This window comes from Mustela putorius, unplaced genomic scaffold (assembly GCF_011764305.1).
Source record: "Mustela putorius furo isolate JIRA1106 unplaced genomic scaffold, ASM1176430v1.1 tig00003858_pilon_pilon_pilon, whole genome shotgun sequence".
In the NCBI taxonomy this organism is placed as follows: Eukaryota; Metazoa; Chordata; class Mammalia; order Carnivora; family Mustelidae; genus Mustela; species Mustela putorius.
In genome coordinates, this window is record NW_025422010.1 from 22,065,323 (window position 1) to 22,294,953 (window position 229,631).

The 229,631-nt window shown below is 37.6% G+C and overlaps 2 protein-coding genes and 1 pseudogene across 3 annotated transcripts; 2 read left to right on the forward strand and 1 right to left on the reverse strand.

Moving 5' to 3' along the window:
• Positions 1 to 11,075: 11,075 nt before the first annotated feature.
• Positions 11,076 to 52,175, forward strand: PSMA8 (proteasome 20S subunit alpha 8). The gene is made up of 7 exons (XM_004742862.3): positions 11,076 to 11,271; positions 21,931 to 22,057; positions 35,868 to 35,992; positions 39,400 to 39,522; positions 48,545 to 48,664; positions 48,787 to 48,849; positions 51,781 to 52,175. Exons 1-7 carry the CDS (start codon positions 11,170 to 11,172, stop codon positions 51,871 to 51,873), a joined length of 753 nt encoding a protein of 250 aa, XP_004742919.3. The 5' UTR covers positions 11,076 to 11,169; the 3' UTR covers positions 51,874 to 52,175.
• On the reverse strand, positions 23,842 to 28,434 carry LOC106004816 (annotated as a pseudogene).
• A 25,100-nt stretch (positions 52,176 to 77,275) lies between the features above and the next one.
• Positions 77,276 to 229,341, forward strand: TAF4B (TATA-box binding protein associated factor 4b). Of its 2 annotated transcripts, none has more exons than XM_045065472.1 (15): positions 77,276 to 78,118; positions 94,083 to 94,228; positions 95,576 to 95,683; positions 99,048 to 99,209; positions 99,308 to 99,430; positions 103,261 to 103,350; positions 106,681 to 107,295; positions 118,177 to 118,312; positions 118,990 to 119,095; positions 148,961 to 149,130; positions 154,051 to 154,181; positions 160,233 to 160,358; positions 167,354 to 167,410; positions 184,801 to 184,911; positions 228,986 to 229,341. In XM_045065472.1, the coding sequence occupies exons 1-15, from the start codon at positions 77,776 to 77,778 to the stop codon at positions 228,995 to 228,997; spliced, it is 2,436 nt and encodes an 811-aa protein (XP_044921407.1). In that variant the 5' UTR covers positions 77,276 to 77,775; the 3' UTR covers positions 228,998 to 229,341. The 2 variants fall into 2 exon arrangements, with proteins under 2 accessions (XP_044921407.1, XP_044921406.1); XM_045065471.1 differs by lacking the exon at positions 228,986 to 229,341 and adding an exon at positions 210,203 to 212,126.
• Positions 229,342 to 229,631: the final 290 nt, after the last annotated feature.

Here is a 229,631-nt window from a genome sequence, read left to right on the forward strand (position 1 = left end):
TCTGACCTCTAACTCTTGAAGATAATAAATTTGTTGTTTTAAGCCATTATTGGTCATAATTTATTAGAACAGCAATAGAAAACTAATACAATGTTTTTTCCCATCTAACATTTATGGTTGAATCTTGGGCAATATGCATTGAAATACTGGTAAGGTCTTCAGTACCTTACAAACTGTTGTTCTTATATTAAAGTAACCTAGAAATCATATTTATTATATATTTTCTTTAAAAGAAAAATAATAGCATAATATTATGGTGCAGTCTGCAGACATCATGATTTTAGCTTTCTGGCCTCCAGAATTGTGAGCTAATAAATTTCTGTTATTTTAAGCCACCACATTAGTGGTAATTATGGCTGCCCTAGGAAACTAAAACAGATGCCACGATACTTCAGTGGGAGAATGAATTGTTTTGGAACAGCTAGATATCCATGTTTTTAAAAGTTATCTTTGACCTTTTCCTCACGTATATACAATAGGTAATTTGAAATAGATTACAGACCTAAATTTTAAAAGCAAAACTATAAAACTTCTGCAAAAAAACACAAATAGTAGAGACTCTTCATGACCCTGAGTGAAGCATATATTTCTTAGCTATGACACAAAAGGCAAGAAGCATAAAAGAAAAACCTGATAAATTTTCATTAAAAATAAAAATTCTGCTGTTCAAAGATATCATAAGAAAATGAAAAGAGAAGCCATAATCCGGGAGAAAAGACATGAATTTATGAACATTAAAACAAAGAATTTTTGTCTAGAATATATAAAGAACGCTTACTATTCAATAAGAAAACACTACTAACAAAATGGACAAAAGACTTAGAGACATTTTTAGAATGATGACATACAAGTGGCCAATAAATACATGATAAGTTGCTCTCCATCATTAATCATCACGGAAATGTAAAGTAAAGCCACATTGAGAAACCATCAAATACCCACTAAAAAAGCCAGAATTAAAAAGGATGACATCTTCACATTTTGGAAAGTTAAGTGCAACAACTAGGAACATTCATATACTGCTAGCAGGAGTACAAATGATACAACCACTCTGAAAAGCAGCTAGTGATTATTATAAAGTTAAACATGCACTTATCATATCAACCAGCAATTGCACACTTGGGTATTTATTACTTACCCAAAAGAAATGAAAACGTATTACCCACACAAAGACTCATATACTAGTATTCATAGCACCTTTGATAAAAATAGGGTTAAGTTAGGGATGTCCGGGTAACTCAGTCAGTTGAGCATCCAACTCTCAATTTCAGCTCAGGGCATGATTTCAGGGTTATGGGATCCCGCCCCGAATGAGGCTCTGCGCTCAGCACAGAGTCTGCTTGAGATTCTCTCTCTCTCTCTTTCCCCCTGCCTCCCCACTTGCTCATGCTCCCTCGCTCTCTCTCTCTCTACTCTAAGTAAATAAATAAAAATCTTTAAAAAATAGCGTTAAGTTAGAAAAAACCCAAATAGTCCACAGAAGTGAATGGATAAATTATGATACATTTATACAACAGAATACTACTCAAGAATAAAAAGGACTGAACTATTAATATATGAAACAAAATGGACGAATCTCAAAAACATTAGGTTGCACAGAAAAAGTCACACAAGAAAGTACTGTTGGTTCCATATATTTAAAAATCTAAATAAGGAAAAATCAATGTATAGTGAAAAATTAGGTCAACAGTTGACTAGGGATGAGGATGAAGGATATGATTACTACAAAGAAGCACAAAGTAATGTTCTGTAATGATGAAAATATTCCATATTTTTATTGTGGTCATAACTACATAGGTGTATACATTGGTAAAAATTCATCCTACTATACAAAATTTAAATATTAATTAAAGTACTTCCTAAGGAAAAAAAATGTTAGCATTCTTATTGATATTGCAGTGAATATCTAGATCAATTTGAGTTTGCCAAATCAGGAATATGATACATACCTCCCCTTACTTAGATCTTCTTTAGGTTCTTCCAATAATATTTTAGGTTTTTCTGTATAGAAGTCTATATGTATTTCCTATACTACATACACGATATCTTTTTTATTTCATTTCTAATTATCTGTTTTTGGTTTACAGAAGTACAGCTGATTTTATATCAAATGTCTGTCGACCTCCTTAAATTCACTTACTAATACCAGCAATTTATCATTTATTTTGGACTCTTTATTATATACACAATTAGGTCATCTAAAAATAATGTGATCTTCATTTCTTCCTTTCCAGTAAGGTTTCTTCTTTCTTCCCATATGCTACTTACAAAGAACTCCAATACAAAGTTAAATAGAAATGAAGAAAGCAGGTACTCTCAGGTATGTGCTGATCTCAAAATGAAAAAAAGTTCCAATATTTAACCATCGAGTATGATGTTTTCTGGAGGTTTCTTGTAGAGCCCCTTAGCAGATTAAGGAAATTCCTTTCAATCCCTAGATTATGGGTCAATAAGATTGCATGAGACAGTGGATTTTATTAAATGCTTTTCTGCATTTACTGAAATAGGTTTTTTTCCCCTCTATTTCATGAGTCAACAAACTTTTTCTATAAAGGACCAGACAGTATTTCAGGTTTTGCAGGCCATCTGGGTTCCCTCACAATTACACAACTCTGTAATTTTAATGAGAAGGCAATAATATAAAAAGATAGGCATAGCTGTTTTCTAGTAAAACTAAAAAAAGCAGGTCATATTTGGTTCCTGAGCAATAGTTTGATAACTCCTGCTTTATTCTGTTAATGTGGTAAATTACACTGATTGCTTCCTAGAATAACTCAACCCTGTTGTGATATACATATAATGTGTATTTTTTATATACTGCTAGTTTCTATTTATTAGTATTTTACTCAGGATCTTTGTATACATGTTCATGAGTGAAAACAGCCTACAATTTCACTTTCTTATAGTATCCTCAGGTTTTGCTCTTAAGATTATGCTGCTTCATGGGGTATCTGGCTGGCTATCAGTAGAGCATGAGACTCTTGATCTCCAGGTCATGAGTTTGAGCCCCACATTGGGCATTAAAAAAAAAAGTTACCCTCTTTCATAATACAAGTATGGAAGCAGTCTCTTTTCTATTTCTGTGACAACTTTGTGTAAGATTGGTGTTATTTCCTTCTTAAATGTTCCATAGGATTCACCAGCGATACCCCTGGGCCAAGGGTCTTCCTTGAGACAATGTTTTGTTTATGGATTTAATTTACTAACAGATTTGGGACCATTGAGATATTTCTTTTTTCTTTCATTAGTTTTACAATGTTTTATAATAATCTGCCCTTTTATTCTAAATTTTCCAACTTACTGGCATGAAGTTACTCATAACTTTTTAATGTCATTACAATCTTTAATAAGGTCCTCTTTCTTTTTTCTTAATTACTTCTGCCAACCATTTGTCAACTTTTAGCCTTATCAATGGTCTTTCAGCTTTCTTTACATTCCCTACTATATATTTTATATTTTATTGATTTCTATTCTTATCTTTATATTTCCTTCCTTCTACTTGCCCTGGGTTTAATAAGCTGTTTTTTAAAGTAACATCTTAACTTTGATGCCTAGGTAATGATTCTTAGTCTTTCTCCTCTTATAATGTATATATTAATGCTATAATTTCCCCCCTAGGCACTGCTTTTGCAGCATCACGTTATATTTATTATATTTTAATATATTTAAATTTATGTATTTATATTTTATATATTTTATTTATATTTATTTATAACATTTATTTAAAATGCATGTATTTTCATATTTTATATTTCATATTAATAATCATATTAATATGATTCCATTGAAAACATTTTATAATTTCCATTGTAGATTCTTCTTTGACCCATGTTATTTAGAAAATTTTCAAATACATGGGTGTTTTCTAATAATGTTGCTGTTACTGATTTCTGGCTTAATTCTCAGGGGCCTTTGAAATTTGTAAAACTGGCTTGACAAATATATAGTTGGCATTAGGTACAAATTTAGGTACAAATTTAGTTTTTTGTTTTTTGGTTTTTTCTTAAAGATTTTATTTATTTATTTGACAGAGAGAGAGATCACAAGTAGGCAGAGAGGCAGGCAGAGAGAGAGGGGGAGAAGCAGGCTCCCCGCTGAGCAGAGAGCCCAATGTGGGGCTCGATCCCAGGACCCTGGGATCATGACCTGAGCCGAAGGCAGAGGCTTTAACCCACGGAGTCACCCAGGCACTCCATAAGTGTTATTTTTATAAGTGTTCAGTGTTTGCTCAAAATGTATGTGCAGTCTATAGTTGCTAGACATAGTATTGATATGTGTGTATATATATATTAGACAAAGATTATGTTTCTTGAATATTTTCTATTATTTTCAATTTTTTTTATCTGCTTTATTTTATCAATTACCAAAATATTGTGTTACAATCTCTGACTATAATTGTGGGTTTCTCTATTTCTTCTTCTTTCTACTATAAGTTTTTACTTTATCCTAAATATATGGTTGGCATTAGGTACAAATTTAGAATTAAGTATTCCTAGTAAATTACACCTTTTATCATTACAAAATATCCCTCAATATCTCTTCCTATGTATCTTGACTTGAACTATACATTGTTACACTATATAATAGCTCTTTTTGTTTAGTGTTTACATGATATCTTTTTCATTCTTTTACTTTCAGTTTAATGTTTGTCTCATGTAAGCAGCATATAGGTGCATTTCCTTTTATTCAGCCATATTTGTCTTATAATTGAAATATTTATTTCATTATAGAGAATGTTAAGTATTAATATAGTTATCTTGAAACCTTCTAAAATACAACTTGCTTCCTGTTTTCCATCCTGTTACATATTCCTTTTTCTTCCTTTTGGGTGTTCTTTTTGTTATTTATTATCATTTCATTATAATAAAGTATTATAAAGCACGTGGTTATATATTTTTATATGGTTCTCCTAGTGCTTACCTCGGAGATTATATATGCATTTTGGATCAATTAGTGTAATATAAATTAGAAATTTTTTATTGAAATTTTACTATTTTCTGAAACAATAAAGGGAAGTTAGAACACTTTAAGTTCATTTGTTTTTCTATCCAAATTATATGTTATTTTCTTAATATTTTAATATTATATATATTTATAATCTCATAGGGATTGTTTTGTTCAGTTAATATTTATTTGAGCTTATGCATATGTTTACCCTTGATGGTCTTTTTTTCCCTCCATCTCCAAATTTCCACCTGTGATAATGTGCTTCTATCTGAAGAACAATTTTTAATATTTCCTTCCATGAGTGTTTGCTGGTAACGAATCTTTTATGGTTTTGTGTGAAAAACACTTTAATTTTGCCTTCAAATTTAAAAGCTATTTTCACTAGAAACAGATTATCATACCAGATTTGCATATATTTTAGCATGTTGAAGGTAGAATTCCATATTACTACTAAAGTCAGATGACAGCCTTATTATCTTTCTTTTGATAATATACCTATCTTTTCTCTTTAGAGAGTTTTAAGACTTTTCTCAATGTCTTTGGTTTACATTGGATTTACTGTAATTTTACTAAGTGGGAATTTCTTTTATTTAATCCTTTTTGCTATTAATAGTTTTTCTTAAATCTGCTCTTTGATTCTTTTGCCAGTTTGAAAATTTCTAAACAAAGTGTCTTTATATGTTGTTTCTGCCCTATTTTTTTTTAACCTCTTATTATCTGGTACTCTAACTATACCTACATTTGGTTTTTCAACACACCTACTATGTTTTAGATTCTTTTTCAGTGTTTTCTATCCTCTTATCTCTCTCTGCTTTGATGTGGAAATTTTATATATATATTTTTTAATTATCCTCTAATACCCCCTCCTCTCTTTAACTATGACTGATTTTAAGTCCAATTATTGACTTAAGTCCAATTTTAAGTCAACTAAATCTGATTTTAAGTCCAATTACTGATATTAAGTCCAATTTTAAGTCCTCAATCTCAGTTAATATAGTATTCATTTCTATAGTTTCCACACATGCTTCATTAACAGCTGTAGTCTCTGCTAAAAATCTTGATCTTGTTTTTAATCACCTGCATATAAGCAACATTTGTTTTAAAAATCTATATTTGATAACTTCTTATCTGGATCTTATTAACAGACATCTTATCTGGATGTCTGTTTCTATTGCCCATTGTTACTCTTCTTCTTTGGTCACACCATTTTTTTGTGTGTGCAGGGTTACTTTTAATAGAGCACAGGATAGTGCATATGAGAAACTGCAACACTTTGAGGTTCTGCATGATGTTATCTTCCTCTACAGAGAATTTACTTTTGCTTCTGGCAGGCAACTAATCCTCTAGGAGTACAAGCAATGCTTTATTCTAGTGCTTCCCAACTTCTAGCCTTAGAAATACCCTCTTAAAAATTATTAAAGAAAAAAAATTATTGAAGACCCTGAAGAGCTTTCATTTTTGTGGGCTATACCTATCAATATTTACCATATTAGAAATTAAAAGTTTATTATTAATTCATTAAAAGTTAAACCCATTTATATTTACACATTTCATATGTTTCTATTAAAACACCTATATTTTCTGGAATGCCTGGGTGGCTCAGTCAGTTAAGCACTGGACTCTTGGTTTAGGCTCAGGTCGTGATCTCAGGGTTGTGGCATCAAGCCCTGCATCAGGCTCTGCGCACAGTGGAGAGTTTGCTTAAGATTCTCTCTCCCTTTCCCTGTGTCCTTCACCTACCCCTTGCTCTCTCTCTCTCTCAAATAAATAAATCTTTTCAGTAAATAAATAAATGAATGAAAAATCTGTATTTTCCAAAATTTAAAACATTAGTGAGAAGAATGAAATTATAAATCTTTTTTAATATCCAGCTTAATAGAATACAGCTGGATTCTTAGCTCTGCTTCTACATTCCAACTGTTGCAATATGTTATTTAGGTTGAAATATAGGAGGAAAACAACCTCACAAAGGTTTATATTGGAAAATAAAGTATTTTTTTATAGCCTTTTTAGATCGCTTAGATAAATTACAGTGATTTCAATCACTGGATCTTTGTTACTAGACTAACATTCAAAAGGTGGTAGTTTCTTAGTTAAAATTTGTCATCTAAAAGCACATCAACTGGGTGGCTCAGTGGGTTAAGCCGCTGCCTTCGGCTCAGGTCATGATCTCAGGGTCCTGGGATCGAGTCCCACATGGGGCTCTCTGCTCAGCAGGGAGCCTGCTTCCTCCTCTCTCTCTCTCTGCTTGCCTCTCTGCCTACTTGTGATCTCTCTCTCTGTCAAATAAATAAATAAATCACATCAATGAACTTTTAGTACTCTTCTACATTAAAATCTGCTAGTCTGGGGCGCCTGGGTGGCTCAGTGGGTTAAGCCGCTGCCTTCGGCTCAGGTCATGATCTCAGAGTCCTGGGATCGAGTCCCGCATCGGGCTCTCTGCTCAGCAGGGAGCCTGCTTCCTCCTCTCCCTCTGCCTGTCTCTCTGCCTGCTTGTGATCTCTCTCTGTCAAATAAATAAATAAAAATATTTAAAAAAATAAAAAAATAAAAAATAAATAAATAAATAAAATCTGCTAGTCTGTGTAGGAATTTAAATGTATTTCTTATTTATGCATGATTGTGCATGATTTATGTTTTGGTCACTAGAAAACCCTGGCTCACTAAGTTATTCATATTTTCCAAACGTAGTACTATATTAAAAAATCACATTTTAATATGGGCACCAATCTCATCAGTAAAGTCAATTATTACAGAAACATTTGTCAAGTTCACGGTGATGGATACAAGTTTTTCAAAATTCTAATTTTTGCTTTAAAAGCTTGAATTTTGGGCACCTGTGGCTCAGTGGGTTAAGCGTCTGCCTTAGGCTCAGGTCATGATCTCAGGGTCCTAGGATCGAGCCCTGCATTGGGCTCTCTGCTTGACGGGGAGCCTGTTTCCCCCTCTTTCTCTGCCTGCCTCTCTGCCTACTTGTAATCTATCTCTATCTCTCTCTCTCTGTCAAATAAATGAATGGAATATTTTTTTAAAAATTAAAAAATAAAAGCTTGAATTTTATTTAAAGATTTATTTATTTATTTATTTATTTATTTGAAATTGGGAGAGAGAGAACACAAGTGAGGAGAGGCAGAGGGAAAGGGAGAAGCAGGAGCCCAACTCGGGGTCCAATCCTAGGATCCTATGACTTGAGGCAAGCACTTAACTGACTGAGCCACCCAGGCCCCACAAAAGCTTAAATTTTATCTTTGGAAATATATACTGTCTCTTGTTTTTCTTGAAGTGACAGTTCATTTTCAGAAATGTCTGTCCAAATATCTAACCCTAAATGACCACAATATGTCAGTCACTCTTTTAGATATAAATGATATTCCATGAGAATGAGGACTGGGGTGCATGGGTGGCTCAGTGAGTTAAAGCCTCTGCCTTTGGCTCAGGTCATGATCTCAGGGTCCTGGGATCAAGCCCCACATAGGTCTCTCTGCTCAACAGGGTGCCTGCTTCGCCCCCACCCCCCCCACCCCTGCCTGCCTGTCTACTTGTGATCTCTCTCTGTCAAATAAATAAATAAAATCTTTAAAAAAAAAAAAAAAGAATGGGGGCTGGTTCAGCTAGCAACTCAAAGATTTACAAAAGTGCTTTTTCTCAAGCTAACCACTTTACTTTGAAGGCAGCAGAAGTGCCTTATGTATACTTTCCATTCTAGATTTAAAAACATAAGTATTCATGAGTCAAGATTTGATAAATTAATAATTTACTGCTTACTCAAGGACATTCTTCAATGAAGTTGGCATTTTTTAAATGAGTGTTTAGTGGTAAAGAATACAGTGTATATTAGTACAGATTGGTGCTACTGCCTTGATTCATACTAAAGCTCCAGCAATTTTACCCATTTCTTTTGCACTACAAATGTAAATATTCATACAATGAAAGAACAAATACCATTTTAATATTATCACTATAGTTTTGATGTTGTGAATCCCTTGAAAGGTTTTGGATAATTCCAAAGATCTGTGGACCACAGTTTGAGAAACACTACTGATGTGCAGCTGCCAATTGAATGGTCAAGAAAGAATTCTTGAGGCATTTTTGATGCAAAGGGTGCTTTTATTATAGCATGGGGACTGGACCCATGGGCAGAAGGAGCTGCACTGGGATTGTGAGGAGTGACTGATTATATACTCTTTAGTTAGTGGGGGTTATGGGTAACCTAAGTCTCTAAGGATTATGTGCATGTTGAAAGCAAGGTCTCCAGGACCTGGGAGGGCTAGCTATTGTTAAGATAAGGTCACTTTCAGTCTCTAATAAAACAACAACATTAAAGCAGCCATGAGTTCCCTGAGGAATGTCGTGCTCTGCATGTCTTAGAGCATGAGACATTCCAGTCTGCAGTGGGCTGCAAGTTGTAAGGAGATTTAATTTTAGCTACCTTTCTCTTTCCTTTGTTCTTGTCATCAACCACTTTATTCCAGTCTTTAACAGAGATGAAGCAAAACTTGGTTAGTCCTTGTAAGAAGAGGTGTGTGTTTGGTTTACTCTTCCTTCTGGGTTATGGTCCTTTGGGTCCCAAATCAAAGCCTAGGTCACCTTTACCATGACCCACTATGCCGCTTTGAAATCCAGTTTTTGTCTATCAAAAGTCTGCTTCACGGGGCACCTGGGTGGCTCAGTGGGTTAGGCCTCTGCCCTTGGCTCAGGTCATGATCTTAGGGCCCTGGGATCAAGCCCCACATTGGGCTCTCTGCTCGGCAGGGAGCCTGTTTCCTCCTCTCTCTCTCTGCCTGCCTCTCTGCCTACTTGTGATCTCTGTCAAATAAATAAAATCTAAAAAAAAAAAAAGGTCTGTTTCACTACTCACCTAGGCATTACAATACCTCAAGGGTATTTGCAATCTTTGGCTTACCTCTGAGTGTGTCCTCTCTCTTCCGAATCTTGACACCACAACTCCTCATTCCCTGTTAGCTATTTGGAGTCAGAATATATATTTTTTAAAAAAATTTTTTGTCCAGTATTTTTAGTTGTTCTCAGTAGGAGATCTGGATCAAACCATCAAGACTGCCATTGCAGGAAGTCTCTGGGCATTAAACTGTGACATTGTACTGTTTTAATAAAGTATAAAGATAAACTATGCTTACTGTAAAAATTTTAAAATACAAATATAAAGTTTAATACAGTAACTTCTCTCTCCTTACCATGTCTCCTCCTTCTCTTTCCAATCCTTGGACTCCTGCAAAGAAAACCACTCGTGTCAACTTGATGTATGCCCTCTCACTCTTTTCTCTATAGATTTAAAGAAATATGTTTGCAGATACATTTAAAAAACATTTAAGTGGGCTCATCCTACATTTTTATTCTCCCTAATTTCTCTCTTACAGAATAAACGTTTTAGTTAGCTCAATGATTAATAACAAGAGTCAACATTTTTCAGGTGCTTATCTGTGATAAGTAATGCTTTCATAGGTTATTTGATTTGCTTTTTACAACAACCTTGTGAAGTCAGTATTTTTATCCTCCTTTTATAGGTCAGGAAAGTAGGTTTTAGGGAAATGAAATATACCTACCCAAAGCCACACGGTTAAGTTGGGCTTTTTAAAAAATGTATTTGATTAAATTAGTATCATCTTAATTCCTGTCATTAGCAGAAAATAAAAATTTTCTCTTTCACAAGGCAGAAAATGAAAAAAACACAAACACCATTTAGAAAATTACTTATTTCCTTGACTTAAAACGACGTAAGATATGTGAGAGAGCGAAATGAAAATTTGCAATTTGGAGCTAAAGTGAAGAGGTTGAAATTTAACTTACCACTGGTGCTCTGACGGCTTGCGAAAACCGAAATATCTTCGAATTTCTCTCCGTGAAGCCCTAGCCTTGAGTGTCATTTTTAAAACCGGAGTGATTGGACACCATCCCAAGGGCAACACTGTAGTGGGAGGACTGGGAAGTGTGCACTAAGCACTAATGGTAGCAGAGGAACGCTGCCATCTCACAAGCACAGCCATGCCCAGGCAGGCGGAACAAAGACTTTTCAGTGGCACCGAGGAGGGTGGACGCCAGGGCTGCCAGAGGGCATCTCGCGGTAAGAGCACGAGCACTTCCGGGAGGCATCGCGAGGCTCTGGGCAAGCACTTCCGGGTGGCACGTGGCAGCCGGCGAGACTCTTCACGCGCTTCTCCAGAGCTAGCGTCGTTGGCGCCGCAGGAATTGGCGTCGGCCTGTGCCATGGCATCTCGGTATGACCGGGCAATCACTGTCTTCTCCCCAGATGGACACCTTTTCCAAGTGGAATATGCCCAGGAAGCAGTGAAGAAAGGATCCACCGCGGTGAGCGATCAGCTTCTCCACCCTTGCTCCCGGCCGTGCCTTCCTCACCCCGCTGCCCCAACCCAAGGCCCTGATGGAGGGGGGTCAGAAAAGGAGAGTCTTCCGCTTGTGAGAATCGATTCCTAATTTTTATCGAGAGAGAGGCCCTTTCTGAAATTAGAAATACGCCAATTCTGAAAAATGGGTAGATTTCGTAGGTGTGCAGCTGCTTTCGAAAAACCATAGCTGCAGACACAGAACTAGGGTGTGAGTGGAAGCCTTGATTTTAGAAGAGACAGTAATGCTGTGTCTGACAATAAGGGAAGAAAAAACTTCATCCGCTTGGTCACCGCCTTTCTGGATGCATATGATCGGCTTCCTCGGGAATCCACAGATGCTTGGAAAAGTAACAGTTCCTTCACGTGGGTACTGTTGTTTAATGGTGATTACATTAAAAATAGGACATGCCTGCCTCCTGAAATAGGGATAAATCAATGTAAAATTGAATCTGTTGGCGAAGAAATGGTCAAAAACGCTAAGCCGGTTATCACACATTTCCTCCTGTTGAAAGTAATTGTCCTAAGATTTTCCACCACATATTTGGCAGCCTTTTAGAGGCTCTAAGCCCCAAGAATCTGTGTTCTTTTGCCACATTTCTTTTTCTTTGTTGTTCAAATAATGCTGGAATTCTTTGAGAGATTGTACCCTATTTTACATTTAAGTATCCATATTTCTGAAAACTTAAATATTCAAGGTAGCAGTAATACTCCTGACAAGTTTTAATTACATTTAATAATCATGGTGATTTAGGGGCGCCTGAGTGGCTCAGTGGGTTAAGCCTCTGCCTTCAGCTCAGGTAATGATCTCAGGGTCTTGGGATGGAGTCCCGCATTGGGCTCTCTGCTCCTCGGGGAGCCTGCTTCCCCACCCCCATTGTGATCTCTGTCTGTCAAATAAATAAATAAAATCTTTTTTTAAAAATCACGATGACTTATAAAAATTAAAAAGGACAAAATTGCCATAGTGACCAAGGATCTATTACCCCAGATCTTCTAAATCCTAACTTATGAATTCAGAAGGATACAATTTTTTTTTTTTTTAGGTTTTATTTATTTGTCAGAGAGAGAGAGAGAGAGAGAGAGAGAGCGCACGAGCACACAAGCAGAGGGAGCAGCAGCCAGAGGGAGAGCAGCCTCTCCACTGAGCAGGGAGCGAGATGCAGGGACCTGATCCCAGGACCTGGAGATCATGACCTGAGCAGAAGGCAGATGCTTAACTGACAGAGCCACCCAGGCATCCCTGAAGGATACAAATTTTTTAAATCTCTCGAAATGAGAATACACCGTGCATTTCTGAGTCTAGCAGTGTCTCTATTTTCCTCACTTTCCATACCAACTTAATTATGGAAGGAAATAATTTGCTTTTATTATAAATCTATCAAATGTAAAGTGGTAAAAAAAATAACACTAGAGGGCGCCTGGGTGGCTCAGTGGATTAAGCCGCTGCCTTTGGCTCAGGTCATGATCTCAGGGTCTTGGGATCAAGTCACGCATCGGGCTCTCTGCTCAGCAGGGAGCCTGCTTCCCTCTCTCTCTCTCTCTCTGCCTGCCTCTCTGTCTACTTGTGATTTCTCTCTGTCAAATAAATAAATAAAATCTTTAAAAAAAAAATAACACTAGAAAGAATCTTATCATTTTTAAACTATTTTTCTATTTAATTGGGCCCTCTAGTTTTGCTTCTGTTTTATAAGTAATTTTTTTAGAATTGTAAATTTAAGAAAATCCTGATGTAGCTTAAACCAAAAGGGTACCATTTTGATAAAAACAAAAAGTTATATAATCCCCAGCAAGGCATGAAGCATATGGTTAGAAGATAATGCCCAAGTTTTAGAGCCTAAAATAAAGAAAGTAATGGGAGAAGACTGGGGTATAATAAGAAGCCACACTGGCTCATTTAAAATGTTTTAAGAATGCTATAGAACTGATTGATAGTTCCTTTGTAATGAGCTGTAAAAGGGTATGGATATAAAAATACCTATAGTGGGCATTTTTAAAGATACATTGGAAGGATGAGACAGTTTTTGTCTCAGGTTTCTGAAATTATAATTTGCATCTTTGTATGGAGTTGTTCATTGTGTTTCCTTGAGGGTGCTATGACCTTTTATGTGGGGTAAAGTTTATAATGGCACTTGTTTATTAAAATATGTTACAAAATATTCTGCCTATAAGCAACATTTGTTATGACGAATTGCAAATAACCAGTTTTGACTAGTGTGTGGATGCAATATTATTTAGTAATACAAGAAGTTATGAGTAACTATAAGTTACTTATAGTAATACAAGAAGTATACAATTAGAGGCTTGGGTTCTACTTCCTTCTTGGTGATTATCTTATAGAATGAAGTGAGGCAAGAGGCCTCTTTACTTTTTGCTTTAGTTCCCTTTTCTGTAAATGAAAAATATGTTTTAATAACATTTGGAGAGGTAATACCTTTCTTCTTAGGAAAAAAAACAATGAATCCTTTACAGTTTTCCCATGAAAAAGATAAGATTTATTACCATTACTCATTCTGTCCTTTCCCTGACCCCAAACTGTTACTGCCTCCCTCTTTACTGCTTTTTCAAATCTTAGCTTCACGTTCTGGCCATCACTGTCTTCCATAATCCTTATCCACCTTCTTTAATTAAGGGGCAGCTTCATGGTTTTACTCACATATGTTTGTCAGTAGAGGAGAAAACACCTTTATTTATGCCACACTCCCTCTTCTGTATCCTCCAAGAAGCTCTGTACATTTCTTCTCCTTGATGAAGCTTTCTGGATCTGCTCCAGCCATTGTGACCCTTATTCTTTTTCTGAACTTAAAATCTGTACCACATAGCATTTTAGAATATCTACTATTTGGTTTCATATTCACTTTAATTTCAAGTATACTTAATGGTCTTCTCACAGCAACTAGATCATAAGATCTTTAAGAATCTAGGTAGCATAGGAATGCCTGGGTGGCTTAGTTAAGTGTCTGCCTTCAGCTGGGGTCTGGGATTGAGTATCCTGTTGGGCTCTTTACTCAGCGGGGAGGCTGCTACTCCCTCTAACTGCAGCTCCCCCTGCTTGTGCTGCCTCTCTCTCTCAAACACACTTTCTCTCTCACTGACAAATAAATAAATCCTTAAAAAAAAAAAAAGTCCTAAAAATCAGGTAGCATAATTCCACTTGTATTTTTATCACACGATATACTACAGTGGAGGGGCAAGGTAAGAAGTAAACATTTAAGTAATATTTAAGTAATATTTCTTTTGTACCAAGTATTTTAGTATGTTATGTAATGTTAAGGATAGTATTTAGTCCCCAGCTAGAAAGTGATGGAGCCCATCTTCACACTTAATTTTTTCTAGTTCCAAAGCCTCTGCTCTTTGCATTGTATCATGCAATTTAATATTTGTCTAATAATTAGCTATCATATCTTGAATGTGGAAGCCAGGTATATATCACACAAGCAATTAATTTCTTTAAGCTGTAGTTTCTTTAATAGTAAAATAGGTACCAAAATAACACCTGCTTTGTAGGGTTGATGAAAGAATTAAATGAGGTAATAATATGTGTTAAACATCTTTCACGGTGTCTGGTTCACAGCAGATATTTAACAAAAGATAGCTCTTATTATTTACTATCCCTTCATTTTACTTTTCCCTTCACTTTTGTCTGTGATTTTTCCAGTGCATTCATTTATTATTTCAGGATGTTTTTGTTGAACACTGATGTATGCCAAACATACTGCTGGGTCCTAGGGTTTCAGAATAAATAAGACTCACTCCCTATCCTCAGAGAGCTTAATATCTGAAAGGCACATTAGATGATTAAGTAAATAGTCTCAGCAAGGCCTAAATGAGTATTATGATGGGGAGAGAATGGGGCAGTATATGGAACTCGAGGTGTTAGGAAGATTCTCCTGAGGAAGTAATATTTAAATAGACACCTGAAAGGTTGAAAGTGGGAAAAAGGAAGAGTATATGTTAGACAAAGGAAATAGCATGTGAAGACCAATCAGCAAAAGACAACTATATTCTATGAATTGGAAGGCATTCCAGATTACTGAAGCAGTGTAAAACCAGGAAGAGATAAAGCTAGAAAGAGGGGCTGGATCATAGAATGACTTTAAGGAAATAAGAATATCTGTTGTCATTCTCTAGATTTTTACCGATTTATCCTTCTAGTAACAGACTGCATTTAACTAACCACAGAGGTACTTGTGACCCAGGTAGAATAATGCATAGTTTCTGTCCTCCTGGACACAATGATGACCATGTGACTGAAATCTAGCCAGTGTAAGTCCATCTTTAGGACTTTTTAAACTAGGGATAGTGGTAGCTTTTTTCCTCTGGGACAGCTGTTGGGATGTGTGTCCAAGATTGCCAGTGGCCATTTTTTTTTTTTTTTCCGTAACAGAGAAAGCTTCTCTTTATTAAGAGAGCAAAAGGCCAATATGCAAAGAGTAGATATTACAGTCCCTAGATCTTTCTGTTCAGGTCCAGCTCTGTGCTGTCTCAGTTTGCTTAGTGAGAAATGCTCCTTATTAGTACAAGCTTTTAAGTAGAGGAATGGCACATTCAGATTTTCTTTTTTTCATATTTTTATTTTTCAAGATTTCTCAGACTCCAGTGTGGTCAGTGGATTAGATAATATCAAGACTGGAAGTCGGGAAACCACGTAGGAGTCTTTGAAGCAATCCAGATGAAACATAATACTTTTTACTATGGTTGGGACAGAAAGGAGAATAAGGCAGATTCCAGAGAAACTTAAATGGTATAGTTGAAACAATTTGCTTATTTAGATGGTATTGGGGCAGGGGGTAGGGAGAGGAGAGTAGGAAGGAATCAAAGATAGTACCTCTGCTTCTGGATTTAGCCTCTTAGTAAATGGCCCTGCCGCTTTTTTAGAGCATATGAAGCTCTAAGTTTGGCTGAAGGATTGAGGTTCAGACTTGTTGAGGTTGAGATGCTGTGGAAACTATAGTAGGTAGCCTCTAAAATGACCTCCAATGATCCCCACTTTCTGGTGCTCATGCCTTTGTGTAGTCCTCTCCCCCTTGCATGTGGGCTGAATCTAGTTACTGGTTTCTAGGAATCCAGATAGGCAAAAGTGATGGGATGTCACTTCAGAGGTTAAGTTACAAAGAGATGGTGACTTATGTCTTGCTCATCCTCTTTGATTCTGACTTGCTTATTCTTATGGAACATAGCGGCCATTTTTAGTTGCACCATGGAGGGTAGCAAGGAACTGAGTCCCAGCAATGAGTGAGGAACTGAATCTAACAACCATGCAGGTGAGCTTGGAAATGGATCCTCCCTCATGAGCCTTGAGATGAGTGTAGCCCTGGAGGGCAATTTGATTGCAGGCCTGAGAGAGACCCTAAGCTAGAGGATAAAATGCCCATACTCCTGACCCACAGAGACTGTGAGGCATGAGTATACATAAATATACATGTTTGGAACTCAGAAGATTGATATGGACTAGAGATAGTAATTTTGAAGTGCATCATTTGTCTCCCCTTCTTAAAATATATGTTGAAGGTGAAGTGAGTAAGTATTCTTGAGTACTCTTCTTCTCTTGAAAAGATGAAATGTAGACCATAGACTAATGGACTGTGTAGAGCATAACCTACAACCTTGAGGGACCATTACCTGTGTGTGGTCTACCTTGACTAAACTCTGGGAGGAGTAGGGGTAGAAACCATGTTGCCATCCACTGAAGGATGATGACAGTATTGGGGTTTGAAGAGATTCAGAGAGGGATGGTATTGAAGTGAAGTAGTCTTTAATAATTTGTTTAAGATAAGAGAGACTTTAGCATGTGTTTAAATTGTTGGTGAGAAAAGGCCAGTAGAGAAATTCAAGGTTTGTTTGTTTTGTGTTTATTTTATTTATTTTTAACTTTTTATTATGGAATATTTTGAACACACAAAGATATAAAGGGAATACCGTATTGAACCTCTGTATACCCATTACCCAGCTCCAACAATTACCAACATTTTACCAATCTGTTATATCTTTCCCCAACTTTTCCCTCTTTCCTGCAGAATAATTTTAATTGATTTTTTTATTGAGATAATTGTAGATTCACATGCAGTTGTAAGAAATAATACATAGAGATTTGAGGGCACCTGGCTGGCTCAGTTGGTAGAGCATGCAGCTTTTGGTCTTAGGATCATGAGTTTGAGCCTCATGTTGGGTGTAGAGATTACTTAAATATATAAACTTAAGGAAAAAAAAAAGAATACATAGGACTTCTTGTGTACTTTATCCATTTTCTGCCAATTCTAAAAACACTTTGCCTCGATCCCAAAATTTTTCTCTTGTAATTTTTCCTAAAAGTTTATAGTTTTGCATTTTACATTTAAATTTATTATCTATTTTGAGTTAATTTTTGTTTATAGTGTGAGATATAGATTAAAATTAATTCTTCAGTGGAGTATTTTTTTTAAGATTTTATTTATTTGACAGTGAGATAGAAAGAGCACAAGCAGGTAGAGTGGCAGGCAGAGGGGGAGGGAGAAGCTGGCTCCTCACTGAACAAGGAGCCCGATGCAGGGCTTGATGCAGACCTCGATCCCAGGACCCTAGGATTATGACCTGGGCTGAAGGCAGATGCCCAACTGACTGAGACACCCAGGTGTACCTTAAGTGGAGTATTTCAAAACAAATCCCAGATAACAAGATATTTCATCGTTTCAATAAAGTTGTCTCTTAAGACCGTTATCATTCCTGATGAAATTAACAAAAACTCCTTTATATTTTGTAATAGTCTACATTCCGATTTTCCTCATTGCTCACAAAAAGTCGTTCTGTAATTGTGGTGAGTCTGAATCTAAAGTCCGTGTACTGTGCTTAACCCTTAGGTATCTGTTTCATTCTTGAACAGCATCTCTTTTTTCATGGCTTTGACTTCTTGAAGAGACTATGTTAATTGTTCAGTGGAACGTGCCACTTTCTAGATTCCTCTGATTGTTTCCTTGCCCTCAGAGATACTACTATTTGGAGAGACAAGTATAATAATAATTATTTTTTAAAATTTAAAACAAATTTTTTAATAAAATAAATAAACAATTGTAAATGTGCTGACTGAAAGAACAGAATTGGTTGTTATTTAAAGAATAACATAGAAGGACTCCTTGAGGTGAAATTGGAATTGAGACTTGAAATAGGAAGAGAAGCATTCCAGGCAGAGGGAATATTACATGTGAAAGTTCAGAAGAGGGAAACAGAATTGTGCTTGGAAAAAGTCTTCAAAGAAGGTAATGTGGCTGGAGTTTAGTGAATAACAAGGACATACCATTGGAGAAGTAGGCAGGAGCTAGATCATGCCCAACTTTATAGCCACAACTAAAGAGTTTAAAAAGATTTTCTAATTGCAGAGGAGTGCTGTGGGAGAATATTTAATGTAGAGTAATCTGGCCCTACTGATGTTTTTAAATCCTCACCCTGGCAGCCTTGTAAAGACTGATTAGCAATACAGGATGGGAATGGGAGAATGGAAAGGGGGGAACAAAGGTAGAAAGTGGGAAACCTATTAGGCTATGCAGTCATGTATAGTCCAGGCAAGAAATGATGGTTCCTTGTATTAGAGTGTTGATGGGGAGCTGGATAACTTTTGTAGGTAAAATGGACAAAAACAAGGTAATTGATTGGAAATGGATGGTATGAGAGGAGGGGCTATAAAGGATAACCCAGTTTTTGGCTTGAACAGAGGAATGGATGGTGACTCATTTTCTCAGATGATTTCTTCCTGCCAGTTTTATAGAGATCATCAGTAGGCCTGAGCAGTGGAAATGTAATCAATACAAAAGGACTCACAGCGACTCCCAACCCCCTGGCTGAAACCAGGCAGGCCCATCAAGCAACTCATCTCAAAATATCCATAGGCCATACCTAATCAAAGGGCTACTTACAACCAGGCACAGTTACCAAAAAAGGGAAAATCCCATACATCCCCATATCTCCTCACGTTCCTTCTTTATTTATTTATTTTTTGTTCTTATATTTGAGAGAGAGAGAGAAAGAAATCTTGAGCAGGGGGGAGGGCCAGAGGGAGAGAATCTCCAGTAGACTCTGTGCTGACCATGGAGACTGACACAGGGCTCAGACCCACCTCCCTGAGATCATGGCCTGAGCTGAAATCAAGAATTAGATGCTTAAGGGCACCTGAGTGGCTCAGTGGGTTAAGCCTCTGCCTTCGGCTCAGGTCATGATCTCAGTGTCCTGGGATCGGGTTCCGCATCAGGCTCTCTGCTCAGCGGGGAGCCTGCTTCCTCCTCCTTTCACTCTCTGCCTGCCTCTCTGCCTACTTGTGATCTCTCTCTGTCAAATAAATAAATAAAATCTTTAAAAAAAAAAAAAAGAATTAGATGCTTAACCGACTGAGCCACCCAGGCATGTTTTTCTGTATTCATAAATTGTATTTGTAATCATCTTGTTTAGAATTTTGGTATCAGCTTTCCTTTTTTTGTTTTGTTTTGTTTTTTGACATGAGATTTCCTAAGTGAAAAATCATTAATACTTTTCTTTATTTAGAAAATGTTTTATTTGCCAGATTTTAAAATTGTTATATAACTTTCCAAAACAGAGTTAGGAACATTTCCATTTTCATCTGTACCATGGAATAATTTTTTTTTTAAGATTTTTTAAAGATATATTTATTTATTTGTCAGAGAGTAAGAGAGGGAGCAACACAAGCAGGGGGTGGGAAGCAGGCCGAGGGAAAAACAGGCTCCCCACTGAGACAAGAGCCCTTAGTGGGACTCAATCCCAAGTTGAACTGACTGAGCCACCTAGGCATCCCATGCATGGAATAATGTAAATAACATAGGAGTTACCCATAACAGAAGATCAGGAAAAATTCATCCGTGAACTTCCTAGGCATGAGACTTGTTTTTGAAATTATTCCATGTTTGTTAGAGAGACTGTGTTTTCTATTTTTTTCTTGAGTCTACGTGGGCAGTTTTTAATTTTTCTAGTTTGTCATCCTTTTCACTCACGTTTTCACATTGATTAATTTAGGGTTATAATTTTTAAGTTCCTGGTTTTTCACAGTTGTATATAATTTTTTACACTTTGCCCCTTTTGGCTGGATTAACTGAGACATCTCTTCATTATTACTTAAACTGTCTCTTGGCATCACTTACCAATTTTATTGTTTTTTCCATAATCATTAATTTCTGCTTTTTCCTTATTTCACCTTGTAAGCTTAGTTTAAATACTTTTGTTCCTTTTTGAGCTTCTTGAATTAATTCATACTTAATTTTTATTTCATTTTATAAAATGAAATTATGAATTTTCTTGTGAGAATAATTTTACCCACATACAAAAGGCTTTGATATTAGGATTTTTATTATAAACATTTTCTAGGGCTCCCGGGTGGCTCAACTGGTTTAGAGTCTGCCTTCAGCTCAGGTTATGATCCCTGGGTCCTGGGACACAGCCCCACCTCAGGCTCCTTGCTCAGTGGGGAGTCTGCTTCTCCCTCTCCCTCTGTTCCTCCCCCGTGTTTGTGCTCTCTCTCTCTAAAATAAATAAAAAAACTTTAATAAACAAACAAACATTTTCTAGATACTCTGTGTTGGAAGTTTTAATTCATAATCCCTGTAGGTTATAAAGTTCAACATGAGTCTCTTAGATGAAAGTGGGAATGTTGAGGGAGAGTTGTTGATTTTAGAGAGGGTGATTAGGGAAAGGCCTATCAGGTTAATTGACAGACTGCAGTGAAATGAGGGAACGGTAAGAGCAAAAGCCTTGATAAGTTGTCTTAAATTTTATTTAATTGGAAGATGTAATCTCAGGTCTAGTTCTGTATTTAACCTATTCTGTATTTCCACTTCAATGATACTAATTCAGAGCCCACCTGTTTGCATAATTAGTACTAATATCACACTTGGCTACGAGGCAATCATAAACACAAATACCTGTATCAGAATATTTAGATTACCAGTGTAATACGGAATTTAACTTCTCATCTATTACTCTTGAACCCCTGAGAATATGGGCATGTTTCCACAGAAGTCCCAGTTTGAGAACTAGTATCCTTATACATTATTCTTTAGACATTTTCCTACTTCATTCCCAAGGGAAGGGATAGAGGGAGGAACAATAGTTATTCGTCTTGTTGTATTCATGTTTGATTAGAGTTTTTGTTGATCAGTAACTGTAGTGAAGGCATTTGGTGTTTCCCTTGGCTGCGTATAGCCCCTGAGCATTGTCCCTCCAGATTGTGAGATACATGGGAGAGCTTTCAGAAATTTATCTACTTAATTTTCCATACTATTTATGCTATCAGTACTCATATTGCCCATTCTCTAAGCAATCCATATGGATTACCAGCATTTTCTTTCATTTTGGTTAAAATTGTTCTGTATCTGTCTTCAGGTGTATTGCTTGAGTTTAGGACATTCATGTGGTTTCAGCATTGGTGGTATATTCTTCCAATTTCCACCTATTTTTCCTCTTTGGTTTGTGTTTGGAGAATGGACTTCTAGTAATCCTGCACCTATGCAGTGGTTTTCTTAGAAGTCTACTTTTCTCAGTTTTACTGAATGGTTAAGGAAAAGTCTTTTCCTCTAAGTCATGTGTTGGGATAACTTCATTTTAATGTTAAAACTGACAATTAATTATGTTTTTTTTAATTGTTTGACAGGTTGGAATCCGAGGTACTGATATAGTTGTGCTTGGAGTAGAAAAAAAATCTGTTGCCAAGCTTCAAGATGAAAGAACTGTAAGGAAAATTTGTGCCCTTGATGACCATGTTTGCATGGCCTTTGCAGGTACTTATAGAACTATAGTAATAATACAGAGTATCATAGTGTAGTAGGGTAACACAGTTGGCCCCTCCTTCAGTCATCCTGCTACGCTTATGCAACACATGGAGATATGCTCCATTTATTTATTTATTTATTTTAAGAATCTATTTATTTGACAGAGAGAGATCACAAGTAGGCAGAGAGGCAGGCAGAGAGAGAGCAGGGGAAGCAGTCTCCCCACTGAGTAGAGAGCCCGATGTGGGGCTCGATCCCAGGACCCTGAGATCATGACTTGAGCCGAAGGCAGAGGCCCAACCCACTAACCCACCCAGGTGCCCCCATTTCTTAACACAAACAGTATATCATATCTTTTCTGGAAGATCACATCTATATAAACATGGATTTTGATAATTAGTTTTGATAAAGCAGTAATGTTAAAAGATATATACAGTACCTTAATTATAACTTCAGGTAGCTGTGTTTTCTTTTTAAACTCTTTATTTTGAAACAATTACAGGTACTCAGAAAGTCATTTTAAAAAAGGGGGTGGGGGGCGCCTGGGTGGCACATTGGGTTGAGCATCTGACTCTTGGTTTCAGCTCGGGTCATGGTCTCTGGATCGTGGGATCAAGCCCTTGATCGTGGGATCAAGCAGTGCGGAGCCTGCTTAAGATCTCCCTCTACCTACCCCTCCTGCTTGTGCACTCGCTCTCTCTCACTAGCTCTCTCTTTCTGAAATAATCTTTCAAAACAGAACAAAACACAGGGAAGTATCCTTTATACTGCGTTTCCCCCAATGGTAACATCTTCAAAAACCAGTAAAATGACATTGTTACAAGCCACAGAGTTTATTCAGATTTAAACAGTTTTATATGCACTTATTTGCATATTGCACTTATTTGCATTTGTACATGTGTGTGTAGTTTTATTAGACTTATCACATGTGTAAGTTCATTTAACCATCACCACAATCAAGATACACAACTCTTGCATTAACCCAAGACTACCTCATGCTATTCCTCCTCGTCTCTAACCTCTGGTAGCCACTAATCCATTCTCTTCTCCATCTCTATAATTTTGTCATTTTGAGAATGTTTAGTGAATAGAATCCTGTGATACATATATAACCTTTTCATCTTAGCTTTTCTTGTTCAACATAATTCCCTTGCCATTCATCCAAGTTGTTGCATATATTAATAATCACTTGCTTTTTATTGCTGAGTAGTGTTCCATGATATGGATGTACCACACTTTTGTTAACAACTCACTGGTTGAAGGACATGGATTATTTCTAGTTTTTGCCCATTAAAAATAGAGTTGGTGTGAACATTTGTGTGCACGTTTTTGTGTGAACATAGGTTTTCCCTTTTTTGCAATAAATGCTGAAGAGTACAGTTGCTGGGTCATATGATCATATGATAATGCATGCTTAGTTTTATAAAAAGCTGGCAAATTGTTTTCCAGAGTGCCTGAACTATTTGCATTCCTACTAGCAATGTATAAATGATTCATTTTCTCTACTCCTCAACAACCTTTGGTGGTGTTACTGTTTTTAATTTTAGACATTCTTGTAAGTGTATAGTGCAATCTCATTGTGGGTTTAATTTGCATTTGACTCATGGGTAATGATGTGGAATAGATTTTCATGTGCTTATTTGCTTTTGTATTTTAGCAAACAAGGCATGTTTCTTGTGTGTGCGTGCACATGCATTCATTCCTTTTTTTCCCCCTGAAAAAAGACTTCACTGTACATAAAGAAAGCTAACATTAGCGACAGAGAAAGGAAGAAGGGTGGGGAGCCCAGGCAGCCCAGGGAAACAAGGGAGTATGGAGACAAAGCCCTTATGGAAAAGGAGACACCTGGGAGAGAAGGAGAGCTGAGAGTGGGCCAGGCAGGGAGAGGCCCCATTCTTGCCTGGTGTGGGTCCAGGGCAATGTCAAGGCAGGCTCTTGCTTCATCACACTGGTCCTCTTCTGGCCTCTGTTCTATGCTCCCTTCTGTTCCCTGAGCCCTTTTCGCTTCCCACCAGAGCCAAGAGCCTGAGGCGAGCCCCACCTTGCAACTTTAGTCTTTCCAGGGCCTCCTTTAGTCTTTCTACTCTTTCACAGGGCTTGGGGCTGGCACTGGGCCAGCAGCTCCTGCCAGCAGATATAGGTGTGGGCAACATGGCCTGGGGGCTCTCCTGGATATGGGTGCTAATATGGAGGCCCAATTGCATGCATAGCAAGCTGCAGTTCTCCCCACTGGTCTGGGATGGGGAGTCTTGGCAGCTGACCACCACCCTAGGCAGTATCAGAAGCTGTGGCACAGGTGATCTAGCTCAGCACTGGCCTTTGGCTCTTGCTTCTGGTAAGGTGGCAAGGTCTCAGAGCCCAGGTACTACCAGAGGGATTATGGCCTCATGAGGCTTAGGATCTGGCTGAGCAAAGACAGCTGGGCCTTCTCTTGCCAGACAGGGAATGTCTCTTGCTAGTCCAGGATCTGGGCAAAGACCACAAGGCTAAGCTGGCTTCACAGCTGTCTGCTCCAGAAGGTTACATCCAGGAAGAACTTCATGAGTGCCAGCAGTTGTAATGGTGATCTGACACCTTGCTCAGGGTACAGCACAGCTGCTGGAGCTTCCCTGGCCACTCCTGGATGTTCTTGAAGAGCAGGAGCAGAAACTGCTGGAGATTGGTCTTGTGTGGCAGGCAGAGCCGCCGCCCCCTGCCTCCCACACCAGCTCAGGACAGAAGCTCAGTTTGGCCCAAGAGGTCCCCATCAGTGGAGGCCCCTGTCTATGCAAGGGTACTCAGTGACAGGAACTTAATAGAGATAGCTCAGGCTAATGTCTCAGCCAGTCTCCAGGGGGCTGTTCTGCTGCTCACTCCAGCTCAGGCTAGTGTCATTTTTAAACACTCTTCCACCATGCTGACAGGGCCCCTGCAGTCCCAGAGCAGGATTGTGGCCTCCCAGTCTGTGAAATCCCTCCATGACCTCTTGCAGTGAGGGCCACAACCAGTGCTTATCTCCATCAAACTGATGGAAGAACCTATCCATACTAAGATCCCATAGGAAGCCAAAGGCTCCTGAACAAGTTTCTGGAGGCCACATCAGCCACTGGAAGAGCCACTGGAGCAGAGGCATCAGGCAGTCAAGGGTGCACAGGTAGAGGTTGGTCATGAGGCCACTGTGCGGGAAGGATAGCTGCTGGGCCACAGGGCATCTGAAGAACAGCCCCTTCAAGGAGCTATGTGGCTTCAGGTGTGAACAATCCAGGATACAATGCAGGAGGTGACACCTGGGTAAAAGCACTGTCTCACTGGGATGTACTGATAGGATAAGGCTTTCAGGTAACAGTAGGCTATCAGTAGTTAAGTTTTTGAGGAGTCAAAAGTTATATGCAGACTTCAGTTGGGGGAAAGGATTGGCATCCCAACCCTTGTGTTGTTTAAGGATCAATATTCTCCTAAAAAACCCATGCGTCAAAGAAGACATCAAAAGAGAGGCACCTGGATGGCTCAGTTGATTAAGCATCTGCCTTTGGTTCAGGTCATGATCCCAGAATCCTGGGGTTCCCTGCTCAAAAAAAAGCCTGCTTCTCCTTCTCCCTCTGCTGCTCCCACTTCTTGTGCTCTCTCTCCCTCTGTCAAATAAATAAATAAAACCTAAAAACAAAGACAGGAGAGAAATTAGAAAATATCTTGAGCCATGAAAATGAAAACATATCAGACTTATGGAATGCAGCAAAAGCAGTGCTAAGAGGAAAATTTGAAGCCATAGCTGCTTAATTTTTTAAGAAGAAGAAAATTTTCAATTAACTAGCCTAACATACCCTAAGAACTAAAAAAAGAAGACCAAACTAAACCTAAGGCTAGCACAAGGAAGGAAATAATAAAGATTAGAGATACAGAAAACAGGAGAACAAAAAACATAAATCAGTAAGACCAATAGTTTTGTTCTTTGAAAAGATCACCAGTATTGGCAAACCAGTTGGCAAACCAGTTGTTGCCTATGAACAAAAGAAGACTCAACTAAAAGCAGAAATGAAAAAGGAGACATTATACTAATGATTTTACAGAAATAAAAAGGATCATCAGAGGGTACTATGAACAGTCATAAACCAACAAATGAGAAGAAATTGACACATTTCTTGGAACATACAAATTACCTGGTTACTCAAGAAGAAGTGTGTGTGTGTGTGTGTGTGTGTGTGTGTGTATCTCAACAGATGTATAATATAATAAGTAAAGAGTGAATCAGTAATCAAAAACCTCCCAATAAAAAAACTCCATGACTCTCTGGTGAATTCTACCAAACACTGAAAGAAGAATTAATACCAACTCTCAAAGTCTTCAGTAAATTGAAGAAGGAATGCTTCCAAACTCATTCTATGAGGCCAGCATTACCATGATACCAAAACCAAAGACACTACAAGAAAAGAAAACTACAGACCAATATCCCTTATAAATATTGATGTAAAAATCCTCACAAAAATACTAGCAAACCAAATACAGCATATTAAAGGAGTTATATACCATGACCAAGTGGGTTTATTTCTGGAGTACAAAGATAATTCAACACATGAAAATCAATATAACTATACCACATTAACAAAATGAAGGACAAAAGTACATGATCATCTCAATTGATTCAGAAAAAGAATTTAACAACATTCAATATCCTTTCATGATGAAAACACTCAATAAACTAGGAATAGAAGGAAAAGATCTCCATATAATAAAAATCATTTATGAAAAACTCAAAAAGAACATCGTAGTTACAAAAGACTCAAAGCTTTTCATCTAAGATCAGGAATTAGCCAAGGATGCCTACTTTTGCCATTTCTATTTAACTTAATAGTGAAAGTCCTACCCTGAGCAATTAGGCAGGAAAAAAAAAGGCATCCAAATTGGAAGGGAAGAAATAAAACCAGCTCTGTTTACAGATGACATGATCTTGCATATAGAGAACTCTATAAAGAGTCCACAATAAAGGGGCAACTGGGTGGCTCAATCATTAGGTGTTTGGGTTCAGCTCAGATCATGATCCCAGAGTCCTGGGATCAAGCCCCACATTGAGCTCCCTCTCTCACTCCCCCGATTGTGTTCCCTCTCTCACTGTGTCTTTCTCTGTCAAATAAATAAATAAAATCGTATTAAAAAAAAAAAAGTTCCATACAAAAAAAACCTGTTAGAGGTAATAATTAAATTGAACAAAGTTGGAGCAAATAGTATCAACACAAAAAATTCAGTTGTGTTTCTGTACACTGATGGTGAACTATCTAAAAAGGAGATTGAGAGGGGCACCTGGGTGGCTCAGTGGGTTGAGCCGCTGCCCTCAGCTCAGGTCACGATCTCAGGGTCCTGGGATCGAGCCCCACATCAGACTCTCTGCTTGGCGGGGAGCCTGCTTCCCCATCTCTCTCTGCCTACCTCTCTGCCTACTTGTAATCTTTCTCTCTGTCAAATAAATGAATAAAATCTTTAAAAAAAATAAAAAGGAAATTAAGAGAAATAATTCTACTTAAAGTAGCATCAAAAAGAATAAAACACTTAGGAATAAATGTAACCAAGGAGACAAAAGACTTGTACACTGAAAACTATAAAACGTTCCTGAAAGAAATCGAAGAAGACACAAATAAATGTAAATGCCCCATTTATTTAAAATCTCAAAATACGTTTTTTTTTTTAAGATTTTATTTATTTATTTGACAGACAGAGATCACAAGTAGGCAGAGAGGCAGACAGAGAGAGAGAGGGGGAAAGCAGGCTCCCTGCCGAGCAGAGAGCCCGATGTGGGGCTCGATCCCAGGACCCCGGGACCATGACCTGAGCCGAAGGCAGAGGCTTTAACCCACTGAGCCACCCAGGCGCCCCTCAAAATACGTTTTAGGTTAAGTTCCACGCATAAGAATTTTAGTCACATCATGTGCCCAACACTTCCTATTTAGTTCCTTATGCAGCTCAGTCAGTTAAGCATCCAACTCTTGGTTTCAGCTGGGTCTGTAGAGTGGTAGAAAAATATTTGCAAAACTGTATCTGATAAGGGATTAATAACCAGAATATATAAAGAATGTGTGGAACACAACAGCAAAGAAGCAGACACCTGAATTCGAAAATGAGCAAAGAATTTAAATAGATATTTCTCCAGAGATAGATACAAATGGCCAATAAATCCATGAAAAAATACTCGATGTCACTAATCATTAAAGAAATGCAATCAAAACCCCAATGAATTACCACTTCACATCCATTAGGATGGCTATTACCAAGAAAACAAAATAAGGATTAACAAGACTGTGGAGAATTCCAAATTTTGTGGACTGTGGGTGAGAATGTAAAATAGTATAGTCACTATTGAAAACAATATGGTGGTTTCTTAAAAAATTAGATATAGAATTACCATGTGATCCAACCATTCCACTTCTGCATATATATCTGAAAGACCTGAAAGCAGGGACTCCAAAAGGTATTTGTATACCCATAATTGTAGCTTATAGGTAAAGATGGAACCACAATAGGTAAAAGATGGAAACAACACATGTATCCATCAGTGGATGAATGGGTAAACATAATGTGCTATATACGTACAATGGAATACAGTTAAGCCCTAATGAAGGAAATTCTGACACATGCTATGATATGGATGAACCTTGAAGACATTATGGTAAGTGAAATAAGCAGTCATATGGGATAATTACTTTATGGTTCCATTTATATGAGAATACCTGGACTAGTCAAACTCATAGACACAGGAAGTAGAATGGTGGTTGCCAGAGGGAGAGGGAGAATGGAAAGTTATTTCATGAGCTCATAGTTTCAGTTTGGGAAAATAAAGTCCCAGAGATGGATGGTGATGATTTTCCAACAGTATTCTTAGTTCCACTGTACTCTTTTTAAACTTAGAAATGGTTAAAATGATAAATTTTATGTTATGTACACTTTACTACAATAAAAGAAAAAAAAATTTTTTTAAGATTTTATTTATTTGACAGACAGAGATCACACGCAGGCAGAGAGAGAGAGGAGGAAACAGGCTCCCTGCTAAGCAGAGAGCCCTATGTGGGGTTCGATCCCAGAACCCTGGGATCAAGACCTGAGCAGAAGGCAGAGGCTTAACCCACTGAGCCACCCAGGCTCCCCAAGAAAAAAATTTGTAAAGAAATCATCTTAGTATAAATGATGTGAATGCTTTAACTTCTGGTATACCTACTTTTTTGACTTAATATAAAATTTTAATATGAGTACGACTTTTTAACAGAGAAAATAAGCATTTACTAATATTCTTCCCCATATGTTAATTGGTTTTTGTAATTGGAAAATGCCTAAATGTCTAATACTGGTGAACTAGCATAATCAAACATGGTATAGGCTCTAGAACCATACCAACCCGGTTCTAAGCCAGACTTCCTTGCCCACTACACCTGTGACTGTGGGCAAGGTACTTAACTGTTCCTTGCCCTCACTTTAATCTTAACATGAAGCTAATGATAGTGTTATCATTATTGATTTATTACAATAATTAAATGAGTTAATACATACGAAGCATTTTTAACAATGTCTGGCATGTATTATTAATATTACCACTACAATTACTACTACTACCATGTTATCATTCTTACTATTTAGGAGCAGTTTAAAAAGATCATAGTCCACAACTAAATGGTCAACTAATCTCCAGCAAAGCAGGAAAGAATATCCTCTTTTTTTGAAAGAGACTTTGTTGAAAGTCTCTTCAACAAATGGTATTGGGAAAACTGGACAGGGTCATGCAGAAGAATAAAAATGGGACCACCTTCTTACACCATACACAAAAATAAATTCAAAGTGGATGAAAGACCTAAATGTAAGATAGGAAACCATCAAAATCCTAGAGGAGAAAACAGGTAGCAACCTCTGACCTCAGCCTCATCAACTTCTTACTAGATATGTCACTGGGGGCAAGGGAAACAAAAGCAAAAATGAACTATTGGGACATTATCAAGATAAAAAGCTTCTGCACAGTGAAGGAAACAGTTAACAAAACTAAAAGACAACTGACGGAATGAGAGAAGATATTGCAAATGCCCTATCAGTGGTAAAGGCCTAGTATCCAGAATCTATTAAAAAAAAACTCGCCAAAACAACACTCAAAAAATAATCCAGTTAAGAAATGGGCAGAGAACATAAACAGACATTTCTCCAAAGAAGACATACAGATGGCTAACAGATACAGGAAAAGATGCTCAACATCACTCATCATCATGGAAATACAAATCAAAACCACAATGAGATCCACCTCACACCTGTCAGAATGGTTAAAATTAGCAACTCAGAAAACAACAGATGTTGGTAAGGATGCAGAGAAAGAGGAACCCTTTTGTGCTGTTGGTTGGAATGCAAACTGGTGCAGCTACTCTGGAAAACAGCATAGAGGTTTCTCAAAAAGTTAAAAATACAACTACCCTACAAGCCAGCAACTGCACTACTAGGAATTTATCCAAAGGATACAAAAATGCTGATTCCAAGGAGCAAACACACCCCAGTGTTTATAACGGCAACTATCAACAATAGCCGCCTTACAGAAAGAGCCCAAATTGTCCACTGACTGATGAATGGATAAAGAAGAGGTGTGTGTGTGTCTGTGTGTCTGTGTGTGTGTGTGTATAGGAAATTTACTCAGCCATCAAAAACAGTGAAGTCTTGTCATTTGCAATGATGTGGATGGAACTAGAGTGTATTATACTAAGCAAAATAAGTCAGTCAGAGAAAGATGAATATATGATTTCATTCATGTGGAATTTAAGAAACAAAACAGATGAGCACAGGAAGAAGAAAAATAAAGATAAAAACCTAGAGGGAGGCAAACCATAAGAGACTCTACAGTTAAGAGAGCAAACAGGGTTGCTGGAGGGGAAGAGGGTGGGAGGATTTATTAAATGGGTGAAGGCACTTGTTGGGATGAGCACTGGGTGTTGTATGTAAGTGATGAATCACTAAATTCTACTCCTGAAACCAGTAACACTCTATATACTAACTAAATTGAATTTAAATTTAAACAAAAGAGGTCATAGGATCTATATGTATTGACATGAAAAGTATTTACAATATATATTAAAAATAGTGGATTATTGAATAATATGTATAATATTGTTTTGTTTATAACTTGTGGAATTATATGGTAGCTTTTATTCCCTCTGTTGGAATATTTTACAATGAGTACATATCAGAAAAAATATATCATCTTGAAAAAATCACATTCTTTTGTCAATGTTGTTATATTGCACTTTTAATTTTTAGAAAACAGCCCTTAGGGAAAAAAAAATCAAAGAATTTGAAAAAAATAATTCTTTCATGTGCCATGTAGCATTCCATTTAAAAGTAGAAATTTTACACTGTGAAAGTAATTTCAAGATACAGTTTTGGTATGAATTCAAAAGCACTAGAGGGGCACCTGGGTGGCTCAGTCAGCCCTGCGCCTCCCTTTGGCTCAGGTCATGATCCCAGGGTCTGGGGATCCAGGGTCCTGAGATTAAACCCCTCAGCAGGCTCCCTGCTCAGCAGGGAGTCCTTTTCTTCCTCTAGCTCTCTCTTGCTTGCTCTCTTTCTCAAATAAATAAAATCTTTAAAAAAACAAATGAAAGCACTAGATGGAAGACTTGTTTCTTTTATAGATTGCTTATATATAAACACAGTGAAATTGCAGTTGTTTTAAGTTTTTATTTAAATTCCAGTTAGTTGGGGCACCTGGGTGGCTCAGTGGGTTAAAGCCTCTGCCTTTAGCTCAGGTCATGATCTCAGAGTCCTAGGGTTGAGCCCCTCATCAGGTTCTCTGCTCAGCAGGGAGCCTGCTTCCCCCCAACCCTGCCTGCCTTTCTGCCTACTTGTGATCTCTGTCAGATAAATAAAATTTTTAAAATCTTTAAAATAATTTCCAATTAGTTAACATATAGTGTATTATTGGTCTCAAGTATACAATATAGTGATTCAACACTTTTTTTTTTTTTTAAATTTTATTTATTTGTCAGAGAAAGAAAGAGAGAGCATAAAGCAGGGGGAGCAGCAGGCAGACAACAGGGAGAAGCAGGCTTCCCGCTGAGCAAGGAGCCGGTTGTGGGACTCAATCCCAGAACCCTGGGAATATGACCTGAACTGAAGGCAGATGCTTAACAGACTGAACCACCCAGGCTTCCTTAATTCAACACTTCTTAACAACACCCATTGCTAATCACAAGTGTACTTCTTAATCCCCATTTCTATTTCACCCATCCCTCAACCCCTCTGATAGCCCTCACTTTATTCCCCATAGTTAAGAGTCTGTTTCTATTTCTTGGTTTGTCTCTTTTTTTCCCCTTTGCTCATTTGTTTTGTTTCTTAAGTTCCACATATGATTGAAATCATATAATACTTACCTTCTCTGACTTATTTTGCTTAGCATGATATTCCCTATCTCTAGCCATGTCATTACAAATGGCAAGATCTGGGGCGCCTGGGTGGCTCAGTGGGTTAAAGCCTCTGCCTTCAGCTCAGGTCATGATCTCAGGGTCCTGGAATCGAGTCCCACATCGGGCTCTCTGCTTGGCAGGGAGCCTGCTTCCTCCTCTCTCTGCCTTCCTCTCTGCCTACTTCTGATCTGTCTCTGTCAAAGGAATAAATAAAATCTTAAAAAAAAAAAAAAAACAAATGGCAAGATCTCATTCTTTTTATGGCAGAGTAATATTCTATTATGTATATATATGTATATACCACATCTTTTTTATTCATTCATCAGTCAATGGAACTTGGGCTATTTCCATAATTTGGCTATTATAAGTAATGATGCTGTAAACATCAGGGTGCATGTATCCTTTTGAATTAGTATTTTTATATTCTTTGGGTAAATATCTAATAGTGTGATTACTGGATTATAGAGTAGTTGTATTTTTAACTTTCTGAGGAATCTCCATACTGTTTACCAGAGTGGCTGCACCAGTTTGCATTCCCACCAACAGTGCAAGTGTTCCCCTTTCTCCACATCCTTGCCAACACATACTCTTTCTTGTGTTGTTGATTTTAGCCATCCTGACAGGTGTGAGGTGTTATCTCATTGTAGTTTTGATTTGTATTTCCTTGATGATGAGTGATGCTGAGCATCTTTTCATGTGTCTGTTGGCCATCTGTATGTCTTCTTTGGAAAAATGTCTATTCATGTCTCTGTCCATTTTATAGTTGCATTATTCATTTTGGGGGTGTTGACTTTTATAAGTTCTTCAAATATTTTGGATACTAACCTTTCTCAGGTCATTTGCAAGTATCTTCCATTTTGTAGGAAGAACAAATATTTTTAAAATGTCTATAGTACCCAAAGCAATCTACATATTTAATGCAAGCCCTATCAAAATACCAACAGCATTTTTCACAGAGCTAGAACAAAGAATCCTAAAATTTGTCTGGAACCACAAAACACCCTGTATATAGTCAAAGAAACCTTGATAAAGAAAAGCAGGGATCACAATTCCAGACTTCAAGTTATATTACAAGGCTGAGTGATCAAAGCGGTATGGTACCAGCACAAAAACAGACATATAGATCTGTCGAACAAAATAGAAAACCCAGAAATGAACTGTTGGTCAATTGATCTTAGGGAGAATAGGAAAGAATAGCATGGGAAAAAGACCGCCTCCAAAAAAAAAAAAAATTCAACAAATGGTGTTGAGAAAACTGCAAAACAACATGCATAAAAATGAAACTGGACCACCTTCTTACACCATACACAAAAACAAATTCAAAATGGATTAAAGACCTAAATGTGAGACCTGAAACCATAAAAATCCTAGAGGATAACATAGGCATTAACTTCTTTTACATTGCCCATAGCAACTTCTTTCTAGATATGTCTCCTTAGCCAAGGGAAACAAAAGCAAACATAAACTATTGGGACTTTCATCAAAATAAAAAGTTTCTAGGGACACCTGGATGGTTCAGTTGGTTAAGCATCTGCCTTCAGCTCAGGTCACTGATCCCAGAGTCCTAGGGTTAAGTCCTGCATCAGGCTCCTTGCTCACCAGGGAGCCTGCTTCTCCCTCTATATGCAACTCCCCCTGCTTGTCCGTTCTCTCTCTCCCACTCTGAGAAATAAATAAATAAAATCTTTAAAAAAAATTAAAAATCTTCTACACAGCAAAGGAAACAAGAAAACTAAAACATAACCTACAGAATGTGAAAATGCAGTTTTCAATGCTATCTTTAAATTGAAGTTCTCTTTTTCCTAGAAATTTGGTATTGATTAGTGTAATTGTTATTTCTTATGTTAAAAACAAACACAATCACATAAATGTATTACTTATACGGTTTGGCAAATTTATCACTAATTTTTTTTTCTTGAATCAGTTATATCACTACTTTTTAAATATACTTCTATGTTTCTGTAGTTTTGGATCATATTTACATTGTAAAGGAGCTCCTTTCGGGTCACATTTTCTAATTGAGTGTAGCTTTTAATCCATAGGATAGGTAAAGTGAATCTCTTCTCATTTCTTTCTCTTGTATAACATTTTTAAAATAACTTTTAAAAACTGTTTTTAAAAAGTAGAGTCCCCCCAACATGGGGCTCAGACTCACAACCCCAAGATCAAGAGTCACATGCTCTACAAACTGAGCCAGCCAGATGCTTCTCATATTTTGCAGAGAGAAGAGAATAGAATCCGTTTCTCCCTCTTCAGCTACCCAATTAAAATTTGCACCTCAATACCCATGACTATTGGGGTGATTCTTAGTGGCATATTGTGACAGGTTCTTTATTATCTTCAGGGATTGACCATTCTTCCATTTGTAGAAACACAATTTGAAATGGTGTGGAAGTGGAAAATGAGTTTGTGAATGCAAAAGACTGATGATTATTTGAGAAATGACTTACAGAGATTTTGTGAATGCATTTTCCTGGCAGTGTGCTATTAAGAGAATGGGGAAAGAAACAAAATGGCCATGTAAAGGACAAATGCCAGAGAAGTCTTTAATAGAAATTTTTGCAACTGTTGCATTTAAGTTTTGGGCCAGTTGTTGTTTTTATAGAATCATATTCTATTCCTTATGGAAATGTGGAAAATTAATTACATGAGGTTTTGGTATGGCAAAAGGAAGACTATTTTCTTTTTCTGTTTTAATATTCTTGATTTTCAAACCCTTAATAATCTTAGACAAAAAGCTAATAGAAATCACATGTCACAGTTATATTGAATGCAGTTTGAATTCAATGGGTATGTGTTTGATAATGAGTATATTGATTTTGGAACCAGAATAAACCATCAGCCTTTGATCAGTCTGCCTTTGATATCTTCCCCAAAAATAGTTTTTAAAAACATGACTATAGAGATTTTTAGAAAATGTTCAATAAAATCTAATAAACAGACCAACCACTGTGAGTTAAACCATTTTGATCTTTCGAAAATAGTTTACTTAGCGTCAGTGTTTATTTTTCTTTAAAACCATTTTTAAAAAGATTTCATTTATTTGAGAGAGAGAGAGCATGAGAGGGGGGAGGGTCAGAGGGAGAAGCAGACTTCCCACTGAGCAGGGAGCCTGGAACTTGATCAAGCCAAGGAACTTGATCCTAGGAGTCCAGGATCATGACCTGAGCTGAAAGCAGTTGCTTAACTGGCTGAGCCACCCAGGTACCCCTAAAACTAGTTCTTTTAAAAGTAAATAAGAATGTATTAGATTAAGTATTAAATGTTGGACGAGTGATATTCTGTTTTGTAGATTATTTATTATTTATAATGGACGTATATTGAAAAAACAATGGACATTATAAGAAAGATTTCATGGTAGCTAAAAAGAAAAAAACCCTTTTGACAAAAGTCATTCTTTTTTGAAAATGTATTACCTACTTTTATAGGACTGACTGCTGATGCTAGAGTAGTAATAAACAGAGCCCGTGTGGAGTGCCAGAGTCATAAGCTCACAGTCGAGGACCCAGTCACCGTAGAATATATAACTCGCTTCATAGCAACCTTAAAGCAGGTAAGCCACTATTCCAACAGATTTCTAAAGGTTTTCTTCTTTTACATCATTACGGTTCCTGTTATGAGAATACTACAATATTTCCAGTCATTTAATCTATTTTTTTTAAAGATTTTATTTATTTGTCAGAGAGAGAGAAGGAGCGAGAGCGAGCACAGGCAGACAGAATGGCAGGCAGAGACAGAGGGAGAAGCAGGCTCCCTGCCAAGCAAGGAGCCCGATGTGGGACTCGATCCCAGGACTCTGGGATCATGACCTGAGCCGAAGGCAGCTGCTTAACCAACTGAGCCACCCAGGCATCCCTCCAGTCATTTAATCTATTAAATCTACTAAAACCCTTATTCTTTCTCACACTTACTTCATATTCATACTCTTATTCCAGTGGACTGCATTGATTTGAGCATTAGAAATCTCAATTACTATCAATTCTAAGAATTATATTAAAATTTCAAAGAGCAATAAATCTCATATTTTAAGAGGATTTCTATACCTCTAGTGATACAGTAATGAAAACTTTTTTTTTTTTCTTAATATGTTTACTAAAGAAGCATGGTTCTTTTATCTACAAACCTAACCACAACTGAGCAGGTTTGGATATGACCTGTTTTGTTTTGTTTTAAGATTTATTTGTTATTATTATTTTTTAAAACCTAAGTTTTTTGTATTTATTATTATTTTAGAGAGAGAGAAAGAGTGCAATGGGAGGGGGACAGAGGAGAGGGAGAGAAAGAATCTTAAACAGGCTCCACACTGAGCACAGCCCAATGCAGGGCTCAGTCCACAACACTGAGATCACAACATGAGGGGAAATCAGGAGTCAGATGCTCAACCTACTGAGCCACCCAGGCACCTCTGGATAGAATTTCTGAATTCATACACAGGTACATGGTTTGACATTAAGTATAATCACAATGTATATAAGTATTTGTTCTCTTTTATGTGTACTTTACATTTGTCAGCATAATCCTTATGCATGCTTCTCATTCTTACGAACTATATAAGACTGTTTCCAGTTGTTCACTGGTAATTATTTAGATTGTTTCCAGTTTCTTTCCATTTCTCATTCTCTTTCTCAATTTAGTACTTTAATAACATTACTCTATCTTTGTCACAGCCTTTATTTTTCTTTTTTGAATTATATTGCTAAATTAATTTTCAGTAAGAAATTACTAGATTAGAGATTGTAATTGGTTTTAAGACTCTTGTTATATGTAGCTAAATTGCTTGCTAAAAAGATTGAACCAATTTTTATTGTGCAACCAGCAAGGCATAAATGTATCCCTGAAGGATCATCAGCCTAGGGTTTTCATTTTTTTTTTTTATTTAGCAAATAAGTATAACATAGTACTGTAATAGTTGTTTTAATTTGTATTTTATAATTAGTAGTGAGGTTGATTTTTTTTCCCCCACATGTTGGTTTGCTATTTTCATTTCTTCTAGTGTAAACTATCTGTCCTTTTGACAGGCACTCTGGTGGTTAAAAATGTGCCTCCAAGAGCCAGAATTTGGGTGTTTTGAATCCTGGGTTTGTTACTTCCTAGTTAGTGTTGTGAGCACACTATTTAGCCTGTTTTGTCTTAATTTTCTTATTTATAGAATAAACATTAAAATAATACCTACTTTGTTGAGTTGTATTACGGATTAAATGATTTAATACATTTAAAGCATTTAGAACACCTTCTGGCATGGATTTTGCCATTTGTCCATGTAGAGATTTTTTAAATAAATTATATATATTCTAGATACTAAAGTTTTAAATTATATACTTATAAAAAGGTACCTTGTTTTTTTTTAATTTATGTTGCAAGGAAGTCCAACATTTTTATATTATTCTACTTTACCTTTTTATTTGCTTTGATTTTCTCAGCAGTTAAAAAGTTATCCACTGGGGCGCCTGCATGGCTTAGTAGGCTAAGCATCCACCTCTTGATCTCAGCTCAGGGCTTGATCTCAGGGTCCTGAGTTCAAGCTTCCTGCTGAGCTCCACACTATATTCACCAAAAAAGCAAGGTGTAGAACATTGTGTATATGAAGTTCCCAATTGTGGTTTTTATTTTTTCTTCTAGAAGAATAAAGGCTCCCACATAAAACTTTTAATATTGTAAACCTGTAACAGTGTGATTGCTACTGGGAAGGGATCTGGGGCTCTGCAACAAAAGAGATCCTTTATGTACACCTTTTGTACTTTTAAATTATTTTAAGCCTGGGCAAGTACTTTTTCATTAAAGAAAAAGAAACATGGTTGATTAAACAAATAAAGGGGTCTCTCCTCTGAGGTATATTTACAAAGCATCTACTTCATACCTCTGTGTGAACTAGGAATATTAGGAAATACAGAAGAATGAAGACAAATAAACCCAGTTCTTTAAGAATTATTTACATTTTTGCCCAACTGTTTGCATTCAAAATTTGAGGTCCTAATAAAAATACATAATAATAAAATATAAAAATGGAAAAAGAGGTGTAAGTTTGAGCTTTCTGTCAGGGCTGCCCTATGTTCAACTTCTAAGAGCACCAGTCTTAGAATTAGTGTGAATTCCATTCTTTGGAGCACAATCCAGGAAGTCTTGGCACTAAAGTAAAAAGAAATACAATTGGTTTCCAGTGCCCTGCTGTCTGGGAAGAAAAAAATGTGTTTTCTTCTAAAGAGACAAAAGGTTTCCTTGTTTGAGAAATGTCTTAGTTGAGTTTTCTGTAGAGATAACTTAGTATATAGGGAACAGAATATATTTGATAATAATAGTATCAAGTAAGAATATTGATTATAATGGTAACAATTATTGTGTCTCTCAAAGTCAGCCCCAAGAACTCACTTCCAAAGTACAGCTCACTAAAATCAGCTTTACTAGGTAGTTCTCTGCTATATTAACAAGATTATAATCCAGTTATGTTACCAAAAAATATATAAAGAAACAAGACAATGGTTTTAAGACCATATATAAGCAAAGTTACTATTTTGTTTTATCCACCATATACATTCAAAGTTACTATTTTGTTTTATCCACTGTATACATTAATTTCATTAAAATTTCATCATGGATTGAAGTTAGTCCAGAAAAAGTCAGGAAGAGGATCTTAAATACATAATAAGAATCGAAAAAATTATTTTAGCAGGAATACTTTACTATTAAAAAATTTTTTTAAGATTACTGATTTATTTGGGGGAAAGAGAGCAGAAGCAGGCAGGGGGCAGAGGGAGATGGAGAAGCAGGCTCCCCACTCGGCAAGGACCCCTACATGGGGCTTGATCTCAGGACCCTGAGTTCATGACCTGAGCTGAAGGCAGACACTCCCATTAACTGAGCCACCCAGGCACCCCTGCTATCATAATTTCTTAGTTGATAATAGTGTCATTCTTTGTATGGCCTCATACAGAAAGTAATTATAAAAACATTAATATTTTTCAGAAATACACACAAAGCAATGGACGAAGACCTTTTGGCATTTCTGCCTTAATTGTAGGTTTTGATGATGATGGTATCCCAAGATTATATCAGACTGATCCCTCTGGTACTTACCATGCTTGGAAGGTAAGTCATGAATTTGTTAATGCATTTTAGAAGTTGAATACATGTATTCACAGTGAATGTCACTTTCAGGGACAGGACAAAAAAGTACGTTGCATTAAAGTATTGATGATGGTACAAACTTTACATAACTACTTAGCTAGTCAGCAACTATGATGTTTTGATGGATAGAAAAAGACTTTGGTGTTTTGTTTTTATATATTTATTTAACTGACAGAGAGAGAGAAAGAAAGAGAACACAAGAAGGGGGAATAGGCAGAGGGAGAGGCAGGCTCCCCGAGGAGCAGAGAGCCCGATGCAGGACTCAATCCCATGATGCTGGGATCATGACCTGAGCCAAAGGTGGACATTTAACTGACTGAGCCACCCAGGTGCCCCAACACTTTGGTTTAATAATCACAGGGTCTTCTTTTGAAAAGATGTGACAAACCTAAGTATCTATAAATGGCCAAGTAAGAGATATATCTGATTCCTAGCATCATTCATTCTTCTAAATAAGTACTGCCTCATACAGATACTTGGTTTGAGTAGAAATAGTCTTTCTGCTTTTAATTGAATGAGAATTTAACCCCATAGTGAAATTTTTTTAATGTTTTTATAATTATTTTATTTTATGATTAGTTTTTATTCTTTTTTTTTAATTTTTATTTTTTATAAACATATATTTTTATCCCCAGGGGTACAGGTCTGTGAATCGCCAGGTTTACACACTTCACAGCACTCACCATAGCACATACCCTCCCCAATGTCCATAACCCCACCCCCTTCTCCCAACCTCCCTCTCTCCAGCAACCCTCAGTTTGTTTTGTGAGATTAAGAGTCACTTATGGTTTGTCTCCCTCCCAAACCCATTTGTTTCACTGATTCTTCTCCTACCCAGCCATAGTGAAATATTTAATGCATTCTCTATTCTAGGAGAGTTAGAGTACCCCAAACTATGAATCTCTATTAATATGGCAGTACATTACAATTGTTCCCACATCATTCCTAGAATATAGCTTCTTTTCTGCATAAGTTATTATTCTTCTTTCAGTACCCCAATAATCTGTTTAATGGTACACTCAAATCTAATACAAAAGTCTAGGGTCTAGGGAAACTAGTAGCAATTTCCAGAAACAAATTTTTGTATATTCTCATATATAAAAATAGAAACACATTATAGAATCTGAATAATTTTTCGATTATTAGAAGTTTAAAGGGATGCCTGGGTAGCTCAGTCAGTTAAATGTCTGCCTTTGGCTTAGGTCATGATCCCAGAGTCTTGGGATTGAGCCTTGCGTTGATTCCCTGCTCAACAGGGAGCCTGCCTCTGCTTCTCCCTCTGCCCCTCCCCCCACTCATTCTCACTCTCTCTTGCTCTCTCTCAAATTTATAAATAAAATGTTTTTTAAAAAAGTTTAAATACCCAGGCTTTGAATATTTTCATGAAGTGTTTATTTTACTATTATTAAAAGCCATATAAATTAATGGGTCTTTATGCCTGTATTAACTAAAGGAATTGATCTGAGCTGACCACACTCATGCTGTTTTATTAACCAATTAACCAGGCCAGTAAAACAGTGGATTATATTCTTGCCACAAAGATCTGGATACTGGTAGCCACACATTTTCTTTTAAGCTAACTAGACAAACTAATTGGTAATCAGAAACTATGAATTTACCTACTGCAGATACCAGACTTTTTGTACCAATTTAAGAAATCTTTTACATGTACTAGATTTCTTATGCCTCCTAAATCTATACCTTGAACAAAACAAGTTACTACCCTCAGTCTTTCTCTAAATATTTTAAAGTGTGCCATCTCCTGTTTGTATTAATCATTATATCATTATATTTCATTTCAATATCATAACAACAATTTCCAAGTTTACATAATTTTCCATTTTAATTTGATTGTTCCCTAGGGTCATACTGAGAACCATTTTATTTTATTTTAAAATCAACTAGTTAGGAAAATTATGGAATTTTTATTTTTCAATTATTTTTATTTTTATTTTTATTTATTAGAGAGAGAGTACAAGCAGGGGGAGCCTTACAGAGAGAGGAACAAGCAGACTCCCCGCTGAACAGGGAGCCCAACATGGGGCTTGATCCCACAGTCCTGAGATCATGACATGAACTGAAGGCAGACACCTAACCAACTCGGCCACCCAGGCTCCCCCAAATTATGGAATTTTTAAATTGTTGGGTATTGATCATCTAGGTCTGAAACTATGCATTGCGGTGGTATTTGAAGGCCATGTATCATCATTTAACTGATTTCACATATTGTACTTTATTGTAAGATTTTGGTTGAAGTCAAATGAAGCTTTAAAAAAATCTATAACAAAAGACATCTGAAAACTTTTTTATTTTACATATTTGGTACACGAGACTCAGGAGTTAAGTGATTTTTTTTTTTTTTTAAGTTCACACCACTAGTTAATAACAAAGCTGTCATTAGAACTCAGGGTCTTTTATAAATGAAACAAGATGGGATCTAGAGGGAGATAAACCATAAGTAACTCTTTTTTTTTTTTTTAAAGATTTTATTTATTTATTTGACAGAGAGAGATCACAAGTAGACAGAGAGGCAGGCAGAGAGAGAGGGAGGGAAGCAGGCTCCCTGCTGAGCAGAGAGCCTGATGCGGGCCTCGATCCCAGGACCCTGAGATCATGACCTGAGCCGAAGGCAGCGGCTTAACCCACTGAGCCACCCAGGCGCCCACCATAAGTGCCTCTTAATCTCACAAAATAAACTGAGGGTTGCTGCGGGGAGGGGGGTCGGGAAAGGGTGGTGGGGTTATGGACATTGGGGAGGGTATGTGCTATGGTGAGTGCTGTGAAGTCTGTAAACCTGGCAATTCACAGACCTGTACCCCTGGGGATAAAAATATATTATATGTTTATAAAAATATAAAAAAATTAAATTTAATTTTAAAAAAAGAAGTAAAAAAAAAGAACTCAGGGTCTTCTGCTTTATTAGTACAGTGTTCCTTCTATTACATCAAGCTTATTCTGATATCTAGTCTTGAAAAATAGAAAAAATCTTCTGGCTTAATTTCTGTTTGGGGGAGACTAAATAGCACTTTAGCCATGAGATCAGGTGTTTTTTTGTTTTTTTTCTATGTTTTGTTTTTTACTCTGACCTACTAGTATACCAGTAGCCTGATAAAGTGATACAATGGGCTATTGAGGACACAGCTATGGTATAGTGACAATACTTTGTAGTGCTAGGGTGTAGTTTTACAGTGTACAGATAGAGGACATGTGAAATGGGTAGTAGAAATAGAAAATCAAAATATAAACTGGCCACATGACTTGTAGCAGAAATGAGAACAGAAATCACTGATACTAGCTCTTTGGTTTGTTGGGGTTCTTTATCTGGCATTTAACACAAACTTTTTTTTTAAGATTATGGTCCATTGGGCGCCTGGGTGGCTCAGTGGGTTAAGCCGCTGCCTTCGGCTCAGGTCATGATCTCAGAGTCCTGGGATCGAGTCCCTCATCGGGCTCTCTGCTCAGCGGAGAGCCTGCTTCCCTCTCTCTCTCTCTGCCTGCCTCTCCATCTACTTGTGATTTCTCTCTGTCAAATAAATAAATAAAATCTTTAAAAAAAAAAAAAAGATTATGGTCCATTACATATTCTGCCTTAATAGATTATAGAGCCTTCCATTAGCTTTTTTTCACTTCACATGAGAATATGAAGAGAGTTCCAGACATCTCCTCCCCAGTCCCATTGTATAGTAGTTACTTTATTTCCCTTAATAATCAGAATAAATCATACCATCCTCAGAGTAACCCATTATTTGCCTTCTGGTTCAAAGGCAGGAGGTGTCCAAAACTGCCAACAGGCAGTCTCAGCTTCTAGTCCAGTGACATTGTTATATCCCCTAGCAGAACACTGCCTCTTCCCCCTTCCCCACCATCCCACCAACTTGGGAACTAGGACCTTTAATACAACCCAAGAGGCAAAAATTTTACTGGTGCCCCATTAGGGGTTTAATGAGACAGGTATTCCTTGATTCCTAGATCTGTGGCTATAAAAGAAGGAAGTTACTGGTTCCCATGTCAGGGCACATACAGGATTTTAGCTCCATAAGATTCTACTGCTATAACTGAGTCTTCAGTTGGCCATTCCCCGTTTTTACCAGGTTGGCTTCTTTAGAATCAGAGAACATGAAACATAAACTAGTGAATCCCATGGCCATAAGTGTATTCTCTCACTTCCTCCTTGGTCACCAGCAGTGTTTTGTAGGATATCCTGATGGTGAAGAAAGCACTCAGCAAGTTCACAGAGGTGGGCCATTTGGTACAGGGAAGGGAAACTCATATCCAGAGTTAGTTTCTCTTCTACTGAGGGCATACAGCTGCCTTCCATAACAGAAGATTATCAAGAAATCAGTTAGTAGCTCATGGGTTCCTGGGTGGCTCAGGCAGTTGAACTTCGACTCAGGTCATGATCCCAGGATCCTGGGATCAAGCCCAAGCCAGTTGCCCTGCTCGGTGGAGAGCCTGCTTCTTCCTCTCCCTCCAGCCCTACCTCCCCCCACCCCCAACTCATTCTCTCTCTCTCTCTCTCTCACTCTTGCTCTCTATCTCAAATAAATAAATAAAATCTTAAAAAAAAAATCAATTTCCCCTGGGGATAAAAATATATGTTTATAAAAAATAAAAAAATTAAAAAAAAAATCAATTAGCCCAGTAGTTCTGGTAGTATCCAGACCAGTAGTGAGGGGACACTCTATTTGAAATATTTTTTCTTCTTTATATGTTTTCATATTGCAGAAAGTTTTTTTGTTTGTTTGTTTTTTTAATGTGGAGTAAGAGGTTCTGGGGTTTGGCACATTACATTAAATTGAATTAATCAAAAATTCTCCAGCTATAACCATGTAAAAAGCCAGAATGATCATTAACATGTTTTTAATGCATAGCTGAACTCATGAAAAAGACAGAAAATCCTAAGGGGCCAGAAATGAAGAAGGAATTGAGTACCAGAGCAGTAAGCATGTGAGTTGATATCTCTGTACTTAAGGATATCATAGTGTAGGATTCCCAAAGATAATTACCATCAAAAGTTACAAAGTAGGGGCGCCTGGGTGGCTCAGTGGTTAAGCCGCTGCCTTCGGCTCAGGTCATGATCTCAGGGTCCTGGGATCGAGTCCCGCATCGGGCTCTCTGCTCAGCAGGGAGCCTGCTTCCTCCTCTCTCTCTTTCTCTGCCTGCCTCTCTGCCTACTTGTGATTTCTCTCTGTCAAATAAAAAAAAAATTAAAAAAAAAGTTACAAAGTAAAATATATTAATAGTCTATAATTTAACAAATATTCAGTTTATACATATTTGAATTATATATCAAATATTGTTCTAGGTTTGGGGATACAGAGGTGACAAAAATAGGTACAGATGGTATTTATGTAATATAAGTCCTATGGGGGATAAAAGATATTGAGGTTAGGAGGATAGAGTGTGATTGGTAGGTAAAGTAGTCAGGGAAAGCACCTTTGAAAAGGTGGTATTTAAAGAGTCCTGGAGCAAGGGAAGAAGCAGGCCAGGTACTTATTTCTGTGGTATTCCAAACAGAGGAACCAATCAGGGTAAATTCCAACATGGCAGTATGTTCCATATCTATAAGATATCAAGCTCTGTGTGGAGCATATGACTGTGCTTTGGTGAATTCAGAAAGATAGTCATGAAGGATGAGTAACAGAGGTAGGAGGGGCTAGATCTTGTAGGATCTGAAGGCCATGGATAGCACTTGGATATTAAAGAGAGTGATGTAGTGGCGGCTGGGTGGCTCAGCCTTTGGCTCAGGTTATGATCCCAGGGTCCTGGGATTGAGCCCTGCATCAGGCTCCCTGCTCAGTGGGGAGTATGCCTCTCCCTCTGCCTCCCCCTTCACATACCCACCCCTGCTTGGGCTTGCTTTCTTTCAAATAAATAAATAAAATATTTAAAAATAAGAAGAATGATATAGAAAGCCATTTGATGTTTTGGCATATTAAAGTAACATGATCTGACTTAACTATTTTTAAAGGATCTGTGTGGCTGCTGTATTGAGAATAGACTGTACAGTAGGGTAGAAGCAGGCAAACAAGTTAGGAGGCTGTGTCAAATAATAATCCAGGAAAGACCTGATACAGATCAGTATTGGACCAATGGAAGGTGGGGAAGGATCCAGCATAGTCTATGAAGAAGGAGAACCCAGAGGTGGGATGTCCTGGGTCAAAAGTAAAAACGGTATTCCAAGAAGAGTTGATCAGCTGAGCTACAGCCACTGATGGGTCAAGTAAAAAATAAAATGATTGGATAGGGTGATGGGCAGGTCATGGCTGACCTTGACAAGACATCTCATAGTGATAAAGCTTGACTGGAGAGGATTTAAAAGAGCTAGGAAAGATCAAGAATCATCAGGCTTTCATACTTTGTATTACTCATCAGCTAAGAAATTCTAATAGTAAATAAAGTATTCCTGCCAAAATCATCTTCTTTATTAATTTTAAATCTTTTTTTAAAGATTTTATTTATTAATTTGACAGAGAGAGATCACAAGTAGGCCGAGCAGCAGGCAGGGAGGAGGGGGCGGGAAGCAGGCTCCCCATTGAGCAGAGAGCCTGATGCGGGGCTTCATCCCAGGACTCTGGGATCATGACTTGAGCCAAAGGCAGAGGCTTAACCCACTAAGCCACCCAGGTGCCCCATCAATTTTTAATCTTTTTTTTTTTTTTTAAGATCTTATTTATTTTACTTGAGAGAGAGAGAGAATGTGTACAACCCTGGGGGAGGGGCAGAGGTAGACGAAGTAGCAAACTCCCCACTAAGCAGTGAGTCTAGCGCTGTGCCATCCTAGAACCCTGAGATCATTCATGACCTGAGCCAAAGGCAGACACTTAGCCAACTGAGCCACCCAGGTGCCCCATCAGATTTTGTTCTGTATATCTTTAAGATATACAAAGACTTATCTGTGAGGTATTCTGGCTCCAAACAACAGAGATGAGAGGATTCTTAACACATAACAATTGACTTTTCTCCTTTAACGAGAAGTTTAAAGGTAGATAGTTGCGGTTATTTCTCTCTTATTATCTTAGTCTTTGCCCATGTGCTCAGAGTGGCTGCTAAATCTCCAGCCAACCTGTCTTCATTCCAGGCAATAAAGGTTTCACAAGTTCTACCCATTTTTTTCCACTTGTATATTCCTGTTGGTAACCAAGACTAGGAAATGATGCTTTTCAGCAGGCATATTTGTTCTGTCACAAAGGAAGAATGGATATTGGGGATGGCTGCTAATAATCTTTGCCATAGAAAATTATCATTAATTATAGGCATGCAGGAAAAAAACATTGCAAAACTAAGAGTCTGTTGTGATGGATTTGGAGGTAAGAAGATTTTAGGAAACCAGTCAAGTAGGTAAGAATTAAAGAATTTTACATTGCCAATTAGAAGAATTGGACAGGAAAGTCACCAGAAATTTATAAGGTAACCTTCTAAGGGTTCATTGAGATTTCTGGTTAAACCTCTACCTTACATCCTTCCTCTCTGGGCAACAACTAGTTACCCCTGAAAAGTTAGTAGCAAATAATACTTCAAAGTCATACCAGTCTGAAGTCTTTACCTTTGATCTTAGTGAAATTTCAAAGCTACAAAATTTAATTTAATACTTCACAGCTGTTTTTTTTAACCCTCTGAAATATAAAGGAATAGAAAAAGTTCTGTGAAGTAAAAATAATATTCTCCTCACCAGAACAATACACTGTCATGTAGTACAAAAGGTATGCTTTCATGCTCACTTCCTAACATCTCTTTTGCGATCTCTTTCCTATAATCATAATACTAACCATAACCAGTTAGAACTGAGACATTCTCTTATTCAATGCCAGGATCCTTGAGCACAAGGATGGGCCTTTCTGCTGGTTCTTTTCTCTCTCTAAAGTCATCATAGCAAAGGGGTATGTGGCAGCATAGCATCTAGAGGTCAGAGCTTGGAGTGTCAATTCCGACTACTTGGTTTCAAAGCTCAGCTCTTCTATCTATCCCCTCTGTGATCTTAGGCAAGATTATTTAAAACACTGGTTCAAAAATAGGGGTGATTTTGTACCCCCTTAGAGACACATTTGGTTGTCACAACTGGGGTGGGGAGTGCTACTAACATCTAGTGGATAGAGGCTGCTAAACATCCTACAGTGCACAGGACAGACCCCCAGAGCAAAAAAAAAAATTATTCAGCTCAAAATGGTAATAGTACTGAGGTTGATAAAGCTTATTTTAACCTTTCCAAGCCCCCATTTCTTCATTCATGAATTGGAGTTTATAATAGTAACTATTCAGTTATTTTTGTGATGGCTAAAGAAAATAATCCATGTAAAATACTTAGCATAGTTCCTGGTACCTCAGTGTTCTGTTATATAAGAATTGCTATTCTCATCCTCATTATCATCACTAATACTTGCCTAGATATTTAGACTGAATTAAAAGAACATGCCTACCTGTGTCTATGAAGCCAGGGCATCTGATGAAAATTTCTAAAGAACAAAGAAAAATGCAGAATAGAATGGAAGAATCTTTTCTCCCTTATAGAATCAAAGATAATGAATCAATAATTAGGTGACCACTTTCTTCTAAGTTCTAAGAAAATGATGCACACAGTCCTATTCATGCAAACAGCTTTCTTCTTCAGGTCGATGTCCTTTTTATCCTTTTTCTTTCTTCCTTTGGTACTATATTGCAAAGTCCTACCTCCTTTCCTCTGTACATCTTTTGAATTTCAACTCTTTCAGTCTTCCCTGATTATCAAGGACTTGGGAGCCATTAAAGTAATAGAAGGCATTGACCAGGACGAGGCACTGGGATGTTTGAAGATAAGTCACACCACCATTATGGATCATTCACATAGTAACAGAATGAGCTGTGAAATGTTTGCTAAGTTTTCAAAACTACAATTTTCATTTGGTAATTATACTAAGAAATATCTCCATAAACTTTAAATTTCACTGAGTAACCATAAATTCTTTCATATTGCAATGATATTAATAATTATCTTTTATTTTTCAAGGCAAATGCAATAGGCCGAAGTGCTAAAACTGTCCGAGAATTTCTAGAAAAAAATTACACAGAAGATGCTATAGCAAACGACAATGAGGCCATCAAATTAGCAATAAGAGCTTTGCTAGAAGTAAGTGATCTAATAAAGCATAGTCAGAAGAACATGGGGAGAGAAGATCTGTTCTTATCTACTTCCTTACTAAAAATAAGATTTGCTGAAGTAATTTTAATATTGTGCTTATTCTACATTAGGTTGTCCAGTCTGGTGGAAAAAACATTGAGCTTGCTGTAATAAGAAGAAACCAGCCTTTGAAAGTAAGTCATTAACCAAAGAGGGAAAAAACATCTGTAATATAAAATAATTTGACAACAGTTGAATCTTGTCAAAATGTTGACATCTGTGAGTCTTCATTAAAAGCCTGAAAAACCCGTTAGGATCCCACAATTGACATTATGATGTAATCTGTTTTGTTTCTACAGGCTAATGTTCACTAATTTGTATGTGTTTATTGCAAGCAGTTACCTATCTCTGGTCCTTTGTGAAGACTTAGAGGAGCTGAGATTTATATGTTGGCTTACCCCATTTACTATATATTCTTCTAAGTAGGAACCTCCACTGAGTCAGTCATATATGGGATTAGCATATACATTGTCTATGGACATTTATTCCCAGCTCCACATACAGCATACCTTGGAGATACTGAGGATTCAGTTCCAACCACCACTATTAAACCAATATTGCAATAAAGCAAGTCAAATGAATTTTTTGGTTTCCCAATACATATAAAAGTTATATTTACACTATACCATTGTCTCTTAAGTGTGCATTATGTCTAAAAAATGTACATAATTTAAAAATACAGTGCTAAAAAATGCTAACCAGCATTTGAGCTATCAGTGAATCATAATTACTGATCACAGATCACCATAACAAATATAATAGTAATGAAAAAATTTGAAATATTGCAAGAATTACCAAAATGTGAAACAGATACAAAGTAAGCAAATGCTGTTGGAAAAATGGTGCCAATAAACTTGATCGACCTAGGGTTGCCACAAACCTTCAATTTGTAATAAGCACAGGGCCGCCTGGCTGGCTGAGTCGGGAGAGCATGCAACTCTTGATCTCGGGGTCCTGAGCTCAAGCCCCATGTTGGGCAGAGAGCTTACTTAAAAAAGAAAAAAAGCCCAGCAATTTATAAAAAATGTAGAATCTGCAAAGCACAATCAAAACAAGGTATTCCTATAAAGAGCAGTTCATCTCCCTATCTTTCTAGATCTTTTGAAATCAAGATATGCTTCCTGGCGGTGTCGTTCAGCTATCGTGTGTTTAACTGTCGGGCCTCCAGGCTTCTAACGTAGTGTTAGCTTTCATTATGTCAAAAAACCTCCACCCCTTGACTTTTTTTTTTTAATCTATTTTATACTGTTTTTAAAAAAATCTATTTTCTCTACTTTTCACTTAAAAATGCCTTGAGGGGCACATGAACATCTGCCTTCAGCTCAGGTCATGATCTCAGGGTCCTGGGATCAAGCGCCCATTGGGCTCTCTGCTTAGCGGAGAGTCTGCTTCTCCCTCTCACTTGCTCTCTATGGTCTCTCTCTCTCAATATCTCTCTCTCAAATAAATAAAAACCTTTTTTTAAAAAAAGTGCCTTGAAGCTCTGTAAGTCTTAAATTTTAATACCTACTGTGATAACCTTTCTGTATTTCTTTGTGGCAAGACTGCCATTATTCTTGTGTACCCTTTGTTAGCCATTATGGGTTAAAACCACTGAACCACAAAATAAATGGTCCAGAGTACTATGACAGAGGACTCACTGGTAAAGAACATCTGAAATGTGGTTCATGCTTGTTCCTCAAGTAGGACTATATACAGTGCAGTCTGCCAGCTGTCTAGCTGAGAGTGTAAAAAGCAGTTAAAGCATGGGAAACTATATGAAAAGTGCACTAAAAAGTATAATTTTACATCACGTTTGTTTTGAAGGAAATAGTGTTAAAATCAGTGTTGGAGGGCGCCTGGGTGGCTCAGTGGGTTAAGCCGCTGCCTTCGGCTCAGGTCATGATCTCAGAGTCCTGGGATCGAGTCCCGCATCGGGCTCCTGCTCAGTAGGCAGCCTGCTTCTCTCTCTCTCTCTCTTTCTCTCTCTCTGCCTGCCTCTCTGTCTACTTGTAATCTCTCTGTCAAATAAATAAATAAAATCTTAAAAAAAAAAATCAGTGTTGGATGGAGCGGTGGGGTTTTTGTTTTCTGAGTTGCATAGTTGCCTTGTTGGATACCACATTCCCACCGTTTATTAGCCAACCAGTAGATGGGAATATGAGGAATGAGAGAAACAGGGAGAGAGGTGTAGGTTCTGCCCTGCACAGCCCCACAAAAATAACCATGATGCTGAGCACAATGTATGGAGATGAGAACTGGGCCATGCTGTCACCCCTGCTGTTTAGGGTCTCAGAACAGACACGCCACAGCACAAGGACATAAAACCAATGAGGCCAGGGTTACCTCTCCAGCTCCAGCACATACATATATACCCAAATGGTCAAACCCACCCAGTCATGCATATATTCCTTACTGATGCGTGGTAGGATAATAGATGCACTGGCAGCAAAGTTAGACTCCCTCCCCCGTGCTGTTTCAGGAAATGCTGTGTGGCAGATACGGCATGGCCTTTAACTGGATAGACCTGGGTTTAAGTTTAGAGTTAGATAGACTTAAGTTCCAGCAAATTGATGTATGACCTTGAGCAAGTTGCTCCCCATCTTTAATTTTAAATATAATAAAATTTATTTGTATAAAATAAAATCTATTTTTGCTTTACACTTAGTGAGGGAATTATAAACAAAGCAGTGTAAGTCATCTTTTCCCTACTCTCTGGCTATTCCGATGGCTGAAACCCTATCAGATAATCATACAGTGGTGTGGAGAAGGGACTTCAATAATGAGTTACTTGCTCATGAACAGAATAAGCTGGCATTAAAATGTTTTCAGAATTATATGCATATAAGGGATATGTAACACTTTGCCCTGCTTTTTTAGCACAATAGTGGAAATATCATAGAGTTCAAATTTTGTCCATATTTGTTACAAGTATTTTGCTGATATGTACTTCATTATATATTTGAAGATATAAAATTAAAGTTTAAATAGAAAATAGAAATGTATAAAATATAATTGGTTTCTTCATATTGGAAATATTTAGAAATTACTGGTATAATTGAAATTTCTTTTTAAAATATTTTCAGATGTTTAGTGCCAAAGAAATTGAATTACAAGTAACTGAAATAGAAAAGGAAAAGGAAGAAGCAGAGAAGAAAAAATCCAAGAAGGCTACCTAATTCTTAGGATGAACATTAGAAGTCTGTAATATTCTTTGTACTCCTTGGAATTACTTAGTGAAGTTTTAAAGGAATAAGTTGGTTTGTGGCATGACATTTACTAGTTATGTGCTGTTTTGAGGATGCCACATTTGTGGCTGTCTACAGTCCGCTATATGGACAAACATATCTTTGTATGAAGATTTTCTTTGAAAAGACACTTCAGTAATTTTTGAAAGCAGTCGTAATTCCACATAAGCCTGAGACTATACTTAATAACTTGTCTAGTGTGTTACTTTTCTTCATCTATGTAAATTTAAGAAAAAAACTGTAATTTAAAAAAAATTAGTAATTTATAAAAAAAATTAATAAAAAATTAATAATTTGTTGATGTTTGAGTATTGACTATCAGGTACAGAGATAGCTATTGCAAAATAAATTGAATTTTGAGTTGTACTTCTAGAGGAATGATAAAAACATCCTTATATTGATTAATTGCCAATATTTTATCAGAGCCTTCTTCATTTTTAAACATTCATCATTATTTATTTTACTTCTGTAATTTTTAAAGTTGCAGTGTGTTTTTTTTCATGGAAGATATTAAAAACATAATCTAAATAGGCAGCTAAAATAAAGTCTGGTAAGGGCTTATAAGGACATCTGAATAGGGTACTATATATAGGAAAACAAGGACAGAAATGAATACATAAAATTCTTGGTTTCAATTTTTATTTATCGTAGGAGTGTCCAGTGTATTAGATTTGTTACATGTTCCCTTGGCTGTCCCAGTGCTTACTATGTGGTTGGTATTGAACCAGGCTTATTGGGAGTAACAAAAGAAATATAAAAAGTGATCCCTGTCCACAGAGAGGGCCTACAAAAACAATGTGCTTAATGCCTGTTAATGAAGTTATATTTTTGAAGACATAGGACACTAATAGGCATAAAAACAAAAGCCTACATATCTTACTTACATTACTATTTTAGAGCTTTGTCTTTCTTCTCTTTTTTGATGTTCTTTTTGAAAACAAGAAGGAGAGAGTTTAAGTTTTTGCAGAGGAATGAAAAGCTCAGGGTAGAAAGTAAAGAAAAGAATCAGTTTGGATAAACAGCTATCATACAAAGATTTCAGCCATTGGTGGTTGTGGTGTTCTGAGCAAGGGAAAAGGAAAAAGCAGAGTCAGAATTTTAAGAGATATAAAGACCTTAACAAAGCCACCACGCTGGTATTCCTCTTGTCTTGTACAAAATTCCTGTGCCTGCTGCTGGTTTACTTCACTTCCTCGGACAAAAAGACTGCAGGGCATTTTCTAGGCAGATGGACAATCTATATTCCACTCTAACTTTACCCTGACTGCCTTTCTGGTGTCATTGGAACCATGGAATCTTATGGTTCCCTGTACTCTTCTTGTTTTGTTTTGGTGTACTATCATCCTTGACTTAGAGTCATACTATACTCTTCCTCTTTAAACCTTAGAATCAAAGACAAATACTTGTTCCCTGTCACTTCTTGGCACCTTTCCAGAAGCAAAGGTGATTCCCAAGCAGAAGGGCTGATAAACAAAATTTTGATTACTTTGGAAAAAGAACCCCACAATTTTTATAATGATCAGCTCCCACTGAAGGAATCGCTTTCAACACATGCATACCCAACATACAAAATAAAGGGCAGGGTGTTCATGTTACCCTACTGTCCTGCAGTGAGCACACTATGAATCCTTGATGCCTTTGAAACAATATTTGACAATAAATATTTAATAAATATTGAGTGCTTTAAGTGGCAGACACTGTTAGATGTTAGCGTTATAGTGGTAAAGAGCAGACTCTGATTTGTCCTCATTACCGTGTAGTGAAAAGGCAGGCCTTAAACCAAAATAATCATAATTACAATTGGGATTAATGTTGTGAAGCTTCGTGTCTGTTTTCCCTACTAAACTAGAAGTTCTTGGGGTGCCTGGGTGGCTCAGTGGGTTAAGCCGCTGCCTTCGGCTCAGGTCATGATCTCAGGGTCCTGGGATCGAGTCCCGCGTCAGGCTCTCTGCTTGGCAGGGAGCCTGCTTCCCTCTCTCTCTCTCTCTGCCTGCCTCTCCATCTACTTGTGATTTCTCTCTGTCAAATAAATAAATAAAATCTTAAAAATAAATAAATAAATAAATAAACTAGAAGTTCTTCGGGAAGGGAGGGCTTGGCATTTACCTCTCTTTCATCTTTGTTTCTATAGCTTGCCTATGGTTAAGACTTAATACATGCTTGTTGAGCTGTGTTAATTTGCAGACTTTGTGGCAAATATCAGAAATTGGGAGTGGGGAGAGGAATCATCTAATTTCTCACTCGTTGTAGAAGCCAATTTGCTCATTTCTTTGCCCCTGGATGAACATTATAGTGATGGAAAGACATCACTACTCAATGAATATATTGCAGGCAGGCCCCTTGAAAGGATTCCAACCCTGGTGAAATAAAAATGGGAGGACTTCAGGAATAGAGGAATGTTGTTATGGCCCTGGGAAGCCTTTTAGAAGGTATAGTAATTTGAAGTTACATTGCCTAACCACCCATGCCTAATTGAACATTCCCTTTGTGCCGGGTACCAGAAATGAAGAAAATATGGTCCTTGTACTGAAGAAGTCATAGTCCCAAATAATTGAGCCCATTCTGACAAGTTATATGAATAACGAAAAGTGTGTTTCCCTTATAATCTGTGAATCTATTTTTTTTTTTTTTAAAGACTTACGGGGCACCTGGGTGGCTCAGTGGATTAAAGCCTCTGCATTTGGCTCAGGTCATGATCCCAGGGTCCTGGGATCGAGCCCTGCATCGGGCTCCCTGCTCAGCAGAGAGTCTGCTTCCCTCTCTCTCTCTCTCTCTACCTGCCTCTCTGCCTACTTGTGATGTCTGTCAAATAAATAAATAAAATCTTTTAAAAAGGAGATTTTATTTACTTGTCAGAGAGCATAAGCAGAGGGAGAAGCAGGCTCCCCACTGAGCAGGGATTCCAGGGTCCTGGGATCCTGGGATCATGACCTGAGCCAAAGTCAGACGCTTAACTGACCGAGCCACTAGGGCTTCCCTAATCTGTGAATTTACTATGAAGCATGCTGCTAATGGTTCTGGAGTAATTTATTTAAATCTTCCCTAGTAAATGTGGCACACAACACTAATCTTTTTTTTTTTTTTTTTTTTTTTTGTTTATTTGACAGAGAGCTAGAGAGAGAGCACAAGTAAGCAGAGTGGCAGGGAGAAGGGGAGAGAGAGAAGCTGGCTATCTGCTGAGCAGGGAGCCTGATGTGGGGCTCGATCCCAGGACCCTGGAATCATGACCCGAGCCAAAGGCAGCTGCTTAACCAACTGAGCCACCCGGGCACCCCAACACCAGATCTTTTAAAAAGGAAATGAGACCTATTTTAAATGAGACCTATTTAAAGAAGGTGGTGATATCTCTCTCTGTCTCCCAATTTCTACCTCCAAAAAGTCTATACCTCTGGATGAATTTGGCTATAAATAGATAAAATGTTAGTGACTCTTCTCTGTACCACTGCTCAGCTCTGTGGAGTCCATGCTTCTTAACTAGGGGTAATAGGGACACATCATTCAAATGGTATGGTTGTAATTCCACCCCTTGTTTTTATTCAACAAGTATTTATAATACTGCATATGAGACACTTGAGTTCTTTACAAGCATTAACTCATTTAATTCTCTTAACTCTCACGAGACACATAATTGATGTACATAGTGCTGATGCTTATATTGCTTTGCCATCACAGCTGTCCATCAAAATGGACACATTTTCCCACATCCCTCCCCACAAAGCTGTTTCAGGACAGGACTTCTTTTTTTTTTTTTTTAAGATTTTATTTATTTATTTGACAGAGATCACAAGTAGGCAGAAAGGCAGGCAGAGAGAGAGAGGAAGGGAAGCAGGCTCCCCACTAAGCAGAGAGGCTGATGTGGGGCTTGATCCCAGGATCCTTAGGATCTTGACCAGAGCGGAAGGCAGAGGCTTTAACCCACTGAACCACCCAGGCACCCCCAGGACAGGACTTCTATATCTCACTGGTTTTTTTCTACCTGTAACAGGCATGAGGGTCTGACTGTTTTGGCTCAATTGCTTTATTTTACTTTGGAAATCTAAGTATTATTTTGACCAGGTTTCACTGACCTGCACAATGCAATTTTTTGTTTAATGTGAAGTTTTAACCAAAACAGAAGTTTTAACCAACGTGCTTGCTATTTAAAATGTCATTTTTACTTCTTTTACTGAGAGAAAGTTCCCTCATACTTAAGCACTTTGTGTTTTTTCTGGCTCAGATCCTCAAGGTGAGATAATCACAAACATTTGGTTTTAGGAATCAGCTAAGCAACTTCACTTTGTATCACTGGGTTATGGTTAAGTAGGCAGTCTGAAAAATTTCCTATTACAGGCATAGAAAGGCTGGATGAAATCTAACAAACATCCTTTTAAATGCATAACTGAGCTCACAAGGGAAATCCCTAGAGGCCAAAATGAGAAAGGGATTGAAAATCAGAGAAGGCATTTTGATAGATGCTGATGTTGCCCCCATGTGTATTGGCATAAAGAATGAAAGCAAACTAAGAATCAGGAAACAGAGCATCTAGAAACACAACCACTCTTAGTGGGGTACTTGGTTTATGGCAGTATTGCATATCAGTGGGTAAGGGATAAGCTCTTCAGTAAATGGTGACAGGACAACTGGTTATCCATTTGAAAAGAAAACTGGACCTCTACTTCATTCTATTAAAACCAATTCCAGACTAATTAAAGACCTAAACATAAAAGATAAAACTTTTAGAAGACAATACAGGAAAATATCTTTAAGATCTCGGCGGTGTAAGGATAGATTTTCTAAACAAAATACAAAAAGTGCTATCACGTAAGGAAAAGATTGATAATTCAGCTACCTGAAAATACCGGCTCTTCTACACCAAAAGATGAAGGTGAAAAGACAGGCCAAAAAGGAGAGAAGATATTTGTAATATTACAACCAATGAAAGCTATGTGTCTGGAATTTATAAAGAACTATTGATTCAAAGGAATGAAAATACAATACAACCTGTATATATACATATGTATATGTGAAGTAATCAAATGTTCATGAATGAATGAATGACAATGTATTCACACAGCAGCATACCATATAGCAGGGGAAAGTCACCAGAACTACATGCATCAATATGGACCCATCTCAGAAACATCACACTGAGCAAAAACGAAAGCCAATTGTGAGAAAGTATACATAACATAATGTTGCAGAAAGCCTCAAGACCTACAAAGCGAGATACTGTGTTTGAAAGATACAATGTTTGAGGTAAAACTGAAGAAAAGCAAGGGAATGGCTACTGCAAAATTCGGGAGAGTGAAAGAGTATGGTACCTCTGGTGGGAGCTGGGATAGCAAGGCACAAGGACTGGTGCCAGCAATGACTCTATCATCACTTCATACAGATTTTTAGTAGCTATTGAGGGGTTATAAAAATGCCTCATCTGAGGGGCACCTGGGTGGCTCAGTTGGTTGAGCAACTGCCTTCGGCTCAGGTCATGATCCTGGAGTCCCAGGATCAAGTCCCACATCGGGCTCCCTGCTCAGCAGGGAGTCAGCTTCTCCCTCTGGACCCTCTCCCCTCTCACATTCTCTCTCTCAAATAAATAAAATCTTTTTTTTTTAAGATTTTATTTATTTATTTGAGAGAAGACAGTGAGAGAGAGCATGAGAGGTGAGAAGGTCAGAGGGAGAAGCAGACTCCCCATGGAGCTGGGAGCCCGATGCGGGACTCGATCCCAGGACTCCCGGACTGTGACCTGAGCCGAAGGCAGTTGCTTAACCAACTGAGCCACCCAGGCACCCTCAAATAAATAAAATCTTTAAAAAAAAATGCCTTATCTGATTAAAAGTTACAGGGTTTTTCACTGTGTTTTTTTTTTTTTAAAGATTTTTTTTTTTTTAAGATTTTATTTATTTGACAGAGAGAAATCACAAGTAGATGGAGAGGCAGGCAGAGAGAGAGAGAGAGAGGGAAGCAGGCTCCCCGCTGAGCAGAGAGCCCGATGCGGGACTCGATCCCAGGACCCCGAGATCATGACCTGAGCTGCAGGCAGTGGCTTAACCCACTGAGCCACCCAGGCGCCCCTTTCACTGTGTTTTTAATAGAGGGTTATAAAGGTGCATTATGTTTTACATATCACAGAAACAACAGGTGAGTAGAATTTTTTTTAAGATCTTGATTTCAAAAGGCATATATCGAAAACAGCATGAAGAAATAAATGCATATAATAATTTCCTTGAAGGGATTTTTAAAATATTATTATTTTGAATAATACTACATTTACATAGTACATAATTTTTTAATTGTTATCATCAAATATTCCATCTCATTTTTGTCTCCCAGTGACTAAGTTCTTCTTGGAAGCAACCATATTATCAGTATATTTCCACTAAGGTTTTCAATATACTCTGATGGATATATTATACTCATAGAAAAAATATATCTTTTCATGCAAATGGTACCATACTATATATTGTTAAGTATCTTGCTTTTTTCACTTTATGTTTGAGGATTTTCTCCAGTGAGGATATTCTTTCAGCGTAGAGATGTCATAATAAATTATTAACCAGCCAGTCTTCCATCGATGAACATGTTCATTAATGAACATGATGTTCATAGCAATAGTGTTGCTACTGCAGATGCTGCAATGAATATACTTCTGTTGGTCATTTCCCATATGTGGAGGTGTATTTACAGGATAAATCACTAGAACTGGAACTGCAGGGTCAAAGATATGCTACACAATTTTACAATTTTATCTTTCTTAACAGGGAGAATCTCTCCTTTTCTACACCTTCCCACTGTAGTTGTGCTGGATTTGCATGGCGTCAGCTCAGCTAACCTGGAACTGTTTCCCAGAATTCTCTTTCCTTTCTGGTTCCCAGCTTGAGTTGGCCACAAAAGAAATTTGTACAAGATTTGAAAGGCAGAAGGGAAGCAACTCAGTGTAGGGCACCAGACACTACAGCCTCTCACAAAGAATGCTGGTTTACTGGCTCACTTTGTTAGTGTGGGAAGGCATCCAGGACCATAGCTACTCAAGTTCCTCCAAATCCTGCTGGTTTTTTTCCTTCCAACTTTTTGGGAACTGGGCAAGCTGCAAGGCATGCAGCTTCATGGCAAAGGTCACCAGCTTTTCCTGCAGGTCACAAGCATCCCAAGGGTGCAGGCAGTGAAAGATACCTGTGAGTACTATTTGTCTTCATGGGTTACTGTTTATTCTCACCCTCCCTTCTTCACATCTAATTTTCCTTCCTGACTACCAGGCTGAGCAGATCAGAGTGCCTTCAGCCCCAGAGACAACAACAGCCTTCCTTGCACAGACTTCTCCATCAACTCCCACAATTGCATGGGATCTAATTTATACAGAAAACTGCCAATTGCATGGGATCTAATTTATACAGAAAATTGCCAATTCTGTTCATAGTGGTTTTGCTTCCTTAACTGAACCTCATCAGATACAATAGTGCTTCAAACATTTTCTTTGCCAATAAATAGGTGAAACTGCAACACTTCTTGCATTTTCATTTTTTTTTAAATCCCAATATTCTATTTGTATTTTTCTTATTATGACATCAAACATCTTCATGTTTATTTAAAGGCCTTCGAATTTTCCTTCCACTGATTGTTCATATCCGTTGCCTAATTTTTCCCATGGATTTTGGGGTTTTTTTCCTCACTGTTTTATTACCAGCTTTCTATATATTTGGGAAATTACCCATTTGCTCATGTGTTAGGGCAATGCTGGCTGCTATAATGGATGAACCCACACAGAAGTGTATTCCTTGAAGATCAATCACATTGCTTGGGCGCCTGTCTGGCTCAGCCGGCAGTACATGCAGCTCTTGATCTCAAGGTTTTAAATCTGAGCCCCATGCTCGGGGTAGAGATTATTCAAAAATAAAATCTTAAAAAAAAAAAAATCCCAGGGCGGGGGGGGGGGGGCGTCTGGGTGGCTCAGTGGGTTAAAGCCTCTGCCTTCGGCTCAGGTCATGATCCCAGGGTCCTGGGATCAAGCCCCATATCAGGCTCTCTGCTCAGTGGGAAGCCTGCTTCCCCCCTCTCTCTCTGCCTGCCTCTCTGCCTACTTGTGATCTCTGTCTGTCAAATAAATAAATAAAATCTTTAAAAAAAAAGAATCCTGGGTTTCTGGGTGGCTCAGTTGGTGAAGTGACTGTCTTCGGCTCAGGTCATGACTCTGCAGTCCTGGGATTGAGTCCAGCATCAGGCTCCCTGCTCAGCTGGGAGTCTGCTTCTCCCTCTGACCCTCTCCCTTCTCATGCTATCTCTCTCTCATTCTCTCCCTCTCTCAAATTAAAAAAAAAAAATCCCATTTGCTGATAGCAATCCTTCAAGCAAGTATCTAGGAACTAATACTCCCATTTTCTGGCTCTGCCACCTTCAACATACCATTTTCTTTTTAAGATTTGTTTGTTTGGGGACACCTGGGTGGGCTCAGTTGGTTAAGCGGCCTGCCTGCTTCTCCCTCTGCCCCTCCCCCTGTTCATTCTCTCCCTCTCCCTCTCTCTCTCAAAAAATAAATAAAATCTTTAAAACCAAAAAAGATTTTTTTTTGTTTATTCATTTATGTAATCTTTAAACCCAACACAGGGCTCAAACTCATGACCCTGAGATCAAGAGTCATATATTCTTCCAACTAAGTTAGCCAAGTGCCCCAACATGTCATTTTCAAACATTCCCGAGATTTCTGTGTGTCCATCTGCATTAAATTACCAAATAGGTAAAGAGTTTGGGGAATCATCTGTGATTAAAAACAAAACATGCAAAAAATAATTAAAAACCTCCAACAGTACACTAGAACTAGAGGGGAACTTCCTCAACACGATGAAGGACATTTTTTTTTTAAGACTTTATTTGACAGACAGAGATCACAAGTAGGCAGAGAGAGGAGGAAGCAGGCGCCCTGCTGAGCAGAGAGCCCCGTGTGAGGGACCCTGGGATCATGACCAGAGCCAAAGGCAGAGGCTTTAACCCACTGAGCCAACCAGGCGCCCAATGAAGGGCATTTTTGAATAGCTCATAGTCAGTGGCAAAAACCTGGAAGCCTTCCCCTGAGATGAGGAAAAAGACAAGGATGCCACTTCTACCACTTGGATTTAACATAGTATTGAGTACTGGAGTCTTAGCCAAAGCAATCAGGCAAGAGAAAAAACAGATATAAAAGGCATCCAAATTGGAAAGCAAGAAGTAAAATTATCTCTGTTTGCACATACTTCTTTCTTCTAACAGTTTTGGTCTTTTCTTATGGAATCTTTAGAGTACCAAGTCATAGGATAAAAAAATCAACATACAAATTTAGTTGAGCTTTACATACTAAAACTAAATAATCCAGAAAGAAAATTAAGAAATTCCATTTACAATAGCATCAAAAAGAATGAAATTCTTAGGAATAAATTTAACCAAGGAGGCAAATCATATCGTAGGTACTTAATAAATACTTTGTGAATAGTACAGAGCCATTTATTTAAATTAAAACTTAAAAATCCCAAGTCAAATGGGATGCCTGGATGGCACAGTGAATTGAGCAGCCAACTCCTGGTTTTGGCTCAGGTCGTGCTCTCAGAGTGGTGGGATCAAGCCCTGCATCAGGCTCTGAGTCTGCTTGGGTTTCTCTCTCCCTCTCCTTTTGCCCCTCCCATCTCCCACACGCACACACATGTGCACACGGTCTCTCTAAAATAAATGTAAAAGTCTTTAAAAAAAATCCCAAGTCAAATACTAGTTGTCTCCATGCTTCTGACTTAAAAGGTATATATGAAACTACTGGCTAAGATGGTATATTTTTTTTTAAAAGATTTTATTTATTTATTTGACAGAGAGAGATTACAAGTAGGAAAAGAGGCAGGCAGAGAGAGAGAGAGGAGGAAGCAGGCTCCCTGCTGAGCAGAGAGCCCGATGCGGGACTCGATCCCAGGACCCTGAGATCATGACCTGAGCCGAAGGCAGCAGCTTAACCCACTGAGCCACCCAGGCGCCCTAAGATGGTATATTTTAAAAATTATCTTCTTCTAGCATAAAGTTATATTTATTGATAATGGAGAAAACAACAGGAATGAGATTTTGGAAAAGTTCTCCAAATGATGTTTGTTTGTAAATTACAATTCTGTCTTTGAAATGCATATAACACATCAATATCATTCATTTCAGGCTGGCCTGGCTGCACTGAAATGCAGAGACAATTCAAGGGCACTTTATTCAAACATGATACTTGGATTTTGCCAGTTGTGCCATGATTTGTCTATGCCCCATTTTAGCTGAGATCTTTTGGTTAAAAGAAACAAAGATTCACTCCAAAAGGATACAAGGAAATAAGGGCTTTCAGGGGGAAGTACCAAACTCAGAACAATGGCATCACTTTGCCTCCTAGGAATGGCAGCATTAAAAATTGTCCACATCAAGAACTTTTGGGTCTTAACCCTAATGTTGAAGTAGTAAGTGGATCAGTTCCCTTCTGCACAACTGTTCTGTTCTTCTCCCTCTACTGTCAGCCTCATTTCATTTCTTCAACTCATTGCTTATGTTCACTCATGGTTCCTTTTCCCTTATAAGCTTCTAGCTCATACATGTGCATTATGGCCTCTCTAGCATCTGCTTCAATTATGATCTCTTATAGCTTTAACTTCCATAGTTCATTTCCCACCCTTTTCCAAGGTTCCCAAGTTCAATTCTGCGAAGAGTAAATGTGTTCAGACCACTGACCACCATAGTGGTCAAGACTGGCTTGGGTAGCACACACATGCTTTGCTCACTGAAAAGACTTCTGTCCTCCTCCTTTTCAATGATTGAGCTGACACTGGAAATTTCTTATGACTCAACACAGGTAGTCCTCCAAGAAGCCTTTCCTAAGGTTTGATCAGAGACCTGACCTCTGTGTTTCCATAGCTTTTTATTGCAACCTGTCTCATAATGTCCAGTAATTGTTTCATACTTGTATCTCCTACTAGAGTGTGAGTATCTCTGGCTTAAGAACTGAAACTTTACAGTTTGGGGCCTCAATTTAATAATCACTAAATCAAGTCTCTAAAAAGATTTTAACCTGATGGAAGTAGTAGGCAAAATCTATTATTCAATCCCCGAAAAAGAAGAGGGAGTAGAAGGAATTCTTTTTGATGGAAAAGTTAAGCCCATCATTGGTTAGAGGAGTTACTCTCCTTAAACACTGGCTCTGGTGGGAGCATATGTTGTATTCGGCAGAGAGGCTCAGCACAGTTTCCCAAAACTTATTCCACATAAGCTTTCTTTGTGCCATGTTAATGGGTGTCAGGTGATCAAAGCGTCCCTGGTTGGGGAAACTTACGAAATGCTGGCTTAACAGAATAAAGCAGTCTTCTTTACTGTAGTGATTATCAAAATTTGTTCTGTCTACCTCTGGGTATCTGAAACCATTTCAGAAGGTACATGGGGGTCTTAATTATTTCCATATAATACTAAAATGATTGCTTTTTTCACAGTGTGGGCATTTTGATGGTGCAAAAGCAGTGATGGGTAAACCTGCGAGAGCATTTATAAATCAGGGCAGTGAACCCAAACTGCTCCTTGTTATCGTATTCTTTACTGCTATACACTTACACTTTGTTTTTTTTTTTCAAGGGAGTTTCCCTTAAGAATGTTCTCCATGAGGGTTAGCCGGGTGGCTCAGTCAGTTAAGCGTCTGCCTTGGGCTCAGGTCATGATCCCACAGTTCTGGGATAGAGTCCCGCATGGGGCTCTGTGCTCAGCCTGGAGTCTGCTTCTCCCTCTTCTCTCCTGCTGGCTTGTGTGTGCGCTATCTCTCTCTCTCTCTAATAAATAAATAAATAAATATTTTATTGAAATAATAATATGTTCTTGAAGAAGCAGTAAAAAGTGCATGTTTTTAAAATATTCTGTGTAATAAAGTAAGAATTACACAAAAAGTACCTCTGCTATTTACCAAAGTAAAATGATTGATTTGAGAAAAAGCACTTGTGCAATTGTTTGAATTGTCAGCTGAACTAACCACTTTTTTTTTTCATGGACTGTCATTTCTTCTGAGGAAGAAACTATGTTTTACAAACAAACAGTGTTTTGTCTGAAATATACTGACAAACTATTTTGTTTCCAGACTTGGGTATTTAGCAACTATTTTCTCAAAAATGAAAATAGTAAATCTGCCACTTCAAGACAAACTACTGACAGCATTTATTGCCAAGGACAAAATTCAACTTTCAAGAAAAAATTAGAATTGAAAGAACTGTATAGGGGCGCCTGGGTGGCTCAGGGGGTTAAAACCTCTGCCTTCGGCTTGGGTCATGATCCAAGGGTCCTGGGATCGAGCCCCACATCGGGCTCTGCTCAGCCGGGAGCCTGCTTCCTCCTCCTCTCTCTCTCTGCCTGTTTGTGGTCTCTATCTGTCAAATAAATAAATAAAATCTTAAAAAAAAATAACTGAATACACTACTATGAGATTGACAGCTTCCCAATACATAAAGCTGATAAGACTGGTGGTGTTATCGAGAAATAAAACACTTTCTGATATTGTATAATGAAATATGTAAATATTCAGAAGATCTGAGTAACTCAATGAACCAATATTCCCCAAAGACATGCACAATATAGCAACATGGTACATAGGTAAAAGATCCATCATTCAATGCAACCAAGGGAATTGAATGTAAGAGAGTATGAAAGGTTAATTGATATGATTTTGATTTCCACATTGCAACTGAACTTTAAAAACTGCTACTTGTAAAGTTTGGTGCGGCATCAAAAAAGAATGTCCCCAACAATCTGAAAAGGCTATTAAAATACTCTTCCCTTTTCCAACTCCCTATCTGTATGAGGCCAGATTTTCTTCTAGATTTGAACCAAAATAATATATTGCTGCAAACTAAATGCAAAGTAGATATAAAATCCAGCTGTTTTCTATTAAGCCAGACATTAAAGATATTCGCAAACATATAAAAGAATGTTATACATTCACTATTTTTTAATAGTTTTTTTTTTTCATTTAAAGTATTTATACTAATACATGTGTTAGTCTTCTATCTTTCAGCCACAGATCCACCTTTCTTTGCCCTCTTTTGGGATAACAGAATTGGATTCTGAAAACATTTCTTCTTTGCCAGCTGGTGATATGATACACTTCGTCAATAGTGGGCACTGAAGAAGATACTGCTGAGCCATAGATCAGCAATGGCAGCCTTACCTAGAGCTGGATCCCAGAGTCCTGAGATCATGACCTGAGCTGAAGTCAGACACTTAACAGACTATGCCATCTAGGCACTCCAAGAGACTCTTACTCATAGGAAACAAACTGAGGGCTGTTGGAGAGATGAGGGCGGGAAGAGTGGGGGAACCGGGTGATCAGCATTAAGGGCACATGAGGTAATGAATATTTGCTGTTATGTATTTTTAGCTTCTACCTCTGAAGCTAAAAATACATTATATGTTAATTGACATTAAATAATAAACAAAACAAAACTGGAAATCCTTTTTTTCTCATATAGAAGTTCCTTTAAAAATAAAAAGAAGAGGAGATCACATCTTATTGGCTAACAATGAAATGAAATACAGAGGCTCCTGGATGGTTCATTCAGTTGAGTGTCCAACTCTTGGTTTCAGCTCAAGTCATGATCTCAGGTCATGAGATCAAGCCCAGCACTAGGCACCATGCTATACAGCTCAGCAAAAAGTCTGAGTGATATTGTGTTCTTCTCCCTCTGCCCCTACCCCTAACTCATATACTCACTCTCTCTCTCAAAATAAATAAATCTTAAAAAAAATAATAAAATGAAATGTATTAACTGGTATTTCTTGACAGTACAGTGAAGATACATGGCAAAACTTGGTGAAACAGAAGATAGAGAAGGGACTCTGGAAGGAATATGTGGAAACAGAGGTGATAGTAGGTGGGAGGTTTCAGCTCAGTTTTGCCTGGAACCTTGACCTTCTACCTTCCTACCATTAAACCTCATGATACTGTTCCCCCACACTGCAGCTTAAACAGCAAAATAACACAGGCTCCTTTTTTTTTTTTTAAGACTTTATTTTTAAGTAATCTCTTCACCTAATGTGGGGCTCAGACCTACAACCCCAAGATCAAGAGTCTCATGCTCCACTCACTGAGCCAGCCAGGTACCCCCACAGGCCCTTCTGAAAGAAACCCAGATTCTACTGGGACTTAGGAAAGTAAGGAATATACCAAGAGGATCTACCACGAGGAAAGGAGAAACACATCGGAGGGTATTTGCTTGGGAGAGGGTTGAAGATGACTTCCTTGGGAAAAGCTCTTCTCCTACCTCTTTGCCTGGCAAGAGGAGCACAGTATCATAAGAAGGCAAGTTTGAGAAAAGGGAGATGGCCAGAAGTGATGTCAACCAGGGATCAAACATGACAGGGTTTCTATTCTGCATTTGGGTATTATTCTGGAGGCGCTGCGGGAAGGAAGGGCAATGATAGTGAGGGGAGCCATGCAAAGTTTTTGAGTATGGAAGAAACCTCAAATTTTTACCTTAGAGAGGCAAACACGAAATGACTAAACCACCTAAGGAAATATTATATTAAGAAGAAGACTAAGGGGGCGCCTGGGTGGCTCAGTGGGTTAAGCTGCTGCCTTCGGCTCAGGTCATGATCTCGGGGTCCTAGGATTGAGTCCCGCATCGGGTTCTCTGCTCAGCGGGGAGCCTGCTTCCTCCTCTCTCTCTCTCTGCCTGCCTCTCTGCCTACTTGTGATCTCTGTCTGTCAGATAAATAAATAAAATCTTAAAAAAAAAAGAAAAGAAGAAGAAGACTAGGAAGCATATCATTGTAATTATTTTTCTGGAGATTGTATCTAATCAATGCAACACTATTATGAAAATACATGACTTACAAATTCATTCAGTCAACAAATATTTATGAAACACCCATTATGGGCCAGCCACTGTTCTAGTCTATAAGGCCATAGCAGCGAACAACAGTAAAAGATCCCTGCCTTCATAAAGCATCACTCCAAAAGAGACAGACTGAAGTCTCACTACCTCTCACCATTTCATCTAGTGAAACACCTTTGTCTTGGCTTCTTGACTTCACTGTTTTGGGTTGTCTTCCCTAACTCTCCAGTCCTTCTTCTTCCCTCCTTCCCTCTTCCTCTATTGGCTCCACTGACTGCTGAGGTTTAAAGGACGTTCTTCTCTCTTTACTGTACCTTCTCTCCCTCAGTGATAACATCCAGTCCCATTACTTCACGTACAATCTATACTGTGTCAGGAAGTACAAAGCAGACAGTAATAGGTAGTAGGTAATTTAACACCTACCTTGTGTGTCCCTTTCAAATTCCATCGGATCTTTCTTGAACTTGAACTCTCAATTTTTTCCATCAGAGCTGCTCCATCTCCCATCTTCCCCCATCACTGTGAATGAAATCATCAACCAATCAGTTTCTCAAGCTAGAAATGTGAGAGTGCTTCTTAACACTTCTCAGTCTTGGGGTGCCTGGGTGGCTCAGTTGGTTAGTATCTGTTTTTTGATCTCAGCTCAGCTTGGGTCTTAATCTCAGGGTCAAGAGTTGGAGCCCCACATGGAGGCTACTTAAAAAAAAAAAAAAAAAGCAACATGACATTTCTCGGGCCTAAGGCTACCTTGCTCAATTTACCACAAAAATCCATAATTTTTTACCTTCAAGTATGTCCACTGCTAACACCCTATTTCTATATCCACTACCATCACCCCATTTCAAGCCACCCTCATCTCTCATGTGGTCTACTGCAAAAGCTATCTCACTAGCTTGTTTTTCTTGTACCCTCCCCAAGTCCACTCTCTGTATAATAACTAGAATGATCTTTTAAAAATATAAGTTACTCAGAAATTGATGGGAATTCATGAAAAGGATACAGGAGATAATTTAAGAGGAAATCCTACTGTCCAAATCTGGGATAATCTAAGAATCAAAATAATCATGGTAATAACCGGTTATAACACACTGGCTAAAAAAGAATACATAAATCCATACTGATATGTACAAAAGAGAAATGCAAAAACTACTTCTTCCAATAAAATCTCAAATGACAATGTATAAAAAATAAAAATGAGTTTTAAAATATCACCACTGTGCATCCATCCTAGTAATAACTGACTCAGCCAAGAGTCAGTAAAGAATGCTAAACTTCATCAAAGTTTGATGAAGAACAAGATATTTATGTAGTCTCAAAGTATGTTCCACAAACTTACTAATCACAAAGAGGAAAAACAGTAACTTTAAAATGAGAAACCCCAAACATACCAACATAAACAAGTGGTCAAATTTAAGACATATAATAAAACTTACAAACTTGTATCATGTGTCTCCTACTGTGATATAAAGAATATAGCTTTACTCATGTACTATTTCTGCCAAAATGTTAAACTGAATATGATCAGGAGTAAAAAAGAAAGAGATAAGCCTAAGCTGAGGACATTCTACAAAACAAATGGCCTATTCTTTTCAAAATTGGCAGTATCATCAAAAACAAAGAAAGGCAGAGGAACTATTCTAGATTAAAGGAGACTAAAGAGATAAAACTATATACAGTGAATGATTTTGGATTGGATCCTGGACTAGGAAAAAAAAATCAAGGACATTTTTGAGACAGTTGCCAAAAGTGAAAAGACCTGTTGATTAAAGATCTGTTAACTAAATAATTGTATCAATGTTAAGTCCTAATGTTGTTCATTGTACTTTGGTGATGTAAGTGCATGTCCTTGTTTTTAGGAAATATACAATGAAATATTTGAAAGAAGAGGGCAGGTCTGCAAATTAATTACTTTTAGGTAGTTCAGAGAAAAAAGTATATGTAGAGTCAATTCTCATGACTTATGGTAGTTATGTTCTATTAAAGTTATAAAATACAAAATTAGCTAATAGTCAACCAAGACTCCTATGGGAAGTACAGGGTTAGGTTCCTTTAAGCCTTTGCTCTTACTATTCTTCTCTATCCATCAATACATAACCTTGTTTTATGTGTATTTTTGTTTAAAGACACCTTACTTAAAGTATGTTATTGATTCAGTAACACTGAACTCACAACCACGAGCACTATAACTTACACCAGAACTACACTTATCTAACGTATATATTTTCCTCTGTACAGCAGATCACGGCCTTTCTGTGCTTAGGAAAACCAGGCAGCACTTTAGCACTATGCCAGCACTATGTCTGTCACTAGCAGTGACATCACCAACAGAAAACACAAAAATAAGAAAAACATGGCACGAAGTAGGTAGCAAAATGGATAGCCGGTTACAGTAGGGGAGCTGAAACAAGAAAGCAGAGCACCTCATTGTTTGACCTCACCTGGGAACATGCACATTGGGTAACTCCAATTTTCTGTTGTTCTCCACATGCCTGTAAAAGGCTTCGAAAGTCCTAGTAAGTATTGCTTCAGAGAGCACCACTGATGTAAGTTTTATGAAGTAGGTGAATTAAACATGGAATCTGTGGGTAATGAGGATGAGTGTGTGTGTGTGTGTGTGTGTGTGTGTGTGTGTCTATATATACATACATACACACACACACACAGAGGGAATGATAAAAGAAATCAAAATGTTAAAATTGGTAAATCTGTATGAAGAGGATATCGGAGTTATAAATGCTCTTTCTTGCAACCCTTCTCTAAGTTTGAAATTATTTCCAAATGAAAAGTTTAAAATGTTAATAAATTTGTTTTACTCCTCTGCTTAAAATATTTGTTTCTTTCATTGGCACATCATATGACCGCTCTCTGACTCTCCAACCTCATTCAGGCAACTGCTCCTCGGGTTCACTCTCTGCCAGTCTCATAGGCTTCTTTTAATTCCTGGAACACTTTCCTAACTCCCTAGCTAAATTAGACACTGTCCATTATCCTCTTTCAAAGTACCTTCTTTTATTTTGTAGTATTTATCATAATTCATAATTATACATGCAAACAATTATGTGTTCTTGTTTAATAAATATTATGTATAAAATAATCATTATAAAGACATTTTAGAAGCATGAAATTATGCACAAGACCTGATTTAAATGTTTAGTTTAGGCTTGGAAAATTATTTAGATACACTTGGCTCTAAATTATAGGGAAAACCATATGTATACTTTACGTGAGAGCAAGCATATAATAGACAAGGAATAGAAAGCAATATACAAAAATGAGAATTCAGCTGAAATGATAGAATTGTAAATAGTTAAAAATAGAAATTGTTTTCTTTTTTTAGGTTCCTTTCAGTAAGAAAGAAAAATAGTCCTAAATCAATGAATGATGATAATAATTATAATGTTAATTTTTAAAGGAACATTTTGGAAGGCAGCTATGCTCACCACTATACCACCAGTGCAGACTAAAGAAACATTTTTAATAAAAATCTGATTGCAGACCACAGAATAGCACAAAGCAGGAGCAAGTCTGGAGTTATACAGCGAGTGCAGTTAGCATAATTAAATGAGCATACATGGGCTTGAACTAAAAGTGACAGTGGAAATAAGAGGAGTCAATGGATTCCAGAGATATATTATTATAGATATGATGTCAGGATTGCCAGGATCTAATGAAACAGGTGAAAAGAGAGGGAAACAGGTGAAAGGAAGGGAAAAGTCAAGGTCAATTCCCAATTTTACATCCTAGGCAACTGGAAGGAGATTGTCTCACTGAGATAGGGATTAGAGGAGAAAAAGCAAGCTTGAAGGTAAGATTGTAAATTTAATTTAGTTTTGGGGTGTTTTTGTTTTTGTTTTTGTTTGTGTGTGTGTGTGTAGTTTAGTTTGAGCCTGTGAGACACCCAGGTGGATATAGTAGGTGACTGTCTATATAAGACTGGAGGACAGAAGAGAAATCTGGGCCAAAGAGATAGATAAATCCAAAAGTCATAAATATATAGATGGAAATTAAGCCATGGAAGTAAAGTTATCACTCAAGGCAAATACAGACTGAAAACAGAAAGCTGAAATATGAACTTTCTATTACTGTATGGAGTAACTGTATTACATACAATACAATGTGCACCAGGAATGTACAAATGAGACAAAATCCTGTCCCTACGTGCCAGTCTAGAGGTTGAGAGTGGGATAGAAGTCAGAAAAGTACTCTCTTTGTAAAGTATATGCTTATGTATTAGGTTCTCTCTTCTGGTTCTGAGATGAACATGACCTCAACTATGAAGAAAATACACAATTTAGTGAGACAGGATAGGCAAGAAAAACAACTGAAATGACCATAATATAACAAATATCATGGGAAAGGTGAGACAATGAATTCATCCAGTGTGGGTTATAGCCTTTGGAAAGCCAAATAAGAATTGGCAAGGTAGAACATGAGTTTCAAATGTGTAAAGTCTTTGAAGGGAGGTAAAGCAATGTATGAAAAGGCACAACACTAACAGAGAGCTTAGGACATTTAGGGCATTTCTGTAGTCATCTATGGTGCCATTGGAAGGTGCCCATGGGAACACAGCAGAGATCCCTTGGGCAGTCCAGCAAGTGCCAGGTTGTAATGAATTTTGTATGCCATCCTAGCTATTTGACATTTTAACCTGTAATGGGAGGATGTGAAAAAGTTGTTAAGTGGGAGGCTACGTAAGTAGATTTGCATTTTAGGAAGATTGTTCTAGAAGCAATAAAGGGACATGGATGGGGATGGAAGAAAGGAGAAAGATTAGAAGAGAATTTCCACAAATTCCCACCATCACAAGTATCTATTTACCAGTGTCTGTGGCCAAGAACTCTAACGTTGGCTTCTGTTGCCACAGATGAATGGTCCACTGCTTATAAAAGCTAGCTCACTTGTGCACTAGATTCCATCTCTTTTGACTTTCAAGGACATGGCTCTAGCAAGTCTCCCCTCTTTACTCTGCTAATCAGTAATTTCCCTCCCTACTGGATCATGGCCATCAACATATAAGTATGATGTTATCATAAAGAAAACCTTTCTTTACCTCATCCCCGCCATCTACAGCCCCATTTTCCTGTGCACTCTGCATCAAAACTTCACAGTCTTCAAACCCTTTCCATTCTTTCTTGAAATTACTCCAGTCAGGCTTTTACCTCTACCTTCCACAGAGACTTGTCTCTTAGCAAGGCTACCAATGACCCTGCACTGTGTTGTTGTATCTACTGGGCATTCATCAGTCCTCATTTTACTCAACCTATCAGTGGCATTTGACACAGTTGATTCTTGTCTTTATCTGAAACTTGGCTATTTCTTGGCTTTCGGGACTCCTTACTCTACTACTCTTCCTCTTATCAGTAGAGATTCCTTCTTCACCACCTGTTGCTGGGTCCTCTTCATCATCCCAACCTTTAACATTAGAGTACCCAGGACTCTGGCCTCTTCTCTTCTCTGTATTCTCTCCCTCCTTGGTCATACTGAGTCCAGTGGTGTGAAAAATACCATCTGTACGCTGGTGAATATATTTTTATTCAACTTGGACCTCTTCCTTGAACTCTAGGTTTGTAAACCAGCTGCCTACCCCAAACCCTCTTTGGATATATAATAAGCATTTCGAATTAAAATATCCCAGGGATACCTGGGTGGCTCATTTTGTTAAGCATCCAAGTCTTGATTTTAGCTTGGGTCATGATCTCAGAGTAGTAAGACTGAACCCTGCATAATACTCTCTCTCTCCCTCTGCCTCATTCGCTCTCTGGCCTCTTTTCCCCCTCTCAAAATAAAATAAAATAAAATATCTCTGGTTGGGCACCTAATTTCCCAACTACCATTGCAGTCATCCCTATTCCAGTCAATAGCCCCTCATGCTTCCAGTTTGCCTTGACCAGAAACCTTTAAACTATCCGTAACTCCTTTCTCATACTTCACACTCAATGCATCAGGAAAACCTGTTGGACCTAACATCAAAATATTTCCAGAATTTGACCACTTTTTACCACTTACCCCAGTATCACCTTAGTCTAAGCCACCATCCTCTCTCACTTGGGTTTTCCAGTAGCCTCCTTAAATAGTCTCTCTAAAATTATCTCTATATTATTATCCTGGTATATTATCCTATTATTATCCTATCTAGTTAGCCCTCTAGGACTATTTATACAGCAGTCAGAGTGAAGTTTTAAAAATATAAGTCAGATGATGTTCCTTTGCTGCTCAAAATCTCCCCATGCTTTTCCATCTCTCAGGGTAAAAAACAAAACCCTATCAGGCCTACCCAAGGCGTGATGTGATTTGGCTGCTTTCTCTTTCTTTCTTCTTCCATGTACCAATAGTACTTCTCTTCCATTTGTTTGACTTCCTTTTGCAGGACATGAATCACCATCTAAGATACCATATAATTTACCTTTTCATTTTTTATTAACATTTTTATAATTTACTTTTTTACATTTTGTCTGTTTCCACTGGAATGTATGGTTTACAGGGACAGGGATTTCTGTCTTTTCTTTTTTTTACTGATATATTCTCTGCTGCCAAGCACACAGTAAGCATACAATGAACACTGGTTATATGAATGAATGATTACATTCATTATATATGAATTATATGAATATGGTTATATGAAAGAATGATTGAAGGAATTGGGGAGGAAGATCTTCTAAGAAGACATAATTCCAGAAAATGAGAGCAAAAACAGACAATACAAGTAAAAAGTTCTGTGAGTGCAGAATCTTCTAGAAAAATAAGATTATTTCTGAGATTATGGCTTCTTAAGTAGGCATTGCTTTTTGCACACTTACTATGAATGAAAAAGAGGGAGTACTTCCACTTTTAGAAAACACCCATCTTGCTAGGTTAAGGCACTGATTGTAATTAACTTAAGCAGGTTAACATAATTACTCAGCCTCATGACGTTCAGTGGTTTCCTGAGTGCTACAGGAAGGAGACCAGGGAGTACTTAGCTGTACTTACAAGATTACAGTTGTCACTAAGATTATATATTTTAAGAAAAAGCTTGTATTAGTTTTTGATTATGCAAGCAAATTAGAATATACACAAATATAAACAGGAAATGATCACTTAGAATGTTTCCAAACAGATGTCCTCTGTTAAGAGTTTGGTGTGTAATCCAGATTTTCTTCTGAGCATGTATCCACCTGCTTTTTGGTTTATTTATTTATTTTTTTAGCTTACAAAAAAATGGAATCATTCTTTCTATACTATTGTCTATTCTATACTATACTATTCTATACTATTGTCTCCTTTTTACATTTAACAATATACCATGATCATTTTTCCAATAATGTACCTCTACAAGTATAAATCTGAGTGGCTGATTACTAGTCCATAGTGTGATGCATCTCTTATGATAGGATCTTTCTGTCATATCCACTTTTTGTAGGACCATGAAAAGTGTCTCAGACTTCATTAAACCTTTAGTGAAGGCATAAAAAATGGAAGTCATTAATGAAGTCAAACTTCTTAAGACTTTAAGCTGCATTTATTTAAGAGGACAGAAATGACAGACTGGTGTTGTAGGAATGTGTTGTACTGCAGAAAAGTATTTAACTGTTTTGAGGTAAAACCCCAGATACTGGCCTAGGTTCGAAGTATAGAGCTTGAGGCTATTTGTTTCTGACTCAATTTGAAGCTGAGGCCGTAACCATCTTAGCCAAATAGTTAGGTTTTCTCAGGCAGATTTTTCAGTTGATTTCATTTCACGGATTAAGAAAGCTTCCTGTTTAAATTCTACAGTGTAGTAAATTTTTATTCATTTTCTGAGACCATAGACTTAAGAAAATCAAAAGGATAGTAAGGGTAATTTGCATTGTCCACCGAGTAATTGTACCCTTAGCCTTTGGTTTTGCCTAAATTAAAGTGCCTTCATGTATGTGTATAAAATACCGAAATTTGGAAATATAAATTGTGTTTGTTCACAGTTTTATTTCACTACCTGAGTTGATGAGCAGAGACTGTGGTAATTAATGACTTAATGAATTAATGTCCCTCATTTAGAAGGTCCTATCTGGTCTGCATATTTGTGTCTCCCCCAAATTCATTATGTTGAAATCCCAACTCCCAAATGTGATGGTATTAGTAGGTGGCCTTTGGGAGGTGATTAAATCATGAGGGTGGGACCCTCATGAATGGGATTTGTACCTTTTGAAAGACCTCCAGAGAGGTTCTTTATTCTTTCTGCCATTTGAAGATAGGGGAAGCCTGTGATCTAGAAGAGAGCCCTCACCTGACCATCCCGGCACCATGATCTCAGATTTCCAGTTTCCAGAACTGTGAGCAGTTAGTTTCTGCTGTTTATAAGCTACCCCTCACCTAATCCCCAGAGGTATAAACATCCAGTTACAAAATAAATCATAAGTCATGAGGATGTATTAATATACAGCATAGGGAATAGTCAGTAATATAATAACTTTATAGTGGCAATAGCTAGTCCTATCAAGGTGATCATTTCGTAACGTATAAAAATACTGAATCGCTGTCATACACCTGAGATTAGTATTGTATATCAATTATAATTCAATTAAAAAACTGTTTGTGGCATTTTGTTACAGCTGCCTGGATAGACTAAGACAGAAGATAAATGAGTAAGTGTTTCTCAACATCTTTAATTTTATGAATATTTTAACTGATAAACATAATAAAAATCAAGGTATAATCCTCCCCTGCATTTTTTTTTTCTCACATGGGGAGATAAAATGCTTTTTGCTTCCCTATGTTTACTGTTTAAGCGCAAGTTTCTGTAGAAGGAAAATGTAGCAAACATGATAATTACTAAACTCCAAATTCAGGAGAGTAGTTACTTGTGCCAGGTAAGACGTATATTCTTTGTAACTAGAAAACTAACGTTTCCATCAATGAGACAAATAATAGAGAAAATTATAACAAAATGTTCAAGGTCATTTTAAAGAGAAAGTGTATTTCCTTAGCCAAGCCTCTTTGTAATTTGATTGAGGTTATTTGCATATCTAAACAAAGTATGTGAGTTGGGGGTGGGGTTTAATTAAAGTTCAGAGAGGGAGAGTCCCCAGAGCAAACTCTGAGCCTTCTGTCTACAAGGGTTTATTGGATTACACAATGTGGAGGAAAAAAAAAAAAAACAAGGCTAAACAATTTGCCCAGCTACTAAAAAGCAGATCTAAGATTCGAAGCCTCTAGACCGTATAGCTTCACTGAAAATGTTGCATGGATCTATTTAATTCATTTAGCAAATATTTATTAGACACCTTTTATGTGCAAGGCATTTTGCCAGGGACATATGGGATATATGATGAATTAGGCATCTGTGGAGATATGGAAAGAGATGCACTTTGGTTTCATACAGACTGTTTTGGATCCCAGTTCCTTGGAAAATTACTCTTTTAACCGCAGTTTTTAAGTCAATACAATGAAATTGCTGTTAAAAACAAAATAAAACAAGAAAATGTTCCTCTTAGTGACCAGCACACAAAGGGCCCTTAATAAATTTATCCTTTCCCCAACTCCACGGTATTTTCTAGAGGCCACGTGATCAGTGAGCCTTCATGAATGGGGAGGGTTGTAAATGACTGGAATCAGAGATGGGCTGATTTGGACTGGTTGAGATGGGAAAGACAGCAAATGTAGTGAAGTGTGAGGGCTGTGAAGATTCTCTCCACTGGCTTTTACAGGAAGGGAGAAAACCAGCAGCTGTAAAGATCGCCTTGCTTGCCTACTTGCAAAATCTCCTTAAGTTATAGTGTCGGTTCCTATAAACATAATCTTCCGTCAAAAGCCCGAAATCTAGGCATCCTCTCTAACTAGATCCCTAAGGAGCAAGTTTTTCCGCTTATTACTGATTCACTTAACAAACACTTTCCACTTTTTCAAGTAATATTTAGGATTGCAGTTGAAATCTAATTGCTAGAACCTGAAGAGGCAGGAATCAAAAGACACTGTCCCAGTTTTCAAGGAGACAGAACGTAAACAATTTACGATTGGAGGTGATAAGAGATACCTATAGTCGCCCAAAGGAAGAAAACGATATTCCCTTGGGGCAGCTCTACTCTAAAGTCATAGGAAAACAGACATATTTTGCCGACTATAAAAATATACGCCATTCTTAAACATTTAAAAGAAAAACTGACAATTTTTTTTCAGTGTCAATTTTAACGCTCATTTTGCTACGCTTTAAGGCAAAGCTCGCAGAAAAACAGAGGAAGCGTGGTTTTGTCTGAGTTACCGTTCTCTGAAGCCAGTCCCCATTTTTTCCTCAAAGTAAAAGCGTGTAGCAATCACACTCCTGGATTTTAAAGGAACATACCATTGGGGACACAAGGAGAGGAACCCGAATGTCGCAGTTTTCCAAGTGCAGTCTGCCCCTCCCACCTGGTAGGTTTTTGGCAACTTGACCCTCCTTCCTCCCGGGGAAGAGTCTAACGCCCTCTGGAGCCGTCCCTAGTGACGTCACGAGCGCGATTCCAGTCTGTGGCCAATCACAGGGCCGGATTCCGGGGGAAGCCCGGGGTGGCGGCGGCGGCCTGTGCGCGTGCGCGAGGTCTCCGCGTGGCTATATAAACATGGCTGGCGTGGCCGCGCGGTGGGGCCATGCCGAGTGTGTGTAGGGGGCTTTGGGGCGCTCGGGTTTGTAGTTTTGAAGTTTCTGGCGGGGGAACTGGGGCGCAGAGCTTTGCTGGATGGTGGGAGCCGAAGTGACGCCCTCCGGGCTCTGCTGCTGCGGGACCCGATGCTGAGGCGCCGGGCTGAGCCCGCGCACGTGTGAGCGCTGCTGAGGAAGCGGCGAGCGGCCGAGCAGGTGTCGCTGCGGCCGGGGCCGCACGGACCAGAGTGAGGTGCGGGACGCGCGGGTCTCGGTGTCCAGCCGGCGCCCGTCACCGACTTCTGTGTCGCGGCCCCTGCGCCTCTCCCTAGCGATGCTGTGGAGCCGGAACTGCGCTGGAGTCGGCTGCCGCTTGTCAAGCCTACCCTAGCCTCTGTTCCCGGAACGGCAGCGTCGCAGCTGCCGCTGATCCACCTGGGGATGCCCGCGGGCCTCACGGAACCGGCCGGCGCCGCTCCTCCGGCCGGTGTGAGCGCCTCCGGGACCGTGACGATGGCCCCTTCTGGGACTCTGCCTGTCCGGGTGGAGAGCACCCCAGTGGCCTTGGGCGCCGTGACTAAGGCTCCTGCCAGTGTCTGCGTTGAGTCCACGGTGTCCCAGCCCCTGCGGTCCCCCGTGGGTACCCTGGTGACCAAAGTGGCTCCTGTCAGTGCTCTTCCTAAACTCAGCAGCGGCCCCCCGCTGCCTGCTCCTCAGATAGTCGCTGTGAAAGCCCCCAACACCACAACAATCCAGTTGCCTGCTAATTTGCAGCTTCCTCCAGGTATGTCGATCACCTTTTCCAGCTTACCTATCCGTCCAGCCAGCGGCGACACGGGAAACGTCGCAGCTCTGGATTGTGCTTTCTTGCTGGTAGCTCCAAAACAAAACAAAACAAGAAAAAAAAAAAAAAACTCAGCTAAGAACCTTTCATAATCGACTTTGCAGGGCAGTGGTTTGGCTTTACAATTCATATAGCCTCTTTGAATCATTACTCATAGTTCTTTCCATATTTAAGGAAAGAATTTCTTCACCCAAGTGACACAGTAAACGCTGGAGCAGTATATTCAGGAGGGCCTTTGAGGCACTAGCTCGTAGGTGCGAGAAGGTAGAATATAGCTAAAGTTTTTATTTTTACGTGGAGAAGAGACCAATTTATATAACCACACGCTTAGATAGCCATATTTTTCAAAAAAGTTTAAGAAGTTCTTGTGTGTTAAGACTGAAGGAAGATTTTTAATTTAAGCAAGCTAAAATAATTTCACTGCTTTTCTAGTACCAGAAATGAATAATGCTGCTTTCTGCACAGTCTTGAGATGTGTGATGATTGTAATTTTCAGTTAGAAGAATACCTGTCTTAAGGGAGCCGTGCCAAAGTTGATAGATCAGAGACATGGGGTTACATTGGAAGCGGGGGTGTGATGCTACAGTTGATGAGTCTGTGACTACTTTTTATCTGGGGGTTTACATGTTTGGGCTGTTTTTCATGGTTTATGCAAAGATTTTGCTTTGTGATTATTCAGAATTTGTAAAATTTGAGTGTTCTACCTCCTTTCTTAACTCAGCTGAAAGTGTCTTGGAATTCCAGTGGGGAAAAAAGTCACAAATCACATTCTTTGGAGTGAACTCTATACTCCTGATTATATCGTCTCCTATTTATTTTGCTTAGCAGTAATTGGAACTCAGACCCGCAAAGATGGTAAAGAAGTGAAACATTGGATTCAAGATTTTAGTATCCCCCAGCAAAATGATAGGGGCTTTTTTGTAGCTAATGTTCTGATTGATCATGAAAATTGTGGAAAGATTATGTTTTTTACTTTTGATGAAATTCAGTTTTTTATGGTACAGGACGTACACACACTTGAGGCTGTGATGTATATGCCACTGGATACATTTTCTGACAGTTCTGAATTGTCAACCTACTATAAAGTAGTTATGAATGTGTTTGAATGAAATCATCTCCTAATTTGGTAAAAATTAAATTCCTGTCTAGTCACTGAAGATTGTTTAGAAACAATTTAAAAAGTATTAAAATAGAAAAATTATCAAGAGTAAAAACTTGAGGGGGGCGCCTGGGTGGCTCAGTGGGTTAAAACTTCTGCCTTCAGCTCAGGGTCCTGGGACCAATCCCCGCATCGGGCTCTCTGCCTGCTTCCCTTCCTCTCTCTCTGCCTCGTTGTGATCTCTGTATCAAATAATTAAATAAAATCTTTAAAAACAAAAGAGTAAAAACTTGGTAAGTGAGAACTGATCACTAATCGAAGGCATACTGTGGTATACACTTTTTATATATTATTTATATATTTTGTTGGTCATAATAGGTAACAAAATGAGAAAGGTCTCTAAGGGCAAATAACTTGCCCAATGCTAGACACCTCATAGGTGTCAGAGGTAATTTGAATCCAGGTTTGTATATTCTTTATACAATGCTGTGCTTACCACTTGGTGTGTGTGTGGTACCGGGGCTAAATGGTGACAGAGAATTTTAGAACCTAATCTTTTGTATGCAAAGAAACCAAAACTGAAACTTGCCAGAGTTATACAGCTGCAAACCAGGACCACATTCTAGGTGTGCACTACACTAAAACATTTTAGATAATTGACCATGGAAAAATTTACAGGAGCAAGGAGATAAATTGCCTTTAGGAATTGTTACAGAGGAGGTGAGGAGGTGCTTTGAAGAGCAGCTTTTGGGAATATCTCAATTGACATATGGCAGATGACCATACTAACTTTTGTGCTTTCATTGATGGACAATAAGGTAACGAGTAGTTGAAGAATAAAATGGAAACACTGATTAAAGTAACTTTAAAAAAATTATAAGTCTTGTACTGTTTATTTTATATCCTGAGGATTAGTAACTGATTACTTAGGGATGCTTAAATCACATAGAAGGCAGCTTTGCTTTTTCAAGATAATGAATACTTTAAGTATTTGATTTTTTCTTACTTCAGAATTTCCTCAATGAAAAAAAGTGGTTTTCAAAAATATAGATACGCAGCACAAGTTTTTTCTAGGGAGCAGGGACTGGAAATAAAAAGGGGGCGTCATTGTGAAGAAATGAAAGAAGCTATAGCAAAGCTCTGAAAATTACTCTGTCGAATGTTTTCGGTAATCTCTTTCATCTTCTCAGTCTTCTCTTTTATGAACATGTGGGATTTGGTGCAAGACTGCGGTTCTTTCTGTTTGTGGTATTCTGTGTCTCTTCTATCACTTGTTTGAGAAAGATGATCAAGGTTTGGTTGCTTCTGCTAAATCATAAACTGGTAGCTTCTGATGGTCGTACTGTACAGAAGTCTGTGAAAGTTACTTGTAAAATGGTTCAGGTCTTTTTTGTCAACTCTTTTCATGCTGAGGCATGGCATAGGATTTTGGATCTTTCTCAAATTCCTGAACCAGTTCCTGGATAAGTTAGCAGTTCTTGTTTTCACCCTGGCTTTATCAAAAGGATATTGTGTGAAGATAGGGACTCTGTTGCTAACTTTATTACCCAGGGTTTATTAAGTTCCTTGCTCAGAGAGGGCACCTGAGTAATTGAATGCACACATTAGTGTATGTGGAGAAAGAAGAGGACAGTAGGGCTGTAGCCCCCAAGGGATTCCAAGGGCCTTTACACATATCAGTGCATTTTATTTTTAATTTCTTCGCTCATTCTGCTTACAAAAGTGGCATATGTTCATGTAAAAGAAAAAAAGCATTACTGAAATATAATATACCCCCTTCACCAGATTTATTGCAATTAACAATATTGTCCTTTTCATGTTAGTACCTATAAATCTTCCTCATTTTTTAAAAAAGATTTTATTTATTTATTTGACACAGAGAGAGAGTACAAGTAGGCAGAGAGGCAGGCGGAGAGAAAGGGGGAAGCAGGCTCCCCGCTGAGCAGAGAGCCCGACGTGGGGCTCCATCCCAGGACCCTGAGACCATGACCTGAGCTGAAGGCAGAGGCTTAACCCACTGAGCCACCGAGGCACCCCTTCCTCATTTTTTAAGTCGCTTAGTAGTCCACTGTATCAGTGTACCATCATGTTTTGACCACCTTGCTGTTCTTTGCATTGATACTGTTTGCACTACTTTCTGTTACGATGCTATAATAAACATCTTTGTGTATTTTTGTGCAGTTTTATAAATGTATTTTCTATAGGATGAATTGCTGGAAGTGGAATTACTGTTTCAAAAGATAATCTTTTCAGAGGATTACCAAATTCTGTCCCCAAATGATCATTTAAATGCATAATCAATGATGTTCATACTTGATTTTAATAAGCTACCTGTGGGGTTGCATGGGTGGCTCAGTTGGGTCATGATCCCAGGGTCCTTTCTGCTTAGTGTGGAGCCTCCTTCTCCCTCTTCCTCTGCCTGCTTGTGCTATCTCTCTCTGTCAAATATATAAATGAAATCTCTTTTAAAAAAAGATTAAAAAGATAAAAAGCTATCTGTAGAATCTAATACGTAATTTTCCAGACTTGACATTCATTAACAGTAAGAGGAGTCCTATAATGAGTGGAGAGAGATAGACTTCAAATGTAGAGAAATGTGGGTGGATGATAATGTTATACAGATTTGTTACTTACTGAATAATTATGCCTGAGAGGCTCTTGTTAGTTTGTGAAGTAAAGTAAGTATGCAATATACAGGAGCTGGGAAGGTTTAGTTCAGGACAGGTGTAGTTCAGAGTTGGGACTAGGTAGGTGTGCTAATCAAAGGGACTTGGTGGTTTAGCCTTTTGTGGAAAGCAGTGAAGTATAGCAATAAAGAGCAGAATATTGGCCAACAGACCTGGCTATGAATCCCAGCTCTACCACTTAATAAGTTTGTGATTTGGGTCAAGTTTATTAAACTCATCCTCAATGTCAGTTTTATTATGTCTAAAATGGGATCATACCTTCTTCATAGAAATAGCATATGGGTTAACTAAGAATATAAGTCTGCATGTCATAGAACTCTAAAGAATACCATTTGTGGAATACAGAGTTGCGTAGCAGGCATGTCTGAATATTTAAGGTACCTGTATAACATTGGCTAGCTGTAGGTACTCTGGTTGCTATTTATCTAATGTGTATTGGCATCCACCAAATTCACTATAATTTATTTTTTAAAAGATTTTATTATAATTTAAAAGGATGGATTTTGAAATAACCTCAATGTCTATATGCCTCCACTTTTTTATGTCTGTTACACAAAATTTGGAAAGTACAGAAAAATTGCCCCAAATATTTGGAGTGTATCTTTTAGTTTCCTTTTTTATATAAACTTTATGGAGCTATAATTTTTTACAAGTGTGCTTATTTAAAAAAAAAAAACATTTACAGTAAGTTTTGAAAACTGACAAAGGTATAGCCACCACTCCAAGATAAGGAGAACATTTCACTACCCCAAAGTTTAGTTTCTTTGGGGGGGGGGAAATGTATGGATGCTTCCTTTATTTATTTATTTATTTATTTATTTTTACATAACTGAGATTCTATTATTTAATTTCTGTATCCTTGTTTTTCACTTGCCATTATACAGTGACAGTTTTGTGTGTTCTAACCTCAAAAGCTTAATTTTAAGGGGTGCATAATCCATTATTTAATATTTTCTCTATTTGTTCATTTAGATTGCTTATGCCTTTTTGTTTAAAAAATTACTTGTAAATAAAAGTAAACAGATGTTTTTGTATTTAGATTGTGGTGTGTGTCTTGATTATTTTCTTGGGACAGATAACAAATTCCAAGAATTTTGGAATTTCTGGATCAAGGAAATATGAGTGTTTTAAAGTTATATATTTTTTAAACTACACATACATTTCAGTGCTAACTGTATACGAGGTTCTATGTTCAGTTCCATGGATACAGTGGAAAATAAGGTAGACACAGTACCTCTCCTGGAAATTAAAGAGATTTTGAGAATTTCCTTAGTTTAATTTTTCTCCAACAACATTATTTTCGTAAACTGAGGCATACATATGTAAAAACAAATTTGGCAAGTTAAAAAGGAGGTAAAAATCACCTGAAAACATGTGATCCTACTTTTAAAAGATGAAATTTAATAAAGTTAATGGAAGTTCTGTTTTGACAAAATCCACTGTGTAAATGGGGAGTAGAGAAGATGTGTCATAAGGGATAGTAGAATCTGGGATAAAAACTTTCTGATTGATTTTAAGTTTTTCTTTTAAAAAAAAATAAGGATTTTATTTATTTATTTGACAGGGAAAGGGAGATAGCAAGAGAGAGCAAAAGCAGAGGGAGCAGCAGGCAGACAGAGAGGAAGAAGCAGGCTCCTTGCTGAGCAGAGAGCCCAACTTGGGGCTCCATCCCAGGATTCTGGGATCATGATCGAAGTACAGACTGCAGACACTTAATCAACTGAGTCACCCAGGCGCCCCTTAAGTTTTTCTTTTATTCACTCAAAGAATTATTAGAATGAGAGAAAAAGAAATTTAAGTGACTTTAAGCTCAGTAAGGGGAACTATGATATAAAAAATTAAAGGAATTGGGGCCTTGGTGCCTGATCAAGAAAACAACTTTGAGTATGTTTGTCTGCCTTTAAGTGTTTAAAGGACTGCCTGTGGAGATGAAAGTAGGCTTATTTTGTGTGCTTGCACAAGGGACCTATCTGTGAATATTATGGGAAGAATAATTTTTTGGTTCTGTATTAAGTAATAACTTTGTATTTCTACTCTACTTGGGAGGGGGTGAAATTTGTACATCTCCACCGACTTAACCCTAGACTTCAGTAGAGACTAGAAGGGTACCATTTAGGCAATTACGTGTAGGTATTCAATTATAATAGGTGAATTCTGAAAGTTTTTTGGCTCTTAGATTTGTGTGATCCTTTCAGGGTCAGTATTTACCAATGCTAGGAAGTTGGACAAATCAGAACCACCATCCAGATCAACTTGTGGCCAAGACAAAATAAGAAAGACGTAGCAGTTCACTGGGCAGATGAGTAGAGTAGTATGTTAAATTATGTACCAAGTAGAGAGAGAGCACTGGACCACTTTACACTTTAACATCTTAATATTTTTAGAGGAAACGTGCTCTGTAACCTAATGTATGATTGCTTTCTTTCAACATGTCTGTAGGATAAGTAGGCAAACTGATTATTCTTTTATGATTGGAAAATGAGTCAGTTTATCAGGATTTGATTTAGAGAGATGTGGTAGCTGGTTTTCAGTTTCAGTTTCCTTTATATGTTTATGAGTGCTTTTCACTAAGTTGCTCTTTAGAGCTGGGCCTTGGGGATAGATAAACACTTCAGTTAAAAGAGCATTGACTAGATGAGCTTTTGTTATTTTATTCTCAGTATTGTCTTCAACTATTCTAGTAGTACTTCCTACTGAAGTTTTGAGTATTTCGTTGAAGAAAAGGTTGGATTGTGGACCTTTTGGTATTAATAAGAGTTATTACTACTATTGGTAACTTTAAAATTCAAAAGCCTGCTTGGAAGTATTGTATCATTTAATCCTGTTAATGATCATGGAAGGTAGGAAGTCTCTTGATCCACTAATATGGGGTGTCTTAACATTTATTTAGATCTTTAATTTCTTTCAACAGCATTTTGTAGTTTCCAGAGTATTGGTATTGTACTTATTTTGTTAAATTTATCAGTATATTATTTTTTTTGGCGCTATTGTAAATGAAATTGTTTTCTTTGTTTCATGTAATCATTCATTGCAAATGTATAAAAATACAGCAGATTTTTTACATTGATTCTGTATCTTGCCACCTAACTGAACTTACTAGTTTTAATAGTTTTTTCATGGGTTAGGATTTCAACATAGAAGATCGTATAATATGTGAATAGGTAGTTTAGCTTCTCTCTTTGAATGCCTTTTATTTCATTTTCTTGCTGAATTGCCCTGGTTAGAACTCTCAGAACAATGTTGAATGGAAGTAGTGATTGCAAGCATTCTTGTCTCATTTCTCATCACAGGTATCTTGTCTTACTCCTCATCTTAAGGGGAAAGCATTTAGTCTTCCATCATTACATGCAGTGTTAAGTGTGAGGTTTTTTCAAATCTCTTTTACCAGGTTGAGGAAGTTTGCTTTTATTCCTGTTTTGTTGAGTGTTTTCATCATGAAGAAAAGAGGTGTTAGATTTTGTCAAATGCCTTTTCTGCATCTGTTGAGATGATATAGAGCTTTTGTCCTATATTGATACGCTGTTTTACAATAATGTTTGTGTGTTAGACCAGCCTTCCACACTGAGATAAATATTTCTTGATGAAGTATAACACTTTTTTTGTGCTGCTGTATTCACTTTGCTAGTACTTTGTTGGGACTTTCTGCACCTATAGTTATAAGGCCTATTGGTCTCTAGTTTTTTTGTGATGTCTTATGTGGTTTTGGTATCAGGTTACTACTGATCTTACAAAATGAGTTGATACATGTTCTCTTCTATTTTGGAAGAGTTTATGAATGATTAGTATTAATTTTTCTTTGGATGTTTGGTAGAATTCACCAGTGAAGCCATCTGGACCTGGGCTTATCTTGCAGATACTTTTTATTTTTATTTTTTTAAAGATTTTATTTATTTATTTGACAGAGAGAAATCACAAGTAGATGGAGAGGCAGGCAGAGAGAGAGAGAGGGAAGCAGGCTCTCTGCTGAGCAGAGAGCCCGATGCGGGACTTGATCCCAGGACTCTGAGATCATGACCTGAGCCGAAGGCAGCGGCTTAACCCACTGAGCCACCCAGGCGCCCTTGCAGATACTTTTTTGATAAGTAATTCAAATCATTTGTTAGAGACCTCTTCAGGTTGCCCATTTTCTTTTCCTTTTTTTTTTTTTTTTAAATTTTATTTATTAGAGAACAAGAGAGCACAAGTGGTGATACAGAGGGAGTAGGAGAAGCAGGCTCCCTGGTTAGCAGGGAGCTTGATGCGGGGCTCCATCCCAGAACTCTGGGATCATGACTTGAGCCGAGGCAGATGCTTAACCGACTGAGCCACACAGGCATGCCGAGACTGCCTATTTTCTTGAGTCAGTTATAGTAGTTTTTGTTTTTAGGAATTTGTCCATTTCATATAAGTCATTTAATTTATTGGTTTATAATTATTCATAGTATTATTCTCCTATTATCCTAGTAATGTCCCTTTTTTCATTCCTGGTTTTAGTAAATTGAGCATTCTTTTTTCTTAGTCAGTCTGGAAAAGGTTTTTAAGTTTTGTGGGTCTTTTCCCAGAACCAGTTTTTATTTTTATTTTTCTCAATTGTTTTTTATACTGTCTATTTACCTCTGCTCTAATCTTTATTAATTTTTCATCTGCTTCCTTTAGTTTTTATTTTGCTCTTTTCCTCCAGTATCTTAAGATGGAAGTTTAAGTTATTGATTTGAATCTTCCTTTTTTTTTTTTAAACAGTAGGCTCCACACCTAGTGGAGCTTAAACTCATGACACTGAGATCAAGACTTGAGCTAAGATCAAGAGTAAGATGCTTAACTGACTGAGCTACCTAGGTGCCCCTTGAATGTTCCTTTTTAAGAGAGGGAGGGAGCAGTGTTGGGGGAAGGGCATAGGAAGTGGGAGAGAGAGAGAATCTTAAGCGGGATCCATGCCCAGCACAGAGCCCAGTAATGCAGGGCTTGATTGATCTTGTGACTCTGAGATCATGACTAAGCCAAATCAAGTGTTGGGATGCTTAACTTATAGAGCCATCCAGGCACTCCCCATTTTAAATTCTGCCATTTGTAACTGTAAATGTCCCTCTAAGCTCTGCTTTATCTGCATTTCCTAAATTTTTGTTTATTATGTCTTCATTTTCACTCATTTCAAGGTATTTTCCAATTTCCCTTGTGATTTCTTCACTGACAAATGACTACTTAGGAGTAACTAATTTCTAAGTATTAGTGAGTTCCCCTAATTTCTTTTTGTTGTTGATTTCAAATTTCATTCCAGTATAGTTGGAGACGATACATTGTATAATTTCAGTCTTTTAAAATTTACCGGGGCTTGTTTTATGTTCTAGCATGTGGTCTATCCTGAGAATGTTCCATGTGCACTTGAGAATGTTGTTATTGGGTGGAGTGTTCTATAGATGTGTTTTAGGTTTGTTTGGTTTATGTATTGTTAAAGTATTTGATTTCCTTGTTAATCTTTTATGTAGTTCTCTATGCTTTGTTGAAATGGGGTATTTAAGTATCTCAATTATTATCGTTAAATTTCTGTTTTTCCCTTCCTTTATGTCAGCTTTTGCTTTGTATATTTTGGGCTGTTTTTTGTTGCATATATGTTTATAATTGTTAATATTGTTAATATTCCTGATCTATTGGATGTTTTATCAATTATAAAATGCCAACTTTTTTTTTTTTTAAAGATTTTATTTATTTATTTGACAGAGATCACAAGTAGGCAGAGAGGCAGGCAGAGAGAGAGGAGGAAACAGGCTCCCTGCTGAGCAGAGATCCCGATGCGGGGCTTGATCCCAGGACCCTGGGATCATAACCTGAGCCGAAGGCAGAGGCTTTAACCCACTGAGCCACCCAGGCGCCCCTCAAATGCCAACTATTTATCTCTAGTAACACTTTTGATTATTTCGTTTGATATTAGTATAGACATGCTAGCTTTCTTATGGTTGCTGTTCAATGATACGTCATTTACTTTCAACTTTGTTTTATATGAGTCTAAAGTGTGTATTCTGTAGGTAGCATATAGTTGGATCTTAACCTTTTTTTGGTCTGGTTTGGCACTTTTGCCTTTTATTGGATTATTTAATCCATTAATTTGTAATGTTACTTAATATAGTTAGGACTAGGTCCGCCATTTATTTTTGTTTCTACATATCCTCTCCTTTTTGTTCCTCTATTCCTTTTTTCCTGCTTTCCTTTGTATTAAGTGAATATTTTCAGGCGCCTGGGTGGCTCAGTGGGTTAAGCCGCTGCCTTCGGCTCAGGTCATGATCTCAGGGTCCTGGGATCGAATCCCGCATCAGGCTCTCTGCTCGGCAGGGAGCCTGCTTCCCTCTCTCTCTCTCTCTCTGCCTGCCTCTCCGTCTACTAGTGATTTCTCTCTGTCAAATAAATAAATAAAATCTTTAAAAAAAAATAAGTGAATATTTTCTAGAGTGATGCTTTGTTTTCTTTATCATTTTTTGATATATATATTTTGTGGTTCTAGAGGTTACAAAATATATCTAATATAGTGTATATATCTCTAATAAATTTGTAATAACTTATTTGAGTGAAATATATAAACATATCTATTTAGCTTATTTTCCTCCCACTTTTTATTTATTTTTATTTATTTTAAGGTTTTATTATTTGACAGAGAGAGACTGTGAGAGAGGGAATACAAGCAGGGGAAATGGGAGAGAGAGAGAGAGAAGCAGGCTTCCCGTTGAGCAGGGACCCAGATGCTGGGCTTGATCCCAGGACCCTAAGATCATCACCTGAGCTGAAGGCAGATGCCTAAGGACTGAGCCACCCAGGCGCCCCCTTCCCACTTTTTAATTTTTGTGCTTTTATTGCTCTAAATATCGCATCTAGGTTGTTAGAAACCCAATACCTTGTTATAATTATTACCTTATATAACTTCATGTTTTTTAAAGAAACTGACAGAAGAAAGGAGCACAAAGACATATTTGTAGCATTTGTCTTATTACTTTCTTAGTTACCATTTCTGGTTTTCTTAATTTGCTTTCAACCAGAGTCATTTCCTTAGTGTGATACAACTTTAGTCCCACCTACTTCCTTTCTGCTGTTATTTTATTTTTTTTTTTAAGATTTTATTTATTTATTTGACAGAGAGAAATCACAAGTAGATGGAGAGGCAGGCAGAGAGAGAGAGGGGGAAGCAGGCTCCCTGCTGAGCAGAGAGCCTGATGTGGGGCTCCATCCCAGGACCTTGAGATCATGACCTGAGCTGAAGGCAGTGGCTTAACCCATTGAGCCAGCCAGGCGCCCCCCTTTCTGTTGTTATTCACAAATATATTACATTTTGATGTTATGGGTCCAAATCTGTAATTATATACATGGTTTTCTATACAATTTTTTAAAAGATTTTACTTATTCATCTGACAGAGAGAGAGAGACAGTGAGAGAAGGAAAATGAGCAGGAGGAGTGGGAAAGGGAGAAGCAGGCTTCCCACTGAGCAGGGAGCCCCATGTGGGGCTTGATCCCAGGACCCCAAGATCATGACCTTAGCCAAAGGCAGATGCCCAATGACTGAGCCACCCAGGTGCCCCTACAATTTTTTAAAAGAAATTAAGAGAAGAAAACAGAATAGGTATATATATTGTCAAATTATATAATTACCTTTACCAGTGCCCTTTCTCATTTTCATGTGAATTTGAATTACTTTCTAGGATCACTTCTTTTGAGCTGGACAACTTTATTTAGTATTTCTTATATGATGTGTCTGCTGGCTAACCAGTCCACTCAGTTTTTATCTGGGAATGTCTTGTTTTGTTTTGTTAAGATTTTACTTATTTATTTGACAGAGAAAGAAAAGGGGGGAGTGAGAGGGAGGAGGAGAAGCAGGCTCCCTGCTGAGCAGAGAGAACAACGTGGAGCTTGATCACAGGAGCCTGGGATCATGACCAGGTCAAAGGCAGACACATAACTGACTGAGCCACCCAGGTGCCCTTATCTGGGAATGTCCTTCCTTTGCCTTCAATTTTGAGAGATATTTTTAATGAGTATCTGATTGTTGGTTGATTTTTTTTTTTTTTTTTTTTGCTTTTCAGCAAGTGGAATATGTCATTTCACTGCTTCCTGGCCTCCATTGTTTCTGATGAGAGGTCAGCTGTTAATCCTATTGGGGTTCTCTTGTAAATAGCAAGTCATTTTTGGCTTGTTGTTCTCAAGATTTTCTTTTATTAGTCAAACATTTTTATTATGAAGTGTCTTGGTGTAGATCTCTTTAAATGTGTTAGAATTTGTTGAGCTATTTGGACATCTAGATTATTCTTTGTCAAATTTGGTGAGTTGTCAGCCATTAATTCTTTGAATACTTTTTTGTTTCTTTATCTTTCCCTTTCTCTTTCTCTTCTCCTCCCTATTTGGTACTCACATTATGCCTGTGTTGCTGTGCATTTCAGTGGTACACATTTTTCTGAGGCTGTGTTCATTTTTCTTTTCTTTTCTTTTTTTTAAAAAGATTTTATTTATTTATTTGATAGAGATCACAAGTAGGCAGAGAGGCAGGTAGAGCGGGGTGGGGAAGCAGGCTCCCTGTTGAGCAGAGAGCCTGATGTGGGGCTTGATCCCAGCACCCTGAGATCTTGACCTGAGCTGAAGGCAGAGGCTTAACCCACTCAGCCACCTGGGTAACCGTCTTCACTCTTTTTTCTCCCCATTCTTCGGATTTAAAAATCTCTGTTGATATATCTTCACGCTCACTGATATTCTTCTCATTTGATTTCACAGTTGAATCCCCCAGTGGATTTTTTTGTTAACTGTATTTTTTAACTGTAGAAGTTATTTGGTTTTAATAATAGCTGTCTTTTTAAAAAATATATATTTATTTATTTGACAGAGAGAGAGATCACAAGTAGGCAGAGAGGTAGGCAGAGAGCTGGCGGGGGGGAGGGGGAGCAGGCTCCCTGCTCAGCAGGCCTCTATCACAGGACCCTGAGATCACGACCTGAGCCGAAGAGGCTTAACCCACTGAGCCATCCAGGCACCCAATAATATCTATCTTTCTAGCAATACTCTCTGTTTGATGATATCATACCTTCCTTCACTTGTTTAAGCATAGTCTCCTTTAATCTTTTGAACATATTTATAATGTTTACTTTGAAGTTTTGTTGTTAGATCAGACAGCCAGTCCTTCTCAGGTTGTTTTTGTTGCCTGCCCTTTTCCCTATGTGTCATACTTTTCTTTCTCTTTGCCTGTTGTGTAACTTGTTATTCAAAACTAACATATTGGGGCACCTGGGTGGCTCAGTTGCCTAAGTGTCTGCTTTGGCTCAGGTCATGATCTCAGGGTCCTGGGATGGGGCATTGGACTCCCTGCTCAGTGGGGAGTCTGCTTCTCTTTCTCCTTCTGTCCCCCTTCAAAAATGAATAGATAAAATCTTCAAAAACTTTAATATATTGCAACAACTCTGGATACTGCCCCATGTTCCCATGAGTGTATTATTGTTGTTTGCTTTTTTTTTTTTTTTTTTTAAATATCTGACTACTTTATTCTGGTGAAGTATTTTTTTCCCCACAGTGGGTACCCTTTGATGTTGCTCCTCAGAGGGCACAACCTTGGGCATAAGCTCAACCACCCTGGAATAACAGGGCTCTCTTTTGACTTTCTCTGATTTCTCTGTTCAAAGTTGTGTGTCTCTCTTGGTATCACAGCCAGGTATTAGGCTGTACTTTTGCAATCCAATTACCCTATTGCTTTCAGCAATGCCATAGGGCCCAACTTGCTCCATAGTCTGATCCAATTAAATTTAGGCTCCTTTACAGGGATAATTTTTGAGGTTATTGTTTGAGGTTTGCTCTGACATCAAGAGGGCCCTTCTTACTTGTTTTTCTGGTTTTCTCTGATAAACTAGCATTGGGCCTATGGCTTAGCTTGTATCTGTCATGAAGCTACCATCCTTATTTTAATTGTTTTGTTGTATTTGAGAGTTCTCTTACCTTTGAGCTTCCCCACTGTGTTGAAATAAACAGTCAGCTTCCTTACAGAGATATTTGGAGCAGGCATCAGGACTGTGGAATGCTTCTTTATGGGCAGTATCCCTGCTTTAAGAGTGGGGTACTGGGCTACCACCTTCTTGTCTTTATCTGCTTACTTCTTCCAACATGGAACCTCCATCCTACAAAAAAACTGAGGTGAGGGAGAGTGGGGTCCAGAAACTTTTAGTGTGCCATCTGTGAGGTACCGCCTTCCCTTTATGAGTGGAGATGAGTAAAAGAAGCCTAGAAATCTTTGGATGCACTTGTCTCAAATTTGTCCTCTGCTGTATGTATCTCAGTGTGGGGGAGATCAGAAATGCTGGTGGCCTGTTCCTCCCAGAGAGATACCATAGCCCTCAACTGGGAGCTTGGAGGAGAGGCTCTTTGTTTGCCACACTCTCTGATCTGAGAAGGGAAAGGGAGTAAGTCATGGTTCCGATGCCACTCTCTCTGGCTGTGCTTACTTAGTTTTAATAAATCCTCTTTAATAACAGTAGTCATTTTCTATATGCCTTCAGGCAATTTCCAAAGACTTTAAATGGTTGTTTTTAAAAATAATTTTCACCAGTTATGTTTCCTTTGCTGGGGAGCAGGTTTGTTGAGCTCTTCATGCTTCCATTCTGGAAATGGAACTTCAGCTATGGATATTCTTATTTGCACCTCCTACTGACATGGACAAGAATTTCTTTAGATTAGAAATACTGGGTTAAAGAGCGTGCAAATGGGAATCAATTTGGCACAGTCTTGTAAAGTTGAACAAAGCAATTGTACCAAAATTATATTACCATCATCAAGATGGTAGAGTTCCTGTTGCTGCACATCTAACACTTCATATTGTCATTGGACTAATTAATTTGTCTGTCTAGGTAGATACAAAGTGATACCTCACTGTGGTCTTAATTTACTTTTCCTTGTCATTGCCATCTGTGTTTTGTTGGCCTTTTGGATATTTGTCCTTTGAACATAAGTGAACTAAAATTTTCTCCCATTTTGTCTTCTGTTTTTTTTTTTTTTAACCTGATAGTGTCTTCTGCTAAACAAAAGTTTTTTTTTTTTTTTTTAATTTTATTTATTTATTTGACAGAGATCACAAGTAGGCAGAGAGGCAGGCAGAGAGAGAGAGAGAAGCAGGCTCCCTGCTGAGCAGAGAGCCCGATGCGGGACTCGATCCCAGGACCCTGAGATCATGACCTGAGCCGAAGGCAGCGGCTTAACCCACTGAGCCACCCAGGCGCCCTACCTTTGTATTCTTTTTTTTTTTGTTTTTTTTTTAAAGATTTTATTTATTTTTTTGACAGACAGAAATCACAAGCAGGCAGAGAGGCAGGCAGAGAGAGGGGGGAAAGCAGGCTCCCCGCTGAGCAGAGAGCCCGATGCGGGGCTCGATCCCAGGACCCTGGAATCATAACCTGAGCCGAAGGCAGAGGCTTTAACCCACTGAGCCACCCAGGCGCCCCCTTACCTTTGTATTCTTAATGCCCTTGGGGTTTTGTGTGTGGTTTGAAACTTTTAACCTTTTTCATATAGATAACTTATTGACACAGTGTTATTTATTGAATAGTTGTTCTTTTTCTCACTAATCTGCAGTGCCTTCTAGGAGAAATTGATATGACATATCTGAAAGAGTCTGTTTTGGAATTCTCCAGTTTATTCCATTGGTTACTTTGTGTAGTCTGGTTCTATTACCATACCATCTTACTGTTTTATAGTTTGATGTCATGAAGGAAAAGCATTTGGCTTCTTTTAAGTAGCTTTGAGTGAAAACATTTTTTCCATATTGAGTGAAAACGTAATGATTAGTATACATGGAATTCAGTATGTATTAATCACTTTTTCAGAGCATTTTACAGCATTGAGAGAAATGATCAGAGCACAAAATATATGATTGTTTCGGGCGCCTGGGTGGCTCAGTGGGTTAAGCCACTGCCTTCGGCTCAGGTCATGATCTCAGGGTCCTGGGATCGAGTCCCGCATCGGGCTCTCTGCTCAGCAGGGAGCCTGCTTCCTCCTCTCTTTCTCTGCCTGCCTCTCTGCCTACTTGTGATCTCTCTCTGTCGAATAAATAAATAAAATCTTAAAAAATATATATATATATGATTGTTTCATTTATTAGCTTAGAAGTCCTGTTTTGTTTTCTTTTAACTCTAGGAACAGTTTTGATCAAAAGTAACAGTGGCCAGTTGATGTTGGTATCTCCTCAGCAAGCTGTGACAAGAGCAGAGACAACTACTAACGTGACTTCAAGGCCAGCTGTACCAGCAAATACTCATACAGTCAAAATCTGTACAATGCCGGTAATATTTCTTAGGTTTTAAAAAAATTCTCCTTAATTTTTTCAGCTATTTTCTTCATATAAATGTGTATGTATTTGTCAAAAATAATAGATTCTGCTCAACTTTTTGAATTAAGCGACTTTTTTTTTAAGATTTTATTTATTTATTTGACAGAGATCACAAGTAGGCAGAGAGGCAGGCGGGGGTTGTTGGGTGCTGTGGAGGCAGGCTCCCTGCTGAGCAGAGAGCCTAATGCTGGGCTCCATCCCAGAACCCTGGGATCATGAGCTGAGTCGAAGGCAGAGGCTTTAACCCACTGAGCCACCTAAGCACCCCGATTAAGCCACTTTCTTTAAACATGTTAATTAAGGTGTTTAGTTTTGTCATTTGGTAATTGCTAAAATAATAATGAATCAGTCTTCATATTCAAAGATTTTATCAAGGGAATAATCAGGGGAATGTTCAGTGGGCTATTTGTATCTCTGAATGGAAAGAAAATAATCATTCTGTTTCAATTTTAGTTTGTGGTAAAATATTAACACTACAGTTTATAGTATTCATTTTTATACATATCTTACAGGACTGATTTTTTAAGAAATTCAGAAATCTGTAATATTTCATTAGTTGGTGGTGTTAGTACATACATGATAATTTTTCCAGATAAAATTTATCTTGTGTGTCAGGTTAAAAAAAATTTTTTTACACAAAAAAAGGAAAGAAAAAGAAAAAATACAATAAACAAAAAAAATTCAGTAAAAAATTTTAATGTTATCTTTCTCAGTAAAATAAATGCTGACTATAGTATAACATTTTCTTGACAAGTCAGGCTCATCCTAAGGAAGGATTGCATAGTATCCTGTGGTAATATTCTTTGGTAATTCTGTCCACTTCCCCTGCTAGCCCACATTTTATGCTTTCCTAGTATTTGGTTCCAGGTTCCTGACTATTTTCTCTGTTACTGTTATCGTTCAGTGACAGCTGCTCCTTTCCTTTCTATTTTGCTTTATCAGCTGCTGTGAGTTGAGAATATAGATTTTTGTTTATAATTAGATGATAAATAAGAATACATTTATCTTGTCTAGAAGCCAAAGAATAAAGTTCAAGGTTTTAATGTTAAAATACTGTGATATTTATTTGTTAAATCATTTGCCACTTTAGGAGTACGAAATGGGTGTCAGTTGGCCAGTTGATCAGTTAGTTAGGTTCATAGTGGTGAATGTGCTTAAAATCTATAAGGTTGTAAAGCCAGTTATAACAAAGAAGTTTGCTATGGTGAAGTGTTTTAATGTTTAATGTTTTTCTGCAGCACTGATTGATTTAAAATTATTAATGCTGATGACTATTCTCTCTCCTCTCTCCCTCTTCCAGAATTCTAGTTCACAGTTAATTAAGAAAGTGGCAGTGGCACCTGTTAAAAAATTGGCACAAATAGGAACTACTGTGGTAACCACTGTTCCAAAGCCTTCCTCAGTACAAGTAAGTTGTGACTGACTTGTGTTCATGCATGCACTGGTTTTTTGTCTCATCATCTTTCTCTGAGTTGCCACAATGACCATGTGACCTTGAAGAAAGCAAGTTAGTGATACTTGGTGACACTTACCAAAGTGGGAACTATTGGAGGTGTGGAAAACACAAGATAAAGATGGTGTATATTCTTAAAATATCAGTTTTATTTGAATGTACTAAATTAATACAAATGCATTTAATAACCATATGTCAGTGTGTCTAGAAGCAGTTGCTGGGATAGAATTTTGGCATAGGAGGTATTTATTAGTTATTAATATCTGTGGAAGGGAAGGAGAGTAAGACTTGGAATTAGATGCAGGCCCAGTAAGCCGCTGCCAACTAGGTGGGGGAAATATGGCCTGTCAGAGTTGTTCTACCGTGTGCCAGCATTGGTCAGCTGGGCCTTAATTCGCTCTCTGTGATAAGTCACTGGTTGTCAACTCCACAGGGAGAGTTGTGCTGTTGGGCAAGGTAATTCTCTGTAGGTGAAACAAACTCTGAAAGAATTGGATCTGACATAATAGCGTTCCCAACAGCTGAGACAGCACAGATTTCCTTTTAATGGCCTATCATGGTTTAATTCTTGTGTCCCTGGGATCTACTTCCTGAACCATGTTAGAGACCAGATCTTTTGGGATTCCAGTGGGTTTCTTCCTTGGGGAAACAAAGAGGAGGAGGTACTAGGATAAACTACAGTCCCCACCACTGTGGCTGATAGTCATCATGTCCTTCCTTCACTATCCTATTCTATTCATTCTAGATTCCCTCCAATCTCAATAACTCTTTTGGTCTTGGTAACTTAACTGGTAGTGTGACCAGACCTTCATCCCTGAGAGATCTGAGGTCCTAATCCCCATGCTTTCTTGAAGCAAGAGTTATTGGACTTGTCCACTGGTCATACAATTGGGCAAGGAAATGCCAGCAGGTGCTTAACTGGATCACCTAGTTTCATTCACCACACATACTCTTCTCTTCTCAGTCTTTATTGTGTAATAGCAACCCTACCTATTCTAGATGTCAGGTCACTTACCCCTGCCACAATAATGATTCTTACAGTTGTTCCCTGGACGCTAGGAACCTGAAGTACCCAGGAGGCATTCATCCATTCATGGATGATTTCCATTCATCCCTCTGCTCCTCTATTGCTTGGTGTATTTGTCCTATTGGAGACAGTACCATAAAGAATTTCTTGATACAGTTTACACTGAGTCTTGGAGGATGGAATTCCATCTTCCTTTAATACTGAGTTTGCACCTCACCTGTGCCCTCTACAGGCTGTTCTGATACTTTGTAGGCTGCCAGCTTTTAAGTCACACCCCCCAGACATTCATCATCAGTGCCAGTGTGGTCTTTCAAAGCATGGAAATAGAATGGGCTGGGCTATAATATCAGGAGTTATGTTTGAGTTTAAGATGGTCCACCCGTTACTGCAGTAGGATTATGTAGGTAGAGTAGACTGGGGTTGTGTGCCTCCCTGTGCCTCTTAAGAGGAAGAGTTGGTATGGAAGCTGCAGGTATCTGGTAAGGTACAGCTAATAGCTGTGTTAGAAAGAGTGATGAAGGGGCACCTGGGTGGCTCACTGGGTTAAGCCTCTGCCTTCAGCTCAGGTCATGATCTCAGGGTCCTGGGTTCGAGCCTCACATCAGGTTCTCTGCTTTGTGGGGAGCCTGCTTCCCCCTCTGTCTCTTCCTGCCTCTCTTCCTCCTTGTGATCTCTCTGTCAAATAAAGAAAATCTTTAAAAAAAAAAAAAAAGTTATGAAGGACAGATTTTGTACTAGAGACAGTAAAATATTAACAAGGAAAGTAGAAATGCCATAAATGCTTCCTCTCTTCACAAAAAATAGGATGCTTTTTCTGAGCTCACATTTCATTGACCCTTATTTTGCTTCATAAGGGAGAGGAACTTTGAGGTTCCCTGAGGAACGCTTCCCGTTGGTCCAGAAAGGTAATCATAGTCACTAGCTAAAGTTTTAGATTATGCTTTCTTTAATAGTAGTTTAAGGGGTTAATGGCAGAGGTTAATATAGACTCACTGAAGAAAGAGTATTTAATTACTATAGATTAACCTGAAAAAATTTATTTGACAGTCTCCAAAAGGATTCAGGGAAACTGCACAGTAGTTTTACTTGGAGAGCAAGACTAAAGCTAGGAATAGGAAGGTGACTCATTTTCATTGTTGCCTTGAGATCTACTTTAATAATAGTTCACTGACTTAGGTACAATTTTTAATTTTACCTTTTTTGCTTAACATTTCATCATTCTAGTTTTCATCATTAATCCATGTTTTTTCTTTCTCCCATTTTTACCCTTAAAGCATGCTTCATCTAATATAGGCTCCAGTCTTTCTAAAGTGGGAAATTTTGGTGTACATTTGCACTTATTTTGACTGTTAGCAAAGGAAATATTCTCAAAGGTGATTGCAACCTGACCTTTTTGTGTTGTAGGCCTCTAGTATACAAATATTTAAAATCATGGTGCAATTTCAGTTTTCTGAGTCATTTGTAAATTCTGTTGTCTCCCCCATCACCTTCAAACTTTACCCATGTTCTTTAATTTTCAGTGTTTGTTCTAAAATAAGATTTTTGCTTTAACCTCAGGGTTGTCTAAATTTTTGCCTGACTTGTGATTTCATGTATTAAACTTTTTATCCTGCAGGTGGTGCTATAATCACACCTCATTTCAATAGAAGGTGGAAGACCTAACCAAAATTCTTGTCAGTGTGAAAATAAGATATCAAAGTTTGTAATATTCATTATGCTTACTCTGATAGTCTACATAAAAGCAGCTTATCTGAATATAAGATGATCAGTAGATCTCTCTGCTTTATACTTAAGAAAAAGCATAAAATTGTGGAATAGAATATTCTATATTTTCATATAAAGACTTATTATTTCAAATTCTTTTTAGAGAATTATTAATAATGTGTTTTGAGGACCATGCTCTTGGTACTGTTTTTCAGAAACAACCATAGGAGAATAGGGAGGTACCATTTCTATCCTTGTTTTTTTACAGAATCAGAGGATTAGCAAGATTAAGTAACTTGCTTGAGGTCAACACTCAATAGGTGTCAGGGAAAAGTAGGTAGGTAGATATGTTGGCTAATTGAACATAAAAGAAAAAGATAAAGTAGGTAGGGTAGATGACAATGAAACCCAGATCTACTGAAATCCAGAGCTCTTACAACAGTGTTCCAATGCCTTAGACTAGTAGAGCATAACATGAAAGCAAAGATATCAAGATCCATTTGTAGCCTGGTAAGTGGGAAGTGAGGCACCCGCTGTGGTCCAGTTCATAGTAATACATATCTAAATGTGCACTACTTTTAATTTCAGTCTGTAGCTGTGCCAACAAATGTTGTCACAGTTACTCCTGTAAAGCCGTTGAATTCTGTAACTGCCTTGAAGCCTTCAACTTTGGGAGCATCAGCTGCCCCCTCAAATCAGCCCAGTCTCAAAGCAGAGAACTCAGCAGCAGCTCAGACAAGTCTTTCTCCGGTAAGCTCTCCTCTCCATCTTCCATGAATATGTCTCTTTACAAATTTTCTTGAATTCTGTTTTCCAGCTAACATTTGTGTTTGTATTTCTCTATTTAGGCGATGCTAGAAAACGTGAAGAAATGTAAGAACTTCCTTGCAATGTTAATAAAACTAGCATGTAGTGGATCACAGTCCCCAGAAATGGGGCAGAATGTAAAGAAACTGGTGGAACAACTTTTGGTAAGTTAGTATTATGAAAGCTTAAATTCTGTAAGAATTTGTAGAACATGTTTTAAATGGAACTTATCTTTAAATGAGGTTTATTATAGATGGATTTTTTGGGATAAGCTTTTGCTTTTTAATATGTAATGATAATAAATCTGAAACAAGTAAATCTATTACATTACTTGTATATGCCGTAGCTTAAAAAGGGCCTTGGGGAAGGGTGCCTGGATGGCTCAGTTGGTTGAGTGTCTGACTCTTGAATTTGGTTCAGATCATGATCTCAGAGCCCTGGTATCAAGCCCCATGTCAGGCTTCATGCTTAGCAGGGAGTCTGCTTGAGGATTCTCTCTCTCCCTCTGCCACTCCACATGTACTCTTTCTCTCTGAAACAAGTTTTAAAAATCTTAAAAAAAAAAAAAAAAGCCTTGGACAGAAAGTTGATTCTTTGGTCAAATAAAATATTGTTAATAGAATTGCGAATGCCAGAAAGCCAGGCTGTGGACAAATGATGAAATTCAGTTCTCTAAGTCCAAACAACATGCTTTGTAACCTGTGGAAGTAAGTGAACTTTCTTAAGTTTTAGTTTCCTTTTCTGTAAGATGAGCGGAGTAATAAATATAATGATCTTTGTGTCCCAAGTTCCAAGATGCTGTGTTTTTTAGCTATTAAATTATACATCAATCACTTCTTATATCCTCTTTCAGGTAAATTGCTTAGGTACATTAAAGCAGATGAAGGTGGAAATTAGCAAATGTTGCATATTCTATGCTTAAGAAATATGCTGAGGGTGTAATTGACAAACACAGTTTTGGGTTTTTTTAAGTACTAAAATCTACACATTTCTCTGACTGTATAATGAGAATTTTGTGTATTTTTTGTATATAAATGATCACTTTTTCCCAGCAGAAAATGTGTATATTTCAAATACTGCACTGGAAAACAAATATAATTTATAAATATATATTTTTTAAGATTTTATTTATTTATTTGACAGAGAGAGATCACAAGTAGGCAGAGTGGCAGGTCGAGAGAGAGGAGGAAGCAGGCTCCTCGATGAGCAGAGAGCCCGATGCAGGGCTCGATCCCAGGACCCTGAGATCATGACCTGAGCCGAAGGCAGAGGCTTTAAAACCACAAGCCACCCAGGCACCTTTAATTTATAAATATTAAAACATCTTTACTACTGTTTTTTGTGCTACCTATAATTTGTTAGAAATAGAGCACATTTAAAATGGTTAGTTTTCCACTTGGGATAACTATTTTAGATATTTAAAATTATAAGTCCTATAAGTAAATTTTTTTTTTTTTTTAAGATTTTATTTATTAATTTGACAGAGAGAAATCACAAGTAGACAGAGCGGCAGCCAGAGAGAGAGAGAGGGAAGCAGGCTCTCTGCCGAGCAGAGAGCCTAATGCGGGACTCGATCCCAGGACTCTGAGATCATGACCTGAGCCGAAGGCAGCGGCTTAACCCACTGAGCCACCCAGGCGCCCCTATAAGTAAATTTTTAACTTAACTTCCAAGCATTTTTTAAAATTTCGGTTAACTTGGGGCGCCTGGGTGGCTCAGTTGGGTTGGACAACTGCCTTCGGCTCAGGTCATGATCCTGGAGTCCCGGGATCGAGTCCCACATCGGGCTCCCAGCTCCATGGGGAGTCTGCTTCTCCCTCTGACCTTCTCGCTCATGTTCTCTCTCACTGTCTCTCTCTCAAATAAATAAATAAAATCTTAAAAAATAAATAAATAAAATTTCGGTTAACTTAAATTTTTAACTTTTGATTGAAGTATATTTAACATAAATATTATATTACTGTCAGGTGTAGAATATGGTGATTTAGTAATTATTAACATTACAACATATGGCATAAGCATAGTTACCATCTGTCACTGTAAAAAGTCATTACAATATTATTGGCTATATTTCCTAAGCTGTACTTTTTATCCCTCTGATTTTCTTATTTTATAACTAGAAGTTTGCCCTTCTTTAACCACTCACCTATTTTGCTCATCTCCCTACTCCACTCCCCAATTTGTGCTCTGTGTTGTATCTTTTTGTTTGTATGATTTTTTTAAAAGTTCTACATATATTTGAAATCTTAGAGTATTTGTCTTTCTCTGTCTGACTTATTTCACTTAGCCTAATACCCTCTAAGTCCATCCATGTTGTGAATGGCAAGATCTCATTCTATTTTATGGCTGAGTAATATTTCATTGTATGCATATACCACATCTTCTTTATCTACTCATCTATTAATGGACACTTAGGTTGCTTTCATGTCTTGGCTATTATAAACAGTGCTGCTGTAAACATAGGAATGCATATATCTTTACAAATCAGTGTTTTTGTTTTCTTTGGGTAAATAACCCAGAAGTAGAATTACTGGATCGTGTGTTACTTCAATTTAAAAAATTTTGAGAAACCTTCATACTGTTTTCCACGGTGACTACACCAATTTATATTCCTACCAACAGTTACTTTTCTCTACAATCCTTGCCAACACTGGTTATTTCTTATCCTTTTGGTATTAGCCATTTTGACTGGTGTGAGGTAATATATCATTGTGGTTTTTATTTTCATTTCCCTGATGATTAGTAATGTTGAGCATCTTTTCATTTGTCTTTTGGCCATCCTAAGTTTTCTTCAGAAATACATCTGTTCAGGTCCTCAGTCTGTTGTTAATCAGATTATTTTTGGTAATTGAGTTCTATGAATTTATTTTGGATCTTAACCCTTTATCAGATATGTCATTTGCGAACTCTTCTCCCTATTCAGTAAGTTGCCTTTTTGTTTTGTTGATCGTTTCCTTTATTCTGCAGAAGCTTTTCAGTTTGATGTAGTCTCAATGGTTTATTTTTGCTTTTATTTCCTTTGCCTAAGAAGGCATATCCAGAAAAATACTGCTAAGGCTAATATCCAGGGGTTACTACCTGTGTTTTCTTCTAGGACGTTTATAGTTTCAGGCCTCACATTTAGGCCCTTAATCCATTTTGAGTTGATTTGGGGGTATGGTTTAAGGAAGTTGTCCAGTTTCATTCTTATGCATACAGCTGTCCAATTTTCACAACACCCTTTATTGAAGAGACTATCTTTTCCCCATTGTATGTTCTCGCCTTCTTTATTGTAGATTAATTGACCATAAAGTTGTGGGTTTATTTCTTAGCTCTCGATTCTGTTCCATTGATCTCTGTGTCTGTTTTGTGTCAGTACCATACTGTTTTGTTTTTTTTTAAAGATTTTATTTATTTTTCAGAGACAGAGGGAGAGAGCGCGAGCGAGCACAGGCAGACAGAGAGGCAGGCAGAGGGAGAAGCAGGCTCCCTGCCGAGCAAGGGGCCCATTGTGGGACTCGATCCCAGGACGCTGGGATCATGACCTGAGCCGAAGGCAGCTGCTTAACCAACTGAGCCACCCAGGCGTCCCAGTACCATACTGTTTTGATTATTATAGCTTTGTAATAGAATTTGAATTCTGGAAATGTGACACCTCCAGCTTTGTTATTGCTTTGGCTATTCAGAGTCTTTTGTGGTTCCCCACAAATTTTGGGATTATTTGTTCTAGCTCTGTGAAAAATGCTGTTGGTATTTTGATAGGGATTGCATTGAAACTGTAGATTTCTTTGGATAGTATGGACATCTTAATAGTATTAATTCTTTCAGTGCATGAACACAGTGTATGGTTCCATTTATTTATGGTCTTTTCAGTTTCTTTCATTAGTGTCTTACAGTTTTCACAGTATAGGTAGGTCTTTTACCTGCTTACATCAATCATGAGATAATAAACATACCTTTCCTCTGTTAAAATATTTGTAAACCTAAAAGTATTTTTCTTTCTCCTGTTCCTCAGGATGCAAAAATTGAAGCAGAAGAATTTACTAGACAACTGTATATTGAACTCAAGTCTTCACCTCAGCCTCATCTAGTTCCTTTTCTTAAGGTAAAGTTATGTGTTACTTTGAAGAAATTATTTGAGTTAGATTTCCTTAAAATAAATTTTAAAAATAATTGGAATCCTTAATATTTCAATATGATAGCTATGTGAAGATACTAACCGTGGAGGAGAAAGCTCTCAAATGTTGCAATCTGTTAAGAATGTTCATAGTTCATATTCTTTAGATTGAAACACTTTGGGAAAACAAAACCAGCTTCTCATTCATGAACATAACATAATGATTATATTGGTAAAGCTTACATCTTCAAAGGCTTGACTTTTCCTTTTTTTTTTTTTTTTTAAAGATTTTATTTATTTATTTGTCAGAGATAGAGCACGAGCGAAAGCAAGCACAGGCAGACAGAGTGGAAGGCAGAGTCAGAGGGAGAAGCAGGCTCCCCGTGGAGCAAGGAGCCCGATGTGGGACTCGATCCCAGGACGCTGGGATCATGACCTGAGCCGAAGGCAGCTGCTTAACCAACTGAGCCACCCAGGCGTCCCGTGACTTTTCCTTTAAAATAGGGCCTTCTCCTTTGTGCTAATGACTCATCTTCTCCTAGAAATAATAAATCAAATAGTGCCAGATTTGGTGGGAAAGCTGTTATTCTTAAAAAATTGACTTATGGGGCACCTGGGTGACTCAGAGGGTTATTTAGCTCGGGTCCTGGTCTCAGGGTCCTGGGATGAGCCCTGCATCGTGCTCTCTGCTTGGTGGGGAGCCTGGTTCCCCTCTCTCTCTCTGTCTGCCTCTCTGCCTACTTGTGATCTCTGTCAAATAAATAAATAAAATCTTTTAAAAAATTGACTTATGTTGTTAGTAAGCATATTCTTTTCTAAGATTTGTTGAATTAAATAGAATTTTGATGTGAAACAATAATTTGATAACAAGAGACTATAAAAATAGATTTTTTTGGATACTCAGAAGCTGAAGAGGAATCAAGTTGAAATTTTAAATGTCATTAAAGAACTGGAATTACAATGAACCACAGAATTATCCCATAAATTTTGAAATAATGGAACGAGGAGTGGCCATTAGAAATATTTGTTTTAGGGGCGCTTAGACTCTTGGTTTTGGCTCTGGTCGTGATCTCAGGGTTGTAAGATTGAGCCCTCGGTCGGGCTCAGTGTGGAGTGCACTCAAGATTCTCTCTCCCTCTCCCTCTGCCGCTCCTGCTCATACTTGCTCTCTCGGTCTCTCTCTGTCCCCCAAATAAGTAAACATTTCTTAAAAAAATTAAAGAGGACTATTTGGTTTGATTGTCTAGAGGAGATGAAAGAGGCGCTGTAGTGGAAGACTCCTTTTGGTTGCCTCATTAAAAAAAAGAGTGGGAAGGGAAATGGAGCACATTTCCAGAAGCATCTTAAGATAATGGAAATGTCAATAGAAGAGTGAGCACATTGATTAGGAGGGTGCCAATCATGTGATATAAAATGTGGCTAAAGAAACTGAGAATGTTTCAGCTAGAGGAGATAGGGAAAGGGAGGTTGAAGGTTCAGCATAATATTTAATATCAAATGACTAGTGCCCTGTTTTTGGATGATCTTCTTGATTGAGAAATTAGAGGCAGTTCTTCCTTGGGTCCCTTTCAGTACAAAAGTTCTTTGAGCAATAGGTTGTCTACATTAATGCTGACAACTCGTACATTTATCTGTATTTCATACTCATTGGAGATACTGGAGGAGAAAGGAGGAGATCATGTATGTTCTTATTATTCGTCCATTGCTATGCTAGATACTTTACTTTTAATTTGGATTGTTTGCACTTATTTTTCGTATCTGTCTTTTGAGAATACTACGTAGTAGATATTATAGTATTTTTCATTTTAGAGATTCAAACACTGTTTATATCGACTAATTTTTTGTCAAACTTAGAGGTCCAGAATTTATCCTATCTGACTCTACTTGCTAGGTAACAATACTTTTAAGTTACCAAATAAAACTGAAGTTTTTTTGATTTGTATGTATTTTCTAAGGACCTATTAAGCCTTGTGATTTGCTTCCTTAGGACACCCCCCCACACATTTGGGGCATTGAATGTTGCATAGAGATGAGGGATTTAGCGTTTAATCTCTGATCAAGAGATAATTTAATATACATTTTTTGTAAAAATTTCTCCGAGTCTGATTATTTTAACATTTGTTCCAATTGTGTTTTTCTCAGGACCCCTTCATATTAGATTTCTAGTTTAAATTTAATAGATCACTTCATTTTTTTATATATTTCCAAAGCAGCTTGTTTTCCACTATTTTTTAAGTTTGGAAAAAGATTATGAGACTCTCTGCTTCTTACTTTCCTTTGTTACCATTTATATACATATTTGAAAACCTTCAGAGAAGAACTTCTAAATCCTTTTTAATAAAAAAGTAAAAGATGTAACTAAAAGGAAGAAAATAACAGTGGTTCTCATTTGCTTCTAAAATTCAGTCAGACTGCTTTTGTTTAAGTATCAGAATAGGGAAACTTCCACATAGCCCTTGAATTCACCAAAAGATAATCTGCTATCTAACTCCTTTTCCATTTTTTTTCCCTTACTCAAAAACAAAAGAAACAAAACGCTCAGGGATGAAAAGGCAGTGTTCTACTTTTTAGTTTAAATTGCCTTTACTCTTTTAGAAAGATACAAGGAGAGACACCAACTTAAAATCTAGTCAGAAAATATTCTAGCTCCATTAAGGAAATTGCCCGTGTTTGTTTTATTTTATTTTTTTTTTTAAGCTTTTATTTATTTATCACAGAGAGAGCACAAGCAGGGGGAGCAGCAGGGCAGAGGGAGAAGCAGGCTCTTCACTGAGGAAGGAACCCGATGCACGACTCCGTTCCAAGACTCCGGGATTATAACCTGAGCTGAAGGCAGACAGTTAACTGACTGAGCCACCCAGGCGTCCCATGTATTAGTTTTATTTTGATTTAGAGACTGTTTTTATCCACAGTTGAAAGTTATTTAACAAAAACTTTTTTTTTAAGATTCTATTGTCATGTATAGAAACTTACTGATAGAAAAATTATTAGTGATCTATTATGGGGGATAAGTAAATACAAACAAGTATGACACAGTGCTTTATTTTACCAAATTGATCTTGAGGGCTATAAAATAAATTTAATACTGAGCGGTAATAATTTTGTATTGAAAAATAAAGTACTTGTGGGCTTTAAATTGGGTGTATCCTGGATATTGTTAGGATATGACTGCCAAGTGATATCAGGCTTCCTCAACTGAAATATCTGATATACTTCTGATTTATCTTATGTTGTAAAGCTCTGAAATACAAAGTAATTCTATTTTACTAGGAGCTAATTTGTTTAGTTATCACGTTCTTTTTTCTCCCCTATTTCTAGAAAAGTGTGATTGCCTTACGACAACTCATGCCCAACTCCCAGAGCTTTATTCAGCAGTGTGTTCAGCAGACCTCTAATGAGGTAGTCATTGCTACCTGTACCACAACAGCAACAACTTCTCCTGTGGTGACAACAACAGTTTGCTCAATCCAATCTGAAAAACCCATCATTGTTTCTGGAGCAACAACACCCAGTACTGTGTCAGTGTCGACTCTGAATCCACTTGCTGGTCCAGGGGGAACAAAAACTGGAGTTGTGACACTTCATTCTGTGGGTCCAGCTGCTGTACCAGGAGGAACAACAGCTGGAACTGTTTTGCTTCAGACTCCAAAACCGCTTGTGACATCTATTCAGAACACAGTTACAGCAGTCTCGCTTCAGCCTGAGAAGCCAGTTGTCTCTGGGACAGCAGTCACGTTGGCCCTTCCATCAGTAACTTTCGGAGAAACTTCAGCAGCAGCTATCTGTCTTCCATCTGTGAAACCTGTTGTTACTTCTGCTGGGACCACATCTGACAAGGCCGTCATTGCTCCTGTACAGATCAAACTTGCACAGCCAGGCCCCATCCTTTCACAGCCAGCTGGGATTCCACAGGCAGTTAAAGTCAAACAACTAGTGAGTAACATTTCATTTCTTCTTCAGTTTCTTCTTTTGAAAATTTCAAACATTCAGAAAGTTAGCAATACTAGTAAAACGAGCCCCTGAGTATCCTCAATGGAGTTTGAATAGTTGTTAACATTTTATCACATTTGCTGAGTCTCTCCCTCTCTCTATTCACACACATAAGCACACACACAGAACTTTTTCTTGAAATATTTTAGAGTTAATTGCAGAAGTTGTGACATTGTACCTCTAAGTACTGTGTATCTCTTAAGGAAAATGAATTTTTTTTTTTTTTAATATAAAGGCCTTGCACTTACTATTATACTTGAATATTTAATACTGGTATAATTTTTTTTCCCAGCTGTCCCAACAGTGTCAGTTATAGCTAATAATGTCCTTTTTTCTGATATTGTTTGTGATAGAGACCTGCGTATTGTATTTACCTGTCATTTCTCTTTAGGCTCCTTTAATCTAAAACATGCTCCCCAGCCCTTTTGTATTTGCTCATTCTGTTGTAACCGTTTTAAGTACCTACACTAGTTTGCAGAATGTCCTTTGTTTTCTAATTGTTTCCTCAAGATTAGGTTCAGACTAAATCTTTGGGGCAAGGTTATTACAGATGTAATGTTATGGTAACGTTTCCCAAGAAAAATGTGCTAAGGGGAGAGGGAAATGGGAGTAGATGAGTTGAAGTTGTGTTTTTTTCCCTAAACTTGGTAGGTTGAGAGGTTCTTAGGTGAAAGAAAGAAATCTTAACTATTTATCAATTAGTGTTGTTAACCTTAGAAATAAAACTTTCTGTTATTTTACCAACAAAAATGGGTTTATTTGGGAATAGCAAAGAATTAGAATTCAGGACAAGCAAGATACAGTAAAACCATAGGCAGATCTAGAGAACAAAGAAAGGCCTTGTTTAAAAAAAAAATAAAAAGGGGCGCCTGGGTGGCTCAGTGGGTTAAGCCGCTGCCTTCGGCTCAGGTCATGATCTCAGGGTCCTGGGATCGAGGCCCACATCGGGCTCTCTGCTCAGCAGGGAGCCTGCTTCCTCCCCTCTCTCTCCCTGCTTGTAATCTCTCTCTGTCAAATAAATAAATAAAATCTTTAAAAAAAAAAAAATAAAATAAAAAAATAAAAAGGCCTCCTACAGAGGTAAGGCAGACGTTGGAAAAGGCTGTTACAAACAGAAGTCCACTGGAGTAAACAAAAGTGCAGTGGCTTTTCATTGGCTGGATTGTGACAGTCTCTCATTGGCTAAGCTGTTGCTGGGCAAGGTGAAAATCTTTCTTCCTTCTGCAGATAAAGGTTGGGCTTCTTCCTGTTGGGAATACAAGGTACCCCTCTTTCTGTTGGGGTCTGCAGTTGGTGACTAGTTATAGGGTGTGAGAGGTTCCCCTTCTGGCCTCCTCACTCATTTTAGTGAGTTTATTTTCATAGTATTTAAAACATTCTAGTTTATTCAAGACAGACTGTGAAATTATTGTTAACTTGTGGGAGAGAGTACATGGTGAATTAATTAAAAATTGCATTTCTTAATAAACTCACTTACCTTATACCATAATAGCTAGCTGTTCTTTTAATTTTTGGTAATTGCTTTGTTTGCTTTTGTAAATCTTTATGTTAAAGACTGTGTGTTGAATCTCTTTGTTTTAGTTTATTCTGCTTCTGGGGATAATAAAATCTAAGTAAACTTCCCAACCTTGTTGTCTGATCAGGAGAAGAGGAATATCTGTGGATGATTGTCTTTGAGGCAGAGGTCAGCTATGAGCATAAGATGAAAGGGGAAGGGGCGCCTGGATGGCTCAGTGGGTTAAGCCTCTGCCTTCAGCCCAGGTCATGATCTCAATCAAATTCCTGGGATTGAGCCGCGTATCGGGCTCTCCGCTCAGCAGGGAGCCTGATTCTGCCTCTCTCTCTGCCTGCCTCTCTGCCTACTTGTGATCTCTCTCTTTCTTTCTCTCTGTCAAATAAATAAATAAAATCTTAAAAAAAAAAAAAAAAACAGATGAAAGGGAAAGATGAGTTTGGACAGCAGTCAAACTCTTGGGTAGATAGGAAGTAATGTCATTTCCTGAGTGCTTACCATTTTTTATCCCTTCCTACCCTGAGTTCGATTTTCAAATCAAGAAGTGTGTATGCCTTGCAGTTTCTCTTGGGTTGTCTGAATTTAATCTCAGAGATGAAACCTTTTTAGAAGCAGTGACTCTTAAACATCAGTCTGAGCAGCCAATTTGGGAACCACTGAAAACAGAGTCATTGCCTGAAGGAAAGGCCTCTTTTTGGTAGCACTGAACAGAATTGAAATCCTTTTTATGGGTCATAAGCGATTCTTGAATCATTGCTAATCATTATTGAACATCTATACCGTATTAGTTCCTGAAGTGAAATAACACTTTATAGCTATGTAGAGTTCTAAAAGCATGTATGTCATGTATTAACTGTAGGTTTTTAAATAATTTTATAATGAAGAAAAGGCAGGGAGAAAACCAAGAATCCAGAAACATTAAGTGACCCATCCACTGGCACTCAGAAAGTATTGAATCTTAGACTAAAACCCAGGGTCTTTCCCATTAGGATAAGAATGTCTGGGTTTTTAGAGTGTCCTGAAACAGGAAAACTTTGGCAATAGTATTTTGACAACATTTATATTTTGTATGTTTGACTTGTTATACATTAGAAACAATTTCAATCAAGAAAAAATAAAACAGATTTTTCAGTGGGGGAAACTGGTTAGCTGATTCCAGGGAGGATAGGACTTTTGATCTCAGGATTGTGAGTTTGAGCCCCACGTTGGGTGTAAAGATTCCTTAAAATCGAAAGAAAGAGAAAAAGGGCGCCTGGGTGGCTCAGTGGGTTGAGCTGCTGCCTTCGGCTCGAGTCATGATCTCAGGGTCCTGGGATCAAGTCCCACATTGGGCTCTCTGCTCAGCAGGGAGCCTGCTTCCTCCTCTCTCTCTGCCTGCCTCTCTGCCTACTTGTGATCTCTCTCTGTCAAATAAATAAATAAAATCTTTAAAAAAAAAGAGAGAGAGAGAGAAAGAAAGGAAGGAAGGAAGAATGGACGGGAAAAAAGGGAGGGAGGGACAGAAAGGAAGGAAGAAAAGAAAGAAAATCTAATGGTAAATTTTAGGATTTCTTTTTACTTCCTACTTTGATTCTTTTTTTTTTTTTTTTAAAGATTTTATTTATTCATTTGACAGAGCAATCAGAGACAGGCAGGCAGGCAGAGAGAGAGAGGAGGAAGCAGGCTCCCGGTGGAGCAGAGAGCCCGATGTGGGGCTCGATCCCAGGACCCTGGGATCATGACCCGAGCCAAAGGCAGAGGCTTTAACCCACTGAGCCACCCAGGTGCCCCTCCTACTTTCATTCTTAAAAAAAATGTGAAATGATTTAATTTTTCTGGTGAATTTCTGCTTTCTTGTTTGGCTTTTGTTTTAATTTTACTCAACAAATTTGATGTCTGTCAGTATTCATACCTTCCTATTTAAAATGTAAAATACCAGAGCACCTAGATACTGAAGATTCATTGTAATCTGTTTTATAACACATTTTTACCTAGGGCACAAAATAAGCCATTCTGTGTGGTAATGCCACAGAAAGGATTGAATTAGAACATTCTTTCAAATCAGCTAATTTAATAAATTAATATTACTAAAGTTTAGTATCATTCAGTGATTTGAGAATATCATCTGTGAGCCCATCATAAACCATAGTCCAATTTAATCCCAGACAAATGGGGAGGAAAATATTCAGGTTGCTAGAAACATAAGAAAGCATTTAATGCACTTATAAGAGATGTGGCAAATAATAATTTAAAATACGAAAATTGCCATACTGGATCAAATCTGTGGTTTGTGCAACTCAGGATGTAGTCTCCAAAAATGAGCTGAAGAATACAAGTATGATTGTTCAATATTAAATTAATATTAAAATTTGTTTATTTCTGGGGTGCCTGGGTGGCTCAGTTGGTTAAGCGACCTACTCTTGATTTGGGCTTGGGTCATGATCTCAGGGTCATGAGATTGAGGCCCCCCCACCCCACCCCTTGGTTCAGGCTCTGTGCTGGTGTGGAGCCTGCTTGAGGTTCTTTCTTCTCTCTCTCCCTTTGCCCCTCCCCCCATCCTGCTTTCTCATACCTGCACACACTCTAAAAAAATCTTTTGTTTGTATATTTCCTTTAGTGATTGCTCATGAAGTTTAAAACCTCTTCCAGGGGCGCGTGGGTGGCTCAGTTGGTTAAACAACTGCCTTCCGCTCAGGTCATGATTCCAGAGTCCCAGGATCTAGTTCCATATTGGGCTCCCTGCTTGGCAGGGGGTCTGCTTCTCCCTTTGAACTCTCCCATCTCATGCTCTCTCGTCTCATTCTCTCTCTCAAATAAATAAAACCTTAAAAAAAAAATCTTCTTCCTAATGTTTTATTTATTTCTAGCATGTACTAGTTTTTATGGATAATTGTTGAGGTTTCTTGCCTTCTGGATGTTTTAAATATCACACTTTCAGTTTATAAGGCTCCTCTTAATCTCCCATTGCAGGGTTTAGATTTTATATAATTAATATTTTATGAAATAATACATTTCATATAATACATTTCAAATAATACATTATATGTTATCCTCTGGGGATCTGCTAGAATTCTTATCAAATGAAATAACTGGAATTGTTCACAGTTTCTTTAGATGAAAGTTTTTCATTTTGTGCCGGTAGTTCATTGCTTTGTATATTTTGGTCCTCAAATGCTTGAATTTTTGAAATATGGTCCTAATCAGTAGTTCCTGTGATTTCATCTGACAATCTAGATCTTGTAAAGGTTAGTGTTATTGGTTACCTATCAGTTCTGGTATGGTAGGTGTTATATGATGTTACACACTCCAGCTAAATGTTAAGCTTAATGTTTACCTTTCTTTAAAAGTTAATGAAAGAAAGTAGATGAATTGTACTATAGTCTGCTGATCATGGGAAGATAGTAACTAGAAGCTTTCTGTTTTGATGCTTAGGATATTCGTGAAAAAACTGTTTTATTCATAGTTGAGCAAAAGCTAAATTTAATTTAAACTGAATATTATAATTTTAATTAAATTTAAACGTAATTAGCAAAAGCTAATTTAATAGAGAAAAACTAAATTTTAATTTCAATCTGATCATTTTTAGAATTAAATTTGATACATTTTTGTAACAGATTCTACCACATAAAAATTAAACAATAAGCCTCTCAAATCCACAATATGTATGAATAAAATTCATGAATGAGAAAGTTAATTCAAGATTCCTGGTCTGTATTTTTAGAAAAAAAAGTTGAGAGGAAAAAAATTTAGAGAGTAAACTGAATGTTGTTACTCTTGCTAGTAATCTTATATTTATATATCACTTGAATATCTTTTAAAATATTTTATACCTATTTATTTTTTAAAGATTTTATTTATTTATCTGAGAGGGAGAGAGGGAGAGATCACAGTTGGCGAGGAGGGGTAGGGGGAGAAGCAGTCTCTCCTCTGAGCATGGCGCCTGACTTAGGGCTCAATCCTAGGACTCTGGGATCATGACTTGAGCCAAAGGCAGAGGCTTAACTGACTGAGTTACCCAGGTGCCCAGAAATACTTTATATTAAGAGATAGGGCAGAAAGTTTTAGTATTATCATGGATATATTCCCTATTTCAGATATGTATTTCCCTGAGTGACTCTTTTACTTGCATTTCTTCTTAACAGAATTGTTGACATTTGATAAATAAATGGTCAGTATGTTCAACATTCTCCAAATATTACTCTTTTGTAGGTATAGGACAAAAAAAATTAGTGTATTATTAAATGTGGTCATTTTCCATTTCATTATATTGAAGTAAAGATGGTCTCCTAAAACAAACTAATCCAGAATATTAGGAAAAAATGTGTTTTTGTACATCAAATTTTCTTCTGCTACCTAATTATTTTAAAGTAAGGGAGAACATTAAAGAATTTTCAACAAATACATTTTTATATGAAATAGCCTATGAGACATAATTCTGCTGACTGACTCTGACTTCAGTTTTCACTGGAAGAAGTATTTTCAAGGTACAAATTTTAGTTTCTGAGTATGCTGGTGGCCAGTATTTTTATTAGAGAACTTGAAGTAAAAATTGATCTTGTTTCTTTTCTCCCTACTCATTAATTACTTCATTGGCTCAAGTAGTTCACTCTCATTTTCATATTGAACTGACCTAAGGATCTAGATTTAAGCACTTTTTCTTTCTGCATTCTGTTAAGAGTGAGAGGAAAGGTAGACAATTTTCTCCCACAGGTTATTTTTGCTTGTTCTAGAATTTCTTATAAATCAAATCACACAATAAACACATTTAAGTTTTTAACAGAAATTGATAGGTTCTCAATTTTAAGCAGCATTTGTAGAGTCCTATAAAGGCTGGTAATATAATTAAGAATTCATTTGAGCACATTTTTAAGTGTTTAGAAGGCCCTTTAAATGAAAGAAACAGTGTATTCTGAAGTTTATCAAGATTGAGTTTTAATATAGACTGTGTATGGCAAAGCAAGTGTTAACTTTCTTTTCTTTCTTTCTTTCTTTCTTTTTTTAAAGATTTCATTTATTTATTTGAGAGAGAGAGAGCAGAAGGTCAGAGGGAGAAGCAGACTCCCCATGGAGCTGGGAGCCCGATGTGGGCCTCAATCCTGGGGCTCCAGGATCATGACTTGAGCTGAAGGCAGTTGCCTAACCAACTGAGCCACCCAGGCGCCCAAGTTTCAACTTTCTTTGTAGGATTTTACTGGAGCTCTATGTTAAGATTCTGAGACTGGATAAGGTATATAGAAGTGATGCCATTTAGTGACGTATGCCATTGTCCCAGAAGATAAGGAAATAGTGGTACAAGAACCACGTATTGGCTGTTACTGAGAAATAGTTAGCAACTAACATGTATTTTCTGACTATAAAGCTGCAGCTTTTGTATAGTTAGGGTCCTTTGTTTTCTAGAACTCAGCCTACCAAGTGCATGCCAGTAATCACATACTGAATATTATGTAGAAATTAGAGGAGATAATACCTTGATTCCAATCACTGTGTGTGTATGTACCACTTGATTAGAGGTAAGAATTTGATTGTTGTGTATTTATGAACAGGGGAGTAGGTGAAGATTGAAATACAGGGAAAGGAAAGTATAAGGGATGGGATCACCTGGGTGGCTCAGTTGGTTAAGTGCTGGACTCTTAATTTTGGCTCAGGTCATAATCTCAGGGTTGTGAGATCAATCTCCATCAGGCTCCTCGTTTAGTGAGGAGTCTGCTTGAGATTCTTTCCTTCTCCCCACCCCCTGCTCGCATGTGCTCTCTCTCTCTCAAATAAAATCTTAAAAAAAAAAAAAAAAAAAAGTAAGGCATTCTTATCTATTTGTTTCATCCGCACTTGTGTTTCTTTGCAACCTTTCCCTATGAAATTTACGAATAGTTCCTTGTCTGATATCCCAGAGCATAATGTAAAAATCATAATTAATGTAAAAAAAATCCTTAAGTAATGGGCACCTGGGTGGGTCATTTGGTTGAGCAGCTGCCTCTGGCTCAGGTCATGATTGTTGAGTCCCACGATCAAGTCCTGCATCAGGCTCCCTGCTGAGTGGGGAGTCTTCTTCTCCCTCTGACCCTTTTCCCCCTGTCATTCTCTCTCTCTCTCTCTCTCTCCTTCTCTCACTCTCTCAATCTCTCTCTCAAATAAATAAGTAAATAAATAAAGTCTTTAAAAACATCAGAATTTGATGTGTCAAAAGGAAAGGCTAAGGTATGTACTATTTATTGATTTTCCTGTCTAGTGGCCTTTTGGAGGGAAATTAAGTAAAGGACTTAAGTTTTTAAAAATATAATAGCTCTTTCTTTTGCTTGCCAAGTAGGAGTAAATACCTCTTTAGGTGAATTTCAATCTATGATCATTTCAGTCTCCATAAATGCTATTCTAACACTGTTGTTTTAAATGGTACTTCTTTGAAAGAATAATAATGAATTCACTTATACTTTCTCATTCATTGTATTTTATTTTGTTCAGCAAGTGTGCAGGAGTATTCCACACATATGCTGCTTCAAGTGTTATAGTTATTAAGATATGGAATGAGAGGGATCCAGGATTGTTAAATCCCAGCTCAGAACTTCATGACATATATAAATATCACATATAATATATATGTCTATATTTAATATATATGTAATAATATAAATATAATTTGTAAAGTTAGGGATATATATATGTGCACTTTTTTGAGGTTTTATTTAATCACTACACCAAGGTGGGGCTTGAACTCACAACCCCAAGATCAAGAGTCGCTTGCTCCACCACTTAGCCATCCATGTGCCTCTATATATTTTTAACCAGCATATTTGCCTTCCTCTGCATGTATGATCTTGACCCCAGTTGCGCTGTAGGCAGAGTGAGGCACACCTGGGATCCTACAGTGGGCACTGAGGCACTGAGGCTTGCTTTGCCCAGCTTGTTCTTGCCAGGGCTGCACACTGGTGTTGGGGTCTCATGGGGGCCCACCCCTTTTCGCCCCATCCCCCATTCTTTATAGCTGAGGGTGCACACAGCCAGGCTGTGTCCACCTCCAGGGCAGGCCTTTCGTCTGTTATTTGAGTACCTATCCAAATGGTATGAAGATTAACTCATAAACACTTCACTAATATTTTATTACTGTTTTTCACAATTAAATACTGGAAAAGAATACTTAATAAAGGATATTAAGGAAGAAAATGTGAATAGGAAGGTAAGCCAGAATTGTTAGATTGTTTCTGTTGAGTTTCAGTATGAATGCATAATGTGACTCTGAATGTATATTATTTTGTAGAATTTATTTTTTTCTAATAATATTCTCATTTTTAGTTATTTGAAAATTCAACTTTATTATTTTTCTAATTATAAATGTAGCTTATGCTAATCATAAAAAAGCAAGTAATGTAGATACCTGTAAAATATATAATAAATACACAAAGTAGAAAACAAAATTACCCTGCAGTAGAATCCTAGGAAATAATCAGTTTGTTTTTTGACTTACAGACCTTTCTCTATGCATACACATATAAAAATTTTTTTGAAGTACAGTTGATACACAGTATTAAGTTTCTTCTTTTTTTTTTTTTTTAAGATTTTATTTATTTATTTGACAGAGATCATAAGTATGCAGAGAGGCAGGTAGAGAGAGAGGAGGAAGCAGGCTTCTGCTGAGCAGGGAGCCCAATGTGGGGCTCGACCCCAGGCCCCTGGGATCATGACCTGAGCCGAAGGCAGAGGCTTTAACACACTGAGCCACCCAGGCGCCCCCACAGTATTAGTTTCAACATACAACATAGTAATGTTCAACATTTAAATACATTAGGAAGTGATTACTACACTAAACATAGGTATCATCTGTCATCATACAAAGTTATTAAAATATTATTATTATTTTTTTAAAGGTTTTATTTATTTATTTGACAGACAGAGATCACGAGTAGGCAGAGAGGCAGGCAGAGAGAGAGAGAGGAGGAAGCAGGCTCCCTGCTGAGCAGAGAGCTCGATGCGGGCCTCGATCCCAGGACCCTGAGATCATGACCTGAGCAGCGGCTTAACCCACCGAGCCACCCAGGCACCCTTATTAAAATATTATTAACTGTATTCTATATACTATATATTGTATTCATGTGTCTTATTTTATAACTGGATGTGACTTTTTTCACTTAGTGTATAATACTGTCTTAGGTCCATCCATGTTATTGCAGATGGCAAGATTTTATTCTTTTTGTAGCTGAGTACTATTCCGTTGTATGTATACCATATCTTCTTTTATGTGTTCATCTATCAAATTGTTACTTTGTAGAGCATAAATCTGACCCCTAATACTTTACAATGCAAGTCAATTTATAATCTCAATTTACTGAAATACATCATTGTTTTCAAGAGTTCATTCTGTCCTTCAAGAGTGTCTTTTTATAGAATGATGGCAGTTAAATTATTCCAACTTGTATTTCTTCTATATGGGTTTTAGTTCCCATGGGATTCTTTACTGGGGCATTTTGAGTTTCTTGTGATTTAGTTTTGTTTACTAATACAACTAAATTTTGTATTTTATTTACAAAAAATTAGAGAACAGAATAAATCCTATCCCCAAAATCTGTTCAGAAATCTTTCTCCTGAATTACTTATATTAGCCATATCTGAGTTTAAGGACTTTTAAGTAGTTCACTATCAATAGTGGACTTTTTCTTTTTTGGAGTGAAAAAATGAAGCTCTGCTATTTTGACTTTCCTTTTTTGAGCTAAAAATAAGGCCCTACTATTATTTTAATATCTCTTATTTTATCCCTAACCCTTGCCCTCTGGATTTCTTGAACTGTTCTCTTGAAGACTGCCCTAGAATTCTTTTTTGTCAGAGACTTGTAAGAAGCAGCTCATTAAAAGTTCTTATCTTTTAGAAATATATTTTGAAATATTTAGGGATAAAAAGATATACTGGGGATTTTTTAAAAAATATTTGAGGATGGTGAGAAAATGAGTGGGAATGGATAAAACAGGATTGGTAAAGAATTAATCATTTTTGAAGCTGGGTAATAATGGAATAAGTGGTTTCATTTTATTTTTCTCTCTACTTTTGTATATATTTGAAAATTTCCATAAGTTAAAAAATGAAAATAGGACCCAAATGGAGGTTTAAGTTGGGCAGTATATAATGCAAATTTGAATTCCACTCTAAAAATAAAATACATTGTGTGATATTGAACAAGATAATTTTGTGATGTACAAATATAAATTTTAAGTAGATTTTCATTTTGCTGATGTAAAGGTATATTTACAGTTAAGTGAGCACAGTCACTTCTTACTGTTACAGCTGAAAGCTTGTTCTTTTCTAAAGCAGGTTTAGTTGAATGACTGTATTAATAGTTCTCATTGTTTCAGGTAGTCCAGCAGCCTTCAGGAGGTGTTGCAAAACAAGTGACCACACTTTCCCATTCCTCAGCATTGACGATTCAGAAATCTGGACCGAAGAAGATGCCAGTGAGCACTGCAATACCTACCAGCCAGTTTCCTCCAGGTAGACCCCAATCCATCCCTGCCTCATCACACTGGGTTTGGAATATGATGGGATTTTTGTATTCTCTTTTTTTATTGTTATATTAAGAGAAGATAGTCTTTTAAATAACACCTAGGAGGGAGGGCTGCAAAATAAACATTTAGTACATTCTTTGTACATACATAGCCTACTTTTTAGGGATATGTGTTGCTTTAGAATAAAAGAAGCAGCTGCTCATTGTATTTTGGAATTAGAATAACCTCTTTGTAAGTAAAGCCCTTTTTTAACATAAAAATTGCTATAACTTTATTTCTTTTTAGACTGTACTTTTTCTAAGTTTGAAATCATTCTTACACGTAAAAGTTAGAGATTTCATATGTTTTTTAAATCTACAAATATAAATGATATATTAACATTTATCACCTGTCACTTTTTCTGCATGTTTTTATAATGCCGGTCATTCTGTAGACTTGTTTGAAGACTATTTAAAAAGAAATGGAGATGTCTTGATTTTATAAATGATTGCTTGTTCAGGGAATATATTCATTGTCATTTTTGAATTTAAACATAGTTCTAGGACAGCTTGAAATTTTCTTTGATTATTTTGTATATACTAAAAGCTGTTGTTCTGCATTTTTCCTAATATGGCATGATTTTTTTTTAAAAGTTCATTTTTCTTTCTTCTGTTGTTTGTATAGCTTCCATTCTAAAGCAAATTACCCTGACAGGAAATAAGATTCTGTCACTCCAAGCATCTCCTGTTCAGAACAATAAAATAAAAGAAAATGGAACAACATCCTTCAGGTAAAGAAAATAAATAGTTAAAATTTGGTCTCGTTAAAGGAAATAGTTAAAATTTAATCTGGTTAAGAAAAGATGAAAGAATAATACTTATGAAGTAAATATATTGATGCCTTAAAAAGCTGACAATACTTTATTGAGTATAATTTATAAACAAGCACACAAATCTTAAGTATATATTTCTATGAATTTTGATAAGCATATATCCCTGTATAATCAAGATATTGAATATATCCTTCACCTTCATGCTCCTTTCAAATCAATTACCTCTGACCCCTCCCTCCAGCAGCTGCTATTCTTACATCCGTCTCTGTAGATCAATTTTGTCTATTCTTAAACTTCACATAAATGAAAAATTACATTAACCTTTTTGCATCTTTTTTCACTCTGCATGTTTTTGAGATTCATTCATATCATTTTGAATATTAGAAGAGTGTTCTTTTATATTGGTGAGAAGTAATCTTTGTATAAATGTAAATCTATCTCCTGTTGATTGACATTGGGTCGTTTCTGCTTTTTGACAATAATATGTAAAGCTGCTATAAACATTTATATACAGATTTTTATGTGAACATAGTTTTTCTTTTCTCTGTAGTAAATATCTAGGAATAGGACTGTTGGATCACTAGGAATGTGTTTAACTATTTAAGAAACTACCAAACTGTTTACCAAAGGAACTACGATTTTGCATTTCTACCAGCAATGATAAGAGTTCATTTGCTCTTCAACTTGGTCAGCTCTTGGTATTGTCAGTTCTCTTGATTTTTGCCATCCTGATAAGTATATTGTGGTTATTTTTGTGATTTTAATTTGCATTTTCCTAATGATTAAAGACCTTGAGCATCTGTTCTTGTATTTATTTGCTATCCATATACCTTCTTCAGTGAAGTCTGTGTTCAAATGTTTTGCCCAGTTTTTCTTACTGAGTTATTTGTTTTCATATGGTTGAGTTTTTAGCATTTTTATGTATCCAAGATTCATGTCTTTTGCCATGGAGTGATTTGGGAAAAATTTCTTTGTAGTGTGTTACATCATTGCTCACCAGTGTCTTTCACAGGGCAAACATTTAATTTTGCTAAAGTTCAGTTCATTGTTTTTCTTTGTAAATTATGCTTTTCATGTTTATCCAAGAAATGTTTGTGCAACTCTAGCTTACAAAGATTATCTCCTACGCTTTATTCCAGAGGCATTACAGTTTTAAGTTTGTCCTTCTTGTATTGATATTCTTTAATTTCTGCCTGTTATCTATACAAAAATCCACTTTGTTCTTCTTCAACCTTTTCCCAGTTTTAGTTGTGTCATTTCTGTGTTACAATATAAAAACATTTGTACTTTAGTCTTTTTTTTTTAAAGATTATTTATTTATTTATTTATTTATTTTTATTTATTTGACAGAGAGAGATCACAAGTAGGCAGAGAGGCAGGCAGAGAGAGGAGGAAGCAGGCTCCCCGCTGAGCAGAGAGCCTGATGCGGGACTCGATCCCAGGACCCTGAGATCATGACCTGAGCCGAAGGCAGCGGCTTAACCCAGTGAGCCACCCAGGCGCCCTGTACTTTAGTCTTTATTCCTCATCTCCACCGGTTTTTAGTTATTGGTCTACTTTTTTTTTTTTAAAGATTTTATTTATTTGACAGAGAGAGAGGGGGGGAGAAGCAGGCTCCCTGCTGAGCAGAGAGCCAGATGTGGGGCTGGACCCTGAGACCCTGAGATCTTAACCTGAGCTGAAGGCAGAGGCTTTAACCAACTGAGCCACCCAGGCGCCCCTGTACGTCTACTTTTATATTAAAATGATCATCTTCAGTCCTTTCTCTGAATTTTTCTTAGTTATCTCTTGGTTGGATGAAGTTCATCTACTCAAGAAAGGCTCTTTTGGTATAGAATATTCTAAATTCTTATATGTTAAAAACAGTTTCAGTGTCCTCCATACTTGAAGGACAGCTGGCTGGATTTGAAATTAACATTTTGTATTGCATTTTTAAAAATGCTTCTCTACTATTGTCTTGATATTTGTTTTATTATTTATTTAGGCCTTGGGAATTTATTTCTTTATCTTTGAAATCTAATATTTTTATATTAAGATGTACAGTGAGACATTGACCATTCTGACTTCACTTTCCCAGGTTACCAGTTGGCCCTTTTAATATGTGGATTCTGGTCTCTTAAATAAATGTCTGTGAAGTTTTCTTGGATTGTGGTTTGAAATATTAGTTCTAGCCAATTGTTTTGTGTTTTACTCTCCATGGAATGCGGTAGTATGAATTTTATTCTTTTTACTTTCCTTACTTCCCATTATTTTGCTTCTGATCTTGTTTTATCTCTTTTATCTTCTTTTCATTTTCTTCATTGTTTTTACGCTGTTCTTGAATGTGTCTTAATAGGGTTTTGGTCGCATCTCTTGGCTATGAAAAACCTCCTTGATTCTCTTGTCTGCAGCACTATATGAGTTTTTCCTTTCCCCATTTTCGTTCCCCACCCCTAAGCTTACATATGTAAGTCTGTGAAGTTTAATTAAATGTAGCTCATACTGTGATCTACTAGGATATCTTTTTATTATTTTTTGATTTGGGATGTACTTTGTCTTCTGATAGAATATTTCATCCTTATGCCTGCCACTGCCACCAATTCTCTGGCCTCTTTACAGCAGTTTTTCTTAGTCTGATTTTTCCACAGGCCTTAAGTCAGATGATGTAGGAGCACATAGGTGGGTCAGGGAGTGAGTGTGTGGAGAACTGATTGGCAGAGGACAAGAGAACCTTCAGTGGGATTTGTTTCCCTTTTTTTTTTTTTTTCCATTTATACTTATTTTGAAGTTTGGATATTCTTTGAGTTATGCTGACATTGTGGTTTTCCTTATTTTGTTTTGCTTTTGGGAGGAAATGTTAGAAGATGGACATCTAGGCAGACATCATTGTTTTCTAAAGCAGTATGTTTAGTCTGTGTCAGTCAAGATACATAGACTATTTTCAACACCCCAAAAGCTTCCTGGTGCTCTTTCCTAGCCAGTCCCCTTGTTACACTCCAGCCAGCCACTGAGTAGTTTCCTGTCATTGTAGTTTAGATTTGTATTTTTAATTTTAAGACATTTATTTTAAAGAAAGAGAGGGAGGGAGAGTGAGCTTGAGGGTAGTGTCAGAGGGAAAGAATCTCAAGCAGGCTCCCTGCTGAGTGGGGAGCCCAACATGGGGTTCAGTCCCGGGACCCCAAGATCATGATAAGAGCCCAAACCAAAAGATGGATGCTTAACTGACTGAGTCACCCAGGGGCTCATAGATTTATCTTTTTTATTTTTATTATTTTTTAAAAAATATTTTTATTTTAGAGAAGGAGAGTATACATGCAGGCATGGGGAGGGATAGAGAGAGGGGGAGAAGCAGACCCCCTGTGGAGCAAGGAGCAGGATGCAGCCTTGATTCCAGGACACTGGGATCATGACCTGAGCAGAAAGCAGAAGCTTAATTGACTCAGCCACCTAGGTGCCCCAGATTTGTCTTTTTAAAATGGTTGCCTTTTTAAAAGTTGTATGTTGATTTTGTAATTATTAATCAAGTTAACTCTGCCCTTACCAGAAATCATAAGTGCCATTTCTTTTTAAAAATATTATTGTTATCTAATGGAGGTATCTTTTTTTCTGGGCAGGGAGTGGGGTAGCAGCAGTGGGGAGAGAGAAAAAATCTTTAGCAGGCTCCACACCCCAGCACAGAGCCAAGGCAAGGGAGGGCTTGATCTCACAACCTTGAGATCATGACATGAGCCAAAATCCAGAGTCTCAGGAGTGGATGCTTAACCAACTGAGCTGGTAGAAGTATTTTATCTTCTGTGTTCTTACAATTAATCATGCTTATTTTAAAGTCCATGCCTAATATTGCTAATATGCATGTTAACTCTAAGTCTCTCTTTTACCTGGCTTTTTTGTCCTGTTTCTTGGTCTCCACCTAGTAATTTTTTTGAGTCAGTGTCAGATATGTTTAAAAAATAATTATAGGAGTTTTGGATTAGTTACCTCCAGAAAGAGAATTTGCCCAATTTTCTGTTTGGCAGTAGAGGAGCAGATTGCCTCAATATAGTCAGTAATTGAGCTGGTTCAAAGCTAGGTTGTAATCTTTCCAAGATTCTGTGTCCCTTTGGTTCTCCTAGCTCCAGGATGTAGTCCCTTAAGAGTTTCAACTAAGAGTTAGGGTGCTTTTCTCTTTGTTGGACTCTGAACCCCAATTTTTATTTCCTCCGTACTTTAAGAGTGCTTAAAATTCACCATGCTTTTGTTGTTGTTGTTGTAAACTGTCTTAATTCTTAATTTTTCCGTTTTTAAAAAAATTTTGGGGGTGCCTGGGTGGCTCAGTGGGTTAAAGCCTCTGCCTTTGGCTCAAGTGTGATCCCAGGGTTCTGGGATTGAGCCCCCGCATTGGGCTCTCTGCTCAGCAGGGAGCCTGCTTCCCCACCCCCCTGCCTGCCTCTCTGCTTTCTTGTGATCTCTGTCAAATAAATAAATAAAATCTTTAAAAAAAATTTTGGGGGGAAAATATACATAACAGAAAATTTACCATCTTAACCATTTTTAAGTGGCAGTAAGTACATTCATGTTGTTATACAACCATCATACTATCTCCAGAACTCTTTTCATTTTATAAAATGAAACCACCTTTTAAACAATTAGTCCTCATTCTTCACTTCCCCCCACCAGCCCCTGGCAACCAACATTCTACTTTTCTATCTTTGTGATTTTGACTACAACAGTCTCATGTAAATGGAATTACACAGTATTTGTCTTTTTGTGACTGGCTTATTCCACTTAGAATAATGTCCTCAAAGATTGATCCATGTTGTAGCATAAGTCAGAATTTCCTTTGAATTACATTCTGTTGTTTATCCACTCATCTGTTAGTGGACAGTTGAGTGTCTTTCACATTTAATTATTGTGAATGATGCTACTATGAACACCGACATACAAATATCTTGACGTTTGTTTTCAGTTCTTTTGGTTATATATCCAGAAATGGAGCTATGGGATCATATGGTATTTATTTTTAATTTTTTGAGGATCTCTTATTCTGTTTTCCACAGCAGTTGTACCATTTTACATTCCCGTCAACAGTGCACAGGGGTTCAAATTTCTCCACATTCTTGCCAACACTTGTTATTTTCTGGTTTTGTTTTCTTTGGTAATAGTCTTCATAATAGATGTAGGTGGTATTTCTTTGTGGTTTTGATTTGCATTTGCCTAATGATTAGTGATGTTGAGCATCTTTTCTTGTGCTTATTGGCCATTTGTATATCTTCTTTGGATAACTTTCTAGTACTTTGCCCATTTTATAATCATTTTTTTGTTATTGAATTTTATATTCTGTATATTTCTCCCTTTTTGGATGTATGATTTGCAAATATTTTCCTCTGTGGATTGCCTTTTTACTCTAAAGTTAATGTCTTTTGAAGCACAAAATTTGTGAAATCCAGTTTGTTTAATATTCTTTTGTTGCTTGTGCCTTTGGTGTTATATCCAAGAAATTATTGCCAAATCCAATGTCGTAAAGCTTTTGTCCTGTTTTCTTCTAAGAGTTTTACAGGTTTTGGTCCTATATTTTTTTTTTTAAAGATTTTATTTATTTATCAGAGAGAGAGAGGGGAAGAGAGTGAGCACAGGCAGACAGAACGGCAGGCAGAGGGAGAAGCAGGCTTCCTGCTGAGCAAGGAGCCCGATATGGGACTTGATCCCAGGACGCTGGGATCATGACCTGAGCCGAAGGCAGCTGCTTAACCAACTGAGCCACCCAGGCGTCCCAGTCCTATATTTTTTTTATCCTTTCTGGTTCTTGATCCTTTTTTCAGTTATTTTTATATATGGAATTAGGTAAAGGTCCAGCATCACCCATTTTAATGTAGATATCCAGTTTCTTCATCTCTATAGTATTGCTAAAAATAGTATCCTTACCCACTGAAAAGTCTTGGCGCCCTTGTCAAAAATCATTTGAACATAATATGTAAGGGTTTATTTATGTATTCTCTGTTCCGTTTCATTTGGTGATTTGTCAGTCTTTATGTTAGTACCACACTATCTTGATTTCTGTAGCATAGTAGTAAATTTTGACATCAGGAAGTGGGTCTTCCATCTTTCTTTTTGGATTGTTTGGCTATTCAGGGTCCATGGAGTTCCATGTGAATTATAAGTTGGGTTTTTCTATTTCTGCAAAAAATGTCACTGGGATTTGATAGAGGATTGCATTACATCTGTAGATTGTTCTGGGTAACAAGACATCTTAGTAATATTTGCAGTCTGTGAATATGGGGCATTTCTATTCATTTATGTCTAATTTCTTTCAACATTTTATAGTTTTCATTGTGCAAGTCTTTTGGCTTCTTGGTTAAATTTATTACTATTTATTTTTGTTGATGCTATTGTAAATGTAATTTCTTATTTCCTTCACAAATTGTCCATTGTTAATGTATAGAAATGTAACTGATTTAAAAAAAATTTTTTTTTAGAGATTTTATTTATTCGACAGAGGGACACACACAGCAAGAGACGCAACACAAGCAGGGGGAGTTGGCAGGCAGAGGGAGAGGGAAAAGAGGCTTCCTGGTTAAGTAGGGAGCCTGATGTGGGACTTGATCCCAGAACCCTGGGATCATGACCTGAGCTGAAGGCAGATGCTTAATGACCGAGCCACCGAGGTGCTCCATGTAACTGATTTTTTAGTGTGTTGACTTTGTATCCTGCTACTTTGTTCAGTGCATTTATTAATTCTAACTTTTTGTGAAATCTTTAGGGTTTTCTAACACATGGGAACATGTTGTCTGTGGGAATGGAGATAATTTTACTTCTTCCTTTCCAATTTGGATTCTCTTGCTTCTTTTCTTGTGTAATTGCTCTGACTAGATCTTCCACTACCAGGTTGAATAGAAGAGGCCAAAGTTAACATCTTTATCTTGTTCTTGATCTTAGAGGCAAAGTTTTCAGTCTTTCATTATTGAATATGTTTTTCACTGTGTGTTTTTCATACATTTTTTAAAAAAGAGTTTATGTACTTATTTGACAGAGATCACAGGTAGGCAGAGGGACAGACAGAGAGAGAGCGGGGGAAGTGGGCTCTCCACTAAGCAGAGAGCCTGATGCAGGGCTCGATTTCAGGACCCTGAGACCATGACCCGAGCCGAAGGCAGAGGCCTAACCCACTTAAGCCACCCAGGTGCCCCAGTTTTTCATATGTTGTTTTATTATGTTGAGATAACTTTGCTTCCATTCCTGGTTTTTTTAATGTTTTTATCATGAAAACGTGTTGAATTTTGTAAAACTATTTCTCAACATCAGTTGAGAGGATCAGAGGCTTTTCCCCCTCCTTTTTGTTAAATTTTTATTTCTGTATTAAATTGATCAGATTTGTCTATTGAGCCATCTTTGTACTCCAGGAATAAATCCCACTTAGTCTTGGTGTATGATCCTTTAATATGCTGTCGAATTCAGTTTGTTAGTACTTTGTTGAGGAATTTTGCATCATTGTTCATAAGGGATATTGGTCAATAGTTTTCTTTTAAATGTTTTTAATTTTTTAAAAAATATTCATTTGAGAGACAGAGAGCGTGGGCAGGTGAGGGGCAGAGGGAGAAGAAGAGACAGTTTTAAGTAGAGTCTGTACTGAGCACAGAGCCCAAGGCAGGGCTTGATCTCACTACTCTGAGATCATGACTTGAGATGAAACCAAGAGTTGGACACTTTACGGTGTCACCCAGGTTCCCTCCCCCACTTTTTTCTTTTTTTAAACTAAGTCCTATGCCTAATGTGGATCTTGAAATCACAACTCTAAGATCAAGAGTCACATGCTGTACCAACAGAGTCAGACAGGCACACCAATTTTTAGTTTCCTTATGGTATTTTTGTCTGGCTTTAGTATCATGGTAATGCTGGCTTCATAGAATGGGTTAGGAAGTATCTTCTCCTCTTCAGTTTTTTGGAAAAGTTTTAGAGGATTTGATATTAGTTCTCCTTTAAATGTTTGGTATAATTTGCAGTGGAGCCAGAGCTTTTATTTGTTGGGAGATTTTTTGATTACTAATTCAGTCTCCTTAGTAGTTATTGATCTATTTAGATTTTCTTTGTGATTTTTTTGGTAGGTTTTGTGTTTCTAGGAATTTGTCCATTTGATCTAGTTTATTCTCTTTTTTTGCATATAGTTTTCTTAGTATTCTCTATTTTTTTTTTTATTTCTTCAGAATCAGTAGTGATGTCTCTACTTTCATTTCAGTTTTTAGTTCATTCAAGTCTCTTTTTATTTATTAGTCTAGCTAAAGTTTTGTTCATTTTTCTATCTTTTCAAATACCAACTTTGGGGTTAATTTTTCTTATTGTTTTTCTATTCTCTTTTGTTTATTTCTGTTCTTATTTTTATTTTTCCTTCCTTATGCTACTTTGGGTTTAGATTGTCCTTTAGTTTTCTAGTTCCTGAAATTGTAAAATTATTTTGTTGATATGAGATCATTCTTGTGTTTTGTTTGTTTTAACTTGAGAGAGAGAGGGAGAGAAAGCACAGCCCAGGGGGTGAGGGGCAGAGGGAGAGGGAGAAGCAGACTCCTAGCTGAACAGGGAGCCCGATGCTTGGTTCCACCCCAGGACCCTGAGATCTTGACCTGAACCAATGTCAGTACTTAACCGTCTGAGCCATCCAGGTGCCCCTTAGATTTTCTCTTTATTGTTACTTCCATTTTTTTCATACATAATTTTTTTGGCTCTCCTCATATCTTCCATTTGTTTTTTTAACATCTTTTTTTTTTTTTTTTAAGATTTTATTTATTTGACAGATGGATGACAAGTAGGCAGGCAGAGAGAGAGGGAGATGCAGCTCCATGCCAAGCTGAGAGCCTGATTTGGGGCTTGATCCCAGGACCCTGAGATCATGACCTGAGCCGAAGGCAGACGCTAACCCACTGAGCCACCCAGATATCCCTGTTTTTTGAGCATCTTTAAAACAGTTATTTTGAAGTCTTTGTCTAGTACATCTATCTTGGGGTCTTTTTCAGAGATAGTTTCTATGGATTATTTTTTCCTTTTAATTGGTCATACTTTCCTATTTCTTTGTATGTCTCACGATTTTCCGTTGAAATTGGACATTTGACTCTAATAATGTAGTGTCCCTGGAAATTACCTTCTTCCCATTCCCTAGGGCTTGTTGCCTTTTGTCTTTTGTGTGTGTGTGTGTTTTGTTTTTGTTGTAGGATCAACTTAAGGTATAAACTTTAGATTTTAGATTGTTTTAGCTTTTGATTTTTCCCTGGGCGTGTCCGGTGACTTTCTTATTTCCCCTATGTATGCAGTTGCCTTTGAATGTCCTAATCGTTCATATCTGGCTTTCAAAAGAAGAAAATGAGGGTATGGGGGAAAATGGGACTGGCCCTTTAAATGCCTTAGAAGTCACTTTGGCTAGAGGATGAGGGCTTTGCAAACAGAGGGAGAAGTAGCAACAACAATGGCCACCCACCTCATAGTCTGCACCACTGAGATCAGAAGAAACAATCTGTGATCTGAGCATATATTCCTGATAATTGGAGGACAATTTTTCCTCCCCGCCCCCGCCCTACCCTAGTTGCTACAAGCTATGTGCATTGCTCTTTGCACCAGGGCTGGAGCCTGGGGGATGGGTAGCCCTTGCCAAGTAACAGCCGAAATTGACCAAAACCCCAATTTCTTACAAACCTTCCCCTGGAAGTTGGAAGCCTTCAAAAGATTCAAAAGTTCCAAAGTAGTTATACCAGACAGATTCCTGATGCTCTTCTGCTATCTCCCAGAATCCTTCTCAGAGTACTCTTCATAAACTTTTTGCAGAGCCTCAGTGTTCAGTGCTTTGAATGAAAAATCACACAATGTCAAGTCTGCTTCTTTGTGCCTCAGTTCTTTTATAGGAACATGGCTTTCACCCTGAATATTGGCAGCCTCAAAAACCTTGAACTCGAACTTTCTATCATCATGATATTGCCTACCCTCTCCATGGCTTTTTTTTTTTTTCTTTCCATTTTTTGTTTTTTTAAGATTTTATTTACTTATTTATTTTCCAGAGAGGGTGAGCGCACGAGAACAAGCGCACACAAGCAGGGGGAGCAGCAGGCAGAGGGAGAAGCAAGCTCCTTGCTGAGTAAGGAGCCCAGTGTAGGACTTGATCCCAGGACTCTGGGATCATGACCTGAGCCAAAGGCAGACCCTTAACCAACTGAGCCACCCAGGTGTTCCCTCTTCATGGCTTCTTAGTGTTGTCTTCCACAGGAATTTGCACATGCCCAAAAGAAAACAGCATAGAGAAAATTGGGTTTCTGTTGGTGAGTTTCTTTTATCTTGGGACTGTGTCTTCTCAAAACCTGGTTTCCTTGGCATGTCTCTGCCTTCAAACAGACTTAAAAAAAATGTTCTGGCTTTGTTAGTTTTTCTTTCTTTCTTTTTTTTTTTTAAATTTTTTATTTCTATTCAGCGTAACAGTATTCATTGTTTTTGCACCACACCCAGTGCCCCCATGCAATCTGTGCCCTCTCTAATACCCACCACCTGGTTCCCCCAACGTCCCACCCCCCACCCCTTCAAAACCCTCAGATTGTTTTTCAGAGTCTGTAGTCTCTCATGGTTCACCTCCCCTTCCAATTTCCCTCAACTCCCTTCTCCTCTCTAACTCCCCATGTCCTCCATGATATTTGTTATGCTCCACAAATAAGTGAAACCATATGATAATTGACTCTCTCTGCTTGACTTATTTCACTCAGCATAATCTCTTCCAGTCCCGTCCATGTTGCTACAAAAGTTGGGTATTCATCCTTTCTGATGGAGGCATAATATAATACTCTATAGTGTATATGGACCACATCTTCCTTATCTATTCGTCCGTTGAAGGGCATCTTGGTTCTTTCCACAGTGTGGCGACCGTGGCCATTGCTGCTATAAACATTGGGGTACAGATGGCCCTTCTTTTCACTACGTCTGTATCTTTGGGGTAAATACCCAGGAGTGCAATGGCAGGGTCATAGGGAAGCCCTGTTTTTAATTTCTTGAGGAATCTCCACACTGTTCTCCAAAGTGGCTGCACCAACTTGCATTTCCACCAACAGTGGAAGAGGGTTCCCCTTTCTCCACATCCCCTCCAACACATGTTGTTTCCTGTCTTGTTAATTTTGGCCATTCTGACTGGTGTAAGGTGGTATCTCAATGTGGTTTCAATTTGAATCTCCCTGATGGCTAGTGATAATGAACATTTTTTCATGTGTCTGATAGCCATTTGTATGTCTTCATTGGAGAAGTGTCTGTTCATATCTTCTGCCCATTTTTTTATATGATTGTCTGTTTTTTTGAGTTTTATATGATTGTCTGATTGTTGAGTTTGAGTTCTTTATAGATCCTGGATATCAACCTTTTGTCTGTACTGTCATTTGCAAATATCTTCTCCCATTCCATGGGTTGCCTCTTTATTTTGTTGACTGTTCCCTTTGCTGTGCAGAAGCTTTTGATTTTGATGAAGTCCCAAAAGTTCATTTTTGCTTTTGTTTCCTTTGCCTTTGGAGACATCTTGAAAGAAGTTGCTGTGGCTGATATCGAAGAGGTTACTGCCTATATTCTCCTCTAGGATTCTGATGGATTTCTGTCTCATGCTGAGGTCTTTTATCCATTTTGAGTTTATCTTTGTGTATGGTGTAAGAGAATGGTCGAGTTTCATTCTTCTACATATAGCTGTCCAGTTTTCCCAACACCATTTATTGAAGAGACTGTCTTTTTTCCACTGTATATTTATTCCTATTTTGTGAAACTAGAAGCTGGTTTTTTGAAAGAATCAATAAGATCGATAAACCATTGGCCACACTAATCCAAAAGAAAAGAGAGAAAGCCCAAATTAATAAAATTATGAATGAAAAGGGAGAGATCACAACTAACACCAAGGAAGTAGAAACAATCATCAGAAGTTATTATCAACAGTTATATGCCAATAAGCTAAGCAACCTAGATGAAGTGGATGCATTCCTGGAAAACTAAAAACTCCCAAAATTGAACCAGGAAGAAATTGACAACCCGAATAGACCGATATCTAGTAATGAGATTGAAGCAGTGATCAAAAACCTCCCAAAAAACAAGAGCCAGGACCTGATGGATTCCCTGGGGAATTCTATCAAACTTTCAAAGAAGAAATAACACCTATTCTGAAGCTGTTTCAAAAAGTTGAAGCAGAAGGAAAATTTCCAGACTATTTCTATGAAGCCAGCATTACCTTAATCCCCAAACCAGGCAAAGACCCTACCAAAAAGGAGAATTTCAGACCAACATCACTGATGAATATGGATGCTAAGATTCTCAACAAGATCCTAGCAAACAGGATCCAACAGCACATTAAAAAGATTATCCACCATGATCAGGTGGGATTCATTCCTGGGCTACAAGGATGGCTCAACATTCGCAAATCAACCAATGTGATAGAACAAATTAATAAGAGAAGAGAGAAGAACCACATGGTCCTCTCAATTGATGGAGAAAAAGCATTTGACAAAATCTAGCATCTGTTCCTGATTAAAATGCTTCAAAGTATAGGGATAGAGGGAACATTCCTGAACTTCATATAATCTATGAAAGACCCACAGCAAATATCATCCTCAATGGGAAAAAGCTTGCAGCCTTCCCGTTGAGATCAGGAACACGACAAGGATGCCCACTTTCACCACTCTTGTTCAACATAGTATTAGAAGTCCTAGCAACAGCAATCAGACAACAAAGAAAAATAAAAAGTATCCAAATTGGCAATGAACAAGTCAAACTCTTTCTCTTTGCAGATGACATGATTCTTTATATGGAAAACCCAAAAGACTCCACCTCCAAACTACTAGAACTCATACAACAATTCAGCAACGTGGCAGGATACAAAGTCAATGTACAGAAACCAGTGGCTTTCTTATACACTAACAATGAAAATACAGAAAGGGAAATTAGAGAATCAATTCCATTTACTAGAGCACCAAGAACCATAAGATACCTGGGAATAAACCTACTAAGTAATAAGGTAATAAATCTTACCAAAGAGGTAAAGGATCTGTACTCGAGGAACTACAGAACACTCATGAAAGAAATTGAAGAAGACACAAAAAGATGGAAGACCATTCCATGCTCTTGGATCGGAAGAATAAACATTGTTAAGATGTCTATACTGCCTAGAGCAATCTATACTTTTAATGCCATTCCAATCAAAATTCCACCGGTATTTTTCAAAGAGCTGGAGCAAATAATCCTAAAATTTGTATGGAATCAGAAGAGACCCCGAATCACTAAGGAAATGTTGAAAAACAAAAATAAAACTGGGGGCATCATGTTACCTGATTTCAAGCTTTACTGCAAAGCTGTGATCACCAAGACCGCATGGTACTGGCATAAAAACAGACACATAGACCAGTGGAACAGAGTAGAGAGCCCAGATATGGACCCTCAACTCTATGGTCAAATAATCTTGTTAGTTTTCTTAATCAACAATTGTCTGTTATAAGTGACTGTCACTAAGTAGAAATCCTAGTGTAACTCTTTATACTTTTCTGTAATGCCAGTATTTATTGGAGTTAGTGTTTTCAGTACATTTATGGTGTATTTTGAGGAACAGAAGTTCTTCATTTCAAAGTAGTTGTATTTTTTTAAAAAGTAGTTGAATTTAGCAATTTCTTTTATGAATTGTTTATATGAATATGCTCCTTGATATCATAAAGATAGCCTCCTTTACAGTGTTTTGAAATTTTACTTCTTATATTTAAATCTTGGTCAACAGCGTTCAATTTTGGTTTTGTTTTTTCTTATAATATATGATAGAAATCCTAATTCATTCTTTCCGGTATGCATAATCATTTGTTCCAGCAGCATTAATGAAGACTCTGTCTTTCCTCAGTGATCTATAGTATCTCCTACGTCACATCTAGAGTCTTTTCTAGGCTATGATTTTTAGTTAATCTTTTCCATCCCTATTTTGTCTTATTGGTTAATTTGTTCATTTCCAATAGCATGCTTCTCAGTTTACTATAGCTTCATAATAAATTTTGAATCTGTTAAGGCATCTCCTTTACGTACTCCTTTATTTCTTCTCTGTTTTTAACTTACGTACCCCACCCTTCCACTGTTGTTGGCTTTTCTTGAGTTTTTGCTGTTACATATAAATTTAAGTATTAGTTTAAATTCCACCAAAAATGTCTGCTGGAATTTGAATTGGCATAACATTGAGTCCATTTTCCTTAAGCTGATTTCTTTATAATTTTGAGCCTTATATCTATAATTTATATTTTCCTTTATGCATGCCTTCTTTAACATCTTTCAATAAAGTGAAATAATTTTATCTACACAGGTTATACAGAATTTGTTGTATTTATATGTTGCATTTATTCCTAGGTAGCTTTTTATTGCTATTATAAATATTTTTGATAACTACCTATTCTGTTATTATGATATAGAAATGCACATTGCTTTTTTCTTTAATCCTATGCTAATTAGCTTATTAGGATCATATTTCTGATAATTTTAGATTACCTTAGGTTATTTATATAGATGATGTTAGGAGTGATAGAATTATGGTAGAATTATAGGTTTTTTTTGTTTTGTTTTGTTTTGTTTTGGCTTTCAGTACTTTAAAAATATCAATCCATGGTTTTCTGGTATCCATGTATGTATTCATCTTCAAAAGTAAAACATATAAGGAAAAGTCACCCTGAGAGTTAAACTACAATGAAACAGCAGCACATTTGAAACCTCAGTGACTTCAAACATTGGATGATCAAATATTCAATGTGAAAAATTATTATGAAATGGTTAGAAATAAAATGTGGAATCACAAAACTGAGCAGGGAACAATTTTCTGTTTAAAAATGAATACAGTGATTTGAAAAAGGGACATTTAGAAGTGAAAAATGTGGGGCACCTGAATGAGTTGAGCATAAGGCTTTTGATTTTGGTTTAGGTCATGATCAAGCAAGCCCTGCGTCAGGTTCCATGCTGGGCTTGGACCCTGTGTGGGATTCTCTCTTTCCCTCTCCTTTCACCACCCCCACCCCCACCTTGTGCACACCTGCTCTCTCTCAAAAAAAAAAAAAAAGGTAAGAAAATACAATTTCTGAGTTTAAAACCTCATTGGATGGGTAGATCAGATTAAACCTAAGGACCTAAACTGAGTTTGCTTTACTCTAGAGAGGATTTGTGACTTTCTTTCTCATGGGAACAAGGGGTGGTTATTGACTTGGGATCACTTAAGTACCTGTTATAGGGAACCTGACTTAACCCAGAAGTCTCAGATATACTTTCTTCACTTTAACAGAGGTCCAGGCAGTAGTGCCAGCCACAGGCATTTGCCCCTAAAGCAGCTAGCTCTACCTTTAGAGTGTGGTTATTGCTTATTTTTACTGACAACTTTTTTGACAACTTCTGTGCACCCAACACTGGAATGAAAATGTCTTAGGCTGATCTAGTTAGAATGTCCTGTAATTTTTCCTCAGTAAATCTAGTCCACTTACTGCCTGAAGCAAAAATGCCACCACTAGTATTTTCTCTGGGAAATTTCTAGCATATTACTTTTGCTCATTTATCTGTTGAATGCTTACTGCTTTCTAGACATATATAGGAGAATACTTGTTGTATATGTTATAAATATCTTTTTCCCAATCTTTTAACTAATAACTTTGTTTTTAGAGTCTTTGTTTTAGAAGACTTTAAACCACAGTATTAGATTTATTGCTCTCATGCTTTATGACTTTTGAATTTCACTATATTCTAAAAAATCCTTCCTCATCCTGAGTCCATAATGATGTGCTTCCATATTTTCTTCCAAGATATCTATACACACACCTCTCACATATGTACATATACCTTTACATCTTCAGTAATTATTTTATTTTTGTAAATGTCTGTAGCAGAAATTACCTTTTTCCCAGTTAGAATGCGGGTCTCAACAGTATTTACTGAAGAATTCATTATCCTTTTTCTGATATGCCACCTTTATCTTATAGTAAATTAATATTTATGCAATGGTACATTTCTAGAATTTCATTTTAGTGCTGTGTTTTTATTTCTGTGTTAATATTTTTGCACTTTCAGTTATTGTACCTTCATTATTTATTTTTATATCTGGCAGAACAAATCCTCTCTCTAATCCTTTTTTATCAACAGTGTCTCCACTTTACCTTTGTTGTTCTACTGAACATGAATTTTAGAATGAGCAAGGCAGTTCTATGAAAATTTGGTCTTGAGGTTATGTGATTAGGTTAATTTGGGGGAGAATTAACTTTTTTATGATGTGAACCATTTTGAACCATAGTCGCATTTGTTAGAATTCAGTAAGGTTGTAGATAATAGAAATACTAAAAAAAAAAAAAAAAAAAAAAAAAAAAAAAGTGGCATACACAAGACAGAAGATTCTTTGACATTCAGGAAAATTAGAAGAGTAAGTAGATCATTGCAGGAATAACATTCTGTGGTATAAAGGACTCAGCCTCTTCATTTGCTTTCTTTTTGTTCCTCAGACACATATTCATCTTCTCACTGTAGTTTTTAGTCACTGGACTTTCTGTGCTCCAGAATCATCTTGCTTGGTCCTTCTTAGTTTAGTTTAAAGGTAATCTCCCTAATTAGAGAGTCTCTGCTTAGGCAGTCAATGTAAAGTAGCTTCTACAGCCCACCTGCTATCTTGAGGCACTCATATAAAAGTATCCTGTTTTTTGTTTACCATTCCTTGTTATTTCCCACTCCTTTTAAAATCTCCGTGAGGAGCACCTGAGTGGCTCAGTGGGTTAATAAGCCTCTGCCTTCAGCTCAGGTCATGATCTCAGCGTCCTGGAATCGAGCCCTGCATTGGGCTCTCTGCCCAGCGGGGAACCTACTTCCCCCTCTCCCTCTGTCTGTTTCTCTGCCTACTTGTGATATCTCTCTGTCAAATAAATAAACAAAACTGTAAAATAGATAAATAAAATCTCTGTGAGAGTTCACAATAACTTTTGTTTACCATTGTGTACCTAATGTTTAAAACAAGGCCTGGTTCATAATAAGCATTCAAATATTTGCTGAAATAATGAATTTTTTAAAAGAGAAATATCTATAATCATAGCTATTTTTTTTTAAAAGATTTTATTTATTTATTTGACAGAGAGAAATCACAAGTAGATGGAGAGGCAGGCAGAGAGAGAGAGAGGGAAGCAGGCTCTCTGCTGAGCAGAGAGCCCGATGCGGGACTCGATCCCAGGACTCTGAGATCATGACCTGAGCTGAAGGCAGCGGCTTAACCCACTGAGCCACCCAGGCGCCCTAATCATAGCTATTTTTAAAGATACCTCTTATTTTTGCACTAAGATACATTTTTCATTTTGTGTGTTGTATAGTAATTTTGGTCATATGTTGTTTATGCATATCTTTTTTGAAGTGATGGCTTTTTAGCTTAAGTCTAGTTTTTTTTTAGATACTTAATATCAATGTCACTTCAGTTGTTGTTAAGTTGAACCTTAAAATAGACCCTTAATGTTGACCCTTGTTAAATGAGAGGTAATAGTATATGCCATTAGATCTTGTCTTAACTGGATGAGGTTTAATAACATAGAGTATTATTTGCCTATTTTTTTCAAAACTACTTGTTTAACTGAAAAGAAATTTTTTTATTCATGACTTTTTCAACTAAGAGAATTATATTTTCTATTTGGCGTGTCAATACTGGGATGAATAAGGGAAGCTATATAGTACTTAAACACCAGAGGGAGCCAGAGATTCATGTTTTATTCTTCATATGTCAGAATCAGAAATGACAAATATTACAGTACTTTTTCATGTTTGTATAGTTAACCTCATTTAAACTGGCTATTTAATAAAGGAATTGTTGATTTTTTAAAGATATGATAATGCTTAAAGATTAAGGTTTTTTTTAAACATTCTTATAGTTTAGAGAAAAACAAAATATGAATGTATAATGTATATATATTACTTCTATTAGTGACAGTATTTTAGCAGCTAGGGTTTAGGGTGATATTTTTAAAATTTTTCTTTAAAACACTCTTTGGGGCTCCTGGTGGCCCAGTTGTTTAAGCATCTGTCTTTGACTCAGGTCTTGCGAACCCCACATCCCCTGCTTCTCCTGCTGCCCCTCCCCCTGCTCTCTCTCCCACTCTCTCTCTCTCTCAAATAAATAAACAAAGTCCTTTAAAAAATTAAACATACTCTTAGAAAATAATATAGGACAAGATTACATGCTATTGTCATAGATGGTATTATCCATTAACTTTAATATCCTTTATTTTATATTGCAGGAATCACCTTGCTTCATATGTAATTGTTTCATCATGTACTTTTATTAAAGAGTTTGCTTTTCCTTATATGTACAAGTATATCTATAATATATATTGTTATATAATATATGACAAAATATGTATAGTTAATTTTTCTGGAGCAGGAACTTAGAAAACAGCCTCTAGTAACAAAAAAACAAAACAAAACAAAACAAAAAACCCAAACAAAAAACCCCTCTCATCTTGGAAAGATTAAAGGAGACAAAGAAAAAGAAACATCCCTGTAAGCTTTGCCTGGATTAGCTCTAAATCTGGGGTAAAAATTCAACAAAACAGTCTTCTTGGAGGAGTTGCCTTATGCTAGATCTTGAATTAAATTCTTAAACATTCTTCACAGGGAAATTATATAAATGAACACTTGAGAGATGCGATTGTGAAGTCTTTCAAAGTTTTTAGTGAGATTTTGTTATATATAGTAAAATGCTGTTTAGGAAAAATTATGTTTGTACTTAGATGCAGAATGAATTGGGAAGAAAAGATATTAGATACTAGAGGTAGACACACCATGAAGCAAAGGTTGAAATTACATGGGAGGAGAAAGGGCATATGAGATTATTTATATGTCATAGGCATCTTCAAGAGGGATCAAAGCCAAGAGACAGTGATAATAGAGGACAGAGGATCATAAAAATTTCTTAACAGTGTTAATGATTCAATTGAAAATACATAAATATAGGAAGGGGTAGTAGATACTTTGAAAATAATTTATAAATAAATAATTGCTAATAGTATAGATCAACAATTTGAAAACTACCCAAGGAACTTACTGAAATTGATTTGGTGGCTCATCCAGAATGAAATCTCTAGAGAGTGAACCTTGGCAGAAATCTCTATCTTTAAAATCCTCATAGTATTTCTGATGTTCATTATAAGTTTGGGACTAAAAATATATGCCAGCAGGTCCCAAAATGTGATTTGCAGAAAATAGTTTTGAAACTCAGACTTTTTCAGGGAGTCTGTGAGATTAAAACTGTTTAAGTAATGATGATGATGTTGATATTGTTATTTTCCCCTTTTGTTATATTATTTGATTGATGGTTCAGAAGCCACAGTGGCAAAACTGCTGGCACCTTAACATTAATCAAGGCAGGGGCACCAAACTATGCTAGTAGTAGCCGTTTATTCTTTACCCTCAGACACTCACAGTAAATGAAAAGAAAAGAAGCCAGGTGTTTGTTTTTTTTTTTAATATTTGTAATGAGGCAGCAAACATTATGATTTTTATTGTCTCTCCGTTAAGTACACACCTTTTTAATATACTGTGTGACAAAATGGGAAGTTTTCATAAAGCTCTTCTGCATTCCAGGCTCCGGGTGATAATGAGTCTGGTGACTTGACTTTAAAAATTTTCCCTTTCCGCCTGCTTTGATTCTAACAGTTTGTGTGATTTGTGTTTTTCAGGCAAAATTCTTCTACTCCCCCTTGCTCTCTTCCTCCTCCTTGTCCTTCCTTTAAAAAAAAAGCCAGGTGTTTGTTTTTTTTTTTAATATTTGTAATGAGGCAGCAAACATTATGATTTTTATTGTCTCTCCGTTAAGTACACACCTTTTTAATATACTGTGTGACAAAATGGGAAGTTTTCATAAAGCTCTTCTGCATTCCAGAGTCTCATGGTTGTTTCAAGTAAGGACAAGTGCTTATGCTTATATTTATTTATTTTTTTAAGACTTTATTTATTTTGAGAGAGAGAGAGTCCGCACATGTGCTTATATGGGGTGGGGGAGCAGAGGAAGAGGGAGAGAAGCAGACCTCCTGTGAAGCACAGAGGGTGGAGAGGTTTGATCCTGCCAACCCCTCCCCTGTCCTGACCTGAGCTGAAATCAAGAGTTGGACACTTACCAAGAGTTGGGCACTTAACCAACTGACTGAGCCACCTATGCACTCTACTTATGTTTCAATTGTGAGCTAAACTAACCACTTTTTTCTTGGAGCACCATTTTTATTTGGAAGAACAAAGAACAGCTGAAAAGCAAACTGTGATTATTTAGACTTGAGAATTTGACAGACATTTTTGTGAAAATGAAAAAAGTGAGCCTGTCACTTCAGGGAAAGCAACTGACAGTATTCTTTTGCCAGTGATAAAATTTGAGCTTTTGAAGTAGAAATTAAAAATTTGGAAAACTTGTACCCACTGCCATGAGCTTAACATCTTCCCGATACTTAGATTTTCTGATTAGATTGGTGCAGATATTAACATGTGATTTTAGATTATGTATAATGAGCCTAAATTTGGAAGACCTGTATAGCTCAGTGAACCAGTATTTTTCAGATCACCAACATGTAATGTTATAAAATCATGCATCATTAAAAAATCCATTCAAAGTGAAAAGGATCAATGGATTTTAAAGATTAGAAATATAGAAAACAATGCCACCCTTTTAACTAATTTTTTTATTTTTAGTATTGTTGGTTTTCATTAGAATGTTTTCTATGTTAATATGTAATAGTTTTATTAATTTTTAATGAATACTAATTTCTAAAGTTTTTATTTTTAAATTTTTATTTAAATTCAATTAATTGACATATGGTGTATTCTTAGTTTCAGAGGGAGAGTTCAGTGATTGATCAGTTGCATGTAACACCCAGTGCTCATTATATCACATGCCCTCCTTAATGTCCATCACCCAGTTACCTCATCTCCCCACCCACCCTCCCTTACAGCACTCCTCAGTTTGTTTCCTATAGTTAAGAGTCTCTTATGGTTTGTCTCCATCTCAGATTTCATCTTATTTATTTTTCCCTTCCTTCCCCTATGATTCTGTTTTGTTTCTTAAATTCCATACGTGAGTGAAGTCTTAAGATAATTGTTCCCGATTGATTTATTTTGTTTAGTATAATAATCTCTAGTTCCATCCATGTTGTTGCAGATGGTAAGATTTTGGGTTTTATTGATGGCTAAGTAATATTCCACTGTGTTAAAAAGATTGTATTTTTAAGTAATCTCTACACCCAACATGGGGTTTGAACTCTGACCCTAAGACCAAGAATCACACACTCCAGTCACATACTGAGTCAGCCAGGCTCATTTTATTTTATTTATTTGTTTTTTTAAAAGATTTTATTTATTTACTTGAGAGAGAGGAAGAAAGAGAACACAAGCAGAGGGAGTGGCAAAGGGAGCAGGAGCCAGATGCAGGGCTCGATCCTAGGACCCCAGGACCATGACCTGAGCCACAGGCAGACTGATTAAGCCACCCAGGCACCCCTCATTTTTTATTTCTAATACAGTTCTGGCTTCTAATACAGGTTTCATGTAACAGGTATAGTTTTTACCCCCATAGATAAGGGAATTGATGAGTAGAGATGTGAAGAAATTTGTTCAAGGTCATCCTTTTAATAATTGTCAGAGCAGGGACTGACCTTCATCTCTAACTAGAGAATTGGTGCTTTTAATTTTTACAACTCAGTATATTTCCAGGTGTGGTCCACAGAGTGTTTGTGTCACAGTCACCTAAGGTTTGTTTACAAAAAAAAAAAAAATTCCAGGTTTTTTGTCTACAGGCCAGACCTACTGAATGCAAATCGTGGGTGCTGTGCAGGTTTGTATTTGGTTGTGAGACATGTATTTTAAATATACTCCCAGGTGGTTCTTAAAATCACTAAAGTTGAGTGCCTGGGTGGCGCAGTCTGATGGGCATCTGCCTTTGGCTCAGGTCATGATCCTGGGGTCCTGGGATCAAGTCCCATGTCGGCTCTCTGCTTGGCAGGGAGCCTGCTTCTCTCTCTCTCTCTCTCTCTCACATGAATAAATAAATAAAAGCTTTAAAAAAAAGCTTTTAAACAAAATCAAATCATTTAAGTTTGGGAAATCATGTATATGTTATTGCTACATTTGAGTTAAAAGAGGAAAGACAAAGAGAATTTCCCATGAGAAAAATAACTTCACAAAGGCATGGAAGGAGGAATAAACAGGGTGTTACCTGAGTTTATGTGCTGGCTGTAGTAAAGAGGTTATACCAAAGGGTTTACCAAAAGAGTATTGAAGGCAAAGTTATTTTACCAGGGATTAATAATCTAAGGGAAGCACTTACTCTTCTTAAAATAAAATTTTTTGTTTATGCTTTCTAAACAAATTATTTATTTATTTGACTAACATATACATTTTGTACAATATTTGAAAGGAAGAAAGATTATATAGCGGAAAAATAAGGTTCTCCCTTGCTTTTTCTCTCTGCTACCCAGGATCCCGTTCTCAAGCCAACCGCTGTTAGCAGTTTCTTGTGTGTCTTTCTAGATACAATCTTCTCAACACAAATGGTAGTATACAATACATAATGTTTTACATTTCATTTTTTTTTTACAACTTAGTAGTGATAAATCTTAGAGATTTTTCTGTATCAATGTGTAATCATTGTGATTTAGATTTTTAATAAAGTTACATAATGGTGGATATTTAGGATATTTCCAATGTTTTTTACTAGAAAGCAAAGCCATAGTGGCTTTCAATTTACGTAATATCTAGAAAGAAGAGCCTATTTTATTTATTATTATTTTTGAAAGAAGTCTTACATTTATTTACTTCTTTTTTAAAAAATATTTTATTTATTTGACACACAGAGAGAGATCACAAGTAGGCAGAGAGACAGGTAGAGGGAGAAGGGGAAGCAGGCTTCCTTCTGAGCAGAGAGCCCGATGCAGGGCTCAATCCCAGAACCCTGAGACCATGACCTGAGCCGAAGGCAGAGGCTTAACCCACTGAGACACCAGGTGTCCCTATTTGTCTATTTTTAAGATTTAATTTATTGAGAGAGAGAGAAGGAGAGGGAGAAGCAGACTCTCCACTGAACAGGGAGGCCAATGTGGAGCTCCATCCCAGACCCTAGGATCGTGACCTGAGCCGAAGACAGACACTTAACCAACTGAGCTACCCGGGTGCCCCAAGCTTATTTATTTATTTTAAATTATCAGATAATATCAAATGACTCTCCACGGAGGTTAAATTCACAAATTACACTGAGCAGCAAAGCTTATGGTAGCACATTTTCACATGTTCTGGTGAACTTGAATAGTTTTTGCTAGTCTAATGGGTGAAAAATTGTATCTTATAGTTCTATTATGGGTAGAATAGAAGAATATTTTCTATTTTAGTAATTGAAAATTTTTTCTTAATGAAAAGTCATGTGCTTTGTCCAATTTTCCATTGAATCATGAGTTTTTTTCCTTAATTATTTGTGGGAACTCTTTCTGTATTAAACTAATTCCTTTTCCCTGATCTGAATTACTTCTTTCAGTCTTCAATCTAATATATAAGGACTTATTGCCTCCATTTTACTGACAGTGCAGGCCTAGAAAGATTAATTTGCTTTATTTCACATAGATAATAACTAGCAGTCAGAATTGTACTATAACCAGTTTGACTTACCATTTTTACCCACTGTTCTACCTCTCAGTACATCGTAACCTAAATAGCACTTGTTCTGAACACAGGGACATTCTTCAACTATTTACCATTTCTGCTAGGAATAATAGGCAATGAAGGTAATATAATCTTTATTATATTTAATATATTTATTGGGCATAATTGATAAAATAAGTCTAATTGGCATTTTAGAGAAACACACTGATGTTTAGAATGGAAGACAGCGTAAAACCTACCATAACAGATGCAGTGTGCTCTCAGAAGTTGAAAAATTGTAGCAATTGGACAAATGCTTTAAAAATATAAAAACAAAGTTTAAAAAATGCACAAAAACAAAAGTATAAAATCAAATTAAACAGCATTTCTAAACTAGGCAATTGAAATAGGACTGGGGTATAGCTAAAGTTTGACAGCTAAAAAATGCTAAAAGCAGGAGTTTGAAGATGAAAACCATAAGTGGGGAATGGTCTGCACAAAGGCCAGAATCAGTAGGAGCTTTATGATAGTGAGTAATGGCAAGGAAGAGTGCTAAGTTAGAGGTCATTACCTGGAAAACATTGAATATCAAGTTCAGTTCTTGGGAACATGAGAGGTTTTTGAACAGGAAAATAATATAATTCCCTCTACTTTAGAAGAATCAGTCTGGGGCTATTCAGATCTTAAGATGATAGAACAGATTTAAGAAGTCAGGCTTAAGCAGTGGACAACTGTATCAAAAGCTAAAGAATTAGATCATTTTTAGAAGCCAAAATGTAAGACATTAATGATAATTGCGTAGTCCTTTAATTTTTACACAGTAACTTATTAGACCTCACAGAATCTTGAATTGGAAAGCTTTTTATACTGACATACTATTAAATCTCCTTTTTGTGGGCGCCTGAGTATCTTGGTTAAGCGTCTTTCAGCGTGAGTCAGATCCCAGCGTCTGGGATCAAGTCCCGCATGGGGCTCCCTGCTCAGCAGTGAGGCTGCTTCTCCCTCTCATGCTCCCCTTGATTATGCACTCATTCTGTCTCTGGCAAATAAATAAATAAAATCTTTTTAAAAAATGGATTACCTTATTGTATATCTTTTGAAACAAAACAAATTGTTTTGCACCATCTTCATCAAAAGACACATTAGACCAGAAGACTTGAAGATACAGTTTGGAGACTCATTTTCTTCTCCTTTGGAATTAAAACCAAACTAGCATCACAACTATGCTTCAACATCAATGCCTTTAATACTGTCTGACCTGTCTTAGCCTTATTGGTAATGATGGTACTACACTGTGTTGACTTTTCTTTCCTTCAGTCTGCCTCCGTTCTTAGAGGAAGTTTTTTTTTTTTTTTTTAAGATTTTATTTATTTATTTATTTTGACAGAAATCACAAGTAGGCAGAGAGGCAAGCAGAGAGAGAGAGAGAGAGAGGAGGAAGCAGGCTCCCTGCTGAGCAGAGAGCCTGGTGCGGGACTCGATCCCAGGACCCTGAGATCATGACCTGAGCTAAAGGCAGAGGCTTAACCCACTGAGCCACCCAGGCGCCCCTCTTAGAGGAAGTTTTAAATGGCTTGGGTGCTATTTATTGTGGCACCTTTTCCTCTTCCCTCAGTGGGGATCTTCCTCTATTCCTGCTGCCCATGGTAACCATAGCAACTGACAGCTGTACTAGAGGGAGTTGTGTTCATCTTGGGGCCAAGTGGGAGGGAAGGCAGGCAAGAACAAATCTTACTGAGAAGTTAGCTCCTTGCTCATTTCAGAGAAGAGGTGCAAGGAGATTCTTAAAAATTTGGAACTGTCTCCTCATTGATGAATTCTGTTCAATTCTGGTACTGTGCTAAATGCTGGTAGTACATATACTTGCTACTGGTCTCTCCAGCCTGTGTGTGAGATCTCAACAGGAGTTATGCAGGAACTCTCCTATAGAAACAGTTTGCAGTTTATAGGACCCATGTACCTGACAAACATCTGAGATTCTAAACATTCAGTGTTGAGTGCATATGTGTAAAGGCCATGTTTTGTATATCTTCAACAATTCTGATTTTTTCCTTTTTTTAAAGATTTTATTTATTTACTTGACAGACAGAGATCACAAGTAGGCAGAGAGGCAGGCAGAGAGAGAGAGGAGGAAGCAGGCTTCCTTCTGAGCAGAGAGCCCGATGCAGGGCTCGATCCCAAGACCCTGAGACCATGACCTGAGCTGAAGGCAGAGGCTTCCACCCAGGCACTCCCTGATTTTCTTTACAAGGGTATATTGGGTTTATATATCTAAATTTCATCATATTTTCTATTTCCAGTTTTCTTTTCCTAAATATTTATTTACTATTTTAAAAATATCACTAATCATTTTGATTGGGTAATCATGTATATAATACAACATAAAGGGCTAGAAAAGAGTATATATTCTGTGGTCTAAAATAAGTCTTATCCCCACTTCCCTTTTTCTCATGTATCTTTCCAGAGATATGTTATGCTCATATGTGTGTGTGTGTGTGTATGTGTGTGTGTATATATCCACCCCCCCCCCCCGCAAGGGGCAGTCTTTTTTCTTCATTTTTTTTCTCTACCTCATAGTATACCTTGGCAGTTGTTTTGTATCAGGTCAAAGAGAGCTGCCTCATTCTTTCAAGTGGCTAAGAGGGACTTTAGAAAGTACCTAATCTAAGTTACTCATTTTTTAAAGGAAAAATTTGAATCCTAAAGAGTTAAGTAACTGCTTGGGTTTCTGTTTTGTAATGATGTCATTAATATGTAGTTAACCTCTTTTTTCTTTTTGATAGCTTTTGTTTATTAAAGCAGATTAAGTTTACAGCAAAATGGATTGGAAGATCAAGAATTCCCCCTAATCCCACACATGCATGGCCTCCCTCCCTCATTATCAGCACCCCCCTACCATAGTTAGCTACCATAGCTACACTTTAGATGTCTGTTATAGTTGACAAACCTGCACTGACAACTCATTAACTCCCAAAGCCCATAGTTTACAGTTTGCTATGGGTGTAATACGTTTTATGGGTTTTAACAAATGTATAGTGAGGGACACTTATGTGGCTCAGTCAGTTAAGCATCTAACTCTTGGTTTCAACTAAGGTCATGATCTCAGGGTCATGAGATTGAGCCCTACTTTGGGCTCCACACTCAGCGTGGAACCTGCTTACCCTCTCCCTCTCCTTCTCTGCCCCTCCCCCTTATTCCTCTCTCTCAAATAAATAAATTAGTCTTTAAAAAGCCCAAATGTATAATGATGTGTATGTAACATCATAGTATCATACTGAGTAGTTTCACTGCTATAAAAATTCTCTGTGTTCTGCCTCCATAGTTTGCCTTTTCAGAAACCTCATGTAGTTGGAATCATATAGTATGTTGTAGCCTTTTCAAATTGCTTCTTTCACTTAATAATTTGCATTTAAGTTCCCCTCTGCATCTTTTCATATTGTGACATCTCATTTCTTTTTAGTCCTTAATAATGCTCCATTGTCTGGATGTACCACAGTTTATTTATACACTTAGCTACTGAAAAACATCTTGGCTATTTCTCAATTTTGTCAGTTATCTCTGAAACTACCTTAAATATCCATGTATAAGTTTTTGTGTGGACATAAATTTCTAACTTCTTTGAGTAAATACTGAGGAAAGTGATTGCTGGGCTGTATAGTAAAAGTATGTTTAGTTCTATAATAAACTGCAGATTGTCTTCCAAGGTGGCTGTACCATTTTGCATTACTACCAGCAGTGAATGAGAGTTCCTGTTGCTCCATATCTTCATCAGTGTTTGATGTCAGTGTTTAGGATTTTGGCCTTTCCAATACATGTATAGTGGTATCTCATTTTAATTTGCATTTCTCTGATGACAGGGATGTGGAGCATCTTTTCATATGCTTATTTGCCATCTGTATATTTTCTTTGGTGAGGCCTCTATTAGGTATTTGGCCCATTTTTTAATTGGTTTGTTTGTTTTCTGTCAAGTTTTAAGAGTTTTTTATATATTTTGGATAACAGTCCTTTATCTGATAACTTTTGCAAGTATTTTCTCCTTGTCTGTGGCTTTTCTTTTCATTCTGTTGACACATGGTGGGGGTTGTTTTTTGTTTTTGTTTTTTAAAGTAATCTCTATCCGCATCATGGGGCTCCAGCACACAACCCCAGATCAAGAGTCACATGCTCTACCAACTCAGCTCAACAGGAGCCCATGAGACAAGTTTTATTGAAAATACTTTTTACTGTGGCACCTGGTTGGCTCAGTGGGTTAAAGGCTGCCTTCAGCTCAGGTCATGATCCTGGGATTGAGCCTCACACCAGGCTCTCTGCTCAGCAGGGAGCCTGCTTCCCACCCACGTCTCTCTGCCTACTTGTGATCTCTGTTTGTCAAATAAATAATAAATTTTTTAAAAAATCTGTAAAAAAAAATTTTTTTACTAAGACCTTTTTTTTTTTTTTAAATTTGGTTCTTGGTCTGTCTCTGGGTTTACGGTTTTTACCATTCTTACACTTTAGATGTTTACATGGATTTGTTCGTTCATTTGTTTATTTTTAAAGATTTTATTTATTCATTTGAGAGAGAGAATGAGAGAGAGAGAGCACAAGATGGAGGGAGGGTCAGGGAGAAACAGACTCCCCACTGAGGAGAGAGCCTGATGTAGGACTCGATCCCAAGACTCCAGCATCATGTCCTGAGCTGAAGGCAGTTTGCTAACCAACTGAGCCACCCAGATGCCCCAGATATTTACATTGTTTAGATGTTTCTGGAAATACTTTATTTACATAGGTGGCAGAATGATTCTTAGAGCCATTTTCAGCATTCATACTTCTGACAATTCCTCTGTGACATTTGATATGGTGGAGTTCAACCATTTTGGTATACTTTATTTGTATTGCATGTTTTATTTGGTGGTTTGAGCTACTAAATTTAAAATTTTTCCCCTTCATAAAGACACACCTTTTAATGGTAGACTTTTAAATCCACTGTTCAGATTATAAGACCATTGTTCTACCTCTTCACTTCCTAACTGCTGTGTCTAGCTCTTTCTTTCTTTTACTTAGGGTTTGTTTGTTTGTTTTTAATCTCTAATATATGTTTGAGCGTGGACTCTTTCCCCTTCACCCTTAATGTGTTGCTTTTTAAAGTGGAACACCAGAGACCTTAATTTCTTGCGTGCTTGACAATTACAATTTATTTTCCTTTCCCATACACAAATGCATTACCACAGGGAGTTTCATAATTTAAATCTATTGACATGAGACCACATGATATACCATTTGGCTCATGCAATAAAGAGAAGCAACACCTTTTTTTTATATAATCATGTCTGTGTAAATCACGTTATGCACTGGTAGGTAAGTTATGATCAGTAACATACTTGTTATTACATAGGGTGATAAGGATGCTATGAGGGAATTTTTGTATTTTCTTTCTGCCCTATCCTTAAACATATATACTGATCTTATCACTATAGCCATTAGCAGTCCTGTTAGATAAAAACAACTAATTTTGCTGGTGCAATGCAAGGAGCTCAAACAGATTCTGTGATATATTTATGTATATATATACGTAATGTTAGTGTGTGTGTGTGTGTGTGTGTATGTGTGTGTGTGTATGTAATTTTATATGTAGATCCTTTGCAGGCATTTGCTTGAGGATGAGTTTAATGAATTCAGTTGGTACAGATGGAATACACCAAAAGTCTGAAGCAGAAAATCAAAACTAGTTTTAACTATTTGGTTTCAGAATTACTAGTCAAGAAAGTTTCTTCTCAAGGGTCTTCATGTGAGTACGGATCTTTCAGAACCAGTGGATTTTCCTGATCTTTGATGGAACAGTAGAGTGCACTAGGGAAATCTGATGGGCTTTTAATCATCTTGGATGAAAACAAAGAAGTCTGTTTTTGTTTCTTTGTCTTTCATTGCAGGGCATTTGTGGGTAACTTAGTTTAACCCCCACGTCCCTGTTGATATATCCATTTACTAAACTGAAAGATGGGGAGATGGGCACTAGAAGACAAAGTTGCTTCTGATTCATCTCTCTGATATTAAATGTACACTAGTGGTTAGACACACCAATTAATTTTTAAAGGCATGCAGGGAAAGATAGCTATTCTTCAGTTCTCTTGCTTGGATGAATTGAGTAAAATAATGTCTTTAGTTATAAGGAGAGATCTGTAATTCTTTGCTCTCCCAAATCATTCATATATACACATCACCAACCACCACCACCACCAAAAAGCTGTCTTTTTTTTCTCTTAGAGATGAAGATGACATCAATGATGTGACTTCCATGGCAGGGGTCAACCTAAGTGAAGAAAATGCCTGCATCTTAGCATCAAACTCTGAACTGGTTGGCACACTTGTACAGTCATGTAAAGATGAACCATTTCTTTTCATCGGAGCTCTGCAAAAGAGAATTTTAGACATTGGTAAGTGCAAACTTAAGATTACTATTTTTTTAAAGATTTCATTTATTTAATTGACAGAGAACTCAAGTATGCAGAGAGACAGGCAGAGAGGGGGAAGAGAGAGGGAAGCAGGCTCCCTGCTGAGCAGAGAGCGTGATACTTGGCTTGATCCCAGGACCCTGGAATCATGACCTGAGCCCAAGGCAGAGTCTTTAACCCACTGAGCCACCCAGGCGCCCTGGACTTAAGATTATTGACCTAAGAGGATTGTCTGTTCTAGGGAAAGTGTTATCAAAAGAGATAACCTGGGTTGGTTTTCCTGGAACTTGGGCTTAAATAAGGCTCTGGGAAAAAATCAAGGTTTCATGGGTGTTACAGAAAGAAGTATTTTGTTTTAAAAACTATTAATATAAATTAAATCATATCTTGTAGTTTCTGGTTTAGATAATAGAAGTTAATATTTACTTAATATTTCTTAGTGGGAGAAAGATATATACTTTTTAAGTGAATTTGTACTTATGGGCCCAGCACGCTTCCACTGCGCCACTCTGCTCCTTTGAATTTGTACATATGATGTACTTTTTTTTTCCTGTCCTGTGCCTTTCTTGGTTGGACTAGGCACGTATGCATACAAATACATACATACACTACAAGTTCATGTTTATGAAATCTAGAAACTGTCGAGTATTGTGAAACATAGAAATAGAGAGTAAGTCCCTTTTTTCTTCTCTCAACCCTGAAATTCAAACTCATCTTTGCCCTAAAAGAACTAAATTAAATACTGGGTTTCTCCCTGGGTCCACAAGTAGTTCCTAAGTGGCTGCAGTATATAGAAGGAAATGGGAGAGAATTTTCCAGTTTTGTTCTGGAGCCACACAGCTTTTTTGTTGTTTAATACCAAACCTTGCAGAAACATGAAAGAACACATTCTTCCCACATTGACTGAAAACCAAGACAGTTTGGAGAGAGATTATTGTATGTGAATTATCTCATTTCATGTGTCCTAACCCTGGGACTTCTTGTAATACCTTCTTCATCACCCATATCAATTTGGTAGGACAATACTAGTGACTTTGGGGTATACTTCAGTAAGGATTTTTATATTTTATATTGAAGCCCTACCACAAAAATGTGAAGGTTTCTGATTTCTGATTTACACCCATAATATTTTTAAGATCTACAAAATGCATTACTATTACATATTTTAAATCTATTTCACAGAATAATAAAGAAATGTTAGAGCTCCTACTATATACTATACAAATTACCATTTTTATTTTTATTTTTATTTATTTTTTTTTTAAAGATTTTATTTATTTATTTGACAGAGAGAGATCACAAGTAGGCAGAGAGGCAGGCAGAGAGAGATAGAGGAGGAAGCAGGCTCCCTGCTGAGCAGAGAGCCCGATGTGGGACTCGATCCCAGGACCCTGAGATCATGACCTGAGCTGAAGGCAGCAGCTTAACCCACTGAGCCACTCAGGCGCCCTTTTTTTTTTTTTTTTTAAAGATTTTATTTATTTATTTGCAAATTACCATTTTTAAAATGTTTAACTTAACTTGGGTATTTGTTATCTTTCCTTTTTTTTTTTTTTAAGATTTATTTATTAGAGTGAGAAAGAGAATGTGTGTGTGTGAGTGGGGTAAGTGGTAGAAAGGGAGAGAGAATCTCAAGCAGACTCTGCCCTGACCCCAGCAGTGGGGCTCAAGATCATGACCTGAGCCAAAGTCAGTTGTCGGACACTCAACTGACTGAGCCACCCAGGAGCCCCTCTGTTATCTTTCTTTTATTACAAAAAACAAATTTGTAAGCAGTCCAAAAGGATAGGAATTCAGAAGAGCTGATAGTAAAATGTTTGCTGGTGTCTTGTTTGACTTTTCTCCCCAGCCTCCTCTTCATTCCTCCTTTTTCCTTTCCTCTCTTTCTTACTTCCTCGTTCAGTCTTTTCTTTGAATATGTATTGTGTACTGTACAGGAGCCAGTTCCGTAATTTTGGAATAAGCATGATACTTTCCTGTTATACTAGCTTCCTTGGGAAGCTATTGGTATTGACTCCGTGTAACCATATTGTGTAACCATATAATGATCTAGTGCTTTCATAAAGTGGAAGTAAATACTTCGCTTTATCAGTTCCCACCACCACCCCTCCCCCGAGAACTTTTATTTCTAGCTTAACTTACACTTTGATTATATGATAGGAAAGTTTTTAGCATTGAAAGAACAATTTGGGCATTTAGGACAGGGATGGGCAGTTTTTTTCTGCAAAAGGCCAGGGACTAAATATTTGTCATTTTGTGGGTCATGTGGTTTGTGTCACTACTGCTCAACTCTATTACATTGCAAGAGCAGCCATAGAGAATACATAAACAAATAGGCCAGACTATATTCCCATCAAACTTTATATACAAAAAGAGATCAAATTTAGTTTGCCAACCTCTGCTTTCAAGGAGAATTCTGGGAGTTAATTATTTGGTATTTTCAGTCCTTAATAATTGAGCACAAACTTGTTGTTTAATAAAATGGAAAATTGCAAAATTTCTTACTTCTGAAATACCTAAGCTTTTTTAAAAACAAAACTATAGAGTGAGTGTAGTTATGTATTTCTAGGAATGTTTTCATTTGTAGTAAAATTCCATCTTTACAGGGTAGCTCAGAACCAGGACTGTTCTTTAATCACAGAAATTATAAATTAACCCAAAGAATTTTGGGGGGGAAGGTTTTTCTACTTGAATAATGCTGGGAGAGTAAACATGCCAATATTCTTCCTTTTTTGCTAATTAACCTAAATAAAATTACACAGACTTTCTATAAAATCACATAACAAACTTAAAAGCAGCAACTAGATTTTTTTCATCAGTTATATTGACTTGGAGTGTTTTTAAAAAGTGTATTTAAATAGTGTTTTTATTTAAAAGTGGGAATTTGGGAGGGCACCTGGGTGACGCAGTCAGTTAAGCATCTGACCCTTAATTTAATCTCAAGTCATGATTTCAGGGGGTCGTGGAATCAAGCCCTGGTTGAGCTCCATGCTCAGCAAGGTGTCTGTTTCAGATTCTCTCTCTCTCTCTCCTTCTCCCTCTGCCACTCCCCACATCAAATAAATAAATAAAATCTTATTTTTTTAAAAAAAGTAGGAATTTTTCTTATAGTATTTTAACTTGGTAACTTTGTCATGCTTTATTAGCAGTGTAGTGAAGATATTAGAACATTTGGTTGTTCACTAAACCCTGGAATTGTTTGCAAATCCCTACCCTTGTTTATTTCTAATATTTTTAAAATACGAATTTTTCTTCTATATAGGATAAACTATTTTATAAATACATATGAAATTATTTTCAAAGTTTCCCTCCAAAACACTACATATTTTTAAATGTTCATTTTCTTTCCTTTAAGCATGAACTGACAGGTTAACTACCCTATGTCTAGTTGTGATTTTAATCATTAGATGGTATTGAAATTGTGTCCTTATGTAGCAGGCCTTCACTATTTATGTATGCTAATAGTTGTAGTAGAGTAGATTTGACTTTGTAGTGTCTTTTCCCTGCTTGAATCTAAAATTGGTGATGAATTCAGTCTTGCTAGACAGTAACAAGTTGTATTTTGAAGGTTTGGCTTAGAAGAAACTAAATAATTTTTTATCTTCATCCTGTCTGATTTACCATAAGCTGCCTTATGGACCTTGAGAGCTTCTTTGGAGGTTCTAATAGGGGAACACAGCTACTTACATACCCTTGACCAAAGAATGGCCTTCCTCTATCTAGGAAGGTCATTCTTTTCAAGGGAGCACACAGCTTTGGGAGGGATGCACAAGGAACAATGAGAGAAGAAGGGGACTGCACCTTGGCAACCAGATCAATCAGATCCACCCTGGTGATCAGTGGTGTGACAGATGTCACAGCCAGATAGCCCTCATATCCTATAGCCTACACTTTGAGGTTTAACATTTGTTATGGAATGATGTCAAAGAATGTATTTAAGATTTGTTGGCTTTTAATTAAAACTTATTTTTTACTCTACTGAGTCATAATTTGATGAGTATATGAGTATGTTTCAGATGAGAGTGCAGAAGCAAACTGTTGTGTTTGTTAAAAGTAAACACAGTAAACACTCTTAAAAGCTCATTTAAATTAGACTTTGGCTGTCTCTTTAGAGTTAGGTCTCTGTTGATACAGGTTGGTTTCACTGAACTGAGGAATTGCTATGTAAATACTGATAAGGTTGCTTTATAAATGAGCTTCTGCCTTTGGGTATGTGATACAAGTTGTTTTCCTGAATCTTCCTAGTTAGCCATAAGAAGAATAGAAGTTTGGTTATTAATGGAAGGGAGTACATTAAAAGAGAAGTCATTCAAATGGATGGGTGAAATGATGAGGCTTTGAGCCCATTTCAACTTTTGAATTAATTACTAGGTCAATTTATCAGAACATGAGTTAGTGCAAAATAAGCATGATTGGTAATGGGCAAAAGGAGTTTAGCTATCTCTTGTAGACAAGGCTGTAACAGAGACCCACAATCTTAATTCATTGAAATAAATGTCGTAAATCGTTAACAGTGTCAAACAGGGCAAAATGTAATTTTCTATTTTTTTAATTACTAAAATTAACAGAATACGGCACTAATTTCTGCAGTTACCATTTTCCTCCCTGAACACTAGACTTGATTTGTGTTCTTATTAACTTTGTCCTATAAATGACCTTGCAAGGAGAATGATTCTAGAGGCTAAGTGAAACAATGTCTATATTTTCTGAGGCTCCAGGCTAGGTTTTATTAATGTAATGTCTAAGATCTTTGAAGTTGTGACTTCACCAGGAAAATCATAATCTCCAAACCTTTATTCATAATGGGTATGACTTCCAGGGGGAACAGAATACCTGCTGTGCTAATTATTTCAATTATCAGCCACTACTAAAACACGTAATGGATTTTCTCTGCTTCTACAGGTAAAAAGCATGACATTACAGAACTTAACTCTGATGCTGTGAACTTGATCTCCCATGCAACACAGGAGCGATTACGAGGCCTTCTAGAAAAACTGACTACAATTGCTCAGCATCGAATGACAACTTACAAGGTAAAGGAAATCATTGAAGAAGTACAAACTTTTCTATTTTCTCTTGGTCATGTTAAAGATATATTTTGGTATAGATTCATATTTTAAGTATATGTTTAAAGGAAATGGTCAAGACATAGTTCATATTGGTAGACTAAAGTTTCATTCCTAATTTGCCTGATTTAGATAGGCTTACATGACAAAATTAACACAGAATTTAATATTGTATCTGAAGCTTCTGTGTCAGTGTAGATTGAGATATGCATCTGTTCTGCCTGAGACGTTTCCTACAGATTTTGATTGGCAGGGAGAATATATTAGAATGGAATACTGGATAGCTGTGTTCTGTTCAATGCTCTGTACTCTGTTAACACTGTTGTTCCTTTTAATGAGTTAAGCAATTGTATTGAGTGCTAATGCTGGTGCTGCTCATTATGGTCATTGCCTGCTTTTTAAAACAAATTAAATGGAAGGAAAGCCTGTCTTGTCTCTAGTGGTATGAACCAAATCACTTGCCATCATCATGATGAAAGGACTTGATTTATCTGTATATGGTTTTGGTGGAGAGTGAATTTATTGGGTGATGAGAGATGAGAAAGAGAAAAGATAACCCCCCCATACCAAGGAATGTTGATAGCTAGATTTTGTGCAACGTGGTATGTGGGTAACCTTATGAGGTTTTGAGTTTGTGAGAATGGTCATTGTCACAATGTCCTACCCAAAGAAACTCAGGGAAATAACAGCTACCACATCACTAGTAAGTTCCCTGGAGGAATCATTCTATTTTCTCTACTTTCTGCTTTATTTAGAACTTTGGAAGAACTATTTACAGTTGCTGAGGTCCTCACTTATATAAATCTTTGTGAGAATTTGCAGGACTGGCTTAAAAATAAGTGGTCATCAAGAGAAAAGGCTGTGGGGAAAAAAACAGTATCATTTATTTCTTTTTGTGTGTTTTCAGAATTAGTCCATTTCCTCTAGGTCCTATTTTGTTAGTATACAATTGTTTATAGTATTTTCTTACAGACCTTTTTATTTCTCGAAGGTCAGTAGTAATGATCCCACTTACATTTTTCATTTTAGTTCCCTTGAGTATAAAGTAGGTTACTGATTTGAGATCTTCCTTTTTTAATGTAGGCGTTTACTGCTATCAATTTCCCTCTGAGCACTGCTTTCGCTGCATTCTATAAGTTTAGGTACATTGTGTTTTTGTTTTCATTTACTTCTAAGTATTTTCTTTTTTTTTTTTTTTTAATATTTTATTTATTTATTTATTTGTCAGAGAGAAAGGGAGAGAGTGCGAGCACAGGCGGACAGAATGGCAGACAGAGGCAGAGGGAGAAGCAGGCTCCCTGCCAAGCAAGGAGCCCAATGTGGGACTCGATCCCAGGACGCTGGGATCATGACCTGAGCCGAAGGCAGCGGCTTAACCCACTGAGCCACCCAGGCGTCCCATACTTCTAAGTATTTTCTAATTTCCTTTGAGATACCCTTCATCCATTATTTTTGAAAGTATGTTTGTTAGTTTCCACATATTTGTGAAATTTCCAGTTTCTCTTTTATTGTTGATTTCTAGCTTCATTCCATATGGGCAGAGGAGATTCTTTATGTGATTCAATCAATTTAAATTTCTGTAGGCTTGTTTTGTGGCCTAACATATGATGTCTCTCAGAGAATGTTTGATGTGCACTTGAGCAGAACATGTATTCTGCTATTGTTGGGTGGAATGTCAATAAAAGTCTGGTGGATCTAGTTGGGTTATAATGTTAAGTCCTTGGGGCACCTGGGTGGTTCAGTCAGTAAAGTGTTTTCCTTCTCCTCAGGTCATGATCCCAGGGTCCTGGGATTGAGTCTCACATCAGGCTCCCCGCTCAGTGAGAAGTATGCTTCTCCCTCTCCCACTCCCCCTGCTCGAGTTCCCTCTCTCGCTGCCTCTATCAAATAAATAAATAAAATCTTTTTTTTTTTTTTTTAAGATTTTATTTATTTAACAGACAGAGATCACAAGTAGGCAGAGAGGCAGGCAGAGAGAGGAGGAAGCAGGCTCCCGGCCGAGCAGAGAGCCCGAAGTGGGGCTCGATCCCAAGACCCTGGGATCATGACCTGAGCTGAAGGCAGAGGCTTCAACCCACTGAGCCACCCAGGTGCCCCCCCCCTTTTTTTAAGTCCTCTATTTTCTTCTCGATATTCTGTGTACATATTCTTACTGAAAAGGAGGTACTGAAGACTTCAACTGTTATGGTAGAACTGTATTTCTCTTTTTAGTTCTGTCAATGTTTGCTTCATATATTTGGGGGCTGTGTTGTCTGTTATGTATATCTTCTTGATGAATTGACTCTTTTGTCAATATATCATGTCCTTGTTTATCCCTTTTAAAAAAAAAAGATTTATTTCTTTGTTAGAGAGAAAAAGAGAGAGGGTCACAGTGGGGTGAGCCAAGGCAGAGGGAGGAAGAGTAACAATCTCAAGCAGACTCCCCACTTATCACAGAGCCCACCACAGGACCCTATCCCATGACCCTGAGCTAATGACCTGAATGGAGATCAAGAGTCAGACACTCAACTGACTGAGCCACCCAGGCACCCTTTGTTTATCTCTTTCTCTTTTAACAATTTTTGACTTAAAGTTTATTTTACCTGATATTAGTATAGCCACCTCTGCATTTTTTGGTTATTATTTACATGAATTTTTTTCCCCCACCCTTTCACTTCTAGTCTGTTCATGTGCTTTCATCCAAAGTGAATCTTTTATAGACAGCTTATAATTGATCATGTTTTTTATGCATTCTGTTGTTAGTCACTACCTTTTGATTGGGTAGTTTAGTCCATTTACATGTGAAATGATTACTGTTAAGCAAGAACTTACTTGTGCTATTTCACTATTTTTTTGTATGCTTAGTAGTTTTTTGTTTTTTTGTCCCTCATTTCCATTATTACTGCCTTTTTGGTTTAATTTTTGTTGTTATGTACTATTTTGATCCCCTTCTCATTTCCTTTTATGTATACTTTTCTAGATATTTTATTGGTGGTTACCTTGGGGATTACAGTTAACATCCTAAATTTATAGTAATCATCTAGTTTGACTCGATAATTAGTTTTCCTTTAGTATTGGGATGTGGGGAAAATTTTCTTCCTTTTTAGCTTTTTACTGTAACTTTTTAAAAGTCTTAGAAATTTTTCAAACCTAGTTCTCCCCTATTGCCACTTCAGTTGTGTATTTTAAGAGATATGTGAAGACACTTTTATTTATAATGGGCAGTTTCTATATAAAATGTAACTGCACAATTTAGTATGGAATAGAACTTTTCCAAGTAGAGCTTACTGTTCTAAGTGTCATCCAAATCTCTATCGTGTGTTCCAGCTTTCAGACGGAATCCTTCTATTGTATATCAATAGCATATGTTCTAAGGATTTAGTTGTCCTAGGCAAAGTGGGTAATATCTTCCCCACCTGGAACCTCAGTAACTTAGCCTAAAGCTAACACTTCCTTAACCTTTTGTCTTGTACACTGCCTATCCTGATTGTCTTCCCCAGCCTGCCTTTCCCCACCCACACTCATTCCTTAATATAGTTAATGCCACTGTCTGAATTTGTAGCTACATTATTATTCTTCTTTAAACAGAAGTAATAATCATTTAGTTATAGTTGGATCTAGTTCAAAATTATACTTATTTTTTGTACACTTTGATATTATAATAATCATTGTGTCACAGATTTAGCCCTGTCCTTATATTTCAGTTCATCCCTGATAGGATTTATTTTTATCTGTACAGTGTGGGAAATTTACCTCACAAATTTCACAAAAGCGAGCTTACTTTTATCAAAAGCAAAGTTCCACCATCTCTTTGCATTTGACATCCATCTACTTTTGATAATCTTTCACATGTATATGTGTATAATTATCTAATTAATCATAGTCCACAAACAGACTTAAGAAGTAGAAAGTGTCTCATGTGATACAAAGCTTTTGATCTTGTTGCCAGTTGTTTTCCCACTAAAAGCATAGTATAGTCTTCTGCACACCAGTGGCTATGGAGAAGCTTCAGCATTTCTTTTTCTTTAAATTTATTTATTTTTGAGAGAGAGAGAACGCATGCAGAAGCTATGGGGTGCAGGGATAAAGAGAGAGAGAATCCTAAAGGAGACTACGCACTGAGCATGGAACCTGTTGTGGGGTTCCATCCCAGGACCCTAAGATCATGACCTGAGCTGAAATCAAGAGTTGAATGCTCAACCGACTGAGCCACCCAGGTGCCCCTTCAGTGTTTTCTAGTTGAAAGGGGCTGTAATGCTTTTTTAGATGGGATTTGCTTGATTTTGTCATTTTGTCTGAGTCCTTATATTTTTAATGTTAAACCACCCTATTTATTAGGAGTATATAAAGACTTCAGTTAGATCAGCTTAGTAGATAGGAAGCAGTGTTTTAAGAGTGGAGTTACTGTTTAAATAAGGTTGGGGAATCAGTAGGGCTAGGGGAGGCACTCATTTGTTTAGCATCCGTAAGAATAAAGGAAGGATGCATTAAGCCAGAGACAGTTGTATCCAATTTGGGAGAAGGAGAAAGGGTCTTCGCACTGGGATGATATTGGGTTAAATTTTACAAAGTCTGTGCCCCTTTTTAATTTACTGTTTGTTGTCCTTTTAAAATTAAATTCTGTCAATAAAATATCTCCAGAGTATCTGAGCACAAACATGGTAAAGATGAAGTATTTAAGAAACCACTGGTTATTATGTTTATGCCTCATGGTTGGCCTATAATGTATTCCATATTCTATCGTGTATTATTTAACTTGGAAAACATTTGAGAATTTGTTTTGTATTAAACATGAACTAAAATAAGTAGCACTATACATCCTTGTTTGTTATACTACATAATACTCTTTTGATCTAATTAAATACCAATAATAAAAATTTAATTTAGAAGGAATCTTGGGCGTATGAAATCTCTTGGTCCCAGTTAATTGAATCAACCATAAGCATGGGATAAAACAAAGATAGAATTGGTGCTATACCTATGATTTCTTTTCTTTCTTTTTTTTTTTAATTTATTATTTATTTATTTATTTATTTATTTAACTATACCTATGATTTCTAAGCCAGGCACTGACTGTTGGACTAAATGTTTAAAAACATTCGGCTTTCCTATTATACAGTCTCCCCCCAGTCTCCATCCCATAGCCTAAATGTGTGAATTACTGAGATGACTAGATGACAGGATGTCTTAAATGCTTATTGGGAAGATTGCCCACCACTGCACCCCACCCCCCACCGTCTTCTGTGTATTAGAGAGGAGAGATAGGTGGTTTTATCAGATGAAGAAAATTACAAAATATTTAGACTGGAAAACAGTGTCTTATACTCTAGAATATCAGAATAAATGAAACTATAAATTTTATCATTTTATGGTGCAAATTAAGAAAAATAATTATACTTCTGTTATGGCTCTCATTTATAAATTATACACTTACTTTCTTTGACTATAATTTCTGCCCAAGTTCATAGCTTCAGAGAATCCTCAAAACAGGGTTTAGGATTTTAAATGTTTGCCATTTTATCTCATGTTACGTTTTGATTTGAAGATGTACTCACTTGTCAAGGTTAGACCAATCCAACAATGCAAACAAGAGTGATAACTTTCATCTTTGGTGTATTTTTTTTAGTGAAGTGATTGTTTTTTTGTTTTTGTTTTGTCTTTCACAAGCCTAAAATGTAATTAATTATACTAAGGTCTGCAGAGATGGACAGTAATTTAACTAAAAAGATTTAGATTATAAGTACATGTTACACTCTCTTGCTTTCTATTTCCTATTTTTAGGATCTGCTTGGCTTCCCTTTTTTCCCCTCTGAATGAGGCCTACTAGGAAAGCTCTGAAATTTAAATGCTTATTTACCTCTCAACTTTTAAGGTTGATTAAGGTTCTTTTTTGTTGTTTGTATTATCAGAAATATAAATATTACATTCTGAGAATTTAGCTTCTTATGTATGTTGGTATTGTCATTAGCTGATTCAGAAGATCTAATGTGGAATGTGTTGGCTAGGACAATCATAAGACTTTCTTTTTTTTTTCCCCAGGCCAGTGAAAATTACATCCTGTCTAGTGATACCAGATCACAGCTCAAATTTCTCGAAAAGCTAGATCAATTGGAGAAGCAGAGAAAGGATTTAGAGGAAAGAGAAATGTTACTTAGGGTAGCCAAGGTAAGAGCCTACCTGATTTATGATTGAACTTGACCTTGCAAGGTTAGAATTGGCCTTATTGTTGGGCAACTGTCTTGTTTTTATTAGGCTTTTAGATTTCTCTGAAGGATTTCTTTAAATGAAATTACTAATAAACTCTCTCACAGCCAGGATGGTGTGATATAGTGACTTTCAGTTAATTAATAACATAAAATCTGTTTGTCTCCTCATTCTAAGTTCCTGTGTGCCTAGGATCATACCTACCACCCCCAAGTAAAAATTGTTTCTTAGTTTAAAGAGTTAAAGGGGGGCAGTGAGGGAGCAGAGAAAGAATAAGAGAGAGAATATCAAGCAGACTCCCCACGGAGCATGGATTCCCCCCACCCCACCCCCACCCCTGCCCAAGGTGGAGCTTGATCCCAAGACCCTGAGATCATGATCTGAGCTGAAATCAAGAATCTTGTCACTTAACCTAATAAACCACCCCCCCCCACACACACCCAGGTAAAAATGTTTTTTAAAATATCCAAGGTCTTTTTAGGGATATAGTTTGATGTGTGCCAAGTTAAATTGGAGAGAGGAAAGTTTGGAAATTTATGGGTAAAATTAGGATTATATGGAATGAAATATAGGATGGTTAGAAATGGGTTAGAGAATAAAAGAACAGGTAAGAAGAAAGATATTTATCTTATACATATGTATAAATATATTTATTTTCTTTCTTCTTTATTGAAACATTGTCTTGGACTATTAGTATCAGATGGAGTGAAAACTGGTTTCACTGTAGTTTGCCTTTTGCTTCACATTTTACCATAGGCATAAGGCCTTTGCTAGGAGTCATGAAGGTTGGGCATTAGACTGATTTTTTTGGTTTTAAACAAAAACACCTGTTTTAAACTCCTTAGTTTTAATTTGTGCTGTTTTTGGCAGCCTCCCCTTTTAGAGTATTTCATATACTAATCACTCTTTTAAAAAACTTAATTTAATTTGAAGTATTTAGTACAGGAATGTTGTCAGAACAATATAAAGAATCATCTCCTTTTTCTCAGATGCCCCCATTTTTAACGTTACTGCATTTCTTCCATCTCTACATTTAAACACACACACACACACACACACTCCCTTATTATTATTCTCTTTCATCCCTTTGTTCTCCTTGTTTTTTTTAATTCAGAGGTTTTTTGTATATTTATAAGTTGTACAGCCATCATCTCTAATTAGCCTTTGCCTGAACCTTTTGAAAGTAAGCTTCAGCCCTGATGTCCCACCACTTCTAAACATCGTAGCATGTATTTGTGAAAACAGGACCTTCTGCTATATAATCCTACCAAGTCAGGGTGTGAACAAGATAATATTGCCATGTATTCCACAGACCCCATTCAGATTTTACCAACTGTCTCAAGCCCTTTTCCTTCTTGGTCTGTTTTCCTATTCAGCAATGTGTGTTTCATTCAGTTGTCATCTCTTTTCAGACTCCTTTAGTCAAATTTTATGCTTCTACTTTCATGTCTTTGACAGCTTTTAACAGGTCTCACTATCTGTAGGGTAACTGATAATTCCTGGGTTCATCTGATAGTTCCCCATGACTTAGGTAAGGAATTCATGGCAGGAATATATACATTCTTCTCAGCTGATCCTGTCAAAGGTCAACCTTGATCACCCAGCTATGTGGGTGTCTTCCAGTTCTCTTCATTTCAAATTTACCATTTTCCCTTTTGTAATCAATCCGTTTTTCACAGGAAGATATTTCAAGATTATACCAATATCCCTTCCTTACCAACCCTCCATGTATCAACTTTAGTGCCCATAAATGATAGCTACCTGAATCAGCCACCTCTATGATGGGTAAATATAAATGGTAATTTTTAAATTCTCATCATCTTCTGCATTTACTAGCATTATATGTGGAAGAGCTATCCTTTCTCCTTCATTCATTCATTCTTGTATTCATTGATACAAGAATGTGCTTTGTATTTCTATTTGATTCAATAGGTTGTAATCCATTACTATCATTATTTATTTTGATGCTCAAAGTCCTCCTGAGTGGGAGACCCTTCCAGCTGGCACATCTGCCTGTTACTCATGTTTCCATCGTTCACTGAGCTTATTCATCCTTCCTCCCTCCCTTCCTCCCTCCCTTCTTTTCAAGTTTTTATTTATTTGCTTATTTTGTTTTATTTTATTTTATTTATTAGAGAGAGTACAAGCTGGGGAGAGAGGGAGAAGCAGACTCCCTACTAAGAGGGATCCCAAAGTGGGCTCGATCCCAGGGCCCTGGGATCATGACCTGAGCCAAAGGCAGCCGCTTAATCGGCTGAGCCACCCAGGTACCTTTACCCTTACTTTCCGGCACAATTTTTTCCAGACCCAGCTTTTCCTTGTCCTTCCTCAGTCCTAGAATCAGCCATTTCCCCCAAGGAATCCTGCATATTTTTAGTTGAGGATGTTATTCAGAAACAGGAACCGAGAGTAGACCATAAAGTGTGCTCATTGCTAATGGGGCTTCATTACATGTAGACCTTCTCAAATGGATAGATCTAAGAAATATATGTATGATGTATGTGTATGTACGTCTGTGTGTATATATACACACATGAATATTTATAACTATTTCTCTGTGTATATTTATTCTAAAACCATAGTTTATATGGATACCTCCAACTCTAGTATCTTAGGGCTTTTCTAGCCTAAACCTTTTCCTGTTTATACTTTTTCCATAGTCTGAAACTTGACTGTCATTATCCTTGATATATTTACTTATGTCCTCAATTTACTTAATTGAGTAATTACTTAAAATTTACACTTTTCTCAGTGTAACTGATCTCCAAAAGAGCCATGCTGGCTGCCTCCTCTATCTGCTACCACTGTTTCCCCTACCCTCATTTCATTGTCTATGTAATTGGAAGCCATGCCCACTGGCCCATGCCTTGGTCAGTCTTTCCAGCCCTTCATCACCCTCATTCTTGGCCACTGGTCTATACCTTCATGTGCCCTAAGCCCCAACAAGGACGTGGTACACCACACCCTTGTCACTGTGCTGCTCTGGCCCACAGTCTCAGTCTCCATCCTGACCCCTCTTGTACTGGCAGGGACAGCTGGGATAGGAAGATGCTCTTAGCTTGAGCTGTCAAGTATTATAAACAAGCACACAGTGAATGTAATGAGGTGGTTTATTGGTATTTTATTTCCAATTACTAAGCTCTAAATAAGATCATAAACTATTAAATACTTGTTTAGTTATTATTGGATATATTGTACTCTTACTCTCTCATGGTTTTTCTTCCTTTACCAGACTTCTAAATATTGGAGTGTCTGGGTTCAGTCCTAGGGCTTCTTCTCTGTCTCCCTCTTAAATTTGTATTTCCAAGTCTGCCTACCTTGTGGAACTCTGGAGTCATAGCTAACTGTCTACTTGAAGTCTCCATGCGGTTTGGCAATAGGAATCTCAGTTATCATGTGTCCAAAACAATTTCTGATTTTCATCCACCGACAAAATATGTTTTACTCTTAGTAGGTTTTTTTAACTTAGTAAATGACACTATTTGCCCAGATGTTCAAGCCAGAAAACCTAGGAGTCCTCTCTCCTTACATGCAGTTCACTTCCTGTTATGTTTCCCAGATGTATTCATCATCTTCTCTTCATCACCGTTGTCACCACTTTGGTCTAAATCATCTTTCAGTGGACTTTTACCATGTCTCTTAACTGATCTTCTCCTTCTACAATCCATTTTTCATACTCTTGTCAGAATAATGTTTTCATAACAAATCATGAGTGTCTCTGTTACTTGAAAACCTTCAGTGACATCGTCTTGCACTTAAAATAAAATCCAAACTTCCTACCAGATTTTTTTTTTAAGATTTTATTTATCCATTCGACAGAGAGAGGGATCACAAGTAGGCAGAGAGAGGGGAAAGCAGGCTCCCCACCAAGCAGAGAGCCCGATGCGGGGCTCGAGCTCAGTACCCTGAGACCATGACCCAAGCCGAAGGCAGAGGCCCAACCCTCTGCGCCACCCAGGCGGCCCCCCTACCAGATTTTAAAAGGTTATTGTCTACCTGTCATATCCCTCCCTTCTTTACTAGCTCTGCTCCAGTCACACTGACCTTCTTTGAGGGTGCCAGATGTGCATGATAGACTGCTAATTAGGCGTCTCAACCTGAAAGTTAAGGTCCTACATCTTATGTCTTACACCTGCCTTTGCTCTTTACTGTCTTAGAAAGTTGGCATTCTCATCTTGCCAGTTGCTTAGGCAAGAATCCTAATATATGTGCTGCTGAAGTGAGCACTAGGCAAGAATCCTAGGAAATCATCTTCGATTCTCCTCTTTACTTCATACTCTACGTCCAGTCTATCAATAAATCCAGTTGGCCCTGCCTCCAAAATATATTTCAACCTAATCTTACCTGCTATGACATTAGCCCAAGTTTCCCTTCTCTTTTCCTAAAACCATAGTTGTTTAGAGCAGTCTCCTGAGAGCTATAAGCCTGATCTGATATCGGATCCCTTTAGTGCTACATTCGCTACATAGCAGCCAGAGTGATCTTTCTAAAGTGTCAGAGCAGTGCATCTCACTTCTGTTCTCCAAGCCCTTTAGTGGCTTTTTAAAAAAAAAGTTATAACTAGAATTAAACCTCAGCTCTGTATCTTGGCCTCCATGGTCTCTAATCTTACCTCTTAAAACTTTTCTCCATGGTCTAGCCACACGGGCCTTCCTCCTTTGCTCAATTTTACCAAGCTTGTTCCCATTGTAAGGCTTTTGCAATGACTGTGCCTTTAGGTTAGAGTATTCATCCCCCAGAATTTTGCATGGGTGCCTCCTTCTTGTCATTTAGAGCTCTACTTGAATGTCACTTCTCAGATGTCTTCTCTCCTCCTGTCCTCGCTAAAGTAGTACCCCACACACACACACTCCTTCCCTCTATCACAATGTCCAATTTTCTTTATAGCATTTATCACTATCAGTAATTGTTTTTTATTTTTCCCCATCATAAATGTTTTATATATCATAACTATTTAATTTTTATAAATTTTTTTGTTTTATGATTTTCTTTTCTTAAAATGTAAGTCACTCAAAAGCAGAGACTTTGTCTTGCTATTTCATTACTGTATTTCCAGACTCAGAGGCACACAGTGTAGAATTTATCTATGAATAATCAATAAATATTGGTTGAGTAATAAAGATATTCAATCATGATATAAATCAATATTGATTATTCATATATGAATAATCAATAAATATTGTTTAAGTAATAAAGATATTCAAATGTGTCCATTTCATAGCGGGGCAAAAATCATAAACTCACAAATATGTATATATACATACCAATGTATACATATGTATACATACATACACCTTCTTAAAATAAGTACATATATATATGCTTATTGTTTCCTGATATTATAGGTGGAATAATAAAGGAGTTTATCTTAGTTTGGGTTAAGTTGTTTTAGTAGATAGGGGAAAAAATGAAGAAAAAAGTTACTAGCTTTTGGTAGCCTTATGTAGGTAGACACTTCATGTGTTTAAAATTACAAGGCACTCTTGGGGCACCTGGGTAGCTCAGTTGCTTAAGTGGCTGCCTTCGGCATAGGTCATGATCCCAGGGTCCTGAGATTGCGCCCTGTGTTATGCTCCCCGCTCAGTGGGGAGTCTGCTTGTACCTCTCCCACTCCTCCCCACCCTCATTTGTGCTCTGTCTCTCTCAAATAAATAGAACTGTAAAAAAAATTACAAGACACTCTTAAATCTAAATGGTTTTTCTTGTACTTCCCTTTAACAAAATCAGTAGAACATAAGTAGGGCACCTGGGTGGCTCAGGGGGTTAAAACCTCTGCCTTTGGTGCAGGTCGTGATCCCAGGATCCTGGGATCAAGCCCCACATCGGGCTCTCTGTTTGGCAGGGAACTTGCTTCCTCTTCTCTCTCTGCCTGCCTCTCTACCTACTTGTGATCTCTCTCTCCCTCTCTCTCTCTGTCAAGTAAATAAATAAAATCTTTTAAAAAAAAATCAAGTAAACTTAATAATAAGAAAATACTTTTAGCTTTTATTTTACTAGCTGTATTTAGCTGATGTTGCCTTTTATAGAACAAATATTCAGATTTATAAGGAGTTAGATAACTTTGTGCTAGAATGAGAAAAAAGAATGCTTCTGAGCATAGGTGCTGGACAAGAGTTCATAGTGTCAGAAATGAAGTTTCTTACCACTTGTTTCATTATAGCATTGCGTATAGAAGATAGCTCTCTCCTTCTAGCAGTCCTGTAAGATTGTTTATTTTTGAATGTTGAACTGAATCAGTATGGAATACAATATTGAATAAACAGTTATTGGACTTTTACTTGTGCACAGCATTCAATTAAATGCAATGGAGGACCCAGAGATGATGAGATACTCTAATGAAAACATTGGAATGTATTTCCTACTTAGTTTTAAAAAATTCTACTTTTAAAGAGATTGATATGGTTCAAAGTCAGGCTCCCAATTTTATTTATTTTTATTTTAATTCCAGTTAACATACGGTGTTAATAGTAGTTTCATGTATACAAGATAGTTTTTCAACAATTTCATACATCACTCTGTGAGATTCTTGATTTTAATAGTCCTTGAAATACCATGTTTTTCCAAAATGGCTTTATCTGAAGATAAGCCAATGTTGATTGCTTTCCTTCTTTGAGCCAGCGATTACCCTTCTTTTCTTTTCCTTCATCTGTACCATCCGTTTTTTTTAGTTTTTAGTGTTCTAACAAGAACAACGTCATGCCTCAACTGGACCTGACTGACATTGTTAGCATCATTTTCAGTATAAGCTTCCTCCAGGGTAGAACTGCAACAGCAGGCCCAGATGATGAGAGGGAGGGGGCGTAAAGGAGGGAGTGCACCAGACTGGATTGAGGCATTTTCCCCTGGAGCTAAGGTTTTCAATCACAAGAGAAAATTGTCATTTATTAAATATTTAACGACAACTATAGTGTTTAGATGCTAGTAATTTCTATTAAAATTTTCTTTTCCTTTGATAGAGTCGTTCCAACAAAGAAGATCCAGAACAGCTGAGATTAAAGCAGAAAGCCAAAGAGGTAGGACTTTCAAGTTACCATGCTTGTCTTTGTGTTGGAGGGAAGGTTGGCAGCTCTCTCCTGGCAATTAGGTCAGGGTTTATTTTGCTGTTGCATACCATTTGCAGAAGCCTTGGGGAAGGACAGGAACTGCTGAAGGCAAGGGCAGTACTTCAAATGAGGTCAATGAGTTATGTGCTCTCTTTTTAAAATTTATTTTCAAAGCTTAGGCCTGTCTAGAAATGGCTCTTTGTAAACTACAGCAGTGTACTTGGAGGAATATAATGTGGGATTAAAAAAAAAGAAAGAAAGAAAAGAAACTTCTGAGATTTAGCATCTGGGACTGTACAATAGGCTACATTTTTCCAGGGTAATTGTTCGTTTTGTAAATCTGATACTGCTTATAATTCTTTGGCTGGGAGGTGGTACTGGGATTTAGTTTTAAATGGAAAACGCCTCTGGCTTTTAATTTTCTGGGCCCAGCAGTTTTCTGTTCTGGAATGGAGCCCTTGTTTCACACAGTTCATGTTTAGCTGCAGGGGTTTTAGTTTATAGCTTAGACTGGTTAAGCTTTTACTCCCAGAGGCCTCTGCATAGCAACTGTAGAAATCAACAAATAAGTTCATTTATGTCTGCAGCCTCCTCTCAGTAGCTGACTTTTTACATTTCCCAATATCCATTTCCTGACTTTTCTAGCCCCAGAGAAAAAAGCTCCACTAATTGGAGCTTATTTTAATTGAGCCTTAATATTGGATCTCACTGGAGTTGCCCCCAGAGCTGCTGAGAACAGAAGGAAATGAAAGTACCTAAGGTTGAAGATGTGATGTGTGTTTGGGTGTGTGTGTGAAATTTTTCACTTGACCTACAGATTCTTTTCCCTGCTGAATAAATCATCAAGCCTGTTCACATTTCTGATTAAGGATCTGACAGCAGACGATAATAAAGACAATTGAGGTGTGAGACGTGTGATATGGAGCTGAAGAAATTGGTTTCTATAGTTACTTGACTGATTTCATGCAATTTTTAAGGATCTTTGTGCTAAATAAGAGTGATTTCCTGAGCAACCTTTTTCCTTAACTGTGCCTCTTGAACTATGAAATTTGTTGTTGCTTAACACTGCGGCACTCGGCTCCTAGGTGCCAGCAGCAGCAGGTTATTTATGAATGTTTTAAAGGCCCTTATTGTTTGGATTAATGTAGGAGCTGAGGCAAAACAAATGGAAATCTAGTAAGATTCTTACAATCAATGTGGTATGTTTTCACTAAAATAGAGAAGGAAAATGCATGAACTCTGGATGGAGAGGTTTCTGGATTGAGATGAGGAGAACTGGAAAGGGAGAACATTAGAAAGAACTGAAGCCAGAAACATTTCATTTCAACAACAGAACACTTCTCATACTCATTTCTTTTTCAGTGGAAAATGTATCTAAAGATATTATCTAAAAAATTAGTATGAGAACCTTACCAATTACACTCTTTAAGCAAGCCTGGTTTCATAGGTTATTTAGGAATGGGCAGCCTATTATTGCTCTGAATCACGGGCATTCCTCTTTGTTTTAATTAAGGACTGATTAGATGCTTATCTTCTAATTCTACCCACTTTTGGGAAAAGATATATCAAAAAGCCTGCTCTTTTATCTTTAAAAATTGTATCCCATCTGTTTCTCTTTCATAAATCTTCTTAAACATCTGGACCAATTAATAATTTCCTTGAGGTTTGTATAGGATGGTTTGTTTTCTTTTAATATTGTGCTCAATTATTCTCTAAAGGATGAATAGGTGGACAGTATTTTTCAAAGAAAATTGTTAAAATAAATGTGGAAAAAATAATACCTCAATGAGAGCAGATGGTAGCAAACTTGGTTTTTCCCCCTTGTTGCACCTCCATTTATTTCTTTTTCCTAGCAAGATTCAAAGGATTGTGTAATTTCTTTCTAAAATATTTTAAAAGTTTGCTAGTTGGTTACTATCCTAAATCTTTCTGTTAAAAAAAAAATCAAATACACTGGCTTCATTCCAAGAATAGAGCCACTGTGTATTAGTTGCAAATGTTTGATGAAACTACAATATTGTCATTTGTATCATTCCTCTGTCCCCTAGAGCTTTTAATAACTTTAATATTCTAAGGGACTCTAATTTAGAATCATACATACAGGGGTATGCAAAAATCAATGACCTTATCTTAATATAGACTTGAACTGTTCTCTTGTAAGCTTAGTATTTGTAAGTTTATCATTGGGATATGCTAATTGTTATCACACTGGTATAAACTATAAAGCTTTTGTTAGTGATTTTTTGGTATTTGGTTCTCTGGGAAGTTTTCTTTGTTAGTTGTGAAAATTAGCACAGATTCCTTTCAGTTGCTCGATTTGAAATTGGCTTGCTTTCCTTTTCCAGGTGACTACGTACCTACCAAGCTGGTCATAGGAAATAGAGTAAAGACAGTACCTTAAATAAGTGCAGAACTCCAAGGAACTGTAGAGAAGTCGTAGGCTTTATTGATTTGGGAAATGTTTTAACAATGATGTTTGTCATATAAATATTAAATCATAACTCGAACCCCCAATACATAATTTTATAATCCATCGTGGTTTCAGTTGTTAGTAACTAGAGTTTTGATCTTGATCTTTTCTCCTGTGCATTTTCTTCTCTCTAATACTATTTTAGAGTCTATTCATTTCTTCTTTGCATTCTGGGTATAATGACATACTGTGTTAAATCAAGCAGGTTTTTATAAAGGTGTCTAATAATTTATTTTCATCCTTCCTATATACTTATTACAATTTTGTCATTCTTATTTGGCACTTAAAAAAATAGGCTGCCTGTGGGATTTGCCTCCAGTCTAGTCTCAGTCCATTGAAGTGGCTCCTGCTGCATACTGTTCTTATTGACCTGACAGGTTATCTGTCTGTTTGAAAACCTTATTGTTGTCAGGCTAAAATGTCTATGGATATCTCTATAATTCAGACATTTTAGTTTCAACTTTGGGGCTGTTCCCCCTGCCCTTTTTCGGTTTTTGCCTGGGGAAAAAAACACCCCACAATATTATAAGCATTTTCTCTCTGTTGTTAACTTTATGTTTTAAATATTGATATCTTTAAATTCTTATTTTAAAAAATTTTCCTAGATACTTTTCCTAAAATGTTAAGTACTGGCTTTCTTTCATTTTTACCACCTATTTTTGAAAGGTTTTAAATAGATTACTAATTGCCAAATTCTAACTTCAAACAAGTAGACACATCTTTGTTTAATGCAGCTGTAGACTTGTCGAAATATGTACCGTGTGTCCTAGATTATCATCTAGCCTTCAACATTTTCCTTTCTTACCACATCATCCAGAATTCTAAGGAGCAAGCTACCTGACCTTGTAGTTCATATATCCTGATTCCTTAAACATTTGTTGTATATACTGTGACCCTTATTTCCTTTTGAATATCTTCTTTCTCCTTTGGGAAATGTGAATTCAGCACATCTGTGCAGAGTGAGACAAAGAATTCATTTACTTCCTTTTAACCATTCCTAGCATTCCCACTTACATTTGTTATCAGACAATAGAAGAAAGAAAAAGAAATGCAAGACCTGTACCTTCTGGCACATTAGCTCCACAGTGCAACCTGCAGAAACTGGGCAAAAGAATAAGTATTAAATGATTAAAATGCATGACAGATTAGAAAACTTGTACCCTCAAGTATTTAGGACTTTTGCTTATAGAAAACATAGGACATAAAAAGTAGTATAATTCTCCACATACAAAGTATTATTGTGTAAGAAATAAAATACTGTATCATAAGGCTTGTTACTAATCAGAAAATATTTCATTATGAGAAAGACAAGATTATTAAATGGAATTTGTATAGGTATGGAGTCAATGAAATGTGAAAATTTAACTATTAAATTATAGCAGTTTGTATTTAAAGTTTTATGCTTGTTCTGCATGAGCCAAAACTCATGGAATACTGGGCAGGATGAAATGAAACTTGTCATTAAAAATATATTCTAGCAGTTCAATTAATTTAGTACGGAGAAGGCATTCTTAAAATGACAAATTGTGGAAAGCTTGTGTACATAGAGAAACAGACACAAATATTTCAAAGCATTGACAGTCTAGGACCATGGTTTTCAAACTCTGGTATACATGAGAATTATCTGGAGGGTCTGTTAAAACACAAACTGCTGGGCCCCATCCCTAGAGTTTTTGATACTGTAGATCTTGGTGAGGACTGAGAGTTTGCATTTTTAACAGGTATCCAGGTGATTTTTTATTGCTGCTGCTGTTCTGGAGATCATACTTGAAACCATTGGTCTAGGAGGGGAAGGAAGAGGACCTTTAAAATCCATCACTTTTTTTTTCCTTTTGATTAAATGGTCATAAAAAGTCAAACAAAATACTGTGGTTTGAGAATCTGAGAGTTGGCATCTTGAGCTGGCATAGTCCTATTACCATTCAATAAGTTCTCTCGTTTTTTCAGTGGATACTTTTCATAAGAGACATTTATTCGTTGTATCTCTTGATTGGTATACCTTGCATAGAAAAGATAATATTTTGTTTAGAGCGTCATCAGGAGGTTACATGCATTAATTTTGAAGTATTGGATTTGTATAGCTTGAGAAAAGTTCTGTCCTTTTGGTAGAAGAGGTACATATTATAAATGAAATAGCGCCAGACTAGAAGTCAAGAGTCTTCTGTTTTAGATCTAACCTGCAATTTTCTGCATCTCACTTTGGGGGAAAGTTACTTTACTCCTTTAGATTTACTCCCATTTCCTTCTACAGTCAGTCCTTGAACAACGCATGGGTTAGGGTCACTGATCCCCCTATGCAGTCAAAAATCCACATAAAACTTTTTTTAAGAATTTTTTTTAAGGTTTTAAGATTTTTTTTTTAAAGAGTTTATGTATTTGAGAAAGAGAGTGCACATGAGCAAGGGGAGGGGCAGAGGGGCAAGCTGAGCTCATTCAGCAGGAGCCCAATGTGGGGCTCAATCCCAGAACCCTGAGATCATGACCTGAGCAAAGTCAAACACTTAACCAACTGAGCCACCCAGGTGCCCCACACACAACTTTCAACTTTCCCCAAATGAATCTACTCACAATCCTCTGTTGATGGGAAACCTTACTGGTAACATAAAGAGTTGATTAAAACATAAGTTGTATATTCTGTATATTATGTACTGTATTTTCACACTAAAGTAAGCTAGAGAAAAGAAAAGTTAAGAAAATCATAAGGAAGAAAAAAATAGATTTACAGTAGTACACTGTATTGACAAATGTTACCTATAAGTGGACCACACAGTTCAAACCCATGTTGTTCAAGGAAAACTGTGAATGTAACAGTCCATGTTCTGCTTATGTTACAGAGCTATCATAATTTAGGGAAAGGTCAGGTATAAAAGGAAAAAATAATAACTTAAGAACATAAGCTTTAGAAACATTTAAGATAGATGCCATCTTACTCAAATACGTAAGCTTGAGATTGATCCAGGAACATGTTAGTTGTGTGTGTGTGTGTGTGTGTTTTATTTCAAGAAGACTGTAAAGAAGGTTGAAAAGAAAAAAAATGTAAGGGGAAGATGTAGGGGGAAGGAAGTTCTGTAATCTAATACAAATTGCATTTGTATTAAACAGTACGTAAATCAATTATAATGTTTAAGTCAAAGAAGAAAGTATCTAATTGAGATTATGTGGAACGTGTTATTTTCCTGAAAGGGATGGATTAGAAGGGCTGACTAGCAAGGCATTGGACTCTACGTTCTAGATTCCAAGTATTTCAGGTGTTCTGGACAGTGTCTTGACATAAGAACTAGTGTTATTGGGAGAAAAAAAATAATCAGACCATATATTGTTGGGTTTGGTGGAATGCCTGCCTAATAATTTTCTTTGAAAGTTTGAAAGGGATCTTGTGTTTCTATTGTGGTATCCCTGAATTTTAGATGAGGTGGGGGTAGTTATTTTTTTGTAACTTGCTTTGTTGGTTCCTTTGGTCTAGGATATACCCAGTAATACTATTTAGTATGATATTGTTTACTACTTTTGTGGTATGATAGTTTAGGAATTAACCTTGTTTTGCCCCCAGTAACTTGCAGTGATTTAGAAGTGATTATAAGCATTTTTGAGAATTTTAGAGTTTGGTCAATTAATCTTTACAAAACATATCTAAAATTCTGTTTAAATTTTTACTATTTAAAAAACATTTTTTGTTTGGTGGTAAGGTTTTATTGTTATTTTTATATACACTTAACATTAATTGTGAGTTCTAAGCAGGACATTATTCTTAATTCTTTGCTGAACTCAAAACCAGGTAATGTACCTTATTTCTCTTATTTTTTTTATATTCTTTCAAATATTACTATAGCATTAACTGTTTTCATTGCTCCTAATGTAGGTTTTGCTAGACAGCACACATAAGCTTTGGGAGACATTAACTTACCTCTCAACTTCGCCTTTGCTTTATACCTTACTATCACTTTCCAAAAGCTCATAGCAAGATCAGACTGAAGATGACAGCACTTCTTATTTTTGGATCATTTGTTATAAAGGACAGACAGCTCGGCTGTTGTCTTTTGTACTTGCAGTTTTTATATATATATATTTTTTAATGCCTTGCCTTCCTTAAGCACAAAAAAGAAACACATTTTTGAATTTCCCATAGTATCAGTATCACAATTATCTAAATAATTTAGTTCTTTCTGTTAATATGTCCCTGTATTTGTGGAGGAACTTGGCTGTAGAATACTTGATTTATTCATTCTTCAGCTCCTGTAATCCTGCCTAACGTTTTGGATTCTGTTTTCGTTAATTTTTATTTTTCCTTATCTTTTGTCCTTCAAAATTATGTACTTAGCATAAAGAAGTACCTCTGTTGAACTTTACTCTGAGAGGTTGTATGATCTTTAAGGTAATCTGTTAAGGTGTTTTGGACTTGATTAAAGTGACTATTACCATAGCTGTACTTAAAAATGAACAGACACAAGTACTAAACATCAGGAATAAAATAACCTTCAACTATTATTGCTCTATTGCTCTCTAAGATACCGACTTGAGTTTTAGGGGACCTCTGCTTGATATCAGAGAGACTGTGATAAGGGAAATGAAGGTTTCTGCCTTTTTCATTAGCCATAAGGAAAGAGTGAGGATACTCTTAAAAGAGAACCTGCCAAGCCTGTTAGGTCTTTTTGGACCAAAGTGTGTGCTGCTGGTGTAAGTGAACAAGCAGGCTTAAGTTTATGAAACAAAATGTAGTAGGAATATAGCTTAACTGAAACCTATTGTCAGAATTCTGGTTAAACCAGCTTTTAAAGGTTCCAGTTGATGGAGTAAAAACACTCCACACTGTCTCTTCCACTGAATGCAGCTATACAATTTGAACAGAATGCACAGAGAAGCTATTTGAAGACTTTGAAAAGTAAATAGTAAATAAGTTGGGGAAGAAGATGAGAATCCAAAATACCACTAAACCAGCAGTGTGGTTGCCATTGCTCTTTCACCTCCCCACTCCTATTCTTTCTGCTTACTATAGACATGAATACAATCACAGAAATGTGTGGCAAAGCAGAGTAACTAAAGTCCCAGCTTTCTGGCCAGAGGACAAAAAGAGGAGTGTGGGGAATAAAAAATTACTGGGAAGATTGTGGAATAGGGAGAGCTCAGGAAGGCAACTATGTATTATATTTTAAACTTCGGGGCTTGCTCTTGAGCTACACATTTGTCTTATGTGAATCTAATTCTAGTCAGCATACATAACACCTTTAAGAATGGAACAAACAGAGCCCTGCTAGGTCCTAGACTGACCACTGAGTAATACATATTTGGGACAGATTCAAGGAGCACAACAGAGGTTTTGAAAACTGAACTGATGTTGGAGCCTAAGCCCACAGAAGACACACTGGAATTTGTGGCCTAAATCTGGTGGCCTGTTTTGCATGCTAAAACAAAAATATCATACTCCAAAAGATTTAAAGAAGACCCGGAGTTTTACAACATAATATTTAAAATATTTAGGCTACTGTTTAAAATTATTTGGCTTGAAAACCCAGCCATAAATTTCTAAAATGTAAATTTTAGAACTAAAGATGACAGTAATCAAAATAAAACACTTGTTGGATGGGCTAGATACAAAAATAGATGAAAGAGGAAAGAGTCAATGAACTTGAAGATGGATGAATAGGATCTAATCTAAAGTAACAGAGGGGAAATGGATCAAAAGCAAAAATCAGAAAATTGGAGCCTCAGAGACATTGTCCTCAGGGCCAATGACCAAAGGTCTGGCATTAATGTTACTGAAGTTCTCAGAAGAGAAAGAGTAAAATGCTAAAAATTTATTTGAAAAAGAAATGGCTAACAATCCTCCAGATTTAGAGAGGGACAAACCTAAAGATTCTAGAAGCTCAGTAAACTCCAAACAGGATAATCACAGAAAAACTCAGGTTCAGTCACATCTCGTCTTAGAAAACAAAAGATAGAGAAAAAATTCTTGAAACTAGCCAGAGAAATGTACACTTTTCCAATAAGGGAACAGCAATTAAAATGATAGTACAGTTCTTATCAGAAACCATGGAGACCAAAAAGAAAGTAGCAACATGTTTTTAAAGTGCAGTAAGAAAAGAACTGTCAACCAACCCAGAATGCTATATCCTATGAAAATACCCTGTAGGAAGGAAAGTGAAATAAAGACATTGTCAGATGAAGGAATAAGAATAGAATCTGTTGCCAGCAGACCTGCTCTAAAAGAATTGTTTAGGGAGGTTGAAGTTCTTCAGAATGAAATGAAGTGATACCAAAGGGTAACTTTGAACATCAGGAATGAAGAAAGAGCAACAGAAATGGTATAATAGACTCATTTTCTGCTTTTGAGCTTTTTAAAATATTAAAAGCAAAAATTACTACATTTTCAGGAATTTTCTGTGTGTGTGTGTGTGTGTGTGTGTGTGTGTAAAGCAACTGTAACAAAATATAGAGTAAAAGGGACATCATAAGGTGTCTGTATGCCACTTGATATGGTAAAATATTGATTCTTAGTAGACTGAAAATTTAAGTAAGTGTATTGTAATCTCTAGAGCCACCACTAAAATAAAATTTAAAAAACTAAAGATATAGTTAAAAAAAAAAGATAAATTGAAATATTTAAAATGTTTGAATAATGCAAAAGAAGTAGGGAAAGGAAAAAAAATGAAAAATGGAACAAACAGGAAACAAATAATAAAATGGTAGACCTAAATCGAAACATGGCTGAGTCATTATATTAAGTGTAAATGGTCAAAATATACCAATTAAAAGAGAGAGATTGTCAGAATGGATTTGAAAACTCTGACTAACCTGTATCTCTCTACAAGAAACTCACTTCAAATGTAATGATGTAGATAGGTTAAAGTAAAATGATAGGGAAAAAAATGCTTATGTTAGATAAGAAAGATCTCAAATCAATAATTTAAGCTTTTGCCTTAAACTGGTTAAAGAAGAGCAATATACAACCAAATCCAGCAGAAGAAAAGAAATAATAAAAATAAAAGCAAAAATCAATGACTTCAACCAGCAGAAGAAAAAAATAGAGAAAATCAATAAAACCAAAAGCTGGTTCTTTGATCAGCAAAACCGATAAATTTCTAGTAAGACTGACAAAAAAAGAAGATATAAGTCACCAATATCAGGAAAAAAGATGGAAAATCACTGCAGACCCTGCAGATGTCGAAAGGATAAGTGACTACAATGAACAACTATGCAAGTAGTTTGACAGCTTAGATGAAATAACCAGTTTCAGGGTACATGGGTGGCTCAGTTGTTAAGCATCTGCCTTTGGCTCAGGTCATGATCCCAGGACCCTGGGATCAACCCCCACATTGGGCTTCCTGCTCAGCGGGAAGCCTGCTTCTCTCTCCCACTCCCCTGCTTGTGTTCCCTCTCTCACTATCCCTCTCTGTCAAATAAATAAATAAAATCTTTAAAAAAAACCAGTTTCTTGAAAAACACAAGCTATCAAAATTTAGCCGTGAAGTAGCTAACTACAGTAGTTCTATGATTATTAAATTAATTAAATTTATAGTTAAAACTTTTCACTAAAGAAATCTCCAGGCACAGATGATTTTACTTAGTGAATTCTCCCAAACATTTACAGATGAATTAATAATACCACATCTACACAATTTGTCAGAACACAAAAAAGAGTTAAAAATTCCTCCAGTTCATTTTATGAGACCAGCATTACCCTAATAAACCAGAAAGACATTACAAAATAGGAAAACTACATTTCCATATCCTTCATGAACATAGATGTAAACATTTTCAAAAAATATTAGTAAATCAAATCTAGTAATATATAAAAACAATATATCATGACCAAGTAGAGTTTACCCCAGGATTACAAAGCTGGATTAATAATATTCAAAAATCAGTGAATATGATCTACCATATTGATAGTCTAAGAAAGATCATGTCAATTAATGCAGAAATACATTAGATTTCAACATTATTAATAAGAATAACTCTCAAGAATCAAGGAATAGAAGGGACCTCCTCAGTTTGATAAAGGACAGCTATTTAAAACCTACAATTAATAGTATTCTTAATGGTGAAGTGACCAAATGTTTTCTTCCAAAGATTAGGAAAAAGGCAAAGATGTATACTTCCATCTCTGTTACTCTGTGTTATATTGCCTGTACAATAAAGCAAGAAAAAGAAAAGGCATATAGACTTTGGAGACAGAAAAATAGTGTGGGGTTTCTGTTCTCTTAACTATGTCTTTTATAGTGCAAACTTTTCTAATTTTTTTAAAAAAGATTTTATTTATTTATTTGACAGACGGAGATCATAAGTACGCAAAGAAGCAGGCAGAGAGAGAGGAAGAAGCAGGCTCCCCGCTGAGCAGAGAGCTTGATGAGAGGCTCCATCCCAGGACTCTGGGATCATGACCCAAGCCCGAAGGCAGAGGCTTTATCCCACTGAGCCACCCAGGCACCCCAAACTTTTCTAATTTATATCAAGTCTAATTTGTCAGGGTTTTTTTGTTTTTGTTTTTGTTTTTTTTAATGGACCTGCTTTGGGAGCCATATCTTAACTCTTTGCTAGGCCCTAAGTCACAAAGATTTTTTTTCTCTTATATTTTGAGTTAATTCTTGTATAAAGTGTGAGGTTTAATACCAAGATTATTTTTTCACATGTGATGTCCTGTTGCTCCAACATTTGTTGAAAACACTATGCTTTATGCTTTCTCGATTGAGTTGTTTTCCACCCTGGTCAAAAATCAATTAGCCATATTTATATGGATTTGTTTCTTGATTCTTTATTCTGTCTCATTATTCTGTGTGTCTGTTCCTTTATCAGTACCACATTATTTTAATAACTGTTGCCCTCTAGAAATAATTCCTAAAATCACATGGTGTAATTTTGTTCCTGTTTTTTTCAAAATTGATTTAGCTTTACTGGTTCCTTTGCCTTTTCGTATAAATTTGACTTCATTCATTCATTCATCCAGGTTTATTTATTTATTTGAAAGAGAGTGAGAGAGAGCATAAGCAGGGTAAAGGGGTACAGGGAAAGGGAGAAGCAGGCTCCCCACTGAGCAGGGAGCCCAAGGTAGGGCTTGATTCCAGGACCCCAGGATCATGACCTGAGCCAAAAGCAGATGCTTAACAACTGAGCCACCCAGTTACCCCTTATTTATTTTTTTGTAAGTGGTTTCCACTCCAAAATGGGGCTTGAACTCATAACCGTGAGATGAAGACCAGAGCTGAGATCAGGAGTGAGCTGCTTATCTAATCAAGCCACCCAGGTCCCTCCATAAAAATTTTAGAATCAGCTTATCCATATCTGTTTAAAAAAAATTATTGGAATTGTATTAAATATGCAAAAATTTGGGGGCACCTGGGTGGCTCAGTCAGCTACACATCTGCATTTTGGCTCAGGTCATGATCTCGTGGTCCTGGGATCAAGCCCTGCATCGGGGTCCCTGCTCACTGGGGAGCCTCCTTCTCCCTCTCCCACTACCCCTGTTTTGTTTTGTTTAAAGATTTTATTTATTTATTTATTTGACAGACAGAGATCACAAGTAGGCAGAGAGAGAGGAGGAAGCAGGCTCCCTGCTGAGCAGAGAACCCGACGTGGGGCTCGATCCCAGGACCCTGGAATCATGACCTGAGCTGAAGGCAGAGGCTTTAACCCACTGAACAACCCAGGCGCCCCTCCCACTACCCCTGTTTGTGTTCCCTCTCTCACTGTATCTCTCTCTCTCTCTCTCTGTCAAATAAATAAATAAATAAAATGTTTTTCAAAAATCTATTAAAATCTTGAGAAAATTGAAATGTTTACACTGTTGAGTCTTGTTGCAGTCCATGAACACATACATGTCTTTCCATTTGTGTTATATTTCTTTCATCTACCTTTTATGATTTATCACATACAAATATCCGTTAGTTTTAGGTTTATACCTAAGTTTCTAATTGTACCTTAATAGTATTTAGAAATGATTATTGGGTGCATTCACCTTGCATCTTGCAACCTTGCTAAATGCATTTGTTAGTCCTAGGAGGATTTTTGTTTTTGTTTTTATAGCTTACTTGAGGTTTTCTGTGTAGATAATCATGTCACTTTCAATCCTGTTTCTACCCACAAGCCTCTAACTTGGTGCCTGGCTGTCTTTACTGAACTCGACTTACATATCATCTTCCCCACTTGTGTATGCCAAATCTGCATTAATGCCTAGAATGTTCTTCTGGTTAAAAATGCCTAGTTTTTCTCTATTGTACTGACCAAGATACATTATTTTTATGAAAGTTTGTTGGAACATGGGGCAAACCAAAACTATGGTCAGTTTTAATTTTTGTTAAAGCTTTGCAAAATTTTACAATATTGTATGTGAGATTTCAGAAAAACAAAGTATAATTTGCAGAGTGGGAGAAAGTGTTTTACTACATAGGTGTGGAAAATTGATGACAGAGGTCAATTTAAAAACTTTTTATTTGTTGTAACTATGAGAAAAATGCAGATGCCATTTTTGTAACTATAAGAAAAATGCAGATGCCATTTTTCTCCAGGGAAAGATTTTAAAATATAGCTTGTTGTTTGATTTGTGCTGCTGGGTAGATTAACTAAAATTGTATTTTGTCATCTAGAATTTCCAGACTGTGACAGCATCAGATTCTAACACTAGATATATTCTGTTTAAAAGGCCAGCATCAACAAAAGACGATTTCTAACTCCTGAAAAGTTTTCTAGCAGTTTATATATAAGTGAGTCCACAATTTAAAAGATGAATTTCTGCCCTATAATTTGTGAAACAAGTGGAGAATTTTCTTTTTTTTTTTTAAGTTGTGTTTTCTTCCTTGCTAAAGACTTAGTTACCTATGGCTTTTTTTTTTTTTATCTTTCCTCTAATATTATAAAGTAATCTGAAAGTGATGTTTATTTTATGTCCTTGAGACTGCCTATTTCACCACAAATTATTTCCTATTTTTATCCCGTTCTTGTTTCAATAGGTTCAAAATTTTGTCAGTGCTCTTTTTTTTTTTTTTTTTTAAAGATTTTATTTATTTATTTTACAGAGAGAAATCACAAGTAGATGGAGAGGCAGGCAGAGAGAGAGAGAGAGGGAAGCAGGCTCCCTGCTGAGCAGAGAGCCCGATGCGGGGCTCGATCCCAGGACCCTGAGATCATGACCTGAGCCAAAGGCAGCGGCTTAACCCACTGAGCCACCCAGGCGTCCCTTGTCAGTGCTCTTTTTAAAAGAATATTTTCAGTATGTGTTTATGTGTGTGTGTCAAGTTCCTCAATAGGTTACTTTCAGTTGGCTATCTTGGAGCCTTCTTGTTTGAATATTTGTCTAGCAACCAGTGCCAGGTTCTTCCTTCCTTTCCCTCTATAGTAATAAGATTTTGAAGGTAATTGAACGTTCTTCCTCTTCTGGAGGATGTTAAGGATTCATGTAGTGATATTTCATTTCAACTTGGTTATTATTATTATTTTTTTAATGAATACCATTTGACACTCATCTGCCTTCATGAATGATACTCTGTTTCACGCATTTATTTTGCAGTATTAATGTCTTATTTGCCTTTTAATGGGGGATCTTTCATGTGTCTCACTATATAGTTTAGTATCCACATATTAAATAATTATGATTTGTAGATTTGGGCATTCTGGGTGAATTATGATAAAAACTACAGCAAAATAATTCTTTCAGTTTTTTAATTTTCATTTTAAAAACTTAAGAGAGCAAATGCTATTTTTCTTCTGAATTTCAAGCTTTTGTTTAAATTCAGGTTAACATATAGAGTAAAATTGGTATCAGGTATAGAATTTAGTGATTCATCACTTACATATAACACCCAGTACTCATCAAAACAGTCAAACTCCTTAATACCCATCACCCATTTAGCCTATCGCCCCCATCCACCTCCCCTCCATTACCTCTCGGTTTGTTCTCTAGTTAAGAGTCTCTTATGGTTTGTTTCCTTGTCTCTCTTTTTCTCTTCCCCTATATTCATCTGTTTTGTTTCTTAAATTCCACATAAGAGTGAAATTATATGGTATTTGACTATCTCTGACTGATGTATTTTTCTTAGCATAATACATTCTAGCTCCACCCATGTCACTGCAAATGGCAAGATTTCATTCTTTTTATGGCTGAGTAATACTCCATTACACACACACACACACACACACACACACTCAGACACACCCCTCCCATGTCATCTTTATTCATCATCAATGAATGGACATTAGGGCTCTTTTCATAGGTTATCTGTTGTTGATAATGCTGCTATAAACATTGGGATCCATGTGCTCCTTTGAATCTATTTTTTTGTATCCTTTGGGGAAATACATAGCAGTGCAACTGCTGGGTCGTACGGTAGTCCTATTTTTAACATTTTTTAAAAGAGATTTTATTATTTGAAAAAGAAAGAGAGCAAGTATGAGCAAGGGGGAGGGGGAAAGAAAGAAGAAAACTCCTGCTAAGCAGGGAGCCCAATGCAGGACTCGATCCCTGGACCTTAAGATCATGACTTGAGCCAAAGGCAGACGTTTAACTGACTGAGCCACCCAGGCAATCCTCTGTTTTTAAGTTTTTTAAATAACGTCTATGCTGTTTTCCAGAATGGCTGTACCAGCTTGTATTCGCACCAACAATGTAAGAGTGTTCCCCTTTTTCTACATTCTCGCCAACATCTGTTGTTTCCTGTGTTGTTAATTTTAGCCATTCTGACAGATGTGAGGTAGTATTTCCTTGTGGTTTTGATTTGTATTTCCCTGATGATGGCTTATGCTGAACATCTTTTCATGTGTCTGTTAGCCATCTCTGTATATTCTTAGGAAAAATGTTCATGTCTTCTGCCCATTTCTTAACTGGATTATTTATTTTGGGGGGGTGTTGAATTTAAGTTCTTTATAGATTTTGGATACTAACCCTTTATCAGATATGTCATTTGAAAATATTTTCTCCCATTTTATCAGTTACCTTTCAGTTTTATCGATTGTCTCCTTCGTTGTGCAGAAGCTTTTTTATCTTAATGAAGTCCTTCTAGCTCATTTTTGCTTTTGTTTTCCTTGCTTCCAGAGGCATATCTAGTAAGAAGTTATTATAGCCAAGGTCAAAAAGATTGCTACCTGTTTTCTCTAGAATTTTGATGGCTTTCTTTAGGTTCCTTTAGGAACCTTTAGGTTTTTCATCCATTTTGAATTTATTTTTGTGTATGATCTAAGAAAGTGGTTCGCTTTCATTATTCTGCATGTGGCTGTCCAGTTTCCCCAATACAAGTTGTTGAAGAGACATCTTTTTTCCATTGGATAATGTTTCCTTCTTTGTTAAAGGTTAACTGACCATATGCTTGTGGGTCCATTTCTGGGTTCTCTATTCTGTTCCATTGATCTGTGTGTCTGTTTTTGTGCCAGTACCATACTGTCTTAGTGATTACAGCTTTGCAATAGAGCTTGACATCCAGAATTGTGATGCTACCAGCTTTCATTTTCTTTTTCGATGTTCCTTTGGCTATTCGGGCTCTTTCCTGGTTCCATACAGATTTTAGGATTGTTTGTCCTCTGTGAGAAAAGTTGGTGGTATTTTGATAGGGATTGCATTGAATGTATAGATTGCTCTAGGTAACAGAGACATTTTAACAATATTTGCTCTTCCGATCCATGAGCATGAAATTTGTGTCTTCCTCAGTTTCTTTCATGAGTGTTTTCTGAGTATAGATTCTTTGCCTCTTAGGTTAGGTTTATTCCTAGGTATCTTATGGTTTTTGGTGCAGTTGTAGATGGCATTGACTCCTTAATTTCTCTTTCTTCTGTCTCAGTATATAGAAATAAAACTGATTTCTATGCATTGGCTCTATATTCTGCCACTTTGCTGAATTCCTGAATGAGTTGTAGCAATTTGGGGGCAGAGTCTTTTGGGTTTTTTACTAGATTGTCATGTCATCTGTGAATAGTGAAAGTTTTACTTCTTTCTTGCCAGTTTGGATGCATTTTATTTCTTTTTATTGTGTGATTGCTGAGGCTAGGACTTCCAGTGCTATGTTACATAACAATGGTGACAGTAGACAGTAGACATCCCTGTCTTGTTTCTGACTCTAGAGGAAAAATTCTCAGTTTTTCCCCATTGAGAATGATATTAACTGTGAGTTTTTCTCATATAAGGCTTTTTGATATTGAGATATGTTCCCTTTATCCCTACTTTGCTGAGGAGTACTTTCAATTTTTGGCATGAAGATAAATATAGAATAAATCCATGTGAAAGTGTGATATGTAGGAAGGGTTTGTAACAAGAATACTTGGCTCTGAGTTCTGTTTCTACTACTTATTATTTATGTGACCTTTAGGAAGTTTTCCTAAGCTCTTAGAGCATGTCTTCCTTGGTTAAAAAAAAAAAAAAAGGATGAATACATGTATAATTTTCATATCCTATTATAGTAATTAATATATCCTTTTCAATGTGGTTGTGAGAGTTAAATGAGTTAATTTTTAACAAGGTAGTTTGTAAATCATATAACAGAACTGTTCCCTATAACACACAAAAACTGTCCTTATTTTCAAGTAATTTTCTTTTAATCTGGAGAAGTTGACTATGGTTTGGTTAATATCTCTCCAATTTGCTGTTCAATTTATTTTTCAGGCATTTCTTCCCTGTGGTTAAAGTAAGAAAAGATTAAGCTCTAGATGCCTTTCTTTTCTTGTTTTTCTTCTATTCTATACTTCTTTTTTACCTAATTTCTATCTCTTCTATTTATAGATTGAGGACTAAAGATTATGTTGGAGTAAAGGCATTAGGAAATGATGTGCTCTTGGTTATTAGGGGAATCTGATATTTATTTTGTACTATAACTTATTTGGTGAAGAACACAGAAGTAGGCTTAGTGATCAGTTTCTTTCCTCCTCTTAGCATGATTGTGTGTAAACATTGTTTTTTTTCTTTTATTTCATCTTCTAGTTACAACAGTTGGAGCTTGCACAGATACAGCATAGAGATGCTAACCTCACAGCTCTTGCTGCTATTGGACCAAGAAAGAAGAGACCACTAGAATCTGGGTCTGGAAGTGAGGTATTGAAGTAATGTTTGTTATTTTATTTTTCATGTCAAGAAAGCAAGCCAAAAGGAAGCAAACACGTGTAGATAATTTACCCTATCTAGCACACTAGTGCTGCCAAATGCTTGTTAAAACTCTGCCTGTTTTACAAAATCTTAATTTTTCCTGGTTTTTTGGATATATATCACCTTGAACTTTACTCCTGCTGATCACTTATTTTATACTTCCTCCTGTCTCCCATCTTTAGTCCACTGTCTCAATTTTTTATTTCTGTACATTCTTTTCAGTGACTTACGTAATTCTGTTTCTGCTGTATATCTAAATCTAGCTCATCTCTTAAGATCAGATCTGCCCTCTTTATTTCCTGCATGAACGAACCACTATTCATTTCCTCATTGACTTCTTCTTGTCTTAATGCATAATGTGTTTGCATGGCAAATTAGTCTCTGTTCCACATAGGATGCATATTTTTTCTTTGTAAGATTTTAAACATTTTGAGCAAGACTATAATCCTATTCATTTGTATTCCCCCACAGAACCAGGCACTTATATCTCATTAAAAATTGTTAATTGTTTGACTCGCACCAAGGAAGGATCTTACTTACGTCTTTAGAACAAATATTTGATGTAATGGTGCATTTATCGATCAGTCATCAGGACGAGATAGAGGTACAGTAAGGGCCCCAAGATAGGATCAGCAGTAAGAGTGTCACGGCTCATCTGTTTTGCTTGAGACAAGCTCCTTCCTCCCTAGCACTGACCCTGAACACAGACAGTTCTTAAATGAATGACAATCATCTAGGTAGAAAAAGGATTTAAAACATCAGTTATTTTTCATTATAAATGTAGTAAACATAATGTGTTCACATGCCCCCCACCAAAAATCACAGTATAAAAAAATGTTTGCAAAATAAATGTTTCCTTCTCACAGATTTCTGGTTCCCCATCTCCTGCCCAACCAGACATATACATTATTAAGATTTTGAAATAGCCATCCAAAAATTTGTCATGAATATGGACATGTATCTCATGGGTGTTCATAAATCAATGTTTGATTTTGTTTACTTAAATATGTTCAAACTAGAGTTCTTGTTCTGCCCTTGATGTTTTTCTTTTTTCCTGGATCTTTTTCCACAATCTCCCTCATTGACCTCCATAATTTTTAAAGATATAGGACATTACTATGTTTAGATAAACACAATTTATCAACTTATCCTTTAATGGAAATTTAGGCTTTTTTGCAGAACGTTCTTATACTGACATTGTTATGTTTGTCCAATGTAACTATAGGCTAAATTCTAAAAATGGAATTCCTGGTTTAAAGGCTGTGCATGGTAGGAATAACTTTTTATTAAAATCGAAATGCACAGTGATAGAGTAGTATAATGAATCTCCATATACCTACCACCCTGTTATACCTATTATCAATTTATTCCCAGTCTTTATTTATATCTGCACCACCTCCCTCAGGTAAGTTTTTTGTCTTTCAGGTTACTTTATTTTATCTTATTTTCTTTTATTTTTAGAGATTTTTTAAATTTATTCGAGAGAGAGAGCAAGCAAGAGAGAGCACAAGCAGGGTGAAAGGCAGAGGGAGAAGCACACTTCCTGCTGAGCAGGGAGCCCGATGTGGGACGTGATCCCATGACTCCCCAGTCGTCAGAGATTTTTAAGTGTCTTTTTCTTTTCTTCTATGTTTGAATCTGAGAAAGGTCCCAGGTTAAGGGTCAGGGGAAAATGTACTTTTGGTGTTCAAACAGATAAACCCAGTTTATATGATTTATTTATTGGCATTAAAATGTAAAATTATTAACTTGTAAGTCTCAGATACATCCTTAGATATAGATATATTGAATAATCTGTTTGCTTGGTGCTTTTTTAGTTTTGAGAATTTTCCCCTGTATTTCTTGGACTTCAAGTTTAGGTAGTTGTCAAATTTTACTGTAATATATAACAGCCAGTACTTGAAGTAATACTAACTTAAATTGAAAATATCCATTTTAATGAGTTAATGATGTTTTAGTATTTATGTAGATCCTTATTTTGAAATTAGCTAAAGACTACTTTCATTTTTGTTGATTTCTATTTGTAGTGTTTTTAACTTTAAAAGCAATTTTCTTTTAAAAATGTGAAACAAGAGAAGACCATATTGTATGTTCTTCTGATATTTATTGCTGATGTGTTTGCCCTTCCAGTAACTTAAATAGCATCAATTGGGATTGTTTGTTTGTTTGTTTTAAAGATTTTATTTATGTGAGAGAGAGCATAGGGGAGAGCATGGTGAGAGAGCATGGGCAAGAGAGAGCACGAGCAAGGGAGAGAGGGAGAGGCAAAAGACTCCTTGCAGAGTTGGAGCCAGACATAGGGCCCAATCCCAGGACCCTCGGAATATGACCCAAGCTGAAGGCAGATGCTTAACTGACTGAGCCACCAGGCTCCCTAATCGGGGTTATTTAAAACCCTTTATTCATTTGTTTTACTCCCTCACAAATAACACAAAAATGACTTATGAAACATTTATATTTTTAATATTCTATACCTTGGAAGCTGAGGCTTTCCTTTTTGTCTTTCTTTATAGATGGGAACCTGAAATCTTACCTGTTAGTTTTAAATTAATAAATAAAATAAAAGTAAATAAATCTTATTCTAATAAGAATAAGCATATAATTCCAGAGGGGAGTGAGTCTGGTTCTTTAAAGAGCAACTTCTTAATTCAAATGCAATTGTTTTGTCCACTAAAAATTCAGAAAACTAAGCTTACTACCTTTGTACTTATAGATTACCATTTTTTGATAATAAATCAACAATAATAATAAACTTGGAGAAATTAGTTTTAGACTTTTGTCCTTTAGTATTTTTTCTTATGTAAAATAAAGGGAAAATGCCTCTTACCCTTAAAAGGTCTTTCTATTTGTGCAACTTATATATTAAACTGGCCTCTAATAGATTTATATTTGATACTCTCAGAAGTCTTGAAAAAGTTGAATAGCATCAGCTGCTGTCTCCTTGTACTACCATAGCAAAAAGCAACAAGTACCAAATACATTTTGGATCAAATATTTGTACCATAAACCTATTTACATTAAGAAGAAAAGAAAATTGTTAAATTTTACTACTTGGGAGTATTTGAATTTGTCCTTAATTTACAGCTCTGATTTGATTTACATATATATTAACTTTTAAATTAATAACAGGCTGTACAGATACTTATACAGTAAATTAGGACCTACTTTAAGATATAGAGTGTTTGCATATTTTTTTAAATTAAATTTTTTTTTAAGATTTTATTTATTTATTTGTCAGAGAGAGAGGAGCAAGAGTGAGCACAGGCAGACAGAGGCAGAGGGAGAAGCAGGCTCCCCGCCAAGCAAGGAGCCCGATGCGGGACTCCATCCCAGGACGCTGGGATCATGACCTGAGCTGAAGGCAGCTGCTTAACCAACTGAGCCACCCAGGCATCCCCATATTTTTATTATTTATGTATATTGTTTAGGTGATCTGTTTGTGGTCCTTGGGAATATTAAAACATAGAATAACTTTATTTCCTGTGTTAATTTTAGGTACTTGGGCTAGAAAGGATCTTTTTTCCTACTAGCAATATTTTCAGATAAAGTTCATGTAGCTTATTAATCATCCAACATTCATAATGATATTTCTTAATTTTTGTTTAATATAAAGATAGATGTTATTTTGACTTCATAATATATCTAAAAAATCGCATCTTTATACATAAAAGCTACTTTGGAGCTAGGAAAGTAACACCCAGTGCTCATTACATCAATGTGCCCTCCTCAGTGTCCATCACCCAGTTACCCCATGCTGATATTTCTTTTGAAATTAAGTGGTTACAGTACCAGATCAGCTACCTGGTGCTTACAGTATTGATGTGTCTGGTATATGTTGCTTAAAATAGAGTTCATTTGCTAACCAGAATGAAAAAAATTATCAAGTGAATTACATATGCTCTTTCTGTCTAGAAGCAGGATAGAGTCCTACCCTATAAGATTTTAACTCTTGAAGTAAGAAGAGAAAGGACTTTTATGAAAATTTGGTTAGCAATAAATTAGAAAATTTGATTGAAATAAAAATTAAGGTTATTGATGTGAAAGGGCACAGCTTTAATCTTTATGCTCTTGGGGGCACAGATAGTGCTGTTCTTTACCTCCTTCCTTTTTTGCCAGGCTACAGGGGAACCATAACTTTCTGAAGCATTGTTATCTATTATAGCTGACTTAGTAGAGATTAATTGATTGATTGGTTTTAAAGATTTTATTTCTTCATTTGCTTGTGAGAGAGAGTGCAGGCAGGGGAGCAGCAGGCGGGTGGGGTGAGGGGGGGGGGGGGGGGGGGGGGGAAGAAGCGGACTCCCTGCTTAGCAGGGAGCCTGATGGCAGGGCTTGATACCAGGACCTGGGATCATGACCTGAGCCGAAGGGAGATGCTTACCTGACTGAGCCACCCTGGTGTCCCAGAGATTTAAACATACTTATTGTCATCTAACATTTTCTATAAATAACATGTAGATTCACTGGAATTTAGAGTATGTTATTACTTAGGATAAAGAAGCAGCTCCTTATATTCTGAGATCTTTAGTTCACATTTCTATAAATAGATCCGACACTTTTTCATAAATAACTTAAACATAAATCTAAATTGTAGTCAAATCTTTTTTTTTTTAATAGTCAAATCTTTTAAATTTTCCAGGGATTTAAAGTTTGACTCTTTGTCAGCTATGTTCAGGAACTTCCTATGAAATATGTTGAATTGCACATTATGGTTTATCTTTCCTTCTTCACAAATTCACCTTAAATGTTAATAAAGGAGCAAACATCATAAATACACAAGACTATAGATGAGAGTAGAAAACAGCAGTAAGAGTGTTTAGTAGTTGAAATTGACTACAGACTAGAGGCATTCTTTCTGAAAAAAAGTAACTAACCAAAAGAAGAGGCCTTAAATATTCATAGTTAAGTGCCTTTTAAATACGAACATGTTGGCAAGGATAACCAGATATGTAAGGGAAACCTCTTATATAAAAGATTAAAAGGAGAATGTGGAAAAAAAGGCAGGGAGCAGTAGGAAACTGGAAAAAAAATTAAAAAGCAGCAGAATGTATTACAACCATGGAACAAGAATAGAAAGCTGTTTTTAACAATGACTGGAAAAAAATGAGACCTTTGGAAATTGAAAGTATGAGAGCAGAAATAAACAATGATAGAAGGGTTAGAATTTTAAAAAGACAAAGATGGTATGGTGGATTTGTGTTCTGTCTGATTTGCTAAGCTGAGCTACATTTCCCAGAATTCCTTTTCTTGCATGGCTCCCAGTTACTGTGAGCAATGGGGTGTTTTTATTTTGCAAGGTGGAAAGGAAACTGCAGCCATATTCTTAATTCTCAGAAGGTCGGTGTAGGGACACTGGGAGCTACTGCAGCTCACAAACGTTCTTGGCATGGGAGAACCTCAGGGCTCCCCATCTTCCCCCATATCCTCTCTGTTGGCTTCTCTAAACTCTGGGCCAGGCCCAGCACCAAAGTCAACAGCTGGACATAAACCGATCAGGTTCATAATTACTTAGGGCCAGTTCTCCATTATAAATGCCATATTCTATATCATTCCTAGTGTTCTCTGTTCAAATGCTGACTGATACAGACATCTGTATCATATTTAGTTGTAGAGGAATAGTAATATAATGATGGGTTCCTAAATTTGCTCTAGGTTTTCCAAAATGGGTTTTCTGTTCTAATTAGATTTAAAAGCATTAATGGCCCGGTTTCAAGTGACAAAGGAGACACCAGTGATCCATGCAAGCTGTAGCGAAACAGTTACTTTATCAGCTGTTTTACACTAGTAATCGAGTGCCCATAGAAGGTAAGGCTTTGGGAGACCAAGTATTTACTGCCACAGAAAGTTTTAACATGAAAATAAGAATTATGGGCCCTTCAAAGTACACTGGGGAACTTAAGGGAAGGAAAAGGCTTTGGATTCTGAGCTCAAAATCCACATAAGGGAGTGAAAGCCTCTGTGATTCCTCTAAAAGAAACCCTTATCTCTTGTAGCCAAAGGCAGCGATTTCTGAAAACTAAACCCAAAGTCTAATCCTGCAGGTGGCTGAGTTACGATACAAATTGAGTTTCTAGTTTTGTGTCTCTTGTGTTAAGGTTACATTGGGAAAGAATGGAAAACTGAAAAATGGGGTGGGAAATATGGACAGATTCCAGTGAAGCTGAGTACTTGGATTCCTTAATCTGCCTATCCACCTTTATCAGTCCTATCCCTGTTTGAGGAAGGTTGGTCTCCTGGGGAATCTGTAATGCCTTCTCTTAAGGTTGTTGCTTTTTAAGAGACTGCTGATCTTCTTCAGGACCTAACTCTCACCACTTCTAATTGCTTTTATACCTCTGTAACCCCACTTAAATTCCAACAGCTCCCAGAGTATGAGGTACCTACCTACTAGATGTTACCCATTAGAAGTGTGAGTGATTTTGCCTGCAGTTACCTGGAGAGTGGGAATGGAATAGAGGGAAAGGAATATAAAATTGTATCAGGCTGAATTTATTGATAAGGCCTCACTAAGCAAAGATTCCAGACAAAGTATTAAGTCAGAGGGCTGTGAGTGGTTCTAACAGTTTGCTTGACTGACTGAAGACTACACTAAAAGGTGACCTAAACTAAGTAAAATTGAGATAGATCCTAGAGCTTTATTTATATACTGTAGAGGAAATTATCCAAAGGTTTAAGGAGATGAGAATGCTAGAATGGATTTTTCTTTTCTTTTTAAGATTTTATTTATTTACTTACTTGAGAGAGAGAAAGGGTGAGAGTACAAGCAACAGGGAGGAGCAGAGGAAGAGGGAGAAGCAGACTCCCGTCTGACAGAGAGCCCAAAGTGGGGCTCAGTCCCAGGACCGTGGGATCATGACCTGTGTTGAAGGCAGACACTTAACCTACTGAGCCACCCAGGTGCCCCATGGGTTTTGTTTTCCAGAATAAGAGTTGCAAGGTCAAATGAGATATTTATTATTAAAATTCCTTTTAAATGTTTACTGCTATGCTGTCTGCCAAAATTGAACTAGTTTATATTTCTACCAACAGTATATGAAAGTGTGTATTTATTAGTATCTCAGTCAGTACTGGATATTGTTATTTTAAAACCTTTTTTTAAAAAGATGGAACTAGAGCGTATCATGCTTAGCGAAATAAGTCAAGCAGAGAAAGACAACTATCATATGATCTCCCTGATATGAGGAAGTGGTGATGCAACATGGAGGCTTAAGTGGATAGAAGAAGAATAAATGAAACAAGATGGGATTGGGACAAACCATAAGTGACTCTTAATCTCACAAAACAAACTGAGGGTTGCCGGGGGGAGGGGGTTTGGGAGAAGGGGGTGGGATTATGGACATTGGGGAGGGTATGTGATTTGGTGAGTGCTGTGAAGTGTGTAAACCTGGTGATTCACAGACCTGTACCCCTGGGGATAAAAATATATGTTTATAAAAAATAAAAAATAAAAAAAAAAAGATTTTATTTATTTGAGAGAGAAGGGGCAGGGGAGGAATAGAGGGAAAACAGACTCCCCACTGAGCAAGGAGCCCAACGTGGGGTTTGATCCCAGCACTGGGGATCATGACCTGATTCGAAGGAAAATGCTTAACCAACTGAGCTACCCAGGCACCCCTGATATTTTCAAAGCTTAATGCCATGTGTTACCTCTTTGCTTTTGGTTAATCAAAGCCCTTTCTATTCTCTCTTTGGAAGAAATGGCGTTTGTATTCACTTACTCATTTATTCATTCACCCAACTGTGCTAGGTACAGTGGTGAGAAGAATAGAACTAGGTCTCATCCTACTTGAAATTTATAGTCTGAAAAAGTTAGTTTTTTTTTATGGCAGCTGTGCTGTATATATGCTTGTCTGGCCTATTCTGCCTTCTAACTGAACATGGCAGGACACCAGTGATGAACCTTGTTAACATGGTGGGCCTTTTGGCAGTTGGCCATGGATACTTGTGGTTAAATTGGAAATTAGTATAATGTATATAAAATAACAAATTATCTGGGAAGAGTTGTTGGTAAATCTTTAAGATTCCCATTTCTTCTCCTCAAGTGTTTTTATTGTTACATTCCTCTGTTCCATTAAGTATTTTGCTCACCATTCCTCCCTGGGGGCAAAAATAGTGTTTTCATGATGTTTTATATGTAATATTTGAGGCTTTATAAGCGTTTTTTTTTTCCTTCAAAGCACTTTATTTATAGTTAGCATAATAATGGGTTTATGCTAAGAAAGATTATTTTTTTAACTTATCAAGCCTTAAGATGATTCCTATAAGTTGTCAGGCTTCTAAGAAGAAGTTTTTGAAAGCATGTCCTTATGCATGCCGCTTCTGTAATTTAGCTTAGTGGTTGTTCTCCTCAGATTTCTTAAATTGTAGTATTCTCACATGACCAGTTATACTGTTATGCTTATTCTCCAATGTATTAGTAGCTCTTTGTCTTAGCCTTGTATCAGCTGTTTGGCTCCAGTTTTAGTGAAGAGCAAGAATCGCCTCTGTGATGTAGGGCTGCCTGTAGTAAATACCAGGCCTTAGAGGGTTTTCCAAAGTGATAGATGAGTGCTAATTAACAACAAACTAATGTTTGTGGGAAAAGTGGTTGGTGATTCCTTTGCTAAGCTTATCTTTCCATAGTTTAAATCTCTTTTTTTTTTTTTTAATTTATTTATTTGAGAGAGAGACAGTGAGAAAGAGCATGAGCGAGGAGAAGGTCAGAGGGAGAAGCAGACTCCCCATGGAGCTGGGCGCCTTGATGCGGGACTCGATCCCGGGACTCCGGGATCATGACCTGAGCCGAAGGCAGTCATCAAACCAACTGAGCCACCCAGGCGTCCCCCATAGTATAAATGACAGTTAATTTCTCTGTGAAATTTTCCCAAAGAAGATGTTCAGATTGTCAATAAATGTCACAGTGAAAACCCAGGTTTACCTGGAAAGCAATATATCTGCCTTAGACACTGCAGCAGTTCTTTCTGATAACATTTAGAGTACATTGTTGAATTCCTGTTTGTGCATTTTCCGTAAGAATTCCACAGAGTATTGAAAACAGTAAGTATAAGTTGCTTTCAAAATGTTTATTCGAATTTGTTTGTTTGACTTATCAGACTGCCAGTCTTTCAGATATAATTCACATACCATAAAATTCAACATTTTAAAGTAAACAGTTCAGTAGTTTTTAGTATATTCCCATGGCTATGCAACTATCTCCATTATTTAATCCCAGAACATTTTCATCACTTCAAAAAGTATCTCCATAGCCATCAGCAGGCACTCCCTCCCAGCCCCTTGCAACCATTGATCTGCTTTCTGTCTTTATGGATTTACCTATTCTGGTCATTCATATAAATGGAATTATATAATATGTGGCCTTTTGTGTCTAACTTCTTTGACTTCACATGATGTGTGCAAGGTCCATCCAAGTTGTAGCATGTTATCAGTACTTCATTCCTATATATGGCCGAGTAATATTCCATTATCCATAAATTGTGTGGATATGCCACATTTTGTTTATCCTCTCATCAGCTGATTGTTTATATACTTGGTTATTACAAATAATGCTGTTATGAACATTCATATTCAAGTTTTATTTCTAGGAATGGAATTGCTGGGTCATATGGTAACTCTCTGACTTTTTGAGGAACTGTCAAACCACCTTGCATAGCGGCTGTACCATTTTACATTCCTACTTGCAATGAATAAAGGTTCTAATTTCTCCACGTAATGGTCAACAGTTATTGTCTGGTTTTGGTTTGGGATTTTTTTAGTAGTCATTTCAGTGGGTATGAAGTGGTATCTCATTATGGTTTTATTTTGTAATTCTCTAATGACTAATAATGTTGGACATCTTTTCATGTCCCTGTTGGTCATTTGTATATTTACTTTGTAGGAATGAAGTCCAGTCAACCCTTTTCTTTTCTTGATTTTGCTGTAGGTGCCATATCCAAGAAAGCATTGCCTAAGCCAGTGCCACAAGATTTGTATCTAAGAGTGTTACAGTTTTAGCTCTTATATTTATTTACATTTTTGATCCTTTCTGAGTTCATTTTTGTATGTGGTATGAGATTGATTAAAATTCATTCTTTTGCATGTAGATATCCAGTTGTCCCTGGCACAGGTTTTTTTTAAAAGACTTTCCTTTCCCATTGACTAGTCTTAGTACCCTTGTTGAAAATAAATTAATCATAGATGTATGGGCTTATTTCTGGACTCTATTCTGTTGGTCTGTGTGTCTGTTCTGCCCTTATACAAATACCACAGTGTCTTGATTACTATAGTTCTGCAGTAAGTTTTGAAATCAGAAGTGATTTTTCCAACTTGATTCTTTGTTTTCAAGATGTTTTGGCTATGCTGGGTCCCTTACATTTACATGTGTATTTTAGGATCATTTTTTCAATGCTTGCAAAAAAGGTAGCTGGAATTTTGATACAGATAACATTAAATTTATAGATCATTTTGAGTAGTACTTCCATGGCAGAGGGGAGCAGCAGAGAGGGAAGGAGAGAGAGAATCTTAAGTAGTCTCCACATTCCAGTGCAGAGCCCATCACAGACCTTGCTCTCACAAAACAGATTATGTTCTGAACCGAAATCAAGAGTTAAGACACTTAAATGCCTGAACCCCAGAGAGAATTTTAATCACTATTTCATTCTCTTGTTATAGGACCATGTGGCATTTAATTCATCTTTCTCTTCTTAGTACTGGGCATGTAGGTGGCCTTATATCCATTTTCTAGGTTTAGTCTTGTTCTCAGTATCCATTCGTGAATTCACATATGTCAGTAAAATGATAGTATCCTAACAAACCTTTCTTGTCATTAAATGATTATGTTGTGTTTTGATTACAAGATGAAAAGCAAGTTTCAATATTGAAACTATAAAGCAAATTAGTTAATATTTGCCTGACTTAGCTTAGAATGTTTGATAATTTTCTGCCACAAAGAATACCTTGGGGTTATCCTTATTTTTTTTTTTTTTCTAAGTCTGAGGTTGCATATTCATGGGCCATTTGTAGGGTTCTGACCAGGCTGAATCATCTTCTGGATTTATCAATCCATTTAGTAGTTTGGTTTCTAATGTTATTTCTTTGTCTTACAGTTTGTTACTATTGACAGTGTTGTCAGTGGTTGTGTTTGGTTTCCTTAATTAGAGATTTCAACAGAATCAGTTGTTCTTTATTCTCCCAAGTTGGTTCTTATATATAAAACACATAAAAGCATGAACTTTTTTTTCTTTTGGAGATTAAGTAAAGGTAGTCATTACTTAAATTATCAGCTTTGGAATTAAAATGGTATGGTAGATTAAGTCTATTAAGTGGATGATTTTTCATGCTGCTTGCATATGCTTTTGGCCATTAGCTTGTAGACTAGTGATTCTCAACTGAGGACAGTACCTACTCCTGTGGAGTGCTTAGAAATGTGTGGAATATTGTTGTTCTGACAGTCACTCAAGAGTTAGGACTGTGCTACTAGCATTTAGTGGCAGGGTGCCAGTGATACTAAACATTATGCAATATGAGAGGCAGATCCACCCAGTTAGACTTACTCAGAATTCTAATAACATCCCATTGAGAAATGCTGAAACTTAAATTTTTTTTTTCGGAGTGTTCTTTTTTTTTTTTAATTTATTTTGTATTTATTTTCAGCATAACAGTATTCATTATTTTTCACCACACCCAGTGCTCCATGCAATCCGTGCCCTCTCTAATACCCACCACCTGGTTCCCCCAACCTCCCACCCCCCGCTGCTTCAAACCCCTCAGATTGTTTTTCAGAGTCCATAGTCTCTCATGGTTCACCTCCCCTTCCAATTTCCCCCAACTCCCTTCTCCTCTCTAACTCCCCATGTCCTCCACGCTATTTGTTATGCTCCACAAATAAGTGAAACCATATGATAATTGACTCTCTCTGCTTGACTTATTTCACTCAGCATAATCTCTTCCAGTCCCATCCATGTTGCTACAAAAGTTGGGTATTCATCCTTTCTGATGGAGGCATAATACTCCATAGTGTATATGGACCACATCTTCCTTATCCATTCATCCGTTGAAGGGCATCTTGGTTCTTTCCATAGTTTGGCGACCATGGCCATTGCTGCTATAAACATTGGGGTACAGACGGCCCTTCTTTTCACTACATCTGTATCTTTGGGGTAAATACCCAGGAGTGCAATGGCAGGGTCATAGGGAAGTTCTATTTTTAATTTCTTGAGGAATCTCCACACTGTTCTCCAAAGAGGCTGCACCAACTTGCAATCCCACCAACAGTGGAAGAGGGTTCTCCTTTCTCCACTTCCCCTCCAACACATGTTGTTTCCTGTCTTGTTAATTTTGGCCATTCTAACTGGTGTAAGGTGATATCTCAATGTGGTTTTAATTTGAATCTCCCTGATGGCTAGTGATGATGAACATTTTTTCATGTGACATGTAAATTTTTCAAGCACTTCAATAATACTTAAAATTTCTTGAGGCGAATATATTCTAGAGTCTTACAGTATATTCTGGGTAATTTTTTTATTTACAAACAACTTCCCACATAATGTTAGAATAAACATTTCTTTGTCTACATTCTCTGTACCTGTCATAATATTTGTGAGGATAGAATTCTAACATCACAGTACCTCTCAAACTTTTATACCAAAGCACACTAGACAGTGGGGAAGAGTAACCATAGTCCTTTTTTTTTTTTTTTTATAAATTTTTTATTCCTTTTCAGCGTAACAGTATTCATTGTTTTTGCACCACCCCCAGTGCTTCATGCAATCCGTGCCCTCTCTAATACCCATCACCTGGTTCCCCCAACCTCCCAACCCCTGCCCCTTCAAAACTCTCAGATTGTTTTTCAGAGTCCATAGTCTCTCATGGTTCACCTACCCTTCCAATTTCCCTCAACTCCCTTCTCCTTTCCATCTGCTTTGGGGGAAGTCTGAAGGAGGGATGACTTTTTAAATTAAAACTTCCAAGGAACTTTGTACTTGGTTTAAGATCAAGGTGTGTAACTTACTTCAGTAAGTTGTGCTGGTTTTAATTATAACCACCATCCTAAATCAAGATACAAAATATTTTTATGACTGCAGAAAGTTCTGTCATGTCTTTTCAGTCATTACCACTGCCATCCAACCTTTTATTCACAGTCACTGCTCCAATTTCTGTTACTATAGCTTAGTCTTGCCTGTTTTAGAATTTTGTGTAATTGGGAATCATATGGCAGTGTACTTTTTTAAAAAATTTATTTATTTGACAGACAGAGATCACAAGTAGGCAGAGAGGCAGAGAGAGAGAGAAGGGGAAGCAAGCTCCCCGCTGAGCAGAGAGCCCGATGCGGGGATCGATCCCAGGACCCTGGGATCATGACCTAAGCCGAAGGTAGAGGCTTTAATCCACTGAGCCACCCAGGCGCCCCTACTTTTTTGTTTTTAAATTTTCACTCTGCATTACATGTTTTTGAAAGTTATTCACATTGCACATGCCAGCTTTTTAGGGTTGAGTAGTATTCCGTCGTGCAAATGCTCCATAATTTGTTTATTCATTGGATACTTGGGCTCTTTGTAATTTTTTGGCAAGTACAAATACAGCGGCGATCAGCATCCCTGTAAAAGTCATTTTGTGGGCATATGGTTTTATTTCTCTTAGATAAATACTTAGGAATGCAACTGCTGAATCCTAAGATAGATGTAGGTTTAATTTTATAAGGAATTTTAAAGTTTTTCAAGTGGTTGTGCCATTTCACATTCCCTTTAGCAGTGTACTTTTATTTTCATGATGGTGTCTTTGGGAAGAACAGGAGGTTTTAACTTTGATGAAGTGTAATTTATAATTTTTTTCTTTTATAATCACTGCTTTGTATAGCCTAAAAAAACTTTGTGTACCCATGATTTTGAAGATTTTTTTCTTAGAATCTCTATATTTTACATTTTAAGTGTTTGATCTTCTAATTTTTATGTCTGATCCGAAGTTAGGGATTCAGGCCAATTAATTTTTATATACAGGTATCTTGTTACTCCATCCCATTTATTAAAAAGACCTACTCCATTTATTGTGGCTTCTATTTAAAATCAATTTACTGTGTATATAGAAGTACATATTCATACTTTATTCTGTTGATCTGTTTTTCTATACTTAATTTTGAAATCCATTAATCGAAATCCCCCAACTCTGTCCTTTTTCAAGAATGTTTTTGACAATTCTGGGTCCTTTGCATTTTCATATTAATTTCAGAATCATCTTGTCATTTTTACAAAAATGTGTATAAGTATGTTAGGATGGTATTGAATCTATAGATCAGTTTTCAAAGAACTGACATCTTAACTACCTTGAGGCAATATGAGCTTTGTATATCCTTACATTTATATATATCATCTTTAATTTCTCTGCAATGTTTTAGCTTTCTATTTAGAACTCTTCCATGTTGGGATGCCTGGGTGGCTCAGTTGGTTAAGCATCTTCCTTCAGTTCAGGTCTTGATCGCAGGGTCCTGGTATCAAGTCCCACATTGGGCTCCTTGCTCAGCAGAGAGCCTGCTACTCCCTCTACCTGTTGCTCCCCCTGCTTGTGCTCTTGCATGCTCTCTCTCTTTCTCTCTGACAAATAAATTTATTTCTTGTCTTACAGTTTGTTGCTATATATATCTTTTTTTAAAAGTCCATGTCTTTTATTATTTTTGTACATAGATACTATTTTCTTGATGCTATTGAAATGGTATTTTTAAAATGCTGCTTTCCAGTTTGTTGCTAATTATAGCAAATCTTGTATCGTCCAGCCTGCTAAATTTACTTAACACTTCTGGTAGTTTATGGTGTAAATTCCTAAAGATTTGCTAAACAATCATGTTTACAAATCAAAATAGAATACTTCTTTCTTTACAGTCTTACAGCTTTTTATTTATTTTTTCTCGCCTCAGAACACCAGCTAGCATCCCTAGTACTGTGTGGAATACAAATGGTGAGGGTGGACATCCTTGCCTTGTTCTGATCTTAGGGAAAAAGCACTCAGTATTTAAACTTTTAGTATAATTCTGGCTGTAAGTTTTTCATAGAGGAAATTTGTCTCTTCCTAGTTGGCTGAGACCTTTTACAGTAGTGGGTGTGGAATTTTGCCAAAGCTTATCTGAATTTTTCTGATTATCATATGAGTTTTCTCCTTTATTCTCTTAATTTGGTAATTTGTATTTGTTTTTAAATTTTAGCCAGCTTTTTAATCCTGGAATAAATCCCAACTGGTCACAATATAAAATTGATTATACATGTTGCTGGATTCTATTTGCTCTTCATTCATTTTGTTTAGTATTTTTGCTTCTGTGTTCATGAATGATAATAGCCTGTAATTTTAGTTTGTTGTAGTGTCCTTGTTAGTTTGGTTTGAGTTATGCCAGTGTTCTCCCCCCCCAACCACCTTTTTTTTTAAGTGTTTAAGTGTCTAAGATAGGTCTTATTTCCTCCTTAAATGTTTGATTGAATTTACCAATGAAACCACATGAGCCAGAAGTTCTCCATGTGAAGAAAACTCAATACTAGATTTTCTCTTTTTGTGTTTCTTAATATGTGAAAGTTGTGTTTCTCAGTGAGTTTTTGCATTTGCCTAGGTTGTTAAAGACATTCATCTAAAATTATTCTTTGTATCTCGTTATCTTTTAATGTCTGTGGTGTTATCTTTAATTTCATTCCTAATATTGATCAGTTTTGTATTCTCTTTCTTCCTGATTAGTCTAGATAAAGCTTCGTGTGTTTTATTAATATTCTCCAAAAACTAACTTATGGCTTTATTTCTTTTTAAAAAAATATTTGTCTTATTTCCTATGTTATTGATTTCCACTCCTTTTATTTCCTTTCTTCTACTTCCATTGAGTTTAATATTTTCTTTTTCCACTTCTTGGTTGAGATGAAGGTTGGGTATACTTTTTTATTCTAACATAAACATTTAATGCTATAAATTTGTTAGTTTGTAGGAGTGAAGCAAAAGTAGAAAAGCTGATATGTTGGATATGTTGTGTTTTTATTATCATAATATTAAAAAAAATTTCCTAGTTTCCTTTTTTGGTATCTTCTTTGAAATACAGACTGTTTCAGAAGTGTGTTAATTTTAATATTTGGTGTTTTCATTGTGGTTAGAGAACATATTCTGTGATTTCAATCCTTTTAAATTTTTTGATACCTATCTTGGAGACCTATGGTGTATCTTAGGGAATATTCTCTGTGCACTTGACAAGAATGTGTGTTCTTTAGTATTGAGTAAGTGTCTATATAAGTCTTCTATATCCTTATCAGTTTTTTTGTGGCTCCTTGTTACATGGGTTACTGAGAGAGGTTAGTAAGTTGTTTTCTTTTTTTAAAACTATGGTTGTACATTTGTCTGTTTCTACTTATCAGTCTTTGCTTCTTTTATTTTATGGTTTTTAGGCATAAACACATTGTCTTTCTGATGAATTTCCCCCTTTTGTCATTGTGAAATTATTTTCATTTCTAGTAATATTCCTTAAAGTCTTATTTTGTTTAATATTATAGCCACACCAAATACTATTATCCTTAGTATTTGCATGGTTTATCTTTTTCTATCCTTTTACTTTCAGCCCATGTCTTTATTTAAAGCTGATTCTTATGAATAGCATATAATTGAGTTTGCGATTTGTGTCCAGTCTGAAAATATATTTGAAGTGTTTAGTCTGTTTACATTTAATATAATGTCACTGTGATTGAATTTGGGTCTGTCATCTGGCCATTTATTTTCTTTTGTCCCCTCTGTTATTTTGTTTCTCCTTTCCATAATTTGAGTGAATTATATAGTATTTAAAGTGATGTTCTGTATCCTCTGTTGACTTTTAACTATACTCCTCTTTTTTTTTTTAATGGTTGTTGTATGTATCCATTGACAGGCATAGTAGATATCCTTAACAGACTACACTCATATACATCATATAAGATGTCAAATTAATACATCATATAAGATGTGAAATTAATTAATTAATGCGTCATATAAGATGTGAAAATCTTTTTTTTTTTTTAATATTTTATTTATTTATTTGACAGAGAGAAATCACAAGTAGATGGAGAGGCAGGCAGAGAGAGAGAGAGAGGGAAGCAGGCTCTCCGCTGAGCAGAGAGCCCGATGCGGGACTCGATCCCAGGACTCTGAGATCTTGACCTGAGCCGAAGGCAGCGGCTCAACCCACTGAGCCACCCAGGCGCCCTAAGATGTGAAAATCTTTTAACTTTATAATTCTGTTACCTAAGTCCCTCCCATCCTTTGTGCTATTATATCACCTTTTTACTTCAACATATATTTTTTAAGATTTTATTTATTTATTTGACAGACAGAGATCACAAGTAGGCAGAGATGCAGGTGGAGTGGGGGGGAAGCAGGCTTCCTGCTGAGCAGAGACCTGATGCGGGCCTCGATCCCAGGACCTTGGGATCATGACCTGACTTGAAGGCAGAGGGTTCAACCCACTGAGCCACCCAGGCACCCCTCTACATATGTTTTTAACTCTAGTACATTGTTGTTACTTGGTCATAGTCTTTTAAATAGTTTATGAAAATAAAAATGGTTTTTATATTTACCACTTGTAGTGCTTTTTTTCCCTATAAATTTAGTTTCTTTGTAGTATCATTTTCCATCAATCCTATGCAACTTACCAACTCTAGAATTACCAGAGTTTGTTTTATTGTTTTATTTATTTATTTATTTATAAAAGATTTCACTTATTTGTCAGAGAGGGGGGAAGAGAGCATAAGCAGGGAGAGTGGTGAGAGTGGTGAGCAGAGGGAGAAGCAGGCTCTTGCTGAACAAGGATCCCAATGCAGGACTCGATCCCTGCACCCTGGGATCATGACCTAAGCCAAACGCAGATGCTTAACCGACTGAGCCACCCAGGTATCACTAGAATTACCAGTTTTAAATGAAGCTACTATTCATACTAAAATATATTGTAAATTTACCTTTAGTTGTGAGGCACTACCACCTTTACTGATATTATTGTAGCTTTTCTTAACATTAAGGTTCTCCAAGGATAAAATCAAAGCTGGTTCTGTAAGAAGAAAAAAAAAGTTAACTGGCAGTCCTTTGAAGTTTTCATAAAGTAATAGGTAAAATTTATCTTTGGACATGGTTTGAGTTTTCAGAGGACTTTGTAAATGTCTTAACTAAAGGTTAAAGAAAATAACTATAGTGTTAAAAGGAAAGTTGCTACATTTTAGAGTTTATTTATTTGGTAATCTTCTGTTCTTGTGTGTTATATTATTTGGTGGGCTGAAGCATTTTCTTTTTGGAAAGAGTGGCAAAAAAATAGCCTTTGGAGCAAATTCATCTGGTGGCAGCTTGGTGGGGATGAGTGGGTGAGATAAGTTGTTAGAAGGCTGAATAAAGCTTATGAACAGGCCATCAAAGGACTTTACATTTTCTCCCAGATTTATTTGGCTTAAAGCTAAGAATGACCACAGGATCTTGATTATAAAGCCATAATATGGCTCATTTTTATTGTTAATTCACACAAGTGATGTTACTGAGTGGCACTAGACACATAATCATACTACAGCATTGAATGCATATCAGCTAAGTGCTAAATGCTGTATAAAATATTCACAGCTCCAAAATCCCTCCCTTCTAGCAAGTGAGAAAATTAAAGGGGTAGCTGCATTGTGCTGAATGCATGTGACAGTAAAATGAAATTGAGCGTACTACTGAAGTACACAGGACTTGCACCTGATCCTGACCTGGCGTAAGTTTGGATTTGTAGCACTGGGGAAACGGGTACCTGAGCTGAGTTTTAAAGAACTTGGTAAGATGATGTGATACAAGGATGGGATAGAGAGATTGAGTTCAGGAGGAAAGAATTACCTGTCTTGGAGCAGAGGAAAAAAGTACTCTGTGGCATGTTCAGTAGTTTGGGACAGGAATAAAAAAACGAGAGATGACACTGGGGAGAGGCTTTGGTATGCTCGTGGTGACTCTTATGTCATGCTTGGATACTTGGACAGGGTCCTACAGATTTTTAGCTATTGGAGCATCTTGAGCAGGAAAACAGTGTCATCTGATTATTATTTTAGAAAGATCATTTCCACTCCAGTGTGAGCAATATTAATACTGGAGCTAAGGAAGTTGCTTAAGAAGGTTGTTGAGGTAACCTAGGCAAAAGATAATGACTGTGAAAATATAGAAAATAAAGATAATATAGAAAATATAGAAAGAAGCAGATGATTTGGAAATCGTTAAGAGGTAGAACTGATAAGTGACAGATGGAATGTAGAGGAAAAAGGGGTTGAGGATGATTTTGCCCAATTTTCGGGCTTGGGCATTGGAGGTGAATGGTATTACCATTCTTTAAATAAGAAAGAAGAGGATAAAAGAGGACTAACAGTTTGAAACATGAGGAATTTAGGATACATTAAGTTGGAGACTTTATTAGGAAATAATGAGGTGTGGATTTTAAGAAAGGATACTTTTGGAGAATACTTTCAGAGATAAAGGAGGGGGATTGTCATATTAGCACAGAAGAACCAGACTTAACTTTATATATTTCTTCTAATGACAGAGATATTTTTTCTATAAAAGACTGTTGAAATGTATACATAGAAGTAACAGGATTTTAGGGCAGAAGAAAACATGTAGAGTTGTCAATATTCTGAAATAAAAGGAGTGAAAATGAAGGTGATAAAAGCAGCTCTGTTGCTTCTAAAGTTCTTCTCATTGACCGGCAGAGGGCACTCAATCCTGAAGCTCAGTATTTTTTGCTCTCTGCTGCCCTTAAGGCCTAGAAGCTCAGGTCCTTGGAATACAGGTTTTTAGTGTTCTTCTTACACAAGGCCAGGCATCCAGGATCCTTTTATTTATCCTTGCTTCCAGGGCTTAGAAGATACTTGATTTTTTTCTTGGAGCCAGTCTTCATTCCTTGTTTCCTCCCTGAAGTATAAGACTGGAGTCCTCACCTTACAAGCTGCCATGGTATATGGGGTTAAGATAAAATCGGGTGCAGAGCCTGAAAATGTAATGAATCTTTGTCTCTATTAAAAAAATTTTTTTTTGCTTCTTGTTAATTATTAAGATTCAGGGACACATTGGTGTTTTATTAATCTTCTGATCCAGGGAATAGAATGGAAGAAGTTGATGTTAGCTTCTAGAAACAATATTGATAAACTTGGTTGGGTCTGTAGAGCATCAGGCTCCTCCAGTATTTGATTGGAGGAGCCGATGAATACTTCCTGTCCTGGGATATATCCTTTGTCCACCTGCCACACACCTGAAGTGCCTATTAGTCTACTTTTTACAAAGTAAATGTGGTAGGAGAAATTATTTAAGTTAGTTAGGACTTAACAGAATAGGACATAGGCAGGAAGTTTATTAAAATTAGTTTTAACGAGGGGATGTCAGAAAAGTTCAGGAACTAGAGTTACACTATTTCCTGTTTATAAACCTTCAAACCTCCCAACTGACTAATGATTTAATTTATTATAAGAAGGGTTAACACTTACAGAATGTATATTGTGTGCCAGGCATTGTTCTCATTTAATCCTCAAGACAACACTACAAGATAATCACTGTTACTATCTCTATTTTGCAGATTAGAAAACTGAGGCACAAGAAAACTTAAGTAATTTGTGTGAGGTTGCTTATGGAGGAGACAATAGGTGCTCACTACTGTTCAATCCTCCTGTATATCTTATGCTGCTTAGCACAGGCCCTTGCCCATAGCAGATGGCCAGTAACCCAGGTAACTTTTAAATTTGAACTAGCATGAAGTTAAGTTGCCATGAATGGCAGCTTTTAGAAACAGAAGCCCGTACAGAGTCACTGAGAACTTTAGCAGGATTCTTGAAGCCCCTGGGCTCATAAAGATGTTATATTTGCTTTTCAATTAGTATAGCAGTAATAGAATTTAAGGAAATGTGGAAAAAGAAGTAAACAAACTTTTAAAGGCACAGCACCCACTCCATTAACTTGAGGGAATAAAAGTTTAGATAATGGGTTATTTTTAATTAGTGTTATTCTTAAAATGGTGCAATTTTTTTGAAATTGGTAACTTTATGATATTCAGTTTTTTCTTATTAGAAGAATTCCTCAAAATGCAATTGAACAGTAGTGAAGGCCAACTTTAGTTGACCTAGCAGTAGTAGAGTATATGAACATTTAGGTCTTATTATGATTTTTAAGAACATTTGTTGTATACTTGGTAAGTGAATTATTTCTTTCATCTTTTTCAACCTTTCTCTTCCTTTTTACCTGCTTTTTATCCACGTGAAGAATCCAAGTTAAAGAATATCCTCATATAGAAAGATGATTGGGGAAACACCCTATTTCAGAAATAAGCAGTACATTGTGACAGGGTCTGGTTTTTTTTGTTTGGTTGATTTTTGGTTTTTGGGTTTTGTTTTGTTTTTTTTTTTAATGGCTTTAAGTTAGGCATGCATTAGCCACTCTCTTAACCATGGATAATTGAGAGCTCAGCTGATTATTCTGGCCAGGTCATTGTGAAACTGACAAGTCAGACTGTAGTCATCCCCATACCGTAAGCATAGGAATAAAAAGGCTATATATATATATATATATATATCCATGTTCAAGAAAGATTGACTTTCTTAAGTGTGTCACTGTTTGGGAGAAGAGGATGCTATCACCTTTGTAAAGTTGTGAATTATGAAAGACATTTCTGTTGGGTTACTGAATGTCCCTTGAGGTTTGTTTCATTTATAACATTGCCTCAGGCCTTCTGCTACATCCTGTTGGAATGACCTTCTTTTCAACCCCGTGCTGGCAGCTGTAATATGGCTCTTTCTCCTGAATCTTGTAGGCTTGTCACATGACAAACATGAACTGTGACCCCTTTGTTCTTCACCCAGATGATTTGGTTTCTTTAATTTTTTTCTGTTTAACATTTTTGCCTTATTTCCTTTCCTCTTTTTCCCTCTTTGCTCCCTTTTTTACTTCCTACCTAGACAAGGGTTATTGGGGTGTTTTGGGAGTATTTTAGGTTTTTTTATTAAAGTATAATACTGATGCAGAAAAGCACACAAATCAGAGCTCACTGAATTTTCACGGCACATGCACACTCATGTAGACAATACTGCAGTCTAGACAGAGAACATCACCAGAACCCCAGATAACCCTCTCCTATCTCCTTCTGGGCACTGCTCCTCTCCCCCCAAGGGGAATCATTGTCCTAATTTCTGTAGCTCTGAACTTCATAGAAACGGAGTCAAACTCTTTGTATTCCTTTACATCTGGAACCTTTCATTTCAATTTTTGCAGTATTCATCCATGTTACTTGTTACTGCTGTGTAGTATTCCATTTGGATAAGTAGTCCACAACTTACCTCTGCCAAATGGGCATTTGGATTGTGTCTTGTTGAGGGCTCTTATGAATAATAGTGCTAAATGTTCTCATACATGTTTTTTGGTGAACATATGATACAGTTCTGGGTACTTACATAGAAATGGAATTGCCAAGACATCGTGTATCCAGCTAGCCATTTAATTTCTAAATTCACATAAAGCACTAAATGACTGATTTTTAGGTAAACTCTTAGTACTTGAAAATTTATAAACAACTGTCGATTCAGCTTTAGCATATTACATCTAATTTTTGGCTAAGAAAAGTGCCTCTACTTAATGGTACTATAGTTTAAAAATAAAATAAGTGTACTGTAGTTTTAAACAGATAATTCCTGTATACAACAAAATTGCCACTCACTGCCCATGATGTGTTTTATTAACTCTCTTCCTAATGTGTGTTTTTTTTAATCCAGTTTTCCAAAGCTGAGTTCTTGGTCCATTCCTGCAAAAATCTTTTTTTTACTTAAGATTTTTGTTTATTTATTTGTAACAAAGAGTGCATATAAGCAGGAGGAGTGTCGGGCAGAGGGAGAAGCAGGCTCCCTTCTGAGGAAGGACCCTGATGTGGGACTTGATCCCAGGACCCCAGGTTCATTACCTGAGCTGAGGCATCCCTTCTTAAAAATGTTATGAAAATATTGTGATAGTGATAGTTTACAGTAGTTAAGGTTACGTCTATGTTATACCACCCCTAGGTGGCAACGTTAATGAGTATAGAAATTTGATTGTGATATCATATTCCCTCCAAATTGCAAGGCATCTTTCAAGGAAATTTTATTTGACCATCAGATAAAGTGCCCCTCAGTCATTTGTGGAACATGCACAGAATTAAGTTGACTTGGTTTGACCATGGTGTTATTGGATACCTTAAAAAGGATTTCTTTTCCTTCATTAAAACAAAGCAAAGCAAAACAGAAATGTAGAGGAAATAATTAAAATTTGATAGTTATAAAAGGGTGGTTATGGAACCAGATTTGCTTTCTATGTAAGGTAAATATCTTTTCTTATATAAGTCTTTTGGAGGGTGAAAGGAGGGGTACCAACCCTATCAAGATGTTTTTGGAAACAAAGTATGGTTTTTAAAAAGTAGGAAAATAAAGGATTTCACCTTTATAGAATTATCCTTTGGGGGTACCAGGGTGGCTCAGTTGGTTAGGCTGCCTTCTGCGCAGGTCATGATCCCACGGTCCTGGAACCAACCCCAGGTAGGGCCTCTTGCTCAGCAGGAAGCCTGTTTCTCTCTTTCCCTCTGCCTGCTGCTCCCCTTGCTTGTGCGCTCTCTCTCTCTCTCTCTCTCTCTCTCATTCACTCACTCTCTACCAAATAAATAAAATCTTTAAAAATTATCCTTTGTTTAGGGGCGCCTGGATGGCTCAGTGGGTTAAACCTCTGCCTTTGGCTCAGGTCATGATCTCAGGATCCTGGGATCGAGCCCCGCATCAGGCTCTCTGCTCAGTGAGGAGCCTGCTTCCTCCTCTCTCTCTCTCTCTCTTTGCCTGCCTCTCCACCTACTTGAGATTGAAATAAATAATATCTTTTAAAGAAAAATTATCCTTTGCTTGAAAATTCTGTATTTTTTATTTCTTTTTCCAGTTTTTTTCTTTGTTTGTTTTAATACTGTTGTGTAGACACTAATATTTAGAAAACTGTCTTAGTATAGGTGTATTGGGTTTCATTCATTTTTGAATGCCATTTAGATCCCACATTGGTTGATAGTCCCTATCTTCAAAAAGCTTATGATCTAGTGGATATGTAGTAGTGATGGTAGCATATACAAATTACTGTAATACTATATAAGGTAATTGCTACGGTGAGAATTCCTTTGGTGGGGGGGGGAGGCAAGAGGGGCGCCTGTGTGGCTCAGTTGGTTAAGCAACTGCCTTCAACTCAGGTCATGATCCTGGAGTCCTGGAATCGAGTCCCACATTGGGCTCCTAGTTCCACGGGGAGTCTGCTTCTTCCTCTGACCTTCTCCTCACTCATGCTCTCTCTTGCTGTCTCTCTCTCTCAAATAAATAAATGAAAAAAAAAAAAGAAAAGAAAAGAAAAGATGAGTAGATTGGTCTGGAATGGCCTTTTGCAAATCTTTATCTATTGGCCAGAGTTAAGATGCTTTGTAAAGGAGCAGTGGGAAGTGAGCCTGTAGGGATGCCAGGTGATGAGTTTGTACCTGATTTGGTAGATAATATAGTCCAGTGACTAAGAGCACTCACTTCAGATCCAGTTAGAAATTGAGTCAGAGTTCAGTTCTGCTGTGTGACTTTATACAGGTTGCATGACCTGTCTCAGCACAGTTTTCTCATTTGATAAATGGAGACAGCACCCATGCAATGTGCTGCAGTGTTAAATGAAAGCAAAGGGATCATGCGTGGGAGGTGAGTCCCATAGTTGCCAGTTTAACAAGTACTCAGGTAACTGCTCTGGGTAGTGGTGAGCCGTCAGAGATTTCTGAACAACAGAACGGTGGGATGTGAGCCACGTAGGGTGCTTTTTGTTTTTATAATTGATACACAAGAGACTGTACACAGTCTGGTAGGTTTCTTTACATACACCTATGAAGTCATCACTGCAACTGAAATAATGACCACATCCATCACTCCCAAAAGTTTTATCTAAGACCTTTAAAGAGGAAGGTCTGGCCTTCGGTACACAGTGAAGAATGGGGTGAAGTCAAGCCTAGAAGGGGAGAAATCAGTTAAGAGCCTGTCTCCATGGTCCAGGTGAGAGAGAGAATGAATGAGGTCATGAACTGGTGTGGCAGTTGGCCTTCCCCCATGAGGTGGGGCTGCTGGGGGACAGGGTAGAGACTGCTGCATCACTGTAGTCTCTCCAGCACCTAACTCAGTGGCCAGAAGCTAGTCAGCTCTTCATTCTGAAGACAGCTTTTCCCTTTATGAGAGATCACTTTCTTTAAACTTTTATTTCTATTTATTCTGTTTAGGGCTTGAAAGACAATCTTCTTGCTTCTGGGACATCCAGCCTGACAGCCACCAAACAGTTGCTTCGTCCAAGAATCACAAGAATCTGTCTCAGGGACTTGATATTCTGTATGGAACAGGAAAGGGAGATGAGGTATTCTCGAGCTCTATACCTTGCCCTTCTGAAGTGACCACTGCACTCTCCATCCAGATCCTTGCTGTTTACTGCCAAAGAAGACATAAAGAGCACTGTTGCACCCTCCTGAAGTTTCAGTTTCCGGAAAATAATCACCAGTAGGGAAGACCATTGTTTACAGCTATAAACTTTTATTAAATCTTATTTATACATCCCATGGGGTTCTTAATGATTAGAATTCAACTTTGTCTTCTGGAAATTGGTTAATGAAACACAGTTTATACAGACATAGGCTTCTGCCTACCTGTACATTTAATTACAGCAAGTCAAGGCCCTGTTTGGTACCACCTGCTTCATTTGCCAAACTGTTAACAGGTGAGGTGATTTCCCTAATACCTCCAGCATTAAGATGCAAGGGAAAGAAAGGAAGAATAACTCCTTACCAAGCAAACTGAATTTCGTCCTCTACTAAACCTGTCTCAAGGTGTTAGGTTTTCTGGGCTGGGATCAGAAGTTGCATAGCTGATTCTGACAGTCACCTTCTGTAGTTGCAGGTGATGAGCCACAGAATAGGGTTTGTGGTGACTTTGATCAGCTGCATCCCAGTATTGTCAAAACTGAGGCAAATGGGAATAGTTTGTGCCTGAGGTTGCGGTTCTCTGGCTCATTACCATATGCTGCTTCTGATACCGAGTGAGGGGACATTCTTGTCTGGGAAACTGTAAAACAGGAACTGCTGATATACCTCACTGGAAACTGGGAAAGGTGGGAAGTATTGGAAGGAATGAAGGGGCATTGCATTTCACCTGACGAGGGGAAAGTGAAATTGGAATCCCAGAGTGGGAAGTGTGCTGCGGTGCCCCCTCCATTCTGGGGGTGAGATTGGCACTCCCAACACAGCTGGTATAGGTTTTGTTGACAGGACAAAATCACAGTCCAACCAAAAAGGAAAATGTAACAAACTTTTTCAAATTTGTAGTATTTCAAAAGGAAGAAGTTATTTTTTTGTTTTGTGTATTGTTTTAAATCTCACAAAGGATAGTTTTGTGAAATCTTTTTCGTTACTGCAAGTTTTAAGCATCTTGTTGCATTTAAAAAACGCTAATTGATGATTAGAAATTTTTAACAATAGGACTCCATTTTGGATTCAGTACTCAAAAGGTAATGTCAGCATTGCATTGTTGGAGCTCTTGTCTTTAAATGTATGAAGAGAAGCATGTGATATATATATATATATATACACATATATGTATATATATATATATGAAATATATATATATGAAGTATATATATATATTCATCTGAGAAGGAAGCTGATGTTTTGTAAAGCAAACCCTCTTTATTTTTTTTTTTAATTCCACCGTTGTGGCATGTAGCTGTGAAAAGTAATAGCTATATTTAGAATCACATAAGAAAGAACCAGTAAATCCTCCATGAAGGTTTTAAAACAAAACAAGATAGCTGCTTTTTAGGAAAAGAATTCAGGGGGAAAAATACACCTCTAGTATGTTACTCCTCATCCTGTTCTTCCCATCAGGACTGTTACGGCCATGTTCTATATGGTAGTAAATGCTAAATTGTCCACATTTTTTTGTTTCAGCAAGTTATTGTGTAAAATGCTATAAATTATGTATATGTTAAAAGAATACTTTCAGAAGAGATCTATACCCAAAGTTGTTTTTGTATATTTAAATGCTTAGCTTTATTTTTTGTAAAGTGCAGTATATTCCCATATTTGTGTATAATCTTATTGATCAGATGCTTAAAATTATTTCAAATACTTCATTAAAATAATTATTTTATTATAAGAATAACTTTGCTCATTCCCTGACTTTGAAAACCAGTATCTTTAGTAGTAAGCCCCCACAGCTGGGGGCCGGGCAGTGGCTCTTTCTTGGCTTTGATTGTTACTTACTTTGGAGTATCAGCATTAGAACCTGACTTCAAATCCAAGTTACTGTATCACTTTCTTTGGAATAGTTCTAGATTTGCATGCTATTTGACTCACAAAGAAAGCTAAGCGTAGTCATTATAAAAGCTTTTCTTGGGCCACTGGGGTTTTCTTATTAAAGTATTCTTTTTCAAAATTTATTTTTAATATATATTATTTAAACTTTGTGTTATGAAGTGTATTTTACCCACCAAAGAACAAATATGGTGTATCCAAAGTATTCTTCTGCTCAGTTTGCAAAATGGTGGCCTTGGGGTAGATTCGATCTATACATGCATTCTCTGTGACTTATACAGTGCCTCCCATGTTTTAATTTACAAAAATCTATATTTCCACTTCTTTTGAAAACTCAGAAGGTTTGGAATCATTAGGTATATCCTTGTGTATGGTAATCCTCTGGAACCATCTAGTACCTACTAACTTTAGACTTGGGGGCATAAGTTTACCTTCCCTTGTCTGAACTCTTTAAGTATTGAAGTTTGTGATCCTCTGCCTTCAATTTTTATCTTGGGTGATGATCAGTAAGAGTAAAGTATTGGAAACTCTCTTACCCTTTTCTTTTTTAATCAACTTTATGGAGATATACTTTATATATAAATATAAAATTCTGCTATATTCCATCCATTTATGTTTAATGTGACTGACCTTTTAAATTGTTTCCTCTTGAGTATCTTTAAGATCCAAGATCCTTCTAAAAGAGAGCAACATTTAACATTCTTTTAAAGCCTGTATTTCTTAAAACCTGCATTTGAGGTGAATTTTGTTTTGTTAGAATTTTGGCAAACTTTATTTAGAATTAATGCCATTTATACTAATTATGTCATAGTCGCAGCAAAGAACACAAGTAATATTAGGGCATATTTAGAAAAACAGGGAATCAAGATCTCAGGCTGATTAAGTTGGACTTTATCTCTATTCTTAGTTGTATAATGAACCAACTTGTGTTTTTAAAAGTCTGACCTCAACAATACTTGGTGACTCTGCATGAAATAAAAGTACAATATATCATATGTTTATATACAACCTGGTAGCTAGTTTTTATTTTATTGTTGTTAGCAATGTTATCTTTTCAGGTACTTTCATACTCCTCCCTGAACAGAAAGGACCACCCCCCCCCAACGTGGGTGTGGTTTACATATGATCCAGTATCTTTTTCTCTGACTTTTTAACCACTTCTCTGTAATTTTATGGGCATTTCAGTTGTATTGCATTGACACATTTACTTTTTTTCTGAAGTTGTTTCACCAGTTAAAAATTGGTCCACAGTAGAATTTCTTCGCCATATTTTTCTTTTGGGAAACATTAAGACATTGCTATACAGGTAAGCAACCTACAGTTCACCACTGTATACAGGAACACCGACTGGTAGGTGAGAGGAACAGACTTGTAACAGTAAAAGGTTCAGAATTCATGTGGACCTAGCACTTTGAATATTTGTAGGAAGAAAATACTCCCTAGGAACTCATTTTAAGATTTTGACTTTGTGGGTAGACCATGAGAGCAGTTTTAATGGCAGCTCTTATCCTTTAAAGTTACAATGCCAGGTTGACTCTTCTAAGTTTTCTTCTTGTAGGTGGTATTGAAGCAACACTGCCTTGGCTGCCTATCTCAGTCTTGCCTCTTACCAGTTGTGTGACCTTGGGCAAAATATTTAAATTTTCTGTGCCTTCGTGTCCTCATCTGGAAAATAAAAGATCCTAAGGAAAATGAAAAAACCATTAATATTATTAGTGCATTTCTTCCTATTAAAAAAAAACAGACACATGAGCGGGAGGAGGGTCGGAGGGAGAGAATCCCTCAGCAGACTCCCCACTGAGCATGGAACCCTGTACCCGAGAAGGCTCGATCCCAGGCCCTCAGGATCATGCCCTGAGCCAAAACCAAGAGCCAAATTCCCGACCAACTGAGTTACCCAGGTGCCCCACTTCCTTTTTTTTTTTTTTAACAGTATGCTTTTTTTTTTTTCTGTGTTAAATCTGTAGAAGTTTTGGTAATATTATCAATCCAGCTTGGTATTCTTTCCTACATACCATTGGAAATGCTGGGAGAAAATGAGAAGAAAAACACAAATAGAATAAAACTTTGCTTTCAAAATCTGCCCTTCAAACCATTATCAAGGCCATGTTTCTCATTTCCTCATATAGCATTTGGATTTGTTTAAAATTATTTTAATTTGTTGTCCTTAGGGGTGAAGTGAAGTACCTTTTAATCTCACCACTGCTTGCTTTCACCATCTACACAATAAGGTAACGAGGAAGGAGAACTGCCATAATTCTACCTAAGCTGTTTATTAGCACATTGAAAACTAGTATGGAAATGTTACCCATGAGGTTTAGGCTATTGGACTAATAACTTCTGTTTGTAATTTTAGTGGAGGCTTTTGTCTGAAGATGAGGGAAAGGTTGACTTCTTGATGAAATCTTCTATCTTACACCTTCACTTTCCTGAAGAAAAACATGCATTGACTTCATTGTATTTAGTGGTCTCCAAAGAACCTTTAAACCTGCAGATGGCAGTATGAATGTCTCACTGGGTACTCCTCAGCAATGTTAATTCCTATAGAAGTAGACAGTGGTCACCTCTAACGTGGAGGAGAGCAGGACAGTTGGATAAATGGTACATTGTGTCATTTCCAGGGCTTCTGCCATTATCAAAAAGTGGGTGGTGCTGGGCTAGACCCCAGTCAAAGAACAACTCAAGCATTGTTACTCATCCGTATTGAGCTGTAGAAGTTTCTTAATGAATTTCCACAAATGGGGTGACTTCAAACAACAGAAACATTTTTTTCACAGTTCTGGAGGCCAGAAGTCTGAAGTCCAGGTGTTAGAAGGGCCAGGTTCCCTCCATGGGCTCTAGGAGAGAGCTTTCCTTGCCTGTCCAACTACTGGTGGCTTTTGATGTTCCTTGGCCACGGTAGTAGAATGCCAGCGTCTGCTTCCATCTTTACATTGCTTCTGTGTCTTCTGTGTCCTTATTTTCTTATAAAGACACCTAGCCATTGGATTTAGGGCCTACTCTAATTCAGTATGATCTCATCTTGGCCCTTAACCAACATCTGCAAAGACTATTTCCAAATAGGGTCCATTGTGAGATTTCAAGTGGACATGAATTTGGGGTGGGGTTGGGTGGGGGAGAATGACACTATTCAGCCCACTGCAGGAGGATCCTATATGTGATTAAGTATTCCTGATACTTCTGTTGTCTGCCTTTGACTTCAATAACAGTGAGAAGTTAATGGTTGTTAAAATGGAAAGGGCTGATTTTGTAACTCTTTACAGTGGAGACTTAGAAGCTTGACTTCTGTCAAGATGTCTGTCCTTATCCCCTCTTTTCTTCCCCTTCAGGCAAAGCCTTTGGTGGCTTTGTTCTGAGAAATGTATCTTTGATGTATTTTGATGTGCTGTCCTAGTGTTTAGAGTAGTGTATTCAAGTGAATCTGCCTCCTATATTTTGGGGGGAAGGAAAGGAAGGAGCAAAGTCCAGAATTCCTGGGGAGAGACCCATCACCAAGGAGGGACTTGGAAACTGGAGAAACATCAAGAATAGCTTCATTGACTAATCACAGACAGGGCATTAGCCTCTGAAACTGGGAGTTAATACTGAGTTCTAAATCTTGGGTTAGGGGGTGTCTGGGTGGCTCAGAGGGTCAAGCCTTAGGGGCTCAGGTCAAGATCTCAGGGTCCTGGGATCAAGCCCCACATCGGGCTCTCTGCTTGGCGGGGAGCCTGCTGCCTCTCTGCCTACTTGTGATGTCTGTCTTTCAATAAATAAAAAACCTTTACATCTTGGGTCACTATAGGCAGTTCAGGTTTTTATCAGATTTCTTCTGAGATAGAATATTTAAAAGATCCTAACTAATTTTAAAAGAATGTGTATTTTGCCTATTACAGCTTTAAGAAGCCATCCTCTCTTTTTTATTACAGATTTACTAAATAACCAGGCAGACGGTTGGCAGTGCTTTTGGGGAAAGGCCTTTAGAAGTCTGCATATACTCCAGGGAGAGCCCCACAGGAAAGTCTATTGAATGCAGTCTGTAAAGGTCAGAAAACAGCAGCCTTTGCCTAAAATATTAGCGTAGGAACAATCATTGAGCAGATTCTCAAAACTTGTTTTCATGGCTCAGTGTCTTCAGTTATCTCAAGGGAAGACTGAAATCTCAGGTTTCTAAGATCGAGTTTTAATCTCTCTTTTTGGAAGATGCAGAGGCAGGCATGGGGAGTAGGAGAGAAAGATACCAATCAAGCAAGACAGTAAGATGTTGCATCCTCTATCCAGTTAAAGCTGTGGCAAGGTTACCGAGTGACAGTTGCTAAGGCACAGACTAGGTTACCAAGATGAGCTTGTCTGTTGAACAAGATGTTTATGTGGTCTAGTCCACCACATTTAAGTATAAATCCACTTAAAATCAAGCCATGCGTTTGCAGCCCAAAGTTCTGGATATTTCCGAGGCTATTAAAGGTTATCTAACCCCATCTAATAAAGAACTCCCTTCATCATCCCTGAAACAGGTCCTCTACTTGAATAGTGCCCTTGGTGATGACCTTAGTATCTTACATGAGCCATACTTGAATTATCCTGTTATTTCTGTATTCTGCCTTGGTTTAATTTGAAATCTGCCTCCCTGTAATTTAGTATTTGGGGTCCACTTCTATACTGTTAAATTACATAACAGTAGCAATTTCTCAAGTACTGACTTTCAGGTACGGGGCCATACTAAGCATTCCATCTGTGCTATCTAAACCCTGCCCCTCCACACCCCCCGACACACACAGCCTCATGAGAGAGTGGCAGGGACCCATTTCCTCCTGCATGCACAGCTAGACCATGAGTCTCCTTTAGTTAAATGTGGCCATGTGTCTGAAGTCTGACCAAAGACCCGTAGGGAAAAGTGATGTGCAACATTTCCAATCTGGCCCAAGACCACCCGCCTGAAGATGGCAGAGCCACCAGATACAAGGAACCTTGGCTCACTGAGTTGTGGCTTGGAGCAAAACTGCCTGTTGACCAAGAGCACCATTTTGGCCTACATGCAAGTGGGAAATAAACATCTCATGTGTAAACAACTAACGGTGTATCTATTCTCGCAGTTCAGACAGCTGAATTAACACTCCAGATAGCTGCTGCTTGTAGGATTTCTGCTTCACAGATAAGGACACTGGTGTGGCAAGAGAGGAAATGATTTAGCGGAAGTCACAGAGAAAAGAGTTGAATTGGGATTTGAACCTAGGTTTCTCCAAACCCAGCAACTCCACTCTTGCTTGATTCCTACACTGAGCCAGGGCAGCGTTGGGGGGAAGGGTGTGGATTTGTTGTTTTATTTGTTTGTTAATGCTTCAGAGCTAATCTCTGATCCATGTGATAGAACTTTCTTTAACTGTGTGAGGACAACTCCCTTTCCTTTCCTTTCCTATGTTTCATGTCAGCAACTGAAGGGACCCAGTTCAATTCTCACAATGGTCGCCTAGATTTCTCAGTATTTTAATTGTTCCCTTGGCTGTATTCCACCACACGAAAGGCCACATTAAAATGTGGTTGCCACACTCCACGCAACACAGCCCACGGGGCTTAGAGAGTTGGGAGGGTTGCAAGCCCCTTTGCTATTTAGGGCAGAAGTCCATAGTGCTATTGGTGCAAAGTCAGATTGTGGACGTATGAGGGTTGTGGCTAATGACTCACCCCAGGGCTTTTTCATGCTCATGATTCCAAGAGGAGCCGGGGGCCAGCAGCTTCTCCTTACCTAGGAATTAGTTAGGAACATGGTATGTCAAGGCCCATCCTGACCTACTGAATCAGAACCTGTATTTTAGCAAGATCCCCAGATGATTCCTCGGCTCCCGGAAGCTGGAGAAGCACTGCTCTGATTGCCTTTATCAACCTGAAGAGAAAACCTCATATGTTCTGCCATGCTTCCTTCTGTTTTTGCCTGTTGGTTCTAGCCACAGTCATTTAAATTTTGATTCTGTGATGTACGGAGGACATTTGAGTTCAAGTTAATAAATCAATGATATCATTATCCCTCTCAGCCTGTGTCACCCACTCGTTTCCTAAGCACACTTTATGCATTCATTCGAGTTGCCTACCATGTGCTGACTAGGATAGGACCCACTATAAAACTGTGAAGCATGTTGCTTCCCTCCAACATCAGACCATTAACCTGCTCTGATAGCACTCCACAGCCAGCTGTGCCTGTATCAGATCGATCACGCCACTGCCGAGTTCATAGTGCTTCCATGAGCAACTCCAGAGAATGCGCTCGGTGTTACTCACCACCTAGCCTGTGCTTAGCCAGCCCAGCTGCCTTCTCGGAAGAAGAGCCTAATAATGGTTTGGAAGATCCACACAACGGGAGGTGGAAACAACAGAAATCTATTTCGGGGGTGTTCCTCCACCCAAAGTACTTCAGAATGTAGCTGTATTTGAATACAGGGTCTTTAAAGATGTAGTTAAACTAAAATGAAGTCTTTGGAGTGGCCCTAATCCAATATGACTGCTGTCCTTAGAGGAGGAGAGTAGGACCCTGTATGAGTACAGCAAGAAAACCATGTGAGGACACAGCAAGAAGGCACCATCTACATTATCTACAAGCTAAGGAGAGGGCCTCAGAAGAACCCAGCCCTGCTGCCATCTCGATCTTGGACTTGGCCCCAGGATCATGAAAAAATAGATTTCTGTTGCTTCAGCCCCCCATTTTGTGATACTTTGTTATGGCAGTCAGGCTAACTAGTACACCCTTCCCTCCCCTCTTCTGCCATCACTTTTTGGCAGAGTTGGTCATCTGGCTCTAGCAGGATGAGCTGAGGTGGAACCTTAACAGTATGAGAAATGTGGGCATAAATGATACATTAATAATGCCTCGGGGTGTTTGCTGCAGTAAAGTCTTAGGTGAAGTAAAGGATGGCTTTGAATGGAAGAATCAGTCGACTGGGTGGCTTAATTAAGCATCTGCCTTCGGCTCCGGTCTTGATCCTAGGGCCCTGAGATCGAGCCCCGCATTAGGCTCCCTGCTCAGAGGAGAGCCTGCTTCTCCCTCTGCCTCACCTGTTGCTCCCCCTGCTCGTGTCCTATCTCTCTCTGTCAAATAAATAGATAAAAATCTTAAAAGAAGAATCACCATGAGGGTCACAAGCTACATAGGAATGTTCAAGGTGTCTGCATTCATGAAATTTAATCAAAGCCGACAGGAAAAGTCCGTATACAGCACCCTGAACCACGCTGCTAGGAGAACTGAAAAAATGATTCGCCATTCAGCACAAACTCTGGCATCCCTGTCATCTTGTCTTCTCGATGTCAGAATCCCCTTCTCGATGTCTCTCAACTCCAGTGCTTCCGATGAGGCAGTGCCCCAGCCACGCCACCCCTGCTTCTCCTACTAATGTTTCTGCTACTGTTTTTGTTCTCTCTTTATACTGCCTTCTTGGACATGTTTGCATCTGGGCACAATTCTCTCTCTGTGCATCACATTCAAACCTGAGAGAGGAAGTGGTTAGGTCTATTAAATGTTCTTCCTCTTAGATATACATCCTTATTGGATGTGAGTTTTGTGCTGAACTACCTCATAGGTTCTGGCCAGCCTATAGATGGCTGCTCCAGTGTCAGGGGCTAATGCAGACAGCTGTGGCTGGCATGGCCAGTGTCACAGGTAGAAAACAAGACAAATCTCATGCAAGAAAGTGCCCTTGGCGGTCTTGTTAGAGGGAGGCTTTGGCACTGCAGATATTCTACACCCTAGTCGCTCAAAGTGCGGCGGGTGAACCAGCAGCAGCATGGGCATCACCAGGAACTTGTTGGATGCAGAACCTTGGCCCCTCCCCCAGAGCTGCTGGGTCAGAATCTGCACTTTACCAGATGCCCGGGAGACTTGGGATCATACAATACATCACATCTCACAACACTACCAACTCTCTCATTGATATTTTTAGTAAATCTGGTCTTTTCTATTAGGTTTGCTTAAAACTTCATACCCCTGTGGGTCAGATCAGATCCAGGCTTGGGAATTTTATGGCTGTACTGAACCTTAGCCATACAGTCAGATTTCAGAATAAGACAGGGAAGCCCAGAGAGATGAGGTGATTTGCCTGGAAACCATGACACTTGAATGCACTTAATTATGCAGCATTTTCTAGGGACACTGGTAATATAAAAATATATTTTCTTATGCAAGCTGGCAGTGCTGTGTCAGTTTCTAAGGCAAATACTGGGTCTAAAGTTAAAGTAACGAGTGACTTAGCTAGCTACATCTATTAACTGTATCCAAAGCGGTCAGTGCCATGGAGGGTTGGAGAAAAGTTACAAGGATTGTCTGCCAAAGAGAAACACCACCACTCTTCCAGTGAGAGGGGCCAAGGCTTGGCAGTTTTCTCTACCTGGCCTTCCTCTCTTAGGAGAGGGTAGTAAAGCTTGTTGCATTTGTAAGAAAATTCTCCCCCATCTTTGACATTTTAAATTTCCATTTTGACTTGCATCAGAATGCCTTGGGCCCCCCAAGTTTTTCATCCACGATGATAAAAGTAATTGCAGCATTCTCAGCAATAACAGATAACTGTGGCACTCGAGGCCGACTGCGTAGATGAGCTGTGTAGGTTACATTGAGATTATGATTCTGAAAAAAGTGTACAATTACAATCTTGGGGGCTGACCCCCATGAATTTCCCATTTGATTCATAAATCCATCTTATACTTTAAAATATCTTTCTTGGGCTCTGTAAGGGTCATCATTCATCCGAGACTTACCTATAAAATAACCCTTTACAGAGTTTTGAGGGGGTGGAATTAGACACATGAATACTTGAAAGAACTTCAGAGAGCTTGGAACAAGCACATCATTTTACAGAAGAGAAAACTAATGCCCGTGAAATGTCGGTGGCAAAGCGGGAGCTGGAGCCCAGTGAGGGGGGACAGTCCAAAGGCCAGTCGAGTGTCACCTGCAGCTGTGAGCCTGCAGGAGGGAGTGGGCCGACAGTCTGACATCTGGGCATTTGCTTGGGCACCATGGCCAAATATTTGCACCCGTTCACCAGGGACAGGTCTTCCTGCCTTTGGCTCTTCCTTCCCGATAGGAAGGTCCTGTTTCGTAGGTTGGATACACTTCAATTCACTCTCCCTCTGTGTGCGGTAGTGCTGCTCTTGTCTCTAAATTTCTTGTGTTCATTGGTTTTGTCATGCGCCCAACAGACATTTATTTGGTGCCTGCTGTAGACCAAGCAGTACATCTCCTACAGGGGTGTGCCCGGGTAGAGAGCGCACGTGCCCTACCTCTAGCAGCTCCCTCCATAGCAGGTGATTGGAACACAGTGTGCCAAGGGTGAAGGGTGAACTGAGCGCTGTGGGAGGGTGTCAGTTGCTGTTAGCATCCTCCTGTTTTTCTCCCCTTTTCTGCATTCAGTTTCCTTTTCTTTTTGAAAAAGGTAAACACCAGATAGCTTAAGGATAGAACTTTTATTTTATCACATGTCCATTGTACTCCAACCACTGTGACAGGTAGACAGAGATGAGCCACACGGGGGAGACAAACCTGTCACCAAATAATTGTGGTGTGTGCTGAGTGCTGGGACAGAGGATGTGTGAGGCTCCGTAGGGTACACAGGAGGGCCTGTTCTTCACGAGATGGGGTCTGGGGACCCTTTCTGCTTCAAGGAAAAAGGTTGTGCAGGCAGAAGGCAAAGGCACTGTGATGTGTCTTACTTGGGGAATACTTTAGTCACTAAGGCCGGAGCATATCAAGTGCAAAGGACAGAATGACAGTGTTCATAAGCCACGTTCAAGGAGTCCGGGAGTTTGCCGGACTCTCTTGTCAGATTCCACTGGTGGTGGCGTAGGGCCTGTATCCAGACTCAAAGCCCTGTAATTACAGTATGCTGATGGTACGCACACGGCACATGAGAGGTAAGAGCCACTTGAACGTAGGTGCTAGAGGTCCTCCGCTTTGACAGTCTCCGCTTTGGCTTGCAGGTCACACACACCAGCCCACCTCCATTCGTTGGCGTTGGTCTTTCCTGCGTGGCAGGATTAATGACAGGACATCTCACGATGGCCCTACCTGCCTGCCAGGCACCATCCCTGAGAGAACAGCCAGTGGGTGGGTCACTGTCCTGCTGCCTGAGCCGGCATGTGAAGGGGACCCCTGTTGAGCCCCGGGACTGGTGGGGGTGGGTTAAGACTAAGGCCACAGCTCCAGGTTGGGGCGGGTCCCCTGAGGCCCCACTTGACTTGCGTTGTGCTAACAGGAGAAGTTCCCCATTCGCTGCAACCTTGCTTCAGGTAAAGTCCACATTAGGTTAGAGGTCTGAAGGTGGATGGAGGGGGTGTTTGTGGACCCTACTGGGAGTGGGGGCGGTGGTCAGTGCCAGCAGGGGTCCCCTCCCCAGGCACTTGGCACCTGGGAAGCTTCTCAGCTGCGTGCCAGGTAGCTTGAGCCTGAGGGAGGAAGTGCCCACAGAAGCCGTAATTAGGGCTTTTATCATCGTTTTTAAGCTCCTCTGGAATGGAAATTCTGGAAGTCAGCAGGAGCCAAACCGGCTGGGCAGGGCCTGGTGGTTGTTCTGACTGTTGGTGGCAGCACAGGCTGCCTCTCAGTCCCAGGCATGGTCCCGGGCTCTTCCCAGAGGGCTTACTTAGGTGGATCCTCCAAGTGCAGAGCCCTTTGAAGGAGCCGGAGCCAGAAGCTTTGCTTGTGCCATGTGAACCATGAACTTGGCAAAGCCTTTTCAAACATGTTCTATAATTAAGACTCCTGTGGCTTCCTAGGCACCCGTGCATGGGTCCAGGAGCCTCACCAAAGCCATTCTTTCCCCCATGCAGCTCTGACCTGGAGATCACCTGTACCTCCTGCCATAGCCCCCTCTCCTTCCAGCCTTGGGCTCCAGTGGGATCCCAACCATTTCTCTGCCACTGGACTGGATGCTGTCTCACCACATCAACCAGAAAGCTGAAGGGAGAAGCTTGGCCATTGCCTTTCCCAACATCCTATTGTTCTGGGAGTGAAGCCCTGGGACCCACAAAGAGAGACCCTTCTACCCCTGACTGGAGCCCCACCTCGTCCACTGCAACACCATCCAGAGGCCTGTTAACCAATGGGCTTCCTAGTCATTTGGCCAGGGGAACTAGTTTACTGACTAGTAGCCTAGCCTGTCCATTATGGGAAGGGGTTCAAGAGAAGAAAGCCCTTCCAAGCTAACACCATAGGTCAGCCCCAAGGGGTTGTGCCTGGTTGAGCCCCTTGTGGCTCTCACCACCCAGGCTCAAAGGGAAGCCCCAAGTTACAACAGGGCCAGGGGATATTACTTGAGATTTGGGTAGAGGCTCCCCACCGCCCCCAGCTCACAAACCACATTGTCAGAAGCCTCGTCACTGCACAGCCCAGAAATGTGGGGCTGGAGTTCAGGACGATCAAGACATTTATTTTGCACCTCAGTGTGGGACAGGAGGCCAACAGTGCCCCTGAGATGCACCCCCAGGAAGAACTTGAAGGAGAGGGTATAGCTCGGGGCAGAGGGAGGGTCACCGTGGCCCTATAGTCAGGGCCAAGGCTTCCAACGCAAAATCCGAATGCGTGCTTTGACATCAAGGACCTCCCTCTGCTGTCTCCATACTACAGCTCTTGTCACACTGGTGGCCTCCAAGGCCGGGTTCCTGGGGCATTTCAGGCTGCCCCATGTTTCTCACGACTCAGCCACCTGGATGGCGGAGGGAAGCCATGGGAGGACAGCAGAAAGGGGGATGGCAGGAAAGAGTGAGGAGGGCACAGCGGGCAGCTCCGCCCCCCCACGTGACCGAGGAGCCTGCCCTCCTGTGCACCTTCCTCTCCTCTCCCGCCTCTGCGAGTCCTCTGCGCCAGGGGAGGGATGCCTGCCTTGTGGGATCATTGCATGACTTAGTATGCAAATGGCCAGGGCCCTGGCTGGGGCGGATGAGTTGCTTAGCCAACGAAAAGGTAAGCGAACACACAGCTTTCCTACTAATTCTGACACCCTGTAGATACTGCCTTCCAATCCGGGACAACCTCTGCTTCTGACACCCTGTAGATACTGCCTTCCAATCCGGGACAACCTCTGCTTCTGACACCCTGTAGATACTGCCTTCCAATCCGGGACAACCTCTGCTTCTGACACCCTGTAGATACTGCCTTTCAATCCGGGACAACCTCTGCTTCAAGAATTGCAGATTTAATTTGACAAAGTATAATATCCACTCATGACAAAAATGCCCAGCCAAGTAGGTTGAGAGGGAACATACTTCTACATAATAAAGGTCACATGTGAAAAACCCACAGCTAACATCCTCAATGGGGAAAAACGGAGAACTTTTCCTCTCTGGTCAAGAAAAAGACAGGGATGTCCACTCTCATCAGTCTTCTTCAACATAGTCCTGGAAGTCCTAGGCTTAGCAATCAGACAAGAAGAAATAAAAGGTATCCAAAGCAGCAAGGAAAAAGTAAAACTTCCATTATTTGCAGATGACATATTATGTCATAAGACCACCAAACAACTGCTAGAACTGATAAACGAATTCAGTAAAGTCACAGAATATAAAATCAATGTACAGAAATCTGTTGCATTTCTGTACACCAATAAGAAGTGACAGAAAAGAGAACTTCAGGAATCAATCCATTTATAATGGTACCTAAGACTCCTAGGAGTAAACCCAACCATAGGTGAAAGACCTGTATGCTGAAAATCATAGAAGGCTCATGAAAGGAATTGAAGATGAGACAAAGAAATGGAAGGACAGTCCATGCTCCTCCTGGATTAGAAGAATAAATATTATTAAAATGTCTATGCTATCTAAAGCAATCTTCACATTTAATGCAATCCCTATCAAAATACCACCAGCATTTTTCACAGAGCTAGAGCCAACAATCCTAAAATTTGGATGGAACCACAAAAGACCCCGAATAGCCAAAGAACCTTGAAAAAGAAAAGCAAAGCTGGAGGCATCACAATTCTGGACTTCAAGCTCTATGACAAAGCTATAGTCATCAAGACAGTATGGTACTGGCACCGAAACAGACACATAGATCATTGGAACAGAATAGAGAATCCAGAAATGAACCATTAGCTATATGGTCAATTATTCTTGATGAAACAGGAAAGAATATCAATAGGAAACAGACAGGCTCTTCAACAAATGGTGTTGGGAAAACTGGACAGCCACATGCAGAAGAATGAAAGTGGACCACTTTCTTACACCACACACAAAAACAAATTCAAAATGGATTAAGGACCTAAATGTGATACATAAAACCATACAAATCCCAGAGGAGAACACAAACAGTAACTTCTCTGACATCGGCCATAGCGATTTCTTTCTAGATATGTCTCCTGAGGCAAGGGAAACAAAAGCAAAAATTAACTATGGGGAGCGCCTGGCTGGCTCAGTCGGTACCACCTGAAACTCTTGATCTCAGGACCCTGAGTTCAAACCCCAGCCTGGATATGAAGCCTACTTTAAAAAAATAATAAGGGGCGCCTGGGTGGCTTAGTCATTAAACGTCTGCCTTCAGCTCAGATCATGATTCCCAGGGTCCTGGGATCGAGTCCTGCATCTGGCTCCCTGCTCAGTGGGAAGCCTGATTCTCCCTCTCCCACTCTCTCTTCCACTCCCCCTGCTTGTGTTCCCTCTCTCACTCTCTGTCCAATAAATAAAATCTTAAAATAATGATAATAAACTATTGGGACTACATCAAAGTAAAAAGCTTTGCAGCATGAAGGAAACAATCCCACAAAACAAAAAGGCAACTTAACAAAAGGGAGAAGATATTGCAAATGACATATCTGATAAAAGGTTAGTATTCAAAATACATAAAGAACTTATAAAACTCAACACCCAAAAAATGAATAATCCAATTTAAAAATGGGCAGAAGACATGCATAGACATTTTTCCAAAGAGGACATCCAGATGGCCAACCGACATATGAAAAGATGCTCAACATTACTCATCATGAAGGAAATGAAAATCAAAACCATAATGAGCTATCACCTCATACCTGTCAGAATGGTTAAAATCAACAACGCAAGAAAGAACAGGTGTTGGCGAGGATGTGGAGAAAGGGGAAGCCTCTTATACTGTTGGGAATGCAAGCTGGTGCAGCCACTCTGGGAAACTGTATGGAAGTTCCTCAACAAGGTAAAAATAAAACTACCCTAGAGTCCAGCAATTGTATTACTAGGTATTTACCCAAATAATATAAATACACTAATTCAAAAGGCACACATGCACCCTGATGTTTACAGCAACATTATCCACAATAGCCGAATTATGGATAACAGCCCAAGTGCCCATCGATTGATGAGTGGATAAAAAAGAGTGGTATATATGCAACGGAATATTACTGAGTCATAAAAAGAATGAAATCTTGCCATTGCAATAACATGGATGGAGCTAGAGAGTATTAATGCTAAAGGAAATAAGTCAGAGAAGGACAAACACTATATGATTTCACTCATATCTGGAATTTAAGAAAACAAACACGGGGGAAAAAAAGAGAGAGAGAGAGAGAGCCAAACCAAGAAATAGACTCTGAACGATAGAGAACAAACTACTGGTTACCAGAAGGGAGGTGGGTAGAGGGATGCACTAGATAGGTGATGGGGATCAGGGAGAGTACTTGTGACCAGCACCCGGGGTCCTATGAAAGTGTCCAATCACTATAGTGTCCTCCTAAACTAACAGAGCACTGTATGGTAACTAACTGAAATTGAAATTTAAAAAAAAAAAAAAAAAAGACTAGCAGCTTTAGGGAAGTTTGGTGAGAGAGGATTGTGAAATCTTCCCTGGCAGGGAGTCTGGAGTTTGGAAATGTGTCTTGAGAGGCCAGTCGGTGAGCCTGCACAGGAAAGAGCAGAACGCGGGGGGTTCGCTGCCTCCGCGTGGCCCCTCTGCAAGTTCCCGGCGCCCCCGGGCCAAAACTCTTCAGGGTCTAAATAAACAAGAGCGAATGCAATCTATGAAACAGAACCAGGGGAGTGTCTTTTCATCCTGGATTTAACAATTTTGAACTTTCATCTGATGTTTTTTTTCAAGGGAGTGGAAGGGGGAAAGTCTTAGTTCTTAATAAAAAAGCAGATCTGGGCGTCTTCTATAGAGCCGAGGCCTCTGGTGCTGGACCTGGAGCCTTTGAGCTCCGAGAGTTTATTGTAAACATCAGTATCGCCAAAACCCACAACTGAGTGCTGTTATTGGGAAGTGGGTGGATGGGTGATTTTTTTTTTTTTTTTAATTCAGCAAATAATGTGGCTTGTCTCTGTATCTTGACTTCTCCTGGGTTCTGAATTTGCCAAGCTGGTCAATCTCTTTTATGGGTAAATATGTGCCCATTTTATTAAAACAAAAGTCTCTTAAAATGCAGATGGTATGCTTCCTGCTTACGAGGCCTCGCAAGATTCCTTGTTGCAACCGAAGCGGGCGTGTTACTTTGATAGTGGTATGAAATAACCTTAACTTTGCCTGGGGATATTTATAACAAAACATGCAGAATTATTGCACCATAAAGCCTGCTTCACTGATTCTTGCTGATTAAAAACTTTTTTTTAAGGCTAATGTAATAAAAACCAAAAAGACCCAACAGCTGGAGATCTGAAGACAGTCCAACTGGAGCCACGGAGACTCCCAGCCCTCCCCTGCAACACCCCCCCCCAACCTTTGATTCAAACCCTGAGTCTGGAGAAGCCAGACCAGCTCCACGGGGCCCCTTCCCAGTTAGCTTCATGCATCACCTACCTTCCCGCCCCAAGCCGAGGCAAAGAATGAATGGCCTGGGAGGGATGGGCTTGTCTTTCTGCCATGCCGGAGGTCAGTGCCAAGTTCTGCTCCAGGAAAAACTAAGGCAGAGCAATCGCGGTATTAGGCGAGGTCGACCTATTCCACCCTGTCCCCTGAAAGACAGGCCAAACAGGACGGAGGCCCTTTTGGTGGATGGGAGAACCGTACAAGGATGAGAAGTTGGTAGGAGCTGACATAATTCCTTCCCAGGTGCCCATTTACCAGGCACATCCTCAAGGGTGCTGTGAAATCGGGCCCTGGTTTTATCCCTGTTGGCTATTGGCCAGAATCAAACTGGTTCCATCGGGCGGTGAGAGTAGACGCAGTATTTATGAACCGGTGTTTTCAGTGTGAATCCTCATTTTCTTTGGGTGCTATGATGAGCGTTCCCATTAGCCTCTCCCACGTGGAGACTTCCTTGTCTTCAGGGTCCTAAACCCTCCCACCACACCCCATTCCCTTTTCTTGCCTCCCCTGGCGCACATGCATGCACACACACACACACACAACTTCACACATTCACAATCCTCAGTCCACCAGGGTCAGAGGGGACCCTACCTCTAGCTCAGCTGGAAAACCTGTTTTACAAATAAAAATAAAAACAAAAACATTTGCTTATTCCTGAGGGGTGACCAAAGAACATTACGACATGTTCTTCCCAAGTCCCGTGGGACTTAAGGCTTGGGCTTAGCTGTCCTGGGTATTGCTATCCTGGGTAACTCACACTGACTGTTTAACAAGACGGAGTAGACTAAAAAGACTAATGATTCAGCACCTACTTTAAACACAAGCTTATCGCTCTTACCTCTGGGGGCCCCTGGGTACCCTTTGTGTCCCACGCCCTCTCTCCTCTCAGACGTGATTAATCATCCTGGGTTGTGTGTTCATCATTCCCTTGCTTTTCTGAATATTTTCACGTATCCTGGTATTTCTAACGGGAGGATGCCGTTTGTATGTTTCAGGACCTTACATGATATTCTTCTGCGACTCACTTCTTCCTGCCAACGTCCAGCCGCTGGTTTTCCAGACTTCTCTGCTCTGCTACATACATCCTAGACATGTCTCCTTAGTCAAGACTTTCTCTAGAAGTGAACATGCTGAGATCCAGGCTATGTACATCTTCAGTTTTCTAAAGTGGCTTGGTCAGTCCCCAGTCTGCCCTGGAGTGTACGGAGTAAAGAGTACTATTTGTTTCCTTACCAACACTTGATACTGTTTTTAATGTCTGCCAATCTGGTGGGCAGGAAGTGATTGCTTACTGTGGTTTTGATTTGAATTCTACTGTTGGCTAATGAAGATGGGTACCTTTTAAAATGCAAATTAGCCTTTGTGCCACACATCTGCAAATATTCTGCCCATTTTTTCTTAATGGGTTGATAGGTGTTCCTTATATATTTTAGAGACCAATCTTTAAGCAACTATGTATGTTGTAAATATATACTCCCATTTTTGGCTTATTATTTCACTCTATGGTGTGTTTCGATGAACAGAAGTTGTTAATTTTTAGAATGCAATTCTTAAATCTTTCCCTTTAGAAATTGTATAATTGTGGGGAGCCTGGGTGGCTTGGCTGGTTAAGCGGCGAACTCTTGGTTTTGGCTCAAGTCA

Bases quoted from the DNA above. Each gene is read 5' to 3' on its own strand.
- PSMA8 (XM_004742862.3), top strand. From the start codon at position 11,170: ATGGCATCTCGGTATGACCGGGCAATCACTGTCTTCTCCCCAGATGGA. The intron at 22,058-35,867 runs GTACTTATAGAA...CTACTTTTATAG, and splicing joins TGTTTGCATGGCCTTTGCAG to GACTGACTGCTGATGCTAGA. The intron at 35,993-39,399 runs GTAAGCCACTAT...AATATTTTTCAG, and splicing joins TCATAGCAACCTTAAAGCAG to AAATACACACAAAGCAATGG.
- TAF4B (XM_045065471.1), top strand. From the start codon at position 77,776: ATGCCCGCGGGCCTCACGGAACCGGCCGGCGCCGCTCCTCCGGCCGGT. The intron at 78,119-94,082 runs GTATGTCGATCA...TTTTAACTCTAG, and splicing joins TAATTTGCAGCTTCCTCCAG to GAACAGTTTTGATCAAAAGT. The intron at 103,351-106,680 runs GTAAAGTTATGT...CCCTATTTCTAG, and splicing joins ATCTAGTTCCTTTTCTTAAG to AAAAGTGTGATTGCCTTACG.